The sequence below is a fragment of the Rousettus aegyptiacus genome, unplaced genomic scaffold (assembly GCF_014176215.1).
Source record: "Rousettus aegyptiacus isolate mRouAeg1 unplaced genomic scaffold, mRouAeg1.p scaffold_m13_p_8, whole genome shotgun sequence".
NCBI lineage: Eukaryota > Metazoa > Chordata > Mammalia > Chiroptera > Pteropodidae > Rousettus > Rousettus aegyptiacus.
In genome coordinates, this window is record NW_023416311.1 from 51,979,318 (window position 1) to 52,267,675 (window position 288,358).

General features: G+C 32.5%; 1 long non-coding RNA gene and 2 pseudogenes across 1 annotated transcript; 2 read left to right on the forward strand and 1 right to left on the reverse strand.

Annotated features, from left to right (window-relative positions):
* The first annotated feature begins 9,698 nt into the window (after positions 1 to 9,698).
* LOC118606850 lies at positions 9,699 to 178,713 on the forward strand. Its single transcript, XR_004952663.1, has 4 exons — positions 9,699 to 9,830; positions 10,503 to 10,627; positions 157,466 to 157,510; positions 177,990 to 178,713. It is a non-coding gene; the product is annotated as an uncharacterized LOC118606850 (long non-coding RNA).
* Positions 178,714 to 213,787: 35,074 nt separating this feature from the next.
* Positions 213,788 to 213,906, forward strand: LOC118607492 (annotated as a pseudogene).
* Positions 213,907 to 225,359: 11,453 nt separating this feature from the next.
* Positions 225,360 to 225,478, reverse strand: LOC118607286 (annotated as a pseudogene).
* Positions 225,479 to 288,358: the final 62,880 nt, after the last annotated feature.

Below are 288,358 nucleotides of genomic sequence, written 5' to 3' on the forward strand. Positions count from 1 at the left end.
AGTAAGTGTGCTATAGACATATAGAAATAAATGTGTTATGCTATTCAAATAAATAAACTGGAATAAAGTAACTGGAAAAAAATTCATTCAAATGCAAGTTTTCTTGTATACTACCTTAGGTAGAAGATGGGGAATGTTAGCAATATTGATAAATTATACCAAAGGAAACATCTTTAGTTTAAAATATTATATTTATTCATAAGAATGACTTTCTCATTCTGAACAAGTAATTTTGAAGCATTTAAAAACATATATCCCTGATAGTTACCTTTATAATAAGCAATTAGGTTTTAAGGAAGGTTTCCCATTTAAAGGAATGTCCTCTAACAAACAGTGTGTTTAGAGGATAAACAAATAGCGTACTGTGCCTGGCTTTCCAGATATGGGTCCCTAAAGAAAAATTTAAAGGAAAAATGTTACAAGAGCAAACACTGCTGGCAGGCTATGGAAAAAAAAAAAAAAGAAAGAAAGAAAGAAAGAAAAGAAGCACTTTTCTGACTTCAGGAAGATAGATGTGGAGACTTTGCTGATGGGGTAAAGAGATAGCCATAGAAATCAAGATTGTACAGCCAAGGTGTACTTATCTTAGTGTTTCAGTAAAAATGATTTATTTAAACTTGATGACTAACAAACAAAGGTCAATTGTTGTATTTCAGTGTGCAAAACAGATACCATCAGAAGTAGAGTGTAAACAAAGGGTGTACATGCGTAATGGCTCTGCCTAAGGTCTCTGCATTCCTAGCTCAGTGAGAGTTGCAAAAGGGAACTAACTCCCTTAACTGTCAAAGCATCTAGCTTTAAAATCAGAAGTTTCAGTAAAGACCTTTATCTTACTAGCAGGAGAGAATATCAAAAGAGAAATGCAAGAGTTCTGGTAAAGGAAAAAACGTTTCTAGTTAAGTCTAAACTGTGAATTGCTTTAATGCTGACATTTTTAAAGAGACAAATAAAATTCACTACTATTCTCAAATAGTAAAATTTCATAAATTTGTGTATTGTAGGATACATATTCTTTTTCTTTAATTTTGGCTTTTCTATCGTCTGTGTTTCAACAAGTATTAGCTTTCATTGTGGCCATTTTCTACATTACAAATCCTAGGACCCTAGATATGTTAAAAAAACAAAATTCATCTGATTAAATTTGAAAACCTAATTGGCTTTGGTAGAGAAGAGAAGAGATTCATGAATTTGGCAGCATCCCTCCCAGCAACTAGAAGAGAACTTCAGAAGCTATTAACAAAAGGATTATTTTTGGACCAGGATATCTTCTTTTGGCAGGGAGGGAATGGCAAGGGTTTTTGTCATGAAGATTGCCTCCTCTTTTTATGGAGACTGGAGGGGCCAATGTGACAGATTATCTTACTTGTCCTTGAATAGAAAATTCCAGATGGGTTAGAAGAGATTAAGTTTCAGAGAGAGATTGAAACAACAGTTGAGTCCAGGGTTAAATCTAGGTTTGGTATCATGGGTTTTAGCAAAAGTGATGCCATTTTGGGCCTGTGGTTTCCTCTTTAATGGCAATATGTTATAGGGCTCTTGAGTAATCCTTCCCGATATCTTTTGAGGCATAGATATTTTTAAAAATCTGATGAAAATGATGATTCTGGCTCTCTACAAAAAATGCACACTAATGCATAAAATATGCAACAATATTAGGGCATTTATGGATGCCTTTCAGTCAAAATTTAAAATCTGTGCTCTAGAGACAATATATTTAAACAGTTCCTCGCTATTTCTGGAATAAAAAACACATTCACTACAGCAGAGGAGACTAGTTTATGATTGAGCGACCAGTAAATAGTGTTTGTGCAGCTTCTTGGCTAGGAGGAGACCATCAAACAGGAGTGACTCAACATGAATAATGGATGGGTATTTTTTCTCTTTGGTTTCTGTTAGGTCTCAGAGAAGAGAAAAACCAAATCAGCAGATTCCAGGATGTTATACTCCGAACCTTATAAACAAAATAGAAAAGGGGCAAAAAGAGCCTAGCTAGAACCAGAGTTAGCAAACTAAATAAATAGTGCTGGAACATTTGGGAATCTATATACAAAGAAATAAACCTCCACTGTTACTTTAAGTTATGTTTTAAAAACTAACTCAACCTGAATCTTAACTTTAATGTAATAATGAAAACTATAAAAAATTTTAGAAGAAAACATAAGACAAAAAACTTTGTGATCTTAGGTTCGACAAAGATTTCTTAAACAGGTTGTAAAAAGCATAAAATATAAAGGGTAGATGTATATACTGAAGTTCACCCAAATTTAAAAGTTCTCTTTGGATAACACCATTAATAAACTGAAATACAAGACCCAAACTGAGAGGAAAATTTTGCCAAACCACTTCCCTGATAAAGGGCTTGAGTCCAAAATATGTGGAAGTTTTGTGCAACTCAGTATTAGGCGACAACCCAGTAAAAGAAATTGGGCAACATTTTTTATCTAAAAGTAAACAAATACTTCACCAAGGTATATATGTGAATGGCAAATGATCTCATGACGAGATGCTCAACGTTATTAATTAGCAAAATGCAAATTCAAGCTATAGTAGATATTACAACACACCTACACGAATGGCTAAAATTAGAAAGACTGAAACTACAAAGTATCTGAGAAGATAAGAGAAACTGGAACTTCCAAGTAAGTGAGGAAATAAGTGGAAAGTTGGTCAAATGTATAATCATTTTGGAAAACAGTTTGGCAGTTTCTTAGGAACTTAAAAATACACTTATTATATGACCTAGTAATCACACCACTAGGTAGTATCCCAAGAAATGAGAATTAATATCCACAATAAGGTCTATATGCAGATATATCTAAGGGCTGTTCTAATAATTCCCCCACTGTCCCCCCAAAGAAGTATTCATCAACCATGATTAAATAATATACATCCATATAGCCATAAAAAAAAGGAATGAACTGATACATACATCTACCTGGATGTATCTCAAAGGCATTATGCCATGTGAGAGAAACCAGACTGAAAGCCCACACATTTATGAATCTGTTCACATGCTCAGGGAAAGGCAAATATTTAAGATGGGTATAAACACTTTTTAAAGTGTTTTTTTCATTGGTGAATATTGTTGTGTTTTGATGGTTTTTTCCTTTGCTATACAGCATTTATACTATTTGGATAGCAAATACTCGGGTAATGAGTATTCCACGTATTGCTGAATTTACTTTGTATAAATATATTAAATACATATCAAACATGTTCTAAGAATTTTGTATATATTAGCATAGATAGAAAAAGAATAATTTATATCCTGCATATCTATAGATCATTATTTTATATTTGTTGATGGTCAGCATTTGGCTCTTCAGTTTTTATATATTTGGAGGAAACACATTTTGGTTTTGTTTTTCTCAATACCCAACAAATGCTATTGAAAATGTTTCTCTCTCTTTTATAGCATATCCTCTATTTTCCATCTATTCCTCTTGTTTCCAGTGTTTTGGTATAATATACATTTGGTGCCTTATGTAAATTTTTAACAGAGAAAAGTGTTTTATATCAGAAGGAAGTTTTAGTGATTCCATTAAGTATATATTATAACATAAAATATAACAATAATTAAATGAGCACACATTAAAAATCAATACATGTCACTCCTGCTCTAAGGAACATGAACTTATGGCAAATTATTTGTCATTTTTGTTTGTTTTCCAGGTATATACCCATATTTAAGTATTTAGGAATTTGGGAGTGGGGGGAAGAAAAGGTGTAAGATGGTTGTACATCAAGTATAGCATGAGAGAAATTGAAAATAGAGAATTCAGCTGTCATTTGCAAACATATAATGAAACTGAAATAATTAAGAATAGACGTAGTAAGATGGGCCAGGAGGTGACCCTTAAAAGAATCTTGGGTTACAGTAGTATAGTAAAATATATAAGTTTAGGCTAAGATTTGGCAAGGGACATAATGAAAGCTTTCTTCTAAGGCTTTTATTACAAAACAACTTTTGACCCTTAATCATATAATAGCATATATTTAAAAGTATTCAGGAGATTTTAGTATATTTACCTAATGTAAACTTTAAGTGAAAGATTTCATCATGTTCAGTGGTGTGCTGGCTATCATTAGCTCTTACAGGCTCGTGAAAGTGATTGTGTTCATTCCTTCCCAACTCCTCATTTAGCGGCATCACATTGGTAGCCTTGGTGGGAAACTTCAGAGAAATCATCAAATGCTACAAATCAGTTCCTTTCCTCTCTGGAGAGCCTATTGTAAATAATTCAAGCATATGAATGCATAAAATCAAACACTTTTCTTCCTTTATGTAGACAATAATCTGGGTGCTCACAATAGATTTAAGTAATATAGATACAAAGTATATTTTTACAACTCTCAGGATAACCCAAATCAATTTTGGAATAGAAACTACCTGTGAGATTAATGAATGTCATTTACAAACCTTTCGGTAAATAAACTTAAGCTAATACAATAGCAAAAGATGTGGTTTCTTCTGAGGTAAAAGTTCCGATAAGAACTTTCAATAGAGTTTCATCCAGTAATCCTACAAGAAACAGATCTATTTTAGTGAATCCATTTCTTTTTTAAAAAATTTTATTATTAGTTTCAAGTACAGCACATTGGTTAAACATTTATATGGTTTATGAAACGATCCCCCTGATTACACTTTCTTCCCTCTGGGTCTACACATAGCCATCACATTACTACTGACTGCATTCCCTATGCAGTGTTCCCAATCCTCATGACCATCTATCAACTACTAATTTGTACTTCTTTAACCCTTCACTCATTTATCCTGACCCCCCCCCCCCTCCAGCCCTCCTTCCATTTGGCCATCACCAGACCGTCCTCTATATTTGTGAGCCTGTTCTCAATTTGTTTGTTCTTTTTGTTGCTTAGATTCCACATATAAGTGAAATCATATGGTATTTATCTCTCCATCTGATTTAGTTCACTCAGCATAATACCCTCTAGGTCCATCCATGTCACTGCAAATGATAGGACTTCATTTTTGTTTTTTTTTTTATGGTTGTAATATTCCATTGTATATATGAACCATAACTTCTTTATGTAGTCATCTGTTCATGGTTATTTAGGTTGCTTCCATATCTTCGCTACTGGAAATAGTATTGCTATAAACATAAGGATGCATAGATTCAATGCAATTCATGTCAAAATACCAATGGAATTTTTCAGAGAGCTAGAACAAATAATCCTAAAGTTTATGTGAAACCATAAAAGACTCTCAATAGCCACAGTAATCAAAACAGCATGGTACTGGCATAAAAATAGATATATTGATCAATGGAACAGAATAGAAAGCCCAGAAATAAATCCACAACTATACGCTCATTTAATATATAACAAAGGTGGCAAAAATATACAATGGGGTAAAGACAGTCTCTTCAATAAATGGTGTTGGGAGAATTGGATGGATACATGCAAAAAATGAAACTGGATCACCTTCTTATACTGTATACAAGAATAGACTCAAAATAGTTTAAAGACTTAAATGTAATATCTCAAACCATAATACTTAGAAGAAAACATAGACAATAATCTTTCTGATGTTGCTAGTTGTGATTTCTTTTTGGACATATCTCCTCGGACAAGGGAAACAAAAGAAAAACTCAAAGTTCAGAGATGAGGGAATTTTAGAATAGATTTATTATATAAAATCAGAGAACCCACAAGCTAAAAATATTCTATGATAAATGCCTCAGAATACTCCTTTCACTAAAGCAATCAGGAAAACTCTGGTGAAGGGCCACTGTCTACAGAGAAATAGAGTTGCCTGATAAGATACTCAGTTAAGTATAAATTTCAAATAACAAAAAATATTTTGGTATGCCAGTGTATCAAATAATGCATTCATATATACTAAAAAAGATTCCATTTTTATTTGATATTCACATTTAACTAGTTAACACATTTTTGTTAAGTTGGGCAACCCTACATAGAAATAAAAATTAAAATTAAAAAAAAAAAAACACCGTTTTCTAATCAAGAAAGTATTCTATATTTTATTCTAGAAGCTTTTTTCTTAGGCTTTTCACTTTAGCACATATATCTTCTTGGATTAAAATTTTGTTTAAAGTTTCATTTTTCAATTTTGATGATTTTTTACCCCCAAAATGGCAGTCCAACTACACTAGAACAATTATGGAAAAGACCATATTGTCTCAACCATGTATTTACACCTTAGGATTGATCAAATTAACTAACATATGTGGGAATTTTGAATGGGATGATATTAAATCTATAGATCAATTTGGGAAGAAATGACAACTCTAATATATTCAGTATTCAAACCTTGAACCTGGTATTCCTCTCCATTCATTTAGGTCTTTATTTTTTATGAATGCATTTAAGGATTCTGTGTCTAGGTCTAGAACATATTTTGTTGGATTAATTCTAAAAATGATATTTTGTTGCTACTTAAGTACAGTTTTGTGAAAATTCCATAATTTGTAATGGCACTATCTACCAATATCTACCACTATTTCCATGTACACCTGTCCCTTGATTTATGTGGTTTGTCCGTTCCATGCATCTTTTTTCACATGGAAGAAAACTGTAAAGAGAGTCCACATGTACAAAAAAATAATAAATAACCCAATATAAGTCATAAAAATATTTAACATTTTCACAAAACAATGCTTATGAAAATTCAGAAAAATAAATTTCATTTGCTGTGTTTATACTGTAATCTAAAGCAATCAACCTTTTTAATTGACACAAAGTCAGTATCTTCATTGATCAAAATATTTGGAAGTCCTACTCTGGTTTCATTATTTATATTTATATTTCTAGATGATCATTTTCCAACTTCATCATTTGCTAAATTTTCATAAATTCTTTGATATTCATTGTGATTTTTTTTACATATTTTCAAATTTTTAAGTGTCAGATGTTTAGATCACTATCTAGAATTGCAGTTTCTAGTTCTATGGCCAATTTGTAAATATTTTCTGCAGTGAATGAAACTAGTTCAAAGTTACTGCTGTATTTATTGGCAGGATGGGCTTCAGATATTAAGTGAATTAATTCATTATCAGTTAATTCATGATCAACCAGTAATTCATTAATATCACCTACATTCAAATTGTCAGACCCTTCTTCTTGAAATTTATTTAATAAATTAATAATGCTAGTTGATCACTCTTCTGTTGTTGGAATCATATTCCCTGGTACAACCACTTCTGGCCATATTGCTTTCCAGTAAGCATTTAAAGTTGATGGCTTTATATCACTCAAAACTAAAGCATTATTATTACTACAACTTAAAATTGTGCATTTATTCCAGGCTTCTGTAAAGTGATTCATTATCTACAAATTTACTAAAAATATCATTAAAATTTGTTTAATATAATTAATCTTAAAGGCGAAAATGATGCCTTGATCTAAAGGTTGGATCAAGGTAGTTATATTTGGATGTTTTAAATTGTGTGGATGACCAGGTACATTATCTAAAAGTAAAAGTATTTTAAAAGGAAGACATTTTTCCTTCATATAATTTTCAGCTTCTGTAGCAAAACATTTGTAAAACCAATCCCCAAAAATATCAGTAGTCACCCACACTTTTTCATTTACCATCCAATAAATGGGAAGATCATTAATAATTGTGCATTAGTAAGTATTAGTTCTTTGTATGCTGCTAAGTTAAGCTATTGTTTTTTCGGAAAGAGTAATGATCAATAATGAAAATGAAAAATAAAGAACCACATAAAATGAAACCATGTAAATGGAAACCACATGAAAAAGTCCATGTAAACCTGGGTGAGTGTGTGTGTGTGTTGGGGGGGGGGATATTTATTACATATTTAAAACCTTTCTTAAAAAAATATTGTGTAAATTGAGGAATAGGTGTACTTTTAACAGTTGTGATTTTTGTGATTTAGTAAAGTTATTCTTTGTCACTTAACTGTAAGATTTGTTAAGGCAAGAATTATGCATAGTCTTATTCATCATTATACTCAGAGTCTAGGTCATAAGAGGGGAATGAATAAATATTTGCCTCAGTTTTTGTAGATAACCCTAGTTATGTGAAAATTAGTCCTTAGTTTTATTCACTTAGCATATTTTATTGACAAACATGCTTTAGAAACAAATGCCAACCTTCAGCACCTGCATAGTAATCTTCTAACAATATCCCTATGCTATAGCAACATGGGACCAGTCAATTTGAGTTTAGGAGATGGTGAAGAGAAAGTTAGGGAATAATTATCTATATGACTAGATAGGGGAAAGTTGGTGAAATCATCTTTAGATTTTACTCTCGAGTAGTTAAAATATAAGGGCTCATGGATATTACTAAGATTTGCTCTGCATTGTCAGAATTCAGAATAAAGGGTGGCTCCATTTCACAGAGTTCATCAGACTCTGTGTTTCATTTAGTTCATAAATCAAAGTTTTTATGAGGAGCAATAGTCAGAAAACTTGTAAGAAAAGCAAACAGGATAGGAAACCTCTAAAGAAACTATGTTTCAAAAATTTTTAATCAAATAAGAGAATATTATGCCTACTCTCAAGTGTTTCCCAAGCTGTTAAGAGCATTTGGTTTACTCTGTGGTACTCTATAGAAAAAGGGACAAACGATTAAACATGGCAAAGAATTAGCTCTTGGTTAGATCTATGATAAACATTCTAATAGCTAGATTTGCTCAAAGATGTAAAGGATATATTACTGTATTAAGGGTGAATTGTATCACCCTTATCAGAACATGTCTGCAGTCTGGGACCATATCCATCATTTTTCCAATTGTCAATCTTCTCCACTATAAACAATTAGAAAAGCATAATATTGTTCAGTCCTCCTAGTGATTGTCATCCTTTAAAAAATAATCAATAAAAGAGCAATTATTTTTATAATGTAAGCTATGCAATCTTTGTATTTTAATATATAATAAATACATCATATATATTCTGGTATATAGCATATGCATGCATCATATATATACACCCACACCCACATACATAAGTTATAGTTCATGAAAAAAGTGTGGGTGTATATGAGCCAAAAAAACTTAAACATACAGAAAAAGATATATTTGTGCTTCTAAAAAAGACAGATTATTCATATTCTTCTTTTACAATTTTCTTTGAATTCAGTGATATAGCTTAAGTGTATTTTGAAATAATTTTTAATTTTTTAAAATAGGGCAACAAAAACAACTGTTCCTGGTGTCGTCTGCTCCTTTTTCTTGCAGGCATAAAATTACGCAAGAGTAGCCTTGTGGGTAAATGCAGATACAAGTAATGTAATGCACCACTTTAATTTAAATGCAAAATATTTATTGCTCTTACACAAAGTCAATAACATCCATACTGGTGAATAAGTGCCACTGATTCAAATCAATTTTTTAAATTACATAAAAATTTATTATTGTTCATAACTTTGTATATCTCTAGATAGTATGTAAATCTTTGAAAACAATTAACAAATCCACAAGCACTTTGTACATCTATGAATTTTTAATGTTCCTTTACATACCATCTTTCTTCTTAGTAGAAAAAAAATAGTTCCTTTAAATGTCTCCTCCCTCTTCAAATGCTTTAACTTGTAGCACTAAAGGCAGCTATATAGAGCATAAATAACATATAAATTTTTATGGCCTATGAATCAGACAACTCTATGAATGAATTTTCAACTGTTTTTAAAAGCCTCCCCCGATCACATCTGACTCAGATACAACCTTTAGCTGAATTTGTGGGAAATATTTTAGATGACATAAAGGGCATATCACCCAGAGGCTGAAGGGTTACTCATTAAAGACCATGGGAAATAATTAACTACAGGATGGAAGCAGGAAATGGTGGTAATGAAACTATTGTTTCATATAGTCAAAATTGTATGTATTTTTCTAATTCAAATGTATTTATAAGGAAGTATTTTCATCAGAGCCCAGCTGTTTATTAGCAAGACTTTATAGAATGAACTATATTGTTTCAGGGGAGGTTTGTAAATGCAGATTCAGCATTAGTAAAGGAAAGTAATGAATACCATCAGATAACCCATTATTTATTATTCTTCTGTCTCCTTCGTTCTTCAATAGTTATTTGTTTTTGTTTTTAATAGATTTTTCTAGAATCTCTCAGAGAGGACTATGTTTTGTAATGATAATGTAGTAGAATTCTGTGTGCTCTTAAGAGGAATTAGACTTGCTGGTGATATCTGATTAATTGCTGAGTTTAGGAGGCAGGCAAAAATTAGCTTTTATACCTTGATTTTCATTTGCTTTTGATGGAAGTATGTGTGTGAATTTATGGGGTGGTGACAGGTTAGAAATAGAAATAAATAGGATGGAGTGGGTCTCAAATGTTGCCATTTGGGAACATTTTGAGTCATATGAAAAGAGAGGCAACAGACCTTTGTTTTCCTAAAGAACTTCATGCGACAGAGTTTCTGGGAGTGGATGATTGAAAACTACCCAGAATGAGGAAAATGGGCAAAAAGCCTCACCCTTACTACAATGATAAGCAGAGTGTAGGAGACACAAACACACGTTTTTTTTGATTTCCAGGTTTGGGAGCACTGAGTGACATCATTGAATCTAAATCATAATCCTCCCAATGAGCATAGCCAAGACCTTCACGCAGTCAGGAAAAGGCAACTTGGTGAAGGCCTGACTTGGAAAAGAAGAACAAGGTAGGTGCCTTCGTATTGTTGTGTTTTTGTTTTAATTTTGTATTTTGTAATAGTTTTAGGTTTACAGAAAAGTTGCAGAAATAACAGAGAATCCCTGTAGGCCCTTCATTTAGATTTTATCAGTATTAAAATTTTACATAATGATAGTATATTTGTCAAAACTGTGAATCATCATTTGTGTATTGCTATCAACTACTCCTAACTATTCGGATTTTCTCAAATACGTTTCAATAGTGCCTTTCGTCTTCTCCAGAATCTGTCCAGATACTGCATTATTTTGAATCATTATTTTTGCTTTGTCTCTTCAATCTGTGACCATCTAAGTCTTTCTTTATAACCTTGACAAGTTTGAAAAATACTTAAGAATTTAAGGATTATTTTCTTTATACACATATTACAAAGAAATAGAAGTCTGAATTTTGATTTGTCCTTTCATTTTGTCAAATACACTAAGAGAGATCAATTGGGGAAATCTAGCAATACTGAAAAAGATGGACCTAGTGACTTGCTGGGTGCCGTGGATGTCAATAGGACAAGAAAATCTTATGAAACGAAAGGTAAACCATGGGCAGTGCATATGGTTCCAATCATCTGAACATAAGAGAAAAACACAAAAGTTATCCAAAAAAAAAAAAAAAAAAAAAGAAAGGATGAAGAATGAGATAAACAGAATGCATGTAAGTACTTCAGGCTGAATGATTTGATACTAGAATTTTTCAGTATAATTTTGTCATTCTAAATTTAGTATTGCCCTTTCCATGCTTTCTTTGATTCCATATCATACTTAGAGTTTTGGTAATTTCTATCTCTCTCTTTCTTATATGTATTTAAAGAATGATAGCAATAAATTAGAGCAGATAGTAGAGAATAGACTTGTTTAGAGAAAAATAATGAAGATTATAGAGCAATCAAGAAAAGGTAAGTCTTTTATTTATTTATTTCTGTATGCAAAAAAGTTCTCTCTTTCTAGAAGTAATTTTTCTAGGCACCATTATTCAAATTAATCTTCTCAAATAGTTCAAATTCTCATATGTATATGGCTTTTAAGTAGAATCTTTTATTATCTGTCAAGTACTGATAGACAATGAAAAATGTGTTATGTATTCATCTATTTCCACTATATTTTCGTTCTTTAAGTTACTCGCCTCAATTTAAATGCTGTTAACTATTCTTTTATCTGTTTGGAATTGTTGATGAAGATACATAGTACTGTCAAAGGCAAAATTCACCAGACAATTAAGAAGATGATTTTATTCAGGATAGTTGCAATAGGAAAAACAGATCATATCTGAAAATCAGTGTCTCAGTAGAGTGTTTTTTGCTGTAGTCATTTATAGGGAGGGGTAAACAAATTGAAGACAGAGTGCTTTACTCGTAGAGTTATTTTATAAGTAGGGAAGTCACAGTCATTTATTCGAACAGGAAATATTTCTGTATTTAGCTAGGTTCAGGAGAACAGGCAGTTCTAATCCCAAGAATGTGACATTGGCTAGGGATATAAGGGAAAGGATTTGTGTCTGGCCTTGTCATCAGGTATAGGCAAAGCAGAAGGTCTGTTTTGGTTTTGTCGATACCCACCATAAAAAATATTTACATTTCATTATTTTCTCCATTAAATGCATTATCAGTACCCTTACTCAGCAACACCATATTTAAGACTGACTAGATTTCATATATTCATATTTTAAAGTTCTGTTTGGGATATGAAGGCAAGCTTGATATGCAAATTTCTTCACAAATGTGGCAAAGATTACTAGCTGTCCAAAAAAGAAAAAAACAAAAAATACTTTCTCTTTTTCTTCTTGAGAAATAAATTGCTGTGGTATGAAATCCATAGTATTTTAGGGTTTGTACTTCAGAATTTAATATTGTTCAAACATACTATCTCTCATATTATCATTGTGCTATATCTTGTTGATATTTTATTTTTAGATATTTCTCTCAAAAATTTTGTCTACCTAAACTTTCAACTCAGCCTATAAGTCTTAACCTTTATATTTTGCCTGTGAATGTTACTACTGGCATCCTGAAAGATTTTTAATTAATAGTTTTTAAAAATAATAATTAGTGGAATCATCCATATTTTATAGTAATTATGTATGGTATAAGGAAGGATTGTGCATAAAGTATTAAGAGTAGATACACAAATGTTAAAATGATCAGTAGAGTAACTCGAAATACCATAGCTAAACAGAACAGTCTTGCATTTTAGGACCTGCTTTGGTCCTCCTGCTTTGGGTAGCTTATCCTACTGCTGAGTCTTGGAGGGCATATGCCCAAGAATAATGTGTTTTTTACTTTAGACATGAGAAGAAGACATTTTTTTCTCCAAACCATCCCTAGAATGAATCCCACTTAATTGTACTTGATGATCCTTTTAATGTATTGTTGTATTTCAAATACTAATATTTTGTTGAGAATTTTTACATCTATGTTCATAGAAATTGGCTTGTTTCTTGCTTGTGTTGTTTTTGACTAGTTTTGATATCAGGCTGATGATGGCCTCATAAAATGAATTAGGAAGCATTCCCTTCTCTCAATTTTTTAGAAGAGTTTAAAAAGGATAGGTATTAAATCTTCATTGATTCTTGAGTAGAATTCACCAGTGAACTCATCTGTTCCTGGACTTTTGTTTTTTGGGATATATTTAATTACATATTCAATTTCCATACTAGTGATGGGTCTATTCAATTTTTTTTTTCTTCATGGTTCAGTTTAGGAAGATCCTGTGACTCTAAAACTTTATTCATGTAATTTAGGTTGACGTATTTGAAGCATATAACCTTCCATAGTATATTTTTAATGATAATTTGTATTTCTGTAGTATCTTGAAGCTTCTCTTTCATTTCTGATTGATTGATTGATTGATTGATTGATTGGAATCCTCTCTCTTTTTCTAATGAGTTTAGCTAAAGGTTTCTCAATTTCGTTTCTTTTCAAAAAACAAACTCTAATATTTTCTATTTTCTTTTTAATTTCTGTGCCATATCTTTCCACTCTTATTTCTATTATTTCCTTTTTTCTGTTGACTTTGGGCTTCATTCATTCCTATTTTTCTCATTTTTTAAGATATAAATTTAGATTGCTTATTTCAGATTTTCTTTTTGTTTCTTTAGGTAGGCCTGTATTGTTGTATACTCCTCTTAGTACTGCTTCTGCAGCATCCCAAATAATTTTGGTTTCATTTACTTTCATTTCCACTTGTCTCTATGTATCTTTTGATTTTTTTCTTTTATTTCTTCATTGATTCAATAATTATTCAGTAACGTTGTTTAATCACATATTCATGATTTTTCCAGCTATCTTCTTGTAGTTCATTTCTGAATTCATATCATTGTGGTCAGAAAAGATGCTTGATATGATTTCAGTCTTTTTATATTTATTGAAACTTGTATGTCCAATCATGTGGTCTATCCTTGAGGATATTCCCTGTGCAATTGAGAAAAATATGTATTCTGTTGCTTTTGAATGGAATGTTTGGAAATATCTATTAAGTTCATCTGGTCTAATGTGTCATTTAAAGCCATGTCTCCTTGTTTACTTTCTGTCTGGATAACCTATCCACTGGTGTTAAAGTATCTTGCTATTATTGTGATGCTGTCCATTTTTCCTTTTAGGTCTGCTATTATTTGCTTATATATTTTGGCCCTTTACATCAGATGTATATATATTAATACACAGTATGACTTCTTGATGGATTGTACCCTTTTTCATTATATATCAATCTTTGTTTTTGTTACTATTTTAGTTGGAGGTCTGTTTTGTCTGATATGAATGTGGCTATACCCACTTTCTTCTGGATACTGTTTACTTGGAGTATCATCTTCTACCAATTAACTTTCTGATACGAATGTGGCTATACCCACTTTCTTCTGGATACTGTTTACTTGGAATATCATCTTCTACCAATTAACTTTGAGCTTATGTTTATTTTTGGAGTTAAGATGGGTCTCCTGAAGGCAGCATATAGTTAGGTCTTTTATTTTAATCTATCCAGCTACTCTTTGGCTTTTTTTGGTGAGTTCAGTCCATTTATATTTATATGATTACCAATATATGAGGACTTACTACTGCCATTTTATCTTTTGTTTTCTAATTGCTTTGTGTCTCCATAGTTTCTTTTCTCTGTGTTTCTTTCTGCTAATTTAGTTGGCAATTTTTCAGTTATTATTTTTTTGTTTCTTCTTTTTTTGTTTTGTGTCTCGGCTCTGGAATTTTGTTGTTACAATGAGATTTGTAAAATGTCTCACAGATAAAATAGTCATTTTTCATCTGATCGTGTCTTTATTTGTCTATACAAGTTCTGTTCTTTTCTTTCTCCCTTTCTATCTTTTTGTCATCCCAAATTATACCCTTTTATGTTGTGTGTGTGTTACCAACTTGAAGTAGCTATAGGTATTTTAATGTTTTTTTCCCTTTAACCTTTACATTATAATCAAGTGTTCAATACCTTATGTTGTCATAGAATTACAATTTTCTGCTTCTGTATGTCTTTTCGTCACCTTACTCAAAGTTCTGTTTACTTTTGTCTGTTATTTTCAGCTAGAAGAGCTCCTTTAAATATTTCTTATAATTCATGTGTTGTGGTGGTGAGTTCCCTCAACTTTTGTTTGTCTGAGAAAGCCTTCGTTTCTCCTATATAACTAAAGGATAATTTTGCTGGATAGAGTATTCTTGGGTGGTGGTTTATCTTTAAATATTTTGAATATGTCAAAATATTCCTGTCTCTTGGCCTAGAGTTTCTGCTGAGAAATCTGATGATAGCCCAGCAGGATTTCCTTTGTAGATTACGATCTTTTTTTTTTTTTTTTCTGGCAGCTTTAAGAATTCTTTCTTTATTATTGGCTTTAGACAGTTTTAATATAATGTCATTTTGCATTGAGATAATTGGGTGTTTTGTCAGGTTCTTGTATGTCCATTTTCTTCCCCTGGTTTGGGAAATTCCCATCAATTCTTTCTTTAAATAGGTTTTCTGTTCTCTTCTCCTTCTGGAATACTCAATATATTTTTTTCGTTGCCCTTTCTAATGGAGTCAGATAGTTCTTATAGAGTTATTTCATTTTTTTTTGAAATGTTAGTTCTCTCTTCTACCTGAATTATTTCTAGATTTCTATTTTCAAGCTCACTAATTCTGTCTCCTATATGATCTGCTCTATTTCCAGTGGGTTCTAATGCTGATTTATTCATCTGATTTATCGAGTTTTGAAGCTCCAGAATTTCTGTTTGGTTCTTTTTTTTTAGAGTTTCAGTCTTTTTGGTAAGTACTCCTCCTGTTTATTAATTTTATTCCTGAGTTTATTGAACTTCAATTCTGAGTTTTCTTGTATTTCATTGAGTTTCTTCATACTGTGATTTTGAATACTCAGATCACCATCTTTCCTGTTTGGTATCTGTAGAACTCTCATTCTTCTTGTGATACTGTGTTACCTTAATGTGCATGGTACTCGATGGTTTATTACTGTCAGTGCATTTGAAGAAGTGAATACCTTTTTTATTTAGGTAGAGTTATAATTTTGTCAATTTATCCAGTTGATAATTAGAGATCTTTCTATTGTTTTTCAATAGATGGTGCTATAGCATAAGTCTTTGCTTTCTCTTACTTCTTGCTGCTTGTGCTCTGGGATTGTTGGTGTGTTGCCACTGCTGGCGTCCCCATGGTGGAAGGTGCCACTGAGGTAGTGGGAGTTGCTCCTAGAATGACGAGGGCGGTGGGTGCCCCCACTGTGTCTAGGTCACCTGCATCTTTGGGCACCACCACAGTAGCAGGAGGATGGGGTGGGTTGTGGGGGAGCCAGGTTTGTAAGCCTGTCATGCTGCTGCCTCGTTCCCTGTAGCTGCTGGTTCGTTGTGCTGTCACCAGGAGACATCTCTCCACTGCTTCCTCCAGTCTCTCTGGTAGTTTGAGCACCACTGCAACTGGGGGAGGGGCCTGGACACTGACACTTCTGCTGCCTTTTTTTAGCCTTTGCCAGCCCATGGTGTTGGAGCTAGAGCTGAAGACCTTACTCTAAGATTGCTACCACCCTTGCCAGGGCCTCGGGCTCAGCCGTAGCAGTCAAGGAATGGCGATTCAGGCATTGTCCTCATCTTACCCCTTGTTATGTCTCCCATATGTATTCTATTACACTTACTTTCATATTTGCTAGTGTGTGGATATATCAGGTGTCCTAGTATGCCGAATGGTGAAAACTTTGTTGGGTTTTAGATGTCCCACTAGCTGTACATTGATGGGGAGAGACAAAGGGATCATCTCACCCTGCCATAATGCTGACATATACAAATCATTCTTTCTTGGTTATAAAGGAAATGTTAGAAAGCACTAGTATATTATGGGAGTTCTTTTCCATAACTTTAAAATGCTAGGTCATGTTTTATTTTGGATCCTAGGAACTTCATTTAAATACAAGGAAAGTGTTGACCACAGATATATTCTATGGGTATGATCAATTTATTGAGAATTTGAATAAAAAACTAAGAATCACTTCCCTACCACCAAATACTGCCTCCACCTCACAGAAATCTAGTTAGCATTATAGAAAGTACTACTCACTTTGGAAAAATTTTCATTTTTAGACATTTGTAAATTTGGAGGAGACAAATTTACTAAAAAGTAAAAAGAATGCGTATCTAAGATTAAATTTTTGTAGAGAAGACTATGTATATTTGGGTTAGTATTATTTTAATTCAATAATATGATGAATAATAATTGTCAGAAGTGGTCACTGATTTCTATAAAGGTAGCTAGGACCTATGTAAATCTATAGATGGACAGAATTTCTGTATAGAGAATACTTTGAAAACTTTTAATGTAACAAAGTTAAAAAAAATAGCCTAAGTCAAATATATAGTCATAAGGACAATAGGAAAAATATTGAGATATATACACTCAGATAATTCTATCTCCTTTCTACATTATTCCTATTTTATTGTCACTTGATACAGAGAAGTAGAGAAAAGTGAAAGAAATGGGAAAAACAAATTTGGTTTACATTAAAATGAGATTAAATTTATTTATTAAAGAAAAGAAGATATCTGCACAATAAAAGGACAGAATTAGTTAAAGACAGTGGAGTTTGGAGTGGACAGTGAGTTAGGAGTAGACCTGGCGATGATAGGAACTTGGAAAATTATTCGCAGATGAATTTTAGAACATCAGTGCTGTGCATCAAGATGAAATTCCACTGTTTCCAGTCTTTTTCAAGTAAGCACCTAAAAGTTACATCATTTTAAGCTTTGGAGTTGAATTTTGCTCCACTGAATATACAACATTGTTAAAATTGGCCTTGAGAAGAAAATAAGACTATAATAAATTATATTTTACGATTAAAAACATTTTGATGAATTATGCTTCCTACCACCACAAGGGAGTAAGGAAGCTTCTTGAATTACAGAGTTTCTCCTATAGCAGCACACTTGCCCTGGTGAAACATGCTCATGTAGAAGGTAATAGCAGCTGTAATTACTTCAAGTTTGGGCCTATCAATTTTTTTTTTTTTTTTTTTTACTGGCATTACTTTATCCAAAAATCTAAACGTAGATGGAAGGAATTAAATTAGTAGAAAAAACTAAAGAAATGTTTTATTTTCTAATAAATGCTATCTTGAATCTGGTGGATTGGATTGAAGAGACTGTATTAGCATTGTGTTATACTAGATTCATTAGGAAATAAACATTAGGGAAGAGGCAAGAAATTTAATGAAACAGGAGAGAAAACTCAGATTCTCTGAATTTTTTTAATCAAAGCCACAAAGGTTGGGGGGAGTTGAGGGATAAAAACTTTTTTTCCAAAAAGTAATGACAGTAAGCATAGAAAGAAAATAAAATTTAAAAAGTAGGAAAAAAACATAATATTTTTGTAAACAACTATTAGTGTACAAAAGACTCACTCAAGATTTAAAAAATGGAAAAATTATAAAATGATATAAATCAGCATTTTAAAGCAAAATAATAATTAAAAATGTTAATAAATACATAAAAAGACACACAACTTCACTTATAATTTAAAAAAATAAAAATACAAATAATATAGCACTTTTTAAACTGCCGATACCTGGTAAATGAAAAAGAGAAAGAGAAATGAGGAAGAGAAAGAAAAAGCAGAGAGAGAATAAGTTAGGGAACAAATTCATGGCAACCCGTACCTACTCTTTCAGGGGGGAAAATAATTATATCCATATAAATTAAAATTTCATTTACATTATGAACAATAGTTACCACAATTAGTAATTTTTCATAGGATTATACTTTTAAAATGAGTCATTATAGCTGCTTTTACATTCTAGATAAGCATGCTTACATTCACAGAATGTTTTCTAATATTTCATATAATAACAAAACATATAACAATGTAAAGTTAAATATGAAATTCTTTAAATAAATTTTGGTGAATGTCTGTGTCGATTCATGTTTTCATATATATAATACAGGAATACACAATGATCAAGTTAGATCTTTTTTGGACTGATAGGAGAACATATCCAAAGTATATTATGAAAAAAGCAATAAATATTATTTTTTTGAATTTTATAAAATTTTTAAAAAATTAAAAATTCTTATAAGTAAGTTCTTATAGTGTACCGTGTACTGAAAGAGTAAACTATATAAAAAAAGATATGAACTGATATATATATTTATTTAATTTTATGTAATGCAAAAGCAAATGTTAACAGTAGGTACATTTGACAAGCATAGAGAAGTGTGTAGGGGAATATGAAATTTTCCTTTTCACCTTATACATTATCATACATTCATATTTTAAATATATCTATATTTTTAAATAATACTGATTATCTAGGGGAGTTGGGCCTTTTTTTTTCTCTTCATAATTTTACATCTAAAAATCTAATTGTATTTTGTGAAAATTAATAATGCTGCCAGTATGTTAATAATCTCGTGATTCGTCTTTTAGTCTCCTTTAAAAATATACTATTATTTCCTTGTACCTTATAAAATAGGATCATTTTATATGGGGTTATTTTTCTAGTTATATTTTCTTACCTTCAGCAAAATCCAGTGTTATTAGCTTCATGCCAGACTACTTGTACAGAGTTTAAATGACAAACTATTCATCATTCTCATGTTCTTTAAATCTGGTGATATTTTTAAAATATATTTTTCTGATAAAGCATAATCTTTAGGTTAAATGGCAAAAATTGTTTTACCATATATAGTGAAATAGGTCTATAATACCAATTAAAACTTATTTCATACATCTCAAATTGTCATGGGATTGCCTCCAGTTAAAGATAAATAAATGGATATTGTAAATAAAATGAAATTTCATAATATTTAAGAATTCTTAAACCCTGTTTTTCAAAAATATTTCTAAGTAGCTGAGAAAATATAACAAATTTGCAACAACATGTATGATAATCTCAGTTTACTCAGTGGTGTAGATATCAGCAAATATTTCCTCAATTATTAGTTTAACTAATACATATTAACAGTATTATTGAAACCTGATGGATACACAGTTGTTTTTATAATAGTCTATGAAAATGAAAGAAATGAGTATTGGAACCTGAATAAAATAAGTCCTATTATAAGTAAATGATTAAATTATTGAAAGTAAATAGACTAAAAGGACTAAATTAGAGGGTAATAATATACATTTAATCAATATTAATGAGAATGAAATAATAGAATCTATCAAAAGAGCACAATCATAGATTCTGTAAAATATCTTAAAATAGCTTTGCAGCAACATTAAATAGGAAACTGAATTTATTTTCTAATATAATTGCAGTATCAGTGCAGCATAGAAATAAAAGTGGGCCCTCCACATTTAATAATGTGGATAGCATTATTATTGAGACAATAATACTGAATCATGGTAGTTTCTGCTTTTATTATCATGATTTAGGCACAGATATCTCTAAAGTGTTGTGATTTCAGGAAAGCTTTATTTTTATCTAGGTTCTAAAGAAAAGTTTAGAATTATAAAAGACTTGTTTCCCAGGTTTAATCACACTTAATTTTCTACTTCTCTTTTTCCATTACATTTATTAACAGTTAAATTTAACCAGATGATATCCATTTATAAATTCATTCACTAAAACATGCTTTTCTCTGCAGTCATTCCAATAGAAACAGTATAGTCTATTCCACAGCAAAATTGGTATATGAAAAAAAGAACTGCTACTTTCAAAGACAATTTCTTTCCATCTACCTTAGAAGCCAGATCAAAGCCTTTTATGTTTTGTGATACTGCTGCCCCTCAGGGCAGAACAATAAACTCCTTAAAGTTTTCATCTTTGCTAAGTTAGTAATATAAAGGTCAATTTACTTCAGGTAAAGCAGACTTTTGAAATCAATAAATTGCAAAGATTACTATCAGAAGAAAGTATACATTTGCTAGTTCTTGCAAGTAAGTGGTCAGTTGTAGAAAACGCTAAGCGCATCATTATCAAAATGTCAGAAAACATTTATAATTTTCTATTGACTGATTTCCAGTTGGTGTTGCTGATATTAAATTATAAAACCTAGAGTCTTTTTACAGCTTCTGCTATGTTTGATTATCTACTCTCAGTACAGAACCTCAATTTTCTTAGCCTGTTTCCATTTACTCATAGCTATCTTAAGAGGAAAAAACAACACATAACCGTGTTTTAGGAGCCATGACATCAAAGGATTTCCATGCATGCAGGTGACTGTCAATCTCTGAATTTTGTAGTACAGTTGAACAGAAATGTCTGTAAAGACATAATTTTAAATGTCAAAGAATGTACATTTCAGGAAAGAATAGCAAAGATTGACTTAAAGGTCTTTTAAAAATATAAAAGGTATTTGAAGAAAAGTCTTCTACAGGGAGACGTATTTTTTATGAAATTATATATCAAGTAATTTCAGAAATGGAATACTATAGTAATGTCCAGGATTAGCTACACCCTATTTTACTTTATATATTTGTACAAGTGAAGTTTTTCGTTGTAGTCTTTTCTTTGTTTTGTTTTGTTTTTTTTTTTGTACTTCCTTTCTTCCTTGAGACAGCTGACAAATCCCTGTGGGTCTAAGCTTTCAAAAGAAAATCTGTTTGGTAAACATAGGGAAATATTTAATCTATTGTGACCTAGGTAAATAATTCAAGACCTTGGACAACTCAAGAGGATTATTTCCTAAATATTATTCGCTATAGGAAGTTGATAACATGGGAAGCAAAAGCCTTTTCCTAAAATTCCCTACCATGTCTCTTTTTTAGCTTTTTCACTATATAACATGAAGAACAGATTTAACCTAGAGAAACAATCGATTGAATACTTATTCAGAATTAAACACTAAATAGATACAGAAACTGTATATTCCAATTTCAGTCCTTCAGGAACTGCAATCTAATATCAGTCTGGATTCAATCAGGAAAACAGAAGCCTCTCTCCATAAATACAGAATTAGGTCATTATGTGACTTTGCAGTTGCTTGGGGAGCAAAATTCAGGGAAGTTTTCCACCATTCGTTTTGGGAGTTGTCACAGGAGTAGACATCAAAGAGTGTTTGCCTGGAAACTGAACCAAAGGTCCTCAAATGCATGACCTTTTGCATTTGGAAGCTGCTACATTTTTAAGGACTTTGAGTAGCTCCCACAAATTGTCCAGTCAGTTATAGTGAAGACGTGGCCCTCAAGAGCTTGCCAGGCTTCTGCTGTGAACTTCACTTCTGCCCAGGGATAATGGCTTCCCCTTCATTCTAGTCTTTCGAAAGTCCTGAATTGTTCTCATGGGGAAATCTTATCCAATAACCATACAGTGAAGCAGGTTCTGTGAAATGTAGTTTCCACGTCACAGGTGGAGGTGATGCCTAATTGACCTTAGTCCTGTATGGTGCATGTGTATGTGGACTTCGCAGCTATACACACCCATTATACATTAAGTTCTGACCAAAAGTAATAGCATTATGCTTTGCTTACTTTGTCAGAACTATACTTGTAAAGTCAAAGGCATAATCATCTCTTCAAAAGTGAAGATACAAAATCCCACATACTATTCTATTAACCTGTGGGTCATGTTCTTTTCTCAGTCACTATTTCTCTTGATTATCCTAAAACTTGAAAGCTAAAATGTAAATTCAACCTCTGATGGTACTATTTATACTAGAAAATAAGGGAACCATAGGAAGAAAGTAAAAAATGATTTGTTAATATATACAAATGTGTATTTAAAAGCAAAGAAGAAAATATGCTTAGTGGCTACAATTCTTACTGTGCAAAAGGTCATGCTGTCATAGTTGGCATCTATAACATCCCTTTCTCTACCTCTTCCACATTCACTTCACATTCAGCCAGCAGTACAACCATGGTTCTTTGCCTGATGAGTCTCAGATTCATTCCCCCAAAAGCCTCTTCCTAAAGTACTGCACACTGTGTGAAATAGTTCTATTTGTCCACTACTTTTTACCAGAAAACACAGACACTATAAGGGAAGCTGTACATTCTGAAGGACTTTGAGTAGCTCCCACGACTTGTCCACCCTGTTACAGGCCACTGTGTTCCAGGCCTACTTCTCTCTAACTCCATTGAATAGTAGAAAACCAATCAAGACAAATCAGTTCAGCTAACACATAAACCTTTCTATTTTAATGCTTCAGTGACAGAAGGGACACAAAATCCTTAGCTTCTAGTTTAATGGATTCAATCATGAGTCCCTTGGTGAAAGCATCATTCCCCAAAGAACCACAACCTCCAAATCATCAGAGCCTAATGTCGTAAAGATAGGAAACAAAACTTGCTGATGGGAAATTAAGGTCCATAGTGTAAACAGCTACGCTCATGTCCACTCATTCATTATTGGAACCATGAATTCTGGTTCTAAGAGCAAGAGCACTGTCACACTAGCAGAACATATAACATGTCCTAGAGGGTGTTTCTCAGCCACATTAAGTGTTTACTCTGCTGGTACTGTTCTTCAAATGTGATTGCACTGACCTTTAACAGTTTTAAGGTTGTTGTATATATGATAAAGCTTTATAGTAAGTAGTGGCATAGGATTATGAATAGAGCATTCTGTAAGTCAGGAAAAGCAGATTCTATTCAGAATAAATATCTATAGTAAAGGAGCAGAGATATTTCCATTACCTATGTGAAGTTATGCAAGAAAACAACCTGCTTTCAGGTGACAGGTTTGTCCTAGGGGAATGATGTCATACTGGGAGCTCATGGCTGATTACTACTACTGGCAAGTGGGCTTCAGCCAATCAGATCTTAGAGGAGAGGTATATGTTTTAAAATACACAAGTAACCTCTACTGTCACCATGATCACTTTATTCAAGAGGACATTGAGAAAGAGCTCATATTTCTGGGAAGAAAGGCTATCAGACATTTACAGAACCAATCATCTTTCCTACCTGGATAATAAAAGCTTTCTCTGTTGTGGTTATACTGTTTGCCCATACTAAGGTGTTCTTTTACTTATCTCTTCCCAAACAACTTGTCACTAATTTATGAGTCATGTCCTTCCTTCTCAATGGCATCCAGTCAACATGTGAGTTGTGGTTTATGAATAACTAGATGATGCTGATCATCTGTACTTCCAGGAGAAGTGAACAATCAGACATTCTGTTTGAATTTCTGAAGCGGAGATTTCCCTTTACCACTAGTGTGGAAGGACCTTCTGATTGGAACTAGAAAATAGGTTGCTATTTTCTACCAGTAGGTGGTGCAAGGTTTAACTTTAGTGGGCTGGTTGTGGGAAATTCCTGATAAGTTCACACATGTGGGTTGAAAAGGTAGCTATGAATCAGGAGTAGGCACTATGAGGATCTGACATACTTAATAATGGAACTTGGTTGTTTCTCATGGAGTTCCTTGGGCTTGATATCATATATCACACTTCCATTTGATTATAGAATGTTGCTGTGAGCATCCAAATTTATGACTTGGTAGGTCAGAAAATACCCATTTCTGAATAGAATTCTTAGGTCACATGATAACTTGAGGTTCATAGTCAACCATTTGATCATCTTTTAGGGCACAGTATTAAACCAAAAGTGTTTTCAAAAGGAGAGGAGTTATATGTAGAAAGTGTACAGGATTTAGCTATAAAATCACAGGAATTAATGCCAAGATTACCAAAATTCCTTACTTTATATATGTCTTGCACACATACTTCAAACATCACTGGATCTACCACACTCGACCACATTTATGTTGGTCTCATCATTATTTCTCATACCTATTCTGTACTAGGTTGTTTTTAATATAATCATACTCTGTAACAAAATAATTCAAAATCTGTGTCTTACACCAACAAATATGTCCTGTGTTTATTGATGTGCAGGTCAATTGTGGCGTAACTAATTAAGACTGAGCCAAGTTTAGTGCCTTTTCTTGAGGCACTAAATCTGTCAATTGAGTATGCTTGGCTTTAGGTAGCTAATAGGGTTCAGTTCTGTTCCTCAAGGCTGCAGGATAAATCTTTTGGAAGGCTCTGCTACAGACTGGGGCTTAGTTCCAGGATGGCTAATTGGCTTTAGATCTTGTGGTAGTAAGAATAATACCTTGCCAAAGATGTCCACACATTAATCCCCAGATCTGTTACTTTACATGGCAAAAGGGACTGTACAGCTATGATTAAAGTTATGAACTTTGAGATAGGGAAATTATCCCAGATTAACTGGGTAGTCCCAGACTAATGACATTCATCCTTAAAACTAGAGAATCTTTTCTGCATGGGTTAGAGTGATGAAACAGAAGAAGCAGGAGAGATTCTAAACATGAGAGACTCATTCTACATTACTGGGATAGAAGATAAAAGAAGGGGAGGAAGGGTAAAGAACATAAGTAGTTCATAAAAAAATTAGGGATGGCCCTCAGTTACCAGCCAATAAGGAAAGAAAGCTTTCCAGTCCTATAACTCCATAGAAAATAGAACTAAAATCTAACTACTACCTGAATATCTGTGCCCCGCCCCCCGCCAAAAAAAAAAAAAAAAAAATCCTCCCCTAGATCCTGCAAAAAAGAAGGTAACCCTGCCAAAATCTTGATAGTAGTTTGGTGAGACTCGTGTCAGATTTCTGACCTATAGAACTATAAGATGATACATTTGCATTCCATAAACTGTTAAGTTTGTGGTAATTCATTATAGCAATAGAACACAAACACACTCAACATACCTTTCACTGTCCTTGGATGAATGGTGGCATAGGCAGAGTTTTTTCTAATGGCTCACACTAAAGCATAAAAGGAAGGGCAAAAACACATACTGCCTTTTGATGCTTTGTCCTGAAGCTATCACACTGTCACTTCTACCCACAGTCTTTTTAACAAAGTAAGTAAAATGGGCAAGTCCAAAATAATTGGTGGAAAATTATAATCCACCTCCCTAAGAGGAACTGAGAAGTTATATGTCAAAGGACAAGAATGTATATTTTCTATTGAAGGATGGAATAAAGAATTGAGAACACTAATCCAGTCTACTAGGCAGTCATTTGAAGGAATAAGACAAAATAGTTGAAAGACAATGAAAGAGATTGTAGAGGAAAGTGCTAATCATTTTACAACGTATGAGTTTATACAATTAGAGACATCCTAGAATACTAGTGTGAAGTACTTTAGGAGAAAAGAGGTTTAAAATAGTCACTGAAAAAGCTATTGAGAGAATGAAAATTATGGATGCAAAAGGAGAAATAATTTGTTCTTCAAATTTTAGAGATTCTTTTGATGGAAGGACACAATACACTGACACTCAGATAGGTCAAAGGCAGAACTCTTTGTTACTTACAGCTCTGAATAATAGAAGACTTCTAGACAAGGCCACATAATGGGGTGTATGCAGGGACAGAATAACAGCAAACTAGAGCGATGGAGGAAATCTTATGTATGGCTAATGAGGTGAGGTTAGCTAGATTTTGTGAGCTCTCTGTATAATTTGGCTAATTTGAATAATTTCTGTTGGCTCTGGGGCACAGGTCTGTTTCTAGAGATCTGGTACTTGCCCAGGGCTTATTACAATGAGTTAGAAAAGCCCTGGAGGTGAGAACCCAAATAGGGAAGTGATTGGGATTTGGACTTAACTGCTCAAAAAGGGGAATCAAGGGAATCAACCAGCTTCCGGTCAGGGCTTCACAACCGTCAAGACAATACTGGAAAAGCAAAACAAAAAAGAAAACCAAAACTTTATCTCATCATGAAACATTTACTAATGGAATTTTACCAATAATGGAACCAGAAAAATAACAAAATATCACAAAATTTTATTATAATTGATAAATGATAGATAAGCACTACTTACAATAATCATTTTAATAGTGCAGTAAAGAGAATAACATGATTTGATAATAGAAAAGCTTTTCCAAAGTAATAAAATTTTGACTTAAATTATGAAGTGGGTATAATTGTTTTAGTTTAAAAAGAAGGGGAGAATTCCAAGAAGAGAAAATAATAAAAATAATGACTTGAGAGAATAGTGAACGGAAGATTTCTATGATTGAGTATTAATAATAGTTTGCAAATTGTAGCCACGTATTATAGGGAATTATATTTGAGGTGAATGATTTATGTTATTTAAAGCTTTTAATACTAGCTTCGAAGAGGTATTTAATACTTATCTATTTCTGTAGATAATACAAAACTATTATTGGAAAAAGGTTGAGAATTTGAAGAATAATCATTGTCTCTCAGAAACAATTTTGCAGAGCATATTGGTAGTACTCTTAATTCTAAGATTAGAAAACAGAATCCAGGTGTATGGAAAGAAATTATATATTTATAATTTATATAAAGCAAACAAAGTTAGAAATAGAAAATTATAAAAGCTATGAAGAACAGTGAAATAAATATACTGTGTCAATCATATTTTCAAACAGAAACAAATAGCACCATCAGATTTGAGTAATTTAAAGGGAAGTGGGAGAGTAATGGAGAAAAATAAGTGAGAGAAGAGATGATAAATGTAGTTAGCCTAAAGTGACCTCACAAAGATGACTTGGTAGAATAATCAACTTCACTCTTCCCTCAGATCTAAATCCAGGAATCTTATTGGTTTAATACAACTAGAATAGAGGAAAGGGTGCTACAGATTTAGTCCACCCTGTTTTGCTTCTTAGAGAGCATGATATAAAGTAGTGGAGAATGGAACTAATGGAGCAAATGGAAAATACCTTTGGAAAGGATACTGTAGTGATTATCAGATGATTGATCTGTTTCCTGCTCTTTCCTAAAGGGAACACGTACCCTTTAGATTAAGTAAATTCATACCCTGAATAGAGAAGTAGGCATGTGACACAAGGCTGGCCTCTTGATTGTTTCAGAGGTTGATGTGTATCTCAAGATGACAAATATCTTACTATAGATGTTGTGTCTGAACTACCAGGAAGATATTTATTTTTCTAAGAGGAATGTTAGGTTTAGGGATTGTCGAAAGATAAATTGGTAGTCGGATTACTCAACAATGTAGTGAAATCAACCTTGAACAGTTGAGCTAAATAAAGACTGGTAGAGTCAAAAAATGAGGAGAAAGACAAAAAACAGACATAAATTTAAATCCATAGGTCCATTCATGGCTGAAGTTAGCTGCAACCACGCATTCCCAGTTCTCAACTGCCTGGGGCAGTATATTCACATTTCTTGGTTAAACTAGTTTGATTTGGGTTTTGGTCACAGAATTTAATATCTAAAAATAGAATATTTTAAGTAAGGGACCTGAAATGAAATGTGAAATTGTCTCAGTTGAAGTGTGAAGCAGAGAAATGAGAATTCCTCTATTTTCATTTGGGATGTTCACAGTCCTTACTGCAAAGCATTTTATTAAATTATTGTAATTATTATTAAATTAATACAAATATCTTTGGAAATAAGAAACTGCTGAGGCTACATTATAAAAGATGTATTTAACACATGTTTATCAGCTATTTCTTATGTTTTTAAAGTTCTATAAAAATAGAACCAATTTCAAGGTAACCAGCTATAATCAAAAAGGAATAAGGTCTGGGTTTTTATACAGTGGTCCTTTCAGCTTGTGATCCACAGCCCACACTAAGGTGATCAGGTAATCATAGTATCTTTATATTTAGGAAAAGCTAATCCTCTGCTACCAAAGAACTATTTTTTTCCCACTTCAATACCAGCCAAACACAAGCTTTCTGTTTTCATCAGGAACATTTATTTAGTACATTTCTAGCACTTGAATATTTTCTTTTAAGCTTATGCCTGTTTTTTTCTTTTTTAATTTCAATCACATATTTCTTAATGTTCAGAAATATGTTCAGAAGCAGAAGGAAGCCCACCACACAATTGTCACACGGCAAAAGAGGACTGTTTTACTTTGTTGAATATTACATTTTTGCTGTATTTCTACCTGTGTCTAATGCTTTTGTAGGTAGAGATGAGAAGAAAAAATAATATATATATATATTACAGTATCTTTTTTATACTAATTATAGACACAACAGTGTCCTGTTTACAAACTTACTTTGACATCATTAATATAGAAAAAATAATCAGAAAAACATATAAATAGGTTTGTTATTTTTCCCCCAAATTTAAACATGGGTATGTGTGGAAATGCTTTTGTTTTAATCTGAATAAATATATAAAGTATCTTTTTTAAAAACAGTAAGACAAAAATAATGCTTTAATATGAATATCAGATATAGTTATCAAATCAGATGAGTCACAGTAGCAGCTTTAGTCAATTGATTTTGGGTGGTGTATTTCTAAGTTCATCCTTATTGTGGGACCAGAACTTGTTATCTCAGTCAATGAAAGCTTCAATGATTAGATAAATCCTATTGTAGAGATGAACAAATCAGATTCTCTTAGAACTGATGCCATTATACATTCATTTGACTCAAATCAATAACCATCTGATTATGATTTGGTATTCCACTTATATAGTCTGGTTCATATACTATGGCAAAGTATACTTAGTATTTTGTTTTTACATGATCTTCAGATTTCTTTATAAGCATCCTTCTGTTAGAAGGTCCTTTCTTGTTTTGATAAAATTATATTTCTGACTCTTCATAACTTGAATTATGGTACTATGGTAAAATCACCAGGGCAAATGTGTTTCGAATGAGAGCCATCCATCACTTCTTGCTTCTCAGTACGAAATATGCACCACCATCTTGCCTTCCACCAATTAACTTCTCTCCACTAGCAGGGTAGCATGCGACTCTGCCTACATAGAAGAGCTCTTATAAAGGAAAAATTACTTTCCCTCAAGGTGACTTATGTAAATCATATTCATGGGCTCTTCTACTTAAATGTTACTTGGGAAAAATTTGCTACAGCAGTTGTAATAATTCCTCTCAATTCAGGTAGATTTATACTTGGATATGGCATATAAGCTGTATCCACAGGCTCTACAAGCAGTATTTGCCCATCTTATTCCTAGAGTGATCATTAGAGGATTCGAACAGAGAGCCAAGGATTTGGCTACATAAGCTACAACTTATTTATACAAATTCATTTTATTTGCAGTCAGAATTTGACAGGGTGTCTAAAATGCTAGGCAAGTTTTCAAAATTTACAGCCAAGTTCTGTGACAGTAAATTATATTGCCAGGAGAACTGACACATCTAATATAGGATATATCTATGTCCCAATGTACCTCTTGTTAACCTTTGTCATCTATAAAATAATTTTTCTATCTATGAATTAAAAATGTCTATTCTTGAGGAGTATAAGCACTGTTGTTCTGGTAAATGTTTAATAACCAGTTGGAGCAGGGTAAGTTTAAAAAAAGGAAAGACAGAAAGAGATCCAATTTGTGACATATGACAGTTTTTGTTGGGCAAATATTTCTACTACAGCTGAATCCAAGGTAGTAACATGTCATCAGTGAATGTGGAGTTAGGAAGAGGTGTGCACAAAACACTCTCATAAACCAGAGGCATTTGGCTCTAACACATAAAGGAATAGATAAGTTTAATATGGAACTGGGTGTGCTTTTTATCAGGGAAAAAAGATAAAAGGATCTAAGCTTAACATGCCATAGAGAGAATGTGAAGACTAAAATATGAGAATTTTAGGTTTATTTATTTAAATTCATTTTAAATAAAATTATTCGGGTTGCAAGTCATGTATTAGAATATTTTGCTAAAGAAACAAAGTTCTGAGGCCTACAGAGATTTGTCTCAACCATAGGGCTGGTTAGTTGACAAAGCTTGAACTACAACTAATTTTCTAAATGCCTAGAGTGAAAGAATGGACTTAAAATAAATAATTATTCAACAGATCCAAGTTTTAAAGAGATTTTTTTTTAATCTGTTATTCTGAAGTTCCAAATTCAGTGACCTCTTTTTTTAGGACTAATGATTGTTTTTTATAGAATAAATATACATATATATATATTATAAATAAACATTATATATACATTATAAATAAAATGAAGAGTTCTGGTCCCATGTAATATGGAATAAGCACACTCCACTGTCTCTCCCACTGGACAAAATGCATGGGAGAGCTATGTTGAGGGCTCTGAAAAGTAAATAGTAAATTGAGAACCCTCAGTATACTATTTGAGGAACAAGTGCATTGAGAAATGAGACTGGAATTCAAAGTATCATCAAAACAGGTGAGTTTGTCTTTTCCTCCTGCTGGTATACCCTGACCTCGATTCAGTACGGGTCTAAACTTGGACATAACTGTGGCCTCTGATTAAGTTCTCTCATGAATAAAACGTCTAGTTCTGGCACAAGGAGAGGAAAAGAGATCTCTTAATATTCAGAGATAGAATAGGAGGATTCCTCAATTGTTTACTTTTTCTCTGTTTTCCTTTATCATAATAATCAAGTGTATGATGTAACAGTAGAAGCAACAGCAGTGAAAGTAGGCAGCTGCAGCATCTAAAAGTCTAAGTCAGAGAAACTTCCTATATTCAGAAGATCATGGTCCCACAAGGATAGGAGAAATCTCTACTGTTATATTTTTTTCCTATTCCTCTGTCTTTTTGTTTCTTGCATCATAGGCACTGATGTGAGAAGTTCATGGCAGATACAGTTAAATAAAGGCCCAGACTTCTGGCCAAAGAATGGGAATATAAAGCTTGGGTACCACAAAATAGGGAGTGTATTGTGGATAGAGATTAACTTGGGAGGCGATCCATAGAGTTGATTTTGAATTCCTGAGCTCACCTCTGAGGTGTACTTGTGTGAATCTGATCTACCAGCATATATAGACATTTGAAATTGAACTACTGTGAGATAGTCCACTGCCAAAGTCCCAGATTAGACAGTGAGTAAGGTACAGATGAGACAGCTCTTAATAACTCTACAAAAATTTGAAAACAACACTTATATCGAAGTCATGGCCCACAAAACTTACAGTCTTAACCAAAACAACAAAAATACCAACATGCTCTATATGATTTAAACAAGACATAATTTCATAATATACTATTCAAAATGAAGAGCACATAATCCAAAAATGGTTAGCATGTAAAGAATCAGAAACATAGCAACTCACATGGGAAAGGACTGCCAACAGATATCAAATTTGAGACAACAGAGATGTTATATACATTTGAGAAAAACTTTTAAAAAGCATTTTGTAAAAATATTCCAACAAATAAGGGCAAATGTCCTTGAAATGAATGGAAAGAGAAATTCTCAGTAAAGTAATAAATGATAGAATAGAAAAATTTTAAAATAAATAGAAATTTTAGAACAAAAAATAATAACAAAAACAAAAGCAAAAATCCCTCAGTGTTTTGGATTAAATAGCAGGACGGAGATAACAAAAGAGTCAATGAACTTGAAGATAAATCTATAAACAGTATCCAATCTGACCAAAAGAGAATAGATTGAAAAAAAAAAAAAAGAACAATATATCAGGTTCCTTTGAGGAACCACCCCTTATGGAAGTTGAGAAAGATTGACAAAATAGGTAAATATATAGATTCAAGAAGTTCACTAAACCCCCAGCAGTATATATACAAAGAAAATGCCACTGAGATAAACTGCCAAAAATTAAAGACAAAATCCTGAAAGCAGCTAGCGAAAAATGACAAACTACTTACAGGCTGACAACAATTTAAATGACAGCGTATTTTTTTCAAAGACCACAGAGCCCAGAAAGAAGTAGCATAACATATTTAAAGAGCTGAAATAAACTGTCAAGCTAGTAATCTATATCCAAGGAAAATGTCTTTCAAGAATGAAAGTGAAATACATTCTTAAAGAAAACTAAGGGAATTCATTGCAAGATTGCTATACAGAGTTCTTCAGGCAGAAGCAAAATTGTATCAAATGACAAAGTAGACTTTAGATCAAAGAAAATTATTAAGAATAAGGATATTACATAAAAGAAGTAAATTCCCTAAAAAGACATAATAATCTAAAATATGCATGCACCTAACAAAAGTACTTCAAAATACAGGAGGCAAATATGGACTTAGACAAATTCACTATCATATTTGGAGACTTCAGCACTCTTCTTGAATAATTGACAGAACTAGTAGAGAAAAAACAAACAATATAAAAGAACTGACAAGACCACAATCCAACTGGATCTAATCGATGTTTGTAGAATGCTTAATCCAACAACAGTGGAAAATGTGCACGTGGTACATTCACCAAAATAGACCATATCTTGAGTCAGAAAATAAAGCTAAAATAAACACAAAGAATGTGGAAAACATGTTGATTTTAAGTTTATATTTTACTTATATCTACCAATTTCTTCTGCATTTCCACCTCCTCTCAAACTATTTTTATTTTTCAATAGTTATGGCATATATATTTTTGGAATAGTTTCATCTTTGTTTCCTCATTATTTTTAATAGGTTTATAACAATTCGATTGATTATAACATTTGAGTCTAAATTGTCTTGAAAAATTTGTAAAAATTGTTCCATTGGTATGCCATTTTCTTTTTATGTGGAAGAGACAATCCTATTTGCTCTCTTATAAGGTATTTGCTTTCTATACCTATTTTCTGATTGATCGTTTTTTATACTTTATTTTTAAAATAGAAAAGTCAGTATCTAATATTATTCAGCTATTGCCATAGTAATAGTATGTAACCATCCAGGTGAAACAGTGCTATGCAGTGACAAGCATTTGTGTTCATGTTCACATGTCTGAGTTTTGTCCGTGGTGACTTACTGCTTCAGGCTATTGATTGCTGGTCAGCTGCAGAGAATCTGCTCTGTGTATCTCATTCTGGGATCCAGACTAATGGGACAATGGATACTGGGTCATAGACTTCTAGGAAAAGGGATCTCTTAATATTCAGAGATAGAATTGGAGGATTCCTCAATTGTTTACTTTTTCTCTGTTTTCCTTTATCATAATACTCAAACAAGTGTATGGTGTAGCAGTAGAAGCAACAGCCGTGAAAGTAGGCAGCTGCAGCATCTAAAAGTCTAAGTCAGAGAAACTTCCTATATTCAGAAGATCATGGTCCCACAAGGATAGGAGAAATCTCTACTGTTATATTTTTTTCCTATTCCTCTTTTTGTTAACAAATATATTACTACTTTAATGTTCTCATCTAGAAAATACAGATTTGAAAATTTGTCTATCATAACAAAATTTATTATATTTTAACATGATGCAAATATTCATAGTTCCCTGGGTTTTTTGCTGTTGTTGTTGTTATAGCTCTCCCTTTCTTTTCCCTGTCACATAAAATTATAAGAATCTAGACATTTGTCAGCTTTGTCTTTCTATTGCTAAATGTTTTAAGAATTCCCACTGAAATGGGAGATCGATCTTTCAATTCCCTCTTGTAATTCTATGAATCTATGCTTATAATCGCATTACTATATTTCAAACACACTTAAATTTGAACATTATGCTTTACGCACATGCTTACCAGTTTCTCACACCTCATTGTTTATTCTTGTATCTGTGACTCCGTAGGATTTTTTTTTTCCCCGAAGGTCAAATTTATTTAATCTGTGGGAATTGCATGAGGCCTATATTGAAAGTGTTCACTTCTGACAGATACTGCCGCCATTCTGAGAACTATTTAATTCTTGATTTCTCAGTTTGAAATTCTCCATACTATACTGTTAATATACAATCAAACTACAAAACCATGTGAGAATAGCCAGCGGGTCTAAATTTTTAATGAAACTTTTTACCAACACTAAATCTAAGCCAAACCAGATATTTTTACTTCTTTTCCTCTATTTTCTGAAAGATGGGTTTTTATAGTTCGATCTTTAATTAAGGGCTCAGTTTTTAAAGATCCATAGCTTTAGGAAGGGCTTTACAATCCAACTATACAAATTTTATATGCTCATTATCTATGTGACCATTATAGCCAAGGTTTTTGTATATTGGATTCTCCAAGATGCGGGGATGAGGAGACATGGCTTAAAGAGTTTCTCACATACTGGTTTCCAATACTTTTTTTTCTTTGCCCTTGATGAAACAGTAAAGAATATTTACTTTATTGGATCTCAACTCTTGAATATGTCTTTTAAAATTTTTTTATTTAAGTATAGTTGGTATACAGTATTAAGTTATATTCATTTCAGTTGTGTAGTATTTAGTAATTTAACATTTTCGTACTTTAAAATATGATCACCCCACTAATTCTAGTAATCATCTGTCACCATGCAAACTTATCACAATATTTTTTACTATATTCCCTTTCACCTTTTTTACCCATCCTATCTGCTCCCTTCAGTCTATTTCTATGAGTCTGTTTTTGTTTTGTTTGTTCGTTTGTTTCATATTTTTTAAATTCTACATATAATTTCATATTAAACTGTATAGTATTTGTCTTCCTCTGACTTACCTTACTTAATATAATACCCACTAGGTCCCTCTATGTTGACACAAATGACAAGATTTCATTTATTTTTATTTCTGTGTATTATTTCATTATATATAACGTGTGTATATGTATATATATTATATGTATCCATTTACCTATTGAACCTGTTCATGGAGACCTAGGTTGCTTCCATATCTTGGCTATTGTAAGTAATGCTGCAACGAACATGGGGATGCATATATCTCTTAGAATCATTTTCACTTTCTTCAGATAAACACCCAACAGTGGAATTGCTGGATTTATGGTAGATTTATTTTTATTTTTTTGAAGAATCCAATACTGTTTCCTAGTGGTAGCACCAATTTGCATTCTCATGAGCAGTGCACAAGGATCCCCTTTTCTCCACATCTTGTTATTTGTTGACTTTTTGTTAATTGCCATTCTGACTGGTGTGAGGTGGTATCTCACTGTGGTTTTGTTTTACATTTCCTTGAAATTAGTGGTGTTGAGCATCTTTTCATATATCTCTTGGCTATCTGTGTTATTTAGAGACATATCTTTTCTGTCCTCTGCCCATTTTTTAATTGGAAGGTTTATTTTTGTTATTGAATTGTATATATTACTTACATATATTAGATATCAAACCCTTATTGGATATATCATTTGCAAATATATTTTTCCATTTAGTAGCTTGTCTTTCTGTTTTGTTGATGATTTACTTTGCTATGCAGAGGCTATTAGTTTGCTTATTTTTGATTTTTTGCCCCTTGCTCGAGGGGATATATCTAAAAAGATATTATTCAGACTGATGTGAAATAGTTTACTACCTATGTTTCCTTCTAAGATTTTATTGTTTTAGTACTTACATTGAAAGCTTTAACCAATTTTGAGTTTATTTTTGTATATGGTATAAGAGCATAGTCCAGTTTCTTATTTTTGCATGTACCTGTCCAGTTTTCCCAACACCACTTGAAAAGAGACTGTTGTTACTCCACTGTATATTCTTATTTCTTTCTTCTTTGCTTGATGAGTATTGCTAAAGGCTTTGTTCTAGATTAGTTTACCATATAAGCAAAGGTTTATTCCTGGACTCTCTATTTTGTTCCATTGATTTATATATCTGTTTTAATGCCAGTACCATACTGTTGGATTACTATAGCTTTGTAGTATTGTTTGAAATCAGGGAGTGTGATACTGCCAACTTTGTTCTTTCTCAAGATGACTTTGGTATTCCTGGTCTTTTTTGGTTTCATATAAATATTAGTATTATTCTAGTTCTGAGAAGAATGTCATTGGTATTTTGATGGGAAGTGCATTGAATTCGTACATTGCTTTTGGTAGTGTGATCATTTTGACAACATTAATCCTTCCAGTCCATGAGCAGAGTACATGCTTTCATTTATTTGTGTCCTCTCCAATTTCTTTCTTCAGTGTCTTTTAGTTTTCATAGTACAGGCCTTTCACCTCTTTGGTTAAATTTATTCCAAGGTATTTTGTTATTTTTTATGCAATTATAAATAAGATAATATTCTTAATTTCTCCATCTGAGTCTTCATTATTAGTGCACAGGTGCACAAAGAAATGTGTATTTATTTTATATCACACTACTGTACTGAATTTTTTAAAATTGTGTTAATTTTTTCGTAGATTCTTTAGGGTTTTCTATATATAGTACATGTCATCTGCAAATAGTGACAGTTTTACTTCCTCCTTTCACATGTGGAGGACTTTTTTTTTCCTTCTTGTCTTATTGCTGTGGCCATGACTTCCAATACTGTATTGAATAATAGCAATGAGCGTGGGCATCCTTGCCTTGTTCCTAATCTTACAGGAACCACTTTCAGTTTTTCACCATTGAGTATGACCTTAGCTGTGGGCTTGTCATATATATCCTTTATCAAGTTGAGGTAAGTTCCTTCTATACCCACTTTTTGTTGAGAGTTTTTATCATCTATGATATTAAATTTTGTCAAATGATTCTTCTGAGATCATCATATTTTTATTTTGTTTGTTGATGTGATATCATTAGTTGTTTTACACACGTTCAACCACGCTTACAACTCTGGTACAAATCCCACTTCGTCGTGGTGTCTAACCCTTTTAATGTACTGTTGAATTTGGCTTGCTAATATTGTTTTCAATGTCTAAGTTCATTAAGAATACTAGCCTATAAAAATTTCTTTGTAGTGTTTTGTCTGGTTTTGATATCAGGGTAATGCTAACTTCATAGAATGAGTTTGGAAGTGTTTATTCTTCAGTTTTTTGGACTATTTTGAGAAGTATAGATATTAAGTATTCTCTAAATGTTTCAGAAGCTCTCTGGCTCTGGGCTTTTGTTGTTTATTACTACTTATATTCCATTGCTAGTAATTGGTCTGTTCAGTTTCTCTTTTTTTCCCAGTTTAGTCTTGGAAGATTGTATATTTCTAGAAATTTATCTTTACTTATAAGATTGTCACATTGGCATCTAATTAGTAATAGTATTCTTTAATGATTCTATTTCTGTGGTATCAGTTATAATCTTGTCTTTCATTTCTGATTTTATTTGTGTGTTCTCTTTTGCTTGAGTGTTGCTTAAGGCTTGTTGATTTTGTTTATCTTTTCTACTGTTTTTCTATTTTGTTAATTTCAGTCTGTTCTTTATTATTTCTTTCTTTCTGTTTATTTGCATTTTTTCGTTGTTGTTGTTCCTCTTTTCCTAGTTTCTTTAGGTGTAAATTTAGATTGTTTATTTTGGGATTTTTTTCTTGATGTGGGCCTGTGTAGCAATAAACTTCCCTCTTATAACAGCTTTTGCTACATCCCCTAAATTTTGCAGGGTTGTGTTTTTATTTTCATTTGTCTTAGCTAGTTTTTGATTTCCTGTTTGATTTACTCTGACCCACTGATTGTTAAAAAGTATCTTATTTGATCTCCAGATTATTGTGCTTTTGTTCCAGTTTTCTTTCTGCAATTGATTTTTAGTTGCATGTTATTGTGGTGAAAAAAATATATATGTATGTATGTATGTATGTGTGTGTATATATATATATACACACACATACATACATACATACATATATATATATATATATATATATATATATATATATGCTCGATTTAATTTCAATCTTCTCGAATTTACTGAGACTCTTTTTTTGACCTAGTATGCGATCTATCCTGGAAAATGTTTCATGTGCACTTTAGAAAATATGTGTAATCTGCGGTTTTCAGATGAAATTCTCTATGTCCATCAATCAAACTGGTCTCGTGTCATTTATGGCTTGCATTTCCCTATTAATTTTCTGTCTGGATGATCTATTGAAGTAAGTGGAGTATTAAAGTGCTCAACTACTATAGTATCACTGCCTTTATGTCCATTAACACTTGCCCTTCAAGCATGTCCAGTTGCTTTAATTGTCCATGGTCAGAGTAAGGTGTACACGGGGCCACTCTGTGTGCCAGTGTCTCAAATCCCAGCTAGTGTCGCCCTGTTTCCATAGCCTTGTGTGTGGGTACTACAAAGGTTTACAAGCTCCTCACTTTCTTTGGGCAGGGCAGCTCTATGTTTCACATGCAGCAGTGCCTCTCTATCTCTGCACCTTCTCTGGACATGGAAGTCCTATGTGGGTACCACAGCATTTTGTTCGCTTCACACTCTCTCCACGAAGGGCACTCTATGTAAGCACACAGTAGCACCACACTGTCTTCACGCTTCCTTTCGACAGGGCAGTCCTATGTGTTGGCGCCACAGCATTTTTCTAGTTCTGTTCTCTCTCCAGGCAGGGGAGCCCCACATGCTCCTGCAGCCTAGTGGGTGCCCAAAGCAGCACCCTCTGTACCCAATCTCATAGTTCTGCTATATGTAGATCCAGGATGGGTGGCTGGGGACATACTGCAGCTCCCTTCAGGTCAGTGAGAAAACCTAGATGGAGCTCCCACCCTCTGAATGTCCACATTCAGAGGAAGCATAAACAATGGTGCTCACCAATTCCTTCGCTCCTGCATTGTCCCCTCAGCTCCTTTGTTATGAGTCCAACTATTCATTTAAAAGTATTTTATTTTATTCAGGATTTCTATACGTATATTTAATTTTTTGTGTTATATTCTTCTTATGGCTGTGTTTTCCTTAAAATGTTTGTTATTTGAGAACAAGCTTATAATATTGCTAGGAAATGGAGGTGGTATGAATAAGTGTCCATGGATTCATTTTGATCAAGCAGAAAAATCAGAGAATTTGAACACAAGTCATTTTAAATTATCCATTAAAAACATACATGTACAAAATAACATTATACTCTCATTCAATTTGTGAATTTTTGAGGCTTCAGCTTAAAGCATAAGCAGTTATACTGCTTAAGAATTAGAATTCCTATTGTTAAAATGGCCATAGTGTGCAGTCTACAAAATGCAGTGCAATCCTTAAAAAAATCTCAATAGTTTTTTTTTCACAAAAATAGAACAAATGATTCTAAAATATGTATAAAATCACAAAAGATCCTAAATATCCAAAGCAATCTTGAGAAAAAAGAAGAAAACGGGAGGCATCACATTTCCTGAATTCAAGCTATGTTACAAAGCTATAGTAATGAAAATGATATGACAGCTGCATAAAAACAGACAAATCAATGGAACAGAATAGAGAGCCAAGAAATAAACCCACACATATATGGTCAACTAATTTAAGAAAAAAGCAAATAATATACAATGAGGAAAAGACAGTATTTTTAATAAACAGAATTTAAAAACTGGACAACCATAAGCAAAAGAATGAAAATAGAACACTTTCATACACCATATAAAAAACTCAACTCAAAGTGGATTGAAGACTTTAACACAAAACTAAAACCTGTGAAACTCCTAGAAGAAAACATAGGTGGTAAGCTTTTTGGCATTGCTGTTAGTGCTGATTTTTAGGGGGTTCAATACCAAAAGCAAAGGTAACAGAACCAAAAATAAATAAGTGGGACTCTATCAAACTAAAAAGGTTCTTCATAGCAAAGAAAACCATCAGCAAAATGAAAAAGTAACCTGTGAATGGGAAAAACTATTTTAATATCCAAGATATATAAAGAACTTGTACAAATCAATAGCAGAAAAATTCCATATAATCCCATTTTAAAATAGGCAAAAGAACTGAAAAGACATTTTTCTAAAGAGAATATCCAAATAGCAAACAGGTACATGAAGATGTGCTCACATCACTAATCAAAGAAAATACAAATCAAAACCACAGTGAGATATCACAACTGTTAGGATGTCTCTTGTCCAAAATACAAGAGATAACAAGTGTTGGTGGGGATATGGAGAACAAGGAACCTTTGTATACTCTTGGTAACATTGTAAAATGGTGCAGCCTTTATGGAAAATAGCATGGTAGTTCTTCAAAAAATTAAAAATAGAACTATCATGTGATCTAGCAATCCTACTTCTGGGTACATATCCAAAAAAATTGGAATCAAAATCTCACAGAAATACATGCACATTCATGTTCATTATCCACAGTCCAAGATATGCAAAGAACCTAAAGATTCATCATATTAATGAATGCAGAATATTTGGTATATACATACAATGGAATATTATTCAGTCTTAAAAAACAAGAAAGTCTTGCCATATGGAACACCATGTGTAAACCTTGAGGACATTATATTATGTAATATTAGCCAGTCACAGAAATGTGAATATTGTGATTCAAAAGGTACTTAAAAAAGTAAAACTCATAGAAACATGTGAAAAGTAGTTGCCGGGGTCTAATGGAGCAGAAATGGGGAGTTGCTATTCAACATGTGTAAAGTTTCAGTACTACAAGTTGAACAAGTTCTAGAGATCTGCTGTACAACATTGTGCCTATAATGAATAATAATATATTGTACATTTAAAAATTGTTTAAAAAGGTAGATCTCATATTAAGTGTTATTACCATAAAACCATAAAAATAGAATTTAAAAACCAAGTAGTTGAGACATAAACAATATAATGAACAGCTATTGCACAATACTAAAAATTTGTCTCCTTCATTTTAGGAATTTAATTTTCCTGTTAGGTTTCTTTTTAATTAAAAATTTTCAGTAAGATCTCAAGTTTTCAAAGCCAAATAAACATATCAGAAATTAGATTCAAGGCATCTTTAGAGAACAATTCATTTAGTGCTAATTTAAAAAACACACTATAGAATATACATTTGGTATAAGCAATTTTATTAGGAAATTTTATTTTTATTAGAATCCTATGTCTGAAGCTACCGGAATTAAATCATTTTATGAAGGCATTGGATATCATATTTAATTTATTTGAATGCATAATTTACGTTTTCGTTAATGTAGTCTTCTATTAATTTCAAACATTTATAAAAGTAAAGTAGCTAAAGGCCAGTAAACTTATTATAGAGAGTTAGGAAGTTCTGAATAATTATGTTGCCTATAAAACAGTAAAACAATGACTGTACAAACTAAATTACATTTATATTTTTATACTCTGATAAAACCAGGGGAAAATTATGTAATCACAATAGTCTAAATGATTCATTTTACTTGAAATAGCATATAAAAACTTCTCCCTTTTTGTATTAGTAAAACAATACTAACACTACATTATTTTAAACATAAAATGCTCTATTTAAAAAAAATTTATAACCAAGTAAACAAGCATAAACCTTTTTTTAGAACTGCTGCAGCAAAGTTTTCTTTAGAAAAATAAAACATTCTAAAAAAAGTATTAAAAAGCCTCTATAAAGCAGTTAACATTGTAGTGCCTGAAGAATTTGACTTTATAATTTCATGTATTTTCTCCCATTTTGTGTTATAGCTTACTGTGTTGACAAGATATTCCTAAAGTATGCACGTAACGATAAATTTTATAAGCAACTGAAAGGCTTACCATTGTCAAATTAAAATAGTATCCATTGAGGGAAGAGGGCATAACTGTTTAACTTTTGGCAGTACTGTGCTTATAGAGAATAGACACAGAAAGATTTTCTTTTACACATGAAAACAGAATTAAATAAATATTGAAAAAGGCAACAGTAGCTCTCCCCACCCCACCCTACCCCATCTGAAATCACCAGTAGACAACTAATCAAGACTGAAAATTTAGAGGGAAAAGAAAACCCTTTATAGAGTTAGAACAAGCAGCAGATTGACTTGAGCACAAGAGGCCTCATGAAAGCTAGCCTTTTTCTTTATGTGGGCAAGTAAGTGGCACCGTACTTATAACTAATGTTCATGAAGAAAATTTCAGTGGGATCTTTCTTCAGATTGTTAAAGTATAAAACGACTTCTGAAGTAAAACCAAAACAAAGCAAACAACAAAAATACACATAAAGCTGAGTCTATTAATTTGCAAGGGAAGGAAATTCATGACAGAAAAGTGATTGAATGGTTTGCTAAGAGATCATTAGAAACTTTTAATTGCAAGAAAGGGGAGTTGTCTTAGTTATGCTAACTAAAGATTAAAAAACAAATCTTCCAAAAAGGCCTGTATACAACTTATTAAAATAAGTCTCATTGTTCATTGTTTAGGAAATAATCTTTATTTAAGTCCAGTAAGGGTCTGGTGTTTCTTGAAGTTGATGGTCTCTTATGCTCTTAATTGTGTATTTGCCAGGCAAGTGCCACATTAAGTAGAAAATGTTTCTTCTACAACAGGTCTGAGAAAACTGCAAATACTGAACTATATTGCTTCAATAAATGATGTTCTTTCAACTTGAAAGTTTTAAGGACTGTTATAATTAGTCTTGACCAGAGAAATGAAAAGTTATAAAACAATGCTTTTTATTTTTAGTGCTGTAGAAAGTGAATAAGAAACCACATAGTCAAGTTTAAAGTTTATACTATCTTAGGTACCACATAGTCCAAGTTTCATTTTATATATGAACCTTCTATGGCTCAAGAAATGAGTCACTTGCCCCAAATTAGACTGTACGTTAATAGAAGCATGACTAGTGGCCATGCTGGAAAATACTAGTTGATTACTTTTTCATTTTACTCACTTACTTTATGTAATTTTATAGACTATTTAAATGTTTAAAAGTAACAAAGAATATTTTCAAATAAAAGTTTAGTCTAACTATTTATGTTTACTATGCCATGGATATATTTATAAAATAAAAGGAACTATTTAATTTTCTTTTGAAGAAAATAGTATTCTTTGTCCATCTGCACTTCTTTTTATTTCTTTAAGTAAATTTGGACTAAAAGACTTTTTAGGGCTTATTATCTAACAGCAGTCACTATTTCTGTCATAAGTAACATTTCTGATTGCTCTTCTCTGCTGGCAATAAAATCATTTCAAAGGCTGTATGTATTTCATCCCTCTAGTTATATCCCTATATCTACAATAGCTCAACCACTGTTATAAATTCATTCTGACCTTTTCGGAACTGTTTGAGTAGGTAAATAGAAATATATAACTGTATATTGGCAATCATAGACCTCATTAGGCTTTCCACTGAGTTAATGAAAGACTGTGGGAGTGTTGATTTCATCCAGTTTTCCAACTAAGTTTCTGCAGACCTCTATTAAAAATTAAAAATATAACGTCAACATTATAGAAGAACAGTCTGTGCACAAGCCTCCCTTGGTGGCTTTTACAAATTAAAAATGCTAAAAATTAAAATCTAGATGTTTAGAAATAAGGACTCAATAAAAAAGAACAGAAGGTAAAATATGTTGCTAACCTTTTCAAAATTTAGAATTTTTAAGATGACAACATAATTATCCAATGTTCTTAATTAAATGTATAGAATGAGGAAAACAAGAAAGAAATATCTTTAGTAATGTACTAAAACTTTACTTAAGAAAAAGCTTGGTCTGATATAACATGAAAACATGATAAAGATTTTCTTAACTTTGGGATGCCTCAGAATAAATGCTAAGGTTGGAATTAATTCATTTGTTAGCTCCTTGAAGATTGATGCATATTTTTTTTTTTCCTCCAGTGATTTTTTTTAATCGGCTTTAAAATCCTGTCATATGTTTTGGGTTTGTTTATGGATGATCACCCAATTTGGAAAGCCCTCATCCTTTAAAAACAGCGATACTAAATACTGTCACTGAATATTTCTCTCAATATTTAATGATTATGAGATAGTAGAGCTTATCCTTTGTGTGCCAGTCAAATTGAAGTTAAATTTATCACAATGTGGAATGCAGAATAATCTTTATATAGGTTTAGGGGTTTATTAACCATTAAATGTTTGCAAGATAATACAATTAATTTCTTAATGAATATATGAGAATAGTTTTATTTTAATTTTTTAAAAAATATTATGGTAACATTGGTTAATGAAATCCAGTAAGTTTCAGGTATACAGTTCAACAGTAAGGCATTTATGTACATTATATTGTGTGTTCACCACCCATAGTTAGATTTCTTTGTGTCACCACATATTTGACCCCTTTTACCCCATCTAATTCTCCCCTCCCCTGACCCTCTGGTAACCACTAGTCTATTGTCCATGTCCACAAGTCTCTGCTTGTTTGTCCTATTCATTTGTTGCTTTTATCTAAAATAGTTTGATTTTAAAAGAATTGCAAAAGAATTCCATTTAGATCTCTATGTACACTTAATCTCTTGAAAAAATATAACTGATTTTTAATGAACTTCAAAATTATAGAATGAAGATGGTATAAAAGAGACAAGTTCAAGTCAGTGTATGTATTATCATTTTTTATTATGATATAATTAAAATATTAGTTTCAGTTATATAAAATGATTTGAGGTATGTATATACTGTGAAATAATCACCATAGTAAGTCTAATTAACATCTCTCACCACCATGTTAAAATGTTTTCCTGTGATTAAAACTTTTAAGATCTACTTTTAGCAACTTTCAAATGATAAACAGCATTATTAACTAAAGTCATGCTATACATTTCATCCCATGACATTTTGTAACTGGAAGCTTGTATTTCTTGACCCCTTCACCAATTGTGCTCATGTCCCAAACCCTGACCTGAGGTTTTTTTGTTTGTTTTTTTTTTTAAGATTCTATATGTAAGCGAGATCTCACAATATTCCTCTTTCTGACTTATTTCATTTAGTGTAAAGCCCTCAAGGTCCATCCGTATTGCCAGAAATGGCAGGATTTTCTTTTTTTATGGATAAATAATATTCCATTTCATACATATAAATAGATATGAATATGATAGATGAATATATATCTCACATTTTCTTTATCTTCATTCACTGATGAACACTTAGGTTTCATGTCTTGGCTATTGTAAATAATGCTGCGGTGAACATGGTGGTGCAGACATCTTTTTGAGTTAGTGTTTTCATTTTCTTTGGGTAAATACCCAGAAATGGAATTGCTGGATCATATGGTAGTTCTTTTAATTTTTTGAGAAACCGTCATTCTGTTTTCAAAAGTGTCTGCACCAATTTACATTCCCACTAGCCTTATAGAAAGGTTTCTTTTTCTCCACATTCTCACTGACATTTGTTATTTCTTGACTTTTTGATAATAGCCATTCTAATAAGTATGAGATATCTCACTGTTTTTGACATGCATTTCCCCAATAATTAGAAATGTTGAGGATTTTTTCATGTAACTACTATTTATATATTTCAGAAGAAAATATCTATTCAGTTCCTTTGCCCATTTTTAATTGGATTGTTCAGGGGATTTTTTGCTATTGATTTGTATGAGTTCTCATATATTTTGCATATTATTGCCTTATTAGATATGATTTCCAAATATTTTCACCCATTTAGTAGGTTGCCTTTTAATTTTATTGATGGTTTCCTTGTCTGTGCAAAAGCTTTCTAGTTTGATGTAGTCTCGCTTGTCTGTTTATTATTGCTTTTGCTTCTGTTGTCATATTCAAAATATTGTCTCCAAGACTCATATCAAGGTGCTTAAAGACTATATTTTTCTACAGATTTATGGATTTAGGTCTTATGTTCAAGTATTTAATTCCTTTTGAGTTGACTTTGGAGTATAAGATAGTAGTCAAGTTTTCCCAGCACCATTTATTAAAGAGACTGTCCTTTTTCCATTGTTATTCTTGGGTCTTTTGTAGTAAATTAATTGACCATATACATTTGGATTTATTTCTGGACTCTCTATTCTGTTCCATTGATCTATGTGTCTATTTTCATGCCAATACCATAATGTTTTGATTAATATAGTTTGAAATCAGAAGATATGACTCCAGCTTTATTCTTTCTCCAGATTGTTTTTGCTATTCGGGGTTTTTGCAGTTCCATACAAATTGTAGGATTGTTTGTTTTATTTCTGTGAAAAATGCCATTGAAATTTTGATACGGATTTTATTTGGTCTGTAGATTGCTTTGGGTAGTATAGACATTTAAAAGCACTGATCTTTTCAATTCATGAGTACAAAACATATTTTTATTCGTCATCTTTGATTTCTTTCATCAATGTATTAAAGTTTTTAATGTACAGGTATTTCCTCTTCTTGGTTAAATTTATTCCTAGGAATTCTTTTGATACAATTTAAAAAATGAATTGTTTTATCTCTTTTTGATAGTTTATTAGTGTATAGAAATGCAGATTTTTTATATTGATTTTGTATCCTATGACTTTAATGAATTTGTTTTTTTTTAATTCTAATAGTTTTTTTTGGTGGAGTTTTTAAGGTTTTTTTCTATATATAATATTATGTCATCTACAGATAGTGACAGTTTTGCTGCTTCCTTTATGATTTGGATGCCCTTTGTTTCTTTATCTGCTCTAGCTAGGAGTTTCAATACTATGTTGAATATAAGTGGTGAGAGTGAGCATCCTTACCTTGTTCCTCATCTTAGAGGAAAAGCTTTCAGGTTTTCACTATTGAATATGTTAGCTGTAGGCTTGTAATACATGGTCTTTCCTATATTGAGGTATGTTCCTTCTGTACATACCTTGTTGAGAGTTTTTAAATTAGCAATGATGTTGAATTTTGTCCCATGCTTTTTTTCTCATCTATAGAGATGATCATACGGTTTTCATCCTTCATTTTTTAATGTGGTGTATCACACTGATATATGTATTATTCCTAATGTTATGTTAACCAAAGAGTAGTTTGGTTTGTGTAAACTTAATTAGTAATTTCCGAAATTATGTACATTATGAGATACATCCATATATCACCATTATTTCCACAAAACTTGTCAACGGCTATGATTGCAAAATGGACTCCTGCTTTGACTGAAATAAATTTTCAGTGTACTTTGCACATAGATTTTGCCAACATTTCTGATTTCTATTAAATATTATTAGTTACTTATATTGTCATTTAATAGTTTCTTTATTTGTTGGATGCATATTATTTGTCTTGATAACTTCTTAATCTACCTCTAATCAAACCATTTCTCAATGTTTTAGATGTTTAGAGAAATAAGTCTTTCTAATTATATGACCTATTCATATAAATACCTAAAGACCTTCTGTATAATCATATTCTAATTGATATCATTGAGTTTGGGCTTTAGAGAAAGCATTCATATTATAGTTTGCAGGAAGAATTTTTTTTTTTTTAATGTGTAAGAAGAAATCATGGATATCATCCAGGCTTCAAATGACTTTTGAAGTCATTTTTTTTTGGAACACAGTCCAAAAAAATAATAGGTTTTTGTCATATCACTATTGACATGCAGAATTTTAAGTGCTAGAAGGTTAATAAATATAGATAACTTTGCTCCTATCTCTTTATAGATTGTCCCCAAGTACAATGGTTTGATTTATGGTTTTTTGATTTTACAATAGTGTGAAATCAATACACATTCAGTAGAAACTCTACTTCGAATTTTGAATTTTGATCTTTTCTCAAGCTATTGATATGTGGTATTGTACTCTCTCATAATGCTGGTAAGTAGCAACATGCTGCAGGTCCTACTCAGACACACATCATGAGGGTAACAACCAATACTCTAGTGTACTGTTTTGACAATGCTACTTGAATAGTGTATGCTAAACATGTGTAAAGTAGGTTAAACTAAGCCAAAATGTTTAGTAGATTAGGTTATTTCATGTGTTCCAACTTATATTTTTACCTTATGATGGATTTATCATGATATAACCCCATCATAAATTGAGGAGCATCTTTAGAGAACTAAGAAGAATGTGAGTCTCACATATATAGTAAGCAATAATGAAGTTTACTGTAATAGTTGGTTGTTCAGTTAGTCTTCATGGGGCATGTTATTTAACATCGTATCAAGAAAGTGGCTTGATTACATATTAAGATATGCATAGGTGAGAGGAAATGCTTTAAGATGTTCTTATCTGTTTCATTCCTGGGGTACATTTTAATGAAAGTATAGATTTGCACAATCATGGAAAACAAGTTTTTGAATGGTTTAGGGGTTTTTGAAAAAAAAGTATTAGTGAGGATGTCAAGGAATGAAGGTTAAGGATATAGGGAAGATTTAGATTATAATTTGGAGATATTAAAAACACAGGATACTACTAGGGCTTTAATATATAAGATAATATGCATCTGGAGATTGTGCTAGTTACCATGCCTAAAACTTTCTGTTTTGTTATTTTTGCTAATTTATCCTTCTTGATGCTATATTGATTTGCATAAAAATACATTAGCGTATGAAGGAAACATTAGTGAATTAGAAATCTTGCCAAATTCTGATAGCTCATTATATACCAGCTATGCTGAAACAAATTGGTCCATCTACATTTCGAATCCAGAGATTAAACATAACTATATTCAGGTGTATAGTTAAGAATCTATCAGAAAATCAATATATATTCTTGATGGACTTCCATTTATCAGTAATTTTCTCTTATTTCTATTGGAGTATAATATCTTAGAAAATACTGTTTGGAAATGAATGCCTTCTATTGAATAGGATTTAATAGCATATAAGAGCTCAGTGTGGTCACAGGAATGAAATTTTAAGAGCTAATCTTCTTGGTTGCTGGAACTTGGTTGCTAGAACTCAGGAGGATGGAAGACAAAAGGATAGGGGAATTAATGGACAGAAGCACCACTATCTGTTAATGTGACAAATACAGCTAGAAAGAAACTAAATAGAATCATAGAAACAAGAATATTACTTACTGAATAAATATTTATCGCATGCCTACTCTTTGCAAGACTCTTTGCTAGGCATTTGAGACACAATGGTAAACAAGATAGACATTTCTCTTGCCATCATGGATCATGTTGTTTTAATTAATGTCTTCAATGAGAGAAAACTCAGGTAAGGATTGAAGGACAAGTTTAAAAAGTAGCTAGTTGGATTATCCTGTCTTCAGACTGTTATCAATGGGGAATAACTTGCTGTGTAAACTGGAAAAACAGACAAAAACTCAAAGTCTGTCAAAAAATGTGGAATAAATGAGACAAGAAAATAGTTAATGATAGTGAAGTTCTAGTTCTGCTTGGGACACACTCTGGGAGTCCACAAACTGTTTAGACTTAGAGTGTACATGGTGTACTTCCTCAGCCATTCAATTTAGGTAAGCCTACTTGGGAATCTCAGCAGATGATCTCCAAAACTATGAAAGCATAATTATCAAAAGTAAAATTTTGTTCTAAGGGAAATATAAAATGAACAAACATCAAATGTTTTATTTAACACATTAGAATGAGGGCTGTAGGCAGTTCACAGTGTACAATTCTATGACAGAATCATATTGACTCTCCAGAGGCAGTTAGTTGTGAAAGGTGAATCCAAGATAACCTCCAAGGTTATCTTTAATCCCACAACACTCTCAGTGTAGAGGACAGATTATTTTGATGTAGTTACATCTCTTTATTCTGCCAATAAATAGGCAGTTCTAGCCATAGCCTTGAAAAAAGTATAAATTTCAAAAAAAGTAAAATCAAGACTTTCATGCAAACATAAAATGAGCATATATATATAAGATCTCATATAACCCATTAATAAGGAGAAATTAAGTTGTTATGATTGGTTCAGTGGGCATCTGATAAACTAGATTATTTATAGTCAATTTAACAAAGAAATATTAGGTTAATATTGCTGGGTTAGATATAAAACTGGTTAATGCTTCACAGGCCATAGTATTTGGAGCAATCTGTTCCACCAGAGAAAATTTGTTTGTGTTACTACAGTATGAAAATCTGCAATTTAAGAAGAAACTTAGTCTGAAACTATTAATCAATAGTAAAAATGAGATAAATTAAGTATGTTACCTCAGACTAGCATTTGGATTTTTTTTTTTTTTTTTGTTACTGTTTTAAGATCAAAATGTTTGCCTTACTTTTGCAACATTTGGATAATAATTTTTTGTCTGATAACCTTTGTCAACAGTCTTTCTGACATGGATATTTCATACTACCAAATCTCCCGGTATAAATATCTAACTATTTTAGTGCTCCCATAAGCACCTTTCTCTTGGCTTGAGGTCCCTTAGCTCTAAATTCTGAACATACTACCTCTTGTCTATAAATTGAACTAAAGTTTCAATTTCTACATTAAATATTAATACTGTATTGAATTATAAAACTAAGTTCCATCTTCAGATATGAGCTAGAAAAGTAACCCCTGTAGATGTGCAGTATCAATATCACCTGGGGTGTTTATTAAAAACAGAAATTATTGGGCCTCTACCTGGTATTACCAGTCATGATTGTGGAGGACCTACTTAAGAATCTGTACTTTTGATAATATGCATAGATATTACAATGCCCAACCAGGTTTTGAAAGACTGAGTTAATGTTCAGATTTATGATACTTCCCATGTATCCAACTGGAACATCACTGCTTGTAACAACAGTTGATCATTTTTACTCTTTAGCCATTTTATTTAAATGTTTATATGGCTTTTCCCTTACCCTACTTATATATACAAAATAGAATAAGGCAAAATTTCAAAGCAATTATAAATGATATTCCTCAAACAATCATACAGTGCATCTTCATTTTATTCAAATAGTGTTTTCAAAAATATTTTTAAAATTGTAGAGAGTTTCCCATTTTATTATGGACATAGTTAAATACAACGGAAATATCCCTTGTTTTCATTCAGATTAGTGTTTTGTAGATAGATGATAAATAGCTACAAATGGATAAAATGATAGTTATGTGAAACATCTGTAATCAGAAGTCTAACTCTTGAATATATCACAAGCTCTTTGAGTTATAAAACAGACAAAAGAGCTGTACTCTTGGATAAAAGGATAATGTAATGTTCTGTGTGGTTTAGTAGAACCGTCAGTCATCTGTTGTGGTCCCTGGGTCTTAACAGTGAGATGTGGTTCCTAGTCTGATACTTTCATATATTTTTAAGGGCAGCTGTTCACAGAATGGTACTTTAGCATAAAATTGTATTCAGTTTATTCTACATGGCTACTAAATCTAATAATCTAATAGCCCGGATAAAGTTGGAGTTTTAGACATGTTAAAATGACAATTGGAGTTTTAGACATGCTACAATGATGGTTTTTGAGCTGTGGCTATAGACATGACCCCTAAGATCTTATTAACATGTCTAGTTTTTCAGGATTTTCTTTGGTTCTTTCCTTTCTTAGATATTACTTCTAGATATACTGACATCTTTACCTTGCTGACTATGCCATTTCTTTGTGCCTCTGTGATATTTTATACATTGGTCTATCTATGGGGAGTAAGTTTCACATGGCCAATACCCATTCAACTTTAGGGTTCAGCTTACATGACAACGCACTCCAGATGGCTTTAGCCATTGTTTCTTTTTCTGCATAAGAAATGTCCTTCCATTTACTACTATAAACGCCTGTAGATGGATTCATTATAGAGTTCATAAAAGTATACTGAAATTATTTACTTGTCTTTCACCTCTACTAGTCAAAGTGGTCCTTGAACATTTTCTCTTTCAATATAACCACCTGATTAGAAGCTCGGAACATAGTAGGCATTAAAATAAGGATTAATAGTTAACTTAGTTATGCTGATTCTGCATAGCTATATCCAAACAATAATTTTTATACTTTTGAAATGTAAAAATGATGAGGATTTTATCATAAAATTTTCAGTGTAATGTTATGGTATTTTCAGTTACATATGTTATGTGTATTTACATTTTAGGTCATTCTCAAATAATGTGTCGGTTCTCTAATATACAAATTTTCAGTAACTTTACTAATAGTCCATGAAGTTATACATATAAGTTGTCTTTGACATTTAAAAATGTATATATTCCTTTATAATAATTTAAATTTACCATCAAATGAATAATCATGAAAATATACCTTTATTCTACATAAAATTTGTAGAGATTGATAAGAAACTCATAATTATTGATTTTTCTTTGTTAGTTGAGCAAATACAGTATTTTATAAAATCTCTTTCAGAACCATAGAACATCCGAATATACATACAGCCTAACAATACATCTGAACATGTATTGATTTAAAGGATTTACTAAATATTTGTGATTTTCAAGGTTTTCTAATTATTAAATTTCAATTATCCATTGATGATACCACTAATAGTACTCCAAAATCTTTGGAGAATGATTTCATAAGTCATACTGCTTTAGAATTAGAAAGCAGACAACTAAGAATTTTTAACTTATACCAGGAAAAATTTAATCTTAATTAGGACATGAGTGATTCTATGATTTGAAACAAATATATTTACTTTTATCATGCTCTATATTCCTCATTATAGAAATCTGAAATGCTCAATATATATTTTTTATGATATGTTGGTGATAAAATTATGGTTCTATTACTTTGTTTAATGACATTGTTTGATTACTGAGTTTGGTACACTTTTCAATGTTTTTTCTTTTGGTCCTCTAATTGTAATGTTCTGAGAACAAAGGTATGGAAAGCTGTGATTACAATGTCTAAATTGGGATTATTCTTTTCTATACCATTTTGATAACTAAAAATTAAAGACCTGTAGTGAAGTTTAACTTAGTTTTGAGTCCTCTAACATTCTATTTTTTCCGTATACAGGTCCTTTACACGTTTATGTGAATATCATGATCAATTTATATATTCTTGTTTAAAAAAAGGCAGTTGGAATTTGGATAGGGGTTACATTCAATATATGTAGATCAATGGGGGAGTATTACTATTGTAACAATATTAAGACTTTCTATCTATGAACAAGAGGTAGCCTTCCATTTATTGAGATCTTTAATTTCTTTAGGTAATGATTTGTAGTTTTAACTGTAGAAATTTTTCACCTCATAGTTTAAACTTATTCCTAATTACTTTATTATTTTCGATGCTATCATAAATGGAATTTAGTTTTAGGTTTGGTTTGTAAATTGCTACAATACAGAAATATTGATTTTGGTATATTGATCTTGTGTCCTGCAAACTTGCTGAACTGTTTATCATTTTTAGTATCTCTTGCATATACTTCAAAGATTCTCTATATAAAAATATGTCATCTGAAAATAGGGATAATTTTACTTCTTACTATTTAATCTGATTATGCCTCTTTTTTCTTTTTCTTTTTTTTTTTTTTGCCTTCTTGTCCTATCTATAACCTCTAATAAAGTGATACAATGTTAAATAAAAGTGGCAAGGGCAGACTTTCTTGTTATTTTCCTGATCTTAAGGTAAAAGCCTTAAAAGTAGCATTAGTTGTGGATTGTATGTAGATGTCATTTATCAAATGTATTTTCTGCATTATTATGATGGTTATGTGTGTATTTTTCACCATTATTCTATTAATATGGTATATTATATTGATTTGTTTCTATATGTTAAACAAACCTTTCATTCCTGAGATAAATCCTTAAATATGCTGCTGAATTTGGTTCACTAATATTTTGTTGAAACTATCTGTTTCAATATTCATAGAGGACACTGGCATGTGTTATTTTCTTTTGAGAACTTTGTATGACTTTACTAAAACGATAATATCAGCCTCCTGAAATGAGCTAAGAAACTTTCCTTCTTCTCTAGTGTTTCTGAGGTACAGTCATCTCAGTATCTGTCAGGGATTGGTTCCAGGACGCCCAAGGGATGCTGAAGTTCCTCATATAAAATGGCATAGTATTTTGCATATATATACGCTACATACAACCTTCCATATACTTTAAATCATCTGTAGATTACTTATAATACTTAATACAATGTAAAGGCTATGTAAATAGTTGTTATACTGTATTGTTTAGGAAATAATAAAAAATGTCCATACACATTCAGTACAGATTCATCCAAGGTAGGCCTAAAAATACATAGTACACATCAGTAACAACTTTTTTTTTTTTTCCCAAATATTTTCATTCTGTGGTTGGTGAATTCATAGATGGGTAGGCAGAACTCATGGATACAGAGGGCTGGTTGTATTGGTGTTAATTTTTTAAAATATTTGGTTGCATTCACCATTAAAATCACCCAGTAATAGGTGATTCTTTATGTGAAGTTTTTTGTTTATTAAGTCAATCTGTTTACTTTTTATAGTTATATGCAGATTTTCTTTTAATATGTGGTAATGTGTGTCTTTATAGAAATTTAATCATTATTAGGTAATTGGTTGGCATATACTTGTTCAAAGTATTTCCTTGTAATCCACTTTTATTTCTGTAAAGTCTATCGCAATGATACTTTTTAAATCCCAATTTAGCAACTTGAAAATTTTCTCTTTTCTTGGTAAGTGTAGCTGAGTTGTGAATTTCATGGCTCTTTTCAAAGAATCGATTTTTGTCTTTATTTTTCTCTGTATTTTTTCTACTTCATTTTTCTGGGAAGTCATTATTCTTACTACTTCCTTCTGCTTGCTTTGTATTTAATTTGTAGTTCTTTTTCAACTTTCTTAAGGTCGAAAATTAGGTTATTGATTTGAGATCTGTCTTTTCCATTAAGGCATATAAATGTCCATTCAAACACTACTTTCACTGCATGCAGTACTTATTGATATCACAGAGTATTTTGTAATTCTCTTGTGGTTTATGCTTTGACTCTGACTCTTTGTTGTTTACTACATTTTTGTGAATTGTTATTCATTTCTAATTTTATTTCATGTGGTTAGAAAACATACTTTGTATGATTTCACTCTTAAAATATATATGGTCTATCCTAGAAAATGTTCCATGAGCACTAGAGAAGAATATATGTTCTCTTGATGACTGGAGTGTCTGTTAGTTCTAGTTGGCATATAATGTTGTTCAAGTCTTCTATTTTCTTGATATCTTATGTATAGCTGTTATATACATTATTGAAAATAGGATATTGAAGTCCCAAATATTGTTGAAATGTCTCTTTGTGAATTCAGTTTTGTTAATTTGTACACTGATACTTGTACATTCTAATGATGTCTCATAGGTCTTTGAGGCTCCATTTACTTTTCTTAATTTTTCTGTTCTCCAGACTGGATAATCTGAATTAATCTTTTCTCAAATTTGATGATTGTTTCTACTACCTGCACAAATCTGCTGTTAATCCTTCCTGCTGAAATTTTCATTTCTGTTGTTTTAGTTTTCAACTACAGGATTTCTTTTTGATCACTTTTTCAATTTTTATCTCTGTTGATATTCTATATTTGTTGAGACAACATTCTCATATGTTCCTTTAGTTTTATGATATGGGCTGCTTTAGCTCTTAGACTTACTAAAAATTAATTATTTTTAGTATGTTCAAACAAATTCTATTGCTTTTTTTTTTCTTTGTGTGGGTCATACTTCTATGTATCCTAATATTTTGATGGAAAATGTACATTTCAAATAATGTGCAACTTTGGAAATCAGATACCCCTACTCAGAGTTTCTATTCTTGGTACTTTCTTTTGTTATTTCTTTAATGACATTTCTGAACTAATTTTTAAAGTCTTTTTAAAAAATAATAATAATGTATGGCCATTAAAGTCTTTACTTAGTTTGCTTAGTGGTCAGATGATGACTAAATAGGGATTTCCTTAAATTCTTGGAACAAATGTCTGTCTTTGCCAAGGGACTCCATGCAAATGTTGGGACGTACCTTCAAAATTCAACCAGGAATGTTAAACTCTGATTTAGCCTTCATTTCCTGCTTATGCAAATCCTCCAGGTATATCAAAGGTGAGACCTTAAGACCCTCTCATATTTTTCCTGAATAACTCTATGAATACATATTCCTTCCTAGGAATATGTCAGAGGTTTTCAAAGCTCTTGTGGATATTCAATTCTTCAGCTTTCCCTTTTAAGATTTTCGGTTAATTTATAATGTGCCTCAACTCTTATAAATCATCTTAGTAGTCATGTTGTTAAAACATTTTACAAAAATACCTCTCAGGGAAAAGTTTTCAGTACTGAGCAACTTTAAATTAGGTCAAATAAAAATAAGCTATTTGAGTAGAGTTTTCCAGGCAACTACTAGATAGTCAAGTAATCACTGTTCTTGGGAAAGAGCTCCAGGAACATTTTATTGCTTCTGATGCCAGCAATATGGCCTATTATCTTTTCAAGGCCGCTGTGGAGCAGTGGGTAAAACTAGTAAATTAAATATCAGCAAACTTGCTGTTATTGCTGAGATTCAGCCATTTTCTTGACTTCGTGTCACCTATTGTTGAAGCCTTTCATTAATTTTCAGAAATATGAGAAATTTGATTCTGACAATTTCTGTCTGCTTTAGTTGCTGTTTGGGGGTTTCACCTCTTTTTCATCATTTTCACAGATATCACTCCAATATTTATTTTTATTAAAATTTTGGTGATATTTCTCTTTTTGGACTTGCATGATTTTGTGATAAAATCTGAAGGAAGTCTGCTTGTTTTATATTTTTTTTGACCAAATGCTTAAAATGTGTGCGTTTGTATCTTTAAAACTTAAATATCCAAGCATATGTTTCAGTGTCAATTATTCCATAATAATTTTACTGAAATACTTTGTCCCTTTAAATTAAAATTTTGTTGATTTTTTCAGTTAAATGTTCAGATAATCTATTTCAGGAATAGTAATTCTTATGTTTATTATTGTTTCGATGATTTTATTACCTCTACTTGTCTTTTGTATTAAGTATAATTATTTTAAACTTTTTCTGGGTGTCATCAATTTATTTTCTGTCTATTCTATTTACTAGTTACTAAATTATTTGTGCAGTAATGTTTTCTCTAGTTTACTTATTTTATCTTTTAAAAATTTTTTATATTTTTCTGTTGTACAACAAATTTCAGTGAAAATGTGTTTCATAGATTTTATATATTTCCAAAAGGAATTATCTGATGTAGCATAGCTGCCCTCATATCTTTTCCATATATTCATATTTAAAATTAGAAATTTTGTTATTATACTGTTTCTCAGGTAAAACATTTTATTAATGATTATTTATTAGGTTTCACTGAGTATTCATATTACTAAGATACATAATGAGGAATAATTGCAAATATCTCTACCCTAATGAATCTTAAATTCTAGCAAGGAAGGATAGGCATAAACTATAACTCAAGTTCCTGAACTTTAGACCTGGTAATAGACTAGTAAAGAAGAATGAACTATAAGTACTGTGGTTAGAAAGTCCATTGCAATTACTATAATTAAACCAGGATAATGTCAGTGAGGTGGTAAGATTGGGCTTTCTTGTAATCCAAGATCTTTGTCCTTCCTTTAAAACTGTGGCTTGAGAGATAAGTATTGTAGATTTTAACCATATTCTAGTGCAAGAGGTTCTGGGGAGAAGTGTGCTTGCTAACATCAATGTTTGCATACCTACATATTTTTTTCTGACTAATCTCATCTGCTATAGAAACTGGTAATGTCAGATATTACCCTTCCCACTCTCTGTCACAGTGAGCAAATATATCTATTAGTGAATCTTGATTAATATTATAAGGAAGTCTACTGGAAGGACAGTTTGTGTAAAGGCCTTATTCTCTAAATTTGAAAAAGAAATTCCTTTCTTTAGCTGGAAGTGAGACACCTGGAACTTGAAATAGTAGGAAATAAGCCTAGAAATCAAGTTAATATGTAAGGATGCTGAAGTCTAAATCTAAATAGCATTTCTGATAATCTGAACCACTCTGGAACTCTGTATCTCAGGACTTCTATTAGGTGTAATAATACACTTCTAGTGAGAATTTTTTTCTAAATAAATCCTCATTGATAAAAAAAACAACAAGGACAACACTTGTTACTTGTATATACGGTATCTAAACTACATAGTATCAAATAGTTTGTACTGTAATTCACTGCTAATCATAGTAGATGTTTCTATTAGCAGTTGGTCAGAGACAATCAGTCAGAGATCAAGGTTTCACCTCCTCCTCTCTAGCAGTCATTTTTACTTCCCACCATGCTAGGAGGTATCATAGAAAGATGATATGGTTAGCTTCAGGAGAGTGATAGAATCAGTCAAAATAGAAATATAAGAATGGGAAGTAGTCTAACTGGTCAAACTGAAACGTACACAAAAAGATATAGAACAAAACCCTAGACCTATGTGACAGTATCAGAGTTCAACATATCTGTAATCAGAATCTCAGAAGTACAAAAAAAGAGAAAACTGAGGTTTTCCAAAATTAGTTAAAGACGCTGAACCAGAAAAAGGAATATGATCAATCAGAAACAGAATAGCAGAAATGAAGAATGGGAAAAATAATAAAGTACAATATTTATTTTTTTCTGAAACATAATTGAGGAAAAACAGACCAAACAATATATCAGGTATTTATAGCATAACAATGGCACAAAGGCTGGGAAGGAGGAACTAGTTACCCACAATTAAAATTTTTTTCTACACGTGAAGTGTTAGAATACTATGTGAACTTAGTTTCAGATTATTTTTAAATGTACATTGTAAACCCTAGCATGACCACTAAAAAATATATTTAATGTAACCAATAAATGAAATAAAATAGAATCATCAAAAAACTACTACATTAAAACCAGGGAAGGCAATAAAAGAGAAAAAAAGAGACCAAATGGAACAAACGGGATGCTAGAATATAATTCAACCACATAATCATTTTTAATGTCAATATCTAAACCCACTAGTTAAAGGAGAATCTTCTATTAGTTAAAAAAAAATGATCCAACTATATGTTGTCTAAAAAATCCACAACAAATATAAGACACTAATGAGGTAAAAGGATGAAGAAAGATGCAGTTATTAACCAAAAGCAATTTGAAGCTACTGTATTAATTTCAGAATGAAAAGCTTTTTCAGGGATAAAGAGGAACATTACATATTGATGAAGAGGTAAATTTTCCAAAAGTGTTAAAAGTTCTAAATATGTATGCCTGACCAATAGAGTGTCAAAATACATGAGGAAATAATGGATAGAACTGAAAGGAGAAAGACAAATTTGTAATTATAATTGGAGATATCAGTAATAGAATTAGTGAGAAAACCAATAAGGCAATCGTTAATCTGAAAAACATTGTCAACCAATTGGATCTAACTGAGAGTTCTAGAACACTCATCCAGATAGACTGCATCCTGGGATATAAAACAAACCCAATTAAATTTAAAAGGACCAATTATACAAAGCAGATTATTGGACCATAATGACATTGAAGTATAAGTCAGTAGTAGAAAAGCATCTGAAAAATCTCTAAGTATTTAAAGATTTAAAAAGTCAGTAGTAGAATGGTATCTGGAAATTCTCTATTTAAAAATTTTAAAGAAGACAAAATTTTATCTCATCAATGAGTCAGAGAAAGTCTCAAGGCCAAATACTTTAAATAAGCTGCCTTTTCTTTCCAGCTTTTCTCTTAGCTAAAGAATATTGATGGATAGCAGTGGTGAGACACTGATGAATAAAGTTATATTTATATGAGATGAGTTTTTAGCCTCTGTTCTATTGATTTCCTGCCCACCTTCTCAACATGGGTCTTCCACAAAACAATTTTTGCGTAGTGAATGTTAGATGTTGACCACTCACCTCCCTTCCTCTCTTATATTGAGAGGAACACAGGTATTGTAGATGGATTTTGGTATCGTTTTTCAAATGCGCTGTGCTCTCTTTCTGGATTTCTATTAAGATGTATGTGTTGGATTTCTGCTAGTGTCTTTCCCCCTTATTAATTGTTTGGGTAGAATTTTACTAAAGGAGTTTCTGTCATTCAGTTTTCCCAAGTGTTTGCAGTTTTCTTTTTAATTATACCATATTTTGTTTAAGGGCAGAGGGTTTTCATTCAACAATAAGTTTAAAACAGATTTCTACTTGTGGTTAAAAGTAATTTTTGAGAATATATATTTCCACTATGCTATCTAAAATTACTGAAAAACTGATAAAGTTTTATTCTAGAGCATTTTTTTGGAACTGCCTGTTATATAGATTAAATATCTAATTAAAAAAGAGAGACCATTCGTAAACATTTAACAGTTGGAATTCAGGGAGTGTGGTGACAGCAGAGATTTGGTCCTTCCAAATTCCTCTTTCTGAAGAAGCTTACTGGGATGAACTGTGGCTCCATTTTTCCACTGTTGTCCTTAAGGCCACAACTTGGGTAGGAATTCTAAGATAACTTTTTGAGAAAATAAAACTGCAGATTTTGGAACTTAATTTATCTTATTAACAGCTAGAACACTGAGACTTGCTATTAAACAACCATCTTGTGACCATAGGTAAAAAGTGATGAAAGAATGAAAAGAATAATACATAAGTAAAAAAGAGGATATTATAAAAGTAGGTATGTTTGATGAAACTAAACACAAAAATTCCAGTCTCAATTTTTACACAGAGAAGGAAACCATCACAAAATGAAAAGACAATCTAGTGAATGGAGAAGCTATTTGCAAATGATAACAGGCTAACATCCAAAATATATAAGGAACTCATACAACTTAACACCAAAAAAATAAAAAAATTCCAATTTAAAAAAGAGCAGAGGACCTGAATAGACATTTCTCCCAATAGGACGTACAGATGGACAACATACATATCTAAGAAGCAAATATAAATATGTAAACTGAATAGATACAGATAAAATTCAGGGGAGTGCTGCTGCTTTAGAAGAGAAATTAATATGTTTAAGGAGGGGAACAAAGAACAAAGTTCTTCTGTGTTACTAATATTTGGTCTCCCCAAAAAAGAAAATTATAAAGCAAATATGGCCAAATGTCAATATTGTAAAATTACAGTTAGTGAGAACATGAATTTCTTTTTCGAATCTTGTTTTCAAGTTTCATTGAAAAAAAAAATATGATGAATAATTCTGAGTCCTCCATAACCTACCACTTTGGGATGGAAACTGCTTAAAATGTTAGAATATATTTTATGTTAGATACAATTTTGAAAATATTCAAATTTCATTATATTTTCTCTTACCACCACAGATAATTGAAACCTAGTTTTAAATCATACCTGGTTACTACCTCAGAAAAGTTTCACCTAAAGCAGAAATGACACAATAGAAACCAGATTCTATTTCCTACATCTTCCTTTGCCTACTTATGACATCAGATGAGGATAATCCTCAGTAATCCATGACTAAGCAGTCATTTAGGAACTAAAACTCAGCTGCCATCCCTAGGGGAAAGGACTGCATGCATCACAGCATTCATATTATATCTAGGTATTTGTAAGGAATATTCACAGAATACTTTAGGCTATTTTTTTTAAAGGCCTCACTAAATCTTTACATCCTTCTTGTGCAGGTGTCCATACTATCTCAAAGACCCCATTCTAACCCCCATCACTACTGTAACAAGTAACAGTTTTTGCAAATAATAATACACTATGACATTCATAATTTTAATTAGTGAGTTTAGTGTTGATGGAAATGTGACTAATAAAAACAATTGTTAAGAACCATGCCTCAAGTCAAGACTTTCCATATAGTATGGATTATTAGGGCATTTGATAGACCCTAGATTTGAAACTTACTATCATAAACTATCGTAGTTTATTCAACTTCTTTACCATAAAGGTATTATATTATTTCAAATATTTGCAATTATAAACAATGCTACAATGGTAACCTTGCTCAAATATATTTTTATCATGTAACAGATGCAATTTCAGGGTAGATCTCTAAAAGTAGGCCTTCTGGGTGAAAAGTTGAGTCTACGTATGGTTTTATTAGGTTTTGTCAAATTTCCTCTGGAAGGGTTGTAATGGTTTGCATTTCCACCAGCAATCTGGAGAATGACTGAAAGTATAGCCTCACCCACAGACTTTTTTTCATAATTTTAATTTTCTTCCAATTTGACTTATATCTTGTCAGAAATAGCATCTTGTTTTGATTGTAATTCTTTAAATACAACTGAGTTTGAAAGTCTTTTCATGTTTTCGAAATCTATTTTTATATCTCTTTTGTTGAATTGGCTGTTCATATCTTGTTCCTTTATTTTCAATGAGGGTTTTACTCCTTGATGCAACAGTGTTTTTTTAACATTAGGAATATTAGTACTTTGTTGTATATATTTTAAAAGTTTTTTCCTCAGTTTGGCAGTTTTAATTGATTATCTTATGATGATTTTTGTAATACAATGCTTTAAAAAAATTTACATACTCAGTCTTTTCTTTCATCGCTCCTGGATTTTGAATCATATTTAGAAAACCTTTTCCTACACTGAAATTTAAGGGAATTATACCCATATTTCCTTATAATACTTAGATGGGTTTTTTTGTTTGTTTCTTTCTTTCATTTTTTTTTACACTGTATTTCTAATTTAACTGAAATTTTTTCTTTATGCTTGATGTGGGATATGGATTTTCATAAAAATGACTACCAACTTTTTCAATTAAAAATCTGATAATCCAAAACAACCTTGAGAAAGATTAACAAAGCTGGAGTCATCATGCTTCTTAATTTTAAACAACATTACAAAGCTATAACAATATAAATAGCATGGAATTGGCATAAAAACAGACACATCTATCAATTTAATAGAATAGAGAATCCAGAATAAACCCATGTATGTATGGTCAATTAATTTATCACGAAGGAGCGAAGAATATACAATGGGACAAGGACAGTATTTTCAATAAATGATGTTGGGAAAACTGGACAGTCACATGTAAAAGAATGAAATTGGACCACTTTCTTACACTATACTCAAAAATCAACTCAAAATGGATTAAAAACTTGAATGTAAGACTTGAAACCATAAAACTCCTAGGAATACACAGGCAGTAAACTCTTTAACATCAGTCTTGACAATGGTTTTTTAGATTTGACACCAAAAGGAAAGGTGACAAAAATAAGTGAGACTGCATCAAACCGAAAAGCTTTTCAGAGCAAAGGAAACCATCAAAGAATTGAAAAGGCCAACCTACAGAATGGGAGAAAATATTTGCAGATCATATATCTGATGAATGTTTAATATGCAAAAGAGAAACCCACAATTTGATAAAAAATACACAGTGGATCTGAATAGTCATTTTCCACAGAAGATATCCAGAGAGTCAACAGGTACCTGAAAAGGTGTTCAACACTACTAATCATCATGGATATGCAAATCAAAACTACACAACATTGCCTTGCACCTGTTAAAATGAACTTTATCAAAAAGACAAGAAATCACAAGTGTTGGCAAGGATATGGAGCAAAGGGAATCCTTGTGTACTGTTGGTGGGAATGTAAATTGATGCAGCCACTATAAAAAAGTGTGGAAATTCCTTTAAAAATTAAAAATAGAACTACCACGTGACCCAGCAATTCCATTTCTGGGCATTTATCAGAAGGTAATGAAAACACTAACTCAAAAACATCTGCACCCCCATGTTCATTGCAACATTATTTACAATGTTGAAGATATGGAAACAACGTGTGTCCATCGATGAATGTGAATAAAGAAAACATGGAGTATATTAATGGAGTTTTAGCCATAAAAATTGGATCATTTTTGACACAGTGGACCCTGAGGGCATTATCCTAAGTGAAATAAGGAAAACAGAGAAAGACAAATACCCTCTGATTTCACTTGTATATAAAATCTAAAAAACAAACAAAAAATCAAACTCAGGGACTTCATGAAGACATTATTGTTGCCAAAGGTGGTGGGGGGGAAGATAAAAATGGGTGAAAGTGATCAAGAGGTACACACTTCCAGATATTTAAAAAAAAATTGTCATGGGGATGTAATGTATAGCATGATAACTATAGTTAGTTGTATTATATATTTGAAAGTTGCTAAGAAAGTAAATCTTAAAAGTTCTCATCACAAGAAAAAAAAATATGTAACTGTGTTATGATGGATGTTAACTGGATTTACTTAGTGATCATTTTGAAATTTATGCATATCACTACGGTGTCTACCTGAAACTAATGTTATTTGTCAATTCTATCTAAATTTAAAAAAAATTTTAAAAATTCAAATCATATTAGGCCTAAAGAAAACACTATAACTTCTTTGTTTAGTAGGCAACTGGGACCTGCATCCAAGCTAAAGGAAAAATAATAGGGGAAAGAAAATAAACCTCCAGCAAACGATATAAATAACCTCCAAGGTTCAATATACCGAGCTTACTTTGGTATAAAAATGGTGATTTGGAAAATAGGACAGTATCTAAAATCATTATTATTAGATCAAAAATAGTCTATTGCTGGTATCTGCTCAGGGATGAGACACCTAGAAAGCATCTTGCTTCCAATCTTAAAAAGAAAAGCCAGACAACCTACAAATTAACAACATTCCATGAACCTATCCAAGAACTGAGGTTGCTGTGCAACTAATTGACACAAAAACCAAGGAGATGCCTGCCAGGAGAGACCGCCATAAGCAATGGCTTATGTGGCAGTTGGATAGCAGGAAGAGTTTAACACATCCTAAGGATTGTTGGACATTGGGAGCATGTTGATAAGTAAGGAAATATGAACTCCCTGGGCACAAATGGGTGAGTCTATACCCTCTTCAGAGTTTTCTCCTTGAATGACATCAAGGAAATTACTGGATAAAGTTACAAGAAAATGGCCTTTATGTCGCACATCCAGAGAAGGAGAATAATTGCTGTGATGGGAATAGCATGTAATCCACTTGTTTCTTCCTCTACGCTCTTTCCAGTGGAATAAAAGTCTTAATATGTAGAAGAAAGAACAACAAACACTGTCACCATTGGGCACTGAAGTTCTAAACATGCTACATCTGAAGGAAAGGAAGAGAAAAAAATGATAAAAAGCTATCTCTAGATGAAGGGTAAAAATGCAAGATGAACTAGGAAGTATAACTAGGACACTGAAAAGAATAACACCTGAGACTCAGGGACTTGGTGCTTGTTTAAGACTAAGGCTAAATCATAAAAACAAAGCACATGCTCCCCTCAACAGCAGGCTAAATACTGTATGTAGTCAGGATTCTCCAGAGAAACGACCAACAGAGTGTGTACATTGTACCTCAGTACTGCAGAATTTTCTGATTAACTTTTTAGCCACAGAACAGCCTCTTTCTGATTTGACTGCCTCTTGCACTCTATACTTGTCCTATGGGGGTTGCTCAGTGCTTTATGGGCATATTGCTTATAAGATAAGAAGTTCATGCCTGTTTTTATAGTTCCTTTTTTCTTCTTCATGTTTATGGTGTCTCAGGTCCTGGCAGCCTGGTAGTGCTAAACTGTATGTAATGTACTTATTTTCTCCTTGGCTTAACAACAACTAAGGAGGCTCTAGGTTACTTTCTCTTCAAATTCCATTTTCTAGGAGTCAGCAAATGATCAGATTCTCTGAGGAGTAATAGCATTGGTGAATCTGGGGCTTGTTCAGTGTCCTTATTATCTATTCTGAGACCCGAGCCCCTTGGTTTCTGGCTGGTTTTGATGTTTTCTAATGGTTTCAAATAGCTGTTCATTTTTAATTTTTTAATCTAGGTTTTATAAATATTAGCAGTAGAGGTTTAGTTTTATGGCTTGCTGAGTTTGTTAATAATGTTTATTCCAATATTTTGTTTTCTCTACTAAATCTTTGTTCTTGGGTATGAGGTTTGTTGATTAAGTCTGTTATATTACTTCTACATCATGCTTTTCACTATTCTTAAATTTTGGTGATTTTTCACGTAAGTGTACATTTCATATAATTTAACCTGTTTATAGATACTTAGTGGTTTACAATATAGTTTTTCTTTATTAATTGTTATTGGGGGTAGTATATGTGCATATGAAGGGGTAAGACATGCAGCTGAAGATAGTATATTCCATCTTACCTCCAATGATTGTGAGTTTATTGCTGAAAAAAATATGCTCTATTATTTGATCATTTAGAATCTTGGTCTTATTATACCTACTAGATATAACCAAATTCACGCACATGTCTTTGCCTCTTCTAACCACAAATCTGACATTATTGCTCATGCCTGAAAAAATGAACATTCTATCTTCAAATCCTTGTTCTGAGGAGAGTTGGGAGGTGGGAAACGACTTACTTTATATGACTTATCTAAACATAGTATTATCAGAAATAGTTCTATTACTGTAAGAGGCTAAATAGTGCACCTCCCCACCCCCACCCCCCAAAAAAAATCTCTCTCTCTCTCTATCTATCTCTATCTCTCTATTTATCGGTTGGTTAGTAAGTAGGTAGGTAGGTAGGTAGGTAGATAGATAGATAGAATCTCCATCCAACTTCTAATTCCTGGAATCTGAATATTGCCGTATTTGGGAAAAAGCTGTTTAAATAAGCAAGTAAGTTAAATTTGAGATGAGGTCATTCTGAATTTTTCAGATGAGCACTAAATCCAATGACAAGTATTACATAAGAGAACGACAGTACACTGAGAAGTCAATGGGAAGACAGAGGTAGCTACTGAGAATAATGCAATATAAGCCTAGGATTGCCATTAAAAGTTGCAAGAAGCAAAAAAGGGAACATCTCCTAGAACCTTCATTGTAATTTCAAATATTTTTAAATTATATTTTCTTAATGGTTCATTTTCATTTTACTTAAATTGTTTGAATCCAAAATAGGTTTTCTAATATACCTAAAATGAACACCACTAGTTTTCCATTCCAATGTATCTTCCTTTTTATTTATAATTCAAGGTCAAGTTGCTCCAGCTATATATGAAATAATAAAAAGTGTAGAAATTATTGTAGATAAAAATGGATATCAGGCTATTCAACTTAGGAAATTTGGGAGGAGATTTTTAACAGAATCGATATGAAAGTGTTAGCGAATTTCAGTGTTTACTTATGTTGCTTTAATTGCTTATGCAAAAACAAGGGATAAAAATTAAAGTAGTAAATAATTTTCACAAGTTCCAGGGGGATTTGCATTATTTAGATCTTTTTAAAATTTTTATTTCACACACTAGAGTTTTGAGAGCTTTGATTTTTAAATACATGACAGGATTTAACTTTAGAAGACTGTTTTGACACTACAAATTGGTTATATTGCACACACTTAGATTTATCATCATTTACAGGCATTTTACACTCCTGTTAGAGGTTTAGAGCGTGGTTATTAACACTTGTATTATAGACTTGAAGAAGCCCCTTGGGTTCATCAGTCAGTTATGCAAGTTGAAACAGTAAATAACTACTCAATTGCTGGGATAGAAAAGACAGGTTATTTTTGTAGAGTTTAACAATCAAGACAAAATTATTGGTCTCATGATAGAAGTTTAAGTCTTATAATTAAGCTTATCACCCTGTGCCCTTGGATGCTGATTGTCCAATTGATGTTAAAAGCAACTAACAACTCCTAAGTTCCAGGTGGTGCAGTGTAGACTGCTACAGTGAAAACTGCTGAAAGATTCTGCCTGTTTCAGGGTATTAAAAACCATACACTAACATAAATAAATGATTTATAGTTACTCTAACTAGGTAAATGTGTAAAAATAAGGAATATTAGTAAGGAAAATTATCTATTAGACTATTATCTGGACCCGTTACCTAACTCATGGGGATTGCCAGAAAAAGCTGAAGTGATATTGTTAAGTGCAAATTTATAATCACTTCAGCAGTGATGTAGGAAAAAACTCCATTAGCCTTATTTCAAAAAAGACTTTAAATCTTATTAAGAAGTGAATGTATATATTTTAAAAGAGGTTGCTTTTGAGAAGCATAACATCATTAAATAAACACTTGGCCATCTGACTTGTAAACACTTCTTGATAAACTTTAGTTTCTCTGGAAGTACATGTTTATAGACCATTTTTCAAGAAGCCTAGAGGCTGTCATGTAGAGTAAACAGACTAAGAAAATGAATCTCTTGGAAAACTAGAATAGCTATCAGTTGTTAAACACTGGATGTGATAGTCTATACATATAGGTCATGAAGTTTTACATATATCCTTTGATTATAAAAATAAGTAACAACTAGATACTTACTTGAGGAATATTATAGCAACAAAAATTAACTACACCAAACAACTAAAACATTAACCATTATCAGCCTTAATCTGACATGTGACACACAGAATTTAGCCCTTGAAACTCCAGTTTCCTTCCTGGGTGAAGGTAATAACACAGTCTAGCAGCTTAACTCTCATAACTTAATGAGGCTGGGACTGAGCAGGTAAGCATGCCTTCCTGGCTCTCATGTGCCCAAACTGACCATACAGATCAACACTCATGTTTCGCTACTTCTAGTGCTTCTATATGCCTGCCGTTTCAGCAGCTAATAATATAAAGGGATCGCGATAGTAGAAGTTCTTTGTACTTGACATCTCCCTGCTCTCCGAACTGACTGTTTTCTAGTCTGAAACATACTTGCAGCTCTCTCCATGGGTAATAGACATTTAAGGTGAAGCTCGGAGGTGGGAACATTGCCAAATATACCATAATTTAAAGTTTTTATGTTTTGTTTCTCAAATGTAAGAGAGCTACTTACAAATTTACAATACGGACTACAGACCATATGTCAAAAAATATACACTAGTCATATATACTAAACACTAGTGAACGTTTAGATGTTTTTGTCACAATTTATTTTTATGATTGCATGTTGGCTTAGCAATATTTAATATTTAGACATCTTTACATATTAATGATATTTTTAAGTTAATGTTATTAGAAATTTCTGAAAAAAATAATCACGTTTATCATATACTTTAAAATTCATAAATCATTAACATTTTTATATTTAGTAGAATTGGAGAAGCTCATTTTATCAGAAATTTGTTAAAATAATTGCATTTCTTTTAATAATACAAGAGTTTTTTAAAAAACTAATGAAGATAATAAATGTCACAGCTAAACTTTCCATTATTCTTTATTACGAGTTTACTGTAGAGTTTGCTATTTTTAGTTTTCATTTCTTCCCTGTAACAACTCCCAAAACATATCTGTTCTAAACCATATTTAATAATTTTTAATGTAACAATCTCTCTATTTCCTTAGTTTTTAAATTTAATGATTTCTTTATTCAATTGCTTCAATGCTGTAAATCAATTGATTTGATATTCTAGGCTTTTTACTATTTTAAGTACCTTATATAATCAGTCAATTTGAAAACCTATGTCATCAAAACAAAGTAGAAATTTAACCAAACAATTTTTTTTTAAATAGAATTATATCATTAAATCTACAGTTGATTTCAGGGTGAGAAATTGCACAAAAGAAACTGACTTGGCTATTAGACAAAAATGTTGAATGGCATGTAAACCACAAAAATATTTTTTTTTCACAGCCAAAGTCATATTTGGAAATATACAGCAGAGCTTATTTTCATTAGATATATCGACATTGCAGAGAAATTTTTTTACACCAATTTCCATTGCTTCTTTTATTCTCTTTTACATTCTTTTCACACTCATCAGTGCACATACTCCCAAAGAATCTGTTTAAACCCTAGTCACATCTAAAATTCGAATATAACTTGGAATAAAGTGAAACAAATGGTATAGCAAAACAACTCTGTGTTTACTCGTTAAGCTGTTTTTTAAAGTCTACCCAAAAGCTACTTGTTACATATTGTAATAGACAGGTTTTGCTTCAGAGGCTGATTACTTTTATTGATTAACACTACAGTTGATTTACTAGCTTTTGCCTGCCTTGAGAATGCCTGATTCTTTAGGAATAAGGTGAAGCTTGTTGAAAAACACTTGCCAAGCTGTGTCCATTAGAGCATAAAAGAGAAGTGCTTCCTTTCTAGTTCAATAAGACTGGACAAATAGTCACATGAACAAATAAAAATTTCAGCTCTGGAACTGAATACAAGCAAAAGCTTAAACACTGTAATTATAAAAGAAAAGGCTGTGGTAGTGATGCTTATAGAATCAAAAAAAAAATCAGTAGTTAAGAGAGGCTGGGAAATAATCATGTAGATAAATTGCAGTTATTTTGTTTCGTTGTTTTTTTTTTTTTAGGTTGGCAATTTTGCAGCTTCCACTGATATTTTTAAGCTGTTATAAATTTTTCAGTCTCTATATTTAGAAAGAACTATGTATAAAGATTGTGGCATCCAGCAAATTTTTTTTTGTTCTAATGCAAAACTCAAATTTTCAACTACGTAATTACTATAAGAGAAATTATACATCTCACTTTAAAATAATTTGAGATGGATATAAATTTAGCTTCAGAAATATGAGAGTAAGGTAGACAAGGTTACAAAGTCAATAAGAACCAAGAACAGAACTTCTGATACCCACGTAGTGATATCTCCAACTGAATGGGTTATCATTATAAGTGAAGGCATATCAATATCCAACAGTATCACTAGATAAGAGAGTGATTGTCATTTCATTGCATTTAGGATAATTATGAACTTTAAAATTTTTAACAGTATGAAAAAACATAAATACCCAAATACAGGTAAGAGATTAGTTTTCAGTGTGCCTCAAGAGACGAAAGAAAATGACTAACTAGATTTACAATGAAAGAGAATGTACAAGACACTGAGACAAAATGATTTGAAAGGTGTAACCTTAATAAAGAATTATTGGTATAGACAGAAGCCAGATATCAATATCTCCCCCACTAATATTTAAATATAATTTTAAAATGTTAGAGAAAAAAACATAAAAACAAACATATATATAAAAACAAACATATATATACACATATATCTCTCCACAGTATCAAGAAGAAAATTATAACTACATTTTAATACTATGGCTCTTACAAACAAGGCAGCAAGAAAACTTCCATTTCCAGCAGTATAAGACTACATTGTAAAACCAATCCTTACACTATAACAAGGAACATCTTGATAAAATTTAAATTGGAAGCAGGAGTTGCTTTTCCAATGAAACAAAATGAGATGAGCCCCAAATTTTTTGCTACTTTTGTATAGAATTTGCTGCATCCTAAGTGACACAGGTAAAGATGAAGAAGAGCTGAGTAGAAAAGCTGTACTAACTAAGAGAGTGAGAAATAAACAAGAATTTTATGCAGTAAGAGCTAAAAAGACAAATATTAGAGTTTAGGACTATTTAGGAATTGAGTTTACAAGATCTTAAAGAAAACGAAAGCTCGAAGAGCTTTTTATTATTATCTGTGTTTCAAAATAACTCTTGTCTCTTAAAAGAATGAACATTATAATTTTCTGGTTGGAGAGTTTTGGATTTGTATTTCTCTTCTCACACAAATGATTTTTTAATAAAAGGGTTTCTTTACTTTTCTAATGAAAGAAACTTAGTTTTTTTATGTTTTATTGATGATTTTTAGTTTAATCACTTCGTGATTAGAGAATGATAAGTTTTTATTTCATAAAAATTAATGTTTTTTCTCTTACCTTATAATCATTTTTTTAAATTGATATGCAGTTGTAAAGGTGATGTATGTTCTATTATTACTGTATCAGTCTGACTCTATAATCCCACTTTTATCTCTTCTACTGCAGAAGTAAACACTACTGTTAACTGCTAAATTTCCTCTTCATCCATGTTTTATAATTTTACTACATATTTATGTGTATAATAAATAGCCTTATAGCCTTGATAATAGAAAGCATTTACTAAGGTTCTGCTGTGTGCCAAATGTGCTCAGAAATTATGTACATCATACTCTTTAATTTTTCAACAACCCCTTGCAATAGATATTGATCAATTTAAATAATATCTGTGTATAACTACAGTGTTCCAAATAGTTTTATATAACTGTCTAAAGTGTGAAGTTTCTACCTTCATGGATCTTATACTCTGGTAGTGGGGAGAGCTATAAAATAAAGATAAATTATTGAAATACAAACTTATATGGAGAGAGAGGTTATTTTTAAAATGTAGGGAAAGGGAATAGAAAAAGTGTGGTTGGGAGGAAGTGCTATTATAAATTGGATAGTCAGTGCAGGTCTCCCTTAGAAAATTATATTCAAATAAAAATCTAAAGTAGATGAGAGACTGAGCAATGCAAATATCCAGAGACAAGTATTGCAGATAGAGGAACAAGGGCTAATATCTCTTGGGGGAAGAATGCCTGACATATTGGTAGTAGAAAGAGAGACAGTGTGGCCAAAGGGGAGGAAGAGTTTTAGATATGAAAAGAATGACAAAAAAAGTATCAGATCCTAAAATACTTGGCAGTATTTGCAAGAACTTCAGTTTTCACTATGAGATGAAAAGTCTTTGAATTGATTTCAGCAGAATAACATATGCCTACTGAGGAACACTTTGGCTCCATTATAAGGATGGCTTAAGGAAGAGAGGAAGAAGGGGATCATATAGTAAGCTATCATAATAACTCATTTGAGGGACCATGATGGTTTGGACCAGTGGCCATATATTATGACTATAAGGATAATGAGAGTGTGGAGAAGTGGTCTTATAGATAAAAGACAAAGTCAGTAGAATTCTTCTGTAGGTTTGGGTATCAGATGTGAGGGAAAGAGGAGAGTTGAAGAATTTAACCTGAGCACCTGGAAGGAGGGAGTTATAATTTATTGAGATGAGAAAAACTAAAGTGAGACTATTAGAAGTTTAGTTTTTGATATGTTAAGTTTGAATACCAATTAGTAGCCATGTGTAATATCAAGTAAGCAGCTGCAGACATTAGCCTGGATTTCAGGGAGATATCAAGGCTGAAGATATAAATTTAGGAGTTGTTTGTAAATAGGTGATACTTGATGAACCATGAGACCAAATAAGAGCAACAGGGGTTGCACATATATCGAAAGGGAGAAAGAGAAAAGAAGCAAAGGTCCAAGGATTGAACTTTGGAACTCAGTGTTGGAGGATGGGAAGACAAAGAAGAATCAACAAAATCCTCAACAAGGGTAGCCAGTGGAGTAGAGGAAATGCCAGAGAATGTAGAATTAAGAATTCTAGTGAATAAATATTTCAAGAAAGAAAAATTCACCAAGGAATTTAGCAAAGCAAAGGTTATTGAAGACTTTAAGAAAACAATTTTGGTAGAGAGGCTCACAAAATAGGAGATGATTTATGGAGACAGCAACTGTAGAAAACTTATTTAAGAAAGAAAAAGAAGGGAAAAAAGTACCATAGCTGGAGGGAGACAATGGGTCAGGAAAGAATTTAGGTGGAGGAAATGTAGCCTGTGTGTTTATTGATGGGAAAGTTCCAGTGGAGAAGGAGGGACATAAATACACGATTATGCTAGAAAGAAGGGATAGATCTGTGGTGATATCCTTGAATAGAGGAGAGAGAATGGATCTGGTGCACTTATAAAGCAGTTGGCCTATTAAGAGCATGGAACTCATACCTATTTAGAGGAGAAAAGGCAGAGTATAAGAGTACAGACACGAGTGCGGATATATATGATGGCGCAAGCTTGATGAAATTTTCTCGTTTTTTTCTTAGCAAAGTAGGAAACAAGATAAACAGATGAGAATGTGGATGAGGGGAAGGGTTTTGGATGTTTGACGAGAGAAAGGATGAATTTGTCATCTAAAAGAGTAGAAAACTGAGCTAAAGAAATGCAGCATGACTGGTAGGCAGGACTAAAGAATCAGTAGAGACTGATGGTCTTCTGTATAAAGGAGACCATCCTAATCATGGTCATTTTGTAGATGAGGAGATTGAGGCAGAGAAAAAAGTAACATGTCAAATGTCACAGAGCTAGTAAGTGCCAGAATTAAAACATATGTAAAGTATGAACCTAGGGATGGATAATTAATCACTTTATCCTTACTAATCTTTATGGCTTTACCAACATTTTCCTATAGATACCAGAATGTACAGTGTTGTCAAAATTTGAGGCAAATCATTCTCCATTCCTTTGTGAAAAGACACTACAACTACAGATGGGGTTTAGCTCCAGAAACTAAAAGAGGACAAAAGAAACTCTATATTCCTAACTTTACAGGAACTCACAACCCTAAACAAATATGGAAAGGAAGGAGTATATAGGGACTATGGAGTAGTCATATCTACCCATATACAACAGAGATTTTGGTGATGGTAGGAAAAAAGTACACATAATTTTTTTAAAAAGCCATTTCTTTGCTGAAGATTCTTTTGATAGCTGCTGACTATGGGATATATAAAGAATTATAAGATGACTTGCTGCCACCCCCCAAGCTCTTACAGGTACCTTTTAAAAATTCTGCCGTGCTTAAGTGTGGTTTATTTTAAAAATTCTGCCGTGCTTAAGTGTGGTTTAAATGGGAAATTTTATGTTATGTATATTTTACTACAATAAAACTAAAGTACACAGTTTAGAAAATATTGTGGGTTTTTGTCCTCTCTGAAAAAAATGTTGATTTAAACATGGGAGTAATTGAGCTGTATAGTTTGACACACATAATACAAAAGCAAAAGAATAATTTATTGGGTATGAACAAGGCAAGTTTCTCTATATTCTTAAATTAGGAGAAAATGACCACTTATCAAATAAACTTATTTTTCTGTCAGAAGTTCCAGAAAAGGTGGAATTAGGAAAAACAGGAGAGAAGGTTAGACATAAAAGAGGAGGAAACCATGAAGTGGGTTGACTCTGTTCAAATATCTATGTGAAAGATTTCTCCTTGGACCACTGCTATACAACCTCTAAACTATTCATACCCTCAGCTGTATTATCTCTACATTGATGCATAGCTAATGGAAGATAAAGCTCTCCTTCAAGATAAGCAAATCTTAAATATTTTCCAGACAGAAATATTAGCTATAACATATGAAGTATTGAGAGTCAGCAGGATGGCTTCAAAATGAAGAGAGGGTTATGAAGGGAGGTTAAGCCATTTAGGGCTAATGAAAGGCAAGGAGCTGGTACTTCTTAGTAAAAATAGTAACATTATTTTCCTCAATTAATTATGGTTGTAACATGAAATATTAAGTAAAAATAATTTAGACAGTCGTCCCTTGTAACACACCCCATAACCAAATGTATCTAAATGTACATCCTAGCTTTTGGACAGCTGTGACCAGTTTTTTTAAAAATCTCATTCAGAATGTTTACAGTTTCTACATTTTATTCAAAATATAGAATTATAAAATGCAATGTTTGTTTTCATTCTCTTTCCAGTAACTTTTATCATAAAATGCGAAATGCAAAATGCAAGTTGAGTAGAAGCTGGCCATTACCTGATTCTACTAAATCTTTCTAAAACAATCATTGTTTGTAATTATATTTTGCTCCCATAATGATGGTTATTAAACCGACTCACTCAGAATGAAACCTAACAAAATAATTCTAGACAGCCTTCCCTTAACTACAGTATCTCCAGAAACATAATTATTTCATAACAGCTGGAAGTACTTTTTACTGTTTGTCCATTAGAAATGAGACAGTACATGGAGACTGGTCATCAAGGATTTGAAATTTAGTGCGTTTTTGCTAGTTATACTACAAAACAATGCAAAGTATAAAACAATGCAAATTTTAAAAGCAGTAGTATTAAATCGATCAAGTTGTAAAATTATACTATAGGAAATAGGGTTTATTAATCTATTTTAAATCTAAAGTAGGAAAGTATTAGTTTTTATAATGTTATAATAGCCACAGGATGGATTTAATCACTAAAGTGTGTTTCTTAGAACATGTATTCTAAACTACCTGTTGCATAGTTTTCTGTGCAATTACTTTATTGTTCCCCAATTTAGACTTTAGGCAGGTAGAAAAGATGGACATCATGTAAAACTCTTCCTATACAGAAAAGTGTGTAAAACTCAGGTCACTTCAGTAGTTCAGAAACCATCAGAAGTCTTTGTTCAGTAATTCTGGTTTCAATCTTTTCTTTTTTTCAGATATGTTATTATTATACCCCCCAAAATCTAAATTCCTGGCAAACAAATTTCCAGCTTGTGTTATGGTCACATGGTTTCCTTCTAAAAAAAAAAGTTCTCCCCAGCCCTTTCCCCTATTTTCCCAAATGTAAATTAATTCTATCTTTCCACTTCAGCTTCAATCATAACCATTCTACAAAACCATTTTTGATCCATGAAATCTTTTACTTTGAATGAAAACCTGTACTATCTGCTTTGAAAATTTATGACTTTATAGTATCTTTCATGATATACCCTTTTAATCTTTTATGATAGTTATGTGTGTACATGTCTACTTTTCTACAATAAGCACATATTGAGTACAGGGATCAGGTCTTATGTATGATGATAGTAGCACTTCCACAAAGAAGTACTTAAATCTTGTAGAATATTCAATGTTAAACTATCATAGGAGTACTTAATACTATAAGGTGTACACTTGACAGTAAATATTGACTTTGTTCTACTACCATGGTCTATACTAAAACCTGGGTGATAGCAAGGATAGAGAGGGCAATCTAAGCAATTGGTTACTTAAATTTCCCAGATCAACTTATATTATAAACAAGGAGAATGAATCTCCTGAATATCTCAATTTAGTTTTTTTAGGCATCATTGCCAATAAATAAAATAGGAAAGACAATGTACATATGCAGTCATATCTGTATTAATGACCAAAATTTGTAGAAGAAAGAATAGATTCACAAAATCTAGAAATACTAACATGACTCAAGAAAATTCTTACATTCTTAAACTAATTTCTTTATGACCTCACCAATTTGTCTTTATCCTAACAGTTTCCCAATATCTCTTTAGAGCTTTCACAGAAAGATATGAAAAATTCTCCCTACTGTAAATTCTGGTTACTTTATTCACCTTTCATTATCATAGGATGAGGGCAAAGATGAAGGTACATAGTATGTTTAATATTTATTTATATCTTAGCTCTAGTACTATAATAATTAAATTCTATTCCCTGATTGACTCATCTCAGTCCTTTGGTCAAAAGAATGCATACCATTTCATATTCTATCAGTTTTCTCTACATGTTTTATCACTCTTTTTTTAATGTCCTAGTAATCTGAATATAATATTGAATATATTCACATCAATATATTTTTTAAAGTAATTTTATTTCACTCTCCATAAATCAGATGTCAATCTCTGAAAATCCAGCCACCCAAACTACAAATAACTGATCTTATCTATAATATTAAATTTACTTATTTTGGGTATTATGACTATCATTTTTATATATACCTGGCCAAAGTAATAAGAGATTGAATATACACATGGACAACATTCAGACTATATATAAAAATAGAACTGACCCACAATCTGCAGCAACTAATTCAGGAAGCCAAACCACAAACTGTTCAAAACCAGCTCCAAACAGTCAGTACTTAATACTGACCACTTTCCTAATTTTAGCCCCCACTTCCAACTTAGGGCCAACTGGAGAAAGCCCGATATGCTCCCTTAACCAATCAGAAGGCTTTAAATCTCCCAGGTGCTTCTTCTCAATTAGTACATCAGCCTATACCTTGGACCAGAATAAGTGGATTAGTACTTGCTAGTTTTTTTTAAGCTTGTATATAGCATATATTTACTATTTTAATGCTTTATAGTGATATATGTTGTATACTTTTTATATCTTTGATTACTTTTCAGGAACTATCACTTAATTTATAATTATGGGCTCAATAAATATTGGTTAAATAACAAACTAATGTTTGTTTTATTAATCATTTATTTTGTGAGATCATAGTAGTTATGGTAATAACCTAATAAAAAGTAAATTGCAATATTCCATTGGTTTATATAAAACAAATTTTTTAAATGATTTAATATTTTTAAATTGGGAGTTATCTGTTTCATTGACATCACTGAGTCAGTTCATTTGTAAGTTACAGTCTTATCAGATATATAAATTAAGTCATTTCCTAAGATTAATTAACTACTTGCCTATTTATTTGCTAGGATGATCAGTACAAGCAGGGTTACCCTCAATTTTAGCCTTAATTCTAATGCTTTTACTTTATATATTCAGTTTGGAGGTTTTTTATTTAATTTTGTTTTTCATTGCCTTGTGTTTCTCTCTGTGCTTATAAATTAAAACTAGCTGAATCAATATTTCTTTACAATATCCATGCTTATTGTTAAGATCCTATCGGGTCTTTCCTTAAAGTGGCTTTCAGTTTTATGATGTGCTTTTATCTCCTGCAAGCCTTGTAAGTGATACATTTTTGTGTTCTTTATTTCTCTACTGATATTATCTATAATTTTGTATATCTCTTTAAGTACATATAAAAAGAAATATGAGAAAGACTGAAATTAAAAATTAAAATATTGTTTTCATTTGTTGTCTAGTAAGAACAACACAAACTTTGAATTTTCACTTTATATTTAAATCTTTCACTTTTATTGTGTTCTATTTTAATGCTACCATTCTTTCTTAGTAGTTTAAAATAAGTCTGTTTTAAAAACTCTTAATTTTTGAGATAAATATAAGAATCTAATATATATTTAGTTTACAAGATTTGCTTTTATTGAAGACACAAATGCTACTGCTGACGATAATGAATGCAGGAAAATAGAAGATAACCTAATAACTTTGTTATTTCTTTTGGAACAGATAACAACAACAAAAATCTTACATTACAGGATTTATAATGCTTTAGCATTTTTTTCCTCCATATTTCTTCAATGCAGTATATTCACTTATTTTATAGAAAGGATTGTCCTTGTAGGGAAAAGTAAACTATTGTTTGCTATTTATCAGCATTTTCTTTAATTCTCCTTCAGGAGACCTTTCTTAGCTCACGATAAGGCAGGAAATAGAATGAGCCCAAGGGTATTATTTAATTACATGCTTTCTCAGCTAGAAATCAAATAGGTCATTTTTCTCTGAATGAAACCTAATGATAAAGGAAAAAGGCATCAGATGCATTATTAGAATAATAATAGTCAAAAGCAGATTCTGATACAGGACAAATCAAGATGATTTTCTAGGTCTCCACTAATAGTGACCAGTAGTAGATACTTTGTATTGACTGCCTAGTCCAAGCTAATAATACCTTTATTTACCTATCTAATCTGTGCCTTTCCTTCTAATTCAGAAGGATAGCTCTTCAGTGACTGTGTCAGTATAATGGGCCCCATGCCCGTGGCCACAAATACCTACACAAGAAGTGCTGACCTAACCCAAGACAATTCCCCAGAAATTTAAATTGGTATTAAGTGATTGAGGTTTCTAAGAGATTAAATTTTAATATGTGCCAGTCTTTTCAAAAAAACTAGGAGGGAGTAGGATTTAAAACCTAAGCACCGAAGTACAAGTACAATTTGCCTCCAATATTTGGACAAAGTGCTGACCAAAAAAAAAAAAAAAGATACAAAAAATAATAAAGTAGATCGCAAGAACCATAAATGAGGGTATCTTGAGTTCCTAATATATTTGTTTTCTACTATAGTTTCTTTCTGAGTCTGACTATAATTGGCCTTTTGCTTTGACTCCTCAAAATAAAGCCTTCCTTTTTCTTAAATGCATGTTAGTTTCTGTTATTTATAAAAAAATGTTAAAGTAGAATTAATATCACATATATCAACATAGTCTTGGCCAGAGATGAGCTACCTTTCCAATTTTAACTATTCAAATTCTATCATTCTAGGTCTCATAGTATAATATCCTAAAATACCTTCAACCATAGGTTCTCAGATAATACCCTCTCTCCCCAGTTGTGTAAATTGCCTAGATTATCCACAGAGGGAGGTATAAAATCATTTATAGTGATCCCAACCAAAGGAGCATTATTCCAAATAGCCTTGGCAGTCAAGCTATTAGCAGGTGATCTATGCCAAAACTGCCACTGCAATATCTTAGGGTTCCCTATTTTGTACTACCTGTTCTTTCAAAGTAGTTGGACGTCTTACATGGTAGCAGGCTAAGAGGGAAAATGTCAAGTGGTAAAGGTAGAAACTGCAGATCTTTTAAGGTGAGGCCTTAGCAGTTACACAAGGTCACTTCACAATGTTCAATTGGTCAAATCAGGTCACAAGGCCAGCCTAGTTTCGAAAGGAGAGAGAGACTATTTCTCTGCATTAGGAGTAACCAAAGTTTGCATCTGCATTTAATCCATTGCTCTAACAGTCTGGCATGGCCACACTGAGATGTTCCATTTCATTTCAAATTTGGCATTTTGAAAACTAAATTTCCTGCAAAAAAAACCAAAAAAAAAAAAACCCACACACAATTTTTTTTTTTGCAGGCTTACCATAATTACCTACTGTTTAGTTTTTGTGTAACTTCTCTCTTAGCGATTCTTTTCCTTATATTCTTAAATCTAATAACCCAGGTAGACCCAGACATATCACCTGGAACACTAAAACGAGGTACTCTTTTCTTCCTGCTTCCGACTTTGTAATTAGAATTTACCTGCCTAGTACCTACTGGTTTTTCTGAAATAATTTTTCATTTGATATTCATACAATCTACCTACTAGATTCAGACTGTAATATTCTCAGATTTGGAACACAAACTTTATATCTGGTTTTACCTCCTATTATATACACAAACCATCACCATTAAGCAAAATGATCTAAACATTTTTTTTTTTCACAAACTCCATTTTCTTTCTTGCATCAATGCATTTTGCATAGCTGTTGTGCACAGGGCTCTAATCCTTCACCCCTAAGGACCAACCTCCCCATGTTTCAGCTCCTTAAACTGCCAATATAAACCCATGCATCCTGTAGAGTTCAGTTGTATCTATCCTCGCTTTTTAACATTCCACCTCTACTCTCACTTGCAACTTCTCTCCACAGAAATCTGTTCTTCTCTGTAAATCCTAGCATTTTTTTTCCATTTTCCTTTGTTCAATTTATCATGTTTTGTCTTCTGCCAGTTTTTCTTGATTCCTTTTATACATACCTTGTCCCCTTCAATGGATTGTAAGAATGCCAAAGTCAAGAAAACCTGTTTTTACTTATGTGTGGACCCCATGGTGCTCATAGTCGTTAAAGCAGGTTCACATAATTCCAATTCCCTGAGATAATATTACCACTTGGGTTTATAAAAGTAGAATTTAGGGACTATGATATATGTGTCCTGCTAGATATGGACACAATAAAATGAAGTTTGGGTGGTTTATACTAAGATCAGATGCCAAAGAGAACTATGATGTTGAATAATAATGCATAGTAATCAATAGTAATGGATGACTAACAGAAAGGCCTTAATAAAATTAAAAGAAAATACTTATTAACTGTAAATCATATACTAAGAAAATACCCCAAATCTTTTTCAAAATATGACGATCTATATACAACAGCAAAAATGCAAGAAAGTTTAGAACATGCCATGATGGAGGGTATAGAAAAGGAAGAAATGTCCAAGAAACATTCTTTATAAAAGTAAAATATATTAAGAGAACTCATCTGTTTTATGCTATTTTATAGACATTAATGTGCAATCCAGGGTGACACACAGTGTTGGGGAAAGACAAATCAAAATGGTTTTCTAAGATTTCTGTGGTTCTGTACATTCTGCTCTTATATTGAAAACCCTAACTTATATTTATTCCCACTGCGGTATAAAACAGGATGCAAAGGACCTTACCTAAACCTATAATATAAATTAAAACAAAACAAACAAAACCAGGTAAAATTGACAATGGAATTTTATGTCTAAGCAGTTATAAATCATCTATCATGCAGTGCTAAGATAAATATTCTTTGCCTAAAAGAGGTAGTCCTTAGAAAGTTTGCTCACCAAAGCAGATCGATAAAGTAACCTTAATTTGAGGAACAGTGAATGAAATATCTCTTATTCATATTGTCTATCAAGCATTGAATGGTAACTCCCTATTGAATATCAGCCAGTGCATCTGGGAATTATTTTAAAAAGTGTTGTAACAAAAATGACAACCTTTTCAAAGACACACAAGCATAATTTGAAAGGTCGGATACAAAATTTTATTTTTATATTTTCAATTTGTTGTGGTTTCTGTCAGATGCCATGGGTGATGTGGTGGGTAAGTCCCAGAGTTAAAGTGAAATGAACCCAAGTAAGATTAGAGAGGATGGCTGACAGATGATGGACACTTGGGCCCTTGTAAACTCTGTATATGCTTCCTTTGGGATGCCTTTCCAGTGCCAGTTGGAGCAAGTCCACACTGTCCAAACTGTCAAGAGTAATTTTGTGATATGTGCTTCCACAGAGTCCCTACAGCTAAGGATGGGGATAGATGCCCTGTGCTCTGAGGATCTTGGTCTTTCAATTATTGTCTCAGCCCAGCTTTTACAAATTTCTGTATGTACTCATGAAAAATAAAAAAGCACAATTCCACCAATTATATACCCATAATACTGAAATGCTTTATAAATTTTTAACCTTCCATGATATTATTTTCACAGTGTATCTTCTGTAAGCCAAACATATCTTTTGTTTTCAATCTGTGAAATTTGCAAGCAGGCATTATTCAGGATTCAGTGATATAGGTGATATTTTGAATATGTGATATAATGGGCTAGAATTAGGAATGGGCAATGTATGAAAGCTGTAGATGATACTAATATGAGAAATATAAAACCATAATTGGGCTCTGAAAATCAATCCAGATGAACCATATAAAATAAAAGAAAAAAAATGATATACTTTCAAAAAAGCTTTGAAACTAAAGAAAATATTAAAGACTTATTTTGAAGAATAATGAAAAAATGACACTGACAAAGATGTCAAATGTCATTAGTTATTAGAAATATACTTATCTAATTCGAAAATAAAACATACAAAGAAACAGAAAACCTTCTCCAACCCATCCAAATGTAAAAAAAAAAAAAAATGGATTATTTAACAAATTCTCAAAGATTAAAAAATCATCTGAACCCTCTTTATATTATTTTTTTTTATGCAAGAAATACACTGAAGGCCAGATGACACAAGTTACTAAAGATAACAGAGAAACAAATAATAGTGAAGCCAATTTCGTAATCCTGGTTTTAGTTTTAGATGTTATTGTTGTTTTTTTAGATTCAATGAACTTCCAAAGATACAAATACACATGTGATAAGAGTTTTCCATCTTTTATTAGAAACTACAGAGGCTAATGATACCAATGAAAATGAATGAATGAATGATAAAGTTTCACATAGGGTATTAGATTTAAAAAAAGTTGTAGCTAAATTCGCTCCTAAACTCATATGTTGAAAATGCTGAATTTTCAGAATTAGGAATATTTCTGCATCAGCAACGTGAGGCCAAATGCATTTGAGTGTTTATAGAAAATTCCAAATTACTATACTGTTGTAAAATGTGGAGAGTAGAAACACGAAAATTCATCATCTGAATTGGACATTAACCCAGCCTCTTTTGGAAACACTGAAATTAATTTCTTCTTTACTTACTATTTTATCCATTGAGTTTATCTTTCAATTTACTATAACTCTAAACATAGAAAGTAAATTTCTGAGACTTAAAATCAGTTGTACTTGAAAAATCGGTTTCTGAAGAAACAATTTTAAAGTTTAAGAAAAATAAATGTGGTTCTCATCTCTGAGATGAAAGAATTTTTTAATCAATATACACACTTTTAAATCTCTTGAAAATGTATTATTTTGGGATAGTATTGGCCACGACGACACTTAGGTCTGGTTGCTCATTGCTCTCCTGTTCAATCTGTTCAAGTTCTTACACTATTCCATGCTGCCATTAGAGGAATTTGAAATTGTTTATACCACAAAAATATGTACTAACCCAGGAGTGAATTTATTTAGAAATGTAAATAAATTTGTAGGGAGGTTGTGGAAATAGGGTCCCATTTTTTATAATATACTTTAGAAAGCAAATTGTATCTTCTGGTATTCAGAGTATATTAAACTGTAAATTTTGGAAAAGTCAAATAAGCACTATACTAAATAAAACAGTAATAAATAAGATAATGTTATGCTTTAGCTACTAAGTACTATAGTTTTAATATTTGTGTGTAGCATCATGTATTTATATAAGATTTCTATATAGTAATATATAGTATAAAATGTAAATTGAAAGAATTATTACATAAAACTATAAATAGCATATTTCATCATGAATAGTATATAAATAAATATTTCTTAAATTCAGATAATCCATTATTGCCTTTAAAATTAAGTCTTTAAAATATATTTATTTTTGTCTTATTATCTTCCACTAAATTGAGCATCTATTTTTAGAAGTACTGCAGATTTATTTAACTTTCCCATATTCTTTAAGTAAGTACAGATGTTCTGGGAAAAAAAGGAATTGGGTTCATAAGTAATTCTTATATCAAAGACATAGTTTGAAAAGAGATTCAATTTCTTAGTTCTAATCAAATAGGGAAAATAGAGGAGCTAAAATAAATTACAAAAGAGAATATTTAATTTAGAGGTAAGAATGTTAATAATATAAAATCTCTTCTGAAGACTAGTGTCATGGAAATTGGTAGAGAATTTTTTACAAATTGGCAATGTTTACCAAACTATATGGTAGTATAGCCCATTTCTGTCTTAGTCACTATTATATCCCAGCACCTGTAAGAGTATCTGGTACATAGAAGAGGATTAGTGAATATTTGCTAAATAAATGAATTGAATATATGCCTTTGCCTTTTCTGAGTTGCAAGATCATATGTCTCCACTTTTAACCAGTATTCAGTTGACAGAAGTTTTGAAAATTATAGACCTTTTTGTCCATCTAAAATGGTGAATAACAACAAAAAAAGTTCACATTTTCTATGTGGGATTTTGAAGAGGGTAAAAGGTAAAGATCTTATAAATGTAACTGCTTTACATAGCAATTTATATTAGAAAAATATCCATTAGAAGAATATGTTTGGTTAAAAAACATTTATAATAAAAGAACTTGAAACACTTTTTAACCAAGCCTTTGATATTTTTTCATGTTTATATTCCTTACAGTCTCATGACTCCATATAGTCTATATGGCATAACTCATGATGAAATATTTACCCTAATATGAGCAGCATCTTCATATAATATGTTTGTCTCTGCTACTAGCTGCAGTATAGTCCTTAAAGATTAGAGAGAGCCCAGGAAGCAGCCAGCATTGTAATGTGAAAGAAGGGATTCTAATACTGGGGTTCTTCACATAGGTGGGTGAGTAATGAGGAAGAGAGAGGAGGTGATACTGAAGGCAAGTAAGTGGCAATTTAAAAATCTGTCACTGGCTAAAAGGACTAGGGCTCATGCTGAGGACTCTAATCTTCAAGTAATTGAGAAAGCATTTCTATCAAGAGTGTTGTACTTCTTTAAAAAAAAAAAAAAACCCTTATTCACTGCACTCCATAATCAATATTCTGAGAGGGAGAGAGATATGGAGATAAAAGATTGATAAATGTATTCTTAGGATACGTGACTACTCCTTGTCAGAGAGGGGCAGAGGAGAACCTTAATTGACAGACATTCAGACACTTAACAAATATTTAATGATTGCCTATTCTGTATGGAGCATTGTTTAAATATTTGGATAAATACTTGAAGAAAGTAAGGGGACAATTCATGAATATATCAGGGTGACATATTTTTTAGGCTGAAGCAACAGAAAGTGCAAATGTCCAGTGTGACCAGAGTGAAGTGAGAGTAGCAGTAGGAGACAAGCTTGAAGGAAAACCGGGGACATGATCATGGAAGCCACATCAGGGACTACGATTTTTATCAGATAATGGGAAAAGAATGAAGAATTTTGAAGAGGAATAATACAGTTTTATTTCATTTTTAATAAAATCACGTTTGCTGTTATGCTGAGAACAGATTGTAGAGAGGTAAGCTTGGGAAGCAGGGAGACTAATTAGGCGGCTCCTGAACTATCTTAGGTAAAGAGTAATGGTAGCTGTGGAGATAATAAGAGGGAAGTTGTATGTAATTTGAACATTAGGCCAACAGGATTTGCTGATGCATTGGACATAGGGGATCAATATAGTAGACAAAGACTGCAAGCGTTTTTAGGGATAGCGTTTTTCCAAAAGAAACCAAGGATGTTTTTACCAGAAGAATGATGCTTAATACGCCAAAGCAACAAATGTCTATAACACTTACCAAGAAAGTATGTCAGACAAATACAGAAAGAGAGGGGAGGGGGCCAGTTATCTCTGCATCATAAGATCAGAGACAGCTCATCAATGGGAAACATTTGATGCTGATATCCAAAGTTTTGCACAATTCCTTACATTTCTCCTACCTGGGTGTAGGTTGATTATATCATCTTGGACAGGACTAACTTTACAGGTTTTGATGAAGTGTTCCTTTCTGTTGGAAAAAGAACTAGATGTAGAATGTACATCTTTTAGTGTTTAAAAGAAAATGAGAGATCTTAAGACTAGGCTAGTGTCGGTTTTATCCTATGGTCTATATTCTGTAATTGACTCCTAGATAATAAAAGACCTCAATATGGTTTTGCCCATGAATACATAGAAACAAGAAGCCTACTAGCTATTTTCCTAGTTATACAAAGGGAAAAGAAATCAGCAGTGGCATTGTTTCTGTTCTCAGTGTTCTAGCCTGGAGCAACTCAAAATGTTTCAGTAAACATGTAATCAGGGAGCCTAAAGTGAATACAGTAAGTGTGAATTGACTTTTTTAACCAAAGGACATTATTACTATGTGAATGGAAGTAATAAAACATTTTAACAAATATATATTTCAACTTTTAAAACACCTTATGAAATGTAATAAAATAAAAGAACTTTCTAAGAATATGGATCAAAAATAGTTTTTGAAATGTGTTTGGATGAAAGATTTTTCTTGGTCACCTGAGAATTAAAAAATTAACATTAGTTATCTAAGTTAAATATTACAAATGCTACTTCAAATACTGACTAATATCAAGAATTTTTGACTCTATCTTAAACCATTACCTTGCGAAGACAGTAATTAAAAAAATACGTATCTGCAGCATAAGCCTTGGCAAGCAAAATATTGCTGGATACGCAGCTCACAATCCATACTAGATGACTAATTAACACTAAGCATAGTTTGAATATGCTCATTTTTTTTCTAAAAATATTTTCCATTCTTTTCCTTATTAGTAATCAAACTATGCAAAGCTTTGCTTTACATGATGGACTTGCTTTTGTTATATTAATAATTCACGCAAATCAATTCGTATAACTTAATTCCATCCTTCATTCTCTGTAGGCATCTCTGCTATGCTCTGCTTATTGTAAGAGTGGATATATGTGATAAAATAAATGGGAAGCCAATCGCAATTTAGTAAAACTCTGAAGCATCAACCATTAAGTAAAAAATGCACTTGTCAGTCTTCAAATCAATAAATTTCTTCCTCATTATTGACATGTATGCATCTTAACATTCAGATAAATCCATGTAAAAGTAATTTACACATACTATAGCACATAATATAAGCTCTGGAAGTGTAATAATTGTTACTCATCTTATTCTTAAGGCAACAAACTAAGATGTTATCAAATGGATTAGACTAATAAAATTCTGGAGCCAACAATATCTCTAAAATGATTTTCCAGGACTCTTCCTATAGAAAGTGTATAATCAATAGACTCTGAATTGGTGCATTCTAGGAAGTAAACTTTTTAAATGGCTTATCTGTGTGTGTAAAATGGTGGATGTATAAAAGTCATATAAAGCACAAAAATATGAGGAAGAATTAGGAAAAAGACAAAGTAAAATCCTCCTGTTGAGGATTTTTATGTTGTAGGCATGTATTAGTTTTTTTTTTTTTTTTTTTCCGGAGTCTTATGTATATATTTGTGTGTGCCCCTTGATATAGATCTTTATGTTACTCCTTGGGTGTGGTGAGCTGCTGGATTTCAGCTGCCAGTGAAACTTCAGGCATGAGCGAAGCAAGAGACAAAAGAATGTTAGAGGAATGGAGAGATTCTAAAAATCTGTGCAAATGTCGATAATAACTTAGGACATCAAAATTCTCCTATGTAAATATGATTCTTTATGCCTGGAATTTGTCCTCATTCTTTCATAAAGTATGGAGCTCTAAAATCTTACCATGAAATTCTCAAATATATTAATATTTTATATTATGTGTCCACTATTCAATTTGAATCATTACTCTCCCTCTGGACTCATCTGTTATTTCCTTGGCTTCTGGTCGTTCTCCTTCACCTGATCTTTTTTTACTCCTTCTCTTAACTTTCCTCCAGACATAGTTTAAATTGAAGCCAAACAAAAAACTATTAGAACTAATGAGTCAGTAAAGTAGCATGATTCAAAATTAATATTCAGAAATAGTTCTATTTTTATATACCAATAACAAACTATCAGAAAGAAAAAATAAGAAAATAATTCCATTTACAATTGCATAAAAGAGAATTACACACCTAGGAATAAATTTAACCAAAGAGGTGAAAGACCTGTACTTGGAAAACTGTAAGACAGTAAAGAAAGAAATTAAAGAAGGTACAAATAAATGGAAGGCTATACTGTGCTCATAGTTAGGAAGAATTAACATTGTTAAAAGGTCCATAATGCCCAAAGCAATCTACAGGTTGAATACAATCCCTATCAAAATACCAATAGTGTTCTCAGAACTAGAACAAATAATCCTAAAATTAATAAAGAAATACAAAAAGCCTTAAAGATAGCCAAAGCAATCTTGAGAAATAAGAACAAAGTTGGAAGGGTCATGCTACCTATAATCAAACTATACTACATGTCTATATAGGATGGTATGAGTGTAAAAACATACACAGATTTATGGAACAGAATAGAGAGCCCAAAAATAAACCCATGCTTCTATGGTCAATTAATTTATGACAGAGGAGACATGAACATTCAACAGGATAAAGACAGTCTCTTCATTAAATGGTGTTGGGAAAATTGGACAGATACATGAAAAAGAATGAAACTGGATCACTTTCTTACACTATATACAAGAATAAACTGAAAATGAATTAAAGACTTAAATATAAGATCCCAAACAGTAAAGTTCCTAGGGAAAAAAAATAATAATATACACTCTGAGATAACTCTTAGTAACATTTTTTTGGGTATGTCTCCTCAGTCACAGGAAACCGAAGAAATAATAAATGGGAATACATCAAACTAAAAGATTTTTGCACAGCAAAGGAAATCATCAATAAAATGAAAAGACAACCTACTGAATGGCAGAAGATACTTGTGAATGATACATCCAATAAAGGATTAATATCCAAAAATATATAAGGAACTCAGACAACTTAACACCAAAAATTAAAAAAAAAAAAAAAATCAGAGTGAAAACTAGGCAGAGAACCTAGATAGACATTTCTCCAGAGAGGATACAGATGGCCAATAGACATGAAAAAATGCTCAACATCACTAATCATCAAGGAAATATAAATTAAAACCCCAATGAGATATCATCTTATACCTGTCAGAATGGCCATATTAATAAATCAATAAGCTACAAATGTTGTTCAGGGTGCGGAGAAAAGGGAACCCTCATGTACTATTGGTGGGACTGTAAATTGGTGCAGCCACTATAGTAAACAGTATGAAAGTTCCTCAAAAAAAGTAAATAAATAAAAATAGAATCACCATAAGACCCAGTTATGTATTTATCTGAAGAAATCCAAAACATTAATTTGAAAAGCTATATACACCCCTATGTTCATTGCAACATTATTTGCAATAGCCAAGATATGGAAGTACCATAAGTGTCCATTGATAGGATAAGGGATAAAGACATAATGCATATATACAATGAAATATTAGGAACAAAAAGAATGAAATCTTGCCATTTGTGACAGCATGGGTGGACCTCTAGGGTATTATGCTAAATGAAATAAGTCAGACAGAGAAAGACAAATGTCAAATGATTTCACTTTTATGTGAAATCTAAAAAACAAACTACATGAACAAACAAGACAAACAGACTCATAGATGCAGAAAAGAAATTGATGGTTGCCAGAAGGGAGAGGGGTGAGGGGATGAGTGAAGAGGGTAAAAAGATTAAGTAGTATGAATAACCAGTTATAAAAATAGTCACCAGGATGTAAAGTCCAGCATAGGGAATACAGTCAGTAATACTGTAATAGTTATGTATAGTGTTAGATGGTTACTACACTTATCAGGGTGATCATGTCATGAGTTATATAAATATCTAACCATTATTGTACACTTGAAAATAATATAGTATTGCATGTCAACTATGAATTGAAAAAAATACATTTTTAAGTGCAATATGGCATGTCTATGTATTTTGAAAAATCATAAACTTTGAGTAACAGTAGGAAATTGATCATAAGATCTTCTAATATGATTTTAGACAAATAGTTCCCAGTACTGCATGGAACATAAAAGAGGGCAATATATGGGACATAAAATGTAGATTATGAAGACTTACTGAACATACATTTGGAAAGAGTTTAATAAGGGTGAAGAAGATCTAATTGGCTAGGAAAAAAATGAACAGGGTCCAGAAAATAAAAATATATGTATATATGACACATTGTTTGTATGAATATATGGGAAAAATTTAATCTCAACCCATATCTCACGCCTTACACCAAAAGTAATTTAAGAGGATTATACACCTAAACTTAAAAGTTAAAGAAATAAAGCCTCTAGAAAAAGAGAATATTTTCAGAAGCTTAAAACAGGCAAATATTTCTCATGAGAAGTTTTTTTTAAAAAAAATTATAAAATTAAAAAGACAATATATTGGACTTCTTCAAACTTAGAACTTCTACTCATCACAAAGCCTTGTTAAGAAAATGAAAAGGCAAATCACAGACTGGGAAAACTTTTGCAATGCATATATCTAAAAATAGATGATTATTCAGAATAGATAATGAAATCTCACAGCTAAGCAAACAACAAAGAAAATGAACAATTTTAAAAATGGAAAAAGACTAGATCGTTCACAACAGAAAATGCAGGAATAGTCAATAAACACATGAAAAGATGCTCAAGACTTTCAGTCATAAGAGAAATGTTATGAAAATCTTCATAACATACCATTTTATCCCCATTTGAAAGACTAGTAATTAAATTACATGCAACTACCTAATTTTTTTTGTCCTGTTCAGGCTAATAAAAATATTTATGCTTCATACAAAAAACTATTTCCTTATTGCTGATGATCCTATTTAAAAAAATGAGATGCTACGAAAGTTACCCATTATTTTATTATCTACATATTTGTGATGAAATTTAAAAAGTGAGAGTAATGTAAATATTTTAGTTGAGTTCCTGTATCAGTTTTATTCCAGTTTCATCTAGCTTTATCCTAAAATGACTATAGTAGATTGAGATCTGAGGATCAAGAATGTACACATTCCTGTTAACAGGTTAAAAAGGGGACGTGGAGTCATGAAAATAGCAGGAAGCAACTCTTTAGAGGAGACAAGTATCCAGCAAATCCATGATTGCTGTAGAATTGCCCAACAATCATTTTCTTTGGATGAGTTGGGTTAATGAAGATGAGTTTCTCTCATGGCCAGTAAAATATCCTTCCTACCCCAATGTGGAAAGGCACGGCTTTAAGCTTATCTAATCTTCAGGAACTAAGTGCATAGAAACCTACCATAAATTTACTACAAGTGAAATGAACTTGTGAAGTTAAAAAGGCTACTTAGTTTTTTATGATTCTCATTCTTCTTTCAAATAACACCAGCCTAAGTTCTGGGAAGAAAGCAGAGAAAACATTCCACTGAATGAGAATCCCAGCCAAGTTCAATAATTTATATCACTGTTTATCTGTTACAACCTCTACAATACTTAAAAGCATCTGTTACACAGAAAAAATCTCTAGTGGAGTATCCATGTGGAAAGACATCTAAATGCTTAACAGGAACATGTATACATTATTAAAACAGCGATTACAGTGCATAGCATACAGATCTGTGGAGATTAACAACTTATAGTTCATCTAAAAGCCTATAACAATAAGGTGCCCCTAGTGAAGTCTGGAGGTAAAATTGTAGTTTGAGAATTTTCTCTAACTTAATCCATGAAAACCCCAGTATTTACTAAAATCTGAAATTATATTTAAGAAACTTAGAATTTTTTGAAGATCTTAAAAATTGGGAAAGGCAAAGAATCAAAGAAAACTTGTATATCTGTGTTTAGGAGGGGAAGCATGACAAAAGGTAATAGTTGAAAGGGACGGTGATCGTAAATGACTGCAGTGAAAATTATTTTTGCAAATTTATTTTAAAAAACAGTTTTGACTGCATCTATGAAGCATCCCATGTAAATGAGGAATCTCAATGAAAAATAATCATAATAAACCTCTATGGATGTTATCTTCTGATTTTTTTCTGAATACTTAATATTATATTACTTCTTGCCTCAAGCAAAAAAAAATATCTTGAAATAGGAATATACAGAACATGAAGTTGCTTAAGGCAATTGTTCATATTCTAAAAATAAGCTTAAAAGGGCATGCACAAATATATTACATGCTAAGATAAGAGGAAAATATATTTAAAACTTGGCAAATAAATTAAGGGTATTTTAGATTGGGTCTTTACTGTCATTATGAATTAACCAAAACAACATATGTTTAATGATGAGTAAATAACAGATTGCATTACTTTATAAGAAATGAATTTTTTCTGAAAAACTGAAATCTTGTGTCTCCTAATTACCAGTAATAATTACTTCAGGTAAAACTCATAAACTGTGATATTAATATTGATTTAAAATGTATCTCTTAGTCATTTATTTTGAAATGGTTGAAAACATCCTTTTTAGAATAATGTATATCTTTATTGTCTCGAAATATCTCTCCCAAGTAAAAGAGAAATATTCTCTATTTTAGTGGCACTAAATGCACATTTAAATTTTGCTAACATATACTACATACTTATAAAGTGGCAAACATGAACAAAATGTTTTTATATATGTTCATTGTTTATTATTTTAGCAATTTTAACTTAAGACTATGGTGCAATAAGACGTTTACTAATGGAGAACATGTGGCCTAGCCTTTTAGATGTTGAGAAAACCTAACAAGTACACACAGATTTAGGTCCCCAGTAGATGTATTCTGGGCCCTCTTTCAGGTCTTTGTTTCTTCACAATAAGGAGGTATAGATGGTTTAATTGCTTACCAAAATGGTATGCTTTTCTTTTAATAATTCAGAGTTATGACTAGGTAATGCTCACCAGCTGGGGACCATATATTGCAGCCGCTCTTACATATGGATGGACCTTTACAAAGTGTTCTCTAAAGAAACTATAATCACAAGTGAGATGTGTAGCTTCTAGGGAAAAAATTGATTAAGAAATAGAAATACCTTATTTCATCTCTTCCCCTGAGGATCAAATGGATTCAGAGGAATCCAAAGTTTAACAGAGATTTAAAGGTAATAATTCTGTGTCCTTGTACTAACAACTGGAATAAAGCCACTAATGAAACATGAACATGTGCATTGGTCTCTAGTTTAAACGGCTATATTACCCAAAGCAATATATAGATTAATGCAATCCCCATCTAAATCCCGTTGGCATTTTTTAAAGAACTAGAACAAAAAATCATCAGCTTTATATAAAATCATAAAAGACCCTAATAGTTAAAGCAGCCCTAAGAAAAAAAGAATAAGGCCAGATTTATCACACTGCCAGATTTCAAATTATACTACATGGCAATAATAATCGAAACAGTGTGGTATTGGCAGAAAAACACACATAGACAAATGGAACAGAATTGACAGCTCAGAAGTAGCCCTTACCCTATATATATGGGCAAATAATTTTCAACAAGGAACCAAAAACATAGAATGGAGAAAGGAAAGCCTCTTTATTAAATGGTTCTGGGTTAATTATAAGCTGCATGCAAAAGGATAAAACTATATTATCTGTCACCATACACCAAAATTAACTCAAAATGGATCAAAGATCTAAATATAAGACCTGAAACAATAAGTTGCATAGAAAAAAAACATAGGTACTAAACTCTGGACTCTGGTCTCAGAGAAGATTTTATGATTTTGACCTCGAAGGCAAGAGAAGTAAAAGCAAAACTATATGAATGGGACTATATAAAATTAAAAAGCACAGCAAAAGAAACCATCGACAAAACAAAGAGGTAACTATGTGAATAGAAGTTATTTACAAACAATGCCTCTAATAAGGGGCTGATATCCAAAATACACAAAGAACTAATACAACTCAACAACAACAAAAAACAATCCAATTAAAAAATGGGCAGAGGACCTGAACAGACACTTCTCCCAAGAAGACAAATGGCTAACAGATACATAAAAAGATGCTCATCTTCACTAGCTATTAGAGAAATGCAAATCAAAACCACAAAGAGACACCACCTAACACCTGTAAGAATGGCAATTATCAAGACAAGTCATTACAAGTGTTGAAGAGATTGTTGGATAAAAGGAACCCTCATACACTGTTGGTAGGTATGTAAACTGGTACTGCCACTATGGAAAACAGTATGGAGGTTCCTCAAAAATTTAAGAGTAGATCTAGCATATGACCCAGCAACCCTTCTTCTAGAGATCTCCTCCAAAAATTTGAAAACATTTATCCATAAGGATATATACACACTGATGTCCATTGCAATATTTTTCACAGTGGCCAAGACATAGAAACAAGTGATGTGCCCTTCCATAGATGATTGGATAAAGAAGATGTGGTTTATATATGTAATGGAATATTAACCATAAGAAAAGATGAAATGCTCCCATTTGTGACAACATGGATGGATCTTGAGATAATCATACTATGTGAAATAAGTCAGATGGAAAAAATCAGGAACTATATGATTTTACTCATATGTGGGATATAAAACTGAAAGTAGCAAATGAACAAGACAAACAAAAACTCAGATACAGACAACAGTTTAGTGGTTACCAGAGGGACGGAAAGGGAGGTTGGGAGGTAGATAAGGTTAAAGGAATCAGATATATTATGATGGAAGGAGATTTGACTTTGAGTAGTGAACACGCAATGCATTATACAGATAACATTATCAAATTATACACTTGAAATGTATGATCTTATCGTCAACCAGTGTCACCCCAATAAATAAAATTTTTAAAAGTATTTTTTTAGAGATGAATGATTAAATATATGCAGATAAAAAAAGATTGGTTCTCAATAAAATGTTATGGTATAACTTCATGATAAACTATTTTCTGTGATCTATTTATATAACCATTTTGTAGTTTATTTTCTTAAATGCCTTCTTTTGATGTACATTCAATATTCAATAAGAATACCCATTTCAGAAATTGTGTGCCTTTTATTCACATATCAAAGAAAATTCTGTTTTTATACATAATAACTGATATGTACATATTCTAAGGCCAGTGAGAAGCATTTTATAAACATCTTTCCACTAAATTCCTAAAGCAATGTTTAGTAGGTACTCATGTTATAACCATTTTGTTGATAAATTAACTAAAGCTCAGAGTTTAAGAAGTTACTTGAGGACACACCTAGTAAGAATTGGAGCTAAAAGTCAAATCCAGATCTATATTACTTCTTGTATTAACTTTCCATTGTTGCTGTAATAAATTGTCACAACTTCAGTGGCTTAAAACAATGCAAATTTATGTTACAGTTCTCTAACTTAGCAATCCTGCATGGGTCTCACTGGCTAAAATCACTGTTAGCAGGAACGTGTCACTTTCTGGAGGCTGTGAGAGAATCTGTTACCTTGTTTTCAGCTTATAGAAGCTATCCACGTTCCTTGTCTCATGGCCCCCTCCCTCCATCTTGGAAACTAGCAGCACTGATTTTCTCAATTTTCCTCAGTAGTCACATCTCTCTCCGACTCTACTATTCTGCCTTTCTCTTCCACTTGTAAGAACTCATGTGATTGCATTGTATTTACCAGGACAATCCAGAGTAATCTATTTTAGTGCCAGCTAATTAGAAGCCTTAATTTCATTTGCAATCTCAATTTCCCTTTTCCAGGTAACATATTCCTAGGTTCCTAGAATTAGGATGTGGACATCTTGTGCCGAGCGTGGGACAGGGGGATTATTCTGCCTACCACACTTCTCAAACCATACTCTTAGCCATTATACACAATGTTTCATGACCAGACCATGTGAGATAATGGTGACACTTAGGAAAGAATCCCAAGGAATTTCCAAGATAAGATGCTAGACAAATATAATAGTCACGTCTTGATTAAGTTATCTTCAAAGAGGTTTTAGTTATTGCCATCATACCTCTTCTGTTGGAAGATGAACATCTTTCAACTTCTATTACAAGTTGAACATCTTTCTTTTCTCCTCATGAGTATACAAAATAGGAGGAAGGAAAGAAGCTCTTATAGTTATCTTCAGCAGGTAGATCATAGTGCAATTTTCAGCCTCTATAAAGTGTTATTTCTAAGGAAAAACTCGTTAGGGCTTTATTTTTCTCATGTTCATTTCTAGAGTATTCATGTAGGCACTCTCCTACCAAGTAGTTCAAGTAAACATAAACAGTAGGCAGATCTGTATAAACAAAAACAGAAAAGTCCATATCATAGAAAGATGCGCACAAAAGGAGTATAAGTTTTATGATGCTACCATGAGAGAGTAGAGGGATGAAATTTGTGAAAATATAATGTGCCATCAAAAAAAAATGAAGATGTCTTAATAAAAGAAAATATAATTTGAGTGGCTCTGCTTTAATTTTACATTAACTATAAAAATAAGAGGATTTTAGGTTTTAAAGACCAAATTATAAAATGAAGAATAAGAAGATTGAGAGCTGAATATTCAGAATTCAGCCAATTCAAATTTCTAAGTATTGTGTATGTTTATTATACATGCTTAATGATTGGTATAGTATTATATGGGTATAGTGAATTCAGGGAAAGCAATAATTGCCATGCAAAATCACAAGTAAACTTGGAACTAGCTCTTGTATGGTAAAAGAGAACCTGGAATGTAAACAGGCACGCTTAAATTAGCTAACTATATGACCTTGAATCACTACATAATTTTTCTGTTCTCTGTTTCCTATGTGTAAACATAGGGTCTGGACTTCAGAATCAGCACACCTCAGAATCACCAAGAGAGCTTGTTAGAAACTGGAATGCTGGTCCCCAGCCCCAGAGTTTCTAATTCAGCAGGTTTCGAATGAATGGGACTCAGAAATTTACATTTCAAACAAAATCTCAGGTGATGCTGATACTGTGAATCTAGGGCCACATTTTGAGGATAATAGGAATTAATTAATAATAGTTCTTTGAGCAATTGGTAAAGGGTATCAGAGTCACTTCATATGCATTTACCTCCCTAGTCTTTCTTTGCTTGCTTTCTTCTTCTAAGTGATTCTTGTAGTCTTTTGTACCCTGTTAAGAATCAGTAATCGACCCAGTAATTCTTTAAATCTATGTCCATAATGAAAATATATGGAAAATGTTAGAAAGAGAGACAAAGAGGAATTCCATTTGCACTGAGCTGTTACCATGTGCCTTGAGCTGTGTTAGATGCTACAAAAGGTAAAAGAAAAATATAAGAATTATACGGATCCTGCTGTGAAAGAGTTTAATAATATATGACTGAAGGCCATAAGAACAAATGTTAGGGCTAGTGGGAAAGAAATAGAAGAAACCAGATCTTAGAGTAATTGAGAAATATAGTTTATTCTCTTTAAAAATAAAGTCTGTGACAAGTAAAGGTCACGTGCTGAACTCTGGAAGTTCCAAAATGAAACTGTAAATGAGTTGAGGACGTATAGAACAACTTAGAAACAACTTAAATTGCACTAAATAAATGGCAATAATCATCAGGATAGGAACACTGCAAAAGACACACAGAATCCCCGCAAAGCCTCATCCTGGTTTCAAAAGATGTGATCTCTAAGATGTGATCTCCTTGACAATACAATAGTGCATCTGCAACACATTAGCCCTGTGAGGTGAGAATCACCATGGAGCACATAATGGTCTACAGTCTCACTAGAATTTGTGACTGCCTTGCAGTCTGCAAAGCATCTAGTGTTGCAGAGAGTCAACGGTCCTGAGCATCAAAAATATCAAAATATATTTTCAATTAATAAGTCAAGTATGAGAAAAACTATTATACTTCTTTGGATGGCAAAATTCTTAGGTTTTCACTCTATGTAAGCAAGAAGGAAATAATGACAATATTTTAAACAAGATGAACTCAGTATGATAATGTCACCCTAATGAATTTTACAAGTAAGACTTTTATAGAATTCTTAGGATTGCCATGGCAGCTTCTCATTAGTGCCTTTCTGTGGTTACCAAGTAATTCCAGTAACATAATACCCTGCTGAGGAAGCAGGCCAAGGCAATGAAGGCGTATGCATTTCTTCACTTTTAAATTACAAGTTTGGAAATTTTATTTGGGTAGGCCCTGGAAAGAAAGAAGTATGTTGCATATATCAGGCACTTTGCCGGGCACTTCAAGACCACTGTATGTTCTCTACAATTTGCCCCAACTACATCTGCATCTCTGCCTACAGAAGTTACATGAAAATCATGGTGCTTCTTGAATTTAGAATCATCTGGATAAAGAGGCTTAAATGTTCAGGGGTGGGGTGAAAAGGAAATAGTCCTGTGAAATCAAGTGAAAACTTTACAAAAAAAATCTACTTTTTAGAACAGTCTAATATTCTAATAATTATTCTATTGTGTAAATCATTAATGTAACACTTAAAATAACATGACAGGAATTACTTGAAGGAGTTGAATGATTGGAAATACATATACAAGGGCTTGAATTTTACTATGAGGTAAGACAGTCTCATTTATTTTCTTCTGGTAATCTCATAATAAAAGATTTGTAAATGGAGCACACCATGAAAGTTGACTTAAATCTTCCTATGAAAGAGAAGGAAGATCTAAGGTACCTACCAAAATTTATAATCAGAGTAAAGTAATATTAAAATAACTTCAATGGTTAGCTTTTGGAGGGATTTCCTTTAAAATCTCCCTTCTTTCTGGAATTTAACAAGGGTTAGACCCATGCCCAGGAAAAAAACATATTCATGTTTTCCACTCTGAACATCATATTGCTGTCTATAATCCATTTGCAAGAGGCATGCCCCTGACCTTGTTGCTACTGTCCTCTGGGGGAAATGCCCCCTTCCCACCAAAACCTCCACCTACAGGTATATGAGTATACATTGCATACCCCTGGGGATAGACTTCAAATATTGGACATAATAAACAGCAATTTTCCAGCAGATAGCAATAAATTGTCTCATTCTTACAAAACCGATATACTATTAAAGTTTTCTGACAGATGAGATTAAAGTGTCCCTGGGAAGTGGGGCTTTATTTAATTTAACGAAGTTTCCAGAGGTTAAAGGTAGCTCTTCTTTTTTTTTTTTTTTTCCCTAGGATACTCTTCAAATAGAAAAACCTGATTGCTAATCAAAGTATTGTGTTACCACTGAGTCCTCCCTGTTCTGAAGAAAGAGTGAAATGTGTCACTTTCTTGAAATCTACGTCATTTGGCCTAATTTCTGTCCTGAATTTTATACTCTTTCATGCATACAGCTTCTTTAGGTGTGGTGAATCTTACTCTCTCTAGGATTTAGGCATTGCCTTTAGGGCTTGCATGGCAGCAGCCATCTGTAGACTTCCATACCCTCATCCCTCCGCAAAGAACCCACATACAAAGAAATTCTACTTAAGTCTCTCTCATTCACTATCATTATGTACATCCAAGCATTCACTGAACTGTTTAAGCATTTGAATCCAAATTTATGCTCCATTGGTGATGAACTCACTGTACTCCTTTTAACCTGCTAGCTTAATTCATGTTATTTCTTTCCTTTCCAACCTCAACTACATTTTGTCTTTGTGTAAAGACCTGATCTAGCAGTCATACTATCTCCATTATTTTTCAGTATATCCTCTCTTTTTTCTCAAGATCTTATTAACATTGATATCTTACAAATCCAAGTATCCCTTTCTAATATAGAATTATTTAAAATAAAAGATCAAAGATCTTTGGAAATAGTATTTTTCTCTTTTTTGACAAGCAAAGAGAGGAGAAGCAATGTTTCTAGAAGATGACACAGGAAAACATATCTATCTTAGGAAAAAGGAAACTAACTGGTCTGGAACTACATAAACAAACAAATAAACAAACAAATAAACGTAAATAGGTAAATAGATAGATAGATAGATAGACAGATAGACAGACAGACAGATAGATAGGACTCTTTATCCACTATTCGACAGCTTAACAAGTCTATACTGAACACTAAAACAAAAACAAATGGATTCTTTCAAGTGTAAACTGGAGAATTGAGATTTTATTCCATGTTGAGAATGTGGCAAACAGACTACAGAAGATAGACTATGGAAGAAAGATATCTAATGTTAAAAATGTGCCTTTTATTCTCAGCCATCCTGAGAAAAAAGAACGAGGCTGAAGACATCACTCAGCTCAACTTCAAATTGTAAAACGGCAGTAAGCAAAATGGCATGGTATTGGCAGAAAAACAGACACACAAACCAGTGAAACAGAATTGAGAGTCCAGAAATAAATCCATATTTACATGGGCAAATAATTTTCAATAAAAAAGCCAAAAACATACAGTGGAGAAAGGAAAGCCTCTTCAATAAATGGCGCTGGGAAAACTGGAAAGCCACCTGAAAAAGAATAAAACTAGACTGTTGTCTATCACCACCCACCAAAATTAACTCAAAATGGATTAATGACCTGAATATAAGACCTGAAACAATAAAGTACATAGAAGAAAACAAGAACTAAACTCAAGAACCTTGGACTTAAAAGATTTTATGAATTTGACCTCAAAAGCAAAGGAAGTAAAAGCAAGAATAAATGAATGGGACTACATCAAACTAAAAAGCTTCTGCAAAGCAAAAGAAACCATCAACTAGGTAAAGAGACAACCATCTGAATGCAAAAATATATTTGCAAGCAACGCCTCCATTAAGGGCCTAATATCCAAAATATACAAAGAACTCATATGACTCAACAACAAAAAAAACAAATGATCCAATTAAAAAATGGGCAGAGGACCTGAACAGACACTTCTCCCAAGACATACAAATGGTCAACAAATATATGAAAAGATGCTCATCATCACTAGCTATTAGGAAAATGCTAATCAAAACCACAATGAGATACCATCTCATACCTTTTAGAATAGCTGTTATCAATAGGACAAGTAATAACATGTTGGAAAGTGTGCAGAGAAAAAGGAACCCTCATACACTGCTGGTGGGACTGCAAACGATTACAGCCTCTATGAAAACAGTATAGAGGTTCCTCAAAAAACTAATAATTGGCCTACCATATGATCCAGCAATCCCTCTACTGGGTATTTACCCCAAAGACTTGAATACTCATATCCAAAAAGATATTTGCACACCGATGTTCATAGCATTATTATTCACAGTGGCCAGGACATGGAAGCAACCAAAGTGTCCTACAATAGATGATTGGCTAAAGAAGCTGTGGTACATGTATACAATGGTATATTACTCAGCCATAAGAAGAGATCAAATACTGCCATTTGCGACAACATGGATGGACCTTGAGATAATCATGCTAAGTGAAATAAGCCAAACAGAAAAAGTTGAAAACCACATGATATCACTTATATGTGGGGTATAAACCAAAAACCAACCAATGAACAGTACACACAAACAAACTCATGGATATGGATAATAGACTACTAGTGGTTACCAGAGGGGAGCGGAGGAGGGAGGAGAAAATAGACAGATGAGGTGAAGGGGGTCGAATATGTGGTGACTATGGGAGGGAACACATAATACAATATATATATGCCTTATTGTTGAACGATACACCTGAAACACTGTATTTCATTAACCAATGTTACCAAAAAAAAAAAATTTTTTTAAATGTGTCTTTCTTGCTTTAATATAAAGGAAGAGAATGCAAAGTAACACTGTTTTGTATTATTCTTATTTATATAAATTTCTTAATTACAACTGTATATGTAATTATTATATGTAAAAGCAAAATTGATATTAATGGTTTAATTCTGTGGGTTATAGAAATGGAAGATTTTTAACTATAATGGGAGATCATTGTGTAGAATATTTAGTGCAATAAATTATTATACAGCATTTATCATTTTAGGATTTCCTTTAATCATATCCAAGCAGGTTTTCAACTATTTATGATATGCTTTGAGATTAATATTTTTTACATTATTTAAATAAACTAGATGACTTGTAAAAGTTCCCTTAGTTTGCCAAGTCCCAGATGGAAATAAATATGCTAATTTCCTAATTCTTAACACATCTAATTCAGACTATTTAAAGATCACTAGGTTAAATTCACAAATATATCTCCTGATGGTTATATGCAATAAATGTATATCTATATGTCTTACCTAGAAGAAACTGCATTCATAGGGAAAGAAGTGACCAAAAGGATTTTATTTTTAAAAACAGAATTTAAAAAGCCTTCAATCTCTTCAAACCTTGGTATGAAATTGGATGGGAAAGTAGTTCATACCAGAATAACTCAAATATCAGAAACAAGTCACATTGATAAATGGAAAAGAAAGAAATCATTCAATAGAAATTACTTTTTCAGTTGAATTCAAAATGGACAGCCTGGCAAAATTACAGAGGCCATTTAAAAGAGGAAGCTATAAGATCAGGTAGATAACGAGAAAAGAAACCAGGAAATCTAGATGAGCTTCTCAGCCAGAGAAAAGAGAATGCTGTCCAATGGAAACCCTAATAGTGATCCGTATAACACCAGAACACACACACATATATGGCTAATGGTTGAAGGGAATCTTCTTTGCTGTGTCTTCTTATATAGTTATCTTTTCAAATAATCTGATATTCTTCTCTTTGTAATTAAAATAGAGAACCTGGAAACCTCTAAAATCTTCTTTTTATGTTATTGTAGTTTATCCATGATCTTATTCTTGAAAAGAGACTTTTTATAAAAATTCCATGGTAATATTTAAATAGTTAAATTTAGAATTCTTACTCTATAATGAGTAATCATTTAGTATATGTAAAAAAAAAAAAATCTGTGTGGCTTTAGGAAGTAATTTTACTTCTCTGGCTACCAATTCCTTATCAGTAAAATGAGATATTATGTGTCTTTATCTGAAAGGTACCTGTGGACTAACATATTAAAATTGATTAAATATGCCAAGAGCTCTTGAGCTCTCTTGTCTAACTATGACGGATTCAGTATGATGTGTTAGGCACCTGAGTTTTTATTTTTAATAAAGTTGTTGACAAGAAACATCAGTCAGGAAGACTGTCATTCTATTACTTGTCTTTTTATTTATCTTTTATGGCAAGTTGAGAAAGTGCTTTAAAAACAAATTAAACACGATTTAATTTCTAAACATCTTTTATTTTAGTCATCTACAGGTGACATTTTCAGCAATACCTTTTCTTCCTAGTATATGTTTTTGGAATTGAGAACTTTCTATTTTGTATTGGTAAAGGATTTTATGAATTCTGATGGAATAAAATACAGGTACTGTAAAGTAAGTGCCAAAATATGAACACAATGGAGGTATATCCATAGAATAGCATAGTCAGTGCTCTGTGAAAGGCATCTGTCCAGTATATACATGCTAGCTGACTGAAAGCAATAATACCATTCTTCCTGCTATCTCTTTAAAGCACACATCAGAAACTACTAGCACATAAGCATCAACCAGACAACACAGTATATTTATTTGGCTCGCCAAAAATGTCATAAAAATTTTGTGTTAGTTGCAAACATTGATTAATTTGAATATTTCAAATACATGTCTGGATTTCTGGTTTCTTTTCATTTTTTCATAAGAATGAGGAGGAAGAAAAGAGAAAGAAAAGGCATTCTGTTGCATTTGAAAAAAAAATCGATCTTTAAATGGCAAGCATCATCTAAGGCTATTTATCGGTTGTTATTTATCATGATGTTTTTGTTGTCTTTCTCTCACCCAATCAACACCAGTTACATTATCTGCCTTTCCCAGGGGCATTGGTGCTTACAACTCTCATATTAATATCTCATGTAGAGATTAATGGAAAGATTAATAAAATCATAAGTAAAGCCAATTTTGATAATTGACCAGTACTTTATAATCTTGTTTCCTTATCTTAAAATTGTAATAATATCAATCTCAAAGGGTATTGCGAGGATTAACTGAAAACGTGTTTCTAGAAATAACATAATAAAACTTTAAGAAATATCTATGACTGATGTTTCTTACTAAGATATAAGGACAACAAGAAGTAAATGGCTTCATTGATACTAGGAGTAGGTATTAGTACTTAGCCATGCAGATAAATCAAGATATCTTTACACATATAACAAAAGAGCAAGCTAAATAAGAATCCAAATCAGGTATATAAAATAAACATTCTTAAAATAATATTATTTGGTAATCTCACAAATAAAACAAAAATACTTGGATTTATACTTATATTTAATTTTAAAGAGTTAGGTTATAATATTAGGAATAAAGTCTATAATGTCCAATAATCTTAAGAACCACAATAATGTCTTCCAAGTCTACCTCTTATTATCTTGCCATTATATCAATTTCTTTTATATCAGAAACATGGAGAGCAGCATAACAAGTATTGCAAGTTTTAATCTCTGGAAAAGGTATGGAACACCTTGGAATAAGACAATCACTTTGAGATAACCTAATAAAGCTGAATCAGAGGAAACAGATTAAGAAAGGTAAAGTAATTGATCTGAAGTAACATAGGTTATTAATAAAAGATTAGAGACTTTAATCTAGAAATCTTAATTCTCAGTTCAGCATTTTTTCCAAAATAAGTAGGCTAGTTACACCCATATTTAATTATAAATATATGAGCAATTCTTCAACTAAAGATTTAATTATGTAGAATGTTGAACATGGTCTTCATAAATAAAATTCAAATAGATACCAGTGTTCTAAAGAGCATAACAATAAAAACAAGCCACTTATTCTAGCAATTACTATAGAACATTAATCGGAACAGAATGAGGGGAAGTAAGTCAAGAATGTTTACATGATCATGAAAGCCAAAAAGGAAAGGACATGAATTGTTCATCTTTGCCCTTCCAGGTCCTAAAATTAAATCTTATTTTCAAATAAATACACTTGAAAGCATTCGAAAGAAAAAAAGATGAAAATATAAGCTTCAGACTAGAAAATATATTTTTAAAACATCTGATAAAGAATATGTTTGCAAAATAAAGAAATCTTAAAATTCAACAAGAAAATAATCTAATTATAAAATGTGCCAAAGATCTATATGAACACTTCACCCAAGAAGATAATACAGAGGTAAACTAAGCTTATGAAAAGAGGCTCATAATTTGTCATTAGGGAAATGCAAATTATAACGATAACATGATATTACTATACATTTTTATAATAGGTAAAAGTAAAATTGACAATTCATTTTCCTGAAGAAGATGTATAATAACTAGAAATCTCATTCATAGCTTGTTTGGCAGATTGTTCAAAAACTATACATACTTTTCCATATGACTCAGCAGTCTTATTCCTAAGTATTTACATAACTTCTTTGAAAACTTACATTCACACACAGACTTGCATACCAGTGTTTATACAGACTTTATCCCTAATTTCCAAAAAAAAAAAAAAAAAAAAAAATAAAAGCAATCAAGATGTATTTCAACAGGTGAAATGGATCAACAAATTGTGGCACACCCATACAGTGGATATTATTCAGTTATAATAAGATACCAGCTATCAAACTATGCAAAGACATAGATAAGTTATAATGCTTAATTCTAAGTTAAGGAAGTCTGAAAAGACTACTGTATTATTCCATTTTATGTCACTTTCTGGAAAAGGCAAAACTGTACAGAGAATAAACACATCAGTAGTTGCTAGGGGGCTACGGTAGAGGGAGAATTGATTAGATGAAGAACAGGAGATATGTAAGGTGGATCAAATTATATTCTGTGATATTGTAATTGTAGATATGTGCAACTATACATTTGTCAAAAAAACTATAGAACTTTACAGGACAAAAATAAATCTTAAACTATGTGAATTAAAAAAAAAAAAAAAACTTTGAGAGTTGAGAGGTCCCAGTATAGAATGCAAACTGTAACAACAACAACAAAAAAATCTAACTATATTACAAATGTATGAAACAACCTTACTCAAAAGGGTAGGGGAAAAGCCCTTGATGTAAATTATTAAGGAAATGAATGGAGACTATGAGAATAAAAGCAAAGGGAACTGCGCATAATCACTGTATTCTAGCTAATAAAGTTATTTTCCTTGGGGTTATAGGCTACTAATTTAGCAACTGCCATATAGTAGTAAGTGCTCACGTAATATCATCCATAGAATTCTGCAACTTTAAGTGAAATGATGTATAATGAAACCAATTCTACCATGAGTTAATTGATGTGAACAAGAGCTAAGTTCCTACAGTATCTCATCAACTTTATAATGAAATGACATTGAGGACCTGCTGTACATGGATACTGTAATTGAAAAATTAGGCAAGCAAATCACAGAGAGTGGAAGCCAAGTTTTTCCCTGTTAGAGTAGGAGACTAGAGACCACTCATGAGACTAGACTAGGAAGATCCATGTGGTAATAGATTATACATCAATATGAACTCATGTTTAGTTTAATGTAGATACACATGGATACACATAGAAATATTTATAGATATGTACATATGCTTGAGTTGGTGCATATATATATGTGTGTGTGTATTTCCTTGCTCTGTCACCCAAGAGAACCTGGAAGCAACAAAACCCTCCTAGCAATAATCACACCTATAACTCAGATCTTGATTTCTCAAACCATTCTCCAAAAATAGGAACTGGGCACTTATGAGAAATGACTGATTCTAGGACTAAAAGGCATGGAATATACAAGATTTACCTTGAGCATTTTATATGCCAAAGGCAAAAAAAGGTTTAAAAAAAAGTATTAATTTTTAAAAGTCAAGGAGAATAGACATATTTCCCATCCTGAAGAATTCCAAATAATTTATGCTGATACTCCACCCTCAAGGAGTTCGAGCATAACTCCCCACTCCTTAAGTACAGGCTATGTCTATGGACCTCTTTCCAAACAGTATAATATAGGGAGGAGGAAGCAGAGTATCTTTAGAGTGAGAAACATAGCAAATGTGACCTTGGTTTGATGATCATGAAAACATCACCAGTGATATCATGAAGACAGCATTTATCCTAGATATGATGTTATAAGAAAGAATAGCTCTTTACCCTATGGTCTTCCTACCAAAAATCCAAAACCCCAATATAGTCATGAAAAAATTTCAGACAGATCTTAATTGAAAGACATTGTACAAACTATCTAAGACTCCTCAGGTCTGTCAAGACCATCAAAGAAAAAGAAAGTCCGAGAAACTATTATAGCCAAGAGGAACCTAATTTGATATGACAACTAAATATAATGGATATCCTGGTTGAGATACTGAAAGAAACAAAGGAAAAAGCCTAATCCAATCTGAATAAAGCATGGACTTTAGTTAATATTGTATCAATATCAATTCGTTAACTGTGACAAATACCATACTAATCCAACATGTTAATAATAAGAGAAACTAGGTATAGGCTAACAGGAACTCTTAGTATTATTTGAAAACTTTCCCATAAATCTAAAACAACTCTAAAATTAAGTTTATTTTTTAAACCATGATAAAAATCACCAATGACTCTGGAAATTCGATGCACAACTATTTGTACCAGAAATACATTTATTGTTTAATGCCTGATTTAATCATTTATTGTTTAATGCCTGATTATCGTGCTTTGAAATCCAGATGGGCTTGGTTTAGATTGTGTGAAGATATTATAAATGGAGAAGAAACAATGTAAAGGGAATGCATGATACCATAATAATAAATCTCTTCTCCACAAATTGGAATAGAGTTAATCTGGTAAGAAATAATTACAAGGAAAAAGACTGAGAGCATAATATTGATACCATCTGAAATGTTAAAAAACAGTAAGAATCCCAGATGAAGAACATAAATATCAATTTAAAAATCCTGAAATTACCATAGTGCAACACACATACCATGCCCTAGACTTGCAAAAGGCTTCTTATTCATTACTATTCAGTTAGTATCACACATTAGAAAGCGTTTGAGAATTGTACTTCAAAAAGCTGTTTCAGTGCCACCTCTACTACTAAGTCTGTGACACAGCACTGAACCTTCCTAAATTTCAGTTACTTCATTTCTAAAATTGAAATGCATATAGCTATTCTGCAGAACCAAATTAAATAATGTGTATAAAGTCCTCTATAAACAGTAAAATCTTAAATAAATGCTATTTTCTTTAATTTCTATATACAGACCACCTTTTATCCTGCATTTATGGGAAAAAGAGGTAAAAGATCAGTTTAGGAAACATTACATTCATCAATGTACTTAAATTGGATTGACTTGGGTGTCTGTGAACTGGTAGAAAGCTTCAGAAGTGAAAAGGTTCAGGGGTCTACTGTTACTGCACATTTAAAAATGGCTGAAACATTTGATTTCAGTGTAAGCATAAAAACATGAGATCAATGGAGACTCTGTGTTCTCAGCTCTGTAATGGTTCCCCTAACATTATGTAATAAAGATATCATTCTAATTTCTTTCTACCAATTTGTAACAAATGATCTATAAATAATAAATCCCTGTTAATTCCCAAATACTTAACTATAGGCAGTATTCACTCTGCATGACAATATGGAACCATAACAATTACCATGCAATTTGCAATCTTAATAATTGTTCTGTAACCTTCTGTGAAAACATTAGAAATCCTCTTACTGTCAGTTATAAATATGAAAGGAAAATTTTGAAATACAACTAACACTTATATAATGTACTACATTTTAAAACATTAGAAAGATTGAGATTAAAGCATTTTATTTCTTTGTAAATAACTTATCAATAGTAGTTTAGACAGTACTTTCTTGTCATATAATTTATGATACAGAAAGAGATGGAGCATCTTTCATATATCTTGGCAAATTGTCATACTCTTTTCTAAATTTGATCAGTGCTAACATTTTATCCTTTGCCCTTTTGGTGACATGAAATGTCTCCAATTTTCCTTTAGTGTGATTTTTTTTTTTTTTTGTGCCAGTATCACTTCCTCTGGGACTTTTTCTATCCTTTTCTTTGCAAACACTTTCTTCCTTTATATTTTTAACTTGTCTTCTCTCAATTCCACTGGTGGTATCAAGAGGCTCTCCAAAGCAAGTGTCAACACTCCCATGCTAAGCTTATTCTTCTGTAATTCCACTTACACTGATTTAAATTTCACTCATATTGTTATCACTTTTAATTTCTGCACCACAGTCTCAACTTTGTTGGCCAATTTTTTCTTTCAGTGACCCATTTTTGTAAAATGTCATATGGGTTTATCATTGGGGACAAGGAGTTACTATAACTACATGCTTAGTATCTGTGCATGGACTGAATTATATGTGTGTAGTGACCAACCTCCAACAGACTTTGAAAGAAGAAATGTGATTGGTACTGATCATGATACAGATGTTATTTACATAGTGATTTGTGTACTGAAATAATAGCCAAATTTGTGCTTCATCCAATTACAGTTAATATAGCCTAGTAACTGAAATATGAACTGAGTTGTTAGGGAACTCTGTGGTAACTGAAATCTATCTGTATTATAGCCATGCAAAGCTGGGACTATCTATATAAGAATAAGGGACATATGATAAATCCAATTTCAGTTAAAAGATTTATATATAAAAATTCTTTATGATAAAACTGTTTCTCAGGAAGTGACCATATATTAGAATATTCACATTTTTTTCAACCATTAAAGAAACATTTAGTAATTGATAGTAATATACCATCTGGGAAGAGAACAGAAAGAAAACTAATCTCTGCCATCATAATGCTTACATTGTAGTAGAGGAAACGGGCAATAAATAACTTATGAAAATGGATAATGATAACGAGAAAGGAGAAAATAAGGCTGGGAAGTGTAACACAGTGTCAGGGTAGTGGTTAAAATTTTAAGTAAGGTGATAAAGGAAGATTTCACTGAAAATCTAGTTTTGTAGTAAAGATTGAAAAGAAATGAAATGAAGCTTATGTACATCTTGTGGCAAAGCACATGAAGAGGGAACTCCAAAGGCTCTGAGTTGAGAGCAGTCCTGTTATGTTTAGAACAGAGAGGAAGCCAGTGCAGCTGAATCAATGAGAAGAAAAGTAGAAGAGATGAAGGAAGAGGCATCAGGGGAACTAGATTATGCAGACACTCAAATATCATATGTATAGCTTGTTTTTATTCTGAAATTACAAATGATGGCAAGACTTGGGGGGAAACGTGGCATGAACTAACTTATATTTTAATAGTATAACTCTGGCTTTTTCTTAAAAACATTGAAGAGGCGTCAGGGTAGATGGAGAGAGGTAAAGATTCTATTGTAATAATTCAAGAACAAAATCATGGGGCCTTAGTCTAGCATGAGGGGCTTGGAGTGATAGTAAATAATTGAATTCTGTGTATATTTCAAAAGCAGAGACATAGCAACTTTTCAGTAGTACAAAGGTGCTTGAACAGTAGACTTAGTTAAATGAAAATTTAAGATATTAATTGCCCAGAAAGAGGAGGTAGAGCTCAAACATTAACCTTCCGTAATGAAATATATAACAAACTGTGATAGCTCCTTTGCGACAGTGTGCCAACATTTTTCCTGACAAAAATTAAGTAAATAAATAAATGCACAAGCAAACAGTTTGAGGATAAAAGCTGGAACAAGAAGATAAATTATATTGGACCAGAACTATTCAGGGTTAATTTTAGGAATCCCTTCGCCTTTGCATGGGTTGTCAGTTTTTAGTTCAAATAATATCCCACGTCAGAGAAAGGATTCTAAGACAGTCTAAGACAGGCAGCATGATAGCCTCCATGGAGGACTAACATACTCTCCAGAATAAAACGCAAAGTCATGAGCCTCACAGGTTTTCTTTCAAATAACTTTCTGCTCAACAATTTGAAGACATAACAGCATAATGCAAAAGCAAAAGCTTGTGCTTTTAAGAGTGCCCTGATAGAGACATACTTATACCTATGAATTTGTGTCTCCATCTCTCAAATAAACTTGAGTATCTAGAGGAAAATCTCAACCTTTTGAGCATTTGCATTTTCGACATGAAATAGAGCATATAACTATATCAATTGCTCATGTATGAGGTACTTTACATATAGATTTGCACACAAATCTTTGAATTGTTTGTAGAGAGTATATATTTAAAAAATTGCAGCTGCTTTTTTTAGGCAGTTAGGTAAACATGCGTGATGGGAGGAATGCAGGCCCAACCCAAAGTACATCCCTATGATCTTCCCAAAACATCCATTTTTCAATTAACAATACCCCTACATTCTGAAGTACAAGAAAATAAAAAGCCATGAAATAGTCATTTGTTTAGGCCAGCTACAGACACCTGCACAGTAAAGATTATACTGACCTTTCTACCTCAGCCTCCTTATACCATCATTATTAATATCATACATATACCAGAAGTCTATGAATCTACTATAACATACTGAATTCTGAGTAAGTACATGAGCAGTGAACAAAAGATTATATAATAGCCAACTGTCAATCAATGTGATTTCACATGCCAATCATCTAGCACCACCCTTGTAACCTCCCATCACAGCCCAGATATAATACAGACCTCTCCACTTCTATGAGTCTATGGCACTCTCTGGCATAGTTTCTATCTTGAAATGCACTCAAATAAATTTTACTTTTCTAAATCTCACTAATCTGTATTTCTTTACTGCATCGGCAGAAAGAATCGTGGCCTCCTCAACACCACCGGGGTAACCGCGGGGTTAGATCATCCCTAATGGTAGCACTCTCCGTTAATATGTGCTATCTTTGGTTAGCCAGATCTTTTGACTAACTATTGTACTGTGAATACCCTTTACTTTCCCTTCATGATACTCCCTCCATTATTATACAGCATTTTACAGTTAATGCTGCATATTGTTCATTTTAACACATTCTGTCTTCTAAAGTAAACAAATGAATACTGATTTTTGTCAACCCCAGATGACTCATCTTTTGTAATTTGTCATGCCAGATTTCATCAGCCACTTCATACTGGCTTAGTGGAAAAGCACAACAAAACCCAATTGATTCAATACCAAATGATTTATCATAGCATGACACATTTTAAATGATGAAGTTCCAGCATGGACAGAGTAAAAGCATTGTACTATTTGAAAAAACTCATGAGAAAAAGGAAAATAGACACTTTCTTTTGGTTATTCAGTGTTCACAAACATATTGCTAGACATTTTGATTATTTTGCAAGAAACAATTTTGTTTAAGATTAAGCTCCTTGATTATGTGGTATATATATAAAATGTATATGTGTAATATAAATCATTTCTTACAGATTCAAAAGTTAGCTTACTTTAAGACCAATGTATCAAATATAGCACATTCCAATGTTTACCCATTAAGTTTACCCTGATTTTCCAAAGATTCAATTCCAGCCATTTAGCACCTGCTAATTACGAGACACAAGTTCTAAGTTCTTCTGAATAAAATTTCAGAGTGCTTCCAAGACCAGCACATCATTAAGAAAAGAAGGTAGACTCATTATCGATGACTCTGTGATTGCAATATCAAAACGAAACATTATTTTGACTGTTTTTCACTGCATCATGCTTTTTCCTTGGCAGTCTGCCAGCAGAGGTTTTTTGATGGTAGTGGTGGGTTGTTTTTTTTTTTTTTAAGGTAGCACCCAATGAGATTTCCATAAAGCTCACATATTTCATTTACCCTACATATTATATACAGAAATAGAGTAACCCTTAAAAAAGACAACATTTACTGCATGTGCAACTTTTTTAGACAGTTGTCTTCTTAATATACAAATATTTAACCATAACCAAATTATTTATAAATATTTACTATTCTGACTAACATGATATTCAGTGTGAAATTTACAGTGTAAAGTAATTGGTAAAGTTAAATTTCATTCATTCAACATGTCACAGATACTGTTAATAGCACTATGCTAAGTCTATGATTTCACTTTATTTTCACATCTATCCTAGGAATACACTGAAATCTTTATTTTAATGATAAGAAAAATAAAGCGGTGATGCTTAGTATTCAAGCAGACAAAATCAAACTGGAGATTTACGAGGGCACATAATGTAAAAATCCATTATAATAAAGGGTAATGAATATTAATAATGAGGGTGGGGAATGGGTAGCAAGGAGAACTGGCCAACTTTAGAGTATTAAGAATTCCAAGAGATAAGGAATTTTATAAGAATTACATCAAGCCTAGAGGTTAACAGTTAAAAGTGGATGAGGAGGGTGAGAAGGAAGATGTGGAAGAGGTTTTAGTGTGTGCCAAGCACTAGATATGGAAAAGCGTATGTAACTGAAAGGAGTTCAGTATGTTTGAAAATGAATCTAATGGTGTAAAGCAAAGAGGAATCTTGAGAAAGACACTGCCAGATTGTAGAAGATTTTTACTCTGTGATAAGGAGTTTAATGTTATGCTAATGGCAATGGTTAAATGTTGAAGCATTTTAATTACAACCATTTTGCATTTTAGGAGGTCACTCAGGTTCCAAATGGGACAGGGTTGGGAGATGAACAACCTTAAATTTAGAGAAACCTAATAGAAAATCACTGTTATAGTTTATTTAGTTAAAATATAATTTAAATATGTTTTACCTGAAATGGGAGAGCAAAAGTAAACGAAAAAGATAGAGAAAACATGTATAGGAATCAAAATCAAAGACAGTGCCCTTCAAATATTAACAAGTGTCAGAATCACTTGAAAGGCTTGGTATAACACAAAGTGCTGGGTCGACTCCCAGGATTTCCAATCTGGAAGATCTGGAATGGGGCCAAAGAATTTACATTTCTAACAAGTTTCCCCAGCAATGATGATGCTTCTGGTTAAGGGCTCCCTTTGAGAACCACAGCTCAAAAAGAGGAAAGTGGGAAGGGGGCCAAAAAATCAATGTCATGCAGTCACACCTCTCTCTTTCTATTGTTGAGTGCAGGGAGAAGAGCTGTCCAAGGAACAAATTTGAAATGAATCTAAATCATTCTACTTCCATTAAGACTCAGGATTCTGTCTTCCCCTACAAACTCCATAATAACAGTACCTAATCACACTTTCATAAGATTAAGCCAAAAAAAAAGAGCTTTAGGAAGAAAGGGAATTGGGTCTTAAAATCGCTCTTGGTTTATCTATAGATTACTAATGTACAGAACTGGATTAATCATTTCATAACACAAGGATTGCTGAACGGTCCACTCTTATTGATTGTTAGTTATTTTAAATAATATAATAAGCACCACAAACCAGTCATTCAAAATCAGTTAGGATATTGACAAAACCTACACTGGACCATATGGAAATCCCCAACCTGTGTGTCAGTGGTCTTCCTCAGCTGAGTTAACCATCTGTTTAACTTTAATCATTTTTGTCCTTCATATATAATCTCATGCCTGTACATGTGTGTGCACTTCCAAAAAGAGTTTTTAAATTTTAGGGTTTTTTAGCTTTTTATAAGCTACATTATGCTTTATGTTGTGTTTGGACCATCCATTTATAATTAGTTTTATATCAATGATATTCGTCTATAATTCCATTTGTCAGTTTTGATCAGTTGTAACTACTGCACAGTATTTTATTACATGAATATACTAGTTTTTAATTTTGTTTTACTTTCTGTGAAAAATATTATTGTAGATATTCTTGTACATGCCTGGTAATAAGTGTGGATGAAAAAGAGGCCACATACTAAACCTGACAAGATCAGGGGAGGCCAGCATGATGGGCTCTACAAACTCAGAGACCAGAAGTAACCACAAAGGGATTTCTGAATATAAACATTACTAAAAGTGGGTCACCGTGTGTGTCACATCATAGGCCTGTAGCTTTCTTGACAAAGGTTAGTCTTTATCTTAAGTGAGCCTGTCTGTTGTCTTTTTTCATCTAAGATAACATATCTTTGAAATGTCAGTACTCTGCTTTTCCAAACCCCTCAGGGCACAACCCACTGCACCAGAGCTTGAGACCACAGAACCCCTTATTGTTATCTTGTTCCCCGAATACCATCTCTACATGCAGTAGATGTTCATTATAAACTATCTTGTACCCACCAGTGTAAAAGAAGCATCTCTCTTTTTATTAAATCCCAGAGATTTTCCCAGTTTGCTTGCTTCCACCCCCTTCTTTCATCTACCACCAATGGATTTCATAGAATCCTACTTATGTCTTCTTTGATTCCGATGTATAAAATAAGCTGCAAATTCGCCATTTTCTAGAGCATTTTCTCAATCCATTGACATTTTGCTTCTCCAAAATTGTTAACAATTTGGCTCATAAAAATTCATAAAAATTCTCTACAGGTTTAGACGTTTCTTAAGTCAACATAGTATGTGCAAGTTTACCTTAGACAGTAACTGAGGAGTGGAATTGCTGACTCATCCTATATATAAATGTTCATATTTAGGAGATAATGCCAATCTTTTTTCCTGACTGCAACAACATACCAATCTACAGTTAAAGATCCAGTGGATCTATATTCTCTTCAACAATTGATGACAAATTAATTTTTTGAAAAAATTTAACTTCAAATGAGCATAAAATTGTATTTCATGGTTATCTTGATTTTCTCTTTTCATTCTTGATCACTAATGATTTTGAACACCTCTGTGTTTGCTGACTGTATGTTTCCTTTTCCTACATGGTTACTTTTCTTTTCTTTCTTCTTTTTTTTTTTTTTTTTCTATTTTATTGAGCTGTTTGTGCTTTCCTTGTTGATTTATAGAAGTACTTTAGATAATATTATTTCTACTTATTTTTATTTTTCTGTTTTATGTATTAATAGTATAATGCTCAAATGTGTAGCTGTCTTTTCAATTACTTTAAATATATTGCTAGTTTAAAGTTCTTATTATTTAAAATCTATATATTCTCTTACAATTATTTTTGTTGTGTCTTAAGTAATTTTTCAAGAAGTAAAAGATATTCATTTACCTCTTTTTTATATTTTACAAGTTTGTGCTTGACATCTACACAATCTGTTATTGATTATTGTAAATCATGTGAGTGGAGACTAAATTTATTCTTTTCTATATGGTGAACTTGGTAAATACTAAAAGAATAGTATATAAAAAGTGATAGCACACAACCAATGTAGATTTATACAAGATGCTCAGATTGGTTAGAAAAATAAACCATAAATGACTCACTACATTAAAAAATTAAAATGGAAATTGTATCATGATCTCAAAGTGTTTGGTAAAGCTCACTATCAAGTCATTATTAAAAAATAAAAAAGGATCTAAGTTAAAAAGAGGCATTTCCTAGCCTTGTAAACAAATACATATAAAACCAAACAAATAAACAAGAAAAACCTGAGATAACTGCATTATAAATATAGAAATTTATAAACTTTCCCTTTAGTCAGGAATAAGAAATGCAAACTACACTATTGTGAGTTTAGCTAAACTACTTCATAATGTCACTGCCTTGACACGTATTTTGTGTGATCAAGTGGCCTTGTGGAGGGACTTCTAACTAAAACTATTCCCTCTCTATCCCTTCCCTAGATAACATCCCACAGAGAGTTGTAAGTAGACCTAAGTCTCTGATATGATTCCTCAAAAGGGCTTGCGATAAGTAGTCCTCCCCAAACTCTCCCTGAGCCTTCCCCTTGGTACCCTTAGATAAGACCCCCATGGAACTAACCAAAACCCTGATCTTTCTGTTTTAAATTGATTAATCTGTCCTTAGCCCAGGAGCCCCAGAGTACTCCAGCCGAGGATCCTAATGAAGGTACATTACCCACGTCCTGCCACTGCTCTCTTTGGATACATCCTGCCTTAAATTCCCCTTCTGGACCTTCTCAGCATGCTCTCCAGGACCTGTCCTATGAGTAATAATACAGTTCTCTATTTCAATTTCCCTTTTGGTCTTTCTTTGAACTGAGGTCACCATCTGACACCCCAGGGCTCTACCTAACAAATGTTAATTTTAAAAAATCACAACATATACCAGTTTTATTTGCTATTGTAGTCTCTAGTCAATAGTATATGACCAAGAAAAGAATTTAGAAGCATAAGCATTAGAAAGGAGGAAATACAAATTCCTTTTTTTGTTGTTTTTCAGATGATATGACCATTCACATAGAAAATTCAAATCAATCTACAAAATTTTTTAAATAATAATTGAGTAATAGGTTGGCTGAATATGAAATTAATATGCAATAGTCAATTGGTCTTGATATTCTTTTCCCTTAGAATTAGTGCTTCTCAAAAAGTTTTTGTTCCCCAGTCGAAATAGACTCTCACTTAATGGATTCACCACTTCTTTAGACACATCTAAACATCATTTCTTAATCACAAAGTTTAATACAGTTACTCTCAAGCTGAAATCTGTCTGTCTGTTGTCTGTCTGTTGATCTGTCTTTCTCTCACACACACATACACATGCATGCACATGTACACACAGTTAAAATTTAATGGGGATGTTTTAGGGTGTATATGTTTTAATTTCAGAAAAGAAAACAGTACATTTATTGAAAAAGTCTATGGAGAAATACAGATAAGCTAGACAAGAGGATTCACATAGGTGTTAACATTAATTATTTGATAAGTAGTATTTTAAATGCACTTAGATAAATTGTAATTTCTCTAGATTATATAAAATTTCTACATAATTAAAAAATGTTTTAGAAATGAGAATAAGGCACAAATGAGATGAGTTATGCTATAGAGTTTATAAACTTTTCTTTGTTATTAGTGGCATAAGCATATGGAGAGAACGTTAACATTATTTCCAAAAATGGAAATGTGAATACCAGGAGCAGAAATAATGCATTTCATTGGGCATCTTTAATACTTGAATAAAGACAATTAAGTAACATGGGTTAAAATTTTGAGTAAGAAGAATGAGTAGAAAATCTATTTTGAAGAGCCACATGCTGCTCCATTTTCAACATATGTTATACATTTATAGGGCACAGAGTGATTAGATAACTCAATGTTTTAATCAAGAAGTCCCCCGGATGTGTATGGCAGAATGAGTGTCTGGTTCAGGGTAAGAAGCAGAATTACATTATTTTAAAATAACAGTGGTAATTTTAATCAAGATTTTTGCCTAAATTTGTGAGCTAAGTGAATAACTGATTACATAATAATCAAAAAGTAATCTTGTGAGATGGTGATGCCCAAATTTTCATATGTCTAAAAATAATCACTTAAGTTTTCTCTCCAATTACATTCACATATATTAATGAAAAAGGGGAGAGATGTTTTCTTTAAAAATAATTCTAACCAATAGAATTTAGTAATGCTAATATTACTAAATATTTGATTTATTTAGTTGTTACATAATTGACATGAATAGTTTAATTTTTTAAAGAATTGTTTAATTCTTAAAGACACACAAATAATTCAATATATTTGGACATCTAATTAATCAAGTATTTGTTTAAAATTTCTTATTTTTCCTTCAATAATCAAATGTTTATTAAGAATCCATCATGTTCCAAGTTCTCACCTATGTCTTGGAGAAACATTAATGAACAAACTGTATAAGATTTCCTTTCCTCATAGAGTTTAAATTCCAGTGGAAGAAAATAATATACAGTATAAAATTAAAATATGTAATATGATAAATATGAAAGGAATAAGGAGAAAAATAGTATGAAAGAAGTATGCTAATTCAGTGTGAAAGGGATGTAGACTTTAGCTAGATGTCCAAGGATATACACTGGAACCAGTATATATACAGCCTGGATCCTATAGTCCTATAGAACCAACCTAACCTTGAGCTTTGTCTGTTTGCCCCTCTTCCTAGCTACCAGGATGGTTTGCTGAAATCATGACCGTCCTACAGTCATACATATGCAGATATTCCCACTATTGCCTTATCTTTTAATATCGCTGATTATTCTTAGACTTTTCCAGGAATGAGGGAAAGTCTTCAGCATGACTTCTCATCATGTCCAGTACAGACAGAGCCTCAACAGCCCTAGTGTCCTGGATCAGCTGAACTGACCAATGGAGATTCTGTCTCTACCATTGACTGCCTGGAAAAACTGTGTTTCACATACCAGAAGAGTGTGGAAACTTATATCCCATGAAGTAAACCTTGATGAGTGAGAAATACAGCATTTCAAAGAGACTATATAAATTGCTCGTTCTTCCTTTTCCTAATGGCTGGTTCCAAGAAGAGTGGAAATGGCTGAGTGACCCAAGAAATAGTTTGTTTTTTTTTTTTGTGAGATCATCATTAGCTTAAAAGGATCAGCTTATATTACTAACTGGTGGTTCTCTACCTTATATCCTTTTTGTTCTTACATAAGCTATATTTCAAGCCCTGTTTGTTAAGAAACTCAGAAGTATTAGTTAATGCCTGTTGCATAACATTTTCCCCAAAATTTAGTGAACTAAAACAATAGCCATTTGTTATTTTGTGTGTCTATGGGATGCCAGGGCTGTTCTTGTGGTCTGGGTCAGGCTCAGCTGATCACAGACAGGTTAACTCATATCTGCAATTGGTGGGCTATAGGCTGCCAGTTTAGATTAATCTCAACTGGAATGATTTAGCTCTAATGTATGTGGTCTTTCATACTCCTAGACTAGGTGTGTGTTCTTGATGGTGGCAGGCTTTAAAAGTATAAGCCTAAGTGTTCAAGGTCTCGTAAGGCCTACACTTAGGATCGGCTATTTCCCAAAGCAAGTCAAAGGTCATTCCAGAGTTAGGAGGTGAAAAATTTCCAATCTCTGTCATCGTGGAGGCAGCTGTAAAGTCATATTGCGAGGGACATTGTCAGAGAGAGGGAAAGAGTCATGGCCATTTTTGCGATCTATTACGCTAGATTAAAACCAGAAGACTTCACTAAAAAGCTGACATTTGAGTAAAAAAATAAAGTAGAAAAGAGCTATGAAGTTATCTTGGGAAAGAGCATTTCAGTCAAGGGGAACATAGAAGGCAAAGTCTGTAAGGAAGGAGCATGCTTATATTATTAAAGAAAATCAGGAGGTGACTGGAGTTATAGCAGAGTTTGTAAGGGAGAGAGTCTTAGGACATGTAGTTGAAAGTCTTACAGTTTAAGAGAAGTGACTAAATGATTTCAAAGTTCAAAGTACTACCTTCCGGATATAAAAATCACTTTGACCCTCTGGCTCTCGGGTGAGAAGAAATTCCTCATCACTAAATTGAAAGAGTAGTTTAAAGCAGTATATTTCAAACTGTATTAAGCAGCTGAGATATTTTATGAAATGGCTATGCATAAAAAGTAAACTTAGAACGGATCTCTTTGAGCAAGAGGAGCCGTACTCAATCTCTCATCTCCCCCCACTTTGTGGCAGTTGAGCGGCTTTCTTAGACACATTTTTTAATAACTGAACTAGATGATCATTAAAATCCTGTCCATATTTATAGTTCTATAATAATTCTATAAGGCAATAAAGGTCTCCATAAACTGCTTAACACATCAGAAAATTGAGCAATTAACTGCCAGTTTATTCCTAGACCTTTCCTCAGCAAGCACTATACCCTATCAGAAAAAAGAAAAATAAAATCAACCTCAAAAACTATTTATTATTGTCAATATATGAAAAAAAAATCCTTAACCACATATTTATATTATGTTATTTCAGAATTTCTCCTAATCACTGTTTTACAAATGAATTCAAGGTAATATTTTTTAGAACTGTTTTCTGAGATTCAGAAAACATTATCAGTTTCTGCTAATTTTTGATTCCTATGATGGCTAAAAGGAAGAAAAAAATATATTACTAATAGGAAAAACTACCCATTTATAATATAATTTTACAATTTAATAAATTTTATAATTGGTTCATTATGCTAATGTGGGCGTGGGATATACTAAGAATATGTTTTTGATCCGATGGCAACATTACACAAATACACTGCTTAACTACCTCCATTTGGGTCAGTGGAGGAACACATAGGGGTAGTAGAATTTCCTTATTTTCATGTCTGACCACTGGATTCCACTCTTTCTAAAAGTCAACAAAAATATTAATATATATTAATAAAGGCTATACAACATTTTAAAATCTTTAAGCCGGGAATTTCTCACCCTGAGAACACCTTAGACTCCATCTGTTAATCCTATACACTATTCATAGCTACACTATATCTGTGTGTATGCCATGTTTAAAATCATATAGAGAAAACATGGTGAGAGCGTGGGTCCTACAATTAAACATTTGATTATAAAATATTATTTTTAAAGGATATAAATCCTTGCTTTAAATGAGTGATTTTCATTGGCATTTTTATTAATCTTAATGAAACAATTTATATTTGGTTATGACATTTAAAATAACTTTTAATAGAGATACAGCAATTTAAAAATGTCATTGTATTTTCAAAGATATTTTCTTGTCTGCTCTCTTTGATTAATATTACCTAATTTTAAATTCCCATTGCTTAAATTGTTCATATTTTAATAGGTACTTTTTTCTTTTGATGCAGAAGTGTTGCTTTTAATTTTGAAGGCTATTTGCACAATATAACTATTGTAGATAATGCCGCTAATATAGTATCAGAAAATGTCAAATACCATATCTTTCAGTCTCTAGTAACAGTTCGTGACATTTAAAAAAAAATTGTCAGCAGAATATTAAAGATAAATAATTTCCTTCATATTTCTGCAGAAATGCACGAAATAAGCCTTTGATCTAAAGTGACATTTATTAACTGAATGTGAGATTAACTGCAGCATTTGTCTTGAATAATATAGTCATCTATAACCTTACATCTTAGACTCAAAAAAATGTAAATACATTAATTCTGTAATCCTTATTAGATTCCTATAGCTAGGTAATTACTTTTATTCTTTTATTGATGAAGAATCCAAGGCATTGAGATGGCTGAAAGTCATGCCAAAAATTTGATCTATGAAAATGAGAGTTGTGCTTCAATTTCCAGCTTTCTACTATAAAGTTGCAACTTTTATTCAAAACAGTTTTGTAGTTTTTTTTTAAATATATTTTTTTCTAAAAGATAGAATACATGAAAACATTTTTTTTTTGGTAAAACAACCAGAAAACTACTAAATATTATTTTAAGATTTTCCAACATGTAGATTATGAATAGTTATACTGAAGAAACTCTGAATATTTACTGTGAGGAAAGGATATGTGAAAGCTTATAGAAAGGCAGGATCTTAGGGTGTGTGTATGTCAACAATGTAAGATCAATTTTCATTATGGATGTATCATTCTATTACATTATTCAGTGCAGTCAAAAAGTGATGGAGACAAAAGTGGCTAAAAGTTAGTTTTTGCTAATGACATTGCTGTGAAAAATGGCTATAAGTGTATAGTTAGAGCAGGAACAGTTCTCCCATTATTTATAGACACAGCTACATCAAGCCAACGTGCTTTTGCAGCACCATGTCATTCTCATAGTAGTTAGCAAGCTCTATATTTATATTTGTTTGCAAAACTGTTTAATTATCTATCTCCCTTACTAAACAATAAGTTGTTTGAAAGTGGGGATAACCACTTCTGGTGCTTGAGACTGTGTCTTTCACATATTGAGTATGAAAGTATTAATACAGTAAAACATTTTGAATAGGATATCTGACTCAACAGTACTCCAGTCAAAGATTTTTTTTCCATTTTGTATAAGGTTATAATATAGTTCTGGCAAAACATCCCTCCCCATTTATTCATGTAACACAGTGGGGTGATAGTGTAATAATGCTTCAAGCATTTTGTGGCCTTATGATGACTTTTAGAAAATGAACTAAATATCTAGAATGTTAGTTCATTAATGTAACTTACTCAGTTTATAATGCCGCTATTGAAATAAATTATCATAAATTAATTTAGTGGATCCCATGAATAAAACCCAAGTATACTGGGTTAAAAATGTTTTATTCTCAGGTCTCTGACAAGCCATTTGTTGCATCATTTTATTAATTTCCTTTTAAAACTCTAATGCCTATTATTAGATGAGGGATAGTGAATGGATTCCCAGAATGAAATTCAGTAGACCAATTTAGTACATCCTTTAGAATTGTACCAAATTTCTCAGACTCTAGAAATTTTATATATTATTTCAATAAACATTATTTTGGGGATCAACTGAATTTTAAAACAGATAAGAGTATAATGTTGTATTACTTAACTCAGAATAGTTTATGCTTCATTAACTTACAGTTTTAAAAGTTTAGTGAAAAAAATGAACAAAAAAATTGCACCCTATAGTACGACACTAGAACAAAATGCTTAAACATAGTAAATGTGACTTAAATTTTAACTGTAACTTGGTAACAAGAAATTGGCTATTTGTCTATATGTATGTGTGTATATCATTGAGAGCATGGCATGCCTCAATAAAGGCTAACGTGAAATCAGCAGATCAATTGTTTAATATTGCCCTTTCCCTAACCTGATCAGGACAGGAACTTATGTCTTCGGAGGATGAGTCTGAGGCTCCTCTCACTGCAGTGTCATTGAAAGGTCTGTGTTGTGGAATGGCTCCCAGGTTTCCACAAATAGTTGTATTATGCTCCCAGCACCCAGCTTGGTTTCTAATCACTCTACTGGAGATATGAAAGTCTTTTTATTTGAGATATAATTTATTGAAATTACTTAAATTTCTATGCAAATATTAAACATCTCAATTCTTATTCATAATGGCATTTTTGGTGTTAAATTAATGTACAATTTGTGTGTGGGATTTAGCAGTTTATGCTAATTTCAGATACATTCAGTTTCACAGGCACATAGAGTATCTTTGCTTAATATAGACACATTTGAAACAAAAATCTTCTCAATGTATTTTAGTTATCAGAATGAATGCTGATGATAAAGCCATATGAAATCATAGACATGTACATGACTAGAATTTGTTTTCTAATTTTTTTTGTCATTTTCACATATTGCTGCTGAGTGTATTTTTATACTTAATCGAAATAAATGCATAAGAAAAAAAAGCTTTACATAATATTCTGTCAGTAAAATTAGTAAAACCTAGAAAGCAATTTCCATTTTAGTAATGTGGATCAGAAGATAAGATGCAATATTAGTTCATTTACACTATGGCAAAGAAAGTATAATTTTCAGTACTCTTCTAACTTTCATTATCCACATGGGAGCTGTTATTATCTGCATAATGTACTGAGGCATTTGCAATTAGGCTTACTGTTCAGATTAGTCTCCCTTGGTTTCAAGTCACTTTCACTTGAAACAATAAAATTAAATTAGCAGTCTCATCCAGGTCAGTATTAAGTTTTTCCTGATAGATTTTGCAAGCTATTGTTGCTCTATTAGTTTTCATATCATAACATTGGATATATTTGAAATACAGGTATTTTTGCCCCATTTGTAGGAATTTTTAAAAAAGAGGGCAATATATAATTTAGTTTATTTCAGTTTCTTCCATTTCGCTGCTGTACAGAGTTTAAAAGACCAATAGAATGCATTGCTCTGGAGTTAATCATATACTTTTGGTGTTTCAAGTTATAAGTTTTATATTAAAATTTTGAATATATATATAGAGAGAGGCATAAAAATAATACTGTCTCAATTATAATACAAATTGCACTTTTTCTTTGAACCAGGAGGTAGAACTACTCTATGAAATTATGTCTAGAAAAGAACTAGTTACTTTCTTGCTTTCATTTTCTCCGCATATTCTTTTAGTTACTCTCTCTTTGGCATACATTTATCAAATATAATCAGAGTACTTTTCATTAGGTTTTTTTTTTTTTTACTTTTTTTTGTTTATTTTGGTCTTTTCAGAGTGCAGGGAGTCCAAAGAGAAATTTTTTTAAGGAAAATATTTGGATCAGACACTTAAATAGGAGTATTTACATTCAAATTATGCTGATTTATAACTGATAAAAGAGAAAAAAAAACAAACAAACGTGGAATTGACAAAAAAAATTAACATCCTCTACAATGGAAGGAGCTATATTTCACCTCGTTTATTTGAAACAAGTACTTTTGTATCCATGCCTTTGCCATAAAGAATTCTCCTTCATTTTTGAGTTACTACTGCTCCTCCAGTTGTTCCTCTGCTTAGAAATCCCTTGTGCCATTCATTACCTGACTAGTTTTTGCTTTTCCTTCAAGCTATGGTTTTGACACTTCTGGAAAATACTTCCCAGACGGACTAAGATGGATGGGTGCACGTGTTTGGAATTCCATACTCTTACCTCTGTGTGGTAATTATATATTGTTTAGCTCATCTTTAAGGCTTGAACAGCTTCATTCATTTCTATTTTTCCAAGTTTTATACTTATTCTTACTAAAGTAGAAATTGAATGGTTATTTGTGGACAGACTGATTGGCAAATAAGTAAATGAAAAAAAAAAAAGATTTTTTTTTAGAGAAGTTAAAAAAAGTGGCAACAACAATTAAGCTAAATCTGAAAGATTACTTAATTTGTCATAAAACATTTTATAATCCATCTTTTTTAATTATATATATTTTTCTGCTCATAAATCACATCTGGCTCTGTGTGTGAGAGAGAAAGGAAGGCAGGGAGGGAGGGAAGGAGGAAAGGAGCGAGGGAGGGAGGAACAAACTATGGATGCCTCTGGGCAAGGTATCCTATCTACAGTTTATACTTTCTACCACTCTCTGTTGCTTCATATCTGACCATCTGACCACCTCATCATTTTATGGTATTGACTAGCCCTAGAAAGTAAGACTTTGAATTTGGAATTCTTGTTTTGTACATACCTTATGGTAACAAAGCTCTAATAACAATGGAAAATTAGACAAGAAATATTTGCTTTAACCTGTCAAAAATAAAAGTAATCTAAGTTCCAAAACTCACCTCTTCCCAAAGATTTCAATTAAGGTAGTAAAGATCCATGTACAATAAATAAATAACAATTTCAAATGTAAATATAGCTACACTAGGAATTTTTTTTAAAAAAAAAAACGAGATTAAAAAGAAACACCTGCAACTGGTGAAGAAGGATGCTTTATTTAGCTATTTTTAACTTGAATTCAAGAATGAGCATGATTAACATATGTAGTTACTACAATTTTTTTTCCAGGATAGAAACTCCTATAACCCATTATATTAAACAACCCTTTGTCAATTTGTGTTTGACAAACATTAGCAGCTAGACGGTTTATTTTGATCAGGTCTTAAAACTACATTACAATAATATTTAAGTTTGAAGTTAACCTGACATGATAAGGTCTTTATTAAATAGTTTCACCTTTTATATTCCTATTCATACATACTACTTCGTATATTATCTTCTTTGATATTAACTAAATACTAGCTAACATTATGAAAGATGAAGATTGAATGCCATAAATGAAGCATAATCTCTAAAGAAATCGTTTCCCCAGATCCACTTGACAGATAATGATGTCTTACTCAGCATATCTTACAGGTAATAGCTTCTAGTTAGGGAAGGTGGTGATCTTGCCCATGACTGGCGAGACCCTCTTCACCCTTTTTCTCTTTTTATATCATGGTTAAAGTTGTTGCCCTAGGTTTCCAAAATACACTACTGCAAACTGAGGTTTTAAAAAAGAAAAACAAATAAACAAACACCCAAGCCTAATTTAAAAAAGAAATTCTTGTCTTCAGCCTTTTTGTTTGTTTTGATCATGTATATTGCATATGGGGGCAATCCTCTTTATTATATCCAAACAGAGATGCCTCTCTTTATATTTATTTAAATTCTATCAGCTTGAATTCAGAAAGGTGTGACATTTTTTAAAGGGGTTTTTGCAAAACTTAATGCTAACTTGGAAGACTTACCACAATATCCTGGCTCAGTAGAGAAAAACGTGATGTAATTTAAATTGGGAATTAACTAATATATACACGTGCACAAACTTACCCAGTTGTACTAAGTAGCAATTAATTTTAAAGGTCAAAATAACAGTATAATCACTAAGAAATTATTAAATTTTTATTGAAAATGAATAATCTAGCTTATTACATTACTGCCTAAAATTATTTTTAGCAACGACTGACAAAGTGTACATTAATTCCACAATATGTAATGTCATAACACTTATATTTGGTGGGGCCTGAAAATTTAATTACAAAGATAAGTTTTCTGAGAATGCTAAAATACCTTACATGTTTTCAAAGTACACTTTAATAAAGAAAATATGATGTATTTATATATGCCTCCAAACCAAACAAAAAATAGTACCATCAAAATTTAGACAAGTTGAAGAGGAGTGCGGCTTGTTACATAATGATTGAATAGAAATATTCAGTCAATTGAACTTCCTCAGCAAGCATGTCAGAAAATGACTTAGTTCAGATTTGTCTGTTACGGTATTAATTTAAAAGGCTCTTATCTTGCTTTCCCAAACTCCTTTTTTAAGCCAATGTCTTTCTGAATGGCACTGAACTTTAACAGAGAAAAAGATGCTTTCTATGCAGAAGACAAAAAATGCCTACAGCAGCAGAAATTAAGCAAAATAACAGTAAAGCTAAATTGTCTCAATAGGATAGGGGTACAGATATTTGTGAATCTGTAACATTAAATCCTGCCTTAAAGCAATGTATTTGTTTTGTATACCCTGATATAACAGTATAAATACCCTGAAAGTTCAATGGTAAAGTTCATGCAAATTAAAAGAATACTGTAATGAATAGAGCTAGAATATTTTTTTCCTACTTCTATTCCTCTTTCCAATAAGTATTTAGTAATCAAGATATTTTAGAGTGAAAATTTATTCACAATGCTATTAATTTTTCCTGTATTCATTTTTATTTATACTTTATATAATGCATTTTAACTTATATAATTATACAATGTGTTGTAATTATATTTATTATAATTATTTAATATGTATATGTTTTTAATTTAAAAATGCCAAAATTTGTTTCTATTTATAAAAATGGTAATTCTATATGATGAGTTAAAATCTGTATTATATTGACTATGTATCCTATCCTGCTTTCTCACTTAATACTATATTGTCATCATTTTAACATCATTTTATTTGCCTAAATATTCTTTGCATGAATGAAACCATAATTCATTTAATAATTTATTAATGTTTTAAATTTTAGGTATTTCAAACTTCTCATTAATTTAAACTGCTAGGAACAGCCATGTTAATAATTCTTCAAATAGGTCTCTAGGCATTTCTTTAGGAAAGATTGTTACACTTGCCAGACATTACGTCTTTGGGTATCTTGATCCACATAGCCAAATTTCTTTCCAGAAATGTCATACCAATGTAGACTGCTCTAAGCAGTCTATGAACATCCATCTCACCTACTTCTCAACAACAGCAGTACAATTTATACATTCTAACTTTTGTTCATGTAATAGGTGAAAAATGGTTTTAAATGTGATTAAATAGGAGAATACACATGTTATTGTTAAAATAAGATTAAGCGTGCCAAGCTGAGTATCTGAGTTTATTTCCTGTCCTATTGAAAACTCAATAGGGGAAAAAAAAAAACAAACAGAAGGATATTAAAGAAAATATTTTAAAAGTGCATAGACCTAAAGCATAAGGGAGACAGGAAAGAAATTCTTGCTATGCTCTTAGTAATCAAGAGATTTTAACAAAATTTTCAAAAGATGGAAAACTGAGGGAATAGTGTTGATTGGTATGCCACAGAAAAAGGGCCTAAAACAGTAGGTTCAGTCACTTGGCTTAGTTTATACCCTGAGAGGCATAGATTCAATTACTATAATATCAATGGAGGGCAGGAATAAGAGGGGTAAGCATTAGTTAAAAGGCTACACTGAAAAATTTAAACTTCCCTATATACCTTTCCTGTCCTTTCTTTGAAAATGCTCATTGCACATGAATTTGCCAGTCGCAAGTAAATACATTTAAAATTTTTTTTTAATGTAGAATATGTTGAAAAGAATCCAGAGTAGACTATAACGAGGGTTCTGTTTTCCTAAATTAATATCTTAAACACTTTAACATTTTAGAACGGAGGAAAGTACTCTGATCCTTGACTATTTCTTAAAGATCTTATCCCTGGATGTGCCTACCTCACATACACAGAGCTTCTGAATTTCTCTTGTCTTATTCTTAAATATCAGAGAGAATCTAAGAGTCACCCAAAGCTTGAGGAAAATTGCAGCAGGAAAGAGAAAAATCTAAAATAATAAAATACACAATCTGATATTAGGCTAAACAGAAATAATCCGGAAAACAAAAGAAAACATTTAAAATTCAACTTCAGTTAGTAGTCTAGGTAAAGTACAGAAACTATTATAATGATAAAATAAGAACAAGAAATACTATGAAATAGGAGTTATCAGATCTCTTGGAAATTAAAAATATAACTGCAAAAATAAATATGGAATAAAAAGACTAGATACCGACATGAAGAAAATATCTGAAAATGTAAACTACAAGTAGAAAATATAGAATATCTAGAAAATCAATTCAAAATGTCCAGTAATTTCAGATGTAGACAGGTTGATTACTAAAACATTTATACCAATTTCCTGGATTTTAGGAGACACAGGTTTCTTTATAATCACCCTTCATTCTGAAGAAGAAATACATGTAAACACGTTGTAGTTAAATTTCACAACACTAAGGATAAGACAAGGATTCTAAAATTTCTAGAGAGACAGGGGAAAACAATGTGCATCAGATTAACATCAAACTGGCAGCTAGAAGAAAATATTCTGAGGGAAAAGAATTTCAAGTACAAATTTTACACAACAAAACTCTCAGGTACAGAGCAGAATAAAAAAATGCAACTTTAGACATGAAAACATTCCATTTTACTTCTCAAATATCATAGGAAGTAATCTGAGGACTACTTCCAAAAAAGTTAGGGATTAATTCAAGGAAATTAAAACAAACAAAAATTGGACTTAAAAGTAAGGAAGGGAAGTTAGAGGATAACATCTGTGCAGAAGGTCTGAAAAATTATTACATCTGAATGGTGAGAACAGGTAACAAAGGTAGGAGGGGAGGGTCTAAATGCATATTCACCTCTTTTGGGCATGGATTTAATAAATCAACAGATAACTTAGGTATATGTTATAAAGAAAGACATATATAGGCAATACATAATTTAGGAGATGGGGCAATAGGTGAAAAAATATACATATCATAGTACATTCTTTAGTTCTGAGTTGAGCAATATTTATTTAGTTATTACTATGCAAATCCTATTAATTTTGCATTTGACCCAAACTGTCTCTCTGCACACTTTATTTGAATACCATTAATAAGAGAAATAAGGAGAAAGAAAAAAAAAACAGGGAATATAAATATCATACAGTTAAGTCAAATGATTGGTACCAAAGAATAAACTTAGACAAATATTTAGAACATATTTATAATAAAGAACTACATTTCAAAGAAACCTGAGGAGAGATATGACCTTATCTTTTATCTGAGTAACTTCCATAATTATATGTAACTTCGGTAGAAAAGGTTAAAAGTTTACTAAAGCTTTGCTTTAGCAAAGTTCATTAAAAATATATTTATTGTACACAGAAAGTTCATAAACTAAATGTAATCAAGTTTTATATGTGCACTATCTAGCTGATTTTTTCTGATACTATTTCCTTCACATTCCTTTTCTAAAATAGGATGTTGATGGTAAGAAATGAAGCCAATATAATTATGTGTTCCTGCGTAAAAAATGAAACCAGGCATATTTCAGGTCCCTAGTTAAACAACTCTGAGATCAAACAAAATTAACATAGCCCTAAAAAACATTTTTTTTTCATAAAATATTTGTGTAACTCAATGAAATCACTCTACACGTCAAAACTAAGAGCACAATCATCAAAACTCATTCTAAAGCCTTTACTTTGTGTACCCACCAAACCAAAGTTATTTTATCATAAACTCTGCTTAATTCCAGTTGGTTCTTTCCCTTGCAAAACCCACCTAAAATCACCATATCCGGGTCCTCTAAAACTCTTTAAATAGCATTCCCTACCTTCACTTTTTTGAGACATAAAGATACTCTGCCAAGTTCATGTTCTCCCTTGCTATATTTAGTTTCATAAATTTAATTTCACTTGATCAGCAGATTTTTCTGGTGATTTTTTGTGGTGTAATAGAGGTTTTAACAATTCTGGACACTTCAGTGTGATCCAGCAGAAACTATCTTGCCACCATGGCTCAAGATCAGTAGTGATACCAGAACCAGAGTCCTCTCCTGAGGTCTCTCAGTCTTCCTTTTGCAATAGTGAGCTATGTTCTGTGGTGAGTACAGACTACTATTAATTGAAATCACAAGCAATTGGTTTATTGTGTATCCTAGAAATTTATATTCATGTCTTAAGAACCCTTTGATAAACGAATCAATTTTGAAAATTCACAATCTTTGTGAAAACTCTGCATTTTTACTAATGACACTGCCTATCTGCCTTCATCTTTCTGTTGTTAGTCTATAAAAGGAAGTTCACAGGACAAAGTTCATAGCTATAGGTCTGCTAGGTTTGTCTTTTTAGACAGTTACAAGGAATAACAAGTGACAAGTTGCAATAGTCTAACATCATAGATCAATCTTTCATTTGAGACATCTCTCAAACAGTTGGAATACTTTCCATAGTATCATCTGGTTTTGTCCATGGGAGCCAAGGTCTAACAAAGATCTGCTCAACACACCTTCTGTTACCAGAGGCTGCATATTTGTTAGCTTTTCAATGGGAAAGAACCAACTATTAGGTTTGGATCCTGAGATATATGGTGTCAAGCAATATATTTGATCAAACATATTTTCATGGGTTTGTATCAATCTATGTGCACATCTCTTCTGGATCAGACTTGTGCCTCTTATATGACTCTTATTATAGCATCAATTTTTGTACTTTTATTTCTAAATAGCAAAATATAGCAAAGTGTAATTTACAAGAAAATGGCCACTTTGGGGTACTTTCAGTATATTAAAAAAAGTTCATTTAAAAATCTTTTTGTAGAAATGGGAATTGGGATCTGCAATTTGAGAAGCTCAGTGAATCTCTCCCCAGTGACATAACCATCTTACTGGTAAAAACTTAAAAAATAAATTATGATGTATTAGATCTCTAGAAATTGTCTTAAGGTCATGCTGCAAATGGAAAACATTATTCAAGAAAATCTACTACATCTCAGAAAAATAGTGTGACTCCGTAGTTTGTTCCAAATCCACCCAAAGCCCAATGTGACAGAGCTCTACTCCAGATGGACAGACACAAAAGGCCACACATTCTATCAATTTATATGAAATGTCCAGAATAAATAAACCTCTAGAAACAAACGAAAATTAGCAGTTGCCTATAGCTGGGGAGGGAGGGAAAAATGGGAAATGTCTGCTAGTGAGTACGGCACTTTTTTTTGGAGTGACAAAATGTTCCAAAATTGTATTTTGGTGATGGTTGCACAACTCTGAGTATACTAAAAAACATTGAATTTTTTCTTTTTAAATGGATGAATAGTATGTGGATTATATCTCAGTAAGGACATATATTGTTTGAGGATACTGTCCCTTTGCTCGAATAGCCTGTACAGCACTCCAGTTTGACATTTCTAGTTCTCTGTTACCGGAATAAAGCTATATTTGCTTATGATATTAGTTATAGACATTATATATTTTAGTAGTTTAAATAGAAAGGGATTTAAGGTGTATCAAGTTTCTCCAGAATCTCTGTGTGGGCTGTAGCACCAAATTTAGATGCTATGAGAAATATTTCAGCTAGGGACCATCTTGATAGGAGAAATACCAAGCCACAACATGGAAATCATAGCCCATGATCAAAATTTAGAGAAGAATAAAAGAAGTATTCTTAGAAAAATTAAGAAGCCAAATTTCTAAACATTCAATGGTCTGCACTTTTGATTGGTATGAGGAAGATTACAAAAAAGAACTCAAATTCCAAAATCATCTGTTAAGTCTTCCTTGATCAAGACAAATAAATATGATGGACAACTTCAGCTCATGATGAATTTGGATCACTCTAAATTACAACATAAAGCTATCTTTATCTTGGATTCTCCAACACACCTTTATTGTTTCCTGCTTTCACTCCTCTTTCTGACCTTTCTTCCACTGAGGTCAAATAGAAACTCAAAACTCAGCTGGCCCTTCATAGTTAAGCTTCACTAAAACACGAAATCCCTCATGGTTTAAGTCATGGTCTCTATCAGAATTAAAAGCTATCGAGAGGATTTTCTCAGGCTTAGATAAGCTAGACAGAAAAGTTACAGGGGAGTTTAGAATAGTTCATGGGGTGAACATTATGTTGCACTACACCCAGGTCTTCCTTCAGGCTGTGCTCAATACAATATATTAGTATTTTTCTAATTTCTTAATTTCAGAAATTCAGATCACACATTTAGACTTTTTTCCTTTTAAACGTGAGTATTTAGAGCTAGTTTTTCTAATATTATTTAGCTATATTCCATTTGTTTAAGTATGAGATTTTTTTAAAAACTAATTTTTATTTTTATTATAATTTCTTCCTTTATCCTTGCATTCTTTAGAAATATACTTTTATTTATTTCTAATTTACCTTTCTATACAGAGGATATGGTCTGTATGAGTTTTACTATTTGGGATTTGTTGAGGCTGTTGTATGATCTAGTAAATGTTCAATTTTTGCAAATATTCCAACAAAACTGAGGCCACAGACTTCCAAGTATCTTGCATATATCAGGGCCACACCAGATCCACTGCTTATCTACCTTTCTGATTTTCCACTTTCTGATTATTATGGCCTGTGAAAAATTTCCTTATTTTCCCACATAGTTCAACAATGCATTAAAAATAAGTTTTAAGTTTTGATAAAAATGCTCTATATGTTGATTATGGTTTGGTGTCATGGAGACATAGATATACACACACATGTGACTGTAAACATAACACATAAATATATAAATATTTTATATTTTCAAAATTCGAACTATACATTTAAATTGAGTACATTTAATATTATGAAAGTTACAACTCAATAAAGTTGATTTAAAAGTTACTTTAGTATTTTTAGTAGCTGTACTGGAAGTAATTTTGTTGATTGGAGTCAGCCACATTGCCTTAAAAACTGCCACCAAATATTGCAAAAGTAGACTGACAGGTTTCAGGCAGCATTTATAACACCTAATAACTGAAAGACTGGAGGATGTAGATATGAAACGAGGAAGTTACAAGACCACTAAAATCAAGCAGGAGTTACAGATCTGAAGTAAGGCCCCAGAAGTAAAAATAGAAAGGGACTAAGGTGTCACATGAAAGACAAATGCATTGGACTCTGATAAGCTATGGATGAAAGTCCCCTTTGCCAGAGGGGAGAAGCATGATAAGATCACCACAGTGTGGTAAAATTTATTACTTCAAATTAATACATCCACATTAAATAATTCACATTAGCTAATTAAGCAGAGTATATAATTATTTTTCAAAGGAGCAAGGAAACATGAATGGGATATAAGTCTCTCCCACAAAGGGTAGATGGCAATTGCAGTCCAACATCTCTGCATTTCTGTAAATGAGACACCAAGCAGCCTGGGAATGTATATAGTCAGGAGATGATAAAAGAGCTGACCTAGAGACAAATTTCAGCTATTTCCAATTTCACTGTGGGTTACTGCTAACTAATAACAATAATAATACTTTTTGCAAATGTTCCAACAAAACCGAGGCCATGGACTCCCTTCACTATAAGTCTTACCATCCTCAGAGCATACTGCTTCCTTCTGGCCTTAGGAATTACAATAGAATTTTTTTGATTTGAGACTTAAACTTTATTTAATAATAAAACAAAAAGCTTTAAATGATGAGCCAAGAAAGACACTAAGAAAAACAATCTATAAATATCAAAAATGCCTGCCACTCAGTGACTGAACTGTAATTGCCGACAGTTCCCTAATAGGAATAATGGGAATGTCAGCCTAAATATGGATCAGATTCAGACAATCTTTCAACAAGATCTCTCTAAGGAAATATCATGTGGACATGTGTTCAGCAGTAATAGTAGAAATTCCTTCCGTGGTTAATATGTTTAAAATGGTTGCCACTTTCAATATGTTTTACCTAAAAATACAGACATCTTACTGAAGATTACTCACACTGTGGGAAATGAAAAAATGACCCTAATAGATTGAAAAATGTATGTCCTTAAATCTCAAAGGGACCAGTGAGAAAATAGGCATTTTATTCAGCCTGAAATGAGCAGTGTGTAAAAGAATTCTAGGACTTCGATAAGTGAATTCGACAGTAATACAAATTCCCATCATGCCACTCTATATAGGTATATATTTGACCTGATTTCCTTGATAATGCATGAGTAGACATTTGGAAGAATAAAATTTAAATTATTAATTCAATGTGTTGCTAAGATATACATGAAAGAGAGAACCAGTCAAACTCATGATGAGATTTCTATTCTGACAGGACAAATGAATTGCAGTCACAAAATATGTCTGATATGTAAAACATACTGTATATGTCATTTATTGAATGATTACCTTTTCAAGAACCAATAGTAACATTTTATATCAATCCTTAGCACATGGATTAGATTTCAAAGTTAATACTGCATATTCTTAAATATCTTTGATATAAATATTTACTATTTTAAAAATCTATGTTTTTCTTTGTCATTTCATCCTTAGTCTTAAGCCCATTTTAACTGTTAGTTTATTCAGAAGCAGCTCAACATGGAAGATCACATTTTCTTGTAAGTATTAACAGAAGTTAGTGTTACCATGCTTCCTTTCAATTTGATAATATAGCAATTATCTATTATTATCCATTTTAAAAGGTTTATTAAGAGGGTATTATGTTTAAAGTAGAAGGAGTAATACATAACACTTGCTTGTCCCAAGTTTAGAAACAATTTAGAAATAAGACAAAAGTATTAACAAGTAGACAACTAAAATATTATCATCCCTACTAACTGGCGTGTGTGGCACTGAGCACAGAATCTCTAGTTTCACCCTATTTGAAGTAATAGAAGTCCTCCTTGTTAGCAAGCAATAGCTCTATTCCATTCCTTTTTAAGCATTAAATATTTGTCTCTAAAATATAACCAGTCAAATCGTCCTTTCTTAATACCATACATGCTCTGAGAAGCAAAAAGTAATTCTGAACAGCAGCAATGGTAAGATTTGATTTAGACCTTAAAACCCAACCAAGCACAATAAGGTAAATGTATCTAATGTCCTTTAACTGTACACTTAAGAATGGTCAAAATATTATGTATTTTCCCTATATATTTTAATGTACACGCATACCCAGAGTTAGCTCAGTTCCTTGCTTACATTAAAATTGTCTCAACTCCTAAAACTCAATGATCTGATGCAAGCTTATTTGAGTCTAATGAATGATGGAATTCCTAGTTATTATTTAAAATTACATCAAGTCTGGAACTCCAATGTGTATAAGACATTCTAACTACATGAAAAAAGTAATATCCACTTAAATACTATGAACATAATCAATCCAATCTCTCATTTGTCATTAAAAATAGTCATTTTGTGGGGGAGGTGGCTACGTTTTAGTCTTAAATTATAAAGTGACTTTAATTTAGAAAAATTCATTGATGTATGACTTTCTTTAAAATATATATTTTTCTAAATGTTAGGGATCACAAAATATTATAAAGTCATTTATATGCTCAATATATAATCATAATAGTTCACTGTAATGAAACGATTAGGGTTATTGTTTTTTAATTTAATTCACAAATAATTGTTTTGTAATTGTGTATTAATATTTTATAGCACAAAGCTGTTATATTATAGTTTAAAGTACATGGAATCTTGCAAATACAGTAAAATATTATTTTAAAACTATCCAAGAATTTATTAAGTGAATACCATGTAATTAAGGCGATTAGTAAGAACGAACATATTTTATTTACATAGGAAGTCATTAACTCTTATTTATGAGAAAGTAAACATGACTGTTCACCTAACTGAAGATCAAAACCAAGTATAAATTAAGAGTGTGCTGTTATCTGGAATGCTCATTGGTAAAGATCAGAGAGTTGTTTCCACTCCTGGATGTTGTGCACACATTGTGCATTTATAAATATATCCCTGCTAGGGAGGCATTAACCAAAGATAGAGCAGCAGAGGGAGAGAAAAGCTTTGAAACATTATTATTAGAAGCAGTTTACTAACCTCCAAGCATAATCTTACTCCTGATTCACTCCGGGAGTTAAATATCTGTCTACCTGGATAAACGCGTAGCCGTAACTACTCTCACATGCTTTGTCTTAATTATAATTGAGAAACTTTCACAGTAAGTTTCCCCTCCAGGGCTTGTTTACAGATTTGACTAACAAATAGAACAATGCAAATCCAGGTGTTTAAACATTTACATTTCTAGAAATCAACTAATGTCTGAAATCTTAACTACTGAAAAAGTGGGATTTTTCAACCAACAAGACCAATTTAGAGAACATAGAGCATGTTTTCCCCCAAATATAAGAAAAACTCATCTTCTATGTTTAACAGCTATTGATATTGCTGCTAGGTTTTTCATCTGGGAGTCATAGCTGAGAAATGTTGGATTTGTTCTCAAGTGCTTGATAGTATGCATTACTAAGAATAGATTTCTATTGAAAAAAGGATAAAGGTACAGATTTACTTATTTGTAAGTGCATTTTCTTTCTAGTTAGAGGATGTTTGAAACACACAAAGGAAGGGTGTTGACTTTTGTATTTCTTACCCTAACCCTAGACCAGAACCTTTTTTAGAAACTGAAGACATATCTTCTAACAAAATACCTGATATTTACTTGGTGCTTACTCATGGCAAGCATTGCACTAAGTTTTTTTCTAGATTTTATTTAATTTTCCCCAAATCCCCCAGAAAGAAGATATCATTATTATATCTTATACAAATGAAAACACTGAAACACAGACAGGTCAGGCAACCTGCACAATATGTCACAGTAGGTAGTTCCTAGAACTAAGATACTTTAGCCCACATCGTTAATCATTGGCTTATGTATAATATTATGTATAATAAACTATGAACATAGACACTGCCCAACATACAATGGTTTGACTTATAGTTTGACTTTATGATGGTACAAAAGTGTTACACATTCAGGAGAAATCAGCTGAGCTAAGCAACGATGTTCAGTAGGTTCATTAAAGGCATTTCAACTTTGAATATTTTCAATTTACAATAGATTGGGGCATAACCCCATTGTAAGTCGAGGAGCATCTGTATATATAAATATATATAAACATATATATGTATAATTTATATACACACACACACAGGTTTTTTTTTTCTATCAGGAATCCTTTCATTTCCTTCCTGCTTTTATCCCTTTATGTTTAATGTATATTCTCCACTTATTCTATGCCATTTCTCTTCCTTCCATTGTCAAATTTTAAAATGAGTATATAAATTTTACTCAGTGACCCCATTTCCTCATCTTCCACATACCTTCAATTCATTGCAAGGTGATATCTACTCTCAGTAGTCCATCATAGTAAGACTATATTTACTGAATTTTTAAATGCAATTTTCCGAAGCCCCAGAGATTGTGACTTGAAAATCTGTAGTAGAATACAAGACATGTGAGGAATTTTAGTTTTGTATTACAAGTAACTGATGCGATTCTAATTCTTTCCCTCAAGCATGATCATTTTCATTTGTGTTTGTCACATTTCCTTAAATTACATGCATTCATCTTCAGGTGGTCACCTCATATGTTGATTATAAAGTTAAGACTACTCTAACCTTCTTTCACCATATCTTTGGGATTTTTTATCTATAATTCATGACTTTGACCACCACTTACTGAGAAATACTTCTCCAATATGTCTCTCCAGTACAGGTTTGTCTTCTGGTTTATAAATCCTTATATAACATGTCTTTAAAATATCTATACCTAGATATTCTGCAGTTTGCTTATATTCATCTCAACCTGATCTCATAGTGTCATTTTATGCCAAACTTACTCCACTGCTCGGCATCCTTGTTAATGGTACCAGTAACCCAAGTGAGAAATCTGAGGTCTATAGCCAGATTCTTCTCATTTATCTCCCACATCCAGTCAGTAAATATCAATTCCATCTCCATAATAAATTTAGAGTGTGTCCTACATCTCCTTCTCCATATTTTTCATCTTCCATCACTGTTCCTATTATCATCTGTTTCTTAGACATCTTTGTCTAACATTATAATGGTTTTTCTTATTCCAACTTTCTTCTCACATTTCTATTCTTAATATTGCTGCAAAAATGATTATTTTAATATAAGACTATAATTATCTCTCTCAACTGATCAATTTTTTTAGTGATTCTCTTCCCCTTCCATAGTCCGAATGTGACACTTGGGCTTTTATGATTTGGACTCTGCCTGTCTTGTTTCATAGCTATGTAGTAATCTCTTACATTCTAAATCTGTTCATGCACTCCCCTAATGATATGCAAATTGGCCCTGCAATTATGTAGCTCTTACTAATTGGAAAGCAAAATGGTACAGCCACTTTGGAAGAAAGTTTAGCAGTTTCTTACAAAGCTAAACACAATCTCACCATAGGATCCACCAATACCACTCCTACGTATTTATCTAAGTGATCTAAAAACTTTTGCCTACATGAAAGCATCCACACAAATGTTGGTATCTGCTTTAGTCATAATTTTCCCAAACAAGAATCAAGCAAAATGTCCTTCAGGAAGTTAATAGACAAACTGTGGTATGTGGTACATCCATACAATGGAGTATCATTCAGGAAAAAAAAGAGAGAGAGAGAGAGAGAGAGAGAGAGAGAGAGAGAGAGAGAGAGGAGAGAGAGATATCATGCCACTAAAAGATACAGATAAACCTCAAATGTGTATCACTAAGTGAAAGAAGCCAATCTGAAAAGACTATATACTGTATATTTCAATTACATGATATTATGAATACCTAAGTAATTTTGGAAATCAGTGGAGTCTATGAGACTGAAGGCAAAAGGAAGTGTGCATAAACTACATAAACTATATACTACAGTTGATAAAACTGTGTTTTAAAGTAGTATGGGCAAAAATTCTAACACTACAATAAAAGTATATTGCAAGTGAACAATTAAATGGATAATGAACGGCACAAATCAGGTTTCTCATAGTTGGAGTGGGAATGTACAGATAAGAGGAAGTGGCTAGAATAATTTGTCATAATGGATTAAAGTTAGAGACGTTAGTATAGACTCATAGTTAGCAATGCGCGCACACACACACACACACAGATATTTGCATATGGAAATACTTATATATATGTGTATAAACATGCATCAGTTTAAATACATATATTACTTTGCTCTGCCAGCTCAGAAGGCCTAGAAGCAGTCACACCTTAGTATAGTAAAGAGCACCTCTAGCACCCAGATCTTGGTTTCTGATATTAGAAATTGAAAGAAACTGTCCTTAACAGTAAATACATGATTTGAAAAGAGAAAAAAAAATCTACCTTGAAAAGGTTGTAGCAAAGAAACACAGAAGCCAACTGAAAGAGCTCCCAATGGCTGAAGTTTGATATATTTGAACAAAATAAATAAAAGGCTATTAGATCATAATCAAACATATAAAACAAATATCCATGAGTTCATACTGATATAAATAAGTGATTGAACAAACAAATGGGGGAATAAGATAAATACATCGGAGAAAGAATTGCAAATAATTTATGTACATACTCCATCCTCAAGGAAGAAGAGTTTAAATCGCCAGAATTTAAAGTATGAGCTGGGCATTGTGAGTTCTTCCAGAGTACACTTATGAAAAGGAGTAAAAACAGTAACTTTGCAGTAGAGAAGCTTAACAAATACTACTTTAGCCAGGTGACCATGGTCAATATCAAAAGTGATAAATCATGTTGATAATATGTACACTTGATATGATATGGTGAAATGGATTTTTGCCTTGTGGTATTATACCTACCAAAAATCTATAACTATAATCTAGTCTTTAGAAAAACAAATTCTAGTAGAAGGGCATTCTAAAAAAATATTTGCCCAGTACTTCTCAAAACTGTCAAAGGCATTAAAAACTAGAGAAGTTAATAGCCAATAGGACCCTAAGGAGACATGACAAATAAATGTAATGTGGTATCCTGAATGCGCAACTGGAACAGAGAAAGGACATTAGATAAAAACTACCTAGATTAAAGCAACAAGAGTTTATTACATTTATATGTCATAAATTGATAAAATTATTTTATATTAATGTGCTTGAGATTTTTTTAAGTGGATGTATTTTTATACTAATCATACTATACCATGACAATCAATCTCTGTAATAAAGCATACCACATGCTAATAATATTTCAGTGCTTTGCAGAAATCCCTACTTGCTGATATAAAAAAAAATAATAATACATGTGAGGAGACATTTGTTTGCAAGATGTGGACTAATTTCCTGTTGTAGTTTCTAAAGAAGCAATCCAAATGTAATTCATGAATTTTCAAATAATATTCTATTTTTCTAACTTTTATCAATGTTTTAGTTATATTTATGAAAACCATAACAGTACTCAAGAAACAAAGATTTTCCAGAATTCCAAAATAACACTTTTAAAGCTGCTATCTAATAAGACTCCATTCATCTCCCACACTTAAGGCTGATTTTCATATAAATTATGTGATATATTATAATCTGTATCGATATGTATTATTTTCCTCCATATTGAGCTATTCATCTGATGTGAGGGTTAAGGCTGATTTTGAAGTAAATAAATAAGATAAAAAACAAATAACTCAGAGCTTTTCCAGTTTAAGAAATAAAATGGAAAAAGTGCAAATCAGTAACCTTGTGAACTGACTGTGTTCTTAGAACTGATGCCTCCACTCTGCTATGGAGAAAAGCTTTCGTGTTATAAGCTCTGATTCTCAGGGACCCACTAACCAGCCTCTACCTCTGCCAAAGTTATAAAAGTAGTATTTTCAATAGTATGACTTTTTATCAATTGTTTTCATACTTTTTTCCCTCATTTTATTTATGCCTCATTTTAATGTTCATGCTTTCCCCATTATGATTCATGGAATACATTTCCAAGGTGACATTTCGCAACTCCTTTAGGAATTATAATGAAAATAACCATAGGGAAAAAAAACTATAGTGCTGTCTACCAACCACCCTTTCTAATGCTCCAAATTTTGAAGCTATGCCTGTATCTGTGGGAGAGCAATATTAACTGGGGGTTTTGCTCATCATATGTTATTGGCTTAGCCTTTGACGAAATGGTTTCTATACTAACGTAGCTTAAAGAAGAACACAACCAAACACTCAATAAAAGCAAAGGGCATCATGAGTTGTATCTCAAGGGGGTCATTCTTTCTGAGCTGAATTGATTAGAAATTAAAGCCTTGTTCCTGGAGAAAAAAAGAAATGACCTAGAAATTCTCACAGGGCCTCTCCTTTTCCTGACCTCGTGTCTCAGAATTGCAGCATCAAAAGTCTAGAGAATCAAAAGTAATTCTGCTCCAGGGTAGCATGCCCTGTTTATGTTTGGGTGATAAAACCAGTTAAAGGGTAAATGGAAAGTATTACTTACTCACTATCTAAATCATTTATTGTTGCTGGAAGCACCAAATTATCATTACTGCAGATGGTATGGTAATGTTTACTAGTGAGAGGTTTCTAAAGTCACTTTTTAGACATTAATTCAAGAGTGGAGATTTTTCCTCCTAAGTTTTGGAAAGATGTTTTGCAATCATTACTTTTCTCTATATTATAATCTACACATCAGTCATAATATGCTGAAATTATGTATTCCTATTAATAGGGGCATATTGATATAAACTGAATTGTATCATCCCAAAATTCATGTGTTGAAGGCATGAACACCAATGTTACTATATTTAGAAATAGGGCCTATAAGATCATTAAAATTAAATGAGGTCATAAGGGTGGGGCCCTAATCCTACAGGATTAGTGTCCTTATAAAAGAGATATCAGAGAGCTCACTCTCAGTCCCTGCATGAGCACTGAGGAAAGGCCCTGTGAGGATTCAGGGAGAAGGTAGCCACCTGCAAACCAGGAAAATGGACCAGCACCTAGACCTTGGACTTCCAGCCTCCAAAACTGTGAGAAAATAAATCTGCTGTTTAAGCCACCTGATTTGTGACATTTTGTTATAGCAGCTTGAGCTAATACATATATCTACTGAGTGACTAATGAAAATATATTAATTCACTTACACATTTACTTCTTTCCCAAAACCAGTTCCCCAAGCTCTTAATTTAAACATTTACTGAGTTAATTGTGTTCTTTATCATGATTCAAATCTTTGTATTTTCTTTTTCTATATAATTGAGTGATCACAGCCAGTATAGAAAACACTGTTGGATATAATTCTGCATTTCCTTTTTACTAGAAGATATCAGAATTTATTTTATTATTTGCTCCCCTTCGACATAACTCTGTAGTAAAAGTGTGTTTATTTAAACCACTGAAAGTCATCCCTTTACCGTTAGTGGTTTATTGGTAGGCATGTGAGATATTCTGATCAATAAAATGTGATGGTAAATGTACCGTGGAGAAAACTGCTTCATTAAAAGGTTTCTTACTGTTAAAGGTGGAAACACGTGAATGGGCGGCATCGGCCTTGCCTAGACATTACCATCTGTGGATAGGAAGCCTGAAACCACTCTAGCTTCCTGCAAACAGGAGACACACTCCATAGATGAGAACTGATATACTAGGTAATAGAGAAGAAAGATGAAAATAATCTACAAATAAGAGACTATATTGAACCTTGAATTAAATAGCATTGGAGTTTTCTTATGCCCAGACTTCTTGCTAGATTTTTGTAATTATATATGATAGTTACATCCTAATTTATTGATGCAGTCAGAAATTAAAGCCCCTTGACTTACATTTTCTTGGGTTTTCTCTAACATAAAACTTTTGAAAATAATTTTAATTGTTTAATATTTTCAATAAATGCTTTTGATGCTAGAATAACAGATACTTTGTATTAAAGATACTTCTATATTTCAGTAAAATCAATACAAAAAATTGTCATAAAATCTCTGGAAATGATATACGAGCAATAAATAATAGTATAAAGGATGGTGTGAACTAGCACTGGGAGTAAGTCAAAGGTAAAATAGAAACTTCACTTCATGCAATTTTATATTTTGAGATTTTAGAAACTTGTAAATATATTACCTACCAAAAATCAAACAAGTTTAAATTGCAAAATAATAAAACTGAGGATCTGGAAAAAAACGATATTTAAGGGAAATAAAAATGTTTCCCAAAATGTTAATACCTTGATTTTATATAGAGAAGTCTATATGTAATGAATGTAATTATAGGGATATCATCAAAACTGTTTTAGCAGTTTTCTTCAGCAATTCATAACTGCTTTAAAATTTAAAGTAGTCACTAATAAATTTTTCTTACATTTTCTGAGTTTCTTTATTCCTTATAACTTCCTAAATATCATCATATGGAAACTTACAGTCAGTGTTATTAAGAACCACAGTATATAAAACTAGGAATATGTTTTTTCAGTACTTAATATTGTACACTCAAGGTGGAAGAGTACTAACATAATAGTGATCAAGTAAACGGATTCTATCTGTACTGACAATTTTAATCTCAGATGGTCGTACTGAGAATTCTGTTGGTATCTGATCTGGTAGCTGATCTAAGTGGACTTTGCTGAAGGTCTGATAGTTATCAAGCTTTCTAAGATATGTTTTAAAAATGAGTAATTATCTAATTATTCGTTAAACCATTACAAGAATTATATTGCATTGAATTAACAAACTCAATTTATAATGCCTAATGCTACCTGGTCACAATAAAATTAACACACTCAAATTTCACAAAGGCAGCAATTTAGACATTATATTTAAATATACAAATAAAAATGAATATGCCTTTAGTCCATTAAATCATCTTTCTTGTAGAAAGTTATAAAATGATCATCTAAACCACATAATACAAAATAATAATAATTATTATTATTTAAGTGTAAAAACATTTAGGAAAAGACACAATAATGACAATATTATACCATATACTTATAACAACTTACTATATGAAGACTATGTAGTAACTTGGCTTCATTATATAAGATGAAGTAAAAATACTATGTTTCTTCTATGACTGACATATATATAATATATAAATACACATATACAGACATACTTGTAGGAAGGGAGAGAAAAGAAGCATGGAATAAGGAAAATAACTAACTGAAAATATTGGTGACTTTTAAATTTATATTTTTATTATAATGTTATCTCTACAAAAATCAAAGTATATATTGCTATAATTGTCCTTAATAAAACATACTTAAACTTTTATACTTACTGAATAAGTTTTAGCTAAATTTTTCTAGTGAAACCTATCATTTTATGTTGTTGATATTAAGTAGATTTAAAAAGAACAAACCTTGAAAACTATAAAAAAAGATAGACCCAGGTAAATAGTGGGTTTTCATCCACCCACTGTTTTTCTACTCATTTTTGTTATATTAAATAGCTGACGTTGTAATAAATAACTTCTCTATTCTATGCATTTTTCATTTATTAGAATTTTTTGCATCCCCCTTTGTCTTGTGTGTTGTTGAAATTTCTTGTCTATTTAAGACAAGAATCACCAATAGTTTTCAAATCAAAACATTTTTAGTGGTATTATGTTTTCTGAGACCTATTCATATCAGGTTAGTCCCATTAATACTGAATTATCTTGTTGCAGACCATTTATCATCTTGGGAATATATACAACTTATAAATAAAATATAACCATTTCAGGAAAGGCTCGAGGGTTCAACAAATGGAAAAAAGGTACAGAAAAGGCAAAGCGACATTTAAGCAAGACTCTTCTTGAGGTATATACTTATTCTAAAGTTACACTTGGGTTAGGGACTGATAAACTGACTTGCCTGTGAGACTGAGAACTTTCAATTATCTTAAATTTCTGGCAGAGAGAGGCTTTTTGCTGAAGTACACAGAGGCCTATAGACTAGGATTAAGAGTGAACCAAATAGAACAGCTATCAGTAAGACTTAAAACCAGTTATAAATTAGTTATAAACCAGTTATAAATCTCTGATATCTATGAACTATGAAATAATAGCTACCATATTGTTTTACCAAAATTAATAATAATATTAATAATTATTATTATAAATTCCTTCTATTAGAAAATAACATTATCCTGAGCCTGTATTACCTAATATTTTTATTTTCTTAAGAAATTTCCAGCATTAAAAAATAATTTACCAGCCATACCAGAAAACGAAACCACCAAAAAATGATATAAAATAGGAACAGATCAAAAGAAAATCCAAGTACTGACAGTAGCATACAGATATTTTAAATTGAAATAATAGTTAATAAATTAGATGATACTATGGAAAATTTCAGGAGTTATTTTAAAACTTTGGAAAATCAAGTGAAATTCTAGAACTGAAAAATATAATAATTAAAGTTAAAAATTGAACTAATGAATAAATTAGCATTAAATCAGCAAAAGAGAACTCAATAGCTAGAAAATTAAAATGTATTAATAAAAAATCAAACTGAAGCAATAAGAAAATATAAAAATATCATAGAGATCATAAAGTACATGGTGAAAAGTTTGAACATTTGCTTAAAATCTCAGAAAAGGAGACAGATGGGATAAAGAAATATTTACTAAGATAATAACCAAAATTATCCTGAAATTAAAAGACTTAAAACCTCGTATTCAATAAGTGCTAGAAACACTTGGAAGGTTAATATAAAGAATAGGACAGAATGGCACATAACTGTGAAATCAATGAAAACCAAATACAAATTGAAAATCATAAATTCAGGAGGTATGAAAATAATTGCTTTTACGCAACCTCATTAAGACTTATAGTTTACTTCTTAAGAAAAATATGGTCAAGCAAGAGACAATGGAATAAATGTATACAAAATGTAGAATGTAGAAAATATATATATTCATAGGCAAACGATTTTATGTGTTGAAAATAAAATAATAATCTTAGATAAACTATGAGAATTAATAAGTGAATTAAAATAGATCTTTGTATAAAACTTAACATTATATCTAAATACAGCAACAAAAATGAGAAAATAAAATGTTGAAAATATATCACCACTCAATTACAACAACAAATAAAAATCTGAACAGACTGAAAAATCAATAAATAGTCTAGGATCCATAAATGTGGTGAAGTCACAAGGCAAACCATTGTCCCCCAGATTGGGGAGACAGACAGGGAAATAGAGGGAGTTATGGCCTACTGGAGCAGAGATTCATGAATGGAAACCACTACAGGAATCAGTACCAGGGTAGAAAACCTGGCATATAATTGATGGAGGCTCAGTATCGACAAGTCTGAGATTTAAAAATCTCAGATGATAGCAAGTAATACAGATGAAAACAAACAAAAACACTACATATATCTTTTTCAAACTACAGAAATTATTAAAGATAAATTAAAACTCTTCTAAAAGAAACTAGAGAGGGGAAAACATCTTACTCATATAGGAACAAAGAACTACATTTGACTTTCCTAGAAACCACGTGAGCTAGAAGAGAGTACAAGTAAATATTTAAGTATTGAGAGAAAAAAAAACATACCACTGTAGAACTCTGTACTTTGCAAAATTGTCCTTCAAAAGTGAAGAGAAAAATAAAGACTTTCTCAGATAGACAAAATTTGAGAGAATTTGTTGCCAGTAGACATGTCTTACAAAAAATGTTAAAAGCTCTTTAGAGGGAAGAAAAATAACAGATCAGAAACTCAGATATGCATAAAGAAAGTAAGAGCATGGCAGAATAAACAAGTAAAGCATCCCTCCCCCCAAAATATGCTGTTCTGTCCTCTAAGATCCTGTAGAAAAAACTGTGGTATAATTCATATCTTTCATGTGGATGTCCCAGGTCTAGTGCTGCTGTCACTCCTGCCATATGATGCAGCATAGATGTGTTAAAAGGAAACAAGAGCAGAGATGCTAGATGCAGTGTATAAAGATTTCTCACAGCACAGGAACCAAAAGGAAACTCCTACAAGACCAATTTTAGACTAAATACTATAATTTACACAGGTAGTGATGTCGAATAAGCCATTTTGAATAAAACTTAAATGCTGTTCCTCCAAAATAAAAATAAATAATACCATTTTAAGCACTGAGATCATCAAAACCTTACAAATAACCTTATGAAACATGACTCTTTTTTCTCCCCATAGATGTGTAAAACATCATGTTATATCAAGTGTCATCAATGGAAGTACTATGATTGGAAATATACAATGTAGAATTTATGTTCTAATCTACATGTGTGTCTTCCATGAGTTGGGTTAGTCATTATCAGAACACCTGTCAAGAGCCAAAGCCAGTTAGTTCTCCACACCCAGAAAAAACATTGTCTGGTTTTAAAATTAGAAAGACCTAATGAAAAGATAATGTTTAAGACACACATCTAAATATTATCATCTTTAGACTTGTTAAGATTCTCATTTTTTATTTTCCAGAAATAATTGTTGTGGTAAAATTTGAAAAAAGAATTTAAATAATTTTACTTTTAGTTCTCTTTTCCCCCTCTCAATAATTTTTGTTCAATATGCATTATTTACAAATATGTCTATTCCTTCACCAGTTCCCAAATATATTGCCTTTGCTTCTAGTACATGTAATATAGATTTACATAAGCTAGTAAACCTGAATAAAAGCCAGCTTTAACTGTCATACTTATTTTGCAAAAGATAAAATTTTAAAAGTAGTAGCACACTGAGGATAAAAATATCAATGTTACTCTAAAAATTGAGACTTTTATGCTTTAAGGAAATTGGTCACAAAAGAGTAATCCTAGACTGAGATAAACTTGCTAGAATTAAAGTATAGAAGTTACAATAGTGTTTTTTAAATCATTGGAAGAAAAAATGTGTTCAAATTCCTCATTCATATATACTAGCCACAGTATTTTTTTAAACCAGTGTCTGGGTCCTTAACAGACCCAAAAGCTAATTTACTATTACAGATTCACAAATATTGTCTTATAAAGCTCTAGGGAAATTATACTAGTCATTCCATATATTTAATTCCTATACTGCTAGCAGAAAATGTGAAACTGTTAAAAGAAACACAAAACATTTTTAAGAATATTTTGTGAAGGCTACCTAAAATATCTATTAATACATTTTCTCTCATTTCATTAAATTCATGTACAACTGCAATACTGCTAAGTTAATGCTGAGGATATGAGCCAGCCACTCAGGGTAAAAAATAGCAAAATAAATAGTTTGATCCAAAAGTAAACAGTTTATCACTGCGTTTAAAAAAAAAACTGAGTAGAGTATTTTTGGATAATAGAGTCCCAATTGAGAATGCCAGGCCTTTAAGCTTCGAAATGATATCTGGAGTACATATTAATCTTAAAGCAATTGTTTAAAAAATAGAACACCAGACATAAAAGCTGCTGACTTAAGATGTTTGTAAGACATTTTCATTTCTTACTTCAAATCCCGTTTGCTCTATTTCTCCTGTGAGCCTAAATGCAAAATAAAGATGTTCTCCTAATTAAGCATTCCTCAACTTTTTTTTGGAGAATACAGAGGGAGAAAAGCACATATACATTCATCTAAAAACTTTTGCATACTATTCAAGGGCTTCGCATTTACCCCACCAAAGGCCATCTGGACTCTGTATGATTTCATGTACCCAAATTAAGAACACCTGACCTAACAATAATATATTTTCCAGCTTAGAGCCTCTTTTAAACCTCCTACCATTATCATCAAGGCTTTTTGGAATAATGGGGACCCAAGAGATGCTCATCAATATGAGTAGTTAATGATGATAAACAACTGTTCCCACCCCTTACACATGTACTAATTTGAAATAATCTTTCTCATGAATGTTCTGCTAGAAATATTCAGTCCACATCTCCTATTTCCTGTGATATTGAAAGCAAAGCAATTTTAGAGGTTGATCCAAACTTTCAATAACTAAGAATTAACAGGCTCTAAATAGCCTAAAGCACTTCTTGAGAAAACCAGTGTCCCATTCCATAGAACTGACTTCTATAGGCTCAAAATCTCAGAAGATCAATATGCTTAAACAACAGCAAGCAAAAAATTACATGCAATTGTATCGGGATCTGTTCATAATTAGAAATGATGCCCTTCTGGGTATGGTTGCAATTACCAGCTCTCATCATTATTCATTTCTCCCTCCTTCTGGACACCCAGAAAACAAAAATTCCCAGCCTGCTTACAAGTAATCACGGTAATGAGACCAGTTCCAGTTGATGAAGTATACACAAAAGTTGCAAGTATCTCTTCTTAGCTAAGACATTAAAAAACCCTAATCCACTCTAATTTGCTCAAACCATGACAGTGACCACGGAAGCTGCTTGTTTATACTGCAAAACCACAAGATAGGATCTTTAAAAACCATTTGGAAGGGAGCTCCCCTGGAGAACTTAACGTAGGCCATTAATATTTCAGGGCTTATTTGATAGCCAAGAAGGGCTTAGCCTAATCTAATACCACAGGCCATAAGACATTTTGATTATTTTAATTAAAATAAGAGGTAATACAAATGTTGTAAAATACAGTGATAGAAATTCGTCGAAGGATTCTGAACATCATTTTGTCTCTCAAAGTTCACATGTTTAAAGACATTGACATTGCTTTCAGCTCTCTGTATAAAAATGGATAATACCATTTGTGAGTGGGCATGGAACCCAAAGTGCACTTCGTTGCTCACGTTTGGGGTAATTATATGGGAACTGGGTATGGTATTCAAGCCACAGTTGAACATTTACCACAAATATTTAGACCATCTAACTCTGGTAACTTTAACAATTAACTTCTTCCCGCCTATCACCTGTCTCTGATATGACTGGGAAGATGTTGTGTGTGGTTGGTGACAAAATCTACATGAACAAGGCAAAGTTTAATGACTTTTAAATAAAGTGGAAACCTGTTCTCTAGACTATAAAGATGTACACTCCATGGGAGAGGGAGCCGGTTCCTAAACTAAAGAATATAAATTATGCGTACTTATGCAATGGTAATAGACAAACATCTCATAGCAGAGGATCCCAACTGTTTTGACACTAGGGACAGTGCTCCTATGAGAATCTAATGACTGATGACCTGAAGTGGAGCTGAGGTGGTGGTGTTAGCACTGGGGAGCCACTGCAAATACATATGAAGCTTTGCTTGCTTGCTCACCATTCACCTCCTGCTATGCGGCCCGGTTCCTAACAGGCCACGGACTGGTACTAATCCAGGTGGTTGGGGATCTGTCTTATAGAACAAAGCTACAGCTACTCTGAGCAAATGTTTCTTAAAATAAACAGTCATATTATAAATGTCCATTATTTTTATCAGTAGGAAACATTGCTAATGGTAAATGCCAGAAGATTTATGCCCTAAATTGTAAGGTATGTAGATTTTTCCAGAATTCTTCCTAAAATCCATCACTTAGTTGTCACAAGTCACTTGAACCCAAAGTAACTTTTAAATCAATGCTCAACACACCTTCTACAATATTAAGTATTATGCACATCCGGCAAGAAGATAGCTTAACACTCTTTATAACCTGGATAATAAAAGCAGTAATTGCTAACAGAACACTTGGAATGACCTAATGTCCAGCCCATAAACATCTACACATTGTCTCAATTGCTCTTAGGTGAATCTCAGAAGGTGGCAGACCATTTTTTAGTGCAAACTGGCATTCAATTATGGTTTTCATTTAATTAACTATAGTATCCACAAGGTCAATTTGTTCTCTATATACAACATATTACATCTTATTTATCCAAAGGAGACAAAGTAATGTCCCTGCCTCTCTGTTACTAGAGAATGAAATCAGGCTAGCATCTTGTGCTTACAGATAAAGCTGCATTGTTCATCTGAATGGGAATATAGAGCAATGTTCTGATCACAGAGCAATACAGTTTGAAAGCTAGAATATCATTTAAGAGGAATTAATTCATTCCCTGGTATATTAGGGAAAGAAAAAGGTGGCAGTTCTTCTACCACTCAGTAGGGAATCAAAGACACTAAGCTCTGTGGACACAGATGACAGAACAAATCAGAATAAGACCTTACACATCTCCTACTGTCATAATAATTCTATTTTTAACCCAAATAAAGCAAGCCCTTCTAGATTTAGGTTCAAATGTAATAAAAGCACATAACTCATATAAAACACTGCAGCCTTGCATTTTCTTATATTTCTCCCTCCCTCCGCCCCCCCCCACCTCTCTCTCACACACACTCACACACACACTTAACTTCCAAAGCCTTGATGAACAGTTGTAAATTTCCTATTTTTTTTCCACAATTGCTTCTCAAAGCAGATGCTCATATCTCTTCTTTGCTTTCCTCTCTCTCCTATGTCTCAAAACTCTATCGACTGGACTGTGTTCTTTCCTCACATCCCTATCCCAATGCCTATCACTGGTACCTTCTCCCATTTTAAGTTCTTTCCTTCCAGTGTTTCCGGTTTTCCAAGAGAACTGCCTATCTTGGCTTCCCTAATTCTGTATCTCCATTCATTACACCATTCACTAAGTCAAGTCTAGTTAGAGAAATAAATATGTTCTTTAGCAGGAACCATGTGTGTGGTATTGGCAAGGAGAAGGGCAAAATAAATATATGAAAACATATACTCTATAGATTTTGTTCTCAACACATCTGCATATGACAAATTTATGGTTGAAGACCAAGTTCTCATGAGATGATCACACCTGAATCAATGTTTTTCACTTGAGTCACTCCAAGAATTTCTTGGAAACTGGGTTCCTCCATTGTTTTCCAGGTGTCCTCCTATGCGTATTTTTGGTATTTGTTCAAGTATTAATGATTATTTAAAGGAATAAATAAAGAATTAAGAAAACAGACTCTTGAAATAGGCTAAGCTCAAATCCTGTATTCTACCACTTAATACCCATAGGGTATAAGATTTAGGAGATGTCATATAACCTCTTTAGGCCTCTCAATCCTCATGTGTAAAATAAAGATAAAACTAGTACCTAACTTAAAGTATTGCTGTGATGATTTATATGCTAAAATGTGTAGTATAATCCCTGGTGGCACATGAAAACTATTATAAAATTACTAGAAAGAAAGAAAATACTTTTACCATCTTATATTTTATGTCATAGTGTCTATGGGAAGAGTCAAAAGCCTCATATTACTTAAATTCTTATGTAGTTTCCAATTTAAACTTAATGTGATTGCAAATAAGACAATACTTCCCAATACATTCATGTTGATTTTTTAATATTGGTTATACTTCATTATATAAGCACCATTATTTAGCGACAGGAATACAGTATGCGGGAACAGACAGACTGATGTTTAAATATGTTTTTTTTTAAGCAACTTATCTAACATTTATGTATTTTACTTTTTTGGCATCTGTAAAATAATAATGATTCTTAAGATTTTTGTGATGTTTAATATAAAGTTCTTCATGCCGTTCCTGGCAATCAGGTTATAAGAAACACATATTAGTTACTTCCTATTGATGATGTGTGTATGTTTTCTAATATGCATTACACGTCAGATGCCTAGGGACTTCAGACCTACCTTCTAAATTTCAATTGAGGAATCAGTCTCAAGTATTACAAAATTCATATTCTTAAGAAATGATACTTTAAAACAGTGTTGTATATTCTGTGACTCTGGACTTTTATGGGAGCCCAAGGTTATTTCTACAAAACCACATGTGTACACAGCCTGGTCTACTGATAAGGTAAATAATGCAGTACACACAAATATTAATGGCATAACAAATCATTTAAAAACATGGCTTTTTTTTTTTGTACTGTTATATATTTTCTAAAGAGATAATAATAGTGTATAATCATCTTAGGAGATAATCAAATTGTCTATTAAAACCAGTCTTTATCTTAAAAATCTGGAAAACACTAGTCAAAGGACACTCAAGGCAAAACATTTTAGTTATTTGAAATCTCTGATTCAAAGCAAGGCTCTTATTCTAACTATCCATCTTCCCCCACCTCTGGTCATTTTTATAGTTTCCTCCTTTACACTCTGATTTTATAGTGAGACTGCTCATGCATATTTGTTCTAGGGCTATATTTCCAATATGCATAGAGTCATGTACTCTCCAAGTTAAAAAGGACCTTAAAGTCATCTAGCTTAACCATCCGTCAGATGCATGAATTATTCCTACTTATGTCTACATCCACTCTCATGGTGCCTTAAATATACCCCAGACATTAGCCCTATAGCCAAACATTAACTCTGACTCTAAGTGGAATTCTTAATTCATCAGCACTTTTAAAATTCCCACTCGTAACAAAAATCTCAATTAAAGTGTATTTAAACACTACTTTCACAAGATGACTAATTTTCTATAATACATATTGAGCTAGCATATCATCAGTACCCAAGTCACTCTCATGTATTAAATTAGATGCTTAGGGAGCCACATTAACTCTTTCAGACTACTAAGGCATTTAGTGTACTAAGTGCAGAAACTGTAGTAAAGAATTATGCACCAGATAGAGGCATGAATAATAGTTTGACGAGAAGTAAAATGTATACAGCTGGAAATAAATGATCTTTATAAGAATGTTAAATACAAAAAGAAATAGATAATTTAAATACTGTGAGCCACCATTTAAATGGATTTTTCCAGAAGCATCATATTAAGAGAGAGTTGTACTGACTGTGATAGAGGGATTTTCTAATAATAACAGTCACTAAAATAACTGTTTAGTCACACTTAAAATGATAGACATTAAATTTGTGTTGATTAACCATTAGCTTTCTTTTTAAAAGATTTTTAGTGATAAAGATGATAACTACTGAATTAAAAATGTCTCCTTTCTCTTCTCTTTTTCTTTTAAGTCATATACTATTCATGCAGCTTTACAATTGATATTGAAATAATGCATGATTAAAGTATTTATTGTACCTACACAGAATAGACTTTTGCCGATAATTTTGGATATAAAAATTAGAAACACTTTTTTACAAAACTGTTTACCTTTCCTTTTACATTCAGTGTTCTTGGAAACTGAGTGTATTCTATATAGTTTAGTGTCAATTTAGGCACCAAGAATGAGTTGAAAAGATACTTTTTATCATAAAAGTACATATATTTGACTCTCCTGGTTCCTGTGAAACAAATTAATTTCTATCTTCTTTAAAAATACAACAATATTTTACTTCTTGTCACTTATTCAAACAGGTTATCAGGATCAGGAAGCTCTAGGAGTATATGAATCATAGTAGCTCTAAGAAATGCAACAGATGTACAGATTTCTCACAAAATTTATCGATAAAATATCCAGTATTCATTTTCTATTTTTGCCATTACAAATTTTGGGGGAGTTTATGTTTAACAGACCTCCCCAGGAGCTTCAAAAATAGGCAGATGTCTTCAGGAAAAACATGTCTCATATTTCATAAGCCTCAAGTCCAATTTGCTCATTCCAAACATGCAAGATACTGAAAACCACCACCTAGGAATAATCTTAACAAAAGATGTGAAGATCCTGTATACTTAAAACTACAAGACATTATTCAAAGAAATTGAAGAAATCGCTTCTAGGCCTTTTGGCTAAGATCAAGTGAAGAAATTTAAGAAAACAAAAAAATGGAAAGATATTTCATGTTCATGGATTGGAAGAATCAACATGGTTAAAGTAGCCATATTACCCAAAGCAATATACATATTTAATGCACTCTCCATCAAAATCCCAAAGGAATTATTTAAGAAAAAGAACAAAAATTCATCATCTTTGTATGGAATCACAAAAAGACCCCAAGTCTCCAAAGCAATCCTGAGAAAAAAAGAACAAGGCTGGAAGTTTCACACTGCTTGACTTCAAATTACACTACAAAGTGACAATAATCAAAACTACATGGTATTAACAGAAACATACACACAGAGACCAATGGAACAGAACTGAGATCCTAGAAATAAACTCACATACAAATGGGCAAATAATTTTTAACGAAGGAGCCAAAAACATACGGTGGAGAAAAGAATGCCTCTTCAATAAATGGTGCTGAGAAAATTGAAGAGCCACAGGCAAAAGGATGAAATTAAACTGCTATCTGTCACTATACACCAAAATTAACTCAAAATGGATCAAATATCTAAATATCTAAATAAACTACATAGAAGAAAACATAGGTACTAAACTCATGGACCTTGGATTTAGAGAGGATTTTATGAATTTGACTTCAAAGGCAAGAGAAATAAAAATGAAAAATGGAACTATATCAAACTAAAATCTTCTGCACAGCAAAAAAAAAAAAAACCAACAACAACAACAACAAAAAAAAACCATCGGCAAAACAAAGAGGCAACCAACTGAATGGGAGAAGAGATTTGAAAAAAATGCCTTTCGATAAAAGGATGATATCCAAACTATATAAAGAACTCCTACAATTTCTCAACAACCTCAACAAATTCAATTAAAAAATGTACAGAGGACCTCAACAGACACTTCTCCCAAGAAGACATACAAATGGCCAACAGACATATGAAAAGATGCTCAACTTCACTAGTTATTAGGGAAATGCAATCAAAACTACAATGAAATACCACCTAATACCTGTAAGGATGGTTATTATCAACAAGACAAGTCATAAGAAATGTTGAAGAGGTTGTGGGGGGAAAGGAACCTTTATACGTTGTTGGTAGGGATGTAAGTTGGTATAGCCATTGTGGAAAACAGAATGGAGGTTTCTCAAAAAATTAAGAATAGAATTACCATATGACCCAGCAACCACTCCTCTGGGTATTTAGCAAAAAAAAAAAACTTGAAAACATTTGTTTATAAAGATATATGCACCCCGATGTTCATTGCAGCATTATTTATTGTTTCCAAGACATGGAAACAACCAATGTGTCCTTCAATAGAACATTGGATAAAGATATGGTACATATATACAATGGAATATTACTTAGCCATAAGAAAAGATGAAATACTGCCATTTGGAACAATATAGATGGATCTCGAGATTACCATGCTAAGGGAAATAAGTCCGACAGAAGAAGCTGAAAAACATGTGATTTCACTCATATATAGGATATAAAACAGAAATCAACAAACAAGACGAAGAAACAAAACTCATAGATGCAGACAGTAGTTTAGTGGTTACCAGAGGGAAAGGAAGAGTAGGAGGATACAGGTAAAGGGGATGAAATATATGATGATGGAAGGAGACTGGACTTTGGTCAGTGAACATACAATGCAATATACAGATGATATATTATTGAATTGTATACTTGAAACCTATATAATTTTATTAATGTCACCTCGAAAAATTTAATAAAATTAAAAAACGACAATAAAAACTCTACTTGTTTCTATTAGGTCAACTGTGGTTCTATCTTCTAGGATAAAGCCAAGATTCAGCCTCTTGATGGCACCCAGAATTAGAAATAACCTTAGCAAAAAAGTGGTTACGAATTATCAGCTCAAATCTGTGATTCTCCATACTCTCAGAAATGTAATTCTCTTCAATCTCCTTACTTCAGCAGCATTCTAATCTTTTCTAAAATAAGTTTTTTGTTTTTGTTTATTTTATTTTGGCAGGAACATCTATCAATCATGAATATCTCTACCCTGAAGTAGAATTTGGTATGTTTTAATTTATGTAAATGATATTGTTCTGTTGATCTTGGTTTATTTCTTACTACTTTACCCATAGGATTTTTTAAAAATCTTATTATTGATGCCTTAGGTACATCTAGTTGTTGTTGTTTACTTCTGACTGTTGTATACTAGTTGATGTATGAATCCATCCTTTAACATATTTCTTTATGGATCAATTTTGGATATGCTCTATGTGTCTGTAGTCTAGGGTGAAATCGTTGGTTTATTAAAAAGAGTTATAAACATACTTCTTATATTTTGCTATTTTCTAGAACTATTATTGACTTATTTTGCTCTTGTATCTGGAGAACTTGCTGCAACTTTATACTAGATCACTTTTTCTAGTACAATGACAATTCTATGAAGCTCGTTTTATCAAGAGGCATTGAAAAATATCCCTTACATTTCTTATCTCATACTCTTATTTGTTCTTATTTTATTTATATGGAAATTAGGGCTTTCAATTTTTTCATTTATAAACTAGAATACCAGGTATTCTTTTCTTGTTGCCAAATTAATTAACATTTTTCCCTTAAAGTGTGATATTTAATTTTAGTTATTTAGTTCAGATAGGCTTTATCAAGCTAAGGAATTTTCCTTCTATTTCTAATATTTCTATTTTTAATCATAACTTTGTTTGATTTTTGTCTTTCTTCTATTATTTTAAATAACCATATGATTGTTTCTGTTTCAACGCACCATTAAGGTAGATTATACCAACAGATTATCTGATGTTAAACCCTCACTCCCATTATGATGTATTACTATATTCATTGTTCTGTTGTTTTTAGTTTGGATTTATTTACAATTTCTAAAGAAAATATTTTTGTATGAAATGGCTTTATAACTATTTTACTTATAATTGCATTTACCTGGTTTTAGAAAACGATTTAGATTCTAAAGTTGACTTTGTATCATTTTCTTCCATTTCTATCTTCTGAAATTGCATATATTTTATATAAGGGATATCTTGAATGTTGAAAGTCGGTAGAAGGCACCTGTCAAGCTATCTACATTTGAGAGAGTTGGGTTGGGGATATTTTTATTATTAATTCAGTTTCTTAAAGGATTTTTAAAATTCATTCAATTTTAATAATTTTCCTTACAACTTAACAGAATCGCTTTGGCTAGTTTTCCTTGGCCCTCTTCCTTTTCAGTATATGTATTGAATATTATCCTCAAAAATTTTTAGGTAGGAGCTAGAAAAGATTTTGTGCTCTATTTGCTTTTCCTGGAGATACTTAAAACATATCACAAAGAACTTTAACAATGTTTTTGTTTTGCCTTCTTCCCTCTGGTGCCTTAATACAGAAGTGAGTTTTTTTTTTTTTTTTCTTTCTCTTGTCATGACTTTCATTTCTTCAACACTAAGTCAGTTTGTTTCTCTCGAAGTAAGAATAAAAGAATGAAGGGAAGTACAGCACTCTCTACTCCATAAGGCTGGTGGTAACAGCAAAACAACAAAACAGCCATCTAATTTCTGGGCTGAGGGACAAGGAGGGAGCATCTGTGCTTTCAGATTCCCAGTATACTAGTGGCAATGTCTACCCAGCCACACTGTAATTCTGTCCACTTCCATGAGAACTAGCATTGAGCAGAATGTGGCACTTCATGATGATTTGGTTTCATTTGTTTGTTTGTCTGAATAGATATTTTCTTTACTTAGTTGGTTCACTTTCACCTCAAGCAGGGAGGCAAGGCAAGTCCTACTACTGGCTGCTTTTATCTCAGCTCACACATAGCATCAAAGAGGAGGAATTCCTAGGTCTGATAAATTAACTAAATCTGATGACCCATATGTATACTTCCAGAGACACTGTATTCTTATAGGTACACACGCATGTACTCTGAAGTATACATACATATTAGTATATTATTTTGAGTTTTCTGGCCCTTGCCTTTTTCCTATTTATTATATTAGGCCGACATTCATATCTGTAAAGTTGACCCATTTTTAAATAGCCACATAGTATATATCCAACTGTATAAATATCCCATAATTTATTTAACCAGTCTTTTACCAATGGATATTTAAGTTGCTTCAAACTTAAAAATATACTACAATGAGTATTATTATGCATAAATTTTGTGCATATTTATCTTTTTTCCCCTCTTTTAATCCCCTCCCTTCTACCCCTGACCTATGGATGTTTTTTCCTCTTAAGAACTGGATATCTGAAGGCATGTCATCTCCTTCCACGTGTTCGTGGCCTGGCACATCCGGTGCGGAGGCCTGGTACACCCAGAGTGTGGACTGTGGCTCCACGAACCCAGGACCTTCCGCGTGTAAAGCAGACATGCTAACCGCTACACTATTGAGCCACCTCCTTCTTCTGCATTTAAACTTACATTTCTAGTATACATCCCTGAAGGAGATTTCAGGGATCACATAGCATATAAATCATGATAATTATAGCCAAAATTTTTTACATAAATATTATATAAATTTATACTTCACCAACTAATTGAGAACACTGTTTTTCCTAAGCATTTAAAAGGGCATCATTTAATGCTTGTATATTTGCCCATTTGACGAGTAAAGTTAATTTAATTTCTATTTTTAATTTGAGGGAGAATTTTAAATTAGATTTTACTGGAGTATAATTTACATACAGTCATATCTACACTTTGGATTTTAAGATAAATTCTATGAGTTTTCTCAAAAGTACAAAAATGTATAATCACTACTACAATCAAGATATGAAAGGTTCTGTCACCCCACAAAGTTTCTTCGTGTCACTTTCTAGTCATTCCTCTCACCCAGGTCCAATCTCTGGTAACCACTGATCTGATTATGGTCCCTATATTTTTGTTTTCTCCAGAATGTCACATAAATTGAACCATATGTCTGGCATCTTTCATTTAGCATGATTCTTTTAAGATATTAATGCTGTTGCATGTATTAGTTGATTTTACTTTTTAATTGTATGATGTACCATAATTTTTATCCATGTGATAAAATGTTGATGGACATTTAGATTTTTTTTTTTTTTGAGTTTTGGGTGATTACGAATAAATCTACAATAACTATGTATGTCAGGTATTTGGATAGATAAACCTATTTTCCTTTAGCTAGATATCTAATACGAAGATTGCTTAGTTTAATAATAATGTATGTTTAATTTTAAAAGAAAATGTCAGAATCTTTTTTAAAGTGGTTCTAGTATTTTTAATGCCCCCTAGCAATGTATGAGAATTCCAGTTCTTTCTAATTGTTGTACTTGGTATTGTCAATTATATTTTTAAGCCTTTCTAATAGGTATGAAATCAGAAGGGGTTTCAATTTACATTATACCAATGACAAATGATACTGTGCATATTCTCATGTTTATTTGTCATCTATTGCTCTATTTTTGCAAAAGAGTTTAATCAAATCTTTACCCCTTTTTCAATTAGGATGTTTCTTATTGAATACAGAGAGGTTTTTTTAAAAATATTTTTTGGATACAAATCTTATATCAGTTATGTTTTTCAAAAATTTGTTATTATCTGCTTTCAGAATACAGGGTTAAATATATAAAAATTTAGTTCCACCTTATTTTTCAAGTTTTATATTTTTACTTACCTTTTGTCTATTTAAATTGTTGTGCATTGAGAGAAGTGAATTAAAGTCTTCTCATATCAGTAAATTATAATATATTGTTATATATTATTGAATTTCTGTTTCTTCTAATATGTAATTTACATATTTATAGTCTATCATGTTCTGATCACAAGCTATTACTATTTTTCTGTTTACCATAGCTAATGTTAAAGAAATATTTTATAAGTATCAGATTATCCTTTAAGAGATAATATTTTCAATTTGACCCTAACAAAATTGTATATCATAAGATTTATAAGGAACTTCAATCCAACGGCCTCTCTAGTGAAAGAATTACTTCACATCATCCTTGACAAATATACATACAGTCCTTGATTGAATGCCACCTTTAGTATAAATGGCTCATCATTCTGAGACAGCCCATTTTTAATGTTGGGGAGTTCCAATGTTTATTGTCTGTTTTTATTTATTAAGGAAGATTCGGCTTCAATTTTTAGCCTCTCAATGAGGCTAAAAATTGAAGACTCAAATAAGTAGCTCAGATCTTCCCACTTTCTTTAACAATTCTTCACAAATACTGACAGCCTGATCTTTAACTGTTCCAAAAACCAACTTCTATATAGCATAATTTGTCAATATTCTTTTTACATATGACATTCAACAAAATTCAGTGTTGCAAATATATATCATTCCCGGTGAAGAGTATGATATCATTACCTCAGCTAATCTACACTTTATGTATCGGTACAATCTAAAAAAAGTTTGATTTTTTTAGTAGCCAGATTTTTAAAAATAGCTCCAATCTTTTTAAACATATCAGAACAAAAGAAATGAAACATATAATTATAAAAGCTATATTAATTCAATATTTCTTTACCTAAAAAAATACACAAGGAAGATAATTATTGCATTGAGTAGAATATATTGCACAGATACACTTTCTGGAAGATAAAGTTTAGACAGAACCAGATTGAGAGAAGAAAGATGCTCCCAGTTCAGTAGGGTCAGGGAATAGGCCAACCTATAGTTTAAGTGTATTCTCCAACAGAGCCCAGAAAATTTCCAAGCATAGAAAAGCAAGGTCTAGGGGAGAATATAAATAGGGACAACTAAGGAACTTGGTGAATTTAAGCACTTTCCACTATCCCACATATGAAGCTTCAGAAAGTAATCTTAGCTTCTATTTACCAGAGATGATGAAATAATCATAATGGAGGCATTATTATAGAGTGTTCAATCAGCACTCCTCTAAAAAGTAATAGCACCCAAAGAAGGAAGAGGAAACTTAGGGAGAAAGGCCACACTTCTATTCTCAAATATGTGAACATACTGAATCTATGCAATGGGAGCCACCTCATTAGAAAAGAACACATTCAGATGAAGATCACAACTATCAAAAATGAAATCGGCAGCAAACCGACTATTCAATACTGCAAAATTTGAATCCTTTATTTAGAGGTTTGGCTCTTAATATGCCAGAACTTGGAGAAAAACTTTGATGAAGACAGAGAGATGATAATTAGAGTATATAAAAAGATGTTATTAAAAATGAGAATTTAAGCCTTTTGCTCTAGAATCTGTGATGTCTGGACATTTCATCAAGTTTCCAATTTCTTAATCATCTAAGACCACCTTAAGTTTTCGAAGGATCATAAGGTTTGCATATTTTCAACTGATTATTTAAAGTTATATCTTAGATCCTTTGCATCCATTTATTGATCAATCTATCATCTATATCTATCTTTCTTTCTATCTATCTATCTATCTATCTATCTATCTATCTATCTATCGAGTTTTTCTACCTTGAGGTAAGGAGGTAACTAAGAAGGAAGATGTAGAAGCAGAAATATTTAGACTATATTAATTAATTTCAGATAATTGGTTAATAATTCTGGAAGCACACAGTTTAACTACCGCAAGTAGCTTATGACAGTTGCTTTAGTACATTTGGACAGCTATAACAAAATACTACACACTAGCTAGCTTAGAAAAATTTACTTCTCACAGTGTGAAGGCTAGAATTTTAAGACTGGGATGCCAGCATGATTGGGTGAGGGCCCTCTTTTGAGTTATAAACTCTGTGTGTATTCCCACAAGTCAGAAGAGGGCAAAGGAGCTGTATGGAGCCTCTTTTAGGAGGGCATTAATCTCATTAATGAGAGTTCTGCCCTTCTGATCTAATCAAAGGCCAAAGGCCTCACCTCCTAATACCATCACATTATGCATTAGGATTTTATCATATGACTTTTGGGGGGCCACAAATATTCAGACTATAGAAGTAGCATGTACCTAGGTTCCTATTTGTCTTGTGTATACTAGACCACTGCAGCCTAACCATGAAACACTTGGTATATCTGCATGAATTTAATCATCCATGTTCTCCATGCCTACACCTATATGCCCCATCTACCATCCATTTTAGTGAGTAAAACTAGGTCTAGATTGCCAACAACCTATGCATCAAAATATCGTTAGAGAATATTATGAAATTGGCCATTAATTAATGACTAATGCCATTATAAATTCAAATTTACATAATAAGTTCTCTCCCAGAGTCTCATTCCTCTGAATCGACTTCCCTCTTACTTTCTACCATTAATTTTGCTTTTCACATCTTTAAGAAAACACTAACTTTTGGAGTAGTACTCATTTATCTCCCCATGACAAAATCTATAAACCAACCAATTTCTGCATTTAGCTTACACTTTTTCCCTTCCAAAAAAACCAGATGTCTTGTTTTGTTTTTCTATCATAGGTAAACCTTTTCCTCTAGCATTTAATTAAGGATTTCATTTTCTCCATTTTTCCTTTTCTCTCTTGACTTATTAATATCTTCCTGTTACATTTTCATCAACATATAAAGTTGCTCTCATTTTCCAGGTTCAGTAATTTTAGCCTCCTTTGATTTCATATTCCTGATCATCAAAAATTCTCCATAAACATCTTCAGAAAAATGCGTACATGCCTCACCTCCACTTTCTGAGATCACATCACCTTTCACACCACTACAACCTGACTTTCACTCACCCCCTCCACCAACCACATCAATGAATCTGCTTCAGCAGAGATCACTAACAATCTTCATTTCTTCAAAGCCAATATGTACTTTCATAGATTTACTTTAACAACCTAGCAGCATTGAAACTGGTGACTCCCTGCTTTTTAAACTGCTTTTCTCTCATGTTCTGACAACACATAATTTTAATTTCCCCATCTAATTCTCTGCTTTCTGACACTAGGCTTTGCCAATTTCTCTGTTATCCAGATGTTAAAATGTCATTTCTTATGACGTGCTCCTTGTCCCATCTTTTCTTTCTATACTCTCTGTAGATTATCTCATTCTCATGAGATCATTCTCATGACATGAAAACTTAGCTTCCTGAAGAACGTCAGATTTTTCTAATTTCTCCTATGAGGAATACGCACTACCATACCTAAGCTCAACATGGTCAAATCTAAACTTGATTTTGCCCTACTACAAACTTTACCCTTCTAAGTTTTTAGTTCCTTGAGTGAAAAAATATTCAAGTTATTGTAGAGCAGAGTCTAATGCACTAGTTATCGGCCCCAAGGGAATAGCATGCTATGTACTTGTTACCAGTCCATTAAGACTCTAAACACTTCTGCCCACTGTATCTTGGTATATGAGTTATCAAGGAAAACACAATGTAATGGACCACTGGATGGAAATACACCTGACTCACACAGAGAAGAGACAGAGCAAGATCAGCTTCAGTAGTGAGCAGTGGTCCCACATGGCCAGCAGGTGTTTTCAGGCAGCCATCACAGGACAACTGCTCACATGTACACCTTTTGTGCCACAGTAGGAAGAACCCTGTCCCCTCCCATCACAGGACAGATGTAACAGTAGAATTGGCCATGTGCCACATGACATACATACTTTAAGTAGAGACAATATAAGATAATTCATTAAGCTAAATAAAACAAAACAAAGATATTCCCACACAATGTGATAAGCCTGGCATAAGCTCTGTGGGTTCTTCATGTCTTGGAAAGGAATTGTTCCAAGTCCAATGCCCATGCTTATGAGGCCAAGTAGGAGCAGAAAGACTGCATGCATGAAACTGCTTTTCCCAACAGACATCTTTGTTTTCCGCCCTCAACTTCCATCATGTTTACCACTGATACATAATTAGAGTCCACTTATCTCTACATCCTATGCCACTATGGTTTTTTATGTAGAAGTATTATAAATGATCTCCTCACTTCCTCTTTTTCTTTCACTCAAATTCATTCTCTTCCCAGTCTATAATTACACATACACATAAAAAAAAATCGGACTATGTGAGCTCCTGTTTAAAATAATTTAATTGCTCTTCATATACGATATAATATTACAATTGCCAAAAAGTCTCAGTATGCTGTGCTATCCTATACAATCTCAACCAACATGATTTCCCTTTCGCTCTAATTTTAATTTAGTTCCTTGAATCTGCACAATGTTTACTTGTCTTAGGGTCTTTGAATTGCTGGTTCCTGTGCCTGAAATGTTTTTTGCTTAGATGTAGACATGGCTGACTACTACTAATTTTTTGGTTCACATAATTTTTTTTCAGTTACAGTTGACATTCAATATTATATTAGTGTTAGGTGTATAGTACAATGCTTGGACATTTATATAATTTACAAATGGATAGCTGACTTTTTAATATGTGAGCAGCACTTGAAATTTTGACTTCTCAGAAAGATCCTCCTGGTCATCGTTGAGAAGGCTCCCTTACTAGTACCCACAATTATCCGCTTTTACAGCATCCTGTAACTTCTGAAAATTTGTATCTCAGTTTTAAAATTTTTACTTATGATTTCCCTCTCCTCACTTTGTGTTTAAATACAACCTCTTATTTATCATAAAGGAAAAGTTATTGTATCATAAGCATTTTTCCCACACACAGTTTCTTGCACTTAGCACTCAAAAATCTCTGCCATTAACTGATTTATACAAGAAATATAAACTGGAAAATTAAAATATTAGACAATTCAAGACTAAAGCAATCAAATAATAAATCAAATAAATAAAAAAACTCACCAAATCTTTTCTTATAAAATACACAGACAAGTATTTGGATCATTTATAACTCCTTATATATACATTTCTCTCTGCTGTAAACATTCATGAAATTGTTTTCAAGCTTAAAATGATGAGATTTTCCTTGCAAAATTTTTTACGTTCATGGTGCTTAGGTCATACCCCCTAAATAATATGTCCACTGTTTGGATTCAATCAATACAGTTTTATTCAAAATAATAACAGAATATTACTTATAACATTTCATTGAATTAATTCATGCAAGATTTTGATAATTTAGAAAGCTTTAATGTAACTAAAATTGTAGTATGTAATAAACAATATTCTGACAGTGCTTTGGGAAAGCAAATAAAAGAGTGGAAAATTGATTATGTAATGTTTAGTGTGTGGGAAAGGGCTTTGTCCTAACAATTTAGTATTTATTATACAGAATATAAAAGCTGGGATAATTTTCCTTTGAAGAGTACTATTTTAGTTCCACACAAATAGGGAATTAAAACTGATTTCTGATTACCTGATGGTTTAACTCTCTATTTCATGAAGCTCTTGAGTCAAATTGTCTCCTAAATATACACAATGACTCACAGAATATCTTCAACAAACAAAAATAAACAACAGAAGAATTATTAAAAGGAAAAAAAAAACCTGTCAGAATCATGAGGGAAATTTCAAACACTTTTATTTAATTTGCTTTTTTTCCTTTTCAACCTATTCACCTGATAGAACTGACCTTTCTCCATCATTACATTACTCATAAAAGTTCCAAAGATCATTTACCTGTACCATGTGTACACAATGGCAAAAAAATAAATAAATAAACCTGGAATGACACGTTTGATATTATTTATCAATGTTTACACTCTCCTCATCTGCCTGTATTCAACAATTTTGAAAATTTATTAATGGTCACTTATTTTCAATATTATTTCTTAATTTAACTCTTCATTGTTCTTATTTAAATCTATATTATAAGTCAGAAGAGTAAAATCCAAGGGCTGAGAGATGGTGCATGCCCATGAGAAAATATGTGCTAAGCACTGATATAGGTTCTGAGAATACAATAGTAAATATGGCACAAAAGATACTTGCTTTGTGGAGCTTAATTGTGGCAAGGAGAGATGGATAACAATTAAATAATTTTGTAATATGATTTCCATTTGAGATACATGTTTTAAAGAAAAAAATTATACACTCTGCAAATGACTTTAGATGGACCATTGAGGTGGCCTCTCTGAGGAGGTAACATATGATCTAATATCTAAATGAGGAGAAGAAGTCTCTCCCAAGAAAAACAAAGTTTATAGAATGGGAAAGGCCTTGGCATTTCCAAGAAACAACAATAACAAAAAAAAAAAAAGCCAGTGTTGCTGGAGCATAGTGAAAGAGGGAAAAGGTTGCTAGATAAAATCAGAGAAGTAAATGAGAGCTTCTTAAGGTAGACGTTATGAGATATCCATGGTAGGTTCTGAATTTTACTCTCAGGACAATGGGAATCCAGGGATAGTTTTTGGTTTGTTTGTCTGCTTGTTTTTGGAGTGTGTTTTACAAGAACTGCATATATTTACTGTGTACAATTGGGTAATTTGTTGAATTTAGACATATGTACATACCCATGATACCATAACCACAGTCAAGGTAATACACACATTCACATATCCAACACTTACTAGTTCCTTGTATCCGTTTTGTTTTTTGTTTTTTGTTGATGCTGTTGTTGTTATTTAAGTGAAAGAGAGACAAAAACGAGTCTAGATGCCAAGCGAATTATGGATTAAAACAGGCAGGGAAATAATCTTGGAAAAAGGAAGATCACAAAGGTCATTGCATTAGGAAAAGTGAGGTAATTGTGGCAATGGAGATGGAGAAAAGTAGATAGATTTAGAGTATAATTTAGAGCCTATTTATTTAGAATTTAGCATTATTTTAGGTTTCTACCTAGATTTCAAATCTGTGTTTTGTATACAGTTACAAAAGAAAAAATTGAATAGTCACCTATCTTTATGTTTTTTTGTGTGGATTTTTCTAATATTTTGTATTTTAGTAATTTTAATATATTTACAATTTATTTATTTACTAAACACCTCAAAACTTTTAGGTGAGACATTTCATTGTAATGTGGGGACATATTTTGATGCAGGAACATTTGTTCTGTGATGACAAAAATGCCCCCTTTTCTTCACTCTTATATTATGCTATTTTCTTAAAGTTCCTCAGACTAACACATATTCAACTAGTGTGAATTATACAGTGACATATAGTTTTTAAGTCACTATAAAGCTTCACAAACACTTATTGAATTCTATGAAATATTCTAAGATGTGTCAAATGAATAAAACCATAAGGGTGAGTGCTACAGATTAGAGACTATGTAAAAGGAAAAATAAATAAGTGGTGATGAATTCCTTAAAATAATTATAACGTAAGCTATTAAGTGCTTATCTAAACTTTAGCCGCTTCAGATGTGTCACATATTAAAAAAGAATAACTGCCATTTCATTCTGAGAAATTGATGTTCAATTCTAGTATTCATTGTACTCCTGTCTAATACTGTTGAAGGTCTAAACAGAACCCATATTTCCAGATGCATTCAATGTGTTCTAAAATTAAATTTAATTCAGGCCTTCAGTTTAAATGTATGTGTCATGATCAGAGAGTGCAATTTTCAAATATAAGAATTACACAATCATTATGTACAGATGAGGTTTCCTAAATGAAATTACGTGTCACCATAGCATAGTGTCATAGTAGGAGCACTACACTGGTGATCATACCTCTTCCACTTAACAGCTGTTGACCTTTGGGCAAGTTACTGAACCTCTCTAAATTTCATTCAACAGAATATTTTGTAACCATTTTAGTGTTGCCTTAGAAAATTATACAATGATAAAAATAGAGTTGGGTTTTCAAGCAGGTAGAAATCTAATCTGCTGTTTTCATCATTATATTAGCAATATCGAGTACAATCCTCCTGGGTTTTCATAAATGATACCAAAAAAAAAAATCAACCAACTAAAAAGTGCAGAAAAACTATGTCAGTAGATAATAAATGAAATGAATAAACATAAAACAAGATATTGGGTTAAGCAGTACAGGATAGTGTAATATTTTATGTAGAACGGCAAAAATAGTCCTTTTTGATGAGACAAAATTCAAATAGAGCTCTGAAGATGAAAATAAAAGTTACCATAAATATCTATACAGGGACTATTTTCCTCTTTTGTTTCATTTGTATTTTTTAAGTATTTTGTCATGAATATGCATTATTTTTATACTTCAATAGAATTTTTTGTTGAGACAATTATAGATTCACATGAAATTGTAAAAGAGATCCTGTGTATATTTTCACCCAGTTTCACCAATGAAATTTGCCAAACTACAGTATATCACAGACAAGATATTAACATTTATACATTCCACATACTTTATGTAGGTTTTCCCAGTTTTACTTGTAGTCTCTCTGTGTGTGTGTGTGTGTGTGTGTGTGTGTGTGTGTGTAGAGAGAGAGTTTAGCTAAACTACTCCATAATAGTACATTCTCAGCATCCATTTTGTGTAAGTGGCCTATATGGGCCTTGAACTAACACTAGCCTCTCCATGATCGCAAGCCCTAGATAACAACTCACAGAGTCACAAGCAAATACAAGTTTCTGATTTGACTTTCCCAATATTCAATGTGAGCAACAGTCTTTCATGACTCCCAGGGCCTTCCTCTTGTGCTCCAAAGATAAGACCCCAAGAAGCTTATCAAAACCCTACTCTTTTTGGTTTGGGTTGATCAATCCAGGTTTGCCTCAGGAACCTCAAAGCACTGTACCTATGGACCCTAATAAAGACACATGCCCCAGGGCCTTTTTCTCTCTCCTATCTGCACTCTGCCTTGACCTCCCCATGTGACCCCTAAGGACCTGTAACAAATGTGTCTATTTCAGTTTCCCTTGTGGTTTTTTTGTTGTTGTTGAACCATTTTAAACAACATAAAATTGTTGAATTTCTCAACAAATTTCTTTTCCATAAAATACTTTATAAATATATTTTTTGTTTTTTTAACTTTCAAGTTTTTCAATACAAAAAAAAATGCTGAAATACTGGACCTTTGAGATTTTTATTATAATTTATCAATTTTCTATTTTAAGATGTTGTAGTATCTAAGTTATGTTTGTAGCTCTGGTTATGGATCCAGAGTCATAAACAGATCATTTGAAGCATAAGCATAGTCAATTAAATTAAACAAATTGAGAGAATTTCAGGACATCATAAACCCATCAGAAGTTGTAACATCATGACATAGTCTACAAAGACTCTCAAAATATATTTGACATTGAAGATTGTTATTCTCTAATCAAACTAATGAGTCAGTTATAAGCGGCAAGAGCCAACTTAAAATTCAAAGAAATATCTAGAATTTAAGTAAGATGCGTCTTGATATTGTAAAAGAGTCCAAGCTTGGGTGGCTCTTCTACCAAAACAACAACAACAACAACAACCCCTTTAAAAACTTATCATTGCCATTTAGTTGTAAGGCACTAGCACTTTTCCTTGCAATAACAATACTTTTTTTAAACATTAGGATCAATATAATGAAAACCAATAAAATCCACATTATTTAAGTTGGCTTCCGATATCCTCTCTTAAGTCTCACGCTGCCACTTGGTTAGCATGTCCATGGGCCCTTTCCCTCTCCCACTAAGAGGGACCAACCACTGCATAGTGAGCTAAGGTACCACACAAGCTGGATTTCTCCTTTGTGCCTTAAGTAGTATATCTGTGATAGCAGCTAAGACGTATAGCATTAAAACACATATTCTGCTTGGTTTGTCGACCATGTATAATAGTCACTATTAAAAAGGTTCAAACATTTCTTCTCTCAATAGTAAGTATGAAGAGTTCCCAGGAGGTTTTACTGATAACTTGGGTGATGGTATCATTCAGTAGCAAAATAATCAAATTAAAAATTTTAAACCAGTTATGTTAGTTAGCTGGGGTCCCTAGAGTGAAAAGGATTGTTTGTAAACAGTGAATCCCACCAGCAGATCAGACACTGTCTATGGGGCTCACTTCATTTCAGGGCTAGCTCAGACCCCAGCGAGGTAGAGGCAAATACCTGAAATGCATTGAATTAGAAAGTCCCATGTAAATCCAAAAGTTAAACAGAAGATAACTGACATTGAATAATGAATGCTTAGCTGGTTGATTGAAGGGTAGTGCTTCTTCCCAATTAGCATATATAAATGTATATTACATTAAAAATTCAGCTTTATACCAAGTCTAAAATACTCTGCATGACATTCAAAAACCTCTGTTTTTTATTTCATGGAGAAATTGAGAATAACTTCATTATTATGATTTCACATTTCTGCCTACAGATAGTTCTCTCCTACCTGATAATGCTCCTTATCATTGGGCTTGGTTTATAATGACTTCTATTTGTCTAGTAGTTTCATCAAAATATGACGAATCTATTAGTTAGGATGGTTCAAGTGTATGTATTTTTTTGTCATTATGGTCGTCATGATTTTTTTAAAGATGGGATTCCACATGTTTTGAGGATGAGCAATTAATAGCATTTTATAGAGTTTAGGATTGTAAAGAGATTGCAGGACATTGAAAAAAAGTGTAGGAAAAAGAAAGAATTTTGATTCCTCTTACAACAAATTCACTTTTTTGACACCACACACAAAAAAAGGCCACTCCTTTGACAAAAATATTCTCTTAAAGCAAGTAGTTCTAATTTAGACCTAATCACAAGAGGATTTGGAGCAGTGGGATAAAAAAAAAAAAAAAAAAAAAAAAAAAAAAAAAAAAAAAAAAAAAAAAACAATAATTCCAGAGCATCTGTTAAGTTTATGTTATCACTTTAAAGCCTTACAAACATTTTTGATTATACTTTTAAGTTCAGATGACTACAAAAGAGCCCTCTTTTAGACTGTGGCAAATCTGTGTCTTAAGCTATATGCCTCTGTTAGCATTATACAAGATAATGTGCAATATTTAATTTTAGTGAATGAAAGAAGAAATGAAATGAAATTATTATTAATACTACTGTTAGGGATAAGCTTTTTGTCATTTTATGGTTAGAGTTTAACTTTTTAGGGCAATCTCAGTCATAAAGATCAAGCAATATCCATTTCAAATATGATCTCAAGTTTTTTTGTGAGAATGAATAAACAGACAGGTCCTCTTGGAAAAAGAGAGAATATTCTCCTGTATTACTACTGCACTGACATCTTTGAGTATCTTTCAAAGAAATTATAACACAGATTGGCTATTTTTCAGAATCTTCAGCTCTAATTCAATATACTTACTAGTGGCTTAAACAACAAACACTTTTTTATCAAAGTTCTGGAGACTGGGAAGTCTAAAATCAAGGTACCAGCAGATCCAGTGTCTGGTGAGAGTCCACTTCCTTGTAGATTGTGAAGATACCTTCTAAAAGTATCTCCACATGGCTGAGAGTATGATCTCTACCCACTTTCTGTTCTTATTACGGTATTAATCTCATCATGGGATTTCCACCCTCATGATCTCATCTAAACTTAATCACTTCTGGTAGGTTCCATCTCCAAACAAACCACATTGAAAATGAAGATTTCAAAATATGAATTTATAGGAGAGAAACAACATGTAGCCCATAACACTGACTAATTGTAAAGGGATCGAAATCCTTACACTCAGTAATTCAGCAAAAATGTATTAACTCCTTTTGGACTGAAAGAGATAATACATTTCACAAATTTAATAACTTTTAAATTCTAGAAATTTAGACATGGGAAAGAATTTTATAAATATAGAATAATAACAACATTGAAATGGCATTTATTTAGTACTTTGTTGGGTGAGAATTTAACATTGTCCTTAAACTAAATCTTACGTGTTATTACTACCCTATCACTCCAGTGAAACTGTATTTCATTAGATAATTTAATCTTAATAAGTATAATTTTTATGAAAATGCAGCTGCTTGGAAAGCCCTTCTTTGTAAAAAGGTTCTTACAAAAGAGATGTTTTTAACCAGACCTGAAAGAGCTAATGATTCATTCACTGGAAAACCTTACTTGAACTGAAAGTACAACACTATTTAGATATTACCTTTTTTAATCTAAATGCAGGAATCAATGATAAAGTGAATCTCACCCATTTCCAGTAAGTTGTAGAGAAGTGTGGTTTAATGCAGTTTACTGATACTTAAGACAACCAATGAACAATTTCACACCTGATCAATACGCAGAAATGAGAGGTAAAACAAAATCTGAGACCTATATTGGAGCCCTTTAGGCTCTTTGATCACTCATTATGCAGATTTATCCCTTACAATATCACATTAGCTTCCCTGCTTTATACATCACAAGTAAAAATGATTCAGATCATATGTAAATGTTGAAGGTATTATTAAAATTATGGTAAACTTCTTCGGCTCAAATAGTCAAAACAGAACCAATTTTTCATTTGTACAATCTTCACCAAATCATATTTCCCCAGAGTTCTTCTCGTTAATGTTTGTAAAACCAATGCATAAATAATAGCTGGATAATTTGAGCATTTAATTGATCAATACATTTATTACAATTTTAAAAAATAACAGCTCAATTTTTTCTAAATCAATATCTTGAATTTTTAAAAACTGAATAAATGAAATCTGCTGTCAGGGCATGTTTTCTTATATGTTTGTATATAGATACATAGAGATGACTGAGAGATAACAAATTCTGCTGTATGCTAATAAAGTGAAAATTATCCCCATAATTTGGAAAAATTATTTATTATAAATTTGATTTTTAAAAAGATCCTTAAAACACCCTGACTTTAATATTAAGTGTCTCTGAATTACAAATGTCATAGGAAATTAGTATATTCAGAGTACTGGAATCATTAAGAGTGTGTGCTTTGCCTTCATACAAAACAGGCATGAAATCCTGCATCCCTACTCAACTATATGTGTGATCTTCAGCTGTTTACTAGCTTCACTAAACCTCAGTTTCCTCATGTAAAATGGAAACATTACTAGTAACTATCTCATAGATATGTGGTATTTGAAGAGGTAATGCAAATAAAGCACTTAGATGAGTGCCCGATATGGGATCAATAATAGGACCTCTCTTTTTATTATTTGTATTTAAATATAATTTCATACAAATTAGACAATTGACTCAAATTATAGTAGTTTAAAATGTTTTCTTTAAAAAAATTATTGAATAAAGAAAAGCATGAATAAACTGAAGTATTCTAATATTGCTATTGGAGGTAAAACTAAACATGTGTCTTTTCTTGGTACATTAACTCTTGCTGTTTCATCTAGTATGTTATAATACTTCGATGCCCAATTAAAATTGGGATAATGATGTTAATATTAGAGACTAATTGCCTAATTACCTATATCAGTTACAACCGTTATACTTCATTATTTTTTACATCAATTTTAAAATTGTTCATTGAAATATAAAAATATTTTTTCTAAATTTTCTTGAAATAGTTTTATAGACTAGTTAAGTATTAATTGTGAAAAAGTGAAACCTAGGCAACTCTATGAATATAAATTCTCTACCCTTAGACATCAGCTCAGGAATTCCTGAATTTCTGATAAATGACTCCTAACTCCTTGTATACAGGCTCAAACAAGAATGTGAGCTTCTTCAAATTCACTACTGTAGTTGTCTTAAATTTAAAGATTAGCAAATTCTGAAGATCCTTAGCACTAAGAGAAAATAATTTTTTTTTTTTTTACATTCAAAATGCTTGATAAACAGCAAGGTTTAAAGAACATTCACAAAATAAAGAATTGGGAAATAAATTCAGAAATTTCCTTTATTCATAGATCTTCACTTATTATAATCAAATGCTAAAATGGACAAATCAAGTGAGCTATATTCCAAAATAAATTGCATTGTAAGATACAAAAAACTCTAAGCAAAGTAAGCTCTAGGTCAAATAACTCTAGAAACCTTTCATTTCCAGAGGGTATGAAAAGGTTGAGAAGAATGGAGTCTGAGAGATTATTTGTAATGATTTCTTAAGAGATGACTATGAGCCTGGGCCTCCAAGGGAAAAGGGAAGGGCTTTAATCCAATTACTCGGAGGGCTTAATATGTTTATCTTTTAGTTTGGAGAGAGGTAGACTGGTGTCTAAGGCATTTCAGAGGGATCTGAAAGAGTAAAGGGCTAGCTGAAGCAACCGTGGCTTCAAAAAAAAAGGCCTCAGCCTGAGGATCACTCCATTCCCAAAGCTGGTAGAAGCAAAGATGCTTGAACATTTCTTTTGACTCAGGTGCCTGCTGCACAGAAGAGAAATAGCATGCGGTTATCTGGATCCCACGCACCAAGGCTTCCTGAAGAGGTAAGGGGTCTGATAGGCTAAAAAAGTGGAAGATCATTGGCCGCCAAGGGCAGAGGATGAAGATCAGACTGAACAGCAGAAAGAGAGATATATTTGCCATGCATAACCATGGCATCGCATCACCAGCATGGGCTGTCTCCAAAGATACTAGAAAATGACCAGAAATATATCATCTTTAAAATCCTGCCATAGTCCAGAGAGCATGAAACGACTTTTTTTCTTTTCTCCTAACCTGGGAGGATCAGTAAGCAAGGATAGTAGTATGGTAGAAGGAGAATTAGAAGATAACAAAAAAGCTAGTTTTCTTATAGAATTATTTGAGGAAAAACTGACACAGCCTCAGCTCAGAAAAACTACAACTTTTAAAAGCGGAGCTGAAGGAGATGAGTAAAAGACCTTACTGGCAAAGAAAACCCAGAGTTGCAATACGGAAGACATGAGAAGTGAGTATTTCAAGGAAGAGGAAGGCAGCTCTGTGGAATAGAAGGTTGTATAAGATGAAGAATGAAAAATGTCTGACTTTTATGAGATGGAGTGGTATAAATGGAAGTAATTTTAAACTGGAAAATGCATTGATTTTTTTCCCTATGGAGACTTTTCTGCAATAGATGTTCTGGATGTTTTAAGAACTCTGCTACAAATTAGAACAACCATTTCTACCTCTACCGCTTCTTTCCTGCATGACCTTGAGCAAGCCACTTGATTTGTCTACTCTCATTTTTTTTATGTGTTAAAAAAACATATATATTTATCTCAGAATTTTTTTGAGTTGATAAAAGAAGATAATCTTGCAAATGGCTGACAATTTAGTTTAATTTAAAGGTCTTAGAATGTATGAATTTCCTTATTCAAATAAATAAATTTCAACATGGATCATTTAGATAGGTACTTACACATATTTACTAAATATATAACTATCAAATTAAACTTTTTTTGGTGCCATCCAGTAACATTCAAAATGATTGATTTTGTTATTGTAAATATCTCAATTTTCTTAAAAGAATATTTTGAAGAAAATGGAAACTAATTCTAAAAATGGCAAAAGGTTTTAGTTAATGTAGTTTTGCTATAATTTTTATTTCTTAAATGGACAAGTATGCAAACAAGTAAAATTCTAATTCACAATATATTTATATAAAAGAGCAAAGTTACTCCTAAGCTTATTTCTACAAAGGAAGATTATGACTCAGCAGTACTAATATCATTCTTATCTTCATAAAATAGTCCTTAATGTGAGAGAACAGAAAAGTAGCCCATGGAAACTGCCCTAAGAGTATTTCGGCAATGATCCTCTCGGTAATGACAGAGAACATTAATCCTAGTTAAAGTTGAACCAGTCTTATTAAATTTAAGGAAGAGTCTGAGAATATGTGTGATGAAAGCTAAATAATACCTAACATAGCTAAGATTTAAGTCATAAGTTCCTGCTAGAATTTAAATAAAAATTTAAACTATTGCTATATGACAATTTGTGACCAAAAAAAAAAAAAAAATGTGTCCATGAATCGACCTCATTCAAAAGAAAAACACTCTTTAAGATACTTTTTTAATGCTACCTGTGTAAATTATCTCAACATTAAGGGAATCTGTGAGTTATTGGCACTTTGTGACTAAAACGTTTAAAATGCAATGATATAATGCATAAGCTAATCAACTCAGACATATACTAGCTTAAAATTAATTTGCCATACCCTACAATTCAACAAAATTATACAGAATCATGCCTCAGAGAAAATACTGTATTTATTTCCATGAGATTTTTAAATTAAGAATTATTAAGTAGCTAATTGTTGAATAGAGCCTCAAAACTACATGTATCTGATTGTCCATGATGAATGTCCTGTTAACAAATCACGGTTTGGTTTAATATGAGAAGATTATCACTTAAAATATGACTGCATATTAAAATACATTATTTGCAATGATATTGTAATAGAATATTTGTATGCATGTCAGAAAAATTCAAGCTGCCATTTATCACTTTAATCTACTCAGAAAATACATTATTTTTAAAGAAATGACTAATTTTAAGGAATGATTATCCATAAATATAAGCACTGACCAGGTGAGAGTTTCTATTTTTCTATTGAAATGTAAAATTTTTTAAGGCAAAAACTTTTTTTATGAACACAAGAAAAAACAGAGACTACATAAAGAAAATAAGCTGAAGAGATGACAATATACACACACATATACAGATATATATGCATTATGTATCCCCATAAAATGTTCATACAGTCCATTTAAATCGATCATCACAACACATCTTTAAATTATTTATATTTATAGAAAGAAAAAATGAATAAAATAGGGATTTTAGAAAGACTGAAATAAATGTATTCTGTTTTAAATACCTCATTTGGTATTATGACAGTTAACCTCATCAATATAAAATGGCGAAAATGATGGTATGTCGCTTCTGAATTAAGTTACAGAGACACTGAAGTTTCCCTTTTGTGTCCTCTCTCTCCCTTTCCTTCTCCTTCTCTCTCCCTCCTTCCCTCTCTCTCTTTTCCTGTCTCCCTCTCTCCCCCTCTGAAAAAAGCCAGATGCCATGTTACACTATGAAGAGTCCCATGTGGTGAGGAACCAAGACCTCTTCCAGCAACCATTAAGTGAGCTTGTGAGTGGATCTTCCAGCTCTAGGCAAGTCTTCAGATGACTGCAGCCTTGACTATCATCTTACCTATAATGCCATGAGAGGTCCTGAGCTAAAACCACCCAGCTAAGCCATTCTCAAATTTCTGACTAACCAGAAGTGAGATCATGAATGTTTGCTGTTCAGGATACTACATTTTGGGGCAATTTGTTATATAGCAATGTGAAGATGCAATAATTTGAAGTCGATGGATATAAATGAAGATACTTCTGTTTGTGTTTTCTTTTAAATTTAATTGTAATATTTTTAGACCGAAACTTTTATAACCCATATATCTGTTTTCTCACATCTACCTTTTTTTCATTTACTCAGAGGTCAAGCTTCTCAGTATCAGATTATAAAGATTTTTGCAGTTAAAAATCTAAATGTTAAGGCCCATTTTTATCTATTTAGTTGTGTCTTAAGATTTATGCTGACATCTGTCTCTTAATATATGTTAGTAACTACTTTCCTCTCTTTTATGAAAGTTGAGATTTGTGAAACACATCTGTCTAGACTTTTGAAGAAACTCCACACTTACTACTTGCATGAAGTAAGGAGCTATCCACATGCAGATGCTTCTCTCAGCTCTCTTTCCCTATCAAGTGTTTTTAAAACACTACAATTCATAGACCAAATAATAATAAGAAGAAGAAGGAGGAGGAGGAGGAGGAGGAGGAGGAGGAGGAGGAGGAGGAGGAAGAGGAGAAAGAGGAAGAAGAAGACAACGAAGAAGACAGAAGAAGAAGAAGAAGAATGAGAATAAACTAATCAGAGACAACGGATACTCAAGAATCCCACGTAAGAAGAATCCTCATATAATCCTCCCTACCTTGAAGTGTTAGGTAGTTTCTTAGTATTTCGATTCTTAGGAAGACTCTACTCATAGAACAACACTAATTAAGATTGGAAAGAAGATAGTAATTTTTGTTTTTATACCTTCTGTCATCGGGAGCCATTTAGAAAGTATATCTACATAATTGTCTATTCTTTTCTCCTGTATTTTTTTACATTGCATTTGTGTTACACTTCCTTAAACAAACCAGTTCCTGCAGTACACTTCTATTTTACTTTTAAAGGTATTTAGTGAAACAGTAGAAGCAAAAGGCCAAAAGTTACATCTAAAGCTAAAGGTCAGATGTGACAATGCTTGAAAATAAGAAAATGTCTAAACAACAGAAAATCACTCTATAAAACAAGTGACCTTTTTTCAAATGATGACATAATGTGTTTTCTTTTGTACCGAAACAACAATGAACAAGGCTAGTGGATTAAGTATATTGTACTCAAACTATAGTTTGTTATACTATTTGTAACAAAAAATTGCTACATTTAAAGTTGGTGTGAAACGAAATCTTTCCAAAGAATTGTATGTATTTCGTAGAATTTTATAAACTAAGGAGACTAATATTTTATTCTTTATAGGCTGATCTATTAAAAAAAAAGATTTGTTCCTTAGGTGTTACATAGCACCTATAGCCTTGAACTGAGATAAACAATATTTGGATTACTTTAGTCTTTAATAAATCCCTATCACATCAGAAATACAAAGAAATCAGATAGGGCATACATTGTACAAAGAAAGCCAAAGAAGGTCCACTGCCATGTGTAAAGCAAGCTGAGAATTTAGCTCTCGAAAGTTATATGTCCACATGCATATGTATCTATAAGATAATAAGCATGAAATTTTAAATATAAGAAATTTCTGCAAAAAAAATTCTATGGTTGCTTGTCTCCACAAATCTGCTCACATCCCCAAATGAAACATATCTCCCAGGATTCATAGCCTTTTCTGATCCTTAACCCTTAAATCTGGGTTTGTCCTATGATTTTCTTATGAAGAATATAATGTATTAAAAGTGATACAATGTGACCTATGAGGCAAGGCAGAAAAATAATTTGAGATTTCTTCTCTAGAGGCTTGAAATGGTATTTGAGGCTTGCTTCCATGGAAAAAGTATAATTGATCATATTGTGAGGAAACCCAAACTAGCATTTGGAGAGGCTTATGTACAGAGAGATGCCCAGCCAGCTAAGACTTACTGCTATCTTGGAACCTCCTGCTTCCATGAGCCTAAGAAGTACCAGCGAATGGTCTCTGTTGATGTGTAGAATAAGAGATTCATCCAACCAAGCCCTACCTGAAGTCCTGACACCCAAACCAAACCAAAGTCCAAACCAAAAGAATGGTTTGTTGATTGCTATCTTAAGCTTAGGGAAGTTCATTACACAGTAATAGATAATCAGAATAAAATTTGGTATCTGGAAATAAGTAGACAATGTATGAAAAACCTAACACATCTAGCGCTGGCTTTTATTTTATTATTATTTTTATTATTTATTTATCTAATTGAAGAAATGATTTAAATTTGTTCCCCATCTACCTTCCCCCTCCGCACTCTCCACTACTGACTTTTAAATAGAGCAGTGGGCATAATCTGGAAGAGCCTCAAAATGGCTTTTAGTGTAAAGTGAGCCTGGAGATGTTTAATTAGAGCCTGAAGGACAAATAAAACAGTGCTACTGGGGACTAAAAAAATAACACTTTCTATGTAACAGCAGAAAGTTTGGCAATGTTGTCATTTATAATAACGTGAAAATAAAAGACTATCTAATAAATTTGAGTCAAGCTATGGAGATTTCCCAGAAAATTATAGAGTGTAATACTGGTAACCTTCCATATGCTCATGACAAAATACTAACAAGGAATGTTGAACTAAATAATGAAATGTTCAATTCTGAAAAGAATTTAAAGTGGATACAAAATAGAATTTCCTAAATTGAAAAAGATTGCTACTCCACCAATATTTTGTCACTCTTTGCAAAATATTTTCAAAATAATAAATGACTTCAGGGCAAAGGACAAATCTTAGATGGAGCTATAAGGTTTACCTTCATTACTACAGAAAGATTCAAGAACATTTAAACTAGACAAAAGTACTTCCAAGGATTTTTTTTTTTTTGAGATAGAATTCGTGCACTATGAAGTCAACATTTTAAAGTATACAATTCAGAGTTTTTAGTATATTTACAAGGTTGTATAACTACATTCGTTATCTAATTTCAGAACATTTTTGTCTCTACAAAGGAAACCAGATACCCATCAACAGTCACTCCTCGGTCCCCCTAAACTATTTCTGGGCAACAACTAATCTGCTTTCTGTCTGTATGTATTGTCTATTCTAGGCATTTCACATAAATTAAAACATAACGTATAGCCATTTGTGTCTGGCTTCTGTGCTTTAGCTTAATACTTCCAATGTTTATGTTTTACCATATATCAGGACTTCATTTTTTCATGGTTGAATAATATAACATTGTATGGATGTAAGATATTTTGTTTCTCCATTTATCGGTTGGTCATTTGTTGTTTCTACCTTTGGACTTATGTGAATAGTGCTGCTATGACCATTCTTGTACAATTTTTTGCATGGACATATGTTTTTATTTCTCCTAGGTGTACATCTAGGAATGAAATTTATTAAAAATTCTTCTAAAAAGGAGAAGATAAGTATACAATTCCCAATTCTTATGAGGTCAATATTATACCAAAACCAGACAAAAATATCATAAGAAACTAGAGACCAATATCTCACGTGAATACAGATGGAAACATCTTTTTAAAATGCTAGAATGCAAATCCAGAAACATATAAAAAGATTATATGCTATGACTAATTGAGAAATTAGTCTCCCCTTCCCCAGGGTTTGTTGTTGTTGCTCTTTATGGTAGTAATTGTTTAGTGACTTCTCTGAATTAAGTGTGTGAAGTCTCTATTTTTTGTCAAGTGTGGCCACAGAAGTATCTGCTGGTTAACTAAATGGTCAGCTAATATGATTAGACAGAGATTTTCTTAAGTAACCAAACACAATAAGTCTCCCAGTCTTTGCTGAGGAGCTCTGAGTACATGCAGGGGAATGCCTGCAACACTCGGTAAGACAGTTTACAACTCTGACTTAGATCTCACCTTCCTACTCATTCAGAACCATGAGGTCAAGAAACAAGGGGAGAGCAAGGCCTTATTAGGTCTTAGCTGAGCATGTGTAGACTGCCTTATGTATATGCATGTGGTCCTCGGCACTCCCAGGATTATGTTGGAGTTTTTCAAAGCTCTTCTGGATATCTTTTCCCCCATATCTTTTCTTTTAAGCGTTTTGATTAGTCTTCTGTTTGGCTCAGTTGTTATCTACTGCTTCAGACAGTCTTAAACAGCCTGTATTTGCTTTCCAAAAAAAAAAAAAAAATGAAATGAGCATTTTTAGTAGCCTTTATCCCACCATTTTCACTGACATCTCTTTCCTTCTGGGAATTGTAAAGTGTGCTTCATAGAAACTCTGTTATTAAACAATAGAGCTTCCAGGAAGAGGAAAAGTGTTGTAAAAAGAAGCCTCTTACAAGATCCACATAGACAAAGGCCGTTACTGAGGATATTTGTGAGTATGACATTTGTCTAATGAAGTAAACCTGAATAAATTTCAAAGGAAATCCATGGTGTCTTCAGAAGAATTATATGGGTGGAAGCACCAGCATCTTGGACTAAAAAGGCCAGAGGCAGAACAAAATGCAAAGGGGCCTTTGGAATACCAATTTTCAATGATCAGGAAGAGTCTACAACTTCTTAAGCAAAATAAAGGATGGATCAGAGGGCTGAAACCAAAGCTACAAAAGCAGAGTTGAAAAATAGAAAATCATTCTCAGGATTCAAAACTGGGCTCTCATCATTGAAGTGTTCACATGAGTTTGATTAGATTTTAGAATTGCTATGGACAGCAAATGCTATGTGCCTCTCATCACTTTTGAACAGGAACTTTATTGTGACTATCACATCCATGTACCACTCTATACTGAGCATGTGGGGTTTAGAAAATCTGTTCTTTTACTTCCCAGATCTGGGATAAGGTGAATTGTATTCAAGGAACTCTACCTGAAGAAACTCTTCCATGACTGCATTTTATTTGGATAATAACATTTAGATTTAAATCCCAAGCCTTATGTCACAATGGCATGAAGCATCAGGGATCTTCAAACTCCCACACATAGAGGTGATGTGAATCATTGCAGTCTCCAAAGATCAACCCCAAAGAACATCTTTGTGTAGGGTATGTATTTACATCTCTGTATAAGTGCCCCCCCTTTAAATCTTGGTTGGCCCAGATTAAATATAACAAGTAACAGAAGACATTTTGTGACAAGTTAGGTTAGAGGAAGTCTTGAAGATTCTGCTATGGAATCTTGGAATACTTGTTCTCAGCAAAGTTAGCCAAGATGTAAGAAGTCCCCTTACTCTAATATTGCTATGATGTGAGGAAACTCAAGTTAGCTATGTGGAGAGGCCACATGAGAGATGAATGGTCACTGTGGGTTGTCCCATGTATCCCAGACCAGGCTCCAGAATTATAAGGTAATTTTTTTCCTTAACTGCAAATCCAATTATTTAATTAAACATTCAGACTACTTCAACTCCATCAACTTTTGTCTGAAAACATATAGGAGACCCAACAAAAACTCAGCTCAGCTAAACCCAGTCAAACCACAAAATCATGAGAAATGATAATATATTTTTGCTTTACACCATTACATTTTAGAATGATTTGTTAAACATAAATAAATAACTGGATTTGCTAACAAAATTTAGAAATGAATATGTTGACCAGTGATGGTGAAGTACATAGCAGAAAATATTAGATTATTGTTTACTGCAGAATGAGAACTAAAGAGCAAATTCAATCAGAACAGACATTTTGAAATATTTTTTTAAAAGAGAAGAGCTACAGAAGCCCATCCTGGCACTTATTTCCAAGACTACTGTAATGTGAGGAAGATCAGGTTCGCTATGTGCAGAGATTGCATGAAGAGAGGGAAGCATAACTAACCACCAGGAGAAATACATAGATACCTCAAAGTACTGTAAAAATCTAACACTAGACTATTTGTGTTGTGGATATATGGCAATCTTGAAACACAAAATTGACAAATTTAATAATAGAAAAAAGATTGCTTTGGGGGAAAGATTGTTTTGTAGTGGACAAAGTATAAGTTTTATAAATAGTTGACCCAAGTCCAAATCATTGATCTGCCACTCACTTGCTATGTAAAACTGGATGAAAAATTGAATATATTAACTTCTAGTTATCCATGCACTCTCACAGTTACACTCCTTGAGTCCACCCCAAATTAAACCCTATTCTGAATTGTAACAATATGAATTTTCTTTGTATTTTTCTGAATTTTATTTACATGGAGATCATACAACATGTTTTATTTTGTTCCAGGCTTCCTTCACTCAGTATTATGTTAATGAGACTTATCTATTTTGTCCTACAGAGTTGTACTTAAGTCATTGTTCGGTGTTTTATTGAATTCTATTATGAAAACACATAATTTATCTATTCTGTTGTTGGCAGAAATCTCCATTGTTTCCAGCTTTGAACTATTATGAATAATGTTGTGATGATCCTTCCTGAATACCAGGCTGTGCATGTATGCATACAATTCTATTGAAATAAAATTGCCAACTCAGAGGATATGTTGATATTTAACCTTAAAAATCAGAAGTAGATTTTTTTTAAGTGGTTGTACAAATTTAAAATTTCTCAATGGTATTTGAGAGATTATGTTGCTCTACAGATTTATCAACATCAAAATTTCCTCCCTAAGTTTTAAGTATCAGATATTTTAACTGCTAGTTCTAATCTCCCATGAAAATACTACCCTGAGGATTAGATGGTATGTGATATGCCTACATAACATTATGTTTCCTGCCCCATTTTTGAACATTAGTGGCAGTAAAGTGTAAACCTTTCTCAGAGGAAATATATTCATGTACAGCAAAACAATCAATTTCCTGTTTCTAAGCTTTCCTTATATTCTCTGCAATTGCTTCTTCTTCAGAATAAGCAAACCTAGAATAGTACAGTATCGTTTCCCGTCAACACCCATTTGTAGGCCTAAATAAATAGCTCTCAGTTCTTCCTGTTTTACAGATTTACTTTTCCATTATTCACCAGAATTTTACCATCTACAGGACGTGTTGTGGCCAATTTCCAATTGTGATTCAACTCTAGATTTAGGAACTCTCATCTAAACAAACTACTTTTGGCATCAGCGCATAGAGCAACAGGTAATAATGAGGTGCGGAGGTAGGGAGAGTCACAGAGAGCTGCCTTGGAGCAAGTAAGGTATGTTGCTAATTTATGTACATACATTAGGATTTCTTCCTGCCATATGCTGTGGAATACAATGTTTCCATTTTATAAGTGACTTCTGTTGAACTACTACTTCTCTATCCTTCTCTGGCCTGATCCCAGACAGAAAAGGCATTTCTGGCCCCAGGATTATCTGCTGTCTTTCACTATTAGGGTCACTTTTCACCAATGCCCCCAGTAACAAGTTGGGAAAAGGTCTAAAAAGTATCTCTGCATCTTTTGAGATGCTCAGTAGTTTCTGAGTCTGTATTTCCAGTGATCTCTACAGAATACGACATTCAGTTTCTACTAGAGGCTCCGGTCAGCGCATTTTACTTGCAGACACTATTAAACCAGCTGGCAGTCAGGTCAGAAGGTTCAAGTGGGTATTTCAGTGCTTACTTTTTTTATTTTTTATATTTTTTTGCTCAGAGTTCCATTCAAATCTGGTGTCTCTGGGAATTGGGAACACATAAAATTTTAAGTGGGGATTTCACAGAAAACCAAAAGATCCACCTGTCTTTGGGCTTCCCGTTTATTGGCAAAGTCAGTAAAGAGCGTTGTTTATTTCTCACAGATTAAGGTATAGCTCTGGTTTCTCCAGGCAATATAATTTCTCAAAATCCAACACACTATGCCATCCACTACTTGTCAGTATGAAAGGCTTAAATTCTTCTGTGTTCTTTCCTTCAAGGGGGCAATTATCATGGTGTCATCAATGCAAAGAACCAACTTAGTCCTAATGGTTATCAAATTCAGATACCACTACACTAAATTATGTATGAATGTAAATATCCTCACAAAAAGGCCATAAATATATACTGAAAATTACTGCACAAAAATGCTAATAGTCTCATACTAGATTCCAAATAGATATAAAAAAGAAGGTATTAGCCAAACCTTTTATGGCATACCGATCACCTTTGACACTTCTTGAACTATCTTTACTATATTGGTTATGGTTTAAGTAATGAGGTGAATCACCTTGATACATCCTCAAAAGGCTATTGTCATATTCTGTGAGATTTAATAGTCCCACTTCCATCATTTCCTCAATGAGAACAATGGTTTCATACTTTCAGAACTCTGCACTGCTTAATTTTCCTACAGAACAGTGCTTGGGCAAAACAAAAGTTCCCATTCGGCATGCCCAATTAAAATTAGATAGCGTCCCTTTCACACATAATATCAATTACAAGTTCACATTCAAACAAGGGCAACAGAGCTTGGGAATATACGCTCCAGTCACATTTTCCAATCTGTACCTTAGTTATAACCTTTGTACCCCCAACCCTTTATCTGCCCTCTAGTTTCACATCTAAACCTGTAAAAATGCTCTTTTCCTTCCCTGTAGGATTATTGCCAACTAATAATTTGAAGAAATATATTACATTACCTCCAGATTATCTCACTTATGCAACTGTGAAAGGCCTTAGATCCCTACTGGAGGTTGAGTGAACAGATCACAACCCTTCTGTCAATCATTTTTCTATTTCTTTATCTGAGAGAGTAAAGTCAGCACCATGTTCAAATATTTCTGTTCCAAATAAAAACCTTTAAAATAGGATCTAAATTCATACAAGTTTAGCTATATAGAACGAATTTAACAAGTCGCTTTAGGAAGTATGTGTCGCTGGTGGTGGGGAGGAGGGAAGGAGGAGATCATGGGTAAAATATCATGGACTGAATATTTGTATCTCCCCCAAATTCATATGTTGAAACACTAATCTCCAATATGATGGTATTTGGAGATAGAACCATTGAGAGGTAATTATGTCATGAAAGTGGAGCCCTCATGATGAGATTAGTGCCCATATAAAACACAAGAGCTTGCTTCCTCTCTCTTTTCATTATGTAAGAATGCAACAAGACAACCAGCTACAGATGAGAAGAAAGCTCTTACCAGGAACCTTCTTCTTGGACTTCCCAGCCTCCAGAATGTGAGAAATAAATCTCTCTTGCCTCAGCCACCCAGCATATAGTAATTTGCTATAGTCGCTAGAGCTAAGACAACTGGAGTTGAAAGAAACCTTCCTGTATGTCCTATAATTTGGTAATGTGTTTTCTATTGGCAATACAATTATTTTTTTCTACTTTATTTTTCAATAGCTATCTAATATCTCCACTAGCTTAAATAATAATCATTCCTATAATGTACTACTTGTTTTTTTTTTCTTTTTTCAGAGAAAGAAACTAAACAGTAAATCAGTCACTGCCTCTTAACTACTTTCTTGGCACTTATTAACAAGGTTATACAAAAAAGTCCTAGCCAAAGCAATTAGGCAAGAAAAATAAATAAAAGGCATCTGAATCGGAAAGGTAAAAAAACATAAGCATTCCTATTTGTAGATAATATAATCTTATATATAGAAAATCCTAAAGAGTCCATCAATAAGTTGTTAGAACTATAAACAAATTTAGTAAAGCTGCAGAATACAAAAGCAACATACAAAAATCAGTTATGTTTTTATATACTAACAATGAACTATCTGAAAAGGAAATTAGGAAGATAGCACCAAACAACAACAACAACAACAAACCTTAGGAATAAACTTAACTAAGGAGATGAAAAAACTATACACCAAAAACTACAAAATAGTGATGAAAGAAATTAAACAAGAAACAAACAGAAGGACATCCTGTGTTTACAGGTTGGAAGAGTTAATATTGTGAAAATGTTCAAAGCAATCTATAGATTCAATGCAATCCCTACCAAAATTCCAATGGCATTTTTTACAGAATTAAAAAAAAAAAATTACAATTCATGTGGAACCACAAAAGACTATGAACAGCTAAATCAATCTTAAAGGAAAGCGAAGCAAGAGACATCACACTTCTTGATTTCAAAATATATATACAAAAAGTACAAGCATAAAATAACAGACACATAGAGATATGGAAAAGAATAGAGAGCCCAGAAATAAACCCATGTATAGATGCTCTACTGATCTTCAACAGGGTGCCGCAAATGCACAATGAGGAAAGTATAGTCTCTTCAACAAATGGTGCTGGGAAAACTGATTAATAACATGCAAAAGAATAAAACCAGACACCTTTTTATATCATTCACAAAAATCAACTCAAAGTAAATTGAGACTGTAACATGTGACCTGAAACTATAAAATTTTGAAAAGAAAACACAGGGGGAAAGCTTCATGACATTGGTCTTGCCAATGATTTCATGGATCTAACATCAAAAGCACAGGCAACAAAAGCATATTAGACAAGTGGAACTACATCAAACTTAAAACCTTCTGTGTAGCAGATAGAAAAAAAAATGAAAAAGCAACCTACAGAATGGGAGAAAATAATTACAAATCATATACCAAATAAGGGGTTAATATACTAAATATGTACAACTCATACAATTAAATAACAGCAGACAAACAATCCAATTAAAAAATGGGCAGAAAAACTAAATAAGCATTTTTCAAAAAAGACATCCAAAGGGCCAACAAGTACATGAAAAGATGCTCAATATCACTAATCATCAGAGAAATGCAAATCAAAACCACAATGAGATATCACCTCATAACTGTTAGAATGGCTATTATCAAGAAAATGAGAGAAGTATTGGGGAGGATGTGACAAAAAGGGAATCCTTGTACATTGTTGGTGGGAATGGAAATTGGTTCAGCCACTATGGAAAAAATATGGAAGTTCCTTGAAAAATTAAACACAGATCTACTATATGATTTAGCGATTCCACCACTGAGTATACATCCAAAAGAAATTAAAACAGGATATTGAAGAGAGATATGCACTCCTCTGTTGATTGGAGCATTATTTACAATACCTGAGATATGAAACATCCCTCTTTATATAACAAGGGATGAATGACTAAAGATGTGATACACATATTATATTATATTATATTATATTATATTATATTATATTATATATATATATGTAATAGAATACTAATCAGCCATGAGAAAGGACATTCTGCCAATTGTGACAACATGGATGAAACTTAGGCACATTATACTGCAATAAGTCAGGCAGAGAAAGACAAGTAATGTATGAAATTACCCATACATGGTATCTAAAGAAGCCAAACTCATAACAGAGAGTAAAATGGTAGTCACAGGGGGTAAGGGATCAAGGATAGGATGGATGTTGTTTAAGGGTACGAACTTACAACCGATAGTAAATAAGTCTTAGGGATCTAATCATAGTATAGTAAATATAGACAACAAAATGGCATTATAATCATCAAACTTGATAAGTGGCTAGAACTTTAATTATTTCAACCACTAAAATTATAATTGGGTAAGGGAATAGAGCTGCTATTATCCCCACAATGGCAATCATATTACAATATATAAATTTATCAAATTGATATGCTATATGCCCCCAAATAAATTATTCTCTAAGTCCGCCACGTCTCAACCCAAAAGGCATTAACTCTCAATTTCCCCCTTTCCTTTATCTTCCACATTGGGTCATCTAATTCAATATCAAAATATATCTTGAATCTCTCTTGATCTTCAGTGGTTCATTGTCACTGATATGCTTTCTTACTCAATGAATGTATCACTCCTCTACTTTAATCAATCAGTCATGCCCATTAGCCTTAAAATGAAGTCCAAGCTTCTATCGAGTTATTCAAAGCCCTTAATTCCTTTGACATATCTTGGCTATATTCACATTCTGCCACACCCAAGTTACTTTAATTTCCTCCAATTTGCCTTTCACATCTGTATCATTTTACATGTTGTTTTTGATGTTTGTAAAATTTTCTTTCCTTTGACCCAGCTTATCCCGCTAATAAATTATGTTTCAGGCCTCAACTAATATATCCCTTTCTCTGGAATAAAATCTATGATCCTACCTTCTCAGATTTTCCAACATGTAACAAGTATTCCTCCTCTGTATTCCTACAGCATTATGAACATTATAGGTTTTGTATTTTTTACTGTACTCCCACTTCCTAACCAAATTCTTGTTACACAAAAGGCCATCAATAAGGGTTATGAAGTGAATAATTGAATAAAGAAATATAATTCATTGCAAGAAAAAAGTAATCTATTAACAGTCCTATTGATGCTGCATATTCTTCCTTAGATTTACTCTTAGACATCTCACATTATTTGTCTGTTCTTTTTAATTTTAAAGACTAACTTATCTGAAATCTTATTGTGCTGTGTGAGGTATAAATTTATTTTTTCTCTATAATGATATTTAACATTTAGTTGCTAATATGTCACAACTTGCCACATACTAAATGACAACCTGGGTCTTATTATGTTTTGAGAATTTGTCAATTAATTAGTTTACTTTAAAATCTAATTGTTACACAATTGAAACAACTTTTGTGTGTTTTATATTTGGTAGGACATATCTCATATTGGTACTCATTTCCATAGTGTATCAACACTCTTATTAGAGCATTAAATTTTTAAAATTTGAATTTCAAGTAGAATACTAAGCATAACAGCACATAAATACTTAAAAGTTCTGCATTAAACTTAGAGTACATCTTTCTCTTGAATATATTGGCCACATATCCTCTCCCATGAGAATGGGTCACCTAATTTTTCAGGTCATTCTGTTTTTTTGACATTATAATTACATATCATTTTAGTTTATGTTTTCTATTTCTGTTAGGTTGGGTGACAATTCAGTTTTTATTCATATTTTGAATGAATTGTTCTTTTAACACATACTGTTTGTATGGAATTTTTTGCTGTTTATATTTTGTTTTTCACCATATGTGAAATGCTCACCAAATTTGTCTTTATTGGGCGTAATCTGAAACTTTCTAATAAAAGGCTAATATTTCTAATATTGATTATAGCTTATTCTAATCTGAATGGATTTAGTGCTGTTCACCATTACTTTCTTAAAAGGACCCTCTTCATTTGCTTTTAGATAGCAAAAAAAGGTATCTCTCTTGGATTTTTAACTTCTCAGTTCCCTTTGTACAAATTTATTTCTACCTCTCTATCCTTCATGTTCTCTGTTCATTTCTCATATAACTCTACATAAGTTTATGTTGCTTTAAATAGTGATTTTTCTGATTACAATCTTCCAGACCTTATTTTTTGTTCAGGAATCTTTGTTAATCCTAAGACATTATTCTTATTTGGGGAATTTCTCTATCTAAATTGCCCATTAGTATTACAATGACAGTATGTTCAAAACTTAGAAAATCACATTCTTCATTCCCATTTTCCAAATTATAGATAGAATAAAATTTTTTCATCCTCCTTCATTTCATATTTTTAAGGAATGCCACCCAAAAAGTAAATCTCGTAACTGAAACCTCTCTGTAGAGGAGTTGGAATACAATTTTTCATAACTTTTTCTTCCTATAAAAGATATTTTTATACAACTTTCATTTGATATGTGGGATATACATTTTTCCACTAATTTTAAATTTTATTTAGTATATCATTTTCATTGAATATATCTATGTAATAGTCAAGGGAAAGGGCCAGTCCCATTCTACCATTTAATAGCTTAGACTACTACTCATATCATGGAAGTTACTGAATATTAAAAAATTTTGAATTTTCCTTAACTCTGTCTTTGCTTAAGTTCAGCTCCTCAGCAAATTTTGATAACTGTATTATTGTTAGGATTTCATCATGTATTTGTTATGCCAATCCTTCTCTTCTAGCCTAGTCTCCAAAATACTGCAAGATAAATCTGTCTAAAAATAAAATATTTTACTGGACCCAATAATTGTTTCTGCTCTCTAATGCAGGGTCTTTATTATGTCCAAATATTCAACTGCAAAGCAAAAATTTCATCAACACCATCTGTCTAACTTCTGTTTTCAGTGAATAAAACCTTGACAGCTTTCTGTAGTACCATGTAGTTGTGACTTATTTGATCATTCTTTCAGCACATTTGATAAATACATATTATAAGCCTGGAATTATGCCAGACACAGATGATACAAGATGAATAGGATTTTATCTCTACCTTGGTCTGAACAAGTGTGGAACCCAGAAATGTAAACAAAAAAATCACAACACAAAGTAATTGCAATCAGTGTATATGAACATAATTTTATGGCAACATAAAATATTGAAAACCAAGAAAAACTTCTGTATTTGCAAGTAGGATGAGGCTTATAAATGTTTGAACTAATTCTGGAAAAATAACTATGATTATGATATGTGAAGAAACAGGAGACAGAATTTTTGGGCAGAGTGAACCGATATTTATCAAAGTACAAGTCAAAAAATTGAGCATAACAGAAAAGCAATGAAATTTCAATATTCTAGGGATATGATGCATATAAAAAGAAAGTATGATAAGTTAGAATCACAAAAGGAAGCAAAAGAACCAGGAGTGTCATCTCTATTTCACTGAGAATTTCCTTCATGTTACTTCATAAGTAGGTAATAGAATTTTGGTTACAGATATTAGATATAGAAAATCATACTAAGTTTGCCTTTCAAATGCAAGTAATCCCAATTATTTGGGAACCTGAATATATTACTTTTCTATAAAATCTAAATATATATGTCCAGTAGGTAAAATTATGGGATATTTAAATTTTCAATGAGGATTTATTGTATTGTCTCAATTTTTGCAAACCTTTAAATAAAATCACCGCCTCTAGAACTAGAAATTTAATATAAATCTGAAATATCAAAACAAAATCTAATATTTAAAGGTGCTGCTTTGAATTAAAAGGTATATTGTTAATGCTAAATTTAGAAAACATGAAATTTAGTATAGAAATTTAGTATAATAATTCTATAGTATAGAATTATCAGCCTATTCCAAGAAATCTTTCTTCAGTATTGTTTATATTTTTTTGCTCAAGATCAGAACTCAATCTCTTTCTTGGGATGTATTCTCTCTGCTGTAAAATAATTTAGGTTTTATGGGTGTATTTGTCTGATAACTAAATTTCATTCTCTTTGTGCATAAAATACTCCTTGTTCTCCATGTGGCTGTCAGTGTGCTTCAGTTGAGATAACTGTAAAATCTTTTTCTTTGCTTGAAATGATTTTTTTTCATTTTTTTTATTCAATTCAACTGAAATATTTTAGTACTTAATATTTTCTATCACACCTTTTTAATGTATGTCTAAATCAGGGTGTGAAAAGCCAACTAAATCTCACACCCATGGAAGTAAGGAAAGATATTTTCTCAATGTGGTTAAAAAATAAAATATAGAATCTCTGAAAGTTGAAAGGACATAAAGTTCTCATCTTTTACGACAGGGCTCATTTTTATTAACAAAGAGTAAAAAAATATCAAAGTATTTTTTTTAAATACCTTTACAATTTCCTACAATGTGGTACAGCTACACTGGGATCATCTCAGAAGATCACCCATAGTTAATTTTTTATTCTGATAATTTTGGATTTATGTCAAGTTCATGTATACTAGAAAAATTTAACTATCAACTGTTTTCCCAAATATTATTGCTTAAAATGAGGTGATAATTACTTATGTTTAAAAATAACTATTGCATTATTTTTAAAAATATCAAATAAATAAGAGGTGGTCAAAAGGTACAAAAAATAAACAGGTGCTGTGTGGATAAGGAAATAGTTGTAACATTGTATAAAGATGACTCTTTTTTGCAAAATATTAAAAAGGTATAAATTAATTTATTCAGAGACTATTACTAAGATAAAGTACACTTTCTACAATATAGAGCTCAATGATTATAATCATTGTTTATTAATCATATGAAGAAATGACCTGATAGTTAAAGGGAAAGCATGTCAGTTCAAGAATATCTAACCGTACAGGTTAAATTTGCTGTTTGGTGATTGCATTACTTTTATTTTTGGTTCCTTAAATTTCCAAGTTTTGTAATCTTCAGTTAAAGGCAGATTTTTTTTTCGAAAGTCACAGAAAACAAGAGGGCTTAGAGACCTCCATTTGAATTCAAATTCACTTCTTCTAAAATAAATTTATGGGAGGAAAGAGGAAAGAAAAGAAAAAGAAGACATCCTCTCTATTTTATTTTCGTATTAGTAAATAGGATAAAATATAAGCACTAAAATCTCAATCATTTACTTTATGTCTTTGGTGAAAATGAAATAACACTGAATGTTTCTTTAGTTACACAGATAGGAAAACTGAATGCCAGAGAGATTAAGAGTCACAGGTTATTGTGACAAACTAGCCTTGATAAAAAAAGGTTTTGTAACACGTAATTCGGCATCCTTTTTACTCTGAGTTTTGGGGTTATTGAGAGAGATTATAATCATTTTTCCAAGTAAACAATTATTAGAAGAATAAAATACTAAAAGTATCAATAATTACAAATATTACTTTGGATATGGATTATTTATTTACAATAGTAAAGCTAATGCAAGACAGATATAGTAGGCGCTTTTAAATTTAAATGAAACAGAAATACCCTTATAAACCTGACATGTAGATTAAAAATAAATAAATAAATAAATGCTCTTGCCAAAAGACATAGTCACAAATAAATGAGCTTTATAGCGGTTGTTTCATGCACATGATGGGCTCTTTAGAGCCTATTATAAGTTTTATAAACAGTCATAACTCAGTAAATCAAGCCAGATGGCACGCTTGGATGCATTTCTTTTGGTAAATTGGTGTAACATATAACAAATAAACAACAAAAAACATTCTTATTTCCCATGCATTGAGTTTTTTCAATGACAAGTTATTAAGAATTATCAATCTGAAATGGAAATGTTTAAAAAATGAAATAGGTTTTAAGGACCTATCCTGAAAGAGCTGCAACTCTATAATAAGCTTTTTTTTTTTTCTTTTCCCCCACTAGCCAGTGCTGTGCAACCCCTTCAAATACAATCATCCACAAGAAAATGTTTGCTGGACAAATTATCTGAGATCCCGTTTTTATTCTGTTTTGAAGCTGGAAGCATAGACATGCATATTGTTTCAAAATGCTCTTTGATTTCTGGTGATTAAAAGATAAAAATACTCTTTATAATGAAAGCTTGTTTTGAGGTTTACTCGCTAGCATTCTTTATATTTCAAATATACTTAAATGGTATATATAATTATGGTTTCACAGGATATATGATATTTACAGACAGGTTGAACTTTTCCTATAATAATGCCACTTTAAAATTAGTGTAAAATTTGATAGGAAAACCGTACTTATATTCTTCATTCTTTGCCTACTGTTCTTATAAACAAGTTTCAGCAAAGTTCTGTTCAATCTCTTTAAAATAAGGAATAATTTATCACAGTTTTTTTCTCATTCTACATGGAAGTAATCATTATGTTAAATACCATGTTACTTAAAAATAGTGACCTGTAAAAAATTTGCTTTTCACAAAGAAAATTATAATGCTTCAGAAGTAAAGCAGCACAGCAACCTAAAGTTTTCTTAATAAGTCTTGAACTATAGCATGTAGTATACTAGCATTTGTTATCAGTCTTTCAGTTATAAGAAATCAGAAAGAGAGATAGGATATGACAAACTAAATAGAGAGACTTGCACCTGAATATGAATCAGGGAAAAGAAAATATTTCTCAAGACATTTCTTTAGGCTAATGGTCTCGCGTAAGAGCAGCCTTCTAGCACTTGTTTTTCTCCCAGTGTGACTTCTTTGACTCACAAAGAAAAATGGATGCTATAAAGGCAAATTAAGATCTATTTTCAGTGGTTCTTTTGACTTCTATGAGCATTAAGCTATTTTGCTTTTTATTGAGCATGAAATGATTTCCATCACCTAATAGCCACATTTATTGAAAATTCAGGGATGAGAACCTTATGATACTAAAAGATTGTAATGAGAGCAATGCATTTGGTGTGTTAGAGTGATTATAAAATTATTTACATTAGTCATGATGATGAAACCCTTTATATATATACAAATATAATACATAGAACAGCTACATAAATAATCTAAAGATAGAGATTCAAGGTCTTAAAAAGTCTTTTTTACCTTAACTGGAAGAACATTTTCATGCCTATATTTCAACAATATTGCTTTAAAATTCAGACTGCCTTTGTTTGACAGTCATGCGTTTCCAAGTTATTTTTTCACATGTATGTACATATATATACATATAGACATCCATGCATACATGCACATATATATACATACATATACACATATACCCCAAAATTTTGTACACGTGTGCTATATTATTTTCCACTTTGTTTCATACCTTTTCCATTATACACACACACAAACACATATGTATACGCACACACACACTTTTTGTCTTCTATTTGGATTCATATTTAATAGTGTTCTATAAGCCTAAACAGCAGAATTTCTGACAAAATATTTTCATCTTGTCAGGAAAAACTTAACCCTCAGGCCTATTTTATTTCTTTTGTCAGTAAATTAAATGAGTCAGGTGAACATCTGTAAGAGATTGAAATTACTTCAGGCTAAGGATGATACTTTCAAAAAGATAAGATGGAAATATTTAGAAAGATTTGTAAATAAGAGGAAATTATTTACTCAGACTTACTGAACATTTTCTTTCTGTAAAGCTAGATGTTTCTAGACTCTTACAATATCATCTTCATGTCCTAATGAATGCCTTTGCGAAATTTACAATGTTCCTATAAAAGCCAACACCAAAAAGCGAGACAATCTAGGTGGCCAGGGACATAGGTTATTGTTTGAAAAAATAGCACTGTCTCTGAGGATGTGCCACTGTCTTCGATATATTATTATGTCACTAACCTCCACAGGAAGTGTCTGTCAAAAGGTAAGATGAAAGAGATTTTCAGTTTTTCTCAAGAGGAAGAAAACAATGATTTCACGGTTTTAGACAATAGTTAAATCATTCTGAGGAACTGAGAAGCTACCTTTGAGCCATAACAATTACTATATATCACATAGTAAAATGAAAATAATGTTTACTTTCTAAGGTCGTATGAAAAATTAATGTAAAAATGCATGCAAAATATATAGGACAGTGGCTAGCACATAATAAATAACCAATAAATAGTAGCTATTAATAATAAGAATTGTTATTAAATAATGGCTCTAGTTTATTAAGTACTATGATTGAGTGTGATTTTTCCTATCAAATCATAGAAATTCACCCACCCTACACTTAAATATATGGGATTGAGTCTCTTGAGACCTTCTGAAAGTAGGTTCAACCACTTTATTGGAATCTTGACAGATCATGGAAGAGTGATTTAGGCATAAGGAATGTCATGAGCAAAAGCAAAGTATGCACTGTACAGTACAAAGTCACTGAATAATTCAAAATGTGCCAGACTCAGTGCTTATCATATAGACATGAAAACGTAATATTATCATGCTGTGTTGTAGTTTATTGGTTATAGTTTGGTTTCCTTTAATAGGTCGTGATGTCACTGAAAGCAGTGGTTTGTCTCGAGTACCTGAGTATCTCCTAGTGGTTTTTCAGTATAATGATTATTTGATGAATAAGGAGGAAAAAAAAAAATAAGATGTGGTCATCATTCTGCGTGATGTGTGTGGCACAGAAGAGGAAAACGAGTGGTATTAGACAGGAAAACTAATCATTTTAATGCAGGGTGATAAATGAGATATGCACGAAGTACTGTGGAAGCAATATGCGATTATCTGTGTGAGAAGAAATAGAAGGCTATCAGGCAGCCAGAGTAGAACTTGGAACACCCAGTGATGGGTTGTGAGAGGTATGACATTTGCTGTTGCTCTCTCAAGGCACTGCTGAGTAAAGTAGTGAGTTAGGGGAACATGCCTACTGAGGCAGAAAGCTGTGAAAGAAAACAGAAGTGACAAGAATCCAGACTGGCAGGAGCAAAACTTGTCATACCCAACAGGCTGCTGGAGCCCAACTGATGCCAAGTTTTCAATCGGAAAAGTCATTATTTATCCATAGGAACAAGTAGAAAAGACCTTGAGACAATGGTACAAGCCTTGTCACCAATATTTCTAAGAGAGGGCAGAAACAATAAGAGTTCTTAATTTATGAGTACAGGCGGGAATAAAATGTAAGATCTAGTGAACAACAACTTGCATTTACTTGCTAGAATCTCCCACAATTGATTCCACATGTATAGGTTGATAGGATTTACAGCAAATACCTCACATGCATGTCCTTTTCATTGTTTCAAAATTGTTAGCTTCCTCTCTCCAATAAATTATTATATGCTGTGGGCAGTGAACTGTATCATATTTTTTTTCAGATTGTGACAAATGCTATGAAGTTTTGCTTAAATCCCCCTCTCTCTAGAGTCAATGCACCTATCCCCCAGCTGCTAGGAATATTGGCAGCTGACAGATCATGTTGCGTGCCCTTCACTGGGAATCACCACTGGCCACAAGTAACATCCTTATATGAAGATATTGCCTTGCACAGGGTTCGGGCTGAAGCCAGTGGCTGGCCAATGTAGGAATACAGCAAAGCCCAGCTTCTTTGTCTCAATTCAGGACAACTCTGAAAGACCACCCAGCTCCAGAGCTCCCCATAGAATTGGTTGAGGCCTCATTTCCAACTACATTGTGAGATAAATTCTCTGTAAGATTTTGTCCTCCTCAGTTTCTTACACGCATATCCCAAAAGGCCACTCTTCAATAAATCTTCTGGTACAACTCTGTCTTGGAATTTATCTCCAGGGAACACAATTTAAGATAGCCACTACCAAGGGCAATTCTAGGAAGCACACTCTAATATGGTATTTTAGAAATGGATCCCTCCTGGCTAGCCTGCATTGAGAAGCCATATTGTAGTAAGTGGAGTATGAAGCCTCTGGCATGTTATAAAAATGCAGTTGTTAAAAATTCCACCAAAAGTAACTGGAATAGAATGTCAGTGGAAGGAGACATCCTGGCTGGTACAATGTCTTTGCCATTGGAAAAGTGTGACAGGGTGGTTAATCATAAATGCCATAGAATTAAGTGATGCTGACTTCAATTGATTTGTAGAAGATATGTAACGACAGGGTTAGGATGATTAATCACCAATTCAAGGCACAACGTGAAAGCCACTATCTCCTTGGCAACATTTATGGGAACCCTGATTGTTTTATTCTAAAAGATAGACAGAGCAGGGGACCAGGTTTAGAATTTAGCTATAGTAGAGGTGCTTCAGAAGATGTTGAATTCTCAGTTCCAGGATTTTTCTTCTAAGCCAAGGCCAAAGCCATAATAGGAAAGAAGTGGGACCCTCATGTTGAGACGAGGAAATCCGGTTAGGCACCGTTCTGAAACTTGAAATCCGAAATTCCCCTGAATCCATTAGGTTTTGTGGATGTGGCCCTTCACTCTTCAGTGTTTTAAGATTCTAACTCCTCATACCTGAAGACAATGCCAAGAGCTCCAATGAGACAGACGCTTTATAAAATAATCCTATCTTGACAATCCAATAAATAATGAAGGTTAAAACACATGCAGCTTTATAGTAAAAGAGAGAAGGTAGACATCAAAGAAGCTGCACAATAAAGAAGACAACGTATGCTGACAAGAACCAGGAGAATGTGTCTAAGACTGAAATCTGAGGGTGCAGAACACAAAATTGGTAAGTTAGAATTAATAAATAATGAAGTATATTCCTATGATAAAGCTTTAACAGCCTAATAAGAACCCCAGGATACAGAGCAAAGCCACTGCTAGGATGGCTGCTGGAAGCTTGAAAAAAAAGATAATGGCTCAAAATAGGAAAATAGAAATGTTAGAACTGTGTTAATTTGCTCTGCCTCATCCATATTAAAAAAATAATCAGAGGATTTGAATAAAAACTGGATCATGCAACTGTGATGTCTTAAATATTTTTATATTATCAGTATTTCCTATAGTCCACCAAATAAAATAGATTCTCAGTAAGGGTGTCTCGAAGAAATTGTTAAGAAAAGCAAAATTAAGAGCCAATGAAGGTTTTGTTTATACTTACTTTCCACTTTATCTCTGCTTTTGTATTTTCAAAACTTATTTTCACATAAATCATTGTATGTCAGTAAAACTATAAGATGCCTCATGAAAAAATGCAATAAATCATATTTTATTAAGTTTCTGGACATATTGTAACAGAACGATTTAAAAAAAAAACATACTGAATTTGGTATTTATAGTCTACTTTATTTTAAATAATGATTAATATTGAATGTGATTAGAAAGCCAGAATGGCATTTAATATTTGAAATGTTAGAATGTCTACCATTAATCTTCTTCAAGTATAGAAATGTGTTTGATTAAATTTTATTTTATTACTTCTTAAATTGTATTAGTTAATAAATTTTACTACATTTTTAACAGAGTTTGGCAACTCTTTCTCTAAATTTTTCTCACAGTTTTTATTTGGAAAATCTTTGTTTACTCTGATAGCCTACAATTTTGTCTTTTCTTAGACAACAAACTCTAGAAAATAGAAAAAAAAAATGTTTCCTATTTAATGTTGGTTTTTAGGAAGCTTAAAGTCACACTTTACACTTAGTCGCTATTTCTAGCCTGTCTGTTTTGTACAACTATTATCTTTGATTCAACTTCTCATATTTTAGTTTTTAAAAAATGGTTTATTATATAAGGTACTTCAGATCCTTTATGCATTTAGGTGGGTTACAAATAATGACAAAGGAACAAGATCCAAGTAGTTCTTTTGACTTTCTCTGGGCAATCATCACTACCACAAATAATAAAATTGGAAATTTGGATCAGTAAAACTGCATCATAAAGCAAAGATGAAATTCAGAGTTCTAAATTTATTTATTATGAGCTAATCTTAAATTGGTTAATGACAAGAAAATACAATGAGCAAATACATGAGTGAAGTTGACAATAAGCTAACGTTTGCTTTATCCTCATCGAAGGCCTTTAACAAGTTATACTGCCATGAGCATATTGTTTCAATGTTACCATTTGTTTACTACCAGTACTGCTGCGTCCTTGCCTGAAAATCTTCAATATATGTTTTGATTATTTAACCTGACTTCTAATGGTCAGAATTCTGTTTTGGAGTTGGCCGTTGCAATTTGCCATTTGCCCTTTTTCCTTGGGTACTTCACCCTTCAGTAAAATTCTGTAGGCCCTCCCTTATTCAATGGGGTATACCTGCAAGGAGTAAACTGCTCTAGTTATTTAGGCACCAAGAGATGTATTATAGGAAATCAGATGCTTACGCAATTGTTAGAAATGTCGAAAACATGGGCTCTAGGCTAGATCTCCAGGTAGAGCTCCCAGAATGAACTACAGGTAAGGTCATATGGAGACACAAACAGAAAGATGGAAAACAGGACTTCAGCATATAAGACACCCGATAGAGCTTTGGTCTAGGAATCAGAAAACAGACATAACTAGTTCTCAATCTCCCACATTGAGACGGAATGCTGAGCACTGCTGTAGACAGTGTGAGCTTCTCCATAATGGAACTTGAAAACAAAAGTAGCTAAAACTACAGGAAGATGTCCTCTGTTATTTTCAGTCTTTTACATCTTATATGAACACTGCTAGTTAACATATCTCTAAGGGGACTAAAAAAAAAAAAGTTGTTGTTCTATTTAGTTTTTTCACTTCCAGGCTCTACAGAACAGGAAGACATGCAAGGAAGATGGAACAGATGCTGACTGCCTATTCACCATCCTCATGCTACCTGTTGCAGACATACCCGTGCTGGGAGTCGTTGAGCTAACTGTCTAGTAATCATGGGAATTATTAACAGAGTGGTTTGTCCCCTCTGACAAGGAAGGTCCATTTTAAAAATTGCAGTGTTCACACACAATTTATGTATATATACCTTTTCTTTAAAATCGGAGATAAATTGATTTTAAGCCATACATATTTGTAATGAAAGAAATGAAAGATGGTTCTAAGAAAAGAATATGTATATAATATGAAAAGTATGTCTTCCAGGAATAAAAAAGGTAAGATAAAATAAAGTCAGAGTGTCAGAGGGGAAAGCATAGTATTTTTAATAAATGGTGCTGCGTCAGTTAGATACCTGCAAAGAAAACAAAATTGTATTTTGGCCCGTGCTTATACCAGGTATAAAAATCAATCGCAGATGAATTGAAGATCTAAATTTGTGCCAGGCAAAACAATAGAGCTTTTGGAAAAAATAAAGGAGAATGACTTTGCACTAGGTATAGTTTTCTTAAACAAGACAAATAAAATATTAACCATAAAAATAAAATTAATAAATTGTAATATAGTAAAACTATTGACTTTTGCTTATCAAAAGTTGACATTAAAATAATGAAAAGGCAACCAACAGAGTGAAAGTATTTGCAATACATAGATCTGAGAAAAGATTCATGTCCAGAATATATTTTTTAAGACATAAGAATTCACAAGAGTAAACATTGAAAAAATATATGCAAATTGTCAACATGTAAAAAATGAGCAACTTAATCATCAGAGAAATACATATTAAAACCACAATGTGATATCGCTAATAATCTTCAGAATTGGTAAAATAAAAAAAGATACAAAATGCAAAGTATTGGTGAGGATTTGGAGCAACAAAAAATTTGTAAACTACACTTGGGATTGATAATTGTTACAGTCACTTTAAAAATGTGACAATGTATGTTAAAAGTAAACATTTGCATGCTTATGATGCAGTATTGTCACTCATAGGTATATACTTAACGAAAATATATACATGCGTTGATCAAAAGACATGTGTACATGAATGAGAATGAACACTCTACAGCTACTCACTTCATTTTATATATGTGGATGTCATAAGTATAATGTTGAAAGAAGGAAGTATAATGTTGAAAGAAGAAGTTATCATAGATAAAACTAAGTCTCTGTAACTGTGCATATGGGAAGAGAGTTTCAACATAATTTATTGGTTAGGTTGATTTGAATAACTATTATTGTTTAGCTATGAAGACATTCTGAATCCCAAGATCCTCAGTTGGGTTTTCTGAGATCAATATCAAAAAATGTCAAGTCGTAAAACAGAAACTAAATTCACGAGAATTAGGCATAGGGTATAAAAAAGCCTCTTTTAGCAAAGCAAAACAGATTCTCTGGCATTTTATTATTATTGTGGAAGACAAATATCTTAAGATTATAAATGTAAATTAATTATATTGCCTTTTATTTTAATAAACAAAATATATATACAGGGTTTTATAATTCAGTTGTGACCTTAAGTATTTTAACTTACTTTTCTAATAAGGTTTTATGTTCTTCAAGTGAAAATTTTCTTAAGGTGAAATTTTAGATGGAGGTTTTCAGGAACATAACTAAAAGTTTAGGAAGAAGAAATATCATATTTCTTTTTATAGTCATATCAGACCATTTAGTAAAAAGTGGCCAGTGAAGTTATATGAGAATTATTATAATCAACAACATATTAAAACAATATATCAGGAAACTGAATTTTTAAAAATAACCATAGATGTATTGGTATTTATTTGAAGATAGGAAAGAGGAAAGATTAATTTTGCAAGCATTTACTGAATGCCTACAATGAATCGAACACCATTCCAGCATGGAATAAATCAGAATAAAACAAAGATTTCTTGACCTAATGGAGTCTCAATTCTTTCAAGATGATATAGTGGTTAGGTTTGTAAACTCCTTTGCAGGACTTCCTGAGTTCAAATCGTAGTTGTACTACCTAATAGGTGTGACTGTGGGAAGCTTACTTAAACTTTCCTTATCTAAATTTACTCCTCTGTAACATGGAGATAATCCTACTTACTTCATCAGGTTCAGAGAATTCACTCCTTGTGAAATATTTAGCATGTATCTAGCAGTTAGTACACACTCTATGTGTTTGCAGTAATTATAGTTGATATTATTTTAAAAGTTGTTCATAACATTGTGGGATCTCAATCTCCTTTGGAAATCTGATGAACTTATTTACACTAATACCAGCAAATATTATCTTGAGAAATTTGAACACATAAATTCAAGAGTTCAGAGACATTCCCCCTTGGTGGTTATTGTATATTTACAGATTCTTTTATCAAGAACCCCCACTCAAAAGTATCACTGAATGTATATCACAAACTACATAGATCCAGTGGTCAAATGAGGCCTCAGCATTGTTATTGTCTCTTAGATGATTTCATCAGCTTATCAATGGAATCATAAGCTAAAATTAACCCAACTTTTCCTTACTACGAATTAATTAATAATTGTTATTTGTTCTAAGTACCTGTTAGTTTCAGGGACAGTTTAGCCTCACCTATTTTCTCTTATCTTCATTATGAGAGAAATTTGTGCTAGCAAAAATAATTTGAATTTTTCATTTGTTAGGAAATAAGACTATATAATCCATTGTGTGTTCTTTTGCCTGGTCTTCCAGAGCAGAGAGCCACCAGGGACTGGTGTTCCCATGAGAATCAAATGCCTAATGATCTGAGGTAAAGCCGAGGTGGTGATGCTAGGGATGGGAAGCAGCTGCAAAAACAGATGAACCTTTGCTCTCTTGCCCACTGCTCAGCTCCTACTGTGCAGCCCAGTTCCTAACTGGTTCTGACTGGTACCCAGGGGTTGAGGAACACTATTGTAGGGAGTTCACATTATAATATTATCGTATTACTTGGTAGAAACAAATAGTTATTTTCAAGGTTTTTTTAAAATATATAATTAGTTATCTCTATCCTAGAAAATTACTGAATTTAAAACAAATCTGCTTGTTATATTCCTGTTAATATTTAAATTGTCTCAACTCTTTTTTGAATGTTTTCCTAATTTATATATAAAGTAAAAACAGATGGTAATAGACAAATGGGGTAAAAAATATAGATTTTAGAGTTAGACTCTGGATTTGAATTCTGGGCTATCATTGAAAATGTCTTTGGGCAAATTGCCTAATTTTTCTGAATGCCAATTTTATTATCCGTAGTCACAATATCTTCTCTATAAGTTGTATATGAAAAAATATGCTAATTTATTATAAAGCATCTACTAATGATGTACCAGTCTCCTAGACACTTTTTTTTTAAAGACGTTTCCAGCTTCCAAAGAATTTATTGTCCAAGGGATAATACATACACATAGTTACCAAGCGTAAACCTAGTACATAAAAAGAACTCCCTATACTAGCTCCCTTCTCTTTTCCTATCCCCTATGTTAAAGAATCTAAGTCTTCAAACTGAGGTTGCTGCCAACTTTAAAGTGTGAGTTTTATGTTTCTTCCAGGTCATCAGAATGACACCTGACTGATAACAGAACAAGATAGACTAGAGAAGACAAAGAACTGAGATAAATTTTCCATGTAGGGTGGCAAATCCAATATGATATAGATCTTTATCAAAACAAACATCTGTTAGCCAGTTCAAGAAACTAATACATGTTAGAGATTGTACTCTAGTCTCCATGGAGAATTACATTAACGAATTCCATAAACCAAAAAAAAAAAAAAAAAAAAAAAACCAACAACAACAACCCTATTTTAGAGACCCAGGAACCCAGGCAAAAATCAAAATGAGGACCCACATATGACATATTAAGCAGAGGCCTAATTCCTAAAACTAAGGATAAAAGTCAAAGGTTGGCCACAACCAAAAATAAGACAAAACCCCTAGCCCTTACACACTTAATAATTATCTGGAAAGAGGCTCTTGTCTTACAAGGTTCTCCTTGATATCCAGTGATGTATATCTTCATCTTTGCCTTAGAGAAAGCTTCTGTTCTCAGTTACATAAAAACTGAGACTGGAAAATAAAGTTCACTAATTCTGAGGTTCATTGGAATTTCTTAGTGAATTGCTTATATGCCCATTCTCATGAGAACTGGGCAACAAACTGGCTCCAAGCCCAGAAAATTCACGTTGATTTTCAGGAATTATAGCACTTCTTGGGTATGAGAGGATAAATAACTGTTGTTACCAAGTAACATGCCAGAGTCCTTTGGCAGCCCAGCCTGGGAGAAGCATATTACTCAGACATTTGCCCTGATTTCAAAGGCCCTTAGTAGCAGAGATCTGGCTCATAGCATAGCAGCTACAGAGTCTGTGAGCCAAAAGACCTGTGTATTTTCACCCAAGAGATCTAGGGAGGAAGGTCAGGTGGTACTACAACTAAAGTATAGTATCTCAACTTGTTCAGATGCTTTGCCCATAATAAGAGGAAATACATAATACACAAACATACGTACATTTAACAATGACATACTGTAGAAGGATTACTGAGACATGTATTTGTCAGGCCTTTTTTATTTGTAGGTTCTGATATCCCTTTGGTAAAGAGGAAAAGGAGGTGACATTCTTTGTCTGAATAAGAGATGTTCCACTTAGAGATGAACTGTCCAGAAAATGATGCTATTTACAAGCCTTTGATATGGAAGGACTGAGACACTAGGAAAAGAGAGATGATGGAGACCTACATTTCTAGGTGATGAGGGTGGTGGCTTTGATAGCTGAGTTCATTCATATGAGGAGCGCAAAGTTTATAGTGCTCCAGGAGTGGCATAAAGCTGTGACACTTTCCCACACAGTATCTTTAAGATGGCAGGATTTGAGATGGGGTTTCTATGGAAAAATGGGCATTAGGTTCCTGAGGTATCCAAGCAGTGAAACTGCTGAAGAGCAATATCCTTTGTATTGAGCGTGGGGGACAAGATAATCTCTTTCAATGGACAGTAGCTATGTAATTTATGCCCTCTGCCATGACTGTACTCATTGGTTTTTCTCATGCAATTGGCTAAAGACTCATTGTGCTGTCCATCTTATCAATGTTTTGGTTCCAGTATCCTGTTTCTTTCAGCCTCCTATTACAACCATCAGGGGGCAATGAATAGTTTCACAACAATGAATACTTTGACAACAATGCTTTGACTGTTTCTTACAAATTGTGGAATTTAGCACACTTGCTGAAATTACATGTGTGCGGTTGAAGGAATTGGTACAAAGAGGATGTAAGGCTGGAAATCCCCTAATTTTTCAGTTTTACATATAGTTTCAACCCAAAATTTCTATTGAAGGGGAGATTTTACAGATAAAACCACTTGAAACTTTTTCTCTGTGAAACTGAAGTCACTAAAACTACATGTCTTTATAACACTGAAAATTCAGTTATCATTTATACTATACATATTTCTAATTTGAATAAATTAATGGATTAAATATAAAATAACAGACAATAAAATACTATCAATAGAAAAGTTATAAACACTTCATTCCCACATAAAAATGTGGAGACAGAAGATCAATAAAAGTCTAATTCTGCCCCAGTGGTTTAGCATGGATGTATATTTATTATAGCATTTTTCTCTTAGCAAGTCACAGAGGCCTAACGACCGCACTACCAACTGACGTGAAGGCCAGGAAAGGCCCTTCTCTCCTTCTATCTTCTCCCTCCATGTTGTACTTTCTCAGAAACAAATCATCTGCACAGGCCTGAGAAAAGTCAAATAAAAGAATTTTTTTATGATCGCAGTCAAAAGAGCACAGGGCTCTGGCAATATAAAGATTATTTACACGCCTGTTCTCCTTAAAATTTTTCAGATGCATTGTAATTAAAACGTGTTTTATTTTATAGGATGACTACTGGACTTAGGGTAAAAGGAATCCAGAAGATAACATTTTTATGGTAAGACAACATGAACTATATCAGAGTTATATAAGGTTGAATTTTAACTGAAGTTATAAATCTCTAACATTAATATTTTCTTATAAATTAAATAAAATTCGATTTTTATTTGCTGCTTTTATAGCTCTATGCATTGCACTTTGCATGGATGTTTTTCACCAGCTAATAATAAGCTCCTGGATGTCTAGGAGCTTATGGAAATGGCTGCATTTCCAATTCCTGGTCCCTAACCTTAAATACAAGTTGACACCAAACAAACATTAGTTGAATTAATAAATGAAAGAATAAGTAAGTGAATGAAAGAACATATGCAATTAGTGGACACACAACTTTATACTATCTACCTTGTATGTCCATTTTAGAATCAGGATATTTTAGAGAAGCCATTGAATAATTGTTATACCACAATACTAAAGCAGATATGATGACTAAAAAAATACCCCCACTGTATATTTAAATGCAAAAACTATGGCTTTATCTGGAACATTCATTTGTGAAATCTCAAAATTATATCTACAGTTATTACAATTTGCTTTAAGTCTTCTAGTTATACCACAGTATGGCAGTTGGCCAGGAAGAATATTTTATCATTCTAGATTCAGGTTGTGACTAAGAAATCTGGTCCATCTACTAAGCAATAAGTCAATCAAGCCTTTAATGACTGAGAAGTTCTGTACAAAAGATAAGTCAGTCTTACAAATTAATCAAGGACTGGTAATAGGCACTTCAAGATAAAAGCTCAGCCACTTGAACACAACCTATGCTCTCAAACACGGAAGTAAACATGTTAATTCAAGTTTTGTATCTCCTCACATAGCACATGAAGTATATACAGCAATAACTGGGTTCAAGTAAGCAGTCAACAAGAGGGGGTAATATATATAAAAAATGTACTATTCTCTCCCCAATAACCAGTTTTTATTTTTAAATAATGGACTTGTGAAGAAAGATGGTCATAAATTTATGTACCGCTTGCTATCACACTAAGGTTAGCCAGCTCTAAAGATACTTGGTGACAGGCTACTAGGGAATGGAGTGGAGGAATGAGTAATGTTTCATACATTTCTTAGGAGTCTCAAGCCCCTGGATTTTCTGTACTTCCTAGTGAGAGTTCCAAATATCTCGGCAATAGTTTCCAGACCAACAAACCTCTACTGAAAATATGTTTAAACTACTTAGTATCCAACTTGGAGAAGGATTTTGTTTAATATTTAGCTTTAAATAAATTTTCAAATTATTGTTGATTAGAGCAAGAAGAATATTTATCAAATAACTGCCATTGTATGAAATGAAAAAGTTTTACATAACTTGTGTATACATGAATTGAATTTTAGTCTGCTTCTTGGAATTTCTTGACAGTTATTCAAGTAATTATTGTTTTATTTATTTGGAAGGAAATAAATCCTTACTTATGCTGTACATTATTATTTTATTAAAGCCTGCTGTGTATGGGTTTAACACAAGCAAGAGGGAATAAGTTGGCATCTGAAATATACATGTAACTTCAGTTGATATCAGAAGGCACATATTCATTCGCACTAAAATTTAATATTCAACAAAATAATTAAAAAATACCTTATTTTTAAGTTATTGTAAACATTTATTATATGCAATAGTTGGAATTAGGCAGACTCAGTGAAGTGAAATTATGCCTTCTGATTTTATTGTTTCCAGTGAGTTAAATATTAGTTCCCAAAATGCTAACAAAAGATGATTTAGTTGAAAGCATAATAGAACTACAGCAGTGCTAGATATCACAATCAAAATTAAATCTGACATTTTGGGGAAAAGCTTTCTGCATGATAGTTTCTCAGCTTAGAGTAACAGGAAGCAGGATTCCTTACCCCCTGCTTCCCTGGGACACAGGAGCAGAAGTAGACTTTCACTCTTCAGAGGCAACAGAGAAGGTCCAGGGAGAGTGGGAAGTTTCTGAGTGTTTCAGAATCATCACAGGAAGGATGGAATGTGGCTACCCGGTTGGCCATTTGTTTTGGTTTGTTCCATTTCGTTTATTATCATCACTTCCCAGAGCTTGTTAAATTTAATTTTAATTGTATATTTTTTTTGTTATGCTGCTTTTGGAGGGATTTTTTTTTTTAAATACAATATACATATAGAAAAGTTTACAAATCCTCAGTGAACCTTGATAAATTTTTAGCAAGTCAACATGTCCCCATTCCCACCTCAGAAAAAAAGTCATTCATTCATTCAACGGATATTTAAGTGACTTCAGTGTACCTGGCACCGTGCTAATTAAGTACAAGGAATAACACTACTGTGGTAAAGAGGGCGTCACAGTCTTCAACTCTGTGGCATTTGTATTCTTATTAAAGAGAGAACAAAACATGTGAACAAATTGTTACTGATAATAATAAGCAACAATCAGGGTACTGTGATAAAAAGTAAAAGGCAGGACTTACTTTAAATATTTGTGGTCAGAACACAAAACCTGCCTGTAAAGGAGGATGGAAAGAAAAGGAAAGAACAAAGGCAGGTATATCTTTTTCAATTCCTACCACTCCCTGTACCCCGACCCCCTTAACCACTCTGAATGAACCACATGCTCCTTGCTACTTCTTAATCACAAACAACCTAAGCAAGCTTATACTTCAAGAACTTTACATTTGCTTTTCCCTTTTCTGAGAATGCTCCATTCCCAGAGACTTGCATGGTTCAGCTCATTCACTTCCTTTGAGTTTTTAATAATTATTGTCTCTCTAATAGTGGGATGTTTTATCCTGTTCTATTCTTTAAAATTCTTATTGATGAATTTCAGCATTTTCTTCTATCTTCTTCTATACAATACTCTAAAGAGGTAGCTTTATTATTCCACAGCTATAATCATGGTCACAACTCAGTAAAATTTGTGATTTCATGGCAAAAAGACTATAAATCACCTACTTTGGAATCATAAATTGTGGCTTGTAAATATTCGTCAACAAAATCGTCAATACAATTTTATTTTTAATATGGAAGAATAAAGCTAACCCCAACAATCCATGGTTTTTATTTCTTAGTTTGTGAAAGGCTTTTGGAAAATATATCAACTTCTGCACATCATTAGAGTATTGTTTAGCAAATAAAACAAAATATGATCAATAATTGATGAAAACTACTTCAATTACCTGAAAGAGTTAATTTTGTTTCCAAAGCATCTTTTATATAAAACAGCTTTTTAAAATGTCCTTTAACCATGCAAAGAATAAGGAAGGAAGAGTTGCCATTGTCTTTGGGAAAATGCAGTATTTAAACTTCTGAAAAAAAGCTCGAATTTATTTAATTTCTTCAGAGACTCAAGTTCAAAATTTTTTGTAACATTTTAAGTTTAGAGGAAAATTATATAAAAGTTCTACCTCTCATAAGGAAAAGTCTCATATGTATTCTCTAACTAATTATATACTAAATTATATATTCTTAATTAAAATAAAAAATACAGTTGGAAGAAATTTAAGAAAAATCACTACTAATTGATGGTACATTCAGCAACTTAGGTAAATTACAGCATGTATATTAAATTATTTCTTCCTATTCTGAAATATCGGCTTTCAAAATGAAACATATTGTTACTGCGGGCTTGATTCTGGCTAATTTAATCAGCTACATTTTGTACTTGAATTGGCTATTAATAGGGAAAGGGAATAAAAGGCGTGCCTCTATTTTTACTGAATTCTTATCATGGGCCAAAAATTATACTAGGCAGTTGAAATATGCTACCTTATTTAATCATGAAAAGGAACATTCTCCTGTGTCTCTTTTCAACTCTGCTCTCAATACTTCACTTCCGATTACCAAAAGTGTGGAGTTTGTCCCACATCGACCAAATCTTCAGCACCAGCTGGATGTCTGACAATTTACTTCAATTCTGGTACTATCTACCTGGAGTTGGTACAGATGCCACAGATTAAGGGCTTAGTTCTATAAGACTGCCTCCCTCCCCTACTTTAGATGCCAGCCACAAGTCCAGGTTGTCATCTGTACTTCTGACTGACCAAGACTCCCTCTTCAGTTTTGATAATTCGCTAGAGCAGCTCACAGAACTCAGGAAAATAGTTTACTAACTAGATTTCTGGTTTATTATAAAAGGATACAGTAGGAACAACTACATAGAATAGATGCATATGGCAAGGTGTGTGAGAAGGGGCTTGGAGCTTCCATGTCCTCTCGGAGTTGACCAGCTCAGAAGTTCTCCTTACCGGAGGTTTGTGGAGGCTTCACTACATAGGCATGGCTGATTAAGTCATCAGCCATGGTGACTGATTCAGCCTATAGTCTTTCTCCCCTCCCTGGATTTCAGGAGGTAGAGGGGTAATCACAGGTTGGTTCTCACAGCGACCAGTACTTACCCTGTGGTTATCTATGAGGTTTCAAAAAATTACCTCATTTATATAAACGTTTTTGTGGTTGAAAGAACTTATGAAAAGTGAAACATTTTTTCACATTTATCACTCTGGACCTATTTCAGGGACTGAGGACAAAAGACAAAATATTATAATAAAAGATATTCCCATTACTCTTATCATTTAGGAAATTGCAAGGGTTTTAGGAGCAATGTGATAGAAACAGGGTAAACACCAAATACATATTTCTTATTATAAATCACTGTCATAATTCAAATCATATCAAGATGAGATATAGAATATTATCTACATTTTACAGGTGAAAAAAGCAACCAGATTGAAGTTAACTAACATGTCTAAGTTTACATGAAAGGAGAATACCCAAAAAGTCTACCTTTTAAAAATTTTTTCCAGTAGGATACATGGATGCATGAATACTCATTTACTCTCATGTAGATGAATTTTGATTTATTTAATTTCCTATTATATGTTGAGTCAATTTCAATTCAATGTTTTGCTGAACCAGTGATGCTCAGAAATGGGAAAATGAGTTAGTTTGGACAGCAAAATAAACTTTCTTTCAAAAGCTAAATTTTTTCATTAAATAGAATGACTTCTAAAACAGTTTTTAATAAAAAGTAGCATTAGGTAAAACAAAAACTACTATGAGTATCAATAAAAGGTAGCTCTTTCCTGAGCCTAATGCAGGCTGCACAGAAAATTGTGATAAATAAAAGTTTGCTTCTGGGACCTGTAACCATGCACTATCTCCCTTTTGGTCTCTACCATACTGCATAACAAGTATTCTGTTTCTTTTAGACTAATGCATGAAACAAATTATGGCCTGTGTTCTTTGTGTAGCAACAGTTGCCTGGGGTGTGGCAAAAGAAAATTCTACTATATGCAGTTAAGGAAGACATTATTTAAGAATATAGCAATGGAGGAGAGAGATCGAACTCTGCTCTGAACACAGGAATGACTGGGGATTCATAGCCCCAGGCAGAGTAAGAGAGTCGAGGAATGGAAAATTACCAAAAGAAACTTGGTTAGATATTAAATGTGGCAAGTAGGAGAGTGGGGGACTCTTGCTCAAGTGGCTTGACAGGATTCTTGCTGAAGTGGGCTCAGGCGAAGGATAAGGCCTAATTGAGGAGAGAGCTCCAAGGAGCCTGACTGAAATTTAGGCAAGGAAGGAATTTTTGTGAATTATTCCCTCTTCCATACTCCATTACACTTTCTAAAACAAAGTTCACTTGAAGTCAGAATATCTAAAATGTAGGTTGGGATTGCCTATTTACTAGCTAATGTGATTAAGTTCATGTCACTAACTTCTAAAAGCTTTACTTTCTTGATCTGCAAAATAGGTGTAATAATATTAAGACTTAAATATTTTAATTACAAGAAAATGATTTAAAGTACTGTAAAGTGCTCTAAAATGCAGTGTTATCTGATAAATTCAAGCTATTAATGATTATTTAATGTCTTCTGGCTCCAGAAAACATACATATAAAGGAGAATTTCAGTGTCTTAACACAAAATACAGGTAGATATTAGTAATTGTAGGTCCTCTAAGATGGGAAGCAGGGTAGGATCATAGAATGTTTCAGAATAAAGGATCTTTTCAGCATTTCTTACAGAGAAATATATTTGTGATTTTCAAAACAATACAGAAGAAATGGTAAGATAAAATTCTAAAACATTTTAAAATCAAATTATTAAAGCAATGGTTTTTGAAAAATAATTAGAATCATAGCTTAAAGGAAAAGAAGTATCATAAAAATAGACCCTGTAGTCTACAGACATACTACCCTAAACAAGATTGATCGCATCTGATCTCAGAAACTAAGCAGGGTTGGGCTTGATTAGTACTTGGATGGGAGACCACCTAAGAAGACCAGGTGCTATAGGCATAAAAATTAAAATAAAAAAATAAGGGATTATAAACTGACAAGGTCCTTGCAATCTGTAAGGTCAACCAAGGTTTGCCTTGCCTAAAAAAACAAAAAACGAACAAACAAACAAACAAAATAGGCCCTGTGAATTTACTGACATTTATTCCAAATTATCCTCATTTCCTTTTACCTTTTTTTTTTTAAACACGGACATTATGAGTAAAGCCTCCCTTAATATTTTATATAATAGGATGTTTAACTGCAAATTAATTAAAAACCAACGATATGTGTGTTATGTATGTATGTGTTCATGTGTGAATCTATCTAGAAGTAAGATAGCACAAAAGTAACAGAGAAGTATAAGATCCAGATTATATTTCTGTGTTATCTCCCAACTAACCCTGCTTCCTGTTAATTGGCCATGACTAGTATACCCCCACTTCCCTGTCTTTGCATTGGCTGTTCCTTCTGTTTGGAATGGTCTTCCCTCATATATCCTTGTGGCACAGTTCTTCACCTCTACCAAGTCATTATTCAAGCATTGCCTTTTGTAGGGAGACTCAGAGAACCAGCCCACATGAATTGCTGTCTCCTGCCACTATAGTCTCAGTTTCCTGAACACAGTTCTTTTTTTTTTTTCACCAGTTATTACTAATATTTTGTATTGTTTTTTAAATTTTGTTTTTCTTCTCCAACTAGAATGTAAATTCTATTAGAGAAGGCATGTTTGGCATATTTTATCGCTTTTGTTCATTGATTTATCTCCACTGTGTTTTACCTGCAATATAGTAAGTGCCCAATAAATATTTTTAAATTAATGAATAAATGAATGAACCACAGAGCTTTCTGTATGCATGTTTTGAGATGATGCTTCATGCCTCTATTTTCTCATTCTCTTGTAGGTAAGACTCAATCTACTGAAGAGACAGCTTCTTTCCTCTGACTATAGAGTTTCTCTCAGTTGGATTATAATAAATGTCTATGAGATGCGAGATGTTCGCAATTAGAATAGGCACAGAAAATAGTCCAATTATTTTGGCTCACTTGAGTAGAAAGCATCTTTGCATTCTTCATCTTATATACTGAAATTCCTTTTGTCTGATCCCCATAGAAGCTATTAAATATTAACACCCTTTATATAGGGTCCTACTGCATACAAGTTCCCATGTTATATTTAATTCCTGAAAATCATTTCTTAAACACAAAAGAAATCTGGGTGCCTTGTTTTGATATAAAGTAGAACTTACACTCTTCTTCTTTTCTTTTATCTATTAAGCAACCTAAAGCTATGGCTAATATCCAGTTATAGTTATCCTGGGGTCCTGTAGCCTTCTCCGACTGCTTTAGATTCAGTGTTGTTATAGTCAATGATTGTCTCATTCTCCACTATGTTTAAAACTATAAGCTACCTGATGTAGTCTATGACCTATGTGCATATTGTTGCCTTATTAATTTCTTAATCTCCTCCACCTATTCTGTCATTGTTTAAGAAAAAAAATGAAAATTTGTGAATTGTTCTAGCTGTGCGTCATACATAACAATTGTTTCACTAATAAAAGAATGAAGTGTGGGAGTCATCTCTTTGAACCAAGGAAGGGAAAAACTATAATCTAAGTAGAATTAACTGAATTAAATGGTTGAAAAAAATAGTCTAATTATTTTAAAAGCCGAAGCAAAAATAAACCCAGTAAAGATAGTTTCCACCATCCAGAGATACTCTCAGACTATTGTAGAGCTTTATAAAAACTATTCCTTACAGGTAATGAAGTTAATTAAAGCCATTTTTTTCTTTTCCTTATTTTTTTCTTGAAATATAATATTTTTTATTATAAAACAATGTTTCAGATTATGTAAAATTTTAGAGTTATATTGACTTCAACTTTTGTTTGGGAATAAGCTTTATCCTTTGTATCAACAGAGCAAACACTCCTGAGTAGATCTGAAACGTTTATTGATGGTCGGTGTAAGATATACATCTTTGCTAATGAAGGCAATTAATCTGTTACCACAGATGGGTTCACACTAAGTATCCTTCCTGTGCAGACAGCACCTTCTTCTTTCTTGCCACATTTAAATCTTCATGACCTCATTTTTCATCCAGGGATGGTAATTTGTTAGCTACTGACTGCCTTAAGAACCAAGCTACCATCCACCCTCACTATTAGGATTTATGTGTAAGTCTCTTCTCTGCACAGAGGACTGGCACACAATCTGAAGAGTTTGTAGATACTACTCATCAAATGGTGACAGCCTTGACTCTAGATCAACACTTTAGAGGAGCTAGATTAACAATCTGATTCTTTACCCTTCCGAACATCATCTGGCTGAGAGAAAATGATTTTTCTAGCTTTGTGTATGTGAACTTTCTAATTAAAGAAACTTCTCTAATCCTTTTCCTCAAGCTAATGGAGCTTGACTTTTCCAAGGGAAATTGCCACTGATTTCTCAGGAGATGACAACTTTATACATTCTTTTCTCTGCATGGTTTTACCTGTCTTCAGTAATTGCAATTCTGATTTATCAGTTTCTATGCCCAAGCTATTAGCTGACTGAACTCAACTCTCAGTAAAGTATCTTGGGCTAAGTGAAATAAGAGTTATTTTTCGAATGCAAAATAAAAGGCGTTGGAGCACACTAAATGTGTATGCTCCATGTGTGCAACATACCAAAATCAGTTTTCATTAATATTTAAATATATGTGAAGAATGCCATTTCATTATCAAATTAAAAATTCTTCATATTTTAATGAATACTAGCAATTAACAAGTGTGGAAAATAAGTAAAAGTATTCTTAAGAAGAAAACTGAGGTTTAATTAAAAAAAACTAATAAATGGAAAATTACTTATTCAATTACTTACAACACATGTTATTTTGGTTAAATATCATAGAATTGAATAAAGATTCATGCTTAAGAGCATGGCTCTCAACAGGGTATTTGGAATCAAATTCTGGCTTTGTGACTCACTGGTTGTATGGTCATGTACAAGTTAATTAATGATCCTGTGCCTTGTTTTTCTTAAATGTTAGATGGGTATGGTGGAGGACAGCTGAAAACCCTCCATATTCCAAAAACAGACATCAGAAACTACATGCCATTTACCCTGAACCACTGCATTAATATCTAGCACTCACATAAGCCATATTTTGGCATGGATAAGAGATGTTTAGTACATACACTGTGTGAGAGTGGATACTAAGGCTGAGATGCGAATAAGAGGCTTTGAGTTGTGATTAATTGCAGAATCAAGGCATAAGAGACCACCAATTACTTATATCCAGAAATGAGTGAAAGATGTTTGCCTGATTATTTAATGAAATTTAAAATATATATAATCATACCATGAAGTCTATGTCCCATCTTGCTAAGAGAATAAAGATACCTTCCTATTTCAACTAAAAGGCACAGATAGGTGGAATAGGTTTTTAAAAATTGATTGTAAGTTTTGTTCTTAAAAAGTAAGATGCGTCATTGATATTGATTACTGTTCCAGGTAACCAGAAAATTAGCCAGTCTCCCAGAAGTTCACCAAGGCAGTCCACACACTGAAAACATGGCTTCCCAGAAAATGGATAATATTCTCTTTCTCTTACTTTCTGATAATCTGAGAATTCATGACTGATATCTGATTTAAACTTATTGTAAGATGTTATCTATTACAAGCTGCCTTCTGGTGTAGCAGGAATGCAAAAATAAAAAGTATCTGTCTTACGATAAATGTACAGTATTTGAAAAACTCTTCCTACTAAAATAATTTTAATATATAATATTTATTTTGGCTAAAATATAAATTATTTTGAAATGTTTTCTTAACTATATATATGATTTTATCTACAGAAAATGATCATATCTATAAGAATTCCACAAATATTACTAATATATTTATGTAAGCTATGAACATCTGTATTTTTAAATCTAATTTTACCCTTATGGGTGTGCAAAATTTACCTCGAGAAAAGAGACACTTTAAAGAGAAGAGTTTATCTGTGAAGTAAATCTATAACACTATACATTGTGATCCATCATGCCCAGACATGGAAATCTCATTCCAGTAAAATGATGCAGTAAAATTAGTTTATGAACTAGAAACAAAGGAAAAAATAATCGAGAAAAAGAAAATCTTGAATATGGAGTGGGAACAAGAGTCTTCAACTTTATGAAGTATTTCCCGCCAAACAAAGAGTAAAATCATCGATAAATAAAATACGTCAGTGCTAGAAGGGACTTTATAGTCTACAGTGCAATGATGGAGATTGGGCTACTGTTAAAGAAACCAGTTCTTGTATCATTATAGTTTCGAAGTGCTTCCCTGTTAATTTGAGCAATGAGTACTTATAAGTGGTAAATGTCCTAGTGTCCTGTGGGTATTATTCCTCTATACATCAGAAGTGTATAGTAACTCACCAGGACTTTCTTCCTATAAGCACACTGACAAAGGAACAACAAATAGAGTTAGGGAACCCCAAAGTAAGAAAATTTCCAACATACGAAGGAAAATTAAGCTTCTTCTGACAACCCTCTCAGCTGAATAAAACAAAATTTTTCATTGTTGCAAACAGGATTATTGAAGATTATAATTGCCTTGTTAGTTCCAAGACAAAAGATAAAAAAACATAAAAATTAGGAAATTTGTCTTTGAACCATTAATTATTGATTTGACCTGAGTGAATAAACTCTCCATGCAACCATTGTTTTTCTAATGACTATAATACATAGAAATATGACCAAACATATGTTAATTCATGTTTTTAAAGTTTTCTCTTTAAATGTTATCCTTTAATGTTTAACTTCATTTTCTCTCCACATATCTTTTTAATTAAAAAAGAATTAAAACTTCAACAGGAATCGCACTCTCACCAACACTGTTTAAGAGTTCCCCTTTGATCTACGCCTCACCACAGGGTTGACTGAAGTCAACACTTGGTTTTGTCAGACTTCTTAATATTTGCTAATTATGAAAATTGATATTTAATATTCAGTTACAGAAAGCAGTTCTAAGTCAAAACCGTTAGTGTGTATGAAACTATGATTCATGTTAGTCATAATTTAAAGATAAAATATTTTAAGAGAGTTTATATCTTGTCAGAGTCTCCCATATCCTTTACTAAATAATATTATGCCTCAATGTGTCAAAATAAAAATTAAAAGAGTATGAAGAAAAAACTCAGTAAGAATACATTTAGGTTAATGTATAGGTGACAGAGAATAGACTGCCCAAATATGACACACAGGAATGTGCTGAAACAAGATTAATTAGACGTGACTTCAGATAAAATAGGTTAAACCAGTTAAAAAGGAAAAGGTGACAGGCAAATGTAGAATGGAGCATAGATCTAGCTTACTTCTCTCACTGTTGTGCATTCTCAGTCACTTATGGTGGTGGTGTTCTATCCATGCTCTAAATGTGAGCCTTCTTTGCAATTCTGCTTATAACACTTTTTTCTTTCACAATACACTGTACATTTGACCTTGGCTGTTTTATCCATCCCCATAGTTTCCTGTATATTTTTACCTCAGAAATAACTTTCAATTTTAAATTATTTTCTTCCCCACTGCTACTATCTAAATATATAACCTCATCATCACGTGCATGGACTATTGTTTCCTGACTCCAAGCTTTCTCCCCCTCATTCACCCCCAGATCTGCCATGAAAGTGATTTTGGCCACAGTGTAAATATAAAGACACCATCACCGTGCTTCAAACCAATTAGTGGTTTCCCATTAATTATAGGATGAAGTCCAACTTCCTTAGCAAAACAGAAAACACCCTTTATAAGCTGATAACTTCATGCATCTCCGGCCTCAGCTCCCAACATTTTTTTTTTCTCTCAATATTCCTAATCCAATCCTACTGAATTACTCTGAGCTGCACACACATGTGGTGCCTCTGTCGGAATGGAATACAGAGGCAATGCGCACTTGTGGAAATGTTTCTCCTTCCTTGTCTATTTGGCAAACTCCTAGTTATTCTTAGAAACTGTTCACATGGTGCCTCCTCTAGAAAGCCTTCCATTCCCTTCCTCCGAATGCACAACACAACAGTTACTCTCTGCTCTTTTCTATTTCTACAACTAGTACCTAGCTTTCTATCATTGTATATTTAACACTTAGAGCGATCTGCTTACAAGTGTGTTTTCTCTGGTATGGCTAATTAAAGAAAAATATCACATTTCATCTTTATGTCTTCACCTAGAGCAGAATGCTTAGAACAGAATATTTCCTAAAAATTAGTTTGTCTATGGAATAGAAGAACTGATGTAGGCATTTCCAAATATGGATGTAAAATTAAGAGCAATTTTCCAATGTGAAAAGCATTCTTGAAAACAGGATCAAAGCCTTTGTATTTCTTTAAATTTTGAAGCCTAGGTAAGAAATATTACAAAGCCTGATGAAGAGGATTTATTAGCAGCTGAACTCCTGTTAAAAGAATGTCAAGTTTCCATGGAGTGGAATAATACCCTTAAGGAGGACAAACCTCCTATACTATGGAATGTAGTGAGCTAGTTCTACCCACTAATCAGCATCAATACAATAAAGGGTATGTCAGCACTTTTCTAATGAGGCAGCTGCCCATAGTTACAATATGATATTAGCTCACGTTGGAAAAAATGTCCAAAATATCTACTGTTAGAATCCGTATTAACTACTACATAGCATTAAATTAAGCATATGCATGCACATTAAATACATTCATACACAGATTGCATATCTATACTTACATTAATAAAAGTAAAAGTAATTTTACTTTTCTAGATATAAGATATGGTTAGGCAAAAGCAGTCCTATTGCAAATAACTGCTCTTATATTTTCGCAACTCATAGGCTCATGCAGTTAAAGAAACCATAAAAAGTACTACAGGGATTTGGGGGCTGGAAGAAGGGGCGAAGGGTTAAAGGAGTACAAATTAATAGTTGCTAGATGGTCACGGGGATGGGGAACACGGCATAGGGAATGCAGTCAGCATTAATGTAATGGCTAGATGGAGAGCCAGAGGGGTGATAGAACAACAGGGGAATCATTTCATTAACTATATAAACGTCTAACCAAGGTACTATATTCTTGAAATTAATAATTTAAAAAAATGCTAAAAAAAAAAAAGTACTGCAAAAGAAGAATAAATGATGCCCAACCTCAGCATCAGCGCACACCCAGATGAAGAATTACAGGATGGTCTGTGTTTGGAATGATTGCTATATTCATAGCCTAACCCCAAGTTTTATGATCCAACATTTCAGCTCCATATCTATAGTCATTTGTACTAAGTTCTTGGGTATTGAATCGAGCTAATCAAAATGACCAAAGAAAAGTGTATAAATAAGAATGCAAATGTATTGCTGACTATATATCTTCCTAGTGGTCTGAGTTCTCATTTTTCTTTTAGGACATGACCTTCTGGAGCCATGTAGCTGGAATGTTCAGTCAGAAATTCTAAATTTTGTTGGTAAACTTCTTGCCCACTCCTTCCTTTGTATCTTAGCAAACAGAATATAGCAAAACTCTGAAGCCATATTCTCCTAGGTCTAAAAATTAAATGGTGCATTCTGTCTACAATTCTCTACTTCAAAGCTCCTCTCTTGTTTTCCCCTATTCCATTTTTTCACTTCTAGGAGCCGCCCTCTCTGCCTGGTTCTATTATCACAATGCTTCTCCAATGCAGTCATTCAGTGTCCTTCAGACAGCCAGATAGTTCCACAAACCATGGTTTGCCTGAAATTAACCCTCTTCCCCACAGCTGTCTCTGGTATTAGCCACCCTTCTCCTGCCAGCAACTAGAAATCTGCCTTCCTTGTCAGGGAGTAGCTAACATGAGACAGCATCTGAGATAAGAAATAAGTGTGCAAATTACATAAGAGTTTTATTACATTTTCTGTTGAAAGTAATTTATTACACAAATCTTTATTCATATAAATGTCTCTGAAAACTAGTATTTTTTTTCCTTCAGATTTTGTCAGCTTCCTAATTCTAAGCCTTTTTCTTTTTGTTTGAGATTCCATAGACTATCATCCTTCTCTTAATAAGCTTTCTAGTCTGCTAGACTACAATACAGTTTGGAATTTTCTTTGATCAAAAAAACCTACTTCTAAGTCCTGATTCCCCCAAATTTGGACTTTAATCTCCTTAATTACATAAATGATTATTTTACACCTCACATTTAATAAATTCCTTCCCACAACAGGGACTAATCTCATCTATGCTGTGTGTGTGTGTGCGTGTCCTGATAAATGTCTCCTATAGAAAATAAAATAAAATAAAATAAAGACTGGGATGATGGGCCCAAACTTGGATAGTGTTCTGGGGTGAATTTGCATAACCCTGAATGTCTGTGAGGAGACATTAATATAGAGTGTGAGAGAAGAGGAATCTGGTGAGAAAGTGAAATAATAAATCTAGCAGACTATCCAACTATACCATCAATTGAAAGATATAAGAAAAGAAGGAGGAACCAGTTACGATTTACCAAATAGAAGCAGAAAGAATGATGTGCCAGAGTGGAGGTTTGAGGTATCCTGTAGTAAGTCTCTATATTATTTCAGTCAGTCAGTCAGTCAGTTGATATCTCTCTCTCTCTCTCTCTCTCTCTCTCTCTCTCTCTCTCTCTCTATATATATATATATATATATATATATATATATATATATATACACACACATATATATATAATTACCTTTGTTAAATGAGGTAAAGGCAAATATTAATATTAATATTCAGAGTTCAGAATTCACTAGTTTGTTTTGGCTTGACTGATACCAAAGTTCATTCATTAGCAGTCATCATTATCTAGCCAGAAAAAATATTTTGAAATATTGAACTCTCCTTTCAAAAGAGATGATTATCCCTTGCAACATGACAATCTTATTAGGAGATAATTATTTTTATTATTGTGTATCTCTGGGTCCTTCCATGATGAGAAACATTAGGATATGTACAATTAAGTCATAGTTCTGAGCCTGACTATAGTAAGAAATATTCTTCATAAAAGTACTTTGTCCTGGACTACAGTGATATTTTGCTCTAAGGCCCAAAGTGGAGAACTGTTAGGAAAGAAGAAAATCAGACAATATCATTCTTGGTAGTTTTTTTAATGTTACAATTGAATAATTAAAGTTACTTTGCTTTTAAGGACACAGTATTAAAGAATACTTAATTTATTGAAATATGTAGGTGGGTTAGGGATTATTGGAACTGGCAATCTACAAATCAGAGCCTAAATCTATACCCAAAACTTTCTGTAAGAATTAACATGTCTTGCCATAACTATTTGCCAAATTTCATAAATGTACTTATTCTCTTGTATAATTGGTGCTCCAAAATGCTATTTCCTCATGTCCTAAATTTCCTAATTTTCTAAATAACTGAGTTAACATACTTATTCACTTTGTTTTAGTAGTTTTCGTAGCACAGAATGAGTGGGTTAACAATATAAATCAAGACTGTTTAAAGTAAAGTAAATTTTTATACTCATATTATGGTTGACATTGAGCTAGGTATCAGTTTTGAATGATCGATATACAAATAAAGAGTGATCAGTTTTTAAATGATTTATTTTTCCATTGTGTGGGGTTTTTTTTTACACATACAAGGTATGCAAACATCTATAATATAAATTTTAGTATAAATAAAATAGACATAATTTAACCATTCAAAGTGAATTATAAAATATTACCATCAATTTCAATTCCTAAATTCCAAAAGAAATTGGCTTAAGATAAAGAAAGCACGTTTAATGAAAAATCTGAAAGTATTTTCCTCATTCTTATAAATGCATATCCTATATTTTCTGCATATAAATATATGACCATTCATCTTCGAGGCAAAAATAAATGAGAAAAAATATTCTTCTCAAATGAATACTATTTGAAAATATTATACCAAAACTTCCAGACAAGAAGTATAATAGATAATATTTTTAAAGATAAGTACAAAAGCTAAAAACAAACTAAAAATACACAAACAATAACAACTGACATTTGAAAACAAGAAGAGAAATGGGACAAGAAAAGGGCAGAAAACCCAATCAAAAAATGGAGAACAGACAATTTCAAAAGAAAATATCTAAGTGGTCAATAAGCATATGGAAATGTGCTCAATATCACCAGTTATAAGAGAATTGCAAATCAAACCTTCAATGCAAGACCACAATACATTTGTCAAAACAAGTCAATAAAAGGATAAAAAATACCAAGAGTTGATGAGGGTAGAGATGACTAATGCACTGCTGGTGGATTGTAAATTGGTAAACTCACTTTGGAAAAAGGTTTAGCAAAATCTACTATAGCTAAATATATGTATTATGTATACATCATGACCCAGATATTCTAAGTTATATTTAAGAGAAATATGTACTTGAGTTCACCAAAAAACATCTACTAGCACACACATTACAAACACGGACATAATAGTCAAAAACTGAATATGATAGAATGAAGAGCTTGCGGTACATCCACCTAATGATATACTACTCAGAGATGAGAATGAACCACCTACAACTATGTGGAACAACATTAATTAACTCTTACCAAACATAATGTTACATGAAAACATACAAAGAAAAAGGTCTATTATTTCATTTGTAATTGTACAAAACCTGGCAAAACTAAGTTATGCTGTTGTAAATCAGGCTGTAGTTTATTTATTAGCCAGACTTGCTGAGGCAGGAGGACGAGACCTCAAAGAGGACACAACTGGGATGCTGGTAGTGAACAATGACTTGTCCTACAGGCTTGGTTACCTCATTCTATTCAGTATGTGAACATGTATCAAAAAAGTGTTCACTTATGACCTGTGACTGTGTAGAATAATCATTAATAAATTAAAATATATATCAGTTTGCTAGGGCTTCCATAACAGAGTACTACTCAAACTGGGTAGCTTAAACAACAGAAACATCTTTTCTCACAATTCTAGAGGCCAGAAGTCCAAGATCATAGCATTGGGGGTTAAGGGTAGTTTCTTCGGAGGCCTCTCTCTGTGGCTTGTGGATGGCCATCTCCCGTGCTCTCACGTGGTCTTTCCTCTGTGTGAGTCAGTGTCCATATCTTTTCTTATAAGGACACAAGTCATACTGGACCTACTCTAATGACCTAATTTAACCTTAGTTTCCTCTTTAAAGAGCCTATCTCCAAGTACAGGTACATTCTGAGGTACTGTGGGTTAGAACTTAAACATGAATTTTGTGGGGGACACAGTTCAACCCATAACAATATATAATAAGGAAAGTGTAAGAAAGTAAATTAAAAAAAAAAGGTGAGTGGAAATGTTTAAAGTGCATTAGGACACAGAAATAAGGAAAAAGAAAAATTTCCAGCAAATCCAATAAAACAAAAACTAAGTTAAAAAAGGGAAAAGAGGGCACACTAGAGATATAGCAGAGATTTTATTTTATTTTATTTTTATTTTTTTAGGCAAGGTAACCCTTGGTTGACCACACAGATTGCAAGGACCTTGTCAGTTTACAATCCCTTATTTTTTATTTCTACAGCACCTGGTCTTCCTATGTGGTCTCCCATCCAAGTACTAACCACGCCCAACCCTGCTTAGCTTCCAAGATCAGACGGGATAGGGTTTGTTCAGGGGGGCATGGACGTAGGCACAGAGATTTTAAAGATACTGTTAGCAATATTTTTCTAATCTCTCTCTTAATTTAGATTCATGAACAATTTTCTTGGAAAAACATAAAGATTATGTATTCCAACTAGCAAACATGATAAAACAATATGAAATAAAGCTGATGAGTGTTACATGGGTATGTATTACATTATTTTTTTTGTACTTTTCTCTATGTTTAAGACATTTAACTTTTAGAAAAAAAAATTGGTATTATAAAATACACCAATATTTGTTATGGAATCAAAGAAAGATTCCCAAGAATGAGTTACAGTATCAGTGGTTAGTGTCCTGCTTGCAGTACATGGATGGGTAGGTAATAAAAAATAAGAGTTCTATGTTTTTTTGTTTTCTACTGTATTAGAGCAAAAATGACTTCACCAAAAGGGTGTGAGCTTCAGGTCTCACACTAAAGTGGGAAAAATAAAGAACGATTTATGCCTTTTGCATCTTGGCTTTCTTCCAGTGAGTAAAGAAATTTCTGCTTCCTCAGCAGTGCAGTATTTATAGAGACATAAGACTTGCTTCAAGAAATTTCCTAGGGATCTTGAATTCTTAACTGCTAACATATTTTCTTTTGGTTATTTTGTTTATTTAAGCATATACTTATGAATTACCATACTTTAAATCTGCTTAACTAGGCCTTGCTTTTTATTTTTAGTGATCCCTAATTTTATGCTTCATTTATTTATTGTCTCTTCATTTATTTAACAAGCACTGATTGAAACTTTGCTATCCATCAAGCACGATGCTGGATGCTGTGCAACTGGGAAGCAAGATGTACCTGTTGCTTATCCTTTGATAATTCAGTGATTCTCACACTTTAGCTGGCATCAGAATCTCCCAGAAGCTGTTAAGATACAGATTGCCAAGCTGCGTCTTCAGAGCTTCTTATTTAGTAGGTCTGTAGTCCCAAAATTTATATTTTTAACAAGGTTCTGGAAATTGTATGGTATTTTTTAATTTGAAACTTGTGTTACAAATGTTAGATCCAATAGCTCTTTTTCTTCTTTTTTTCCTTTATCTTTTCTATTCATTAATTACTGTTTTTAAAATTTCTTTTTCTCTTCCTTAAACTCTGTGTTTATTATTGTTTTTTAAATTGGGTCCGTCTTAAGTCTTCTTTTGTTCTAAAACAATGTTTTGGTTTAGTTGCTTTTGTATATGTGAAATGTTTTCTTCTATAATATCATCGTAATATTCTTCATTTTATATTAATTTCTGATTTCAAACTTGCCAAACACGTAAAGGCTTTTTTCTCCCCCCCCAGTTTAATTACCTAATTTTGCAAAAATTTGCAAGTTGAAGGACCTGGAGTGGAGGAGCAGCTCAATTTTTAAAGAGGTAAATACTAAGGTTTTCTCTTGACTGCTTACTACCAACACCCCCATCCTCGACCCCAACACAATGACCCTAATGGCAGCCTTTGGCTTCCCACATTTCTATTAGAGACCACTCTCCAAAGAAATAGTCACTTCACCTCAATGACATACACCCTACCATACAAAAGAACCATCCGATTTGCTGGACCAATCCTGCTTTATATTTCATACTTCATATTCTAATATCTATTATCTTCAAAATAGGCAATCATAGAATTAGAAGCAAAATATACTAACTGCATAACATGGATCAAAATATGTTGTTACAGAAGCTCCAATTCAGACAGGTTAGTATAATACCCTGACTTAATTCTAGTGAGAAATGCCTTGGGGAAGGTAACATAATTTTCTCTAGGTGTTTTGAACTACTTTTGCAACACAATGCTTCTCACCTGCAAAAATCTAACAATATTTATAATAGCAAAATAAACTATAAATTTAATATGTTATTAGACCATCACTTTGGTTTCTGCCCCTAAACTGAAAAGTGCTCACTTGTGGAGAAGTGTGTAATGTTGCCAGCTGGTTTGCCCTCACCACTGGACTTTCCCCTCTCTGGCATATGCCAACCACAAATAGTCATTTCCCACTGGATATCAAGGAAAAACTCAGACTCATGTGGTTTTTAAAAAGTATTTCATGTAAGTTGGTGTGCAATCACTTTAGTTAACAAAACATTTTAAGGTCTATACTGTAAATATCCCAACTCTAAGCAGTTCCACTAATTTTTATGCTGGCTATTTCTTTTATATAGTTGGTTAATTAAAACCTGCTGCTAGATATAGCTTTGACCTACCTGCGAACATCTTTCTGGGCTCAAAACATGTTTTAATTAACCAACTATATAAAAGAATGAAAGTTCTAAATTATTCATTCTCCAAGGTCAATACATATTTGTTTCATATCAACTATTTTGTCATTTTTTTTTTCTTGTCAAATCTCATTAGTTAAGGTTCTTGTTCTTTGTTTTTATAAACTGGGTTGACTGAATTTTATAATATAATCTAATTTAACGAAATGAATAATTTTAAAAAATTTAATGCAAATCTTTCATTGACTCATGACCTGAATTGAAAGATATTTTAAAAAACAAACAAACAAAATACCCTTAGTTTAAATCCTCCCCAACCCTTCCATTCCTCTCTATCTCCTTTCCTTTCTTCCAGAATAAGCCTATAAGAGTCTCAGAAAAAATATTTAAACTGGAAATTATGAAATTTAAATATCGACTCAATAAATGTGTATCTATTCTGCCCCATGCACTGAGTCGAGATCTTTATTTTTTTTTTCCAATTGTGGTAAACGAAATAAAATAAAATAAACCCACATAACATAAATTTACCACCTTAGCTATTTTTTAAGTGTACAGTTCTGTAGTGTTAACTATATTCACATTGTTGTACAACAAATCTCTAAAACTTTCTCATCTTGCTAAATTGAAATTCTATACCCATTGAGAAACAACTCCTCATTTCTCCTTTCATCCAGTCCCTGGTAACAACCATTCCTGGTGGACTACGTGGTCATCTGTATGAGCTCCTCATAATACCAGCGATATAGCACTGAATTAAAACAAATCAGAATCTTTACCATTTCAGAAGGGTGCACAGTCTTCCTTTATGTGAATTTTTACTCATCAGCATTTTCAAAAATATAAATGTTTCTTCATGCAAATTTATCTACTTTGAATATAAAAGCAACAACAGCATTGGGACTACATTAACCAAATGAAGTATATTACTGATAAAGATAAAATCATGTGCATAGGATATTTGGCTGCTTTTGAAACAAATTACCTCTGATTTATTTTCTCATAGGAAACTGGCTTAAATTCACTACAAACAGAAAAAAGTCACCATAGCTGTGACTTCAGCCACAATGTTAACTCATTAATTCTAGCACAGAAATTCAGATTCAGAGTATGATAGTTGTTTTGTCAAATTATTTCTTGAAAGGGCCCCTAAAAATGATCTATTCAGCATAAATAATTGTAGGAATGAAACACCATTGCCATAAAATGGGTTTGTCTTGAGTTTGAGTTCTGAAAGAAAAGCTTTTTTACAAGATTATTCTTTTCAACTTGGCCTAGGTTGAGAAAAGGGATTACTACTGCCTTGAAGATAAAACTTATGCAATTTCCAGTATTGTCTTGTTATAACCATCGAATTCCAAAGCAACAAAGCTGCTGTAGAATTTGAGAGAAGGGGCACTAATTCCTGCTAACAGAGGTGTCAAGCTATACAGGATAACAACTGATTTGATGACAGAATGATCTTTGTATATTTATAGATAATTTAAAATGTGTCAGAAAAGGGGAGGGTAAGAAACTGTTTTATTTATTTATTGACCCCTAAATTGTTCAGTCAGTTAGAAAACTCCATTGAGAAAACCCAAAGCATCTTAGAGCTAAAGAGAATACAACATAATATCCCAAGAATGTTTATATATTTATTCAATTTAAATACAATCATAGCCATTAAAAATAGATTTAAGATAAGATGGGGTAGAGGGGGCACTTACTATATCATGAATAAGTGGCTGAACCAATATTTAAACCCAGCTCGACACAGTGCAGAACATGCTCTTTGGACTCTACCAGTGACAATAATTTGACAGCCTAAGGATTAAATATGGTTCACAGACCATTTTGTTTGGACTGAGTAATGATTTGAAAGAATTTAGATATGCTAAGTTAAAAAAGTAAGAGATTTTACATAAAAACTGAAAGAGGTGATATTTCTCCTTTTCAAAAACTGGCTGGAGCTCAACAGTGACTATCTCATGAGCTGGGAGCTTCACCTCGACTCCCCAATTCCTTTTGCATCCCTCTCACATGTTGAGAGATATGTATGTGGAGTATCTATCTACTTGTTGAGATGGGTTAAATTGTGTCCCCTCCCAAACTCCTGTTTTGATTCCGTAAATCTCCAATGTGACTATACAGTCATGCTTCACTTAACAAGGTGATATGTTCTAAGAAATGAGCCATTAGGCAATTTGGTCATTGTGAAAACACTTAGCAGCCATGATGAACAAAACATGAGAGTAAAGGAGGCACAGGAGAACATGATGCAAAAGACATGGTAAACACAATATGTATAAGGCTGTGGCAAGCATAATACAGCATACTGTTATACAGCAAACTTTGTGTGTGTGTGTGTGTATATATATATATGTAGAAAGACTACATTCTAAAATAATGATAAATGGTACAGTATAGTAAATACATAAACCACTAACATAGTTGTTTATTATTATTTTCAAGTACTAGGTATTATACATAATTAGGTGTGCTATATTTTTATACAACTGGCAATACAGTAGGTTTGTTTACATCAGGATCACCACAAACAAGTAAGCAATGAGTTGCGCTAGGATGTTACCATGACTACAATGTCACTAGGTGACAGGAATTTTTCAGCTCTATTATAATCTTATGGGACCACTATCATATGTGTTGACCAATATTTCATTATGTGGTACACAACTGTATTTGGAGATAGGACCTTTAAGGAGGTAATTAAGAATAAAAGAGGTCATCGGGTGGGGCCCTAATCAGATAGGACTAATGTCCTTATTAAAGAGAAAGAGACACAAGAGATCTCTCTCTCTGTATTACACAGAGGAGAGGCCAGATAAGGACCAGCGAGAAGAAGGGCATCTACAAGACAGAAAGAGAAACCTCACCAGAAGACAAATCTACTAGGCACCTTGATTTTGAACTTTTAGCTTCCACAACTGTGAGAAAATAAACATTTGCTGCTGAAGCCACCCAGTCTGTGGTGTACTAGTACGGCATCCCAAGCACACTAATTCACTCACATTAGCTCTTTTCATTCACTTCATTGCTATTACCTACCAGGTCCCTTTGCCTGAGTTTGTTTGTAATATTTCTTCACCCTGCCATTGAGAAGATATCCTGAGTTATACTAATATTAATATTCTCATTTTAACCTACAGTTCATCAGATTATAATGAAATTTTGGAAGGTGGTGATATAGATTTATTAAAAAATGGTAGTGTATGAGATTTTGATATAAAATCTTAAGCAATATATTTTAAAAGTTATACTCAGAGACAAACGTTGACAAAATAGTATGATTATATTTATGGAAAAGTATCCCCACAGATACATATCTGGAAGAATGTTTATCACAATAATTAAGCCAGAGATAGTGGCTTAAACTCTTCTATAAAGTTTGAATATTTACAAAGAGCAAGCATCATTTTTATATGATCAATATAGTATTAAAATATGTATAGAAAAATAAAGAAAATGAAAAATAAGTCAAATATTATATTTCCAATTAGAATTTAACATTCACAAGGACACAAACTATTTATGACCTGTTTGCGACTGTATTCCCAGGGCCTTCACTTTGCAAATGCTCAACAGATACTTGTGAAGAAAATAAAAAGTAGTCCAGACCCAAGGCACAGGAAGTAAAAGAGACTAAATACAAGAGACCAGGTGCCATTCCTGTTTCCTTTAATAACTGCAGTGCTTTGTAACCCCAAACTTAGCCCAGACTTAATTTTATTTTAAATCAGTCAAGTGAAAGGATTTAATTCACATTTTTTTCCCTATATACAAGAACACTCTGATGACTCCAGGACAAAGATTGATTTAAAAATCTGTGCCTCGGATTATTCTGATAAATAGCTGGTTGCTTTCCCATCGCTGGGATATGGTCCTGTAAGCTAAGGCACTGAGACTCTATCACCTTTCCTTTAAACATGTATAATGGCAAAAAAGTTTTTAGCACACATCATTTTTTAAATCTTTAAAATTTGCCTCTTACTAAATGTCTAAGGAAAACTTACAAATAAATGAACATGTTGTTACTGGGCTCTGATTAAAACACATTCTGAGGAAATAATTAAAAGTCATTTTTTTAATACTGGAGAAACACTGGTGAATAACTGCTCCGGTGCATTCTGTGTAATCTTAAAGAGTTAGTGCAGTTGTAGAAGCATCTAATTTACTCTCTGGGAAGCAGTGTATATATTAGAGCAATTAAACCTGTTTTAAGTAGTTTCCCAACATATTTTTGATAATAGTATATGAAATTAATTACAATGATATATTTTTACATAATAAGTTAATATGTTTGCCATGATTTCAAATCCTACAGTTGCATAAAAATCACCCACCTTCCTTTAATCATACTTGAATCTTTCTTTTACATGCTCTCCTTTGACCAAAATACTTTTTTTATAAGCAATTGCATTGAATTACTAATGATGGTAGTAATTATTTGAGAAGAGGGGGAAAAAGCTCATTTACTTCATTAATCTGTTAGATATTCAAAGAATTTTTTAATGTCTGAAAGAAATGTTTAATAGGAGATGAGACCTTCAAAATTTAGAGGTCATTAGAAAATGCTGAAAATATATTTTTTTAAGCAGGCAAAACACAGGCAGCTCCAAACATGTACATCTGTACAAAACATTTAAATTATATTTCACATTAAAATGATTTGAAGTTAAACCACATCTGACAGATGGGCTCTGCTGTATCTGGAAAATACAATGTGTTTTAATTGCAATTGTATGAAAGTAGATATTCGCTCCTCTCTACCAAAAATATCACTCACTCAACCCACTTCCATATTTTACTGGATAGCCACAAGAGTAATCAAATAGAACTCATGATGGATATTAAAAAAAAGATGTATATGTGTAGGTCCATTTACTTATATGTGTGTACGTACAAACTAAAGTGTGTAAGCTTGTCTTACATTGCATTATAAATGTGGGAGAGTTATTTTTCTCTCATTGTTTGGACTGCCCATTAGTCATCCTCTCCTAGGATACAACTCTTCCTATAGTCGGTGAAAGTCAAATAATAAATATTCAGCATCTATCAAGGAATTTCTGCTAGACACTCAAGATTTGTTAGTGAGTAAGACAGACGTGATCCCTGCCCTGTGAAACTTACCATCTAGTAACGAAAGACAAGCAACAAATAAGTTATTACCAGCATGGTGAGGATTAAAAATAGACACGCAAAGGAGAACAGTGGGGTGCTATGGGAATGTATAGCAAGTCAATTTAATTTACTTTAGAGTCAGAGAGAACCTCAAGGAAGAATATACGTAAGATGAGACAGAATTAGTAACATTTAACTAATGATCAGAAAAGGGCATTTTGGACGGAGTGAGCAGCACGACGGCTAAAAAGAGCAAATTAAATAGGGCTTAGCATCAAAAGAAAAGACTAAGGAATTATTTGGAGAACTCAGTTTTTCAAATAAATCATTCAAAAAGAAGAAATTAAAAAATTATTTATGTTCACTGAAGACAGTAAGTAAAAAAGCCAGTTTAGGTCACGTATAGTTTCCTGAGAATGGATCACGTTATATCTATCTATAATTTTTTTTTCCTCTTTATTGGCTAGAAATCAGCTTAAGGTAACACATTATTAATACAAATGTCTAGATGTGGAGAATAATATATACCCTTGTTTTCTTGTCTGAGATGCTCAACTCAGTTAACTGTGTGTTCAAAAAAAAAAAACTCATAATCATGTCAAATTCCATTGTAGAAAGATTCTATGCTATAATGTAAGTGTACAGCCACTGTGATTTCTGGAGGAGAAGCAATTGGACATTCTGAAATAGATATCCAAACTCCTTTATCGGAGATAAAACAAGGAAACCAGTCCCGTGGGGGTTTATCAGAACGCAACTCTCTGGCAGATACTTCACTCTAGCTCAATTAATAATCAGACTCCTTTCTTTTCCATATTGCTAAGGAACCACAGATGGTAGAAATTTGGATTTTTGCCCAGAAATAACTCTGAAAGCAAAGGCAAAAGAAGCAAATGTGGTTTTATTCTACTTAAACATGACCCCATCTCAGTTTTCATAAATACTGAAGTGATGAGCCAAATCAGAAAATCCTGTACTATTTAAAGTTTAACCAATAACTCACAAATACCTGATGAAGGATTTTTCTTATAGAAACTGGCTACTGTCCATAACCCAGGAGAAATATTTAAAGTGGCTATGCTTCCCTTCTCGCCTAACAACGATAGTTGAAAAAATAATAAGGGTTTCATAAATCTTTTAATGTGGCAAGAATCAAGCAACATAGCAGGTATACTACATCTACAAAGATGTTTTTCTCTAGTTAGGTCTCAATCTTCCTATCTTTTGGCTATAGCAATAGAACTATACAAATTTGGGGAAGTAGAATAGCAATTTATTTACAAGTACTCCCAAATACTGCATAAACATTGACTCTGGGGTTAGAAATAGTAATGGTGGACCATATAGGCCCCTTTTTTTTTATCAATACTTCAATAAAACCTTTTATGTCTAGTCAGTGCTGACCATCACCTGCATATTCTGAAAGGAAAGTCTCAAAGAACTCTCCCACAATGGGCATCACTCTAAAAGAGCAACCTTTCTACTACTTTTTCCCCCGAGAAAAAGACTGTGCAATACACATGAGGCTATAGACAGAAAGTACCCTGATAAGCCAGATAGGTTGATTTTAGGATGGATATTTACTGAAAAAAAAAAAATCTACTGATTCTAAGATTTTGTTTTCCATGAAAAAGAAAGGAGGACTTAGATGCATAATAAAAATGTTTTTGCATGTATCCAGGGAAGCAAATGCTATCGGTATCCTGCTCCTATCGCCTCACCTACCTCCACAATCTCTCGTTCTCTAGATTCAGCAGCATTTCTGCCATTGAAACAGTGAGACATACCAAGAAGTTATGCCTCAAAATAGCCTTCCCACAATGAGGGAGGTAAGTCTTGACTCTAAGTCATCTCTCATTGGGACAATTCTGAAGTGTTTTCCACATATTTGATCAGAGACTCCAGAGAAGACTGACCTCAGCCACCCATTCGATAACACACCCTGCATTAGCTGTGCTGACACTCTTTCATAGTGCTTCCTGGGGCTCCTCCCAGTAAATGACTTACATCCAAAATGCTGTATAAGGTCTGACTTTGGGAGAATCCATACTAATACACCACCTGAGGTAATATTCTTGGGCCGTATTACTAACATTAAGAAATCCATGGGAAATTATCTTTTAAAATCTTGATTGTTCAGACTTACTTGAGATATATTCTATTACTTTCTCTAGTCCTTGCTTAATTAAGAATATGATTTACCTGGAGAGTAAACTGTGTTCAAAGACAACATACAGCGGTCCATCATTTATTTCCTCTTATCAGTTCTAAATCTTTTTGTTGTTTTCCTTTTTGGTTCTAGTTGTTTCTCTAATTTCAGCTTTACATGTTGACAGAAAAGGACAAGTAAGAAATAACAGCAATGGGAATCTGAATGGACAGGGAAAGTCCAAAGAGCACTGAAAATGAGTAATATAATAACACTAAGAGTGAAATTATGAGGTATTAAAGGTACAAATTGCAAGAACCCTTAATTCATGTGAGAAAACAGAAGTCCAATATAACAGGCAGTTCAAATACAATAGAAACAGTAGGTAATCAGGAAGAAAGCACCTGAGATCATCAACACAAATTCCCTTAAATTCTGAGTCCATGTAACAGAATTTGTTTGGCCCCAAGATTCAATTCCATAATCACATTATGCTGCTTTGCAGTTTGACCTTACAGAGATTTTGCTAAAATTTAAAATGTAAGTATAAATCAGGAATTAAAGCATGCAGGAAATAGGTCAGATTCTAAAAGGATATTTTATCTTTCTTTAGAAGTTGAGCAAATTATTTCATAATGTCTTGCACAGCAGAATAACAGTAGTAGCAACCAAAACCTGATCTCATAACCTATCTTGCCATATATCTTTTTTATTTTTTGCATTTCTAGAAACTTGGCCAGCAGAGAAGGAACAGAAAATTTAATTATAAAATGCAAAATCTGAAACATTTTTAAGCCTAAAAAAGAAAAACTTTGATGAGTGCCACAAATCAATATCCAACTTTGCACATTGTACTTTTATGATATACAACACTGAACACATCCACATCACCACAATTAAGTTGCTAGTACTGTACTTGCTATAACATGCCTAGGAAGAAAAATCGGAAAAGAGTACCAACGGTTGTAGTTGTTGGGCCATCTGTGCTGCCAAATGGTGTGAAAGTCAGATCTGTTCACTACACAGATGGTTGCTTTATTTCAGAAAACGCAGTTTCTTAATGGATAGTCTTGATGTCCACTTCCATCTATTAAAAATTCTTAAAAACTCTAACAATAAGAATACTGAAAATTAAAAATTATAATGACAGTTTTTTAAAAAATGCAGCACTTTTGGTGTTATTTTATATTTCCTCACATATCAAACATCCATTTAGAGAGCTGAGGATTTTGTTACTTCATGAAATGAGTTGCAGTGGTTCACAGGGTATGTAAATCATCTGTGTACAGATGATTGGAAGAGCCATCTCTCACTCTGCATTCTCACAGGTACCTATACTTACTACAGCTTCTCTAACAGCTTCTGCCAGTATCCTGCAAAATCTTGAGAGTAGTTAATGTTGAAGAAAGTAGACTTTCAATTTTTGCTCACACCAGATATCTAAGATTTTTGCAATCCTCCCCTTGATGCATAAAATCCTTCCTTAGTACATCATACCCTACTAGAACTTTAAGAAATTGAAAACCTATAAAACTTCATCCAAATTATACCTATCCCATTATAGATCTGACAATACAGTGATAAGAGCCAGAGGATTCTGATGATCCACTGTTCTGATCTGACAAATATGTTATCTCATCTCCTAGTTAAAAATTTCATTTGTTCACCATTATCCCTAGAATAATAAAACTTTTTTTGATATGGCCATGACATGCTTATTTACTCTACCACCATTCTTTATCATTCTTTACTACTCAGCTTAAATAGTTCTTCCTACAAGAATCTTAAATGGATTAGATATCCTTGCTATATTAATCTCACCTTTGGGTCCTCTATTTATTCCACATACTCATCTCTAAAATAGCTGTAGTCCTTTTGACTCTAACTTTAAAATATATCCAAAACATATCCAGCCACTATTCTAACTCCATCTTCCAAGCCACCTTCATTTCTCACCAAGACGATCCCAATATTCTACCTGTTTACTCTTTTTGTTCTATTCTACAATCTATTCTCTATTTCTATAATCTATTCTCTAAATAGTAGACAGTGAGCTTTAAAATATATATATATATATATAAATAAGATTGGCCCATGTTTCTAAATATCAACTTACGATAGCTTTTTATGAAACTTAGGGGGAAAAAAGACAGAGAAAAATGAAAACCTCTCTATTACAATCTACTTTATGTACATGATTGATCTCCACCTACCTTTCAGGCATAATTTCACATGTCTCCTCACCTACTCACTTTATTTTAATCATATAGTCCTATTGTAATCATCTTATCTCTATTTTCTAAGCACTCTAAAGTTATTTTTTACAATAATTTCCCTAAATATTCCTGACTAAAATGTTATTTCCCCAAAGCCCTGATTGATTGGCTCCTTTATGTTATTCAGATCCTAGTTTGAATGTTACTTCTCCAGAAAGGTATCATATCAGATTTCAATCTTTAATTCAGTCGCTCAGTAGTTCTCAATCACCTGATATAAACTACTTTACAATGCCTGATATTATTTTTAAAAATCATTCATTGAATAATTATTCATAATTACCTTCATGTTGTGATCAATCTCAAGGTATAACCTTTGCACATAGTTTAGTTTTGGCACATAGTAGCTTCCAGTAAATATTTGCTGAATGAATAAATTAATGATTTTATCAATGATGACATTTATTATAACACTATACTAATGTATCATATATGTGTTGACTAATCATATAAGTACCCAGTAAATACATTTTGAATGAAAATATCTGACTTTACTGAGTCTACTTATGTTTTTGCAAGAATTACAGAGCCTATTTCCCCATTTATCTATAGCAGATGATTATTGTGTATGCCAATATACAGTAAGGAAAGAAATAAATGTCAACAGGGGATAGCCTACTAAGTGGACCATGCTGGCCACAGAATTTATGCTGACCAAGAATGTGTCACTAGTAAAGGCAGCCCTGTATCTATATAAATGTTTTTACACAAATACTGAGCAAAAGGATATTGGCCTATGAAAAGAAAAGAGAATTTAGATATATTATCTATAATAGAGAATTTAAAAATATTATTGAAATGAACTCTACAATACTAAATTATATAGTGGTATGGTTATCATAGTAAGTTAGTGAGCTGGAAGAGTCAAAAAAATATCTTAGTAAAGACACAATTTGGAGAACAAAAAGTGTAATATAATATCATTTCTATTAAAAAAAAAAAACAAGAAAGCTATAATAAATGCCAAGGTAAGCATAGCTCAGAAAAATTATAATAAGTATAAAAGGAGGTGAACAAAAAGCAATAGCTGAGGTTTACATTTTAAATTCAAAACAGTGGTCCTTCCTGATGAAAGGAATGAGATTGGGTAATGGTCAAGAAATTGAAGTCCAAGGTATCTGTATTTCTTTAATGTCACATATGAAAAATTTATTCATATATTACTTGTGCAACTTTAAAAATAAAATATCGGGAGGGATGTGTGCATTCACGCCTACAAATCGGGGAAGGGAATATTCAAAATAATCATAAATTGAAAGTGACACTGTAATAACTATTTATTTTTCCTTTTTGTCAAAATGTGTGAGATTTATAGGTTATGACTTTGCTTTTAATCAAAGGATGCCAAAGTCAGGGCACCATTTTCTTTTAAGATTAGGCACATATTACAACTGAAAAAATGTACACTATATGTAAAGCTCATGAATAAATTCTACTTTTTAGAAATCTTTCTGGAGCTCCTTCAACTTTAGGTCAACCTCCCTAATCTAAGTATAAGGATATTTCTAGTTTGTTTCATATCTAATGAGATTCTGAAACCATGAGGATTTAATGGATTTAGACCATGGGGAGGTTGTGAGTAGAGACTGTTCTAGGCCACTGTTTTTACTTCACAGAAAGTTTATGATACAAGGTCAGGACACTTCCATCATTTGCTGAGTCATTAGATTGTTCTCATGAATATATTGTTCATGAGGGAAAAAACAAACAACAACAAAAACAAACAAACAAAAACCTCTGTTTGCATTCCATTATCAAGCAAGTCAGTCCAAGAGACAAAGATTTGGGCCAGCAATAGATGAGAGTACTTGAAGATTTCTTTACAAAGCCAGGCTAACAGAAAGAGACTAAAATGCCACTGGTTTAGTAGGTCCATTTTCACCTAGGCAGCAGCAAATACAAATTCTTCCTGAAGAAAGTCATCCTCAGTTTACATACAGAGAATTCCCACAAATTAAGGAGAAAAATCAGATTGAATCAAAAGTAAATACCATACTTTTATATAATAGAAAAGTTTAAAAATATAGACAAGCAAAAAAGTACGTAAAATTTACTGTTAATCCCACTACCCAGAAATAATTCACACCTCCAATTAGGGCTCATTCCTTTACTATTTTTATTTGATTATATGCATATATATTTTCTATTTACAGATGTCAAAATATACTAAATTTTCATCTGTTTTTATGTAAATCTTTAAGATACATTTTCCACAAAATCTTTTTAAGCCTAGTCATTTTTTCCTTAAATTGAGATAAAACTTATACACATTGTAATGCACAAAGCTTAAGTGTTCGGTCTGATGAGTTTTGATGATTAAACATGGCCATCCAAAGCAAGATATATACAATTTCCATCTTTCTAGAAAGCTCTCTAATTTCTTTCTTCATTCAATCCCAACTCTCCCAAGGGCAACCACTCTGAGATTTCTACTATTAGGTCAACTCTGCTTTTAGCTGGAATTCAAATAAATGAGCTCATACAGTGTGTATTCTTTTGCTCAACATAATACTTTTTGAGATTTATGCATATTTCTTGAGTGTATTAGTAGCTCATTCCTCTTTAACTTCGAATAATACTTCATTGTATGAATATAATATAATTTTCTCATCCATTTTCCTTTCGGTAGATATTTCTATTATCTCCAATGTTGAGGTTTTAAGAATAAGCCTTGTATAAATATTCTTATACAAGTCATTTTGTAGGCTTATGTTTTATTTCTCTTACATAATTACCTAAGAGGGTTACTTCTGGGTCATAATACAGGTGCACGATTAACTTTATAAAAAAGTCTTTCAAATAGATTGTACCACATTATATTCCCATCAGCCATGTATGAGTATTCTCAGTTGCTTCGAAATATTACCAGTATTCAGTATTGTCAATGAATAGAGTTTGTGGTATTGTCAATATTTTTAAATGTATTCGCTCTACTAGGTATAAAATTGTATCGCATTATAGTTTTAATTTGCATAATCCTGATGACTAAGAATGTTGACCACATTATAACTCCTTGACTATTTTTATATTTTCTTTTGTGAAGTGTCCAAATTTTTTTACTCATTTTTTAATGGTCCAGTTGCCTATTTTGATTTGTAGAGCACTGGGATATAACAACTCTTTTGTGAAATACAAAGTTCTAGTCTGGGGCTTGCCTATTTATTCTAGTGGTTTCCTTTAATAAGAATAATTTTAAGTTTAGATGAAATTCAATTTATCTGTTCTTTATGGTTAGTGCATGTTTTGTCCTGTCTATAAAACTTGTCCTGTCTATAAAATGCAGTGAAAAGTTTCAAAAAGTTTCTCCCATGTTGTCTTCTAGCTTTTACAATTGATCTTCAATTTTTGTTGTTCAATTTTTGCTTACTTTTTTGTTTTGAATTTTTATAGATATTTATTTGTGTTAGTGTTAAAGACTTTTACCATTGAATTCACTTGGCATCTTTGTTAAAAATCACTTCACAATATTGTATTTATCAAGATTCTTTATTATATTTTGATATATTCATTTAGTCATCTATATTTGTACCAATTCTACATCATCTTTATGGCTACAGATATATTGTATGTCTCCAAATCACCTAATATAGATTCTTCATCTTTGTTCTTATTTATCTTAAGTTGTGCTGCCATAATAGAATACCATAGACTGCATGACAAAAACAGCAATATATTTCTCCCAGTCTGGAGGCTGAAAGTCTGAGATCAGGGTACCAGTATGGTCAAATGCCTGGTGAGAGTATCTTTCTGGTCTACAGACAGTTGTTTTCTCATTGTGTCCCCACATGGCAGAGAGAAAGTGAGATCTTGTGTCTCTTCCTCTTTTTACAAGGACATCAATCCCATCAGGAAGGCCTGATGCTAACTATCTCCCAAAGGCCCCACTTTCAAATACCATCTCATTAAGGACTACGGTTTCACCACATGAGTTTGGATGGATGGACACAAACATCTAGTTCATTGCAGTATTCAAGATTGTTTGGACTTCTCTAAGTATTTTGAATTTTCATGTACATTTTAGAAGCAGCTTATCAATTGCTTAAAAAACTTACTTGATATTTATTAGAATTTTTGTCAAATATATAGATAAATTTGGGAAGAACTAAGAAAATATTGTCTTTCGGTTAATGAAAATTATATATTTTTCCATTTATTTAGATCTTTAATTTCTTTATGGTTTTTCATTTTTGATGTAATGTCTTGCACAATTTTTGTAGGATATATTACTGTTTGCTATATTGATATTCTGATGCTATGATAAAGGTATTTTTCTATTTCGATGTCTATTATTTTATTGCTAGTGTAGAAAAATATCATTTTTTCTGTATACTGAGCTTCCTTTCTTAATTTACTTATTAATTCTAGCAGCAGTTTCTAGACACACAGCAATGTCATTTATAGATAGTTTTATTTTCTCTCTCACAATCATTTTGTATTCTCTCCTTTTCTCGCTCTCCTCACTCTCACCTTCTCCCTCCCCTCCCTGCCTTAGAGACACAAAGACAGAGAAAGAAATATTTATCCATATCTATATTTATTTATACTGTTTAAGTTTTCTAATTCTTATTGTATTTTTATTTCTTATTCTGTTTATACTAATAATCCCTTAGTAAAACTGATGAAAAAAAGAATGATGCTGTTAGGGAAGGGGCAAAATATATGCTTGCTACAAGGCCTCAGGGAAAGATGACTTCTTCTGGAGGAGAAGAAAATAATGTATGTCTCTGGGGAAGGTATAGGGGAACTATTCATGCCCTAGACACAAGCAATAACATATTGATGCTGGGGGTAGAGTAGATGCAAAATCTTTCTGGCCCTGGTAGAGAGTCAGGAAAGCATTCTGGGCCTAGGATCCTATACTGATTATTAGCAGAGGTTAATAACCTCAAGAGTTAATAAACTCCCTCCCAGGCAAGATGTAAGGAAGAATGGCAGGTTTCTAAGAAGCCTCATCCTGATGCCCAGGAGCACAAGGTTAGATTTAAGTGCACAAGGGCAGCAGAAATCTACTCCTGCTTTATCACAAGCCTAGGAATAAGTAATAAGCAAGAGTAGTCCACTGTTGGGGATCAAAAAGAGCATCAATAGAGACGCCCTCTGTAGAACAAGTGAGGAGAGAAATCAAAAAGCTTAGGGAGTTGTAAAAATACTGAGAAAAAAACCATTAGCTCTCCAGGTTTTATATTAAAGCACAAGATGTCTAGAGCCCTCTCCTAGAGAAATATGAAGAACACAGGACAAAGAAAACAATAGTAGCAATGACAAAATCCAAACACAGCTCAACTCCTGAGTAGATTGAATCAATCACCTTTACTCAGGCCTGAGAAAATAAGCAATGAGTACTCCCTGAGAAAAGCAAAATTTATCTCAGTCCCTACTGTTCTTCTACATAAAAAAGCTATTATTCAATCAAATGATATAAGACACATGAAAAGTCAGAGAATACCCTTGTTTGTTTTTTTTGTTTGTTTGTTTTTTTTAAGGTGAGGCAACTCTTGGTTGACCTCACAGATTGCAAGGACCTTGTCAGCTTACAATCCCTTATTTTTATTTTATTATGCCTACATCACCTGATCTTCCTAGGTGGTCTCCCATCCAATTACTAACCAGGCCCAGCCCTACTTAGGGTCCAAGATCAGATAGGATCGCGCTTGTTCATGGCCATAGACTAGAGAATACTCATTTTCAAGAGATACAACAATAAACAGAACCAGGTTAAGAGGTTATCCAGGTATTGTGGCTATTGAACAGGAAGTGAAATATCTGAAAGATTTAAGTGGAAAAGTTTGATTTATCGCATATTACCAGATAGAAAATTTTAGTGGAGAGATGTAATCTATAAGAAAAAATTGAATGGGAATGTTAGAAATAAAATATTAATGATAATTATTTTGATGAACTCAAGAATCAGTAGAAATCATCTATACTCAAGCTTAAAGAGGAAAATGATTTTAAAAGAAAAATAGAAGAAAGCATCCAGAAACTAAGAAATTAATCAAATAGTCTAAATTACATGTAATTGAAGTTCTAGAATGAGAAGAGATAAAGGAGCAAAAGAAATATTTGAAGAGATAATGGCTGAGAACTTCCTAAAAATAAAGACAGACAACAAAATATAGCACGGAAAAAAACATAGTAGTATTATAACAAGCAAAACCCATATTGTAACAAAATAAGTTTTTAGACCAAAAGTAAAGGGAAAAGCTTGAAGGCAGCCAATTTTTTTTTTTTTTAATAAAGAGGAGCAAAAATAATTAAAGCATACTCTTGAGAAACAATTTTAAAAACTTGGGGAGGGGGGTACTCAGAATTCAATATCCGGTGAAATATATTTCAAAAGTAAAACAAACACCATTTCAGAAAAATATAAGCTGAGAATTTATTGCCAGGAGACTTCCTTTGCAATAAATACTATAGAAAAGTATGTAACAGAAGCTTGTCATCATATGGATATTTGAATGGACAAAAATAAATAAAGAGGAAAGAAATTGCAAAAATGAAGGTAAATATAAAACATTTTTGTCTTATTTCACATCACATTATAAGATAATTGACTATCTAAGGCAAAACTACTGGCAACATATGTTGAAATTTAGAAGATATATTAAGATAAAATGTATTTTACAAATAGCACAAAAAAACGAGAGAAAAGATTGGAGAGCATACTGTTTTAAATTACATGTACCTGATGTAGAGTGGTATAATATTATTTGAAATTGGATTATAAGTTAAAGATGTATTTTATAAAATCTATGCCATTGATTTAAAAATTAAAGACATAACTGACTGACCAATAAAAAAAGGAATAAAAAATATTCAATCCAAATGAACAACAAAAAAAGCCAAAGAAAGAACAAAGAATATGTGGGACACAGAGAACATATCTAACAAGATAGAATATTTAAATCAACCATATCAATAATTATATTATGTATGAATTATTGAAATACTCCAATTTAAAAAGACTGTCAAATTAAATTAAATTTTTAAAAGACCAAATTATGTCATGTGTATAAGAAACCAACTTTGAATAGTTAAATGTAAAAACTTGGAAAAAATTACACCATGCAATATTAGTTAAAGAAAGTTGGTATAAACCAGAAATATATATACATATTTTGGAATAAGAAATATTGCCAAGGGTATGGAGGAACATCAAATAATTTTAAAGTAGTCAATTCATCAGGATAACATAAAATCCTGAATGTATATCACCTACCAATAGTACTTCGGATAACATGAAGCAAATATTGTTAAACTAAAAAAAGAAATAGATAAATCCACAAGTATACTTGGTGGCTTCTCACTTAAGTAATCAATGTAAGAAGACAGAAAATCAGTAAAGATTTAGAAGACCTGAACTTTCAACCAACTTGACTAAATTGAAATTTATAGTATGTTCTGTCCAACAACAGAACATATATTATTTTTCAATTGTACATGTATATTGACCAAGAGAAACTAGATTCTGGGTTATAAAACAAACATCAACAAAATTAGAGAATAAAAATCAGGCAAAATATGTTATTTTCACTACTAAAAAGGAAATTATATAAATCCTAAAAGGTAAATGGAATGATTAGATTTTATTTTGTAATATGAGGTTAGGTAGACATAAAAATTAATTATACTGATTCTTAAAATAACATTTAAAAATTTGCACTTATTTATTGTATAAAGCAAATAATAAATATGACTAGCCAAATTCCCAATTTTCGAAATAGACATTTGTTTGTGGTCGAGTCTAATACTAATATCTCTTTTGTGTTCAGTATTGTATTTTTGTACTTGTACTTTACTAATAATGTCTTGTAATTCACTGTCAAATTTCAGCAACAGTAAAAAAATTTGTCATATAATCTTCCTTGCTTAAGTATAATGATTTTAATGAAAATAAAAACAGGTAAAAATAGTTTTTCTGCCACAATATGTTTTTAAAACAGAAGATTTCCAGCACCTTAATAGGTATTATGAGAATAAGTATACATAAATCATCTGTGTACTCATTAAAAATGATGAGGAAAAAATTCAAGAGGCTTTTTTATCTTCTTTAGTAATATATAGTTTGAAAACATTTCAAGAATATTCTTTAACTCCAGCACTAGAATACTGAGATTTCAGAATTTTTACAGGTAATAGTCCTATATTTTACCTTACATTGGCCATCATAATTAAAAATTCCCTGCTTTCTAAGAAACCAAATACAATTCCCTTTTCTTAACTCTAATTCTTTCTTAAATCTTTAAAAAATATAGACGAGAGAAAAAGCCCAATTATATATTTTTCTCTCAATTGAAATTGTACTTTCATTCGCAACTGGCTTTTTGGTTCTGAAGTTTAATAAATTCTCTTTGGATATTTGTATTCTGGAAATGAATTCTCCCTTGAGCAATATGATTCATCAAGAGGTAAGAAAACTTCTAAATAAATGTTCCTTTCATCTCTCCTCACAATTACTCTTGGATTTTAGGTCTCATTTCATTACTGATAGTGAAAAATGATATCACATTCTACATCTATACCACTGGATTGCTTTACATTGAAAATGTATATATTATGACGCCTTACCAAACTACATTTTCTGTGTTTATAAAATATGTAAAGTCAATGTTCAAATATGAAAGACTCAAGTGAACTTTATTTCTTAAGTCTGTTGATAGTAGGAAGTAATTAACTTTGAAATATCATCACACAATGCAGCCTTGAAAATATACTATGCATGCCTTGAATAAAGATTGAGCAAATAAAAATAGCTCTAATACTTTTTTTATTTAATACTGGTGAGAATCTAGGTATGAAATGTGTTTATATATTTTATATATTTAAAACAACAAGATTTAAAAGATAACTTATTCTTAAGATGTACCCATGCAGGATCTGATTTTGGAAACCTCTTTTTAGCTATGTTTCTCAAGAAACATCTTTCTGTTCATTATTTCACATTCCTAAATGAATGGTGTGATGTTAACTGCAGAGAAGGGCTAGAGGCTGAGAGAGGAGGAGGATGTCCTGTGCCACTTTGAAAAAAATCTATTCCAAGGCTGCCCACAAGGACTCAAGTGCCTCTGGATAATAAAGCTATGGAGTATCACAGACAAGGGCTTTCTTATCCCATCTTGATTTCTGGCTCAATTACTTCCAACGCTTACTGAAACTCCAAAATATAGAAACATAGTTAAAAGAGACTTCATATTTAGTTTAATTTCCTCATATGATACAAGAATCAAGAATCTTAAATATGATTTAACTTGTAAGTTAGTACTAGATAGAAACCTATATCATCTGATTCCTCATTTAATGTCTATTCTATCATATCAAACTGATCTGGTTCTTATAAACCTGCCCTTATTAAAGATTTTACACATTTGGACCTCATTTCTTTAGAAGTCCAAATAGCTGACCCTGAGACAAATGTTGCTACAGTCTGTCTGCAGGCCCTCAACTTCATATATTGAGAGCCTAACCCCCAAGGTGATGTTATTAAGAGATAGGCCCTGGAGGACCTGACCAGATCATGAGGAAGAAATCCTCATGACTGGGATTAGATCACACATAGAAAAGACTCCACACAGCTCCCTAACCCTTTTAACCATGTGAGGACACACCGAGAAGTCAGTGGTCTGCAGGCCAGAAGAAGGCCTTTGCCAGAATCCAACTGTGATGATACCCTGATCTTGGACTTTCAGCTTCTGGAACTGTGAGAAATAAATTTCTGGTTTTTGTCTGTTCCATTCAGCCTGCAGAATTTTGTTATAGCAGCTCAGACAGACTAAGGCAGATGTTTATAAAAAGAAAGTGGCACAGAAAATTATTATGAAAGAAATGAGAGGGAAGGCATAACTGAAATTGTAGATACTGTAGTGGTTAGATCAAAAATATCATTACCAAAGAAGTAGGTGGACAATATAGAGCCAGCAAGATACTACTGAGTATTATGCTTTTAACTGATGCCTAGATATGGCAGAACTCTTCTGGCTGCCTCCTTCATTTCATGAAGACTTCAATTTCAGAATTTACAACTGTGAAAAGAATACACAGACTATAAAATAAGATTCAGGAAAGAAGCTGCCATTCTGACAGCAATACACCTGATATCTAAGGAATAGTTTGTTAATGTAATATATTTTCTTAAATCGATATAACCTTTTTATCAAAACATTTAAAAATCATCTTTCCTTGACATTAAGGAAATATAATTATATCCTTAGGTAATGTTAGTTCCTAGAAAGTACTTTATATAAAGTTACTTAATCTTATATATGTAAGATTTCTCATTTTAATAATATATAGTCATTAAATACTTTACATATACTAGACACCCATATAAAGACTTCATATAAGCATCTTATTTAATCCTCGGAACAATTCTATGATATGTCAGCATTATATAGAAAAAGAAACTGAGGTTTTCAGAAGTTAATAACTAATACAGAGCAAAACTGGAATATTAACCCAGCGATTCTGATTACAAGGTCTGTGTGCTAAGTTATCATGTTACATTGTTCTGTGTATGAGAAAATCGAGTTTCAAGAACTAAATGACTTGCTTGTGCTCATATAGTAAATTAGAAATAGTATAAACTTGAAGTGCTAATTATAATCACCGTTCTAACAGTCAAGTCAGACTGCAATTCAGGTATTGACTAGAACTAAGCTCTCACCAGAAGTTAAAACAGGGAACGGTTCCCTGCCAGGCTCCCTCAGACTATTTGAAGAACTCATCTTCTTATAACTATAGGACTGAGGTTTCTATTCTCCTGTCAGCTGTCATCTGGGGGCTCTGGGCCCCTAGAGGCTGACCACAGTCCTTTGCTACTTAATCTTCTTCTTAAGCAACTAAAACCCAGGGCTTCCAGTCATACAGAGTCAAGAAAATGAATTCTGCTAATAACTCAAATAAGCTTAGAAGTAGACATTCCTTAGTGGAGTCTCCAGATAACAATGCAGCCTCATGGAGAAACTGACTGCAGCTTCATGAGACCCTGAGTAGAGGACCCAGGTAGGCCATCTTACCAGTCACCCTTGCTGCGCTGACCCCTTGGCTGGAGGAGCAGAGGCTGCCTTTGGGGAAGCCACAGGGTGGTCAGCAGAAGGCAGGACTTGGCCTCCATGCTGTGCAGATGGGAGAATCTAGAAGCAAGAACTGGATGGATGGTTAAGGTCTGGAATTCTGAATCCAGAACCACAGAAACTATGAGATACTAAATGCATGTTATTTGAAACTACTAAGTTTGTGCTAAATTGTTACAAAGCAGTAGAAAAGTAATAGTGATTTAGGTAAGATTGTGGTACAAGTGGGAATAATGTTAAAAAATGACAAAAATGTAAGAGTGCCTTTAGAATCAGGAAGTGGTTTTGATAAGCACAATAGAGCCTAAGTCGACCTGAACAGACTGTTACTATGAATACAGATTTTGAGGATGCTACCAGTTAGGGCTCAGAAGGAAGAAAGGAAAATGTTATCAGGAAACAGGAAGGGAGATCCTACTTATGAAGTAGCAGAAAACTTAAATTGTCTCCTTCGGTTATGGAAAGTACCTTAGAGAAACTAGAATGAGACCTTTCCCAAGTCAAGCCTCTGACTAAAGCCCCAGCCAGCCCCTGGATGGCAGCTTGCACCCTAAATCAGAGAAACTAGCTAAACTGGGCCTAGACTAATGTCCTATAGAAACTATGAGAAGTATATGTTGTTAAAATTCACTAAGTCTGTGTAATTTGTTATATATCATAGACAACTAGTCCAGTCATATAATAAAATTCAGACACATCTTGGGAGTGTGGATATTTGATGTCTTATAACATCTTTGTTCTAAATCCCAGTAATTAATGAAAACTATAATATCATGACTTGATGAATGAGGTAGATATACATTTTGAGACATAGGAAAAAAAGGTACTTCTCAAATTTAGTCAAAGAGAACAGTCAACTATTTGTTTCAAATTTTACATGCATTGAAAGAGTCTTTAAAAATCTTACCCAAAATTGTTATAAAATGTATTGGTAAAGAAAGAGAGGTTCAATGAACTCAAGGCCATACTTGATTTAACAGCAGAGCAGAGATTGCCCTAAGTCTCTTGACTACTGGGTTAGCTGATATTTGACTACATTACACTGGTTTTGCACTATTATTATCCTTTTTGTAGTCATCTATTCCTTATTCATTTGTTTTCTCAACAAACTGAATGCTGATTATGTGACATTCTAAATAATTTTCTAGGCTCTGTGGGAAATATGATAATCAAAGGTGTATGCTAGCAACAATAATGCACCTAAGTAAACAGTACAAAATAGGATATGAAGTGCTTCATAGGAGAGCCACAGAAAAAGATGCATTAGGATTGAAGAAGAATACAGTGTATTTTTTTAGAAGGAGTGGGCATTGAAAAAGGACCTTCAAGGTGATAGAGCATTCTACCAAACTTTAAAGAACCAATATAATTATAATCAATGGCATTAGGGTGAATTTTAAGATAAAATATTCTTTTTTCAGGAGACCGATTTTATATAAGATGCCTTTTGCTGCATCAAGTAGACTTAACTCAGTTTTCTCAGACTTGGGTCATATCAGAATTACCCACAAACATTTTGGAATGTATTTATTTTGGGAGGAGTGTGCAAGAGTGTGTGTGTGTGTGTGTGTGTGTGTGTGTGTGTGTTAAGGGTGGTGTAACTGATTTTTCACAAAGTACATGGGCCACATGCCGATATCCCAAACTATCCACCAGCTGTATTTTTTAAAAAGTTTCACAAATGATTCTGATGAATATGTTGAATATGTACTATTGATGTTTCCCCATATTTAATTTTGTTACTACTACAGTTACATATACATACATTTCAAATTATATATTTAACTGAGAGGAAAGAGTGAATTTCTTTTAAACAAACACCCCCTCAAAAATGTGCTGACCTATTATGTTGACCCCCCCTCAAAAAAAAATCATCTCACTGAATACATATGCACGAAATAGTACTCCATATTTTAGAGCAAGATTATAGAGGGGAGAAATTAACAACATGAGTTAAGTAGGCATTTTACTTCTGACGCAAAATTAACTACATGATTTTGGGCCAGATGCTTATCTTTTAGTTCCTAGGTTTCCACAACAGCAACCAAGATGTGGATATTGATATCTCTAACTAGTAAGGTTGTACTGAGCATTAAAACTTGTAAAACTCTCATTAGATATAGCAAGACCTATATGACATGTACTATTGTTCATAGAGTGGAAGAAACCTAAAAGTAATTTCTGTTCCAATTTTCCTGCCCTGGCCTTTCACTCATTCATAAACAATGAAAAACACAGGGAATTTCTTGCTAGAGACATACAAGCTATACACTCCAGAACCCTCTCCACACAAACCATAGAACTTTTCATAAACTTTCCAAGTAGCAGAACCCTAATTTATATTTCCTATTTTATTTAGTATGATATCCTTGAAAAGAACTGGCATTTTCTCTCAATCTAAAAACTGAAAGCTAAGTTTACTTTCTAAAATGGTAGTTAAACCAAAGTTTAATTCATTTTCCGGAACTTTTCATCTGAATAGTCATCTCTTTTTAGTTTCTATGTAAATACTATTCTTGACATTATAACATTTTGTGTAAAACATTCTAAATCACAGTGTAATTGTTACTTTAAGTAATGTATTACATAGAAATGTAATAGTTGTAAAGGGTGAAGAACACATTAGATAGCAATTGAGTTTAATTGCATCCTTGGGACTGCTCCCTCAAGCCTGCAGCTGTTTTTTTTGCATGAAAAAAAGTCAAGGTCTGAAATGTATTTTTCAGTTGCCACTACAATTGGAGAATGATTGTATGGCTAGCTTTCAACTACTGAATAATATTTAAAGATTAAAAACACTTTGAAATGTATTTTTCTAAAGACTGAGATTTTATCCGCAACACTGGTACAAAGTTTAATTTTTTTGTTTTGCTTTGTTATGTTTTTGTCTTTCTCCTATCCCTCTCACTCCCATCCTCCCCGTCACTTAGGGAGGGTATCGTATGGTATTTCTCATCAGGAATCATGGAAATTGTTGACTTTCCAAATAATTTTAAAGTCAGGAATATAAAGAGACTATAAACAAATTGTACTGAATTTCAGTAGTGTGTACAAAATATTTGTGCCGAAGGGGAGCACAATTTGTTACCTCAAAATATGCCTCTTTGGCCTACGGATTATTCTCTTATTATTTTTAAGAAACAGCAGACACAGAAGCAGCTCTGAAAACTGAGTAGAAGTCACTCTTTTGTAAGACACATTTACATTTACAAAGGAATTTGTAAGGGTGTCTCTGGGTCTGTACCAGGAAGAATAGGATAACTCTAAATTTCTGGAAATACTTCTCCAGGGAGAAGGCAAGGACTTACATCTGTATAACAACTTTAGCTTGTTTACTGTGCTTGTTCCTATAACTGCCCTTTCCCCAATCCCACCCCCTAATGTCTTTTTTTTTTTTTTTAATCTTTAGTGAGATGGTATTTAATGGGGTGGTTTGGGCAATTTTGAAGAGTTACTCAGTTCTCCTGGGTATCTCCCATTTATATAGGAGGTATACATACATGTTATTAAACCTCTGGGCTTTTTAATCCTGTTAACATGTCTTTTACTATAGGATGGAGTCAGGGGAGGGTCTCAGCCAAGGATCTGGAAAGCTGAAAGGAAAATTATTTTTCCTCCCCAACAGCATATATAGGTAGGTTGCTTCAGCCTGAAAACAAAGAATTCTACCTATCTCCTTTGGTAATACAGCATTAATGTGGCAACATCCTAAAAGCCTGAGGCTTTACTCTGTCAAGAGCTGTGGCACTGAGATTCTGAGCAGTTCAGCATATTGTCCCTGGCGACGATAAACAACAACAACCAGATAACTGAACAGTCAGTCCACTAAAGTCTAAACTTAGACCCATGAGCGCTGTGCTTCAAATTATATTTATGGGGGAAATCAGCCTGATGGGTAACAGGAATATTCTTTCAGAAAAACAATATTCTAAATCATATCATCCACTAAGAGCTTTCAAAAACTTGCCCTAGAATCTATCAATCTCAAAAAATGAAAAATGCAATAATAAACTATTGTATTTCATGGATACATATTCAGTTTTTTTTGTTTGTTTGTTTGTTTGTTTGTTTGTTTTTTGGTAAGATCCTGTGCAAGGGCACTACCAGGATACACAGGATACATTGTTGTGACTATACCAGTAGAGTTTTACAATGAAAACCTGGAATGGCCTTGATCAAGATGGACTTAATGGCTTCAATATTCCCCTCAGCTTCACTAAATCTTAGACAGCTTTTTGCTGACTGTAGGCTTCCAATTTCTCTTCTCTTAGAGCATTTACTTTAGATAGTAATTACGAATTCTTTGCCTCTTTGAAATGTAGATAAACCTCCTGCCAGTTTTACGACCCAGGAATATTTTTTTCAAAGATCAGGGAGCCATATTTTTGAAATATAATCATCTCATGAGATAGAACCACCTTCTCCCAGTCTCTGTGAGGGAATAGGACCCCAACTTAAACACCAGTTAGCAAGTACCGATGCTCTTTGACCAATGACACCCCTGTCATATCCTCTAGTACTTTTCCATTAACTCACCTCACCTATAGGAAACTCTCCCACCTTTTGAATCAGTGGAGTATATAGTCTTGAATCCTTCCTTGCCTGTTTAACTCTGCCCAGTGCAATTTTCCTTTGACAGCCTATGGGTTCAATAGAAATTAGACAACAGGAAGAATTCCATGTTTTTGAAAGATTGAAAGGTTGTCAGTTCTGATAAAGTATATAAAGATGACCAGTCAGGGATTAGAGAAACAAGTTGCAAATTGTATGTGAGTCTCTACAGGAAGGTAAAGGATAGTTGACAGCCTTAGATTTTTCACCTATGCATCACTTTGCATATGCACGGTTTGTAAATAGAGTTAGATGTTATCCAGTTATCCTGGGTTACTATGGAATGGATCTTAAAGTTAAGAAGAGTCTAGAACAAACTTTATGATATTCAGCACCATACTCATTAATAATTAATCAACTCCACATTAATAAATTTAAGGGCATTTTTTGAGTCCACATGGCATCTCCACAATATTGGAAAATATTGACCATTCTCTCTCTTTCCTTCATGATATTATTTCTTTGCATTTAGACATTGAACAACTATGATTTTCATTCTAACACATTTTCCTTCTGCCTGCAAAAGTACATACATAATTCACATTAATTTGCTTTCTAGACATTTTTCCCCCTTAGAAACTTCATCACTTCAACATTTATCTCTCCAAGTCTGTTAAAGCAAATGTGAGTTACATCTCTAGCATTCCTAAGAGCAGGTGTCTAGCAAGGTCTATGATTGTTTAGTGACCCAAAAGCAATTAATAGGAACTTGTCAGAGTAAATCCCTAGGATCTAGGGGTTTAAAAAGGTTGGTTAGTATGCCATTTATTTATTTAACAAATATTTATTAAGGAATTACAATGCCCCAGACATTGGAATAAATCGTGAATATATACAAATAAAACAAAGGATTTATATTCTAGTGAGAGGTAAGAAAAGCAAGAGGTGAACTAATATTCTAGCAAACCTATTATTTATCAAAATTTCTGTATGGTATGAGAATTATATCCTTCTGCAACATGAAACAAATAAAAGTCAAAGAGCTCAAACAATCTTCAAATTGTCAAATCTCCAGTAGTTAGTACATTGCTCTAAAGGCTAATCAGAATGTTAAAACCGGAAGCGGGTCAGACAGTGGAGTCAACAAGATGGTGGAATAGGAAGTATACCACCCTCATCCCTCACAAAACATTGATTTGGCAATCATCTACTGACAAAAGTGACTTTGTGGGAGCTTCAGGATTTACTTAGGAGGTTGCAACACCCTAGTGGAGCCCAAGACCATGAACAGTGATATTCAGAAGGCAGGCCCGCTCCCTGGTAGCAGGCCAGCTGTATGGAGACCAGACTGCAAATGTAGGTAGGTGACCATCAATTGACCTATATGCTGAAGGTAAATTATGTTGGGGAAAGGGACAGGTTTCAACTGGACTCCAATCTGAAGATGGGTACATTTTTAAAAATCATCTTAGAATCAATATATATACTACATTTTCTTTTTGATGTATTCTAACACTTAATAGATATCAATGTTATTTTGCTGTGATGCTTTATAAATAAAAAACTTTCAGGAACAAGAGCACAGTCTTTTAGTTTTTCATAAATGTGACAGATAGTAGAGGAGGAAAAAAAAAAGGAATGGCAGAATGACAATGGCTAAAACTCTGCTGTCTTATCTTCATTTTGCAAAAGCAATGAGAAAAAATGTGAGTACTTCCTTTTCTAAGCAGTTTAGAATATTATTATTTAGTTTTGATAATAGTATCATTTATTTAGCATCATTATTAATGATTTGGAATGGGAGTAAAATTACAGTAATGAAATTCATAGCTGATACTAAATCTCAGCTATTAGAACTGCCAAAGAAAAATAAATATATAAAATGACTTGCATCACTTAGAACCCTGGTTTATAAATTGCAACAGGAGTTTTAACAGGCAGTTGGACTTTGGGGAAAAATCATTAGATATTCCTAGGGAGAAATGAAACTTCGAATCAGAGAATATTAAGAAAAAATATCCCAACTAAAGAAATATTTGCTTATTTCACTTGAATAATATTTTGTTACTTTTTTACTCTTTGTAAAGGAAAACTGTATATTACCCTTTTAAATATGTTACTCACAGACCAGAGTCCTGTCAGTAAAAATTCCTCACCAAATTCAGCCCAGTCCCTTCAAAAATGTGGGTTTTTTTAAATCATTATTGAAGAATTGAGGTGTAATGGTACCTCCTAAAGAGTAAGTTGAGCCCTTTGCTATCCCTACTTCTGTCTGCTATCGAAAATGGCAGTGGCACTGGCCTTCCATCTGAGTTTCAACCATGGGAAGACACTCTTTTCACTCAAACCATACTAGTGTAATTTACTTTCCCCAACTACTAAGCCAAAAGTTGATCACAGAGGCATCAGAGGAAAAGAACACCTTGAATAATATCTGAAAGGCATTTGGCAGAGAACATTAAGAGAAAAAAACAATTGTAGACGGTTTTATTCTTTTTAACCCTGAAATTTATGGAGAACATTATTTTCTGAAGTCAGGACTTAATTTAGAGAAACAAACATATAAAAATGAAAAGTTAAAGATCATCATCAACTCCACCATAATTAGCAGCGACCATTCACTAAGAGCCAGCTATGCGCCGAGCATTCCATGTGACATTGTTTTGTGTCGACCACACCCCTAAAATGTTTAATGGAACTAAAATAATCTTAGTTCCACTAAACATATAAAGAATCTACAGCTCGAAAGGGATGAAGAAGCTAAAGTAGAATAATTAGCAACTATCAGAGACCACACACTGCCAAGGTCAGGCAGTTCTGCCTCCAAATTTGATGATCTTTTCATCCATGATAGTATCTATCTATAAAAGAAGATCAGCAGAATTTAGACAAACGTAGAAAAAATGATACTGGGATCAAGCCAGACTAAAGTAAATTCCCAAGGATTAGTTGGCTGTGACTTTTCACCAGTGTATATTAAGGAGGGATTAAAAATTTATATTAGAATTCCACTGAAATATTTAGAATGTTATATATTATTAGCATATATTAACTTTATGAAATCCTCTATATAAATTTGTCCATTCATTTATTTTTCTGTATTCATGTGTTTTCTTTCTTAAGCCATGAGTAGAACAACCTTTCAGTACTTTTAAGTTCTTACAAGAGATAATCTTTGTCTTCAGATAACTATTGGAGACAAAATTCCTCAAGCCCAGATCTGTACAAACCAGCTCTCCATTCCAGATCTGTTACTTGTCAAGGCATGTGCCTTTTGAATGCACTATGTAATACCAAAGCAGAAAAGATGGTGTTTAAGCAAAGGTTACACTTTATATGCCATATAGTCATCCCTGTCCTCAATAAATTTTTTAAGAAGAAATATAATTTAGAACTATGTAGAAATTAAAATTTTCTTCTAAAAATAAAATTATATACACTATATATCCAGTATAAAGAAAAAATTCTAAGTAGAAAGCACATCGTAAAGTCTCTTAATTTCTGATAAATAGTTGTTTAAGCTACAATTCTTTGGCTATGGGAGATGGAGAAAATTTTAAAAGTTGAAATAAAAAGAGGTGAGAATGATTGGTACAGTTTAGTTGCTAAGAGAGATAGTGCCTTATAGGGAGCGAATGAGAAAATTACCTCCTTTGCGAAGTATTAAAGGAAGTGACATATGAGGAGGAGAAGAAAAATAGCTTCTGTAAACTGTTTAAGAAAATTTTTAAATTATCCTCTAGTGTTATCTTTCTGCTAAAATGATGTTTAATTTTCACACTCCTGTTCAATATCAAGAAAAACTAATAATTTCTGAAGTTGCTATTTCTTGCATATCGTATTCAAGTGGCCCTGGTAACTCTTACAAAGATGGTTTTGAATTTATAAAATGATACAATACTACTAACAGCCAATTTCACTTCGAAATTGTAAAAAGGTCAAAATAAAGCACTGCATTTCAGGAGATTAATGTCTCCCACAGAATGTATGAATCAGAAAATTTGAAAGCTCATATTTTTAACAAAAATTCCAATAAAAAGGTAAAATGATACAATATGAAATCACTATCCAAATGACAATGTAATGTTACACATAAGAAATATGTGTAACAATTCTAGTTTTTATATTTTTTTACAGGGAAATAATGGAATAAATCAACCTTCTGACATGAGCTAATATAATAAAAAAAAAATTATCAAAAAGCATAATAAGAAGCTCTTAGTATTCTAAAGCTGCCGTAACAAAATACCATAGACCAGGCAGCTTAAACAACACAAGTTTATTTTCTACAGTCCAGGAAGATGCAAAGCCCCCAAGATCAAGGTCCTATAGGGTTTGGGTTCTGATGAGAGCTCTCTTCCTGTCTTGTAGAGCACCAACTCTTTGCTGTGTCTTCATATGGCCTTTCCTGGGCACATGCGCAATGAGAGAAAGTGAGTTTTATTCTCTTTTCCCCCCACCCTCATGGCCTCATCTAAACCTAAGTATCTTCCAAAGGTCTCTCCTCTAAACACCATCACATTACATGTGAAGTTTTCATCATATGAATATTGGAGGGACACACACCTCCAATCCATAACAGACTAAATTTTTAATTGAAAATTGTGGATTATTTGGATCCATTCCATAATAAGTGGATTAAAACTTGCTACTGCTAGGGTTTGGAACTATGTCATTTTTATAAGCTCTGTGTTTTTCTTATACATATTAAAGTACGAGAACCACAGCTTTAGAGAAGAAAATTAAAAACTGTCAGTTGCAGTGGAAAAAGCTTTATTGTTTATGGATAAACTACTGGCTCCCTTTCTCCTCCCAAAAAGGAAACCTACATTATTATATATTTTTTTTTAATAAAGTGTCACTGGAACAATTTCTGAGCTCTTTTCAATATACAATTTGAGTATCAGTTATCATATCCTTTATTTTAAGACTAACTAACAAATAACAGAAGCAGTCGAAATTAAGTGTGATTATATATATAGTCTATCTTTCAGAGAAATTTATTTAAATAGTGTCAGATTCAGAGTGGTAATATAGACACAGAAAACTATAAGATGTACAGACAATGGAATAAATTTCTACACCAAAATTGAAGTAAATGTAAGATATTCTGTGTAACACAATTTGGGGTGAGTGATCTCCATTACTACAGGAGAGATCATGTCATAATAAAAGGAAATCTCATTATTTTGATTGATTGGGATAATTACAATCTATTACTAATCTGAATAGCCTATGAAGGTTTAGCAAAAACAATGGAATTTCATGAGTTGTTTAAATTACCTATATAATGTTATATGCCAGAATAGCATGATATGCCAAGATAAATTGTGCTTTGCAAAAGAATTAAAAGTGTTGACATTTTCAATGTGACACATCCAAGAAGGAAAAATCAAGGCAGAAAAAAGAGACTGAGAGAAGAGAAGGTCTAAAAAGGGAAATTGTATTGATCTTCCTAGTGAACGGCTTTAGGAATAATGAGAATATTGCAGACTTGGTATTCAATACAGTGGAAAATTGATAAAAGGCTTGGGTAAGGAAAGATGGGTCAGTGTGACAGATGCAGAAGGCAGCTTTGAAAATAATAGCTAGATAGATGAAAAGGTACTCGATCCCGAAAATGGGAAATCAAGTGAAAATGAGGTACTAGCAGCCAAGCTGAAGATAATGGAGTCAATTTATAGTGAGAAAAAAATGTTAAAAAGGAAGTACAGGAACAGAGAGTAGGAAGTAGAATGCAGTTATAATTTTTCCTCAAGAAATTGGCAAAAAGCAAGTGATCAGAGATATTTCTTGAATGAATTAGTGATTTAACAAGTGGTAATGTGTTTAGTTTAACAAGCATGTATTTGGTGCACACTACATATCAGGTGAGTTTGTTGCTAGGGATAGACAGCAAAAAATGGTGTCAAAGTTTTCTTATTTGCCACCTTAGAGAGATGATAGCATTACCAACTGTGAATAGAAATCTTGTTTAATCTTTAAGCACTGAATTGTGGTTTGACTGTGACTTCATCCTAATGTCATTGACTGCTTGGAAACTATTTATTGTTGACTGCCAAAAAGGAGGTATTTTCAAGTGCAATTTCAAACCTTTCAAGCTTGCTAGCAAATTGAATGTTAAAGTCAATAGAATTTGCATTTATAAAGATTCACATGCATAAAAGTGATTTTTTATAGAATGTTTCTATCACAATCTCTGGAAAATGAGAAAAACGAGACATTAAACTGAGTCTTGCAACTCACCTCCTCTGTCATTTATGACACCTGATTCTGTATCTTACAAAATTAGAGTGTAATGTCAGAAAGCATTTGGTCGATGGTTGAAGAAAATATTAAATGATGTTTTTATTCATATACAAATGTCAGCACTGAATAATACAGCAATACTTTGCTTCTAGATTTGCATATTCTCTGTCTACAGTTTTACGAACCAGGAAAAAAAGAGGAAAGATTTGTTGCATTTAGTTTCAGGCATTGTTTAAGGCCTTTTTATAATAAATATAAACATGCTTCCTCCCTTGAAATATTATAAAGTATTTTCAGGTCTAAAATGAGTTATTCCAAGAAAGGGAACCCCTGGAAATCTATTTGAGTTATCTATGTAAAACAAACAAACAAACAAACAAAAAACCCTATTTCTAGTCCATAGTATGGTGGGGGAGAGGGGAATAATTAACTGGTTTCTCTCAGTTTCCTAGCTGAAGTAACAGTCCCTTATAAGGGTATTTCAATTCCTACATTGCTGAAACTAAAAGGTAACAGCTTTATGTATAAATTTCAAGTCCACACAATCCCAGCAGAGGTAAGGGGCAATAGATAACATTTTTTAAACGAAAAATGTATCAGTTGTAAGGAGCATTTTTCCATCTTTTGAAATAACCCGAATCCCCATTAGGACTTTTATTTTCTTGGTCATTCATAAAATACAGGGTGCCTTAGATTTTATGACATACAGTAAGACAAATATAATATTCAGTCATAAATTCTCAACATATCTTGTAATTGGTTACCCCAAGAATTTAATATAGCATATGAAAAAGGTGAAGACATTCTTACAAGACCTGTAACAGTTATTATTTAGGATGTATTAGCCATCTGATCAGCGACACAATCTTTACTCTGTAAGCTTTGTGCTTGACCAGTAACTTGTTTAAAATGGCTACTTTCACCATCACTTGAATGCAAACTTTAATTACCAAGAGACAAGTATAGCTGCTTATACAATTAAACAGTTTGTTTCCCTTAATGTTTAGGGAAAAAAATATAAATGCCTGACGGCATGAAGGTAACAAAATTAATTACCATTTCTAGAGCCACTGCAAATCACTTGTGTGACCATTCTATCTTAATTATACAGCAGAATGAAAATAGTACAACTACCCAAGACAGAATGCCTGCTGTAAAACCTGCCACAGGAGGAGATAAAATAATAAAACGAGAACCGCCTTAATGGATAAAACACCAACTTGGGATCCAGAAACTATTTTTGTTTAATCTGTGTCCATCACTTCCTCACAGGACCAATACTTCCTTGGTTATAAAGTAGAAATGATTATGTTTTCAGTCTCTGCAAGATAAACAACAACAAAAACCATCAAAATGTATAGTTATTTTTGTTCCTTGAAAGGAAAAGATTATTTCAATACAGGAGAAACTAGGATAAATAGGTCAGAATTACTATTTGGGTGAGTAGAAATTTAATGTGTGACTTTCTCAAGTTACAGGTTACACTAAGTGAATTTTTGTTAAACAAGAAATATTCATAATTTTAAAAGCTTAATTTTCTACCAATTTTGGGGATTGTGGTTTTTATTGCTTTCCTATTTAAAAAATCTGATTCATCTCCTAATGTACTTGGTGAGCTGCTCAGAGACCCATAAAGCAGGTGGCCACCAGATGCAGCACAAGTCTAGGAAATAGAATCAGTGCTTGGCAAATTTGTTTAGGCAGGTGGTCTATGAATCCAGGTGGTATCCTAAGCAAGTTTCATCAAATTTCCAATCTCAGAAAATAGGGGCAGAAAAACACAGAGAAAATATCCAATATAGCTGTACTTCAGGAGCAGTGAAGTAGGGTTCTTAAGTAAAAAAAAAAAACTTGAAAAGTCTTAAGGAGAAATAGCTTAGTCTTGTGGAAAACTCAATGCAACAGGGATGCAGAGTTGGTGTGAGTCCTGGCTCTCTGACCCTACCTTATTCGCAAACACCCTGAGCACGGGTTCTCTATTATCTCAGAACCCCAGCAATTACTTAGTTCAGCACCCTCATTTTCATGTAGAAACTGAGTCTCAGAGGCAGTAAGGGACTTCTCAACAGTCCCACAGCCTAGCAAGGATTCTTGCCACTATGCCACATTATTCCTCATCTGAAAAAGAAATTTATAAGGTGAATTATTATGGACTGCTAGGTGATCTCTGGCAGCTCCTCCAATTCTAAAATTGCATATTTTCACATTAAAACATAGTAAAGCCTTTAGAAGTCTTAAACATTTACATAGAAAACAATTTTAAGTTGGCTAAACAAACAAGTAGAAAAGCTGAATGCCAACTAAAAATGGAAGAGAATGTACGATGTCCTCTTCTATCTCAAACCTTACTGTCAATCTTTAACATTTATCCTCAAGTATTTACATTCAAGATGATGTTTTTCTTTACTTACTATTTCCATTTGCAAAAGCCACTCTGTTTCGAACTTCCAGGAACCCGCAATAAAAATCACATTAAGCTAAGTAATAAAATGCCATTATTAGAGTGACAAGAATCTTCACTACCTGAAGTTAATGCTGGCTCCCCTACCAACAGAGAGGTTGTGAGGATTAATGAGATATTTAGAAAGCGTTTTATGCATACAGAGCAAAGAGCCTCGTAAATATAAAAGAGCAATAGCAATAATTTATCTCCCCCACCGACGGAGGAAAGCGTGTCTAAACAGATGGACCTGGAATGGTGTCCTGAAACTGAGAAAACACTACCTGGGTTAGAGAAGGCTCAGGAGAAGGATGTCTTGAGAAAAAAATTACCTCTGAAATGAGAAAGGTTTTACTCTATGAACATCTCTTTAGGGTGACCAGTCATCTTGGTTTGCCTCGGACTGAGCTGTTTCTTGAGATGCAGGATTTACAGTGCAAAACCCAGAAGAGTTCCAGGGACCCTGGAACAGTTGCTCACCCTATTTGTACGAGTTTTCTTTTAAATGGTTTTCATTTTTCTTATAGCACTGACAACCTCACTTTCTAATATTCTAATCAAACTCTGAATTATTTAATCAACTAAGATGATGACATGTTTGGGGGAAATGTTCAAAGAATTTCGTGCATAAGAACGAGCTTAATCTTTGTTTGCAGAGGTCATTAGAGCTTTGGAGACATTCAAGTGAACAAGGAAAGCCACAGAGACATTTCAATTCAAGCCCATCTTCTATTTTAACTGCTGATACTTCAACCACCGAGCCACTTCTGGTCTCTTTTGTACTAACAAGCTCACACTAACCTTAGCACAATTTCCCACAGTACAGCTGCTGTGCTTTGTGGCTGGACCTCTGCTCCTCAAGGTTTGACAATGTAGGGGAATTTCCACAGGGTTATAACTCTTGAAAGTCACCATGAATTGCCTGATCACTAAAGGAGCTCCAGTTCTAAGATGTGCCAGGAAAGAGCATTTTCCAGAAAGCATCCTACATGTTGAACGTCATTCTCAAAATGTCTTTGGAAATGCCAAAGTGCTTTTTCTTCTATCACAGACCTCTCTTTGAACTTTTCCTTTCCTTCTCATTTCTTTTCTTTTTGACAAAATTTTAAATAACAAAAAAATATATATATATGGCATGTAAGAAGGAAATGAAATATGTTGTTTAGAACTGTATTTTAAAACACCAAATATTCCTGCCATTACAAAGGTTATAATCCTGGGGATACTCAGGTGAAGGCTGGGGAGGACAAAATATGAGCTTTGCAAAAGCAAACATTATGCAACTTAAAACTATTGTTGCGGCCTGTGTTAACAATTTTTTCCTTTTTGTTTTCACTATACTAGAAAGTCAAAAAATGAAATGGTCTAGGGCATTCTTACCCTCTGGCAGATGTTAGGATCACAGTAAGAATAAACAATAGAACTAATATGTATCTATCCTTTACTCTGTTATCGACATTTTTCTTACTGTAACACTGTAAAGAAAACACTCTTTTGCCTCTTTTATGCGTCCTCACTTGTCAGGTCAATTTGATGAACCGTACATTATCAGAAAAAGAGGGGAAATTAACTTCAAAGCTATAGTCCATGGTGACCTCATTCTGTACCAATTGATCATATACGAGAAAAAAAAAAAAATAAAAGGCATTCACCCAACTACCCGATCTTCGTTTTAGCATACTAATTGTCTAAATACAGTTATAAGCTGCTATGGTTTCTTCCCTGCCTCTAGCCCCCGGTGGATTAATGCCTATTTGGCTGCACTGCTATTTTTCATTCTGTAGTACATCTTGAAAAACAAGCACCATCTGAAATTATCATATCAGGTGTTGTTTAGAAGATTTTCCCACATACATCCTGCACCCCATCCCAAATTTATATGCATTTCCTCAGCCCCCTGTACATGGATAATTTTGTATTCTTCCTAATTATGTGATCATATGGAAACTGGCTTTAAATTTTTCCTGTGGCTCATTGCTGAAGCCAGAGATTACAGTTGTAGCTGGATACCTAAAAACAGGAACCCTGCTTGAAAATTGATATAGCAACTACATATTTTAATCATGGAAGTCCAAAAAAAAAAAAAAAAACCATTCAGGATATGTATCTTCAAAATGTGAATAAACATTAAAATATACTTCTGTACTTCTTGAGGAAAGAATTTCTTAAGGAAAAATATAATACTTCAATTTTAGACATCAGAAGTGTCAAAAGCAATTTAAGTTTAGCTATTATTTATAATTCTGCATCCATAAAAGCTTGAAACCAAGAAGAACTATTTTTGAGCACATACTTTTTTCAGGGGACAAAGGGATGAGGAAGACACGAGCTCGAGAAGCAGAGCTGACAACACAGTTGAAACACAATGGAAAATTATGAGCCACTAGACGAGCCATCACTCATGCTGCAATGAAGTGACACGGATAAGGCTCTATGAGAAAAGAATTATAGGAGTTTGAAAAGGGGATGGGTTTCTGGGAAGAAAGAGGACAAGAAAATCTTCCTGGAAGGAATATCACTGACAGGGAACTTAAAGAATGAGTAGAATTTTGATACACAGAAGACGGGCCATTCTTCCCTCTTTTCTTTATTATTGTCAGTAAGAAAAAGATGACATTTTTCTAATAATCTTGATCGATAACCATGAAGTAAAGACCATGTCCTCACAAATATCTTTATCTACTTAACATATATTCATTAATTAGATGATGTTGCTAGTTAAGAGTCTCTGGAGTCAGATTCTGGTTCTTTTACTTATTAGCTATGTAGCCCTGGGCATGTTATTTATGGGTTTCGTGTCTCAGTTCCTTTAACTGTAAAGTGGGCATAATTTGCTTCTACTTCACAGGATTGTTATGAGTATTATGTGAGATGAAATATGTAAAAGGCTTCACGGGAGCCTGGGACATAGTAATTTACACATGTTAGTTGTTCTGAACTCTGGCAGAGGTAGCAGCATGAACAAAAATCACAGAAGTGGAGAATTCAAATTGTGCTTAAACATGTGGGCTAGTTGAATACAGGACAGGAAAATCATAAGTGAACTAACTACTGAGGATCATCACCCTAGAAACAAACAGTCATATTGTGAAAGACCATGCATGTCAGAATGGGAAGTTTGTTTTCAAGGAGTTTGTAAGTGGTTGTAGAGAACCAGGAATGTAAGCTGTTGTACAGAATGAAGTAGAGAAACCATGTGATTGTTATAGGAACATAGTTTGAAAGTCATAAAGGCCCATTTCAAAAAAGAGAAGACAAGTCAGATTATAGGCTTGCATCTGTATCACTTTGCGATCAGTTGCAAATTGGAGACTCAGGAGATGAAGGAATCAAAGAAGAATTGAAGTTTCAGGACCAGCATGGCTGAGAATGAAGACACCCTAAGCAGTAACATGAAAGCAAAAGAGAGGAGATAAGGGAAGGGGAGAGAAGGCACAATGAGTTCCAACATCACAATTCCCATCCTGCAATACACTCTAGGCCTATTTACTCAAGCAAAATAGTCAAGGAAAGAAAAGTTGATGTAATCTAATGGAGTTGTCCACACATAGTGATGGCACAAAATATTACTAAGCACAGACCAAAAAAAAAAAAAAAAAAATTCTCTCTTTATAAAGTGTAATATAGAGTAAATGGAATACATTTAGAATGGTTTAACTTAACCTGGTTATAGATATCTGTGAAAATGAAACTAGCCTTAACCAGGTATCACCATATTTCATCATTACTCTTATTCTTATTAATGTCAAAGAATTCTAAGAGATTCAGTATAGTAACGATGACCATGCATATCATTTACTCAGACATGGCTTTCAGTAAAAGAACCTACCAAAACTAAATATTTTCTTTAATTTTAAATACTGTAACTTCAGATTATTTCCTCTCTTAGTAGTTGGGGTTATGCTAGTAAGGTTTTAATTCTCCCAGCAAGATAATCTTTTCTATATACATTAATTTTCCTCTTTTCTTTTTTCCCTCTATCCTGGTATTTTTACAATAAGTATATTAACCAAGCTACAAAAACAACTCTAATTTAAGAAGTAAATAGTTAGGTTGAAGATAGCAGGCAAGCCACAGAATTTAATAATAGCCAGTGATCAGGTGCAGGAAATAGGTGGGAACTAAAGGGGGGGGGGTGACTAGGCAGCAGAAAATACCCCTAGTTCTCACCAAAAAGTCAGATTAGAATCCTGTCCCCAGCATCACCAGTATGGGAACCCTGCAGCTCTGCCGAGTGCTTTTATCATTCTACATCACTGAACCACTATGCCAGGTCCTTACCAAGAGAGATGCCTGCATTGTCCTAGCTGCAGGCAGCAAAAAGGGAAAGGAAAAAGAAAAAGGAAAGGAGAAAGGAAAAGAAAGGAAAAGAGAAAAGAAAAGGAAAAGAAAAGAAAAGAAAGAAAAGAAAAGAAAAGAAAGAAAAGAAAAGAAAGAAAAGAAAAGAAAAGAAAAGAAAGAAAAGAAAAGAAAAGAAAAGAAAAGAAAGAAAAGAAAAGAAAAGAAAAGAAAAAGAAACAAAAAGAAAAGAAAAGAAAAGAAAAAGAAAAGAAAAAGAAAAGAAAAAGAAAAAGAAAGCACCTCCTTTTTGCTTTTTTGGCTATTCTGCTCCCATGACTGGATCTCTCCTGGGTTAATTTCAATGTTAAAATACTAGTCTTAGATCCTTCCTTCAATATCTAAGTGAGCATCCACTTCTTCCCTAGTTAAAAAACACAGTGTGGAGGTTCGTGACTGAAATAAGTAGGATGTACTGTGTTTACATTAGACTTAAACTTCATGATAACAGTCTGCTTTGCCTGTCCTACCTGGTACTTGGTAGATATTTCACATTGAATATTATTTACATGTGTATGTATATGTAAACATAAATGTGTATACAGATGCAAATATTGATATATAATTTTTGTCGGTCAACTCAATCATTTCAAATAGAAAAGCTTAGCATGACATAATTAAAAAACAAGACCCTAGCTATAGTACGCATAATGTAAGATTGAGTATGAACTAAAGTGAACAAAATAATTCTTTTGATTAAGCAAAGAGTCACTCAAGTTTACTAAGCCTGAAATTAGTGATGTTTTACTGTCAAGGTGATTTTTATAACTAACTCCCGCAATGCTGAAAGAAGGGAAGAGCATTCTTCCTCAGGCAGCTGCAGCAGGCATATCTTGTGAAGTAGACAGTAGGAAAGAACATCAACCCAAGAGATTATAGCATTGCAAGGATCTTAGAAATATTCATAAAAAATGGCTTTTGTAGAGCTAAAGGCAACATGTTCCAATTATATTTTATAGAGCACTTCTTTTCAGCAACACCTACCTATTAAAGAATAAAGATATCATGGTCTAAAAATGAGAAAACATGGGTGTAAGAAAATTAAGCTGGTTTCTTTAGACTGCAACATTGTATAGCCTTTTACTTGGTAATGTGAATTGTAGATATCCTGAAATAAGATTAAATATCTTAATGCTTCCAAACCTAACTGAGGGATGATGATGTTCTACTGAACAAATTTTGCAAAATGTTGCTCTATACTTTGAAGTTGAAAGTTTGGGAAATGGCAGAGCTTTGGAACGTTATGTAATTAGCATGGGAATCTTGATTAAAAAAAAAAATCGTATTTCAAAATGAGCCATATCGTGAAGACATGAAAAAGGAATGCTGTAGAACCAGATGATAAAAACAGTCTCTGTACTATCCATACAGAATGAGGATAGATACTTCTTTTAGAAAGTTCTCTAGTAAAGAGGATTTCAAAGTAAGACCAGAGACCTACTACACAAAGATACATACATAAAGGATAGATCGAGCTCAGTGTGTCTGATTATATAAATATTTTTCTATTTAGCAAACAGAAAGGAGATGGTTCAATAGTGTGTATTCAGACTTTTTAAAAAAATTTTTGAGTTAGCCTCTCTGCTTTTTTCTGACATGAGCACAACTGAGTTTACCAACTAAAATTAAATGGCCCTGAAATTTTGTGTCTGAGAGTGGACAAGCCAGATAAAGGCACATATGGCAGGATGTCTATACCAACACTTTTCTGTTTGGACAAATCACATTACAGTGGCATTTAAGTAAAAAATAAAACATCCAAGTGAATTTTTGGTATTCATAGTAAAAAAATTCACATTATAACAATAGAAAAGATATTCCAACAATATATAAATAATGTGGGCAATTCAACTAAAGAGTGGTGAAATGTAAAAATGTCATTCTAACACACACAAAAAAACATCTTAACAGATATGTATTTGAGCATATTTTATCTTTTCTGTAAGAATAATTCCTGAAAAGCAGCAGTATGTAAGTTTGAATTTCTGTGTAGCATACAGAATACATTTTGATTAAGAGTTTAATAGGCATTTAAAAATTATAAAAATTGGCTCATGATTAAAAATAAAATCACCTTATTTTACATTTATTTTCTACATAGTTCTTCAGCCATGACAAGAAAAAGAAAATCAGTGCAGTGATGAAGTTGGGAAAATAAATTTCCAACGGCAGCATGTAAAAGGATTTGATAGAAAAAGTTAAGTTTAAAATAGTATAAAGAATTTGGCCATTACAAGAATAAGTAAATAGAAAAAATATGGCAAAGAGAATTCTTTTATCAATATTTTTAAAGTTCAACCAATGACTGAACCCAAAGGGCTTTTATCTATGGAAAAGCATGATTGCAAATAGTCATTTATATAACCACAGAGGATGAAAGATATGAAAGGGAAATTAAATTTTCTATGAAGCAATTGCCAACCACTTTGCCATTTAAAATAGAATGAACTAGCAGATGCACAAAATATTGTTTATTTCATTTTTGACCTTCAGGAGTCATACTATTTGCTGATAAGACACTACATAGGGAAACTGAACAACACTGGCAACAATCATTATAAATCAAACTTTATGAATATGCAATGTGGTCAGACCTACTGATTTTGCTGACCATATCATTATCATTTTTTTTATCTGTTCTTTGAACAATTCACAATATATTACACTTATAAAAAGCTAATAAAAACATTGGAAAGACACAGTAATTTTAGGCATGTACTTAGAATATATTTAGAAAGAGAATAACATTGAAATTCTAGTTTCATTAGAATGTCTTATTTTCTTGCCTCCCAATCTCAGAAACATGATTCTTACCCCAGGTTGAGGGAAATTGCCCTTATTCTTTAATAGAACATTTTAAATCATTAACTGTATACAACATTTTCCTGGTAGAGCATTTTAAAAATTATTTAACAAACATATCTACGTATCATTTTCTATGTGCCAGTGCTTCGATAGTTGATATTTGCAATTCATTTGATATTTACAACTCTATAAAATAGATCATTTATAAATGAAGAAAAGCAGACATGGAGAGTTTAGATAACTTGTCCACAATAACACAGCTAGCATGTGGCAATCTTGGAACTTAACCTAGGTAAACAAGTTCCAAACTGTTCTTTAACATTATGCTTTGTTACCTGCAATGCTTAGAAAAACTTATAATCTACTCATGGTTTTAGGGTTTTGAACTAAATTTAATCTTATTTCCAAAGATTATTCACTTGTACAAAATATACGATTAGTTTTAAATTAAGATATTAAATTTTTTTAAAAATTTCACAGTAAACATTATATATGTAATTATATGCAGTCTGGAGTGTCATGTGTCATGAGGAAATATGGTATGTGAACTGGAAATCTGAACTTATGTCAATAGAGTTCTAATGGAGAAGGGACTGAACTTTATAAATATTGAATAACCTTAATCAAGCTGTATTTATTATCATACAACTCATTTTTCTTCATAAATGGAAATTTAAAAAAATAAGCTATATAGGTAATATGTAACAAGATGATAGATACATAGTTAAATGTTTTTTCAAATTAATCCATGGATCAGCTAATAACACCAAAGAGATTTTATATTGGCTTATTCAAATCAAATATAATTGACCAGATGACTATAAAAACAGCTATTTTTATTTCATCAGCTTTTATTTTCCTCCAGACAATGATTGGCATCAGGTTGGAATATGTTGAAAGACAGTTTTTGTAAGTAAAAGACCTCTCCTTTCCATCATTCCCATCATGCTCTTGTTCTGCATTTTCCTCCAGAGAGTAGCTATAGAAATGCAGGCTGGACTAAGAGAGTTAGAGCTAATCCACTGGCGATATAAAATCAAACCAAAGATATTAGAAGAAGAACTGACTGTTCAGATTATAACTAAGGAGGATGGAGAAGACCAGATCTAAGCCAGAAAACAAAACCTTGGAGAACGTCCAATCAATAAAGCACAAAAATAACAGTAGAGCAGATAGAAGCCAGCATGCCTGAAGGACATTTTGTAGAATTGAGAAGTACATGAAGACGAGGATAAATAAAAGAATTTGTCCTCATAATGAGCTTTATGAATAAGTCTGCTTAATTCATAGACACTTAAAGAGATGAGTTGCCGACAAACCCCCATTGGATCCTTCTGACTTCTAGGGTAGAACTAGAGTTCTATAAGGTTTATCCTGTATAAATTTGCCTTTCTCTGAGACATCCTTGGGAACAGGAGAGTGAAGTAGTACTCAGTGGGCATGGGTGTTTCCAGGATCTGTTGTCCACACCTTCACATCTTGTAAAATGCTATAACTGGCTCAGCAGTTTCGACAAATTAGAACAGACTCAAATACATGATCTAGTTCTTCCCCAGTATTCTAAAAGTGTTAGAAATTGTAGGCACAGATTAAAGTCCTGTAAGTTATATTTAGGATAGACTAGTAAAACTCATGGCAAATGTACATGGGTTTAAGGGAAAAGGAAATAAAGATAAAAACTAGGCAGAAAGCAGAGGAGTACCCTGCGCTAAGCTGTAACACAATATTTATATGGAATTTCATAAACGAAGATATAAGAATTTTGGTAGAGATAACAGAACATAAAATTTCTATTTTTCTGGCAGTATGTTATGAATTGCTCAATCAGATATCAGAAGTATAAGATTTATGCCTTAAAAATTATTTTTAGAAAGATTAGAACTATAATAATAATAGAGTTTAAGCCACTTGAAACTTGCTCTTCTAAGCCTCCTGCCATCTGCCTTTACTACCTCAACCTGTGCTCGTCAAAGTTTTTTTATTGCAACTCTCATTCTTATAGTCAGCCATTCTACTGCCTAAGCTGGACACCCATTGAAATCTCTGGTCTAAATTTCTTAATTTTATTGATTCACTTTGAATCATTTATTTGAAAAATTTTTATGAAGTGCTGGCTTTGATGGGTACTATGAATGGCACTGAAGATTCACCTCCTCTCCATTCTTATGTCCACTGTTGTAATACGTTGCATTATAATTTTTTTTCAACTAAGTCTTAGCAGTAGCAGCTGCTCTGCCTGATTCTGATAATGTCCTTTTCAATATTGTCTCTTCATCATTCCTAGAATGATTCTTTTTAAACACACAAATATGTGATTATGGCAAGACCCTGACCTAACTCAAACTCTTTAGCATGAAAAAGAAAACCCATCGCGATAGGTTCCCTGCTTACCTCGGCAGTTTCATTTCTCAGTACTTCTCGATTACATTCAAACTTCATCTCTTGCATGGATTGCATCCCAAGAACATGAATTTATCTTTCTCGACATCAAATTTTAGCTCACCCTGCCTTCTCTCTTTACTATACCCCTATCTGTCATCCATTGTTTTCAGGACTCATTTCAGGTGACACCTCCTCCAGGATGCCTTCTCTAGCCAATCATCCCTAACAAAACTGGCTCAGAAATTCCTTCAAAGGGTTTTTATAAACATCTGTGCATTCCTTTATCCTAAAGTTTGTCATATAGTACAATTATTATTGGTTTATTTTCTATCTGCTTCCACACATTAAGCCTTGTGGAGGCAGGGACTGGATCTTATTTGTCCTTACCATATATGTAAGTCTTTTTAAATATATGATGAAAGAATACACAGAAAACATCTCATTTAGATAAACATCAAACATCTGAAAAAGTTGACATGATGAAATTATATCTGACAGAAAATAGAAAATGTTCTCACCATAAAAAAAGAAATAATAATTATATGACATGATAAAAGTATTATGTAAGGTGGTAATCATATTGCAACATAAATGTATCAAATCAATACACTTACACCTTAAACTTATATCCTAATTTTAAAAAGAGAAAGAAAAGAAAGCTGCCTCGCTGGGCATAACGTGAATGTAAAAGCAAGTTCCAGATGAGGAAGAAATAATTATGGGAAACTTGAGTGGGAGACAAGTGTTCTTATAGTTAATGACAGCAAAGTGGCTAATGGAGGCAGTCGGCATTTGGAAGTGGGAGAATGAAAAGTCAGAGTTAGGAAAGTCTCCAAAACAAAGTTCTGACTGGGATTCATGAGTAATTGCACTAAGACAAGAGAAATAATGTCTAAAGAAATAGATGGGGCTGCACAGTAAGCTCTATGAAAAAAGTCATATATAAAAGAGTCAAATTCAAAAGATAAGAGAATGACAGAATACGATGAAAGATATCTACAATTTACTGTAAAACTCTTCAGCATAAACAATACATGTATCTATTTCCAGAGCCTCAAATCATATCCATGAGCCAGTTAGCAAACATAATTGGAAATACATACTCCAAAAGTATGTATTACACCAGATAATTTTAACAAGTGCTTTGACTAACTTTATGAAAATTTTTATTAATTCAGTAACATGTATTAGAAATGTGGTTTTATTGGTAAAGTTACTTTTTCAAAATTTTTTAACTAGAAAAAAAGAAATACTTTGGACTGTCCTTTTCTTGAATAGATAATATATAAAAAATCTGGTAAGCATATAGTCCTATGCATTTATATTGTCATTGAACGGTTTAATACATCTATTGTGTTTTGTCTGGTATTTTTCTCATGGTTAGATGGGTCTCAGGGAGGAAGACCACAGAGATAAAGTGCCATTCTCAACACATTATGTCACAGACGTAGACTATCAGCATGACTTATCACTAACAATGTTAACCTCGATTACCTGGCTAAAGTCGTGTTTTCTGTATTTCTCCACTTTAAGATTACTGTCTCATTTCCATACTGTACTCTTTGAAAACAAGTCACTAAGTACACCCACAATGAATGAGTTGAGAGCTATGCTCTGCCACCTTTGGAAAGGAATATATCTATAAAATTATTTGGAATTATTCTATATGGAAAATTTGTCTCTACTTTCTCATTTAATACATTTGAATATTTATAGCACTATGGACCCATGCATATTTATTACATACTTTGAGTTATGATCCATTACTACTACATTTTTTTATTGCTCAGTCATTCCAACTTGCCCATTGGGAGCTCTTTCAGTTGGCTCCTGCATCTGTAACACACCCATCGTTTGAGTTTTTGAACACTTTCTGACTTCTCTAGCTCGAAAATATGCTCTCTGCTCATCTGATATAGTTCCTGCCCCAGTCTCAGCACCAGTCATTTATTAGAGAACAGCCCAAGAAACTAAGATGTGCCCTCTGAGTGTGCTCACTGTCACTGGGTGTCATCACTTCTAGGCCCCCTGTGCAGACAGAGGTAGGATATATATGTAAATATCTAACCCATGTAAATAAATACATCTATAATTACTTACATATCTACATATCGGAATCGATATTATTAGTTCGTATTGATGTCTTCAATGTAAACCCAGTACCATATGGGTCATTTTATCTTTCTACCTTGCTTATTTGAAATCATCTAGTCCAACAATGAGAAACACAATGACCACGACCCGTTTATTCTAACTCATTTTCCATTTGCCCCAAGAATACTGGCCGGTGGCTCTTGTGGCTGCAGCATTTACTCCAAGATAACTCACAGACTACAGTTCTAACCTTACCCCTAAAGTTTGCCATGATGTGTCTCTCTTTTATTATTTTTTCATTGCTTTAGTATATTGATAGTCTTTGGAAACGAATGACATTCTATTTATAGCTTTCTGTTTTTAGTAGTTCCATTGCTGAAAATGTCAAATCCTAGAAAACATAACGTTCTTATGTGTGATGTTAAAATGAACGCTGACAGCAAGCTGCAATTTTTTTTCCAAATGGGAAAAAAGTTAAGCGAGCCAGTGTCCTTACATTGATTCAGAAGATTGTTTGTTATCTGAATCCATAAAGCCAAATCCTGCTACTAAAACAATGTTACATTTGCCTTAGGTCAACAGGCCAGATAGTATCAGAGCACTAAAGGGACAGAATGAAGTATGAAGAGACCATATGCATTCAAGAGAATTAAAGTGGTTCATGCTCCTGAGGTGCTTAAAGGGGCATTTGGGGGTGGGGGGAGAGGGGCACAGATGGAGAGACCTGTGTGCTGACCCTGAGCATAGGCAGGGACCAGGTTAGGCAGAACTGTATGGGCATGTCCTGCCATCCAAAGTTCACTCCTCCAAAATTACTGCTATGATTATATTTGGATAAAATATGCATAGTTGTAATTTCTTTATTCCTTTTTTATTTCTGTCATGTTTATTACCCATCTATATTGCAAATGGTATTGTAAGTATCATTTTAAATCTTACATAAAAAGTTTTGAACTACTTTGAAAGTGAGATATATTAAATCTGAATATAGTAAATAAATATAAATAAATAAACCTTCCTGCTGTATTCTAATTCTTTTCCAGTACAGTGATTTTCAGATAAACGTAAAAATAAACTATTCTCCTAAAGTGTCAAAAAGTTAAAAATAAAACAGCATATATCACTAAATGCAGTTTGAATGAGTAGCTTTCAAATATCAAGTATGTGATCCAATTTGGAAGAGGGAAACAATACATTGCATAGCACAGAGACAAAGTAAATGTTTTTCTCTGTGTGAATCTTTTTTTCAACATCACAGAAGTGAACTTCCAACTCTAAAAATACAACATTTTTATTATAGATACTATAAATAAATTTCACATGGTTTATTTCAGAATAAAATAACCAGCTGAGGCCAGAAATAGAACAATTTTCTTATAATAAATTCATATTCTCCAGTTTAAAAATTATTCAATTTCACACTTCTCTGGTCCCCCTGCTATTCTTTTTTACAACATCATTCCTGATGGGAATTAAATTGTTTATTTATGCCAATATAAAACAGTAAGTGGTGAAAACAAAACAAACACCTAAAACTAAAAGCTGTTTTTTTGGTTTCCATTCTCAAGAAAAGTACGATTAAATAGACTTGGATATAAATAATGGTAAGTAAAAGAACTAATTTCCAATTGGAAGGGTCCAGAGGTCATCCAACACAAATTTCCTTCTCTTATAAATAAGAAAACTGAAACCAGGGAAGTTAAAGATATACCCAAGGGTAAGTTATTTACCTATAACTTACAATTTATAGAAATTGACTGATCTCTAGTCTCCTGGTTTCCAGCTCTATTCAGTACACATTGCTCATACTTTTACTTTGCTATGTTATTCTTTTCCACATCAAAAAAAGTGTCTGCATATTGTTGTCATAACTGCAATAGTTAGAAATGAAATTGATCCAGAACCCTTGTTTAGAAGGCATCAATTTCAGAAGAATCAATTAATGTTACAAAATAATAAGATTCTGTTAAAAAAAAAAAGTTAGCAGAGCAATAGACCAAAATATAAAAGAAAAGGGCCTTTCCCTTCCTGTCATTTAATCTTTATGTACCTTTCAAATGGATAACCTTTGAGTTAAAAGTAAAGGAATGAATTTTATTACTTTATGCTCAACGGTGACAGTAAATTTTTGTTTACCAGAAACAGAGGGCTTGGCTGGTTGTCTAATAACAAAGTAAATAAACGTATTGGTGTAACCTAACTGTTCTTTAGAGAGACCTAGTTTCATTATTCACCTATTAAACCTATGCATTAAACAGAAAGAAAACAACGCAAGGCATGGTGGGGGTGGGGAATACAGAAAAAACAATTTCCAAAAGTTTTAAAATTACCTTCAAATGATTTGTGAGGATGGACTCATTTTTTACCCCATATATTAAATAGACCTCTGAAGAGGTAGATTAAATACTGACGAAATGAAGGGAAGGTACTACAGAATCACTAATCTATAAAACTGTCTTTGCATTTAGCACTGAGCACCTAAGGAAACTTCTTCAGCTGTTACTCCTCTTACTTCAACTAGAAACTTTTGCCAAAATAAAAAGGACTTGACTTTGACTAATTTGATAAAATTTATTAATTATATGTATCAAAATCAGTCATATCACTGAGGCCATTTTCAAGAAAAGCTTGGTTAGCTATACTTCACAAATGAGTGAGAGAAGAAAAAGAAAAGACTCAGATTTTTTGTTTGTTTGTTTGTTTGTTTTGTTAAATATGCCTACTGTTATTGCCAGGCACATATCCCACCATGAACTCGCTCTCTTAATCTTTTCTTTTTCTTTCTTTTTTTTTTTTTAATCTCTAATTCTGGGCAAGAATCTCTAGCTCTTGATCCTGCAAAAAGAAAATAAGTTTCTGTCTCCTCCTTTTCATTGCTCAAAAACAGTGTTGGTATAATCCTTGACACTAACCTCTTGCTTGACTTTTGAATTGACTTCTGTACACTCTGGTACCTGACTACTACACCTTGATTTAGAGTGATCTCTGATATCCATATCCTCCTTGAATTTACATAGTTTTCTTACCTAATTCCTAGCCAATATTTTGGTTTGCTTCTTCTCTCCTGGTTTTGTAGTCTAGTACTACTTCTGGAATATCTCCACTCATAGCCCTGGCATCTGCAGAGGTTCTCCTGATACTTTCTATTACAGAATTTAGCATAATAATAGACAAACTTGAAACATTTAGCTACAGTTCATTTTAGATAAGATACTCAAAATTTATATTTCTAAAGAGTGTTTTCGAGATCTCTTGGGGTACTACTTTAAATGTAATGAGTTCTTTACAAGTCTACCCAAATTAGATAGTTTTTCAATGCTCATGTGAATAGTTAGATTAATTTAGAGCCAACAGAAACTCATTTTAAATTCCAATAGTTTTGGAGACCAGGGTACACTTGAATATTCCAATTGTAGAATTAAAAAGGAAAGACAATAAGATTATTATTATTACTATTATTAGCATCATCTTTTGAGTACTATGTAAACCTAGTATGGTATCTGACCTTTTATTGGAGCTTTAAAATTATTATTAATTATATATTCTGGAGTATTTGCTAATTGCTTTACAAATGAGGAAACCAACATGTACATAATTTAAGTATCTTATTCAAGAACACACATGAAGTGAATGAGTCAAATTAGAAATTGGGTCTTTTATGACTAAGCTGATGGTATTAGCCATTGTGTTGAGCTTCCACTAAGAAGCCCCACTTTCATTCCCCCAGACCTTTATTAAAATAAAAACAAAATCAGTGGATGACTCCAATCAAAAGCTTTATAGAAGTTATCTTTTTTTAATGTTTAAAAAAAAGCATGGCCAAAGAGAGGAAAAATGTTATTCTCATACACTGGTAGTGTAGGTGTAACTTGATATAAACACTGTGGGAAATTATTTGTCTTTTACTAAAGCTACAAGTATTTGTACCGTGTGATAAGCAATTCTGCTGGGTACGGGTATGTACTCAAAAGAAATAAATGCATAGTCTACTGAAAGACATGTATATGAATATTCATACCAGCTTTATTTATGATAGCCTAAAACTGAAAGCAGCCAAAAAATCCATGAAGTATAAGATGGATAGTTTCTGCTTACAAACATACAATGAGGGATCTAATGATGAGAAAAGAACTGCTATGTATCTCATACACATAAAATTCAGCTACAGAACCCTGACGCAAAATAGTATACTGCATGGTGCCCTAATGTTAAAAAACAGGGGAAACTGAACTCTAGTTATAGTGGTGAGTAAAAGTGGTCCCTTCTGTGAGGGAAGTAATGACTAGAGGAGGCATGTGTTTCTTCTGGAGTGCTGGAAACATTCTACATTGATTCGGGTGTTGGATATACACTGATTTGTGTTCATAAAAAATATTCACTATATAATTAAGATGTGTGCATTTGTACCTTATGCTTAATTTGAAAAAGCAATGTTCTAGGATAAGATTTTTTAAAAAATGAATTATTCTTTCTTAAAAGGCTGTATTAATCCTAGAAAATATATAATTTGTAATGCTGAGTTTGATTCTAACTTTCCCATAGACCATGTTTATAAGTATGACTTCCTTAAAAACACAGGGTTCTAAGGGAGAACTAGTCATTAATTAGTGCTGAGAAAATTGCGCCACCTTTTGAAGAAAAAAAGGAAATATTAGGTCATTTTCTTGTAGTGAATTTAAATATAGTAAAAAGAAAAAACTTAAGTATAGTAAGACACCAAAAAAGTACTAGAAAAGATATAGATTATTTTTTCTATTACTCAGTTTAATAAGCCTATGTATAAAACTCAAAACTATAAAAAGTATTTTCTTTCATATTTAAAAATTTTTTATCAAAAACTCAGAAGCAGAATTTGAAAAGCAAACAACAAACTAGGAAAGATATTTTTCACAGTCTTTGACAGGAAAAAGTTACTTATTATCTGTTTTACATAAAGAATGTTCATAGTCTATCTATTTCAAAGAAAAGCAGCTGGTAGAATAAAGAGGATATAGACAATGTAAAAAATAAGAAAAAACATAACGTAGTCATATGAAAAAATGTTCAACTTCTTAAGTAAAAGAGATGTAAATAAAAACTACAATTAAAAATACTGTTTCTACATTAATAAAGAGTAAAAATATAATAGAGTAAGAAGTACAACGAAATACATACTATTATATACAATTAAATGCATGTAAATTAGCTCAAACTTTCTTGAGTGGAATCTAGAAATAGAGCAAAAACTTTTAATTGTTTTTGCTTTCTGAATCAGTAATTCTAATTAGAAGACTTCATTTAAAAAATAAAACAGTAATCAGAAATGCACATTAGTAGTTATGTACAAGAAATTCACATTATTCTTAGTGCAACTCAACAGATACATATTAAAGACCCACCACGTTCTTGACAATGTAGGACTAAAGGTATGGCAGTGAACAGGATATGAAGCTTGTGTATTAACAGCCAATATAAAATTTAAACACAATCATTAGCACAATTGTTACTATGATTAGTGTGCAATGAAAGTACGTAAGAGATTTGAGCTATTTGGGGGATTATGAAAGTCACTGAGAAAATGTTTAAAATGAAGCCTGATGATTGATAGAACTGCCCTTAGACTTGGGTATGATGGGTCCATGCCCAGGCTCTGCTCTTAGATGACTTTACATGTGTTCTATTAAAGAACATACACACTCGTCTGTCACTCAGGGTCTGGTACAGGGAGATCTGTGACCCTAAACATCTGCCATAGTAACAAACATCATTCAAGCCCCAGGGACATATTTATTTGTTCTGTCTTTGAAGCAAAGAGTATCTGCCTCCAAGTGCTTTGAATGTTGTGGCTTGTACCTTGTCAGTGTCAGAAATGTGCACTTTCACAGAGTGATGAGACAGTGATTGACGGAAATTCTTAAGTATAAGACAAATTAATTTACTTTAAAAATTGCTTACGTGAAATTTCCCATTGGATTTCTTGAATGAAATCAATTCTTGCATAAAAAGTAGCATTACCTAGTCCTGCCAAGCATCTGTTTTTCTGCTTCTTTTTGGGTTCCAATTCGTGGTTCCTGAGGTATTCAGGGAAAAGTACGTATGTGCAAGAGTTGCACTTGGCAACTAATAAATATTTTTAAAGAAAAACAATTCCTATTACTCTTAAATCTGTATATATGTGGTTCTGTATTTCGTATGCATGAAACATGATACATGACAACTAGATGCAAATGGGAGGGCAGAATTGCAAAATAGTTTTACTAAATTAATATATGATTTTATTAAATGATCGAAGATTAAATACGAAGTTTGCCATATTTTAAATAACTTTGATTTGTTCATATATTGACTCATGATTAATTCATAGGATTAAAATTTTATCTTACCATTTATTTTTAGATGATTTTGAATATTCTATAAGAAAAATAATTTTTCAAAACAAAATATAACTATAATTTTCTTGGTTTGAATTTATATCAATTTCCACTTTTGTGAAAATATATTTGAACTTATACACTTCAAATATAAGTACTTTTTATTTTTTAGACTTTTTGAAAACTAGGAGAAGAAATTAAAATATAAACAAACAGTAAGAAAGGGGAGTTTGGAAAAACATATATAAAGTTATAAAGAAAAAATGTTTTCAAAAATTCCAAAGAGAACTTCAGCTTAAATTTTTACATCTAAAAACAAGTGAGCAGTTTTCTGTCTAGCATGACCTATAAAAAATTCACAAACAGAACAATTCTGCAACTTGAACAGATCATATGATATTCCTGCAATTTCATATTATTTGATAGATGAAGATCCAATTATCCACCTCAAAGTAAATCACTGCACCCAAAAAGCACACATTAGAAAAAAAGAGGCAAATAAAAAGCTAATTAATAATTTTCATCAAAACAAGTGATCACTGATATTTTAAGTATTTTGTAATATTTTTTAAGGATTATCACTGTGCACCCAATGTTTAGATGAGCATAATGTTTTCGGTGATGCCATCTGGGTATTACAGAAGATAATGGCCATTTTCTATATTTAGGAGAAATTAGTTTGAGATCTGATTTTAGAGTGACTAAACATGGAAATTTGAAAAGTAAAGAAACAATTGACACCTAAGGTGATAACTTCAAAATGAGATTAGAATAAAAAGAAATAGAGAAAACATTCATATTATACTTAAGTTAAAATAATAATAATTAATAATAAAAGTCATGAACAACTCATACTCAGATAAAGTATGAAGTCTAGCCTAGCAAAAATTGAAAATTTTAATTTGAGTAACTCTATAGGTATTTGATAAGAACTGTTGTCTGCTATTAATAATGTTAACAAATGTTTTAAAAACTAAACAAATTAAGTTTGGCTGTTTCACTTTTTTAAATGATTAAAAATATTTTATGTTCTTTCTATTTAAAAGAAATTGCATGTGAAATTTGCAAAATGTGTTTCATTTAAATAACTTCAGCACACCAGAAAATGCCGAACATGGCAGGCAATATTAGATTGAGTCATCCTTGATCTAAATAATTTGCCATCATTCAATAATATAAAAATTATACTTTGAAAGTTTACATTCATGAAGGTATATTTGTGTGGGTAAGGCTTTTGGGTTCTTGGACCCAATTCTACCTTGGAAAGTGGGGAGTCCCCCACACCAGCAAATACTTCTTGGGACATCATCAGAATGTCCAAGAATTCAACTCAGTTATGATGCTATCTACTCTGAGATAGCATCAGATTCCACAGATCAAGGATTCAGTCCTATAAAACAAGAGTTCCCAACCCCAGAACCAGTACCAGTCTGTGGCCTGTTAGGAACCAGGCTGCAATTTACATTGCTACCTAAATCAGTATCTCCTGGATTGCTGCTCCTTTTGCTAAAATAAGTCCTTACATTTCTTCATTATGGTCAAAAATTTATTTTGGTTCATGACAGCCATGAAAAATCAAATTTTTGAAGCTTGTTAAATTCATAGGCAAATACTTACAATATAAATTTAAATATATAGTGAGACATAAAACAGGATTTGGATCATCTCCCTGTTTTTGGTTTCTCTCTCATTCCAATGACTCTTAGGTCTCTGTCTCTCTTTTGTGCATATTACATTGGTTTATTTATGCATATAAAACTATAAGTAAATAGGCTAAAGTACAGGTGATTTTTACAATATAATTTCTTTATTCTAAGTCTTAAAATACCAACTCTTACCCACATCTCAGCCAAAATGGAATATGTAAATTATTCTAATAATTGGACACTAATTTTGTATCAGTGAAGGATAAACTATACATTTTTATATCTCAACAGTGCCTAGCTTATTAATTTAATCATGCTTCAAAAAAAGTGTTATTTTTTTTATTTTAAAAGATAAGTTCAATATACCAGCCATAAGAACTGAACTTCCCAGTATTAGAATTAAATTAAATCAATAGGCACAGAAAATAACCTAATGACCACAGAAGACAAATGCATTTCCTTGAAAACTGCGGTAACTTTGGTGAACTATATTGTGAAATATAGTTTCACAATGAAAATGACAAACTATATTGTGAAATTTGTGGCAGGTAAATTTTTTTGTTGTTGTTCAACTCTACTTGTGATTGCAGAAAGAACATCATTAGTATTTGCAGAGTGAGAGTACATGGGAGGGCCAGTACCTATCTTTATATCCACGGGTAATGACTTGCCATTCCCCCCACTAAAAACACATGGAAAAACAAGAAACACAGGTTGATATGCATGCATAATTTGATAACAAGAAAGAATCCTTTCTACTAACCCCCAAATGATGATATAGGTGGAGAGATTTATAAGGGCAAAAATAAATCAGGATAAGCAAGGCCAGAGACAATGCAGGCTGTTGTGGTCTCTGGTTTAAGAACATTAACAAGAAAATGGGTTCATAAGATTTCACAAGTAGTTAGAATGAAGGGCTCTCTGAATTACTGTTTGGAGAATTATATGGTTCACACACTTGTTTTCTACCTTCTCTTTCTGTATTGCCCTCTGCAATATTTCAAAAAAGAATGCACAGACTTTTTCTAAAGGTAGTCTTTAGTGATAAGAAGATGGTGCCTACATGGTGGACAGTGGTGCTTCAGAAAAAATTTAAAAGATGTTTTTATCATCCATTGAAATCTAACTACCCCCAGAATTTATTGGCTGAAAACAAGCACCATTTCTTATAGGTTAAACAAACTAACAAACAAAAAAAACACTTTACCTTTTAAAACCAGGCCCTAACACTGAAACCAACCTCTAACAGTTTTTTTTCCCCCTAATTTTAAGTGTCTTTCAAAAGATAACAACAGGCCTCCTCACAGTTCTCTGGAGACCACCAAACCAAGCCAGATCAGACTGGTCCCAGAGGCTTGTGCAGATGCAGTTAGCAGTTAAATGACCCTAAACTAACCCTCAGGAGCACAGCAGAACCAAGAGTCACAGAACTCAAGCAGTAGAGATGCTACTTTTGCCACCCAGACCCCATTGAAAAGCAAGGAAGGAAGATCTGGTGCAAAGAACAAATTTGTAGGACTAAGTAATCACACTGCCAAGTTGGGATTTCTTTGGTTTTTCTTGCACTTTCCACATTCTCACCGTTGATGACCTAGTTTCAAGACTCCTCAAATCTGACTCCTTGAATTAGAATAAATACATATAGCTCCTTCCTAATTTCTTCCTTTAAATATACTCCAAGCCTCTGTCTCCCGATTTGGCTACTTGACAAGTCTTTTTCTCTCTACAAAAACTTGTTGCTCTGACTTTAGCTTTTCTGTGTGTGATAGGCATTGAACTCAACAGCTTTGTTTGGTAACATTCTCACATTTATTGCTTAGTTGAACACTAAATTCTTCAGAAGAGAAAATTTGACACATTTACAGAAGAAAAAGAAACACAATATTCTCACTTATTTTACTTCAAATAAACATTCCTGTTTGACTTTTTTCAAAAAAAAAAAAAGTCCTCTGACTTTCAGAGATGAGTTCCAGATTGCTAATGAGAAGTCTTTCATCAGTCAGATTCTCATTTCCCTGTAAGTAGCTTGATTTTGAAGGGTTTATTGTTGTTGCTTGTTCTTTTTTGGAAGAATATGAATTTTGTATTTACACTTTGGAGTTCAAATTAGTGATCACCAGGGTTTAGGGTTTGGGGGTGGGGATGGTCAGCATGACTATAAAGGGTTAATAGAAGGTAAATCTTTATGTTCATTGAACAGGTCTGTATCTCGATGGTAGGGATGGTTACAGGATTCTACCTATGTGATAAAATGATGAAAATAACAATACATTGGTAAAATGACATTGTACCAATGTCAGTTTCCTGGTTTTGATGTTACACCATAGTTTCATAAGAAGTATCCATTCGGGAAAAAAAAAAGTGATTGGTACATAGGATATATCTGTACTATCTTTGCAACCTCCTATGAAGCTATATTTCCAAAACAATATTTGTAATGGCAAAGTGTGATTCTGTGTGTGTGTGTGTGTGTGTTGTTTCTGCTCAGCAATTAGGAAAATTTTAGGAAAACCATAATCTAATTAGGATAACTTTAGGGAAATTTTAACCTCTATTTTGTTGTCTTATTTTTTCCTCCTTACTCTTTTCCCCCACCCCACCCCACCCCCTCTCTTCCTGGACTACCCATTAGAAGCATAGCTTTTCAGTTGCTATATTTTAACCTTTTTCACTGTGGCCTTTATATCAGCATCAACAGTCTCCAACCTTTTTGGCACTAGAGACCAGTGATCCTATGAGAAGCTAATGGATGATGACCTGAGCAGAGCTGATGTGGTGATGCTGGCACTGGAGAGCAGCTGCAAGTACAGAGGAAGCTTTGCTTGCTCACCGACCACTCACCTTCTGCTGTATGGCCAAGCTTCCTAACAGGCCATGTTCTGGTACTGGTCCACAGCCCGGGGGTTGGGACCCCTACTATAGCACATAATCTTGGTGAAAAGGAGGTGAGGTACTCTTATTCTTACCTTTTCAAAAATGTCAACATTAAAAAGAATTCATAATAAGATTTTACAACTACAAAGTAAACACCTGTTTCTTAAGTCATGGGCAGATAGAGAAATAATACATAAACTAACAGCCTCAGTGTGTTTAGGTTTAGACATTGCCTAAAGAATTTTTTTAATAAAAGCTTATTGTAAACTCAACAGATTAGAAATATTAAAATTGAATATGTATCTTATAAACTATAAGCTAATCTAGTCTTTTGCAATTCTTAGAAATTATTAGAAAACCCAGAGTAGTGGGGAAAGAATTTCTAAAAATTCAGAAAGTTTATAAAATAAATACTCTAAAAATAAGTTCATTACCTTCCAAAGCCATGTTTCAATTTTTCACAATTATTTAAAACATTACATGTGCTTCTGTTCAAATATAAAGGTTTAAAATTTAAAAGTGTAAAAACAGAATCTGTTATAAAAAATATATGACAAGAGTCCTTTCGTTTTTTTTCTTTTTGCTTTTTGTAGTAGCTATTTTATTGAGCATTAACAATTTACCAGGCATTGCACTAACTGGTGTACATATATTTTCTCTTATCTTACAAAAAGCCTTATGAAGTAAATAGAACAATATTATCGTCCCCAGAGTACATATAAGGAAATTGAGAAATAGAGAGGTTGATTAAAAGTCAGGCATGAGTAGTATCTATCAAAGTGATTCATCAAAGAACATGTTTGAGACTTCTTAATTCTTTATATTGTATATTAACACATAACAGAAAAAGCTGTCGTTTTTTTGAGAGAACAGAAAAAGAGTTCAAATTAATCTTCCTGAGACACTTCATTTTGATTAATCAATTGAAAATTAATCAGTTCTTATTTAGTTCAAATGCCTGTCATTTTTGTTTTCTCTCCTGTACAGGCTGAGACATTTTTATAATACAACGAATGATTTTTTAGTACAAAAAGATTGTTTCACAGTTTCCCATTAATTAGAACTACTTCAAATTTAAAAGGAGAATGACACTTCCAATTTATTATTTTCTCCTTTCAAAGGATATATTATTCTGCTTCTGAAATCATTTTAAGTTAGGTGAATCAGAATGTGATCAATTATATGATGATTTTTTTTCAAGCCGGCAACTCTTCTGCTACTTTCTTGAGGCTTTAAGAATGCTTAGGACTATATTGAACTCTGGAATTTTTTTCCTAATATTATCACAATTCAAGAAAATTTCAATCAAATAGAATAACAAATACAGCTATTATTCATGACCAGTTTATTTCCTAATAAAGTGTCCGTCTCACAGAATATGTGAAAATAATTTTGAAAGACATTCTTTCATTAATATAATTAACTAGTTTTCCTACAACTAAATTATTAGTGAAAATTGAACTTAAACACAACTACATGTATGTTCTAAAAATTCATATAATTTCAAGTCCTAGTTACATCTCTGCATCATCTGAGGCTGAAGACTGACAGAATAATAGAACATTAAAAATTAAATGTAACCCCACTAAGAAAGGATGTTAATGAATTTTATTTCTATTTCATAGCTTAGCTAAAAGAGAGTAATTTAAATAGATTTGTAAAATCAACACTGATGTAGATCTGTATTTATTTACATAAAATATATCTATGGCATATTACTGACTGGAAAAGCAGGTGCATTTATTTGTTGAAAACACACAGTATCAACTAGGTTTATTGGTCAGGATCCTGTTAGGAAATCAGAACCAATCCAGTGGAAGAAATTTGTCATAAAGGTGATGAAATGGCTCAAGGAGCCCAAGGGAGAAGATGATGCTAGCCAGAAATTAGGAGCTGCTATTACCCACGTTTAATCCCATGAACCCAAATTCACTGTTGATGCTTCTAGAGGTGTCTACTAAGCAGTAGCTTCCATGATTCCATTACTGAAGCCACTAATGCTGCTGCCTGGGACCCATGATCACCTATAGTTACTAACGCTACAGCCAATAGCGGAACGGCTAGCAAGCCTCTTACCTCTGTCTAGGGAACACCTATTGGCAAAGCCTGTGCAAAATCCAATGGCAAGAGAGTTCAGAAAATGTAATTTTCAGACTTCCAGGCCCTGTGATAAAGGTGACACAAAAACATGGGCATAGGGGTGAGTAATAACAAATATTTCACAAATGGCAAGAAAAGGTTTTGAGCCATGCCCTTTTGAAAGCTTACTCTTCTGGGAGAAAATACAATGATCAATTTATCTGAGAAAAATGTAATGGTACATCTTATACAGGTACTATGAAAGAGAGACACATGGTGTCTCTTATGCTATAAGACCATATAGTATTGGAGATTTGTCTAGAAAGGGAGAATAGGAAGATTTCTCTGAGAAAATGACAATTTAGTTGAAATGTGAAAGTGTCATATGTGATAATTTGGAGAATAGAGGGGAAAACTTCTCGGGCAGATAAGTTCTCAAAAGATAATATGGACATTCAAGGTAACATTAGAAAGCTACTATGGTTACGTTGAGGGGCCAAGGGAGAGAGAGAGAAAAAAAAAAAAGTGGAAGTTGCTAAGGTAAATAGGTTAGAAAATAATATGTAGAATTAAACACCATTTACCTAAAGTAGCATACTAGTATCTATTTTGATTTATATACATATATATATACTTTGAAGTTTGTTCAAAATTTCCAGATAGTTTGTAACATCTTCTGAGCTATTCGATTGCTTAATAATGAATATAGATAATTTTTATAACAGTATTATTGAAGCAGAAACAAAATCTTTGGTCTTAATTGATATTCCTATAAAAATCTGCTCTCAAAAAAAAAAAAAAAAAAAAAAGATGACCTAATATAAGCAGCAGCAGAAGTATGAGAAAAATTCAGTGAAATTTTTTTGTGAAGAATATTTCCTTTATTTCTTGACTCAAATGCTATTTAAACATAGGTTCATTATTCAAGAACGTGTTATACTGTTGACAAATAGTATATAAACCTCAAATTCAAATATGAAACTATGATCAAATTAGATTCCTAAATTATTAGACAGTTATACCTGGAAAGACATTCCTGTGTAATCAATCTATGCTAAAAAATTATAATAAATTATGTCATGATAAATGGAACAAAAATGGAACAAAAATGATCTATGCAGCATTAACCAAAACACTAATCATGAGTTTCATAGTAAACCAGTAACATAGGATGTTAAATATTTTTCTTAACAGGAATCTATGGTCAAATAATAAAACTTTAAATTTTTCTTTACCATAAGACTTCTTAAAGATATTAATATAGTAATGAGCATTTTAAATCTCTAAGAAGGAAAGGTAGTATGTAGCATTTCCAAAATTTATATAACAATAGCACCTGGCTTTGTTTGATTGTTTGTTTGTTTGTTTGTTATCATCTTATATAGCTCATATTCCAATAGGACACACTGAAAATGCTATTGGAGAAATATAATTAAAAATTACTTCTGGAATAGCCAAGTAATCTCTATAGTACATGTCTATACATGTGAACTTCAATAAATCTATAAACTTCAAATTTGACATAAATAGAAAATAACTTTAATCCAATTCCCATGACTCAGCTATTTCACTCATTCATTTATTTAGTCAATCATTCAGCAACTATTTTTGAGAGCTCATTATATGCCAAGCCCTATTTCTGCATTCCAGAGTCTGATCTTGGGGAACTTACATTGAAATAGGAGATTCAAACTTTAAGTCAATATGAGGACTTATCACAATGTCTGTGATGGTTTATTTTAAATGTTTTTCTGCTGTCCTGACATAAATATATTATAAACATCTGCACTGGAAAAAAATATATATATATCCCTTTCAATTAAAATTCAAGTAGACTTTACCTCAACAAAAAGCAGGTTTTCCACACACTTATATTCCTTGTGTGACTCATTCATTTTCAAAAGAGAATGGTAAAAGGACAAAAAAAATTTAGGCCATAAAATTGGATGTAATCTGTGCAAGTAGCCTTCAATCAGGTTATATTTTATGAGCACTAGAATTATGTTCTATAACTAGTCATGCATATACATTATAAATATATTACTATGGCAAAACATTTTAAGTTATCGAAGAATCGATTTACTAATAACCAATATACTTAATAATTTATAGGAAAATCTTATCATTATTATTATTCTACTGAGTACATGATCTTTTTACTTCAACATGAAATGATTAAACTGAATATTTTCACAAATTTTTTTCTTAGGAAGAACTATTATCACAAACAGAGAAAGTAATGTTTGTGA